Source organism: Syngnathus typhle, linkage group LG4, assembly GCF_033458585.1.
Source record: "Syngnathus typhle isolate RoL2023-S1 ecotype Sweden linkage group LG4, RoL_Styp_1.0, whole genome shotgun sequence".
Taxonomy (NCBI): domain Eukaryota; kingdom Metazoa; phylum Chordata; class Actinopteri; order Syngnathiformes; family Syngnathidae; genus Syngnathus; species Syngnathus typhle.
In genome coordinates this window covers 15,059,455-15,342,622 of record NC_083741.1, presented here as the reverse complement: position 1 = coordinate 15,342,622, position 283,168 = coordinate 15,059,455, and the positions used below count along the sequence as shown (strand labels likewise).

Here is a 283,168-nt window from a genome sequence, read left to right as displayed (position 1 = left end):
TTCAACCAAATTCTCCAAAATTTCGTTTTTATACTCTAATTTCTACATTTTTTAACCGATTCAACCCATTCCAACTTTCAACTGTTCATCTTTTGCCTACCTATTCCACAACTTCCCACTTACCAAATATTCCAAACTTTCGATTTTGAAATTCACCACAAATTCTCCAAATATTCTACATTTCTCAAGTAATTCAACACGTTTCAACATCGTTCGGCAGCATTCCCCGAAAAAGTTATTCATACATTTCGCCTTCACACGCAATTTCTCCAGAAATTGCAAAATTCTAGTTATTATTATTATTCTCTACGTTTCTCCACACTTTTTTGACACGTTTCATCTTCCACATAATTCATCCGATTCACTCCATTCCACTTTTCACGTATTCCAAATATTCACGCGACGAGCGCTTGTATTTTGCTCGTTCCGAAAATTTTCCGATTCCGCAAAATTCCCAAAATTCCGACAAATTTTTCCCCATTCATTCTTAATGGCACATTCGACATTTCACATTTACGTCGTTCCAATTTGAAATTCACATCATTCAGCACATTCTAATCACATTCGGAAGGATTCTCGACATTCCCAAAATTCCCAAATTCGAAAATTTCACGTTTTCACGTTAAAAATTCCGACAAATTTTCACAAAATTTCGTTTTTCACCTCTAACTTCTACATTTTTCAACCGATTCAACTCGTTCCAACTTTCAACTGTTCATCTTTTGCCTACCTATTCCACAACGTCCCACTTACCAAAAACTTCACATCTTTTATTTTGAAATTCAACCAAAATTCTCTAAAATTTCGTTTTTCTACTCTAATTTCTACATTTTTCAACCGATTCAACCCATTCCAACTTTCAACTGTTCATTATTTTTCTACTGATTCCACAACTTCCCACTTACCAAAAGCTTCACATCTTTTATTTTGAAATTCACACCCAATTCCTTTTCCCTTCTCATTTCTACATTTTTCAACCGATTCAACCCATTCCAACTTTCAACTGTTCATCATTTTTCTACCTATTCCACAACTTCCCACTTACCAAAAACTTCACATCTTTTATTTTGAAATTCACACCCAATTCTCCAATATTTCCGTTTCTCCTTCTCATTTCTACATTTTTCAACCGATTCAACCCATTCCAACTTTCAACTGTTCATCATTTTTCTACCTATTCCACAACTTCCCACTTACCAAAAACTTCACATCTTTTATTTTGAAATTCACACCCAATTCCTTTTTCCCTTCTCATTTCTACATTTTTCAACAGATTCAACCCATTCCAAATTTATTCACTTAATTCACCTTATTCTTCCCACATTCACTCCCATTCACCCCCACTTCCACTATGCTTACACAATTCAACCCTTGACCCCCAATTCCAGTGTGGCGGCCATCTTGGATGACCCTGAAGTGCCACCAATGAACCCAGAATGAACCGGAAGTGGCCCAAATCAAACCGAAAGTGACCCCAAATAGACCGGAAGTGACCTCAGGTAAACCGGAAGTGACCCCAAATCAAACCGGAAGTGACCCCAAATGTACCGGAAGTGACCTTTTTAGACCGGAAATGACCCCTAATAAACCGGAAGTGACCTCAGACGAACCGGAAGTGACCCAAATTAAACCGGAAGTGACCCCAAATAGACCGGAAGTGACCTCAGGTAAACCGGAAGTGACCCCAAATCAAACCGGAAGTGACCCCAAATGTACCGGAAGTGACCTTTTTAGACCGGAAATGACCCCTTATAAACCGGAAGTGACCTCAGACGAACCGGAAGTGACCCAAATAAACCGGAAGTGACCCCAAATAGACCGGAAGTGACCTCTGGTAAACCGGAAGTGACCCCAAATCAAACCGGAAGTGACCACAAATGAACCGGAAGTGACCTTTTTAGACCGGAAGTGACCCCAAATAAACCGGAAGTGACCTCAGCTAAACCGGAAGTGGCCTGTTTTAAACCGGAAGTGACCCAAATAAACCGGAAGTGACCCAAATTAGACCGGAAATGACCCGAATCAAGCCGGAAGTGACCTTATTTCAACACTAAGTGCCCCAAATAGCTACATTTGCGCTAACGTCTTCGTTTATTGTCCGATTTAACCCGTTTCAACATTTTTATCCCAAAAGTGAACCTCCTGAGGCCGTTTTTTTTGTTTTGTTCCAAATTTAGAAAGATTTTGGCGCAATTGCTTTTTCTTATTTTCCCATTCATTCTCTATGGGGATTCAACATTTGCTCTAACTTCTACATTTTTTAACTGATTCAACCCGTTCCAACTTTCAACTGTACATCTTTTGCCTACCTATTCCACAATTTCCCACTTACCAAAAATTCGAAATTTGAAATTCAACCAAATTCTCCCAAATTTCGTTTTTTACTCTAATTTCTACATTTTTCAACCCATTCCAACTTTCAGCTGTTCATCTTTTGCCTACCTATTCCACAACTTCCCACTTACCAAATATTCCAAACTTTCAATTTTGAAATTCACCACAAATTCTCCAAATATTCTACATTTCTCAAGTAATTCAACACGTTTCAACATCGTTCGGCAGCATTCCCCGAAAAAGTTATTCATACATTTCGCCTTCACACGCAATTTCTCCAGAAATTGCAAAATTCTAGTTATTATTATTATTCTATTTTATTCCCGCCACTTTTTTGTCCCGCTTCTTCTTCCACAAAATTCATCCGATTCACTCCATTCCACTTTTCACGTATTCCAAATATTCACGACATGAGCGCTTGTATTTTTCTCATTCCGAAAATTTTCCGATTCCGCAAAATTCCCAAAATTCCGACAAATTTTTCCCCATCCATTCTTAATGGCACATTCCACATTTCACAAAATTTCGTTTTTCACCTCTAACTTCTACATTTTTCAACCGATTCAACCCATTCCAACTTTCAACTGTTCATCTTTTGCCTACCTATTCCACAACTTCCCACTTACCAAAAATTCCAAATTTTCAAATTTGAAATTCAACCAAAATTCTCTCAAATTCTGTTTTTCTACTCTAATTTCTACATTTTTCAACCGATTCAACCCATTCCAACTTTCAACTGTTCATCTTTTGCCTACCTATTCCACAACTTCCCACTTACCAAAAATTCCAAATTTTCAAATTTGAAATTCAACCAAAATTCTCCAAAATTCAGTTTTTCCACTCTAATTTCTACATTTTTCAACCGATTCAACCCATTCCAACTTTCAACTGTTCATCTTTTGCCTACCTATTCCACAACTTCCCACTTACCAAAAATTCCGAACTTTCACATTTGAAATTCAACCAAATTCTCCAAAATTTCGTTTTTCCACTCTAATTTCTACATTTTTCGACCGATTCAACCCATTCCACATTTATTCCCTTTATTCATCTTATGCTTACCACATTCACTCCCATTCACCCCCACTTCCACTATGCTTACACAATTCAACCCTTGACCCCCAATTCCAGTGTGGCGGCCATCTTGGATGACCCTGAAGTGCCACCAATGAACCCAGAATGAACCGGAAGTGCCCCAAATCAAACCGAAAGTGACCCCAAATAGACCGGAAGTGACCTCAGGTAAACCGGAAGTGACCCCAAATCAAACCGGAAGTGACCCCAAATGTACCGGAAGTGACCTTTTTAGACCGGAAATGACCCCTAATAAACCGGAAGTGACCTCAGACGAACCGGAAGTGACCCAAATTAAACCGGAAGTGACCCAAATAAACCGGAAGTGACCCCAAATAGACCGGAAGTGACCCCAAATAGACCGGAAGTGACCTCTGGTAAACCGGAAGTGACCCCAAATCAAACCGGAAGTGACCACAAATGAACCGGAAGTGACCTTTTTAGACCGGAAGTGACCCCAAATAAACCAGAAGTGACCTCAGCTAAACCGGAAGTGACCTGTTTTAAACCGGAAGTGACCCAAATAAACCGGAAGTGACCCAAATTAGACCGGAAATGACCCGAATCAAACCGGAAGTGACCTTATTTCAACACTAAGTGCCCCAAATAGCTACAATTGCTAACTTTTTCGTTTTTTGTCCGATTTAACCCGTTTCAACATTTTTACCCCAAAAGTGAACCTCTTGAGGCCGTTTTTTGTTTTTTTTCCAAATTTAGAAAGATTTTGGCGCAATTGCTTTTTTTATTTTCCCATTCATTCTCTATGGGGATTCAACATTTGCTCTAACTTCTATATTTTTCAACTGATTCAACCCGTTCCAACTTTCAACTGTACATCTTTTGCCTGCCTATTCCACAACTTCCCACTTACCAAAAATTCCAAATTCGAAATTCAACCAAATTCTCCAAAATTTCGTTTTTCTACTCTAATTTCTACATTTTTCAACCGATTCAACCCATTCCAACTTTCAGCTGTTCATCTTCTGCCTACCTATTCCACAACTTCCCACTTACCAAATATTCCAAACTTTCAATTTTGAAATTCACCACAAATTCTCCAAATATTCTACATTTCTCAAGTAATTCAACACGTTTCAACATCGTTCGGCAGCATTCCCCGAAAAAGTTATTCATACATTTCGCCTTCACACGCAATTTCTCCAGAAATTGCAAAATTCTAGTTATTATTATTATTCTATTTTATTCCCGCCACTTTTTTGTCCCGCTTCTTCTTCCACAAAATTCATCCGATTCACTCCATTCCACTTTTCACGTATTCCAAATATTCACGACATGAGCGCTTGTATTTTTCTCATTCCGAAAATTTTCCGATTCCGCAAGATTCCCAAAATTCCGACAAATTTTTCCCCATCCATTCTTAATGGCACATTCCACATTTCACAAAATTTCGTGTTTCACCTCTAACTTCTACATTTTTCAACCGATTCAACCCATTCCAACTTTCAACTGTTCATCTTTTGCCTACCTATTCCACAACTTCCCACTTACCAAAAATTCCAAATTCTCAAATTTGAAATTCAACCAAAATTCTCTCAAATTCCGTTATTCCACTCTAATTTCTACATTTTTCAACCGATTCAACCCATTCCAAATGCATTCACCTTATGCTTCCCACATTCACTCCCATTCACCCCCACTTCCACTACGCCTACACATTCAACCCTTGACCCCCAATTCCAGTGTGGCGGCCATCTTGGATTGACCCTCAAGTGCCCCCAATGAACCCAAAATGAACCGGAAGTGCCCCAGATCAAACCGAAAGTGACCCCAAATAGACCGGAAGTGACCTCAGGTAAACCGGAAGTGACCCCAAATCAAACCGGAAGTGACCCCAAATGTACCGGAAGTGGCCTTTTTAGACCGGAAATGACCCCTAATAAACCGGAAGTGACCTCAGACGAACCGGAAGTGACCCAAATTAAACCGGAAGTGACCCAAATAAACCGGAAGTGACCCCAAATAGACCGGAAGTGACCCCAAATAGACCGGAAGTGACCTCAGGTAAACCGGAAGTGACCCCAAATCAAACCGGAAGTGACCCAAAATGAACCGGAAGTTACCTTTTTAGACCGGAAATGACCCCAAATAAACCGGAAGTGACCTCAGCTAGACCGGAAGTGACCTGTTTTAAACCGGAAGTGACCCAAATAAACCGGAAGTGACCCCAAATAGACCGGAAGTGACCCCAAATAGACCGGAAGTGACCTCTGGTAAACCGGAAGTGACCCCAAATCAAACCGGAAGTGACCCCAAATGAACCGGAAGTGACCTTTTTAGACCGGAAATGACCCAAAATAAACCGGAAGTGACCTCAGCTAAACCGGAAGTGACCGATTTTAAACCGGAAGTGACCCAAATAAACCGGAAGTGACCCAAATTACACCGGAAATGACCCGAATCAAGCCGGAAGTGACCTTATTTCAACACTAAGTGCCCCAAATGGCTACATTTGCGCTAACGTCTTCGTTTTTTGTCCGATTTAACCCGTTTCAACATTTTTACCCCAAAAGTGAACCTCCTGAGGCCGTTTTTTTTGGTTTTGTTCCAAATTTAGAAAGATTTTGGCGCAATTGCTTTTTTTTATTTTCCCATTCATTCTCTATGGGGATTCAACATTTGCTCTAACTTCTACATTTTTTAACTGATTCAACCCGTTCCAACTTTCAACTGTTCATCTTTTGCCTACCTATTCCACAACTTCCCACTTACCAACAATTCCAAATTTAAAATTCAACCAAATTCTCCAAAATTTCGTTTTTCTACTCTAACTTCTACATTTTTCTACCGATTCAACCCATTCCAACTTTCAACTGTTCATCTTTTGCCTACCTATTCCACAACTTCCCACTTACCAAATATTCCAAACTTTCAATTTTGAAATTCACCACAAATTCTCCAAATATTCTACATTTCTCAAGTAATTCAACACGTTTCAACATCGTTCGGCAGCATTCCCCGAAAAAGTTATTCATACATTTCGCCTTCACACGCAATTTCTCCAGAAATTGCAAAATTCTAGTTATTATTGTGTGAAGGCGAAGGCCTTCACACATATGTTATTCTACACCATTCTCTATTATTATTATTATTATTATTCTCTTTTATTCTCCACACTTTTTTGTCCACTTTCATCTTCCACATAATTCATCCGATTCACTCCATTCCACTTTCCACGTATTCCAAATATTCACGCGATGAGCGCTTCCATTTTTCTCGTTCCGAAAATTTTCCGATTCCGCAAAATTCCCAAAATTCCGACAAATTTTTCCCCATCCATTCTTAATGGCACATTCGACATTTCACAAAATTTCGTTTTTCACCTCTAACTTCTACATTTTTCAACCGATTCAACCCATTCCAACTTTCAACTGTTCATCTTTTGCCTACCTATTCCACAACTGCCCACTTACCAAAAATTCCAAATTTTCAAATTTGAAATTCAACCAAAATTCTCTCAAATTCTGTTTTTCTACTCTAATTTCTACATTTTTCAACCGATTCAACCCATTCCAACTTTCAACTGTTCATCTTTTGCCTACCTATTCCACAACTTCCCACTTACCAAAAATTCCAAATTTTCAAATTTGAAATTCAACCAAAATTCTCCAAAATTCAGTTTTTCCACTCTAATTTCTACATTTTTCAACCGATTCAACCCATTCCAACTTTCAACTGTTCATCTTTTGCCTACCTATTCCACAACTTCCCACTTACCAAAAATTCCGAACTTTCACATTTGAAATTCAACCAAATTCTCCAAAATTTCGTTTTTCCACTCTAATTTCTACATTTTTCGACCGATTCAACCCATTCCACATTTATTCTCTTTACTCATCTTATGCTTACCACATTCACTCCCATTCACCCCCACTTCCACTATGCTCACACAATTCAACCCTTGACCCCCAATTCCAGTGTGGCGGCCATCTTGGATGACCCTGAAGTGCCACCAATGAACCCAGAATGAACCGGAAGTGCCCCAAATCAAACCGAAAGTGACCCCAAATAGACTGGAAGTGACCTCAGGTAAACCGGAAGTGACCCCAAATCAAACCGGAAGTGACCCCAAATGTACCGGAAGTGACCTTTTTAGACCGGAAATGACCCCTAATAAACCGGAAGTGACCTCAGACGAACCGGAAGTGACCCAAATTAAACCGGAAGTGACCCAAATAAACCGGAAGTGACCCCAAATAGACCGGAAGTGACCCCAAATAGACCGGAAGTGACCTCTGGTAAACCGGAAGTGACCCCAAATCAAACCGGAAGTGACCCCAAATGAACCGGAAGTGACCTTTTTAGACCAGAAATGACCCCAAATAAACCGGAAGTGACCTCAGCTAAACCGGAAGTGACCTGTTTTAAACCGGAAGTGACCCAAATAAACCGGAAGTGACCCAAACTAGACCGGAAGTGACCCGAATCAAACCGGAAGTGACCTTATTTCAACACTGAGTGGCCCAAATAGCTACATTTGCGCTAACTTTTTCGTTTTTTGTCTGATTTAACCCGTTTCAACATTTTTACCCCAAAAGTGAATCTCCTGAGGCCGTTTTTTTTGTTTTGTTCCAAATTTAGAAAGATTTTGGCGCAATTGCTTTTTTTTATTTTCCCATTCATTCTCTATGGGGATTCAACATTTGCTCTAACTTCTACATTTTTTAACTGATTCAACCCGTTCCAACTTTCAACTGTACATCTTTTGCCTACCTATTCCACAACTTCCCACTTACCAAAAATTCCAAATTCGAAATTCAACCAAATTCTCCAAAATTTCGTTTTTCTACTCTAATTTCTACATTTTTCAACCGATTCAACCCATTCCAACTTTCAACTGTTCATCTTTTGCCTACCTATTCCACAACTTCCCACTTACCAAATATTCCAAACTTTCAATTTTGAAATTCACCACAAATTCTCCAAATATTCTACATTTCTCAAGTAATTCAACACGTTTCAACATCGTTCGGCAGCATTCCCCGAAAAAGTTATTCATACATTTCGCCTTCACACGCAATTTCTCCAGAAATTGCAAAATTCTAGTTGTGTGAAGGCGAAGGCCTTCACACATATGTTATTCTACACCATTCTCTATTATTATTATTATTATTATTCTCTTTTATTCTCCACACTTTTTTGTCCACTTTCATCTTCCACATAATTCATCCGATTCACTCCATTCCACTTTCCACGTATTCCAAATATTCACGCGATGAGCGCTTCCATTTTTCTCGTTCCGAAAATTTTCCGATTCCGCAAAATTCCCAAAATTCCGACAAATTTTTCCCCATCCATTCTTAATGGCACATTCGACATTTCACAAAATTTCGTTTTTCACCTCTAACTTCTACATTTTTCAACCGATTCAACCCATTCCAACTTTCAACTGTTCATCTTTTGCCTACCTATTCCACAACTGCCCACTTACCAAAAATTCCAAATTTTCAAATTTGAAATTCAACCAAAATTCTCTCAAATTCTGTTTTTCTACTCTAATTTCTACATTTTTCAACCGATTCAACCCATTCCAACTTTCAACTGTTCATCTTTTGCCTACCTATTCCACAACTTCCCACTTACCAAAAATTCCAAATTTTCAAATTTGAAATTCAACCAAAATTCTCCAAAATTCAGTTTTTCCACTCTAATTTCTACATTTTTCAACCGATTCAACCCATTCCAACTTTCAACTGTTCATCTTTTGCCTACCTATTCCACAACTTCCCACTTACCAAAAATTCCGAACTTTCACATTTGAAATTCAACCAAATTCTCCAAAATTTCGTTTTTCCACTCTAATTTCTACATTTTTCGACCGATTCAACCCATTCCACATTTATTCTCTTTACTCATCTTATGCTTACCACATTCACTCCCATTCACCCCCACTTCCACTATGCTCACACAATTCAACCCTTGACCCCCAATTCCAGTGTGGCGGCCATCTTGGATGACCCTGAAGTGCCACCAATGAACCCAGAATGAACCGGAAGTGCCCCAAATCAAACCGAAAGTGACCCCAAATAGACTGGAAGTGACCTCAGGTAAACCGGAAGTGACCCCAAATCAAACCGGAAGTGACCCCAAATGTACCGGAAGTGACCTTTTTAGACCGGAAATGACCCCTAATAAACCGGAAGTGACCTCAGACGAACCGGAAGTGACCCAAATTAAACCGGAAGTGACCCAAATAAACCGGAAGTGACCCCAAATAGACCGGAAGTGACCCCAAATAGACCGGAAGTGACCTCTGGTAAACCGGAAGTGACCCCAAATCAAACCGGAAGTGACCCCAAATGAACCGGAAGTGACCTTTTTAGACCAGAAATGACCCCAAATAAACCGGAAGTGACCTCAGCTAAACCGGAAGTGACCTGTTTTAAACCGGAAGTGACCCAAATAAACCGGAAGTGACCCAAACTAGACCGGAAGTGACCCGAATCAAACCGGAAGTGACCTTATTTCAACACTGAGTGGCCCAAATAGCTACATTTGCGCTAACTTTTTCGTTTTTTGTCTGATTTAACCCGTTTCAACATTTTTACCCCAAAAGTGAATCTCCTGAGGCCGTTTTTTTTGTTTTGTTCCAAATTTAGAAAGATTTTGGCGCAATTGCTTTTTTTTATTTTCCCATTCATTCTCTATGGGGATTCAACATTTGCTCTAACTTCTACATTTTTTAACTGATTCAACCCGTTCCAACTTTCAACTGTACATCTTTTGCCTACCTATTCCACAACTTCCCACTTACCAAAAATTCCAAATTCGAAATTCAACCAAATTCTCCAAAATTTCGTTTTTCTACTCTAATTTCTACATTTTTCAACCGATTCAACCCATTCCAACTTTCAACTGTTCATCTTTTGCCTACCTATTCCACAACTTCCCACTTACCAAATATTCCAAACTTTCAATTTTGAAATTCACCACAAATTCTCCAAATATTCTACATTTCTCAAGTAATTCAACACGTTTCAACATCGTTCGGCAGCATTCCCCGAAAAAGTTATTCATACATTTCGCCTTCACACGCAATTTCTCCAGAAATTGCAAAATTCTAGTTATTATTATTATTCTCTTTTATTCTCCACACTTTTTTGTCCACTTTCATCTTCCACATAATTCATCCGATTCACTCCATTCCACTTTCCACGTATTCCAAATATTCACGCGATGAGCGCTTCCATTTTTCTCGTTCCGAAAATTTTCCGATTCCGCAAAATTCCCAGAATTCCGACAAATTTTTCCCCATCCATTCTTAATGGCACATTCGACATTTCACAAAATTTCGTTTTTCACCTCTAACTTCTACATTTTTCAACCGATTCAACCCATTCCAACTTTCAACTGTTCATCTTTTGCCTACCTATTCCACAACTTCCCACTTACCAAAAATTCCAAATTTTCAAATTTGAAATTCAACCAAAATTCTCTCAAATTCCGTTTTTCTACTCTAATTTCTACATTTTTCAACCGATTCAACCCATTCCAACTTTCAACTGTTCATCTTTTGCCTACCTATTCCACAACTTCCCACTCACCAAAAATTCCAAATTTTCAAATTTGAAATTCAACCAAAATTCTCCAAAATTCAGTTTTTCCACTCTAATTTCTACATTTTTCAACCGATTCAACCCATTCCAACTTTCAACTGTTCATCTTTTGCCTACCTATTCCACAACTTCCCACTTACCAAAAATTCCGAACTTTCACGTTTGAAATTCAACCAAATTCTCCAAAATTTCGTTTTTCCACTCTAATTTCTACATTTTTCGACCGATTCAACCCATTCCACATTTATTCCCTTTATTCATCTTATGCTTACCACATTCACTCCCATTCACCCCCACTTCCACTATGCTTACACAATTCAACCCTTGACCCCCAATTCCAGTGTGGCGGCCATCTTGGATGACCCTGAAGTGCCACCAATGAACCCAGAATGAACCGGAAGTGCCCCAAATCAAACCGAAAGTGACCCCAAATAGACCGGAAGTGACCTCAGGTAAACCGGAAGTGACCCCAAATCAAACCGGAAGTGACCCCAAATGTACCGGAAGTGACCTTTTTAGACCGGAAATGACCCCTAATAAACCGGAAGTGACCTCAGACGAACCGGAAGTGACCCAAATTAAACCGGAAGTGACCCAAATAAACCGGAAGTGACCCCAAATAGACCGGAAGTGACCCCAAATAGACCGGAAGTGACCTCTGGTAAACCGGAAGTGACCCCAAATCAAACCGGAAGTGACCCCAAATGAACCGGAAGTGACCTTTTTAGACCGGAAATGACCCCAAATAAACCGGAAGTGACCTCAGCTGAACCGGAAGTGACCTGTTTTAAACCGGAAGTGACCCAAATAAACCGGAAGTGACCCAAACTAGACCGGAAGTGACCTGAATCAAACCGGAAGTGACTATATTTTAACACTGAGTGGCCCAAATAGCTACATTTGCGCTAACTTTTTCGTTTTTTGTCTGATTTAACCCGTTTCAACATTTTTACCCCAAAAGTGAACCTCCTGAGGCCGTTTTTTTGTTTTGTTCCAAATTTAGAAAGATTTTGGCGCAATTGCTTTTTTTTATTTACCCATTCATTCTCTATGGGGATTCAACATTTGCTCTAACTTCTACATTTTTTAACTGATTCAACCCGTTCCAACTTTCAACTGTACATCTACCTATTCTACAACTTCCCACTTACCAAAAATTCCAAATTCGAAATTCAACCAAATTCTCCAAAATTTCGTTTTTCTACACTAATTTCTACATTTTTCAACCGATTCAACCCATTCCAACTTTCAGCTGTTCATCTTTTGCCTACCTATTCCACAACTTCCCACTTACCAAATATTCCAAACTTTCAATTTTGAAATTCACCACAAATTCTCCAAATATTCTACATTTCTCAAGTAATTCAACACGTTTCAACATCGTTCGGCAGCATTCCCCGAAAAAGTTATTCATACATTTCGCCTTCACACGCAATTTCTCCAGAAATTGCAAAATTCTAGTTATTATTATATTTTATTCTCCTCACTTTTTTGTCCCGTTTCATCGTCCACATAATTCATCCGATTCACTCCATTCCACTTTTCACGTATTCCAAATATTCAGGAAAGGGTGGCTTCCATTTTTCTCATTCCGAATATTTTCCGATTCCGCAAAATTCCCCAAATTCCGACAAATTTTTCCCCATTCATTCTTAATGGCACATTCGACATTTCACATTTACGTCGTTCCAATTTGAAATTCACATCATTCAGCACATTCTAATCACATTCGGAAGGATTCTCGATATTCCCAAAATTCCCAAATTCGAAAATTTCACGTTTTCACGTTATAAATTCCGACAAATTTTCACAAAATTTCGTTTTTCACCTCTAACTTCTACATTTTTCAACCGATTCAACTCGTTCCAACTTTCAACTGTTCATCTTTTGCCTACCTATTCCACAACGTTCCACTTACCAAAAACTTCACATCTTTTATTTTGAAATTCAACTAAAATTCTCTTAAATTCCGTTTTTCTACTCTAATTTCTACATTTTTCAACCGATTCAACCCATTCCAACTTTCAACTGTTCATCATTTTTCTACCTATTCCACAACTTCCCACTTACCAAAAACTTCACATCTTTTATTTTGAAATTCAACCAAAATTCTCTCAAATTCCGTTTTTGTACTCTAATTTCTACATTTTTCAACCGATTCAACCCATTCCAACTTTGAACTGTTCATCATTTTTCTACCTATTCCACAACTTCCCAAATACTTCACATCTTTTATTTTGAAATTCACACCCAATTCCTTTTTCCCTTCTCATTTCTACATTTTTCAACCGATTCAACCCATTCCAACTTTCAACTGTTCATCATTTTTCTACCTATTCCACAACTTCCCACTTACCAAAAACTTCACATCTTTTATTTTGAAATTCACACCCAATTCCCTTTTCCCTTCTCATTTCTACATTTTTCAACCGATTCAACCCATTCCAACTTTCTACTGTTCATCATTTTTCTACCTATTCCACAACTTCCCAAAAACTTCACATCTTTTATTTTGAAATTCACACTCAATTCCCTTTTCCCTTCTCCTTTCTACATTTTTCAACCGATTCAACCCATTCCAACTTTCAACTGTTCATCATTTTTCTACCTATTCCACAACTTCCCACTTACCAAAAACTTCACATCTTTTATTTTGAAATTCACACCCAATTCCCTTTTCCCTTCTCATTTCTACATTTTTCAACCGATTCAACCCATTCCAACTTTCAACTGTTCATCATTTTTCTACCTATTCCACAACTTCCCACTTACCAAAAACTTCACATCTTTTATTTTGAAATTCACACCCAATTCCCTTTTCCCTTCTCATTTCTACATTTTTCAACCGATTCAACCCATTCCAACTTTCAACTGTTCATCATTTTTCGACCTATTCCACAACTTCCCAAAACCTTCACATCTTTTATTTTGAAATTCACACCCAATTCCTTTTTCCCTTCTCATTTCTACATTTTTCAACCGATTCAACCCATTCCAACTTTCAACTGTTCATCATTTTTCTACCTATTCCACAACTTCCCACTTACCAAAAACTTCACATCTTTTATTTTGAAATTCACACCCAATTCCCTTTTCCCTTCTCATTTCTACATTTTTCAACCGATTCAACCCATTCCAACTTTCAACAGTTCATCATTTGTCTACCTATTCCACAACTTCCCACTTACCAAAAACTTCACATCTTTTATTTTGAAATTCACACTCAATTCCCTTTTCCCTTCTCATTTCTACATTTTTCAACCGATTCAACCCATTCCAACTCTCAACTGTTCATCATTTTTCTACCTATTCCACAACTTCCCACTTACCAAAAACTTCACATCTTTTATTTTGAAATTCACACCCAATTCCCTTTTCCCTTCTCATTTCTACATTTTTCAACCGATTCAACCCATTCCAACTGTTCATCATTTTTCTACCTATTCCACAACTTCCCACTCCTCAAAAACTTCACATCTTTTATTTTGAAATTCACACCCAATTCCCTTTTCCCTTCTCATTTCTACATTTTTCAACCGATTCAACCCATTCCAACTTTCAACTGTTCATCATTTTTCGACCTATTCCACAACTTCCCAAAACCTTCACATCTTTTATTTTGAAATTCACACCCAATTCCTTTTTCCCTTCTCATTTCTACATTTTTCAACCGATTCAACCCATTCCAACTTTCAACTGTTCATCATTTTTCGACCTATTCCACAACTTCCCACTTACCAAAAACTTCACATCTTTTATTTTGAAATTCGCCACAAATTCTCCAAATATTCTACATTTCTCAAGTAATTCAACACGTTTCAACATCGTTCGGCAGCATTCCCCGAAGAAGTTATTCATACATTTCGCCTTCACACGCAATTTCTCCAGAAATTGCAAAATTCTAGTTGAACATGCAACATTAAACTTCTACTAGCTAGCTTCTACTGCTCATAAGGTAGCCACGTAGCCACCGGCAGAGGAAATTACTGAAGTATTTTTGCTCATAATACAGACAATCCAGAACAGTTGTGTGTCCATTTATAGCAGTAGGACATTTCACTTCCCAAGCAGTAAAGAATAAGACAGCTTTTTTGATTTGTTGCATCTTGTAGCGCGTTTTTGGCAGCCTTTGATGCTGACCTGTCCAGACGAGAATCTACGAGGCTATTGTTTTTACAGTGGCCTGTTTGACCTGACAACACCCTTGCGCCCCCCACACAAACACACACACACAACCCCTGCCTCTGCGGATCCCTGCACACGACGCTTTGATGATCACACGTGGCCTTCCTGCCAGTCAGGTCAGCGGGTCCTGTTTACTTACAAGTTTCTTGAGGAGTGCAGAGGTTTGCACACATTTTATTTCAGACAAAATGTTGCGATCGTGTCTAATGTGAGACGAATTCTGGAAGGGCATGCTAAATAAAAGAGGGGGGCCACAATTTTCTGTCAGTTGTACTGGGCGACGACATAAGACCTCTCGCTTGAATGTCATTCCCCTCCCTGCCTTCCTCTCAACCACCAATGCGGTTGATGCAATTCCCCAGCAGGCTTGCCAGGTGAGGCAAAGTGTACAGTGTGAAACAAGTGAGAAACATAACACAATTTTGTTTTAGGGAGGTGACATTAAAAAATGTGTTTTTAAAACTGTACACGATGAGAAACCAGTGGCTTCACTCATTTAATACTGTGGACAACATTGCCATCTACAGACGAAAAAGCGCATTTGCAGTCTTAAGTACAAAGCTGAACTGGTGGATCGCTCCCCCTGCCCTCTTGACAATCACCAACCTTTTTGTTTGGTGATTATTTTTGCTAGTTTGCTTCCATTTTTGTGCACTCTATTTTTTCCTGTTTTTAATCGGCTTATTGTTTTACAATAAGCTTTTTAACAAGATGCAGGGAAACAATAAACCTGCCAGAGAGAAGTGTTGCTCCAGAAATAAATGAGTCTCAAGACAACGTGCTACCGAGCTACATAGAGAACATTCATCCATAGCATTGAATAATAATTGCTTTGAAATTAAATTGCTCAATCTCTGGTAGCTGCTTAAAGAATTCCCATTTTAATCTGTGCTGGATATGTTTCCCTTTCGTTCATAACTATTATTGCCTAGAACTTGTGTAAATTGGTACTGCTGTTCCACTTCAATATTAGAGAAGTCTGCAGAAATTCAAATTGGCAAAAAAATGAGATTAAGGACAATTTTCACTTTACCTTAGTCCAAATGATTCCTTCGGGCTTCGGAGACAGGCAGTTTGTTTTAATGACTCTGCTTGGTGTGAGTATGTAGTCCACAGACAAATCATGTCTTTCCATGAGTTCTTCGGGAATGTCCACCACCTGAAGTGCCAAATCTGAGTTTAGAATTCATTCACATATTTTGTTCCAATTAAACAAACAGGGGCGAAGGCTTTTATGGAACTTGCATGACATTGTGTCAAATCATTAGGTACCCCTTCAGTTTCTTGTGCTTGTGATTATGGTAACTCTATAACAGGACAAAAACCATGCTTATATGACTGAACATTTACCTTTTTTTTTTTCAAGAATAAAGGAAACTAACTTGACAGTCGTGGACGACAGTGACCACCACAATGGACTCATCCACAGCTCCCATTGAGGCCATCATTGCATACTCCAAGTCAGCAAAGCCTTCTCCTTTTCCAATGCGAAAACCTGGAAAAGGCAGATGAAGACTTTAAAAGCAATTTTGCATAACCGGATACACAGCTAAATTACCCCAACAGTTTGTGCATTTGGGTCAGCCTCGCTTCCGGAAGTACATAGCAAAGCATATCGGCTTGATACTTCCTGAGGGAACCATCCTTGCTCATTTTACACTGCAATTAGAAAACACCGTAATAAATAAAATAGTTGCTCACCTTTCTCTGACACAGCCACAGAACCAACGACCACAAGGTCAACCTTGACTTTGGCATCCAGATCGATTGGCACGCTAAATTCTTTCACGCCCTTTGGGTGGGAAACGCTTCAGTTATCATGAAGTGAATGGGTGAAAATAAAACCGATGAAACTCAAACCTGAGAGGTGGAGCATATACGCAGCTGTTCTTTGCTGGCCCCCTGCGGAGGAACTATCTTGTTAAAAAGGCCAGAGCGAAGACGAGGAGTTGGCACCAATAAAGTTTTGTGTGCCTGTAAGACAAGATAAAAAATATAAAAAATAAAAAAAGAAAACGTTACATGCCACAAGGTTCAGAAAGCATTACAATGCAACAGACTATTGCTGAATTGTTATCGTAAGGAAATCTATTTGATATAATATTTGGTTTTCTTGCTGTCGGATGTTTTAAATAAGCAAATCTTCTGCTTGTTTTGTCTTCTTAGCGAAACATATTCCAAAGGAAGTTACAACAAGGGAAGAATATGACAGAATAAGAACAAACGCTCTCAGGGAATATTCCACTCAGTTGTGATATAAATGTATAACAAAAAAAAGTCAGTAGAGCTCCCTCTCTCTTTTTTGTTTTTCTACTTTAACTCAGGCTAGTGCTGTCGTAATTATTGTTGCATGAAACCTGCTCAGATGATCGGCCGCAAAATCTAAGAGAACCACAACAATCCAGTTGTGATTGATTCAATGCCCTGACAATAAAATGACCTTGAATGAATGAGAACATTGAAAGATTCAAAGGTATTATTCTAAATGTGAGCATATCTGAGGTTAACATCATAGGAATGAATGCATAATTAATGTTCGTTCCCTAAAAACCCTATGGTAGTCATTTCTGCCTCTTGGCATGTGTGTGCACCTGTAGCACTTCTAGTCGAGCCCCCTCGAGAGGTTTATCGGGATCCACCTTGACCTCAGTTGCCTGGGTAAACACTTCCAGCTCAGACACCTTAGGGCAGGCAGTGAAAGCCCCCTGGGAGGAAAACAGCAAAGTATAGTGTAGATTTCTGAAAAAGGGCAACTTACTTCCAGTGTGACAAAGCGAGCATGCTGTTGAGGTCTGTCTGGATTTATTTTGATTGTCTGGCTGGACTTGAATTCCTGCAGGACTGTGAGCCTGTCGCATGCTTGAACCGCACCCTGGCCAGTAAATACAAAGACGGGACAAATACGCTGCTGAGTTGATCAGATGCAAAAGGTGTCATTAGCAAAAAAAAAAAACTATATGATACAATTCGGTAGCCAATCCAGCAGGAAATGGCAATACGTTTACGAGCAACGTGTTGGTTCTTAAACCCATAACGTGGATTTGGTTTTAATTTTCAGCTTGCCTTAAAATTCGGGATTCTGTGGTGAACGGGCCTGGGGAAGTTAGCCAGGTTTTTGTCTTCGATGTAGTCCCAAATCCTTTGACGAATATCCCATTTTGTTGCTCCTGGCGAGAAAACCGAAGTAGCGGACTACATAGCAGCATTTGCTAACAGATTACGACAGCGATGCGTCGAGTTTCATTTTACATTGAACCTACCTGGGTTGATTTTTATGAGAGGTTCCATGATGTTATGTGCTGCAGAAAATGGATCCTTTTGACTTTTGGTTTAAGTAAGCGCTTACTCGTGAGATCTGCAAGTAAAGTAAAAAGACGGCAACAGCTGCTGGAAAATGTTTATGCTCACTACGGCGACACGGGAGGGTCAAACAACCAAAGGCGAAAATCGTCACAGTGGCCTAACTAATAATAATAAAGTTCACAATCATGGTGTTTAATAGAGGCATTATAGCGCACATGTGAGGTCAGACATCATAGTGAATGTAGTTGCGTGCACTTTAAGAAGATTGTGGATAGTAAAAATAAATGTTTGCTTTCGTTACTCTACCAAATGACGAAATACTGCAATACTGCTGGTAATATACAAGTTAGATTTAAATTGGCGTTGCCGCAAAAACACTTCACCAATTTAACGCATTAAGTCAAACAAATGAGCATCAAAATCATAACCCACCACGAATGGTCATTTTTAGGCGACAACCTGCAAGTTGACGTTTTGGACACTAGAGGGAAACCTACACCAATAATTTCCCTCGGAGCTTTATTTGTTCGACGAAGGTGTGGCATTGAGGCGCTACGTCAAATTATAAAGGGCAGTGTGTTATGTATTCACATATTCACCCTAGAATGATAAAACATGTTTCAATTTAAATCATTGAAAGCAAATAACTGATGATTGTCACTAGCCAGGTTTGTTATTTATATCCCACGCTTCTGCCACGTGTAGCAACTTCAATATTCATATTTGACATAGCTGCGATTGCATTTTTTTGTCTCACGTGAAACTATGTGTATCCCTCTTACAAGCACATTCATAGTCATCCATACACCGGGCCCCTCCCTGACCCCCCCAAGCCTCCCTCTCCCTGTCTGGGCAGGGAGCCAAGCTGCACCCTCCCTGCCCCTTTCTCTGGATCTCAGTGGATTCTATACATGTCAAGCACAGCCTCACAATGCCGTGCGTATAAATCCGTGCATTTAGGAATTTGCAGCGATGGGGCAGTTCCCGGACCCCCACTTCTTCTCTCTGCGGTGGACCCATTGTCTGGGGCTCTGATCGGGCCGAGAGTCCAGCTACACCTGTTTGGGAAATCTGGAAACATAATACCAAAATAAAGAGACGGGTCTACAGGGAGCTGTGATTTTGCTTGGGTTAAAACCACCCACCCTCTGCTCCCTCTCCCTTGCCCCCCTCTCCCTCTCTCACACACACACACACACACACAGTGACTTGCCTCTCCCTTCCCTCCCTGCTTATCTCCTCTGCTGTCGGATGCTGGCGTGGTGAACAACAGGACTCACTTGGTTGAGCCGCATGGAGGCACAGGGAGGGGCTCACAGCCCAGGTAAGAACGCAATTCTGCTTCTTCTTTACATTGAATTGAGTGCTTTTGTGTCCATTTTGAACATACAACCGGTAAATGGCACATGCTTGCCTCCCCTTTTCAAGAGTTAGTTCACATGTAGGGCAGCAGCGGGCCAACACATGTGATCATTGTCTTCATCGTGCCATGGAGGTTCCACTGAAGTTGCATGCTCATTGCAGAATTAGAGGGCCTCTTTCACGCTTACTCACCGTAGGTCAGCCATGCAGAAAGTGTACTGATGAGAGACAAATTGCTGCACAATAGTGGATGCATTGTGTGAAGGCCATCCGGGGAAGCCCGTTGTGGGGAAGCCTCACAATACTCCCCTCGTTCTGCATTGCATTGTCGATTCTGTGGAAAATATAGTCGCCTCAACTTTCATGCTAAGACAATTTGGAGGTCATCGTACTGAATCGCGCAGAGGATCTAAAAAGTCTACACAGCCCTGTTGAAATACTAAGGTTTGGTCATGCAAAACAATTGGACCGCAAGATAAATCATTTCAAAACATGTTCTGCAAATAATATGGCCTATAACCCGTACACCACAAAAGTGAACAAAGTAATTAAAATAAAAATTTATTGGAGAACGTAAGTAAAAGCAAAAAAATGGAATAATGTGTGCTAGCTTCAACTCCCAAGTTTTTATTACGTAAAAGTCTCAAAATGCTTTTTGACTTTTGACTATATTTGCATGAAACAAGTCTGATTTGTTTTGTCAGCATAAAACTGAAATCAGCTAGCCAAGATATTCCTCTACTTAATATTGCATTCTTGTTGGCACTTGATAATGAAATGTTCATTTATGTAGATTAAATTCAATATTAAAAAATATCGATCCATCCAAGAGCAAATCCCAAGTAGCTCCACCGTGACAGCAGTGGGGCACACAGCAACTGTTAACTTACAGACCAATCGGTCCGATTTGCAGTCAAGTATGTGACTCACCTTTCAGTACGAAAGAGTGCAGTTTTTATTATAATGCTCAAGCGTACCTCATGAATGATGAGTGATGGTTTTGAATCCGTTTATTACATAAATTAACTAGAGCATATTAACTGTGAGACATATATTGATTTGCTGTGCGGAGACACTTTGCTCAGGTTTTGGCAAGAATACAGCATATCATTCTCGTTGCCTTCCTCATTTTCTCATCCCTCACCATCTGTCAGTCTGAATCACACACAAAAAACTGTCCTGACAGCAAAGCCTCACAAGCTGCTTTCCTCTATCTTGAGAAGCAGATACAGCAGGTGGTGTGATGTCAGCTTCCTACACAATTATGCATATACGTAATGTCTTTCTTGCAAATTCCCGACATGCATTTAATCTCAATATACTCTATAACCTACTATGGTGTTAATCAGAGCGCTAAGTATTTGTTGAAGTGCCGCTTTATCCAAAAGAATCCGAGAGCCACTGCCCTAAATACTTGACAGGTAGAGCTTGGGAACATACTATCTTTTGGCCCTGAAAAGGTACAAATATTTACCCTGGACAATTTCGATTAGCCTTGGTGTACAAAGCGTACACAAGTAGGTTATTGCAGTAATTTGACACCGACCATGACACTAAAGAGTCAGGCACTACCAGAAAAACAAAAACAAAAATCACGTTACGAGTATCCTACTCCGCCAACACTGGGCTGAAAAAGCTGTACTGACCCTAAAAGCAGCCATGAGAGCTTTGAGTTTGGATAGTGAAATCTCCATTCTCAATAGCAAAACAAAGCTCTTCAGTTGTTCACTTTTCATTGTGATGATTTAATTGATGGAATTGTGCTGAGTCATGAGTTATGATGCACAGTGCAAAAATTGAACCCTATTATTGCTCTATTAGGGAATTGATTGAATAACAACATACAAATCACCTGACAAATCCGTTAAAGTGCATTCCCAAGCCACATTAAAAACGTGACCCACTCCCCCTGCTTGTCCCCCATTAGAGCCCAGTAAAGGTACAAAGAAGCTGCTAAAGCCCTCCAGCTCAGGCAACCTCTCTCAGGAGCACTTCCAGCAGCACACTGTAGGCGAGGAGGAGGAGGAGGAGGAAGAGGAGGAAGAAGAGGAGGGCGGCTGGAGAGGACACACCGCCAGCCTGCTGCACATCTCGGAGAAGAGACGTAAGCAGAGACATATTTTGAATATTTACAAGAACCATCACTAAGGTGCATCCCTGCTATAATACAGATTTAAAACCTATTTCGAAGCCATAAAGTAACCATTCATCAAACGGTCCTTAAAAGCCTTTTCATGATTACAGCCCTGTTTAAGTATTCCGGTCCCGCATTCTTGAAGATGGCTGCAGTACAGGCCAAAATGCTGAAGGGGCCTCATTGTGCATCAGTGCAACACCGCACTGAATACTGGGGCAACATGTGACAAGGCAGCTTTTATCTGCTTCACCAACAAAAGCATTTTTCACTGTGACAGCTCATCCTGAGGCTAATGCCTGTGACCCACTGGCCTTGCCACCTGGCAGCACAACTCACCGTGCGTGCGTAATTCAAACGGAACCAAAACTTTACTTGTGCCGCGCTCATGAACTTGAAAATAATTGTTTTCCAGAATTAATAGCGCATTGATAATTGAATATAATGTGGGATTAAAGGCACACTGGCGATACTGGAGTGGAAACGTGTGAAACGTGTAGAGTGGGCACACATCCATTTGACTGAAGGCTACTTCAGTTTTACATCATCTATTTGTGGGCTAATGTATGTCAGTTCGCACATACACACACGGACACACAAAGAGGTTGTTTTTCCGTCTGGAAGAAAAAGCCATGTCATAAATTATTTAAGGGGAAGAGGGGAGAGAGAGAAAGATGGGAAGGCTAAGAAAAAAAAAAAAAGACAACCAAGCGCTGCACAAAAGAAGGCGGCTGAGAAAAAAATGATTGCAGTTCCATTATTTTCATCATTGACTCCTTTGGTTTCTCCGGCATTCCTCTCCCTTTCATTTTTGTTTCATCTCCACACGTTATCTTCCTCGTTGTTGCCGTCACTACTTTACATTCTCAAGTCTGGGCTGAAAAGCTCTGGACTGATCAAAGCTCAGCATTGCAATATTGTATCTGCTCTCAAAGTCCATTACGAGAGTTAAGATTGGAACGACACCAGTTTTAAAAAATGTGCTGTTTACCTTTTCTTTGTCATTCTCTAGAACCCCTGAGCAGCGTGTCCTCTTTGGAAGTCCATTTTGATCTCCTAGATCTGACCGAGCTGACCGACATGTCGGACCAGGAGCTGGCTGAAGTCTTTGTTGACTCTGATGAAGAGAACCACAATGAATGTCCGCCAGGTGGGATGCACACAAAGGAACAACCAACATGGCTGATCCAACATTGCAGTGTGACAATTTATTGGTTGTCTCATCATTCTAAGCGAGAAATATTTTTCATTACAAAGTTAGGGGCTAGCAGCAACAAAGGACAAAATAACATGAATGGGAATTTTTGACATTGAGAGGCACACAGAAGGAAGTATATGTCATTTTCATATACCGTTTTTTTCCGTGTATAGTGCGCAAAATTTTACTAATTTATTGTCCTAAAATCCGGGGTGCGCATTATACATGGGTACAAAAAAAAAAAAAAAAAAAAAAAATTTTATTTTTTTATTTTTTTATTTTTTTAAGTCCCAATAATCGTCACACACGCAGGGAGGCAATGGGTCCCATTTTTATAGTCTTTGGTATGGTCTTAACTAGGCTGGATGTAATTTTTTTTGTTGGCGTTGATTTCTCCGACTGCCCGTAAACGCACCACCGCGCTTCGTGCGCGCACGGGACAGCAAACGAGCAGGTGATCGAGCAAGCGTCTGATACGAGAGCATTGCGGTCGCATGGAGCGTGTTTGAAGTGAACAGCAGAGAAGAAAGGCAAAGTGTTGTGAAATAAAATGCACAGAACGGATGCGCAAGACACGTCAGCTATATAAAGAGCGAGAGTTGTTTTCTTCCTATTAGTTTCAATTCACAGTTTAATTAGCAGTTTCAATCAGCAAATAACAAAATGCGTATTACAGGTAAAATTTTATTTCACAACACTTTGCCTTGTTCCTTTGGTCTCTGCTGTTCATCCTAAAACACAAAGGCGCTCTTTAAGCAATGCGACAGTGAGCGCCCGGCGCGCTGCGGTTGCGCGACCGCACCAAATTAAGCTCCCTGCGCAGTGCGCACTGAGGTCCACTTAAATTTTAGAAAGTACATCAGGACTTTAAAAATATCTTCTAAATTTCAGCGACGGCTCTGTCACAATAATCGGCCAGCCCGGTGCAGTTGGGCGGTCGGCGGCGCGCTACGGTTGAGCGTTCTCTCGCACGCTCTCTCTCTCGCTCTCTCTCGCTCTCGCACACACGCAAACCGGATATCATACGGAGGCCGCCATTACAGATGCGCAGAACGGATGAGCAAGACACGTCAGCTATATAAAGAGCGAGAGTTCAGTTCTCTACCTAAATCCGTATTACAGGTAATATTTTATTTCACAACACTTTGCCTTGTTCCTTTCTTCTCTGCTGTTCACTTCAAACACGCTCCATGCGCACGGAGCGCGGTGGTGCGTTTATGGGCAGTCGGAGAAATCAACGCCAACAAAAAAAATTACATCCAGCCTAGTTAAGACTATACCAAAGACTATAAAAATGGGACCCATTGCCTCCCTGCGTGTGTGATGATCATTGGGACTTAAAAAAAAAAAAAAAAAAAAAAAAAAAAAATTTTTTTTAAAAAAAATTCATAAAAATTCGGTGCGTATTATACATGGGTACAAGCTTTTTTCCAGCATCAGCATGCCATTTTTAGGGGTGCGTACTATACATGGGGGCGCACTATACACGGAAAAAAACGGTACTCAGATATTCCTCACCACATGAACTGATGAAATGCTTGGAATATTTTAAAGACTGAATAAACATGAGGACACACCCCAGCTCAAGGACTCCTTGAAACCAGTCAAGTACAATCTTCTCTTTAATATTTATTAATTCAATGCAATGGGTGTATTTTATTCATCAGTGAAATAAGTAGGAATTTTAAAGAAGAGAAGAGGGAAACATTCCTTTTGGCTTCATGCATGTATGCCTGATGGGAAAAGGTGCATGAGATTCCACTCTGCTTGTGCTTCACAGCAGCGGGTGTGTGAAAACACCACCCACATTCTTCTAAAGGAGGCAAAAATGTCCTATGTTTTATTCATGACCCGGATGTCTCATCTTGCATGCGGACGGTGAACTCACCCAGGAGCCTTTCATTACCACCACTCAAGCATTTTTAAGTAAAATTAGGAAGTCAAATTTTTCATTAGCATTGAAAAAATATTGCTGAGCTATGGAAGATTGATATTGTATGGCAGTACTGCCATCGAGAGGACTGGAGTAGAATTGGTGACTGTGGCTTCCAAAACCTCAGCAAAGTATGTGCGTTTGCATCATTCTTAACAAAATCAATTGAGTTTTGTGGGTTAGTTCAGAGTTGTTGAAAAAGGTTTTGAAAAGGTTTAACTAGGCCTCAATTTCATGTCACACAAAAAAAAATGGCATTTAAACAAGGGTGTGTAGACTTTTTATATCCACATTTAGTGCCTCAAATCCTTTTGCTACAAACCAGTTCGAATTTCAGATATGAAGCTATAATTAAAGCACAATACTTGTTTTGTTGATGCAAACTGGCATAATTTGTCTGATTCCATGAGTTCATGGCAACCTCAAAACAAGCGACCGGTAAAAATAGATCAGCACTGTGCAAATGTTGCCGCCTTATCAAAAGCCTGTGACATTCCGACTTTTGATGTATCATTTGTCTTTGTGTTCCCGAGTGTCACACACACACATATGAACAGCAGACTGTGCCTTGCAGGTCACTGTGCTTCTGCAGGCCACTGTGCCTCTAATTAACATCCTGTGGAGAAGCCATTAATCCTAGGTCAATACTCATCCATCAACACCCTCCTTACCCTGCATGTGTCGAATGGGTGAGGATATTGCTGTGGCTCAGGGGAAATTTATAAACCAGCAGTGAGAATGCTGTCCACCTAGGAGAGCCATCAGAAATACTCCAATGGGCCGGGAGGCTGTGACGCACTCTCGTTTTAATTGTTAGTTTCTCCCAAGGTATCACATTGACACCTGGTGGCGAGAAAGAGGAATGGCATAGATCTGGATTACCGCTACCATACACACTAATGAATCTCCTGAAAGGCTCTCAGATGCACTATTAAGATGAACTCACAGTATGCTCTTATATTCACCTCTAAAATACTGAAAGGTTCTCTCACATGACAAAAACAATATCTGACACTCTCATACACACTTAGTGAATTGTTCTGACTCATTACGGAGACAGTAAATAAGTACCAACCCGTCATTTGTTTGTGTGTCAGGTTCCCAGCAGGCAGTTCTGGGAAAAGGCGGCTACATGCGCTCTCCCTCATGGACACGCTGCAGCAAGGTGGAGTTCCCACGAGAAAGGAAACACCACAGCGACTCGGACACCACCGTGGAGCCCTTAATGAAACTGGAGAGGCCGAAACAACCTTGACCCGGTCGGTGTCTGACCTGGCGGGAAATGAAGATCCGAGTGGACAGCCTGAGTACCACTGGGCCACTGAGTGTTTTGTTGTGGTGCTGATGAACAGATGAGTTCATGTTGAACTCAGGACACTTAGTGTTCTAAAAAAAATCAGTGCACACACATACACTTCTTCTCTCTCGTCTCGTTTCACTCGGAAGGATTGAAGACAGGGTAGTAACAGAAGCGACTTAATGCCAGGACATGAGCCAAGGAAGTGTGTGATGTGTTGTAATGATGACAATTGCCTAAAACATACTTCATTAGGATCTTTTTCATGAAGTCATAATTTTCTTCATTTTTCAAAGTGATGACTATCTTCTCATTTACATTGGTCCGCCAAAGTCAAGTCAAAGTGGTCAGAAGGATTGAAATGTTGAGTTAATGTGAATTTGCATGAATGCCAAACACGTAATGAAGTGCCAACACTTGTTTGACGCAACAAGCAAAAGTGACAGCCCAGTTACTTGATTAGTTTTTAATCAATAACTTGTCTATCCCTGGACCAATGATCATCCAGGATGATGTGAGTGACTGCGGGAGGGTAAATTAAACATCTTGAAAACTGGGCTTTGGTGTATGTGTTTTTTTTTTTTTTTTAAATGATTTTAGAACTCTGACCTATTATTCATTTGGTTTTTCTATTTAAATTTGCAGGAGAGGCAAGAATCCACTATGACTAACTTATGACAAACAGATCAGAAAAAGCCCAGATAATGTGAAAATAAAATATTCTAAATTTGGCAGCGAAAGAGCTAAATTGGATTGATTAAAAAAAAAATCTAAAAATATAATACAATTGGCAGCAAAAGAGCTAAATTTGATTGATTTCAAAAAAATAAAACCCATTCATATCACCTGGTATAGAGGTCAGCAGCATACGTCATGGAAAAAAAAAGAAGAAACTTTTCAGCAGTACACTGGCATCTGAAAAAAACTTCAGATTGAGAAACATAATCATTTAATCTGAAAATATTTTTTAAACATTGATTCATTGGTAATACTGTCAACCAGTGCTACATTGTACCTTACCAATTTAGCCGAGAGTTGTGGTCAATTTATGTTCTGTTATTCAGTAACATGTTTGTTTGCCTATTCCAATAACACTTCAACTTCCATCACTTCAAAATGCGCTTGCAATATGCTCTTCAATTTTTCATGTAGTAAAATTCAGCGCTTCATCAGTGCACAATATCTGATCTGTGAATTGATGAATATTCTTATATAGCTTATAAAATGACACTTAAAATGATATGCAAACACGATCTAATAGAGTTGATGATTATATCTTATTTAGTGCACTTGGTGAACAACAACAACAATAGAAGATATTTGGCTACAATTAGTCTTGAAATCCCACCTTGGATTTCAGTGACTTCAATAAATCAATTGCATATGACATAATTGCCAAGAAAGGTCACCTGAAATCAGATGGTCATCTTCCTTGACCCTGCATTATATCAACAGCGGATTGGTTTTGTTCCTTCGGCGAGTGTTTTTGTCACGTGTTTCTATTCCAGTTCTTCAGGCCCTCTGGTAGGGAGGTCTCCTCCTCCAGGTCCCCGAGTTCCTCTACAAACTCCTCATACGTGGATTTTTCTTGAAAAGGACGCGGCCCCAGCAGCTCCACCATGTCGGCCTTCTCCAGAATCTCTCTTTCCAGGAGATGTTTTGCCACCTGTGAGCCAAATTATTCACTCAATCCGTGATATGCGGAAGGTCAAGTGACCAAACCTGCAAGACAGGCTAGTAAACTTCTTGTTCATGCTCATGCTGATATCCTGCTTTGAAAAAGATAATCTTCATTTAATCACCAGTAATTGATTAATTTATTTCCCAAATTATTCCTACACAAATAAATATTTGGAGGACTACTTTTTGTCTACTCTACGCACCTCGTCCTCGATTGTTCTAGAATTCTCACCTTGTCCACCATTTCTTTTTTCTCCTTGACAAGCTGCAGCGTTCGCTGGAAGGCGGAGTCGATGAGCAGACGGACCTCCTCGTCGATGAGTTGGGCTGTGAGCTCGCCGAAGGGCTTCTCGGTCAGCACGTGACCCTGCTGTGGGAGCTCAAAAGACACCTGACCCACCGCCTTGCTCATTCCAAACTGTACCACCTGAAGAATTAGGACAAGGTGCCCGATTAACGGAGGCAGTCCTGAGTTCGTGTGGAGAGATGTCATTGTGTGCTTTAACTCCGGAAACTAATGTGAGGTTTTACATTTTGATTGTACGTAGCTGCATCACCTGCGCGTAGGCTGACTGCGTGACCTTCCGAAGGTCATCGTGCGCCCCCGTGGTGATCCGACGAAAGAAAACTTGTTCGGCCACTCGACCGCCGAGCATCATGCACATTCTATCAAAGAGCTGCTCTTGTGTGAAGAGGTGCTGCTCCTTGGGGAGATACTGAGCGTAGCCCAACCCCTTACCTCTAGGAACAATAGATACCTGTGAGAAGACAAGACTCAATGAAGTGATTATCTGACAGTGACAGACAAGACAGGAAAACCATCATATGACATATTCTCAAGACAGAACTATAATAAGAGAGACACCAAGTGGTTCACCTTCAATAGCGGGTCAGCATGTTCTAAAAACCAGCCAGTGACAGCGTGCCCAGCCTCATGATAGGCCACAGTGGTTCGCTCTGGAAGCTGCAGTACCTGAGACTTTTTCTCCAGACCTGACAGCCAAACACATTTCCTTGATTAGAATGGCGTTCAGTATATAGTAGACATTTCACCACAGATGATTATTGAGCTGAAATGATGATGGGTTTGTTTGGTTGAATGTTAAGCCATTTTATTTATTGGGTAAAATGACTACTCTGGGTGGGTGGTTCAATGTTTACCCTATGGAGGCAATGTACAGCTTTTTTTTTTTTTTTAATAAAATGTGCAGCTTAATTACCTATTAGACAGGGCTCAGGCGCCATCTTGTGGTATGCTACGGTATTTTACAAAGCACCTAAAAACCAAGAACACGTGAGTTGCGGGTTATGGAGGACCAAAAGTGCCAAAATAAAATAAAATAAATAAATACACCATGACATGTTTAATTAAACTGTCATGGAGTAATTACATGTTTAATTCATTATTAAATATGGAATTAAGCAATTAAAAAAATGTGCCATTAAATAATTAAATGCACCATTAAATAAATGTCTCATTTATTAATTAAATGTGGAATTAAATAAATCAATGTGTTGGGAAATTTGACATTACTTAACTTTTCAGTGACTATAGGGAAATATAGTCATTAACAAACTATCGAAGAGCATCTTTGTCGCCATTATAGATTCATATTTTCTTGTGAAAAAAAACGTTGGACTCGATTACTGGGTTTTTCATTGATTTCAAAGACGATATGAGAGATATATATAGTCATATATAGTATATAGTGTATATAGTCAACTCACCTCCAATGACCCTTTCAACCGCCTGTTCAAAGTGCATTGTGCTTATATGTTGGTTTAAATGGCGTGCTGCTATCAATGCAGCCTCGTTACAAACAATGGCGATGTCAGCTCCTAAGATACACAAAGAATCATCACATTGATACCATTAAACAACATCGATTCCTATTTCTAATTACAGTGTGTGGGTGTCTACACCCGAGACTAATAACATCTCACCTGTAAATCCTGGAGTTAGTGCAGCTAACTTTCTGGCTAAAGCCTCAACTTGTATACTTGGGGCCAACTTTAAAGGTCTCAGGTGCACCTTAAAGATGGAAGCTCTGCCTTTAATATCTGGTGGGCCTGGAGAGAAATTACAACAGTGAAAAATAGCAGCAGTTCATCTCCAAGAAGCACAAGCACCGGGAGATCTATGAAAAACCCTTTGCCAAGACTTGAAATATAGCAAGATGACAAGGCCTACACTTATATTTTCATGTACATTTACTTTCCATGGGTCTAATCCCACCTTTCTCCCATTCAACCTGCTTGTCTTTGTCAGAGTAGCGGCCTGCCCACCTCAGTGTGACATGCATACCATAAATTAGATTTTAAGATGGGCTTCCAAAGATCAAGAACATGCTCAGTGCAAAGATAAAAGATAACAGTAGGCTGCAAGACAGTCACCTTACATTAGTGAACAGACCTGAAGAAGGGAGCAGGCAAATCTAATAGACTGCTGAAAAAACAATTTAACAATGCTATAATGTGCAGCTTATAATATAATTGATTATAGGCAGCAGACTATAACGTACCAATGTGAATGTGTCGATCAAAACGTCCCGGCCTCATCAGAGCCGGATCCAGGATATCAGCTCGATTGGTCCCGGCCAAAACAATCACATTGGAGCTGCTCTTGAATCCTGAAATGGAGCAAAAACAAATTAAACACAAATGTCGCAAGAGTTCACGAGATGGCAAAGATAACAATCTGCTTACCATCCATTTCCACAAGCAACTGATTGAGTGTGTTTTCTTGTTCACTGTGGTCCCCAAAGTTTCCCCGGCCCCGCTTTCTTCCAACCGCATCAATCTCATCAATAAAAAGGATGCAGGGGGCATTTTTTCGCGCCATGGCAAACATGTCCCGGATCTGACATGGAATGAAACAAAGTGTTTGTTTGAGGGTTTCTGGATTCATCACAACAACAATTTAATTGCATTATGCATGACGTACATAGCAGAGAATAGGATGTTTGTACCCAGCTTGTGAAAAACAATACGGCAAACAGTTCTGTAGTGGAGTAAACCATTTTTGCTTCTGAATTATCAACGGTGACACCAATGTCCGACATGATAATTGTGAACAAGTGTTTGCTTAAAACTAAAGCATGTAAACATCAAAATGGGACAAACCCTGGCAGCGCCCACTCCAACAAACATTTCCTGGAACTCCGAGCCACTGACAGTGATGAAAGGAACATGAGCTTCTCCTGCGGTGGCCTTAGCTAGCAAGGTCTTCCCTGTTCCGGGCGGACCTGACAATATTGCACCCTGTGACAAGAAACGAGATTTGATCACATCTTATGACGCCCAATTATACATTCCGACTGCGTACTTTAGGGATCTTGGCTCCGAGTTCCTGGTACTGCCGAGGGTTCTTCAGGAAGTTGACAAACTCCAAAATCTCCAGTTTGGCTTCCTCGCAGCCTGCGACATCCTCGAAGCGAACGCCAACATCGCCTTTGATTAGTTTGGCTTTGGACTGTCCCATGCTGAAGAGGTTTGCTCTTCCTCTACCCCCGCGAGGTCTTGCCAGCAGCAAGAAGCTGACCAGGACTAAGGTTGGGAGAACACTATACAAGAGCGTCCTATGAATGGGCAAATCAGACTTTGATGTAAGCAGGCTCAATGAGAGATCTGGAGATCATGGGATCGGAATTCTTACCCGTCACTCTCACTGGTATATAAGACAGGTATTTTACACGTGGAATCTACACCCAGTTCCTCTTGAGCTACTTCCAGGTTATGCTCAAATGAGTCCACACTGCCAATATTGAACCACAGATAACTCTGAAACAAAAATGTCAACTATTATAAAAGTGGAAAGCTTATGAGCACTGAACATGTATTTTTCTTTCTCAGTCTTTGTTTGTAAAACATTTCAGAAATTACACATTCATTGTTACTACCAACCACATCTGATGTGTTAACACCACGGGCGGGAATGACTTTGACATATTGTTTATTGACAACTTCCAGGTGATCAACCTGTGGAGAAAGCACAAGAAGTGCAGTCGAGTGTGACATTTGTTCTTGCAAATGGAAGTGTTGACAATAGGAGAAAAGAAATCTGCATCTCTTACTAAGCCTTTCCTCAAGTAGTGATGCACAAAGTCCTTCCAGGAGATCTGAAAGCCGGTCTCGCGGAAGTAAAAGTAGAAAAATGCAGAGGCCATGCCAGCTGCACCAATTGCGAAGTTCCGTACGGCTTTTTTGTCCATTGGAAAACGTTCCTGGTCGATAAAGACGTGAAAATATTTTGGACATGTGGGCATTTGACCAGTGCTGTATTTTAAAGTGATTTACATATTTGAAGTTGTGAATCTTCATCTGCACCTGAAAACGTTCCCACCAATCTGATTCTTCGTCCTTTTTTTCACCTCTTTGTCCTTCATCACTTACTTTTTTTATTTCTCTTTGCTGCTTCCTACAAGATTGTTGGTCTTTGCTTTTAGCATCTAGAGGTCAAAGAAACAGAAAACTGGTCACACAAGGAGGAAGAACAGAAGCAACAAAGCCTATTTTCCTTCAAACCTTCCTCACCCTCAGATGACGTGTTGGCGCCAGCGGCCTCTTCGCTCTTTGGGAAGAACTTTTCAAACCCTGAACAAATTGCAAGAATACAAAATCAGCGGAAAAGCCTCACCTGACCCCAAAATGCTTTGTCTATCCCATGTATTGTGAAAACACCTCTGGGTGGTTTGCCTGAGTTGAGTAAACGGACAAACAGGAATTTGTTTTGGTGAAGTCCAGCACATTTCCTTTGGATCAGTGATGACTTCTGCAATAAATAAAGACATGTTAAATTGTTCTCGAAGAATAAATGGTACAGTTATGTTTTCTTATGTGTTTATAAAAAGTTTAACTTTCTTAATTTCTATACATTGTATTGCAGATAAAATTGGATTAATAATAACAATTATTATTATTACAGTATCATTCCATAAGACAATTGAGTTCTAGGTAGCCACGCCCCCTTCTTTGCAATATAAAACTTGGCTCAACCTTTTTGGTGCACACACATAACTAACTTTGGAAGGAGAACGTAGTTTGCAACTAACAAATGTCAAATTGATGAGCGAGTATTGCTGAGTGGAAGTAAACAAAGGAAGTTCCCACTCCAATAGTGTAAATAAACAATGAACATACCAGAGCGAGACCTTCACCATCGCGAAAAGTTGCAGAAATGGACGTGAAGTCACGACCCCACGGCCGAACTGACCGTACCCGATTCTGAAATCGGGTGACAGTGACAGCGAGAAGCCCCATGCTGTCTGCACCTTTGTCTGGGCTTCAATGCGCACTGTCAAAACAGCACGTACACGAAGCATCTGCTGCGCTGGGCGACAAATGAGAAGACGGAGCGCGTTTACGAAATCGCGCGAGATTTGGTTACAGATTTGAGACAGGGTATTTGCATCCCCCTCACCACAAATATTCCACTCGGGGTCAACACAAAACATCTGAAAATCCGTTTTTCTATTCTAAAACTAGAAATTTAATATGGCCCTATATTTTCCTTTTTCTATTATGTTGAACATAAACCCAGTGGACATTTCATTGAGTTTATCTTTGCATCTTTATATTGCGAAGTGTTATTGTTATTGCTATCACAGTGTTGTGATTGTAATCTGCAGTGGTGTAAAATTGTAGCGTAATGATTTGGGATGTGTTTCTGGTATTTTTTTCTCTCTTTGAATCATCCTTTTTATTAGTGATCGCACCATAGGCCGACTCAATGTTTGGAGATCGAATCATCTCAATCGATTGAGTTTTGAGCGGTGCCCTTTGTGAAATTACTTTAGCGCCCCCTTGTGTTCACACATGCCTGCATCCAGTGCTCGTTTCACTTGTTTCCTTTTCTATCAACATTGCGCAACTCATGAGCTTTTTGCCATCATTACCCACATTGTTATAACACAATCTGATGGCACCTTGGTGTCAAGGAACTAACTATGTTTAAGTGATTGTCTTTTTTTTTAACACAAGCAGCATTGGTAAGACCTTCTCTAGCATGACGGGAAAGGCAATGACTTAATTGATGCCTTAAAATATTACAGTATTTTATTCATGCATCACTCAACATGTTTTTTACAACAGAATAGAAATCACTCTGACACCACTGATGTCAATTGATTTGAGGAAAAACAATAAACAGTGCATCATGCTGAAAAATAACACAGCAACGAGTCATTATTTTAAAACAAATATTTTAGGTCAACATTTAGACATTAAAGGTGTCTTCTGACATCCTAAAATGTGCTGTAGCTATATTATGATAAAAACTATTAACATATTGCCAAATGTATTCTGACGTTTGGTTAACAGCTCCTTGGAACCTGACAATCTCATGGGCACATAATGTGCACAAGTATTCACATCTACTGGGTTTGATACACTTCCATGGAATTAATTTATCATTTGGAATAAATGCTAACGCAGATTTGCATGTATCCTTACAAAAACAAGCACATTGAATTATATTTCCAGTTATACATTAAGGAATGACAGACATTACAACTCATTTTTCTTCATGTTAAATACAAGTAGTTGGACCAGCAGTGGATATGTAGCATCTTCATCTTTACATTTCAGTAAATGGCGCAGTCGTTACATAATATTGAGGCTTTTAACTCCTGCGTGTAACGTGCAAGAGGATCAAGACCATAACGGCAATAGGCGACAATCTATTGGTTGCTACTGTACCAGGTTTCCTTTTTGTTGACAACCTTTTTTTCCGCAGTGTAATCTCAAATTCCTTCATGCATCTTTTGTGTCTTCATCCTGTTTACGCTCGGTCATCCGGGCACACCGTGGACACGTTGTCGAGTTGTCATAGTAACAATCCCTAAAGAGAGAAAATCATCGGTTATTTTTTATTTCTTTTTTTAATTCAAATTTTCTGACAGTTGATGACGGACCTGTGGAAGACGGCCGAGCAGTCATGGCACACGGAGGTGTGACTGTCAAAAGGAAAGAGGATGTCTCCCTCCTTACACAGCTCACACACAAAGCCTTTTGCCTGGCAACGCTGCATGCGCACAAAAAAGAAAATTCTTCAGGATGGCGTATACAGTGCACTCAACAGGCTACTTCTTTAGGAACCTGCACAAACTGAATTTAAGTACAACAAATGCATCAAATTCTCTAAGAATGTCAATCAAAACTGAGGATAACTCGCTTTACAGGTGCAATTAATATTACTGTTGAATAAAATGTGATTCAAAGAGAGCGATAGTATTGTGAAAAGTGTTGTTTGTGCTTTTTATGAGCTCTCACGTCACAGTCCAGCTTGATGTGTTTTGCGAATGTGGTGTGGACTTCGGTGAGGGAGCAGCTCAGTCGCCCGCTGGAAATGTCAATCAAATCCTGCAGGGAGTACATGTCATCGTTCTCCACAAAGTGCTGGCGGTCTTGAAGCTAGAACCCGAAACACAAAGCAAATCCATCTTAGGAGGAGGAGGATATAGGGAGGGAGGGACGGACTAAACTCTTTTCCCCACTAGGTAGTGCTGCTGTACAGTACAAGATGTGCTATGAGGTGTGACACTTGAAGACTTATGTAGGTCAAAGTAAAAACGGATATGACACTGTACATGCCGACCTGGAGTAAAAGTCGTGCCTCCATGGCCTCCTTGCAGGTAATAAAATAAGGCTTCATCAGTAGAATATCCTGGCGAAGTTTCTGTTAACACAATCACAAACTTAGTCCTCTTTTTAGAGACCAGAGAGATAAAATGTTTCAACAGGCCTCCTCAAAAATGTGTGGGCCAGCAAAAGTATAATTGACTGCATTGTGGTGGTGAAAACACATTAACTGAGGTTGTATTTTAAAAAACACTTAAACGTATCCACAATGGTCTAGGGCTCAAAGCCTTCTTTGCCTGGCAACTTACTCTGATCTCAACCAGTTCCTCAACAAAGTTAAAAAGCAATGGGTTGATTTCTTTCAGCTTCAGCACGGGCCGTGGCATCATCAGGGCCAGGTAGCGCAGTGAGGACCGACAAACCTGCATGAAGAACAGAGGAATGAATGATTAGCATGAAAGATACAGCACAGCACACCACACACACACAGCATCAAAAAGTATTTTGAGGGTACCTTGCGTGGTTCAAACTCCCAGTTGTGGATGACTCGTGCTGGGATGATGGCCGTGTCGTTCCAGTGACACGCACTGCAGAAATACTGGCCCGTGTAGTCACATTGTCTGGCTTCACTTGGTACGCCCCCTATCAGATTAACAATACATTAAAATTCCGCACAGTGCATATTGTAGGCACACTGTTTCATGAGCATAACAAAGTATCAACTACAAATAAAGTGCATACAGTACCACTGAATAGATTTGGCATCCACGAAAAATTCCAGAAACATAAAATATATTGGTTGACTGCTGCATCATAGGCGTGAATTGTTTTCTGTGTTCTGTGCTCTCAGCTCATTCGTACTCACTCAGTGAGATGGGTGAACGGCATTCCGCACAACGATAGTCTTGGCGGTCTAGTCCGATCTCTGGGCAGATGCTGAGCTCGTACTCTGACTGATGGCTGACCTTTGACCTCACACAGGGCTTGGTGATCAGGTTCATACACTTACTGTGGCAGCGGTAATAGCAACCTGAAGAAGACAATGATTCATATGAAAAGATAATTGCTGCACTTAGCTGACGCTTACAAATGGAACACAACCGTGTGTGTGTGTGTGTGTGTGTGTGCGTGTGTGTGTGTCAACATCTAAATAGAAGAAAACAATAAAGAGTAATAAATGATTTAAAGCTGGCATATGTGCGATAATAACAATCACCAACCAAAACATTAGGTCCACCTTCACAAGTCGGCAAGATACAAATGTTGCTCCTAAGTGTAAGTCGCATTTTTGGGTGTAATTCATTTGAAAGAAACTGAAAACGCATGTGAGGGAGAACATTGGAAATACCTCTTGGAAATGCAGGAATCAACATCTTAACAAACTATAAGGGGATACAAACTGCAGCCAAAGTGGAACAAAGCCTACTTTGGATCAGAATGAAGCTATTAACCTACTGCAAAGGTTCAGAGTGTACCATGCCTGCAGCCCGAAGACAGCTGGCATAGGCTCCAACGCGCGACCTTTGCGAGGACAAGCGGTGCAGATAATGGATGGATTTATGAATTATTCACTGGGGAATTGAGGAACTCTATGAGCTCAATTTGCATACATTACAGTTTCCAAAAGTGAAAACCAAAATTCTGATTGGCTTTTTTCGTCATTTGGTAAGAGCCTCATTAGATTGCAGGCGTACCTAATAAAGTGGCTGGTATAATTCGACACATATCTGTGCAGTGGATTTTGTGCATCACCTGTGCAGGTGTACCATGTCTGGATGAGACCCCAGATAATGGTACTACATTTGTCACAAGTATGTTTGACACTCTTGCTCTTTTCCTTGGAGAATCTGTGCTCAAGAACCATTCTCAGATTAGGCTCATCCTCATCAGGATCCTGTCGGAGAACGATATTTGATACCCTTATTTGGAGACAAACACAAAAATTGCAAGCATAGCATTTATAGAAAATTGCAGTGTGTGTTTTGTTGATCCATGCATGTGCTTTTAATAGTCGACGTGTTGACGTATGAGTGTTTTAACAGTATTTGTTAATAATAGCACACGTTCACGTGGATACTTTACTGTACCATTTCCATGTTTCTAAGTTCACTGTGCTCTTTTTTTAGGCTGAAACATCTGAACACGATCAATATGTCACACAGCCAGCCATCCGATTGTTCAACTTGACTTATTCGGGATGTTTGATATTGAAAAGAACCAACCTTCAGCTCCTGGAGTTTGAGGCGAAGATGGATGAGTTTCACCACCGTGTCCTTTTGTCTCTCCGAGTGCTCCGGCAGCTCCAAGATCAACTTCTTGCACTCCTCGATGGCTAGTTTCAGTTGCTCTATGTCGGAGGCCACAAATGAACCCTGCGGCCAACGAATAGTCAAATTTGAATATATTGTATGCCAAGGCCGCTTTATTTATACAGTGCATTTCATACACTGTGGGCGTCACATAAAAGTATATTTAAAAAGCATTTAGAAACACGAGTTAGAGAAGTAAAAGCAAAATAGCTGGGTAAAATGACTAACAGATTAGTAATTTAATTTAAAAGAACACAAGCTTGATTGAAGATACATTTCTAGAGCAGGCCTCCCCAAACCGCGTGTCATGTGACGACTTCCGACAGTCATCTGACTGCAGTGAGGAAATCAGTGGCTACCGTTAATGCTCGTTCAACTATGTGATAAAGCGGAGGAAACATGGCGAGTACTACTAATAACTACGAACTACACCAGCTACATTTGTATGAATAACATACAATACCAATAAAAAGTACTGCTTGCTTACCACGGGTCTTGAGAAATGGTCTTCAGCTAGACCAAGATCCATGGTTCCGTCTGAACTTTGGATTCTGGTCCCAGAAAACAGCTCCTGTCTGGCTTCTGCAAAAGGAAAGCAAAAAATTTTTATTTTTAAACACATGACTTGTCACTAAAGTACATTCTCATGTACTGTCTCGCCTCGTTATTATTCTAAGACAAACAGAAGAATACCCAAGTGCGATGTGATTAAAAGCGCTTCTTGTATGAACTTTGAGCTTTCATCCCTTTGTGACTTTTAGAGCAGCATAGTCACAAGTTGTTACAAAACAGCTTACATTGTACATTCTTCGCCGGTGTTCACCTTTGGCTGTAAGCTCCTGGAAATGTTTAATACTGAAATGAAGATGTACCTAAAAGTAACGGGATAATATATCCTCGCGTTTTTAGAACAGTTCTTCTCAACTGGTGGGTCGAGTGCTAAATTATAGGTAGGAATAAAATACGTATAGCAGGTACATTGCTTTTCATTTAATTGCTTTGTATTCTTTTCTTACACTAATACAACATTTATTAGAATTTGAGTGTGTATGCTCAACCTATTCTCAAAGGCAATTATTATTGAAACACATGATCAGTCTACACTAGCAAAAGCTTAGCGGATGGCTGCCGTCGAAACAGTAGCACTGTTTCGTTTTTCTTAATAGCATAATAACATGCACGCTTCACTTTCTTGTGAGCCATACTGATGCTATCTCGAAAAAACATAAATTGGAGCACTCGTACCATAGTAATGGACAGGACTGGAACTAAAGGAACTACAACGGCGGGGGGATGATATAACATTACAGATTAGAAAAGCAACTATAATTTATCAGGATTCAACATAGTAGGCTCAACATAGTCGACCTTTTGGGAAAAGATTGTCCAACTGATTTCGTTTGAACTTGTGCCTGGGTAAGCAAATGCCTTCGCAAAATCCCTGATAGAATGATGAATCTAAAATGATTTATTTAGTTTTTACAAACCACCACGTGATTTTGTTTTCCCTCCAAAGCGAAGCATGTCGAACTATCAGTATAATGAATGAGCTGACTGTCCGACTGGCTAAACTAGCAGTTTTCTCTTCTGCAGTATAATTGCCGGTTGCATGAAATCATGTCAGTATTTTTGATCTGTTTTCGCTTTGTGAACTTCCCCTTTCGTTTGGAAAGAATTTATGTCCAGAAGGTCCGGCTAATATGTACAATATTTCCACTCCAGAGAAGGGATGGGCATTCGGTGAATTTCCTTGATTGATAAAACGAAAATCAACATAATTCAAGAAAAATGTTAAAAAATAAAATAAAAATCCTGTTTTTCTACAATCTTTATTCCAACACAAAACTATATTGCCACAATTCATTCTACATTTGAGTCTCTGGGATAAATCAAATGCAGAAGACTAACAGTAATTAAATAATTTAAAATGACTACAACCGTCCTTGGTGAAATCATCAGCTTGTCATTCATTATTTAATACAGACCATAATCCAAATCATTTTTGTTCTGTTTATCGTAACAGATGGTGACGATTTTAAGATCCACAACGATTGAGCCTGGAGCAGATTTGGTTTTAGTTTGTTTACAGCGGTTTCACTCTACTGAAATGATTCATGCTGGCACTTTTCTTAATTTCTTACACTGTTTTTAAAAACCAACTTTTTCAGCATACCTCCAAAATAATTGGAACGGCAAGGTCAATTGCTATGTTTTAATTGTATACTAAGATGTTTGGGTTTTGTAGCAAAAGATGAATATGAGTTTGTAATTGCAGCTTTTCTTTTTCATGTCAATGCGGTAAACCACTTAGGACAGGCCACCTTGTTTTCGAAGCCATCCACTTTTCAAGTGAGCAAAAGGATTGGAACAATAAACCTTGCTGTTCCAATACTTTTGGAGAAGCGAGTGTCGATAAACTAGAGCCACGCAATATAACAAACCGTCAATCAATTGGTAATTTCCTTGTTAACTCCTCATGTTAGGCTTATAAATCAAGAACAAATGAATTTACTTTATTTTGACTTACTCTGGTGTAAATAAATGAACTGTGACCTTGAAATCATAATCCACCCGTCAATAGTGTGTCGTGGTAAATATTACCTACCCTGCTGTGGGGACGTCCTGCCCCTTTCGGTACCATCCTCTTCCTCTCCGCGATCGAAGGGATTAAGGCGGGTTTGGCGGAACTGTGCTAGCCTCTCATCATACTCCATTTCATCGGCTACATCTGAGTGCGACAGGACAGAACGCAATGGACATTATAGCATCATATTACATGTCAGCGGTTTCTTCTGTTATGCTTTAGTTAATTGAAGAAGCATAAAGTAAACATTTTGTAAATGATTTGTACATTTTGATCACAATACAGACTCAGAGGTCCCCACCAGATAAGTTTTAATGTGAAATTATCTTGGTGAGGTTTACCAATGGAATTTTGTCAATTCAGTGGAACAGATAATTAACTGGTAATGTAACTGTTAATTGCATCTAGAAGAAACTGACACACAATAGAGTGCACTACTTGGGTGCAACAGCAGTGGTGAAGGTGATTTAGGTACATGAGATTTCACTGAATGAAATGTTTGAAACATATTTAATGTTGCAGTCACGTAAACATTTTAATTACATTTTTAATAACAGTTCAGTAGTATTTAACTTTCTGATAATGAATTGCTATTCATCTGATTTTTTTTCAAACACTAAGTATAATAATTATTTAGCAATAAACTTTAATTGATTTGACTATTGTGAAGCGAGTTTTTTCCCATATTTGAGGGCAGAGGTGATGTTAAAACTATGTAAGGTTACATTGGCTTGCAATAATGTACTTTTTTAAAAAAGAAATAAAACGTCTGTCTCTTTTGGGGGGGAGACAACTATATTAGTGATGATAGTGATACCTGGAAAGCTAAGAATTTGATAGGAGGTGATTTGTTTAAAAAGAGATCCACTAGTCCAAACCAAAAATAGGAAAATCCGACTGTTTTACGAAACTAGGACTTCTGCGATAAACCGGAGCAACCTTTATAATTTAGCTTGCTCCAATTTATCTCACGTAACACACACGTAAAATGAATTATATTGTTTACTACATGTGCATTTTTGTGCATACATGTAACGAGCTTAAAAAGGATATCGGAGTCGTTTCTACGATCAAGATTGGTGGTCTACATAATGTATGGCACACCCACAATGTATTACTTCACAATCATGCAAAAGTCGAGAGGTGCATAGTGATCATGTTCAATTGTACTGGCCGGCTCATAAACTCACATTATATGTGTTTTTATATGTGTTCCAGACTGTCGTTTGATCCAAATCCAATTGAGTACATTTGGAATTGCTGGAATGGGAGTGCTGCATCATTGCAACTTGCAAGTAATGTTCCTCTTACCTCCTTTTGCTACATATGTGAAAGTAGTATGACGTACAGTGACGCTTAGTATTACAATAACAAACCTTGTTGAATTAATACCTTGAAGGCGGCAATCAAAACCGTGCATTATCTTGCCAAGCCAGATATTTTGATACAGCTTTGACATCAGTGTGCTCGTATCATAAAAACAATACATGCAATTGTCAAGCAACCATCAGCACTAAGAAAGCTGCAGCTGCAAAACAAAACAAAAAACAGGAAATAATGATCACGATCTTCATCAAATGCAATAAACGTGACGTTATTGTGCATGTCCGGAAAACCCGCAGCAGTGTCGAATCATTTAGTAAGTCAATGAAGGAGATCATTCAAGTGAGAAATGGCCCAACAACATTGCATGTCAACAAGCTAAAGCTACATAGCTAACAGTCATGTTTTGACGCCAGACTGTGAGCAAATTGAACGAGACGCAATGATCTAATATTAGTTAAGTTTCTTTTCATCTTACTTGTCATTGAATCGGCAACTCTTAATTGTGTTTAATGTTCCACGCGTGTGGTGAGTACTTGTGCCCGTGCCTTGTTCCTCTCGTCATCAACAACACATCAATCTGATCAGTGACCATTTAAAAGCAATTGATTTCCGGTTGATATTTTCAGAACAAAGCACACTTGTCAAATCAGTGACCATTTAAAAGCGATTGATTTCCGGTTGATATTTTCAGAACAAAGCATGCTTGCCAAATTGCCACATTATTTTATTTATGTGGAGCCTATACTATACAATGTGAGACGTTGATACATTGATTTGGGTTGACAATTTTAATGGCCCTTTGAAGGAAACTATGACTATGATGCAGCCCGCGACAAAAATAAGTTTGACACCCCTGCGGCCTAGATGTAAAATAAGTGATTCAACTTTTAATCAAGTCAAAATAAAGGTCCTTATGTGATCTTAGTGATAAGCCAGAGTCGCACGAAAGGTATGAATTTGTATGAATGGGCATTGTGCTCTCGCCAATGAAATGATGCTTTGTTAAAAATGAGTGCATCTGAGAGTTACACAACGCTATTTTTTTGCTCCCAAGCATGTGTCCAACTGCTGACACCATAAAGCCATGACTACAAATCACGTTTAGTTTTCCCCACAGACAGAAACCAAATTTAAGTACCTCAGTCAAGCACCGACCACACTGCTCCACACCCTAATCGACTGAAACGCGCTTTAATTGGGGAGCTAATGCATTAAAACACTGTGAGATTTTCCCAGCTATTATGAAGTATTTAGGGAAAAATGAGTTCCAAACTTTGACATTAGTCACTCAGTCGAATCTCTGTTCTTTGGATGACTGCTGTAGTGCTCTTTTGTCATGTTCCTGTGACATTACCATATGTTCCTATGTTACCATGGTTGAAGTTTGCAGTGGTGTAGAAGTGCACGTCATCATACTAAGAGGATGTTATATACACGCATTTGTTTAGTGAACATGCTTGGAACTCAAAACGTGCACATTTTTCTGTGTTTTTCTCAAGAGGTAAAATAATAATATCGGGGTTTTCCAGAAAAATGTGATCATCAACAAAATTGCATTCAAATTTGTGGTCATTTTGACAGCATGTTATTAAAAGTCATAATTTGATGTTTCCTTTTCTTATCTTTACAGATAAAGAGATGCCCTTCGCTGAGATTTGTGAGGGAGTTCTCATAATAATTGCAATTCAGATTTGAACATGGCAGAAAAAAATCAAAGAGGAAGGCTGTTTGTGGGACAAGCACTTTAGAAATGTCATTGATGGATGTGATAGATGCTCAACCGCTATACGAAAAGACATTGTATAGTATTCTATCGTTGGGAAATTAGTCAGTTAGGCCCCAAAGAGCTACATTTGATCTTAATTCTTGGATAACATGAGTATTTGAATGACTTTATCACACTTTGTCTTATCCGCTTGCATTACACTAAGCTTTTGTTTTATATGTTATTTGTATACACCCTCTGGGGTTTGACCCTGGAGGATGAACATGAATAACTCTGTTTTGTTCTCTGCGGTAAGTAGCCTTGATCTACCAAGCTTGACAGAGTTTATTATTTGGATAGTTTTAATTTTCTTTGCTGTGAACAGAGCCGCTTTGTGCTACTAATGAACAAGACATTGCCGCTCATCCGCTCAACATGTTACTCCTTTAGTCTGAGTTGCGTTAAGACGATTTCAGATATTCATCCATCCGTGTATTTTGTTAATTTTGTGTTTTTGATCGTCAGAATATTTGATCCATTCAGTAAAATGATTTTGTTTGCATTTTGAATTAGCAAAATTAAAACCTATAGGTGTGATTATTAAAGTAGGAGATTTTGTCATTTATATTTTTCATTGATACTCTCAGAAATATAAATCTTATTACGTCTACTGGAAATTCCCTTCCTTTTAATGCAGCTATTTACAACCAGCAGAGCAACACCACTTGGTCATGGGTTTAATTAAAACCTTTTCACTTCACTTTTCTTGCTTAATACATCAATGACGCCTCTATCAGATAAGACAGGTCGTGGTCCTCTAAAAGAAATAACAAAATATTCATCACACCTTTGTAGTAAAAGCAGAACTAATTCCTGTCATCTGCATATTTATTTCTTATCAGTACAGGCAACTGAAAATTTATAGTATGACCTAAAAAGCAGAAGAACAAGTTTCTGAGGTTTTAGTTTTTTAACCAGTTATTATGTTCAGGGCCAACACTGCACATGGGGGCACACAAACTATACACAGCAGATTCCATACAATAAACAATTTGTATTATATCAATGAGATTCATAATGTCTTCGTAATAATATAAAGAGATTATTTTGTTCAGACGATAAAAATTGAAGTTCTTACCCGCTGACACTTTCGACTGATACGCCGTCATCTGAAGACTGGAGTATCAGTCGAATCTGTTCAGCAGGTAACAATTTAAATTTATATTGTCTGAACAAAAGAATCCATTCATAATAAACAATTTGAGTACTTCAGAAGATATTTGCCTACGAGCAGCCCCGAATGTCCCAAGAAATGTCTGAAAGTGATTCCATTTTAGCACAACTTTCCCAAAGATGCCCAAAGGGCTTCCTAGTTCTCCCTGTGACAGCAACATGGACTGAGGACTATGCCAATCTGTTATAGTTGCTACAAAAATGGTTCAATGGAAATAAACAAGCGGCTTCAGGCACATACCGCATGACTAGGGTGGAAGTGCTTATAAAAGCACAGTCGTGGTTAGAATAACTCAATCAGACCTTTCTTCACACGCTGCTGGCAACACCAATTGAACAAAAGCCTGTTTTATGTGCTGCTCTTAAGACTTTGAGACGAGGAAGTGACCTGATACACAATTTTCATATGATACGAAAGGTGGCACTCGATTTGACAATACGTACTATATAACAATTTTAAAAAAAGCACAAAAGTTGGTCAATGCTATATTTACCCTATAGTCGTCCATCGTAAAGGAAACAACTGCCTTGTAAAAAAAGTTTTCTCTCCAAAATTGACAACTGCCAGACACATTTAACTGCAGTTTGTGTCTATTATTATATTTCTCTATTAACTCGCTGCTCTGATTAACTTTTTTTTTTCTTGTAGTTTTTATGTTACACAAAAAACATTGCACATGTGTTGTGTGTGTGTTGTTCATTAGTTTGAGGAGAGAAGCCAAGGAACCAGCTGTTAAGGAACATGCAAGTGCATCTGTTGTAACTGCAAATATTTGACGGTGTTTTGTTTTTGTACTTTACAATTCATTTTGTAGCACTCCATGTTAATAAAATCAACATAAAGAATTTATATATTTGATTATTTTTTTATCAAGAAATAATTTTCAAAATAGTTTGGAAATCATTGGAAATACAAAAGTAAGGGGTTACTTAGGAAATTCACGTCGCTACATCAATGGGATTAGTTTAGGTGACCAGGTTTTGCCGATGTTGTTTGCGATCAAGTCGGCAGGATTTTGTGGACAACGGAGAAGAAAAGAACTGACTGTGCAGTCACAACTTTCCTTCCCCTTTGAAGGAAAAGTTAGAATTACCACTAGGTTGAATTTAAATGAAGGTAAAAGTTTAGTTCAATAGTTCTATAATACTCGCATGTTATTAATTACTCACAAAACCCCAAATTTTGCATTTTAGTGTTTTCTAGCTTTGTGAAAATGTGGACAAGTTTGTTTTTAAACACAAATATTATCTTGTCTGGTTCTGCAATGAAACTTGAAATACCTTTTCATTGACAATTAGACTTTCTTTCTAAATCAGCTTTGTCTGTATGAATAATAGCCTCAAGCTGAATTCTTGGGGGCATCATTTTACTGAAATGAATTGCCTGCTTTTGCGTTTGTTTGAACACTTCACTTTAAGAAATTACACACAAGGGAATTGTTATGATATAGCCTCTTTATTTGAGACAAAGAAGACAACATGTAAATATTTACAATCTACACAGGAGAACCTAACATCAATATGAAGTCTATGTCTGAATTTTGGCTAATTTGTCAATTTAAGCAAAATGCTTGGTTTACCAGTGCTCCTCAGCTAAATAAAAGTCATTCGACTTAATAATTCCAACTTCGCGGAACAAAATCTTGTCAGCCTAAAAGTGCCCCATTTATGAAACACTTACATTGTAGTTCATCTATATTGGTTCTCAGCCTTTGCACATGTCATGAAATCAGATACACGACCTGCAAAGTGAACATAGCTGCATAGGAGCGAGGACTAGAGCAACGTGATGTTACTACTTTTAAGGGAGTAATAAGATCTAAAACACTGTCGACAGTTGTTAGCCGCTTGCCAAACGGCAGCACATACAATAAAGCCCAATTGTATACATTCAATAAATGACTATCAGGCAATACAATACAATATATGCATCATAATTGAAATTAATTTCAGTTAAATCTTTCATTTCAATCCTTTTATGAGCAGTGAAACTGGGGACATTCCACCCGACAATGATGAAAGGTCCGAGTCATGTGTTGCCAGTCACAGCGGCTGAACATGTGCGTGGAAATGGCTTTCAAAGCCACACAGACATGCGCTTAATAGATATCCGGGCGTAACAGGCTCGGTTCTTCACGGGCATCACTTTGGAACCGTCGTGAATGAGTATCGGTTGCTACAACAAACACAAAGAGAAAAAAGAGAACTCTGTTATCAAGACCAAGCACAACAGTTAAGGTTGACTTCAAGGAGCATTTAATGCCAATTGGTTCCACATAAATGTATTTGGGGAGACAGAAAATATCCCTGAACAAGCCAATGGTAGTTTTGTAAAAGGGAGGCATTGAACTGGTTCTTAATAATAGTAGTCATATTACAAGGCATTGTAATTGAATGGTTAACAAATAATTATCACTTCCATGTTGACAATACAATAGATGAAAATATACAGTGTAGTAAGGCAAAGTTCATTGTACACAGTGGAGGGTCCTTGTTTGTTGAACTCACTAGCAAGTTCAAGTCAATTGCCCCAATAATACGTCAATAATAATAATAATTTGACTTTTGTGACTTAAAGATAAAATACAGAATGAGTTCAGTTTTTGTGTGGCATTGGTGCAATTGAGGTTGATGTCAAAGTCACAGCTTTATTTATTTCTTCAATGAAAATGATGTGGCAAAGATGGGCACTCATCAGCAACACCAGCCAGATCGAGCTTTCCCATTCCGAACTGGACTGAACAGTAACAGTCAGTGGAACGGCAGCCGTGTCATGCTTCCTTCAGTGTCAAACACTGAAGAACCAGCTGCACAGGAGCAGCTCCCGAAGAGTTTTGCGCAGCTCTTGGCTTCTGTAGGCATAGATGAGCGGGTCTATGAGTGAATTACAGATGATCAGGATAAGGAACAGATTAAAGTTCCGGAAAAAGCAGTTACAGAAGGGGTTGGTGGGGCAGGTAAGGATGAGAATGAGGTGCAGGAAGAAGGGTCCCCAGCACACGATAAAGACGCCCAGAAGGATGGTGAGCGTGATGGCGCCTTTCGTGCTGGTGGACGGGCGTCGCTTATTGTTGAAGTTGACGGTGATGCTGCGCGAGTGTATGCGCGCCAGCAGGAACATGTGCAGGTAGAGCACAGCGTTGAAGACCAGGCTGGAGCAGAAGAAGGTCACCAGGCACACGATGACTGCATTGTCCGTGTGGTAGACGATGAAGAAGATGCTGGAGGTGAGGCTGGCCAGCCACACCGCCACGATGATGCCCACGGCGCGCTGCGTGGTCATGATGCTGTGGTAGCGCAGTGCGTAGAAGATGGTGATGTAGCGGTCGGCCGCGATGGTGCTCAGGAAGGATAGCGACGACACCACCGAGCTGCAGATCATCACGTCGATCACGTTGTCCAGGTGCCGCAGCATTCCCGGTTGCACGTCCAGAAGGCCGTGGTCGTGCAGAAGCATAACGATGGTCTCCACCACGTTACTGACGCTCACCAGCATGTCCGATACGGCCAGACAGCAGATGAAGTAGTACATGGGCGAGTGTAGATTTCGGTTCTTGACGATCGCCACTATGACGAGGATATTCTCCACCAGGCTGATGAGGCCCAGTGACAGGAAGAGCTCCTGCGGGATCTGCAGCTGGAAGCAGCCCGGCGAGTTGGGTTCAGCCCCAGTCGAGTTGGTCTCATTACCTTCCGGGAAGTCGCTAAGGTAGTCATGGTGCATGAAGAAGTTGTTGTGGGATCTGTTTGAAAACTCCATAGCTCCTGAAATAGAAAATGGGCTTTATTAGAGTCAAATATGATTGCTCAAACTCAGGGCACGTCAATTTGGGGGCATGCTGGTGGCCCCTGTCAATCTCTCTTAATCAACACAGTACTTCATATATACGATGGAACTACAATGAAGGCCTTCATCAAAAAGCGGAGAATAGACCATCGGTCACAGCAACACAAATTGTACGGTAAAGGAAAACGGTCAGGGAGAAATTTGTTACGGTCCTATATATATATATAACCGAGATTAATCCTTTGGGCTATAATTCCAAAAACTAGGTCGGATAGACACACAACATGGCTCATAATAAATATTAAAAAACATCATACCTGCAGCGGAGCATAGTGGTGGCAGCATTGTGCTTTGGGGATGTTTTTCTACCGAGCTTTAGTCAAGGCAGACGGAATTATGAACAGTTCTAAATACTGGTCTGCGAAAGAACAATACCTTCAGGCTTCTGCGAGAAAGCAAAATAAATGTCAGGAAAAATTTCCGAGATCAGAGCGGCAACCATATGCTGACAGCCATTTAACACCAGCTTGAATGTGATTTTGTGTGAATTCCAAACACAGCCATCACATTTCTTGTGGTTGTTTTGGATGATAATAAGGTCACTACAATTTGAAAATGCTCAAAAAAGCTTTAAGGCCTTAAGCTAACTTGAAACATTGCTTGACCAAAAGCATTTCTCTTGGTGCTGTTTATTCTCGTTCTGCAATCACTCAACTGAAGGAAAGATTATCTTTATCCCTAAAGTGCTGTCACATCTTTTTGACCACGAAAGTGACATCAAGAAGAATTTATCTGAAAATATAAAAGCTCCCTCTTCTGATGAGTGTTGATTCTATATCACATTATTTTGCCTGAATGGAGCAGATGCCATCAAATTGGTTCCAGATACCGTCTCAGCAATGGCCAAAAATAACTCATCATTTGAGCTCCTATTGGCAAAGATCAACAGGAGATAACACATTTAGAGAGATACGGTTAAGTAGACTTGGGTGTGACTAACTTGCAAGTCTACATTGGGTTGTGGACAAGTGAAAGGGCAAACCAATAGAAAACCTTTGGGGTGCTGACACTGGAATTTATTTCTGGCCACCAGGTCACCCTAACACATTCGGTTACTACTTGTGCAAATTTGATCACAGACAAGCTACATTTTCTTATTGCAGAACAAAATAGCACAAGTGGAAGCAAACTTGATTACAAAGAATCAGAATTAAAGTTGATCTAAGATTATCATCACTGGAAAAGAGCGGAACTTTTTCTTTCAAACTTGATGAGCCCTAAATAGGGCTCAATGCTGAACTAGTTGTAAAAAGAATACCTACCAAATAATACCAATACCAAATAACATTGGTGGAATTTTAAAGTTAGACTTGATTGGTGATGAAATTACATTTGAAAAGCGCTTACGTTGGGTTACATCTTGACAACACAATAATATACACATTCTTCCCCGGAACATTAGTATCATGTGGAGGAAAATGAAATCTATTGGACATACCAGTCGCAACCAATCCAGGCGAAAAGTGAATGTCTTCGACTTCTTTATGAATGCAAGCTGACAAACACCAACATCCAGAACATGTACTTTTCCCAAATCATGTTTTTTGCCTTGGGCACGCTGAAGGCGCCTGTCCCACCTAACAAGAGAGCTTCTTTGCAGAAAGCACCGGGACCAACAGGATGATGGAATACTGGACTTGGAGAGAACTGATGTGGGCCCAATGCACCATGTGAGACTTCACAAGACTCCTCCTTGTATGCTGACATCACTCGGAGGATGAGCGCATGATAGAAAATATTGAAGCAGTCGCAATATTGTGGCGTGCGGTAGACATGGAGGATTTTTTTTTTCTAAATTCCTATTACTTGTCTTGTGGTCCATATCTCAAATCATTTTCCCTAATAGGAATGAATGGAATTTCTATTCATTTCTGTGCGCCTTCCCCAAAAATGAGCAACAGCAAAAATATATATATATATTTTTTAAATTGCATGAAGCAGTACTAATTAGTGTACTTATTTCACATTTAGAAAGGTATTAGTGTGTATACTTTATAGAGAGAGAGATAAACTATTAAAATGATTCAATTGAAATGAATTTTTAACAACAAATACTTAAAATTGATTGCATAAATATTGAAAGTAAAGAGTTAAATACAAGTGAACTGCACTTCGTCACTGATTGCAATAGGTCAATCTTGTTTCCGTCAAGGGCCATAATGAAGTTATGGTTGCCCGCAGGATGTGGACATAAATGTCACTTAAATAGCAACATCAACCACTTAAGTCTCGTCTTTTTGCAAAGCGGGACATCAATCGTAAACTTTTATAAGTAGGCCACTAAAGATCAAATGTGTGTTTTGGCTTGAGAAATATATTCTCAGCATGTGACGTTTGCAGAAAATAATTGGCCTACATATCGGAAATAATTGATAAGGTCACATTTGAATTGTTTGACCTGGAAAATGTGATCACATTATTAATGCTTACGTAGTTAGGTTGTTTATTCATCAGTGTTTTAATGAAAGGCCTTTAAACTATATTGGATTATATTTTTTGCTAAGGCAATCCTATCCAAGCATGACAACAAAGAGGATGTGTGCTCTGGAACTACCCTCACTTAATTCATATTAAGATCAGGTGACTTTGTTTATGCAACATTTGGAGAATGATGTGACACAAGAATCCAATTTACTTTGTATTTGTTGGTAAATGTTGGTCAAATGTGTGGAGATTCAGTGGTGAAAACACACCAAAGAAAAAAAGTCCAGCAAGCTTCATAGTTTCAGCCTCATCAAGTGCGTCGGTTTGTGTCCTTTGGAATTATTACCGGGAGGCTGTACAGGAGTGGTGGGGCCATCAGGGCTGCAACAGTCAGAGGCTGTTTCTTCTGGGGACGACTTATGAGATGATTTCTAAACCGTATTTAGATCACATGAGCAGTCCTCAAATACTTCCTTTGTAGCTCCAGATGAAGTGAGAACAATGAAATCATTTGAGAATCAAGTACACCGTCATCTCTTCATTAGTGCATTAAGAATAAACAGATAATATATGGAAAGTGGAGCAGGTAAAGTTTAGGAAAGCTGTTTTTAGATTACTGTAACCAGAGCAAATTGCCCACAAAGCGGATCATGTAGATGTTTTATCATATGTAGTTTCGTAGATCTTTGACAGAAGAGCAAGGCCCTGTCATTCTGTATTCTGGCCGATACAAACCATATGGCAGATTAACAATTAGACAGAAAAGAATATCTTTGAATCTCACTCAGGGGCCATAGTATCAGGAACGGCTAAAAGATCTCATAAGATTACTGTCAATAAATGCATTAAAATAGATTTTTTTAATTGGGGTTGACAATTTTCAATCAAATAATGTAAATCTGTAAAAATGATCGGACAGAAGTTTGAAAAAGAAAAATTGAGAGGAACCTCTTTTTGAAGGAGCTCATTTGGCAGCATTTTATTTTCGTCCCAGACGTTTTCTTGATGAGCTGTTCTTCTGAGTTTCCAAGACATCCTCACTCAGTCCCACTCTTCCTCGTCTCTAAAATGCTGGTCCTCTCGTGGCGGCTCTTGAAACCTGATGTTTGCCAGCATGTCCCTCATTGCCACCATGAGGCGATTCACTTCTTGGTTTAGCTCTTGTCCAGCCCGAGCCACCTCCATGTCACCCTCCTCCTCCTGCCTTGGCCCACCCTGATAAGGAAAGTTAAAAATATCAATCAAACCAGCAATCTGACATTTCTGATACTGTCACATATTGAGTTTTAAAAGATGGTCTGAGTGGATGACAAATTGAGTTATGTCATTGAGGGTAGGGTTGTATTTGTTCCAAGTGTTTAGATAGTTTTCTACAACAAATAAAACCTAGCAGTCTATGACATTCTCTTGAAACAACCGTGTCCCTTTCCTTGCCATAAGTAGACCATCCAAATCAGAATCAATTTTAGATGTCAAGCTTCAGGCAGTTCGGATGATAACAATAAACATATGTAAATATACAGAGCTGGTGCTCTGAGGGAGTAATCCATATGTAAAAGATCAGCATGCTGTCAGATACAACAGTGCCTTTGATTCCTTGTTGAGTGCGGACAGCACACAATGATTCTTCTTCGAGCAGAAAATAAGTGGGAAGCAATAAAGCGATGAAATAAATGCAAACTATCCGCCATTATACAACGATAACGCATTGTTTGGAGTGACAAATGTCCACATTGCTAAACTGCATAATACAAAGCACAATTTAGAAGAGTGTGTGTTCCTTGTGCCAGTGTACACCATTACAGGTTTACCTGGAGGTTGAAGTTTGGCAGAAGGGAACGGAAAAACAGCGACAGCGTGCTCTCATTGGATGCTCCAACATGTTGTCTACATGCACGCAGAGAAACTAGCATTAAAAACATGACAAACAAAAGCAGGACTTGCGTTGGTCGCTAAAGCAACAAAGGGGAGGTAGGACATTACCTCTCTGGTCTGGTGTACGAGATCACAGAATCCACTGGCGGGAGGGGGTCAAATCCCATCATGGGTTGAGTCGTCACCTCCTGAGGTGGAGCAAAGAGCATGGTCAAGGTTGTCTTTTGCAGTGGCAGGTCTCATTGAAACCATGAGTTCAAGAAAGGCGAACGTTAAGCGCTGCGGGATAATGCTTGACTTGTTTACCAATAGAAATATGCATGTGATTTTGTTTACTGATCTGTGTTTTTTCAGTGGAATGTATATTCAAAGGAACCCAAGCATGAACAAAATACAGGCATACGTGCAAAATTCATGCTCTTTTGTTTTTTATGATAAATTTGTCAATGCCAACCAACATTAAGTGCAAGCCCTCAGTCTTTTTATTCCTTAATCATAAAAAAACATGCATGTAGTTCAGCATTGGATTCACCCCCCCCTCATTTTTTCCTATTCAATATATAAAAACACTAGTTGTTTTGTATGAAAGCTTGTGCGTTGTACCAGAGGCAGACTGGACGTGGCTTCTTTGATCTCAGACAGCAGAACGTGGCGATGGATGTTCCGTGGAGCACTCTGGTACCTCTGCTTTCTTCTGCATGGCAGTGGTGACAGAAAATTGGTGTGGCCCAGTACGGTGAGGCAAATGCATTCATTTGAAACGACTGTTACTTTTGCTAATATGGGGGAGGCTGGGACCTCTGAGTTGAATCCTGATTCGCCAAAACACTGGTAGAAATTCGTTCACGTTCGGGAATTTTTTTCCAATGGAAAACATTATTTAATGCAGGGTCACGTGTAGTATTGACTTAAGCAGAGTGGGAGGTTTGCTAGGGATTGTTACTGCACAAGACGGTAGTTTGAAATTTAGAATGACATTTTCAGGACAATTTGTGCCAAGATCCAAATTTCATAGGTTCCGCTGCGCTACTATGTAAGGTCAGGAATTGGGAACATTCAACATGGAGTTTAAGAAAGATTAACACTGATTACATGGATTATTTACGCCTGTCATGAATGTCAATTTCAGTCAGTAGAGCAACCAAGTTTTGGTCTCACTTGTTCTTGCAGTCCTCCACCAGTGGGTCATTTGCATCAATTCGACGTAGTGCTTCCTGCACACTCTCTTCCAACCAAAGCATGACTGCTGCTTCCCTCCACAGGTTGTACATCCTCCCCACATACAGAGCAGTCAGTTCAGCCAAGGCTGGCCGTTGTCTACAGAGAGCAAATGTCACCAAGGGTCAAAGAATTACAATTAGAGTTGACCAAGACGATATAATCAGGCAAAGAAGTTTATATTACCCAATCTGACTGCTTGGGCCGAAGTACGCATGTGAGGTTACACTGGCATCTGGCTGCACAGTGCATAGATCCAGTAAAGGCATTAAGACTGTAAAAACATATTCACATTCATTACATGATTGACATACCCCCGAGGGCTGATCCCAGGGAACATGTTAATTAGGATATGTTGCGACTAAGTAGGGTAAAAAAAGGAAAGAAACATTTTACACATCCCTGAACACAAATGTTAAGTGTCAATACTTGTTTCTCAACATGGCGATGCTTCGGCAGTGTGGGGTTTCTGACCTGCAGGAAACATGATGAGCGCATCCTGTAGCATTTGGTCAGCTTTGCGTTTTACTCGATCACTTTCTTCAGGCTTCATTTCTTCCTGCTGACTGAGATGGAAATGGCAGAGCGCGGTGGAAAATGCAAAGTTTGGCAGCTGGGACAGATTTCTGTGCTCCTGAGACACAAACAGGCAATTATATCTCGCACTGTGTAGTTGTCCATGAAAAATAAAAAATGAGGAAAATGGGGAATGTGCACGAATACAATTTACCTCCCAGGCCTCATAAAGTTGAATAAGAGAGTCATACTGCCTGGAACGTAGCATCAGGAAATCAATAAGTAGCAGCATGCAAAGTGGGTCAGAGTCCGGGTCCAAACTAAGAATGAGAGGGGGGCACGAATCTTCAGAAATGTGGCATATTTGAATGCACACACTCAACCAGTTGCAAAATCTCAATCTCTTAATATGACTTCATTCTGTTGACAAACTACTTCTTAAGATTAAAGCTATGTTAGTGTGTCAAACGACCGTGGATGCCCACCATTTGTGCTTCTATGTTTAACATCAATTCAGTTTTGAGTTTTAACAAACTTCCTATGGAATCACTGTGTGTACATGCCACAATACACGGAACACCGCGTGACAATATCATACATACTGTGGACAGTAAGTTGTAAGAAATCACTAAATTAATATTTTTTTTATTAGATGGTTGTGCTCTTTTCTCCTACCTCAAGATCAATTTGCAGTACTCTAAAGCTGTCCGGGGGCATCCTCTCTTCTCAAGGAACATCATGTGCTTGAAAAGAGCAAGATAAAATGCCCTAAAAGCAGAGTATTTTATCACTCGACTTGTCTGTTTTTCAATAGGTCATATTCAAGATAACATTTCAAATGAATAAAAACAACTCATTTGGTCAAGACCGTAAAAGTGATGCACACTAAGAGAAAGTTCAAGTCTTTCCAACCTGTTTTCAGGTCTGAGGTAATCCAGTCTGCAGGCGCCAGAGGTCAGACTAAATACAGGATGAAACGCACACTCAAAGCTGTACAAGGCCCTCTCTGGAATCAAATAAAAATTAATCAAATACATCATTTGTACAAACAACTTGGTATGATGTTGGTGTAGTATATGCTTGGTTTTAATTTTGTTTTGCAAGATTCTCATCAGAGTTGGTGACAGCCCTTAGTCATTCAAGTATAGATTTTTTTCAGCAATCATAATAGTAATTGCATTACAAATAGAACCTACTGTGTCCACAATTTTAATTACCGCTCAAACTATGTCTGATGACAACCCCCCATAATGCTTTGCATCTGCATGTTTTTTATTTTGTTATTTCCGATGTTGTTATTTTAGTCTTAAACTGTTAGATCCCAGTACACTATTTTCTATTATAACACGAAACTAGCGAGCAGAGAGCGCTGCTGTGGAACACCTATTGAATGATACGGTAGAGGCACTGTAGGGAGAAGTACAGTTAAATGACATCTTTCTTTTTTGGATTAAACAGCCTCACCAATGAGGTCCCTGGCCATCTCCTGATCCTCTTGTATACGACAGACGTCAGAAAGTTGTAGCAAGGAATCAATGTGGTAGGGATTCAGCTGCAGCAAAGCCTAAGAGGAGACATCAGTAAATGATATGTACAAGGAGTGGGAGTTTATTTTTAATCATGGTTCTATGAATACTCAATACAAATTATAGTTGTTACAAAATCATGAATCAAGAATTTATCAGGTTTAATTATGTTCACAATAATAAGCAAAGATCTTGTAATAATGTTTTTTTTTTTAGTTTTAAAATATACCGTACCTTAAACAAATAAAATAATAGCTTTAAATGAACTCTTCCATCATGTAAAAATAAAAAACGTAATTATTTCTGAAAGTCAAGAGTACAGCAATAGTTTGGTTGTGTGACTGCATTCTTCACGCACGTGCACAACAGAATAACGTGCTTTTACCACAAGGTTGTTTGGATCCATAGACTCGACAGCATCCAAGAACTTGAACTGTACTTGTTGGTAGTCACGACTGTGCTCAAAGGTGAAGTATTGAACACCATCTTTTGACTCAAGTAAGGTCATTGAGATTCCTGAAAAGATTTCATTTCAGGTTAATACAGATGCGTAAGCAGCACTCAAGTCACAACACGTCCAACGCAGACAAAGCACAGTGAAATAAATAAATACATACAATACAATATATACAATACATATATAATTAATTTCATGATGATCTACAAAAAAAAAAAGGGATAAATATCACCAACAGCTACATGCAAGGCAAATTAAGAATAAAATAAATGCATGCAAGTAAAACAATACTCGGCAACTTTTCACGACATAAGGGCAGTGACTGTAATACCGAGAGGGCACATTATTTAAACACATGAAAAAGATAAAAACAATCCTAACCTGGGCGACTGAATCGAGGCCAACTTTCCTTGGGACCGGTCATCCACGTATTTCGATGAAACTGTCGATTGCGTTGTCGCGGTCTGAAAACAAATGCCAGGATGATGACAGGGCATGACCCACAAAGAAGGTGTTAACACCACCAATCCATGCTTACCTCTGATCCCCCAAAACTGCTCGACTCCCAAAATATTTCTTTAGCTCCGTCTCTGGGTTCAGATTCCTGAAGACAAAAAAAATCACATCATGTGGCTGTCATGCAGATAAGGTACCCAAACTATTGTAACTATCATACAAAGTGCAACTCTCGCCATAAACATAAACAAATAACTCTCAATACACAGCACAATAATTTTTGTAAAGCAGATGAATACTGTCTAACTAGCATCTGGGCCCATGAACATGGTCCACCATCACCATCCTCACCTGTGCTCCACATGTAGAACAGGTCTTCTGTCACAGCCACCACAGTCATTTTGTAGAGTCAAACCATTGGACTGGCCCAGGTTTTCCAGCAATAAATCAATGTTGTCATCTGGTGATTGTCCTTGCTGACACAAGATAGAAGTCATTGTGAGATACCTTTTAGGGAGCTTTCTGTCTTATTAAAAGTCATCTAAGGTATGGTTTAAAGGGGATCATTTTGAAACAATTTAGGTTTACCTGTACGATTTCAGATTTAACTTTTGTCTTCTTTTTCTTCTTCTTTTTCTTAACACTGGACATGGGCTGGGAATAACAAATGACAAATATGCAAAACATACACAAACAAATGTATGGTAGAATCATTTCTCCAAAAAATTAAAATGACATCCAAGCTTCCGCATTGTGCTAAATACCTCATTTGGCCCTCGACTGCAGTTTTCTTTGCTGTCATTATTTCCCGTGTCACTTGTTTTGTTTCCATCTCGTTTCTCTGGATCTTCATCGGCGGAGGCTTTTTCAGTATCACTTATCTGGAAAATAGTTTAAATGAAATCCCTTAAAAAGAAAAGGAGAAATCCCTCATGTTTGCTGGAGCAAGGCGATGTTCTCGACAAGGAAGTGTCAGATGCTCACGATATTTTGAGCACTCACGAGCTGTCCTGCCTCAAGTCTTACCTCTTGTCATGCACAAAACAAACTCGAGAAAAAATGCTCTCGTTGTAGATGTGTTAATTGATCGTCTAGCCCTCAGTGGATGGAGTCAACTTCTAATTTGTCATTCACATGTATCTAGAACCCGTCTTGAACGTTTGTCTGTCATACCTCGAATTTTCTGTGTTTGACAAATAAAATCTGCCATGGTCCATTGTGAACATTTAAATGATACCTCTATTAAATGTTTATTGCAAGTGTTTTGTTATTCAAAATAATGTGTGGCTTTGTTTACTTTACTAACAGGCACCAGATAGGCATCGCTAAACGCTTTAAGCTCACACAACAAGCGTACAGTCTCTACAACGTGTAGATAGATCAACTATAATGTGCACAAACCATTCCCAAAACAGCACCGATGTCTTTACGATCCTTGTTTGTTTTTGACTTTCGATTACTGCCATTCCGACGTGACGCTGGACTGACAGTGGTCGTGAGCAGCTGCTCTTCCTCACTTTCAGCAAGCTCATCGGGGCTATCTGGCAAAGTTAGCTCCTCGACGACAACCGCCTCTTGTGCTCGCTGTTTGCCTTTCAGCCTCCGCAAAGCCCTGGTAGACATTTTACACTGCTGACTGCTAAATTTACGTGAGCATACAATCTAAGTAAAATGAGCGGACTGCCATGTCGCACAAGTTTTCTTCTTTGTGTTTTTGTTTGACAGTCTCAACCGGGTCTTAGTACTCTACTGCCTCCAACAGGACAAATGGGGGAAACCGACGTAAACAGAAAACACATGCTCTTAAATCAACAGGAGGTGGCAGTGTGGTAGCTCTCTCTCTGCTCTTTGTCATTCTGTGATCAAAGTATAAAAAATATAATAAAACACAATAATAATAATAATAATAATAATAAAAAACAGACTATAATAGGTTACCTTTTTTGTATGATCCAACATAATTGGGGTGCAACACCATGTTGTCAAGTACATGGCCTTCTCATTTGCACGTGAAGGTCTGATTAGACCAACTTACTGACTTGTACTCTAGCTCCTTACGAGTGTTCTCATTTAATGTGTTCAACTGTTTGTCCCGTTCAATAAAATCCTCAAAGTGCTGAAATAATGTTATTGCACAAGTGTGTACAGCCGCTTGAAACTTGGGTGTGACTGTGTTCAGAATTAACCAAGTCGTTTTAAATGAAAGTCAGCAGACACTTTCTGCCATCGAAGAGTGCAAAATAAATTCCAGCCATTCAAATTGTCTTGGCATTTTTGGTTGACGTTCATGAACTTCAGGAAGTTCAAGACTCCCTCGTTTCCACACAGACACACACAAAAAACCCAATTGGATTGTGCAACTGAACTTGTCCAACAACATACCCTGGAGGAACAAAGTATTAATTTGACATTGTTTGCCAGGAATGTAATGTGAAGTCACAGATATGCTGTCTGGAAAAGGACACAGGAAATATTAAAGAGGGGAAATTTCAACATTTCGAAATTCAGGGTGTTTGCAAAATGGGAAGCGGCAAACAACCTGTTTCAAAGGGGAAGTAAAACACATTAAAATGTAGACCTGACAACAATAATCATTTATTCACATATAGTAGAGAAAACTATAGTACAAAATATTTTTTCAGTGAGTCAAAGTGTACAGACAAAATAAATGTCAAATTCACCCAAAACGAGCAAACTGTTGAGGAATAAAACCGCATCAGTGTGTGCAATTGCAAGACAGTGGATGCAAAGCTCAAATAACTGAGACAGGGGGATCAGAAAAGTTCAATCAAATGCACAAATATAAAATAAAAAATAACAGCGCTAATCAGCGCATTGGGACATTTTACCCCCTGACAAATAATATGACATTCGCACTGTCCCCCTTTTTTCGAAAGGTGTTTACCAAACGTTCATTAAAGCTCTTAACATTTCTGCAAAACCACAGTGGAGAAAAGGAAACCAGTCAGGTTACTTCTCATCAATGACAGCCATGGGATTGTCATAGGCGGCACCTTCCAAGTCATCGACATTTTTCCTGCGCATCTCTGCTGGAGGTCTTGGTGGCGGGTTCTGAGGGGGATTCTTAATGCTTGGAGCTGCCCTCCTGACTTCCACTCTTGGTAGAATGGGTTCCCAGTGTTCTCCGTGGATGGCCGCCTTAAATAGCAAGAAATGGATTGAAAAAAGTAAGTAAGCAATCACCCCATTCTCCAAAATAAAATGTATAGTTCTTAATGTTGTGGACCACTTGCAAATGTCATTTTGAAATGGCTGGCAATTGACACAAGGACCAAATGACTCTGTCACACCTCTTCCTTGTCTAATTTCAGGTGTGCTGAAATCTGCTCTTGAAATATGTCTCAAGAGCTGTGCCATTTATGAAACAATCTCTTCCTTGTAACCGTTTCCACCAACTTCCTGCATGGGCTGAACAAAACGTAAAAATATACTGACGCAATATTTTACTTACTGAGAGGTAGATGAGGCTGGCGATAGCGAGGCAAACGCACCCAAGGACAGTAGCGAGCATAAAACCAGCAGGAACGGACAGCCTGGAAAATAGACGGAGGTATTTATTTCGCTCAATGCGACAACACAATAGAAAAGACAGTTCGGAAGGAATGTTGTCGAGCAAAGGAAATGGACTCGGATTTCCAACTCACGCTGCATGTAAAAAGGCTCTGACGTAGTAATTCCTTGTCAGAGGCCCGAAAGCTTTAACACACACAGTGAAACAATACTGTCCCCTGAGAACAAAAGATGAGGAGAGAATGAGCATTAACCAATCACTTCATCATGCCACCATGTTAATCTTCATTTAATGGATGCAATGGCATCACTTACTTTCGTTCCACACCGGTGCCTTTTGCTCTTCTGCTTCTCGGGTACTCCAGCAGAAATATGAAGACGCCAGCGACACTGCATAACGCTGTCAAGGCTTTCTTATCGGACAGGTTTGCTAACATGTGCTATTACATGGGAATTAACCTTCCTAAAATACTTTGTACATGCCACAGACATTTTTAAGACGTAAACTAATGGGAAAGACAGAATATGAGCCAAAAAAGTCATTGTTGTTTCTCAAAACTGATAACAGTAATAAATATGTTGTCATATTTCTGCCACAGCATAAATATTAAATACAGCGGTACAGTAAGCAGCAAATGTATATTGGCGAAGAGGACATTACCAGCCTATCAAGTGGACATTTTCACAGAGACAATTTGAGTTAAATACCTTTAAGCCATTTGGCCAAAGGATACATAGCATAGGCAGCAAACTGCCACCCTCTGAACAGCCCTGCCACCCCCACAATGCCTCCAGTAAGGAGAACTGCAACAAGGAAGCAGGAAGATGATTAGCACATTTAATTGAACACATTGAATTAAAAAAAAACAAATAAATACTTGAGTAACAGTGACTTCAAAATTATATATTTCAGGATTGGAATCTAAATACTAATAACATTTGTTTGGAAAAAAGCTACAGCAAAAAGTGGCAACTCTTATCTTATCTTTATATGTGCAAAAATATCAAATGAATAACATTGTAAATTCAGTGTAAAAAGTGGCTGAACTTACTGAGTCCAGAAGCGAGAGCCTGCTCATTGGCCCACATAGCCCACTCGATCTTCCCCATGTTGCCTTCGGTGCACGTTGGAGGAGGAAATGTTTTCTCTGATATGAAATGTGAGCGCAGGCAGCATTATGAGAAGTAAGGTTCGAACCTACCTGCGGCACGCCCCCTTTACGTCATTTCTGGTGCAAGCACGCAAAAATGTGGGTCAATGGATTCCTGCCTGTATTTTCTGTTCCCTTGAAAAGACTTATTTTATTGAAACTAAAATAAATGGTTACCATTATTTTTTTTTTATTAGTATATCGTGGTCTTCTACTATGAACACAATATAATGTTGTCTGTCAAGATGTATTTCAATGGGAACCTGCCTTGTTAGCAAGCATCTTATTCAGAAAGCAGTATCTGTATTAAACAAAGTAACAGTGTGGGCGATAGATTTGGACAGTCTTTAATGTAAGTGTGAGACAATGTTTCCAATTACATGATTAGATCTATGCATATTGTACAATTACAGGAACTTTTCTACGCATGGCAACAGACAGAGAAATAAATAAACCAATGTAATGGTTTACTTGTCTTGTGAACATGAATGCAAAATTAAATGTTTTCAATCGGAAATAAGTCGTTATCAATATTCAAAATTATGGTTCAGCAGCATATGAGAAGAGCACATAAAACAACTTAAAATGTAAAACAATTGACAGGAGATATAATCAAAATTTGAATGTGATAACAACTCCATTGATTTGTAGTGATATACAGTATTAGTAACAGTTTTTATGTTTTACTCCAATGTCCCTGCCCAGTAAAAGATGTTTAACAGTGTTCTTCGGTAATCCATCAGGTCCAAGCAGATGCTGCGTGGAGTCCTTCACAACACAAGGGCCTGGGCCAGGCTGAAACAAAAGAAACAAATTATAGAGTGCAGGACAGACTATATAGGAATAGTGTGAATATTCGTCACAAACTTGATAAAACATTAAAAAACAAAAGTCACTTTATGTTATGTTGACAAACTGAAGATGGCATATCCAATTACAATTAGCAATTAAAATTAGCATTAGTAAATGGGTTCAAGGGTACATTTTGTTTTGAAATTATGCCTTCATTTAAAAACTGGAACGTCAATGAGTGACATGGATGAGACTTCGGCATGCATGTACCTTAGTGCTGATAATGTAACTAATTCCTCTTGGCATGGGCTCCAAACCAATAGCCTGTTTCAACTCCTCAGGAAGATTTACATGAGAAACTGGAAGACCTTTTATGAACCTAGACACAAGGAAGTTATACTTGTGGACACACCCCAAATGGGATACACGTAACATCATGCATGAACTTTTAAGGCAAAAATCATTCATTGGGGATCTAAATAGCAATTGTCTACTCACTCGCTACCGTTAGTTTCTGGAGGGAAGAAATGTCGGACTGCTTGAACAAATTCAGGAATGTGCTGCTCTAACGTGAATATTACCGCATTGGGTCCTGCATCAAAAGTGTAAGCGACCTACAGGAAAACAAATTGATGTTGTTTTTATGAGAACTTGAAACTCACACACATTTTCACATCCTCATTAAATCATGTCAGAAATACAGCTGCACAAATCAGAATAGCAACTATGAGGAAGTTAGCCGAGTGGGGTTTTTGTTAACAGCAACCATTTGAATTACTTTTGATTTGCTTTCCTTTTGTTGAATTATACCTAAGTTTGCATACTAAAATGATGAAACAACCATGCCGTCGCTCACCCTTGTCTGCCCGTAATGGCTGTTGTATCGATGCACCAAGTTGATGACCTGATGAGATACAGTATTGAGGTAGAATATGGGAGGGTATGTGTCCAGGCAGGTGGCATGAAACTGGTTACTATCCTTCATGGTGAGTTCAGCAAATGCAGGAAAGTCTTTCCTGCGCACGGATTTAATCATTTCAACCATGCGGCCTGGGACAACCGACTCGGCCCGATGCTGCAAACACACAAGTTTTGGGGTCATTTAATCAATCAATTGGCAAGAATCCAATCTGTTTTGCTTGAACAGTACGACATCTTTTACGCCATGTTTCCACCAAGTGCAAGTTCGGTTTAGCAAGTCCGGGACAGATCTGACACATCGGTAACCTTCACGACATTTTTCCTTTTCCCGCAAATTGCATCCAATTGAACTCTCTATTGCATGGTGGAAACTAAGCTTTAGAACATAACCATGGGTGTGTGCCAAGGTTAAAAATAGTACCTTTAAGAGCTGACTTGTTTGCACACTAGTTTGCATGCCAGAAGTGCTGCCCACATGTTTCCGCTCAGCACTGGCCTGTCAAACAATTACGCAATTATAACAAACTGGCATAACTTGTACTGTTGCCCTGTTGCCATTTTAAGTCCCTCCCTTCTTCAACGTCGTGCAAAAAATCCAACATTCGTACCACAAGTACAAGTATTCTCAGCTCAGGCCAATGAGTCTCTGGCTCCACCTGCTGGGCAAAACTATCCTTGCCATCATTCTGATGTCCCATGAGCCACTGCACAAATCCGCCGAACATACTTCTGCACGCACTGCCAGAGCCTTGACGAGCCACCAAGGACAATTCCCCTTCTACACCAAACGCCTGGGCCAGTGTGTATACTGCACAACAGCAGGGGAACAGTGTGTAAGATGCTTTGAATATCATTGACGTTGAATGCAACACAGCAACCCACCTAAACAAGCAAATCCTGCAGCAGAGGAAGCAAGTCCAGCAGCGGTGGGGAAATTGTTGACGGAACAGATGTGAACTTTGTGAGATAAGCCCCTTGAGTCTAAACCGGGATCATCATCATTACGTCTTTTCCTTGCAAGACGCCGGACTACAGACACGGGACATTGAGATGTAAGAATCCTTCATTTCGTTAGGCTGTCCTTATGGCTAAGCAGAAAGGAAAGTCGTACTCTCTCTCAGACAGGACTGTAGTCTTGGATGGCTGATATCTTCCTCCTTGCCGTTGAGCCACAGTCGATCTTCTTCAAAAGACTTGCTGGTGGCCACTGTTGTCGTTGTCTTCAACTGAACAAGGGAAACACAATACATAATAGCTCAACAAATGTACCTGTCCAAATAGTAGTGGTCAGTAGACTGAGAATCCACATTTAAGCATGATTGTCTTTTTATGACAGGTGGTCTAATAAAAGTAAATAAAGTCTGTATGGGGAGTGGGGGGTTGAATAAAAATAAGTCACAATGTATGTTGTAATGGTATTTTGTGGGCACAGTAATTCAATGCACATCAACTTTTGATCGGCACTGGCAAATTTTGTTTATTTACTCTCGCTAGTAACTTAGGTTCACCTGCACATAATAATTAATGTGTCTCAAGACAACCATAGAATAATGTTTTGCCGACATCATTTACCTAAACAAAACTTTTACTGAAGGAATTTCCCCCCTAATAAACAACTATATATTATTTTATTTATGTTTACCTGATCTTGATGAAGTGTAACACTCAACGATGAGTTAATGGGTAGAATTAGATCTTCATCTCTCTTCCCCCCTAAAAATACAATGTTATGAAATGCTAAAACAATTATAGTCCAATACAGTCACGGTTATTTTTAAAGTTGCAAGGGCGCGCAACAGAACAGATCTCTTGCAAATGGGTCGATAAAGTCAGACAATTATTTCTCAGGTGAGCCATAGTGATACTTACAGTATTTAACGACTGCTATATTGACAGGAGCCGTGCACGTGTGTGTCTCCATGTTGTCTTCGGGCATATTTCTACTTCTGTAGATCGGTATTTGTCAAATTCGTTCTAAATTTACAAATAAGATCTTGCCCTTAGCAGCCACGTTAGCTAACATGACTGACAACACTACAACAGTCTAAAGACACCACTGTCTTGTCCGTGATTGGCTGGTGTTGAACACATGGGTAAACCCATAACCAATGAGAATTAAGCCCTTAGTGCGCGCAGCCAATCAGAGATTATCTGACCACACTGGTGTGAAAACGGGCCATCAGACCATCCCACTTACTACTATTTATGAATTTGTATGGTAAAATAGCATCACAGCACACAGATTTAGATTACTGTGCTACAAGTAACAAATGGGCTATAACACTTTGCCAACATTGGCATGATTTAAATATTTAATATACTCACATGAGCATGTTTAAGCACGAGAAAACAATTGTCATACAAAATTGAGATTTTAAAGGGCAAAGGTGAACTCAGTCGAGACTCATTCTTTAGAACCTTATGGCTTAGATGTTTGTATGCTGTGGTGCAAGATTTGAAGTTGTGGGTATAAATAACAACAACAAGCGTGGCATGTTTTTAGGGAGATGTATATACAATATGTACGACCTCGAACACGAGTCATTTGCAAAAAAAAAAAAAAAAAAGGACTAGAAAGATGTCAAAGCTTTTTTTTAACTTTATTTTTTGTAAACGTTTAAGAGGCATGTTTGTTTCTTGAAAAAGAAGACCAAAGTTGCTGGCCCAGACAGAAGAATGAGTTGTAATAAGAGTAATCATGAAACACATCTGCTGTTTCAGCCTCTCTGGGTGAACATTTGAAAGCAGTAGGAAAAAGAAACTCACGATGGACGAGCACGGAAGTAATCCAGTCATGTGTTGTCAAGAATTAAATGCAAATGTGAAATAAAACCGCAACTAAACAATATATTTGACACCGTGTGTATTCTATGCAACATCTGTTTTTGTCAATGCTTGTTCTCCACTTCTGGTGTGTCACTTCCAAAGACACACTGTAAAACGTGCAGCATTTTAGAGTGCTAGCAGGAACACACTGGAATCCCAGTGAAACGCATCGCCTTCTTTGCCTGGTTCATTCAACAGCTCCAGTTGCCATTTAATCTTCTTCCTCATCCGAATCCATCACTCTCCGCCTATTGAACTGAGAAAAAAAAGGATTTTAATAAATTAGGATCTAGTTGCGAACTGTAATCTGTAAACTTTTAATGGACCATACTGTGACTGTTGTTTTTTTCTCTGTTTGCTTGCTGACTTTTTCTAAGATCTCAATCAAGCCCGAATCTGAAATCTGGCAAGAGAGGAAAAATACATTTGTGAGCAACACAGTTGTGATACTGTCTTCAACCAAGTTGATTTATTATTTTTATTATTCCGGAATCGAGATCAGACAAAGAACAATATATTGCGGTCTCTGTAGTAATAACTGTCGCATGGAAACAAATCAAAACAATGAACACGTGATCTGAGGGGGAAAAACCCACTTGCTTTTGGGCTAAAATCTTGTATCTTCTTAAGCATTACTTTTCAGGAAATATTAATAATTAAAAAAACCAACAACCTGTATATCCTTTTTTTTTATTACAAATATCAACATTTATCAAGCTAATTTTATCACTTTAGATTTTTCAATAATTTGTCAATAAAGAAAAAGACCCACAAAGCAATTTAACACATACTTTACATACAACAACGATGAAAACAATTCTAATAAATTTGAAGCATTTATTCATTTACGTACCTTTCCTGCCAATGATCCATACTGAGCCATTTGAATAAGATAATTCTCAACTGAACGTGCTTTCTCCGGCTTTACCAAAGCAAGACTGTTCACTGTGGAGAGAAAGAAACATAAATAAATAGATAGATAAATAAATAACAAACACCCCAAAATTGGCCTTTAGTAAGAAATACAAACAACTTGCTGTATCATCAGTCATGATGCAATTAGATATTTTCCATTATTATAATAATGCGTAGGAATGTATCAGGGAATTACACTTTATCACGGGAAACTGTTAGAGCCCCCCAGAAAAAAGAAACATACTGCATAAATGTGGTATAAGGACCTGAAGTCCACAAGTATGGCTTGTGCTCGCAGCCTCCGTCTTTTGCTACCCTAATGTAGTGTCCGACATAGTAACACAATGGTTCCTCTTGGTTCAGTGATGCAAAGTATAATGTAGTTCATTATCATACTGTGTTTGGCCAAAGCGGACAAAAGGTGCTGCTTGTAATATCATAAATATGACGATGACTGGCAATTTTAATATTGCAACATCGCAGTTTTTACATCCCTAGAATTTTATGGAAAAGACTTACACCTGGCACGTGCAGACTGGTCGAGAATTTGGGACAATATGGAATTCCTCATCTCTGTCTCTCTGTAAATAAAAGACCGCCACATTTGTTTAACCAGAGAAGCAACAAAAATAATTCTAATTGCTTCTTCTTGGGTGTACCCTATTGCCCCTTTGCCATTTCTATTTGTTATTACATGCACTGGATGGAAATCTAGATTATTTCACCTTTGTTTGGCCTCCTCCCCTTGCTGATTCTTTGATGAATTCTGAAGCAATATATCACATGGTTAGTATTAACATTCATCTTAGAAAGCAAAAATGCAGTCAATACCCTGCTTGGTTAATATTACTATTTACTATTGAACTCTGAGTAAAGATCCACAAATTAACATTACAATGTAGAACTCAGTTGTGATATGGTGCTGCATTATTTAAAACAGATATATGTATGGGTATGTAGTGACCATCATTTCATTTTAAAATATGTTCAAAGTCATGAGTGGGAGTAAACCAGGACTGAGCAGAGAATTTTGTAAATAAAATCTGAGGAGCTATTCAGTCTGGTTGCAATTATTCGAATTCCATGCTGAAATCTTGCATTTTTAAACCACGTTTGGCCTTCTAGTTGTGTTGTGGCACTATTACTTTCGTTGATAACGTACAAAATTCAATTTTTATGTAGGAGATTGAGATTGAGAGGGGTGTGCACTGTCATATTGAAAGCAAGCTAGTTAGCAATTTGCTAAAGATTCTACAACCATTTTATAAACGTTGCATATTACACTCCACGTGGATTTGACGTGAGTTTCACTCTTAAGCAAGACATAGCGAAGTGATCGGTGATTTATTATACTCTCTATGCCAATTTTAGTCTAACTAGCACGCAGCATTGTGTGTTCGGCATCTCATTTTTAGGGAGGCTAACGCGCTTCCAGAACACTTCCTTTGTCCTTACCCCGTGCTTTGCCTGGAGTTCTGCCATTCGTTGCTGTCTGATCGCATCTAACTCGTCGTCCGCCATGGTTTTTGTTTATGTGGACTGAAAAGTACAAGAAATTGTAAAGAATATGAACGCTACAATTGCATTGCAGGCATGGAAGGCCCTGGCTTGCTCAGGGGAGTGTAATCGATGCCGAGTACCGATCAGGCTAAAGCTATCGAACACAGAGCTACACTCATTCTCTATGATGATATGATGTCTCAAAAAATCTAAAGGTTAAATATACACTAATCTAATGGATGCAAAAAATAAGATAGAGTAAGGTAAATATAAATACATGTTTATAAGATAACCTTGATTTCCGGCCGGCCAGTCTTTAAATTATGTTAATATGTATGAAGGAAGTTGTGATTTTTTTTTTAAAGGCTGCAGAAATGTCGGTAACTTTTTCCATTGTTACAACGAAATGGCCTATGAATGAGTTGCGTGTGCAAATCGGGGAGGCTCCCCTGCATCTTCCCCCATTACAGGTGAGGCGACACAACTTTTTACCACAGTGTCTAAAATTCTTTTGCAATGAACAAATTTGATTAAACTTAATATGCATGTCCCCAAATACCTAAAAATGATCAAGTATGGTCAATACAAATATTGCAGCTTGTTTTCAACACTTTTTGGACGTGCAAAAGTTAGTTATCCTCTCGTGTGTGCGGTAAATACTGCATGAAAAACATCAAACACACACATGCAGATTTTTTTCCTCTCTCCATCATTTTAGAGTTTCTCACATTTTAAAAATAATTTATTTGTACCCTACTTCAGTCATTCCTCTTACAAAGCAATACATATTATGTTCAGACCCACGTTTAATAATCTGATTCACAATCTAAAACACACACATAAAGTATGAAACTTAAATTCAGTGTATCACCACCATATTATTTAATTTTAAAAACTAATACTGGTTGTATTGCCCTTTTCTTGGAAATAATCAAATTGTTGGCACATTTGTGTTTTGAGTAAAATGGCTATACAATTGTCAGTCAGAGTGAGAATGGGATGAATGGTCACAAGAAAGAGCGATGCCAATTGCCAAAGGTCACCACGCACTTGACCTCTAGCTTCCTCTGTAGGTACTATACGAGAATGGACTCAAGAGCAGCGGTACGTGGCACTTTTGGTCTGGGATGGTAATTGTGAAGACAATCTGAAAGTTAAGCAAATGTTTTCAACTTTCATGTTTTGTATGATAGTCTATGAATTAACTGCAGTAGAAACATTGAAAAACATCAAGAAATGAAGTCGTTTAGGCCTTCCTAGTAAGTGTCAGAATATCGAAACAATGTTAGATTAGTTATTCATTGGATGGACGTCTCACCTCAGCATATGGGTAAAAGGAGGTCTCCCCCATGCTTTCCCAGTACTGAGCAGTTTCAAATCGCAATTTGTATACACCACACAGAAAGTCCTGTTTTGTGATGAGTCCCGGGAAACGGCCATCAGCATTTGTGTGGCTGTTCAGACAAAAATGTTAGAAATAATGAAGGATTTTATTCATGACATGACAGACACGTAAAGAGAAACCTTTCCACAACCACAAATCAAGTTAATTTCTAGTCCTTTCTAGACAATGATGACTTCTCAATGCATTTTATTTTATTTAAGGTTGTTTTATTACTCCGCATGTGCACACATTTTCTGTGCTAGAAATCCTACAAAAATATGTGGTTCATATCTTTCTCTCTATTCATTAGATGTACAGTACTTCTCGGCAACAACAAAATCTTCCTTCAGTGCAAAGTAAAGGTGATGCCCTGTAAATTTAAACCCCTAATTTGAAACCCCACCTCAAGTTTAAAATACTAAACCAGATTTAAAACCTTAATTGGAAACCCAAACTATTGTTTGTAACTCTAATTTGAAACCATATCTGCAATACCCGCTTACTTGCCAAAGTCAGCTGGACAGGCCCCAACCCTAGTGAGGACAAGAAAATGGATGGACGGATATTTTACCCAGTGTTAATCAACAGCCAGGTCTCAGTTGATGGGTCCAGTCGATGTAGGCTGAGGGCTATATTGACCCCAGGGACACCCTTGGCGGTGTTCAGCACGTGTGTGGTCAGAGGACTTGCCATTGCTTGGATCTCCTAAACAATCACATGATTAGATGGCAAGACGGGCAGACAGACAGACAGACTATCATTCCAGACTATTAATGCCACATATGTTACATTCTGAAGGAGGTAGGTATGTAAACCCTTTGCAAAGAGTGCCAACAATTACCTTATGTCAATCGCACAATATGCTTACCTCATTTTCAGGTAAAATATGACTCTTGTGCTTACAATGACTTTTTGTCAAGCGCACAATATGCTTACCTTATTTTCCGGCAAAATATGACTCTGAAGTTGCTGTAGCCTCTTTGTAGTCGTGTGCACTGATGAAAACATTCCCAACTTGTCTTTCGTCAGCAGCAAACTGGTTGTGCAAGAACTAAGCTCCTCCCCATATTTACTTGCAGCACTTTGGAATTGGTTAACATGGGCGGTTCTGGGGCCGAACTACATGTAGATGAGCACAATACATCATATCATTTTAAGGTTACAGTATTCAGAGTATTCTGTACGTGTGTAGTGCATTTGCATCATATGCAGTATATAGTTAAGAAAAACAAATTGACAGCCAAAACCCAAATAACAGCTTCCACAGTAGGAATTATTAATCCATTCCTGTTGGAAATCTCGACAATGGTTGACACAAGATCTCGTGTGCAAACGTGCTGGCCTTTCATCCCATTGAACAGTTGTGTTCTCTGGCTAGTTTAATGGCCGCACTCAGTTTTTCTTCCTGCTTTAATTTAATACTGTGCTTGAGTTCTTTTAATCCTGGTCTAACTCAAATCTATTTTTGTTATTGATCCACAGTAAAATGCAAAGAAGATGTGCAGTGGTTCAGAATGGCACACAGTGAACTTGTCTAGTGTTAAGTCCACCACAAGAGCAAAGGTAAGGAACCTTGTTCTTATTTTTCTCACAGTTTTTCATTTAGTTGAATGTAGGAATGTTTCTCTTGCAAATATTTACTGTATTCATGACTCTACATTATCAATGGTTAGTGATAGATAGTACACTTAGGACAACCTGTTTTTGAAAAAAATATTCCATGTATTTTCCAGAGATTGGTCTCAACAATAGACAATAGTGCCTTGAGATAAAAGTTTAATGTTCCATGATAGCTCTCATAACTCAATGCACTCAAATCTCAAATCGTCTTTCTTCAATGCTACCGCCGCTGTTCGCTCAAAAGGTTACTGGCACGTATTAATGCCAATTTCAATCATTTTAAAACAAAAAGATCATCTCAAGGCACAACTTTACTTCATGCCATCACATGCCAGTGAAATAATAACACACTCCCATGACCCGTGTTGTCAATATGAAAATACCTTTACTAGTAGTGACAATGAGTATTTTCCACTTGGCTCGTCTCAGGAATGGTGACAAAAACATGAAACACCAAATAATTTATAATAACATCATTGTTTGTATACATGTATTATTTTTTTTGTACAAAATAAAGCAAAAGTGGACACTGAACACTTACAGTTAAGTTTACAAGAATGCACAGTAATACACACTGACCTGGGTCACAGGATTTTGACACAACTCTGTGCCAAAGTCAAGCCGGGAAAAAGTCGTAGCACTTTCCTAAATCTTTAAAAGTACTCAAAAGACTCCAAAATGGTATACTAATACATCAAGAATAAGAGAATTGCCCTTTGTCGAGTAAATGCCCCATGACCGACTAATCTCTATAATTTACTCACCCCGTGATGTGTGATACTTTAAATGTATGACGTGTGAGTTGAGCAACAGAATTAGTTTCGATGCAAAACAGTAGCTTCATACTGAATTCTGAAAATTCTAAAGTTTGCGTGGTTGGCAAATTGTTTTAACTGCACATACTTCGGTATTACTCATTCTGATAAATGGACAAGTAAAGTCTAAACTAAGGAGCCTTATAAACCATTTTTTTCTATCTTTGCTCAAGTAAAGCCTCACGAGGCAGCGGAAACATTCATTTCCTTTTAGCAACACATAAATGACCAAGCTTGTCCCACATTCCACCTTCATTCAAAAGAAGCCTTAAATGATTGCGATAAACAAAAATTAGTACCGGATTGTGTTTATGTTCTCAGCATAGGGTTCCGATTCCTCATTTGGATTAAAAATTCAATACTTTATTTGGATTATTGCTCAAGTCTTTGAAGTCATGCAAATACACTGGTACAGCACAATAGGAATACATACGGGCGCAGGATTCTGCCCTGCAACTGTCTTTCACAACTACTGGGTAGATTTATGCTTCGTCCATCTTAAAACATCTTGTAGTATAATTTAATCTGTGTTGTTGTTACTTTTTCTTCCCACAAAAATGCAGTTCCAGCAACAAGTCAAATTAAGTGTTGATTATTATGTGCACTCCCAGTGGGATCAGAATATTGGCTTGATCGTTTGCTGTTCATATTTGTCGCTCCATTCTTGTCTTCTGCATGTTGTTTTCTTCAAGACTCATATTTCCTCTTCAGGATCTGAGCTGTGATGGTTTATCTGGCGTATAAAACAAAGAGAGCCCTCATGATATTGCAAGATTAGAATGACTCAGTTTTCAATCAAAATCGATTACACAGTAGTCTTAAGACTTGCGCAGTCATAACTCTTACTCAATACCCTCCAAGTCATCATTTAAATAAGGTTCTATCCATTTCTTCATCCCTTTTCGATACTAATTCCATCCAAGCTTGTGGAGAGCTGAACTGTGGCCAAAACGAGAATTGGTCGTAATATACTGCAAAGGCAGCTAACCATTCACATTCACATCAAATGGGAGTTATATCCATGCTGCTTTAACAGGCCTCACATCATGGAAATATTATTCACACAGTAAAACCAGCTGTAACTCAATATACGGTAGTTAAATCTCAACCCCAAAAAACAGCTTAACTAGATTGAGTTAAATTGTTTCGTACCTTACAAAATGGCCTGTGAATGATCTCACCAAACAAAAACATAGGGACATAGAAATTAGTACAATATTTCATCTGAGTTGTTTTCAGTTACCATATGGTGGTTATCATTGGGCCCTCCTGGTACTGAGGTTTCCTTGTGGATTCGATGGCAAGAGCTGGGTGGGGAGAGGGAAGAAAGAGAGTGCTCTGGACTGCCGGAGTACAGTGAGCAAGTTGGACTGGCTTCCCTCAAAGGAGAGTCTGGGAATGAACAGTGAAAACAGTTAAACATTAAACGATGGATGGAAAGGAAGAAATAGTCTGAATGAGAAATTGAGGGGTTTTTTTATATCACAGTGTGACATATTGTATTGTATTCATGTATTTATATTGAGAAATGGCCAGAGTAACAGATTGCTGATAAAAATGGATTATTATTCAAATGACTTTGACACCGTTAAAGGATATAATGTTAAGTGAATGACCAAATCAGCGAGTGAGTATACATGCTAAATACAAACTTCTGTCTAGTCTAACATCTTGAAATTAACAGTCTAAGTAAAATTCAATTCAATATATTAAATGAGCAAGCTTAAATATGTATAATCTTATAGTGAAATGTAGCCAAATAGTTTGAACTTGCCAACTAGTGAGCTAATTGTTGTAAACTTCTGTGTCATTAATGCATGTTTATTAATGATTTACAAATAGTTTATATATTTAATATTTTATAAAAGGTTTCAGTCGAAGAGGAGCATTTTGTCTGAAAATGGTCTCGCAGAGAGGCCAGTGCAAATTGTTAGCCTAATAGCGTAATTGCCCAATCCTTTTTAAAGTTCTTAGAAACATTTATGGCTAATGATGTAATTGCTCAATTTGTCTTTGAAAGCTTTGAGGGGGGGGGGGGGGTGCTGGACAAACAACAAATTCAACACAAGTTTAGAAAACTTGTGGATTAAATGACCTGGATGACAATCTACATAGAGACGTGACAAAAAAAAAAAGGCTGCACAATGAGCACCACGAAAGCAAAAATCTGTTCATCACAGTAACTCAGTTATCATTATTACAAGAGGGTCTACTATCTACTCATTTTTTTAGACTGGCCTTTTAAAATCAAATTTGATATATTGTTGCTTTTAATTGAATGGCGGGATACACAGTAAGAGTGGGCTATTACGTAAGTTGACACATGCACAACAGATATTTCCAAATTTGTCAATATGGAATGAAATAGTTCAAATTTAAACCAAGTATCTTCAGAGCCGAATCTTGACTAAAGGCTCATTCAGATTTTTTATGTTCGTAAATGAGACCATTTTTTTTCCTGACTGATGGTTGGGTTATGATGCCCTGACCTGGCTATAATGTCTTCAAATGTCCACACGAGGGCAGCAATCGCTCTTACAGTTTGGTTCCAATTTTGTATTGGTCAATTTTGAGGCGTCATCTGTCACAGAGCTTCCAACCACCCTGTTTGTTCAGCATGTTATTAAAGTGCCATAAGTCCCCGTCTCCCCACTGCAGTCGATATCGACCGTGTTCAACATTTCAAAATTCCTGACTGGTGGAAAAATAATGGGTTTGTCAGGTAAATCACCAGCCCTGTCTCGCAATCACTCAGAAGCAAGGGCTCCTGAATGATTTCGATCAGACGCGTGACTCGTGGAACAAATTGAGCAGAAATCAGAAATCTTGCATGAGTCAGCCTAAAAATGTTGGGACGTGAAAATAGATGATCTATTGTTTGGCCTCTCCTTTTGCCACCGCAGTCTTTCTGAATGAGAACCTCACCTTTATGGTCGCTCGTGTGTGTGTCCATCATGTCAAGACTGTCAAGCAGTCCATCGATCTGTGTCTTTATCAGAGTCAGCTCCTTTTTAATCACCTGTAACTCCTCCATGTCCACTGCGGGGACAGAGGAAGGACTGAGATATGACCCACATCTACCAAAACACTAGAAGCACTGACACACTTCATTACAGATAATTGTTTATGCCTGCTTGTAAGCCTTGTTCAAAAAACCCTTCTGGTGTTGTATCTTAAATTTACAGGTTTATATTTTCAAGTAACCTATAGGCTCTAAAGATTCATGCAGTTATCAATTGCTTGCATCTACAAATATCGAAGAGGTTCTCAAAGTGAAGGGATGACCTTTATTGAAAAATATATGTAAATAAATATAATAATAATAATAATACAATAAAATAAACTCTTGAGTTTTTATTGGAATTGAACAATATTTTTTAAAGTGACCATATGAGGCTAAAGTGTAAATGTAGACAATTATTATATTATTATTATTGGACAATTACGTACATAAATATTCATGGCCTCACATCTGTCCTGAATATGAGCTACCATGTGGTTTGAAATACATCCCATGTTACTCACACTTGGCTATGGTGGAACTCGTGGAGTGGGCTCTGGAGCTTTTGGAGTGGGTTCTGTCTCGACTGCGTCTGTGCTTGGAGGAGTAAGAAGAAGATCGGGATCGTTTGGGTAGACTCGGCCCCATTGAAGGCGGGGGGGACAGAGATGCAGGGACACGCTGGTAGTCGTACACCCTAGAATGAAAACAGACATCAATTAAATTGAACCTCAATCAATCATGCTAGAAAATTTAAAGTTTCTGTCAAACAAACTTTGAAGCAAAAAAAAAAAAAACATTTCATGTGTAAATGAAAAATAAAACAAAAAAATAAACAATACAGTAGCATCAAGTAAAATAATGATACATAGTTGATTTAGCACTCGTTTTAAATTTGAGCGACGTGACATTTGTTGTGAATTGTGATTAAAATGATTTGAAAACATTACAAGAGAAACAAAACCTTAGGTTAATATAAAAATATTTCATATAAATTGTACAAATGTCAGAAATGAGATTATAAAATGAACAAACAAAAAAGTTGTAGTCTTTCCACGTGTGTCTTTATATTCTCTCTTCTGTTAGGTTTCATCTAATTATTCTTGCTCTGGAATTGGCCCATCCTTGCAGACGGCTGCATGTCTCTATCTGTCACTGAATGTAATTGGTCTTGCCATGGTCGATCAATAGCTCACCACCAAGCAAGGGGTGCCACTAACACCCTCTCAGGCCAATTTCCTGCCAAACGCAACTGTGCATCGAGTTGATATTTGAAAAAAATGCAACCGAAATTGATTTAACCACTACGAGACCGGAATTCAGAAATCTTCCTGTTACGGATCGCTGCATTTGTGAGGTCAAAGGTCACTGCTGAAAATTGTTTAATAGGGATTGGGGTCAGGATTCCACTCCCAACTAATCCAAACATGCATTTATCAACTTTGATTTGTGCTCTAAAAATAGAAGTGTTTTCCTCAATTCGAAATGTGCAATTGCCCAAAATGTCCTAATGAATTAGAATTCAAAGTTATTGATTAATTTATAACGTGAGGTTTCTCCCAAGACTTTTGTGGGGAAAAACTGAATTTCCCCAGTTGCTTGCAAATAGTTTGAACAAAGCCAACAACAAGAGGGAGGCAAGCTGTCAGCAGCAAGCACTTAATGCAGGTTTACTGATTGAGCTGTTAGCCAGTCAGTCAGTCACAGTTCCAAGAAGTGTTTTCTTTGGTTTTCCACTCTGATGTCCTCTGAAGCCTCTCTGCTGAGCCGAGAGCTCAAACAAACTGTGCTCATCAGTGGCGCACGCACGCACGCACGCACCCGTACACGCAGACACGCTTCACTCTTGTCACATCGGGATGAAGTGTATTAGGCTGCCAAAAATGTGCGAGATTAGAGGCTTTGAGTTTTGTCCGTGTGGGGAGACATAGGGACCAAATGGCTCATGGGAGTTAAAGTCCCTTGGAGCAGCCTGCTGGGGCACACAGACAATGTGTTGTTACGCTGGCTCTGAAGTGTCATCCCAGAAAATGGAAGCTCAGAAGATGACAGAGGATTACGGCAAAGTGTGCGTGTTTGTCTCCATGGATTAGACCCCCCCCGGTGGAAAGCAGCTTTGGAAACTCGAGCCGTTATCTTTGTGTCCGAACATTTCCTTCGTGTTTTCACAAGGTGAGACAGGACAATAACAGCGACGTCAATCCCTATTGCGCACTGATGTGCACTAATAAGAAACGCTAGTGCCTAAATGCAAACGCATGCAGTTCTTGCAGAGTTTGCGTGGAAAAATGTGCAAACGCAGTAGGTACACAAACATACACACACATTTAGCTGTCACTTATGCTGGCCAGCGGCATGGGGTAATCATGCGCTGTGTTAAAACAAATTGAAAATCAGTGGCAAGAGTTGCCCCCCCCTGAGCAAAGGCGGGGAAAATGCAGAGCTAGGAAAACAGCATCGAGGAAACGGTGACAGTTAATACACAAAACAACAGAGCACCAGTGTGTGCATAAACCAGGGGGATATACTATGAAGGTCCCTGAGCAATTTCAGTTTTGGACCAATGATACAAAGTCACTCTAAGTTGCAGTCTTTCAAACAAAATGCTACACTGCAAAGTGTTTTTTTTTTTATGCTTATATGGAATAGATTAACGAACTCTACCAAGAGGCAATAACTAACCAATCAGACAGGTAGACAGGTTGTATGTTTTGCAATAAATCTGACTTGGCATGTTAGGTACACTTGCACAATTGAATGGAATTCAGATTTATAAATACAATATTATGTTTGAATTGATACTTTTGAATTTGATCTTTTTCATTACTGTACAATTCTTAAAAACATGAATGTTAGGTTAATTGAAGACTCTAAATTGTTCATAAGTGCGATTGATAGCCAGTCCAGAACGTGCCCCAGGATGGGTCTTAAATGAACACTTGACGTATTTCCCCATTTTCAGCAGTAAGTTAATATTTTCTCTATATTGAATCCAATAACTTCATGTAGGCCAGAATCAAATAATTACCTTTAAAAGCACTATAGCAAGCTCGTGCGTGTTTTTTCTTTTTCCAGTTTTTTGTGTTTTTTCTTGTTTTCCAAAAACGTTATAAAAATGTCTGCTATGAGACAAATGATTGTGTGAACTCACAACCCATACAGCTCAAGTTGACCGACAACGCGTGGGGCATTCATTAACGGACATAGCAAAACAAATCAAATCAGGGATGAAGACTCTTCAGACGCTTTAGCACAAACACGCATGCACGCACGCACACACACACACACTTTCACTCAGGTATTTGTCCTGCTTCCTGCCAGTACCTGTCATAGTAGTCCTCATAGCTGTCATCCAGGTCAAACTCGGTGCTGCAAGGATGGACACAAAAAAGAGAGGGGAGGGAAGGGTTAGTAAAGTATTTGTCAAAACTACATGTTATGCTCCCAGGTTGTCAACATGCTGCAGTAACAGCATACAATCAGTTTATCTGGAAATATTACACGTGTGTATAAACACACACACACACCCACACGCATGCATGATGAGGAATGAATATATAGGCGAGAAGTGACACAAAGCCTGAGTGAGATCACACAGCATTCCTCCCTAATGTCTGCACATAGCTGCTAATAATCCCTCATGTCGCTACGCCGCTGACTTTCATTGTCCTTTCATTCAACCGGAGTGCTTTCTTCTAGACCCACCTTCATCATCTCCATTACTCAATTCCTCAATCACTCTTCAATGTAGGATCAAAAGCCCATTGTGAATTGGATCAAATGAACATTGGACAACAATTTTACGGTCAAGTAACCATATTTGGTAACTTTTTCAAAAAGGCCTCTGCATCTGCAAGTGTATTTTTTTTTTTACAAACAACACGTAATCAAAACAGTTTTGTATAACTATTTTAAGTCCTAAAAAGTGAAAATGTAATGTTGTCCAGGATAATGTAAAAGGTTAGGATCATGTATGGCATTATATTCACCCCCAAAAAAGAAGTCCAAGGAAAGCAAGCCATCGTCTATATGTTTCCAGCCTGTGATTGATAGGGGATTTGTCCAGTGTGCCTCTCACACTACGTTGCAAAACTGGGATAAGCTCCAGCTTTCCCTTGACTTTGACCAGTCTCGGGCTAGGCAGTAGATCATGGATGGATGTACATTTTGATAAAATAGTCCGGGCAGTCATTTCAGAGCACACGTCCAAATGACAACACGTGCTCCATCAGTGAATTGGCAAAATTGTGTTATTTCTTTCAGGTTGCTTCAACATATTTTAGGAAAGTATACACACTCTCAGTCTGTGCCATCTGCTCGGATCAAGTCTCAGTGGAGAACAACCGAGATGTCATTTTTAACGTTGGAATAAGAAGGGCAAGCCGTCACAATTACACTTGCACTTTTATGTTGGAAACATCCTTGTTTCGCTCGTGTGCATCTAAACCTATTTTGGAATGGACTTTAATTATGTTCTCTACTCACAGTGGCACTTGTATGTCTCGCACCAGATGGCTTCCTACGCTCAGGAGACAGACAGCCACAAAATAATTCATAATGAGTGCTTGTGGGGGAGCTGTGCACATGCCAATATAAAGACCGTGTTATAGTGTTTGAGAGCATGCTGTCTGAGTTGGGTGTCACGGGTTCTGTAGAACTAGAATAACCCTCATTAGAACAGAGTAGAAGTAGCGATAGATGGCCCTGTGGCCAATGTCAAAGTTCAACAAAAGCAGAGATGGGCAGCAGAGCCAAAAATTGTACTCAAGTACAATTACCTTTCCTTTAGACCACAGGTCAAACTCCCGTCGCCAAGGGCAACTATCGTGCATGTTTTATATTTTTTTCCTCCAACTAATTTTATTGCTTTTCAAGCTCACTGCAAAGCACATGAAGTGAAGGATGTATTATTTGATTTTTTTTTACATTATTGAAATGCAAAAAGAGTACATTTGGAGAGTCAAGGCCTCTTAAGTTAAATGGAGAAATAAAAAAGTGGATCTAAATGCAGGGGGAAAGGATGTCAATTTGCCAATGACTGATCTCTGTACAATATTTTATAAAACAAATGTACTTTTTCGATAATTATGCAACCACAAACCAAACAAAGCAAAATCATTATACTCTCTTTGCAGAAAAATTAACATCTTCCAGTGAATTCAGCCTGAGGTAAAAGAGAAAATAACATGACTAGGGCTTAGCTACTCTTCCAGCTCAAATATTTTGGTGTTTGCCTGTTGACTTTCAAAGTGTATCAGCAGCAATAATCTATTTTGTCATCTGTTTAGCAGATGTTGGATTATAAATTGTTTTGTACTTGACCGTCAAATAGTTTGTCAAATAATCCTTACGGTGCATTTTAAAGTACAGTATGCACGTATGTATGTTTTGTCTTTTTAGTTTAGTTCTATCACCATTACTTAACATTGTGATATTAATTAGTCTTCAACAACGTCTCCCTAAATAACAGCAAATTGCCTGTTGAATACCATTTGACTGATGACACAAGTGATTAAGGTATTTAAATAACATCATTAGTTGTGTAACTCTGAATATTAAATGAGAAATATTAGGGGATTCATTACTCATCCGAGGTCGATGCAACATGTCAATGAGGTAGAATAATGACATGACAACTAACAAGTATTTTTGTGGAATTCAATGAAGACCAATTCATAGCAATTAGCCTATTTACAGTGTAATTACCTCCAAAATGAACACTTTAGCACCTGGGTTAACGTGTATTTATGTTTGTGCGTGTGTGTGTGTGTGTGTGTGAGAGAGAGAGGGAGAGACAGAAAAAATGAGAGAGGAGACAGGGAGAGAGTGGGGAGAGAGAGACAGAGGGGGGGGGGGGGCAGATGGACACAGGGGTCACTAAAGGCTAATTAATTTCTTTTCATAATTTCTCAAGTGCCAAAGCAATCCATTAGACACGGCTGGCTATAAATCATCTGCCTCAATGTGTGTATGTGTTATACTGCCCTGCATGTGTGTCTGTGTGCATCCCCACACCAAAAGCCTAAAATCAGCAGAGTCACTGCCGAACTGAACTAAAACTAGTTTGTGAATTTTTTATTTTATTTTTTCTCGGCAATGCAATCTGAACATCAACATACATGGTCACCTATTGGTAAAATGAATTAGAATGACATACAATTCTAAAAACAATAATGATTACAGATATTGCAGTAACATTAACGCTTATTTCTGCTCATTAATGCAATATGCTCACCTGTAAGTAAGTAAAAAAAAATGGTAGAATGAACTTATGCTCATGGCAAAACGTATGCATGGCCTTCTTTGATTTGGTAAAATAATACATCATGTACAATGTACAATTAATTTTGAGAACTTTCCATATTATATATGGAATTATATAATATGGAAAGTTGGCAAAATTAATATATACATATACATATATAGTTTTTTTGATTGTTTTGTTTTCATCTTTATTTCTCCACGGCCTACTTTAACATGCAGTCATCACATACTCTGCTTTTCCAATCAATGACATGTTCATGCTAGTAGAATATCAATACTCAACGCAGCACCATGTAATCTACTCCTCAATGTCCATTATTGCTTGACTCACTGGACCGCATCGTGTGAATGTACAGGACGATGTAGTACATGTGCTGATTTACCACTGCAAGGCTACTGGAGTCAACGAGCGACCCTCATAAATGCATCAAGGTTGGATTATAGGCTGAAAGCAATCCATTCATCTTGAGATAAGCACTGTGCTTCCGATTGCAATCATTTTTCCTGTCTTTAGTTTATGTAGCATTGAATGTCTGACAGCACGTTAGGTTTGATTGCCCCGGCCACGTTATCGTAAAAAAAAGAAGCCGAGGAGCTGTACTCTGATGGAGTGTCGCTGCGTCAAAAAGGCACTGAGAGTGAGGAGAGATGGCGGGACAGGCTGAATGCATCAGACAACATGAGATACGTCAGGGAGCAGGAGACTTGATAAAAAGTGTCCCGAAAAAGAATGATTGCTTCTCTCTTTGCCCACCTCACTCCACATCCTATCTGACTTGTCTCCGTGATGCCAGTGGCAGCACTCATTGATGGTAAAGCCACACTCAATTGGCAGCTGGATACGAGTGGAGTGGACAGAGTGAGAAAGGATGAGTGTGCTACTTCACCTCATTTCCTGGAAGGTTATAGCTCAGTGTGACCCACCTACAAATTCAACTAAAGGAATAATAAGTGTGTAAAGGTCAACATTTTGAATTCCCCGTTCACTCTTTGCAAATGGCTGCTTAATACCGGAAGAAGACAACGTTTCTTTCCATTCTTGCGGTCGCCCGAGCGACTATTTATAATCAGCAGTGCCCAAGTCCAATAATCTTGCTCCGTCACAACATATACTGGGGTGATGATAATGTGTTTTTTCTTCACTGATCATGACACATAAATGCATATTTAATTGAAATATGAAATAAATTCATACTGTAAAAAACAAAACAAAAAAGCCGGTGCTTTAAGTTTGAACGACTCTAAACCAGTGGAGACAGGCTACGTTCTGCTTTATAGCTTAACAGCCAGTGCTAAATATGAACAGGATTGTACTTGGCCACCATTTTCTGTTTGCTCTCCTGACTCCTAGCCTGCAGTGAATGCCACAAGTGTTGTATAAAAAGGCCTTTATAGGTTTGTGTTCTTCCCGTCCTCCCTCTCCTCTCAAGTAAAATGTGGCTCTCAACTAGTATGGCCAACAGCCAACTGATCCATTGTTAGTTAGTGCCCTCCATTGTTTGTTAGTGCATTTAGTTAATATGGATCTGCCTCATGACTGACTGTCATCCAATTGAGGATTGACACCGCCTTTTTCCTCAAAACAGCTGGTGTAGGATCCACCCGAGTGAGGATAAGCGGTATAGAAAATGGATGAATGGCCCTCAAGCACGGCTCATTTCTATTGATGTGATAATTCGCTTGTTCACCAGTTTGCCTCACTCTCGACATGAAGGACCATTGACCGAAATCACAGTGGTAGATGTCTCTGATGTCACGTGCCAAAAAGTGGTATAACCAAAATCGAATCCTGACATATTCATATCAGATACCGAACTGTGCTGCTTGATGGAAAACCGCTTTTGTCACAACATAAGGGGGATCTGGATGAGTCAGATTGTCCCACAGCTGTCGGACTATGGACATTCCCAACCGATGCGCTTAGCCTCTCGGATCAGGATGGCGAAGCCGAGGCGTGGCACGGCCTGGTATGATTCCCGCACCGCTGGGTTACCAGCCAGAGAATGTCTGTGCTGGAAAACAAGAGTGTGCCTGTCTTTTTAGCAGCATCCTGAGCACTCAAATCCTTGGCACAGCTAACAATGTATTCTAGTTTCCTAAAAAGGGGCAGATGGTTGTGTCATTAAATCTTAATTTATAGCTTTCGGTCACCGAGTTGGGAAGATTCTTGAGCTACTTACTATTTCAGTGACAGGAAACAAAATGATGTTTCAAAATGGAGGAGAACAAACGGCAATGAGAAAGGAGACTCTTAACGGCTATGGATTGTCTCAACAAAAGATTAACATAATCCCCCTTTCAAATCTCACTGTGTAACAGGTGTTTACAGTGATTACAAAACAAAAACCCATTGTATCAACTGCTCGTCCAGCACATGCAGAAAAGGACACTGGCAAGTGAATATTGTGACTGGATCTGGTCTAACCATTTGGCTGACCTGTGATTAAACAGGAATAGAATGTGACAATAGGAATAATACAGATCACAGCGCCGCATGTCAAAGCCGATTAAATAACAAAAAGACATGGAGATTGATTAATGTCTGTACAGGCTTATGAAGGTTACACGTGCGAGTGCATGGACACACCGTGTGGAGAGATAACACGGACCCTATTCACGTGTCCAATGCAAGTTTCCCTTGGGTGGAGTTTTATTTTTATTTTTGGTATTCAAAAGGCCTTTTGTTAGGGAGTGGGTGGGTACACGTCTGTATGGTCAAGGATACAAGGGATTGTCCAAACTCTTTCACTGGAACATCACAAGGAAAGCCTATCACCATTTGAAAATGTAACCTTTTGAACAAATACTACATGCATGGCTTAGAAAGGCATTTGCTCGAAACATTTCAACTGGTCGTGCACTGTTAAAGTTGATTTGTTAAAGTGCTATTATGTCATGCTTTGTTAATCTACATAAAGTCTGTGGATGTACTAACATTCAAGGTTAAAATTTACAATAAAATGAATTGCTAAATTAAGAAGTGTTTGTAATTTAGTTTACTGAAATCTTTCAAGTATACTATAATTGACCTGCCCCCCAAATCCCTTGTTGAAATATACGATGATACAAATTAATCCTGAGCAGTTGGCAATTCAAACAAGACTGAGCAATGAACCCAGTAGGAAGTAATCCAGAATGATAAGGAGAAAGGACATTTGCATTGAAGGTGGGATTTTTTTTTAACCGCCTTAAATAGATGAAGAAAGTATGCGGCAGTTTGGATAGAAACCTTGCATCAAAAAGAGACAAGCAATACATTATATATATATATAAATCCTTGAAAAGGTCTCAGACCTCAGACTTTAGGTTCATTTAGATGGTAATGATGAGCCATGTTGATGAAAACACAATATAAAGTCATTGCTATGCAGATTTGTTCGTCAGACTTTGTTGTGACTGCCAAGCAAGGCTGCTTGAAACTGCCTATTTAAAATGCAGAGCATGTTGGTAGCGGGCCGGTTCAGGATTCTACAAGTCTCAAAGGTCGTAGTTGGCTTTCGACCTGTGTGCAGAGGTGTTAGAGCATTATTAAAGATATTTAGCGAAAGTCAAGTGCAAGGGCATCACTAAATGACAGAGGTGAAGCAAGGCCTTCTTGACACAGTCCTGTCAGAAGTGCTCATTATAAGGAAAGAGGGGAACTTCTCCAGGCTGCATGAATGTGGTGGTGTGGTTTGTTGAATCATGCCGTTTAAAAATAACAGGGCAGATGATATTTATCTTCTGGATAAGATCAGACCCCGCTGTAAGGAGAAGCTGTCATTTTAATCATTGAATCGGTATGGCTGATGATAAGGTTCATAATGTGAATTTCCCTGATGAGTTTGTATGAAAGGTTATACAGTAGCTGATATTTGGCCATAGCATATTTTCGATTGCAGTAGACGGCTAATTGTTTTTTGAAGTTATAATTATTATCTACTAGAGAGCGCTGTCAAGTCATAACGACTTTGGAACAAATATGACAAATACTGTTTTGTTGTTGTTAAACTAAAATTGAAAACTCCCTTTTTCACATGACATGACATCTTAAATTCTGAAGCCTCATCTTGCCAAGCTATAAAAATAACTCCGGTGTCTGTCGAGCCAGAATTGTCAATATTTGACATATACTTGCAACATTTGGTCCAAGGCGCACAACTATTTTCCCACTATATGGGGAAAATTATGAGTGGAAATGGCCACTACATATACAGACAGAAAAAAAAGACAACATCGAATTGAGCCTTTTTGGAAAACAAAACACCTTCCACTCTACTGTGAATACATTTTGCCATGTGTCTGTGGGATTTTATTTTATTTGTCCTCTCACCCACAAAAACATTTGTGAGGTCGAAGGACCTGGCAAAGACCATGGACACTATCAGTGTTGTATTTTGTTCCAAACATGTTTGATAGGGTCTAGGTCTTGTTTTCCTCTCAGTTTCTTCCACACAATGTTTTGGTGAAATCCAAAATTAAAATTCAAAGGTAATAAAGGGTTCTATTCTAACATTTGATTGATTAGCTTGTCTAAATATGTTTCGAGACACACAATACAGGCTGCGTTAACATCGGCATGTTTAGATGCGCTGCATGTGTTACGAGGGTAAGGGAAGGACGCTGCATCTCTCCTTGTCATTCATGAAGAAATAGACTAAAGGTCTCACGCAGAGCGGTAATTGGAAAATTTTAGGTTTCGGGATATTTAGTTCTAATTAGCCGCATTACGCAGCAGGAAGGTGACAAGTGACATTCATGGCGCTTACAGCTACCCCTCCTCCCCTGCCACCCATCAACCGAATGGAAAAAAAGCTAAACGTCAAAGGTAATGTTGCTACCGTCGGGCGATAGGTCCTGTCAAAATTGACTTGCAGCCCAAAGTTAAAAGGTTATTGGTGACTGCCTTGAGTAATTAACCCTTCCTGTCATTTTAGCTCAGTCTGCTGCTTCGTTTTCATGAGCTGACATTTTAAAAGCTACCGATAAATGTTGCAAATTGGTGTGTGAACACCAGTGCTGTTGCAAAATAACACATATTCCATGAGTAGGAAAAAAACCCGAATATTCGGACATTATTTGATGGATAGCATCGACACATGATAAGCTGCCATTCCAAAAGATCCTCATGAGAGTCATGTTAGGCTTGGACAAAAAGCGACATTTGCTCGATCGTCCCAGGATTGCAGCCTCGGTGGGCACAAGTTTGCCCTCAGCTAACATTAGCTTGCTCAGTCAACAGCCATCTAGAATGTGTCAGAAACTGTTAGAATTTGCCAGCACAATTTTTTTTTTCTACCAGCAAAAATAATTTTTTACTGTGCCTGTTAGAACCCAGCGGGACTCCATACTGGATGGTGAGTAAGGAGAAATGTTTACAGACAAGATGAAATATATATGAATGTGAACAGTCTAAAAAAAAAGTATGAGAGATGAGTTAAAAACTTGCGTGTAAAGAAAACTGAGGGAAAGCCAGCAATGACGGGAAGTACATTAAATTTAAGCGTAGCTTATGTGGTTTACATTTATTGGACTTGAAGATACACGATGACTCAAAGAGCTGACTCACCATCCAAATGCAAAATATTGATTATTTTCTCTGAAGTCCCTCACACAGACTTGGTGAGGACACACTGAATGTGTTAAAAGTCATTAAGTGCTCCAGGCCTCAGATGGCATTTTAAAGCAAATTGACTTTAAGTCTGGTAAACTTCCCTATTGCCTCTCGATGTGTGATAAATGAAGCCCGCACATAGTGTATGTGAGGGCCGCGTGTTGACAACCTCTCTGCCTCTCTGTAGTGCTGAACACAGCGGGTGCATGTGTACTTTTGTGTTGGGCACATGCAGAGACGTCCAATCTGTGCGCAACCGCGTGCGTGGGTGTATATAGGGTGCAAGCGCGCCCCCTTGCCACCCCGGGGGCTCCGAGCCCATTTCCTGTTGTGCAGTGTGATAAGTTTCCCTGTCAGATCCTCCCAGCACCACTATATTTCTGATAAGCTCCACTGCTAGTTTTCCCGACCTCTGGCACAGAGATCAATTTGAGATTGATTCGGAATGCCCTGCTGGGCCAAGCTGGAAGATCAATTTGAGATGGATTGTTCCCGCCAGGGGGGCTGATGACACGCGGCGCACTGCTCACTTGCTTTCCCCCACTATTTTGCTTTCCTCACCCCTCACTTTCCCTGACCGTTATTTCCTTTGCTCTCTACATTTTTCCTCCCGTATCTACTCCTCTTTCAATTGTTTCACACTTGCCCTCTGCACCGCACTCCATCTATCTTTCATGCCTGTGCACCAGTCTTTTATTTATGCCTCCCCCTTCGCCCATTCCCACCTGTTTCTCTTTTTTTACCCCCAGTGTAGGCTAATCAGTTGGGATAGAGAGGACTATGAAAACAGAACGCATGCCTGAGGAGTGAATGATAAGCCTGCAGGACACTGGTGCTAACTCATCTGGGTAGACACAGTATACTCTCTTCCTCAAGGGTACTCCGACATGGTCACAATGGCTAGAGACCGAATCCCCAACCTTTTGGTTTGGAGACGACCACACTGAGCCATGCCGCCCCTATATATACTTCAACAAATAAACTGGTAAAAAAAAACTAATGTAAGGACAAAGAAGTACAAGTTTGAAGACTTATGGCAAAGAGGAAAAGCAGTGTATGTCTCTGTTCTGGCTACAATATGGCGTAGGGCCCACAACCCCATGACATCATTGTCAAGGCGGAAGCAGTTTGATCTGGTACATATAAAAATACAGAGAGGAAACAGATGTGAAATGAAGAGTGTCGATAATTCAAAGGCATCCATTTAGTGACTGTACAAGTGCATTTCTGTGACAGAGACTTCACAATTAGCTTTCACATCCACAGGCAATTATATACATATATACTATGGAAAATAATATTTTGCGCGAGTGACAAAGTTTTTAAACAACACATGGTTAGAGACAGCTAAAAATTAAATGTGTTCGTAGTTGGAAAAGCATTCCAACTATCTCGCCTTCACTAAGCTGCAGACCGATTCATGACCTTATCTCTACCGAATATCACGTCTGCGTCATATCACCCGCTCCTTTCTTCCTCTGAGCTTTCTCACTGCTGCTCTCTTTGCGGCTCAGTGAAACCAGCAGATGCGCACCTATCTTTTTTTTCTGCCACAATGACCTTTTCTTCAGCAGTACATCCACCTGTGACTGCGCTGACCTTTCCTGCACTACAGCCCACACAACGTCTCTACCAGGGAAAGGACAACAGACAGAACGTCATAGCATTTATGCGGGGAGAGATGGCAGCCAGAGGGATGGGGAGGAGATGAATGTTAAAATTTAAAGAAAGTGTAGTGTAGGCTTTGATTTGACAGCTCATTTGTTGTTATTTTTTGCCTCTGTGCAAGCTGAAAAAACATTGAAATGCTTGTCATACTTTTGAGGATGGCGCGTGAGCAGCCCGTGGGGACCCGTTTGCTTCAGAGACTTAGGTTGTTCAAAGCTGCTTTTGCGGGCGTGGAGATGCTTTAAAATGTAAAACAGGACGTATGTATACCATCACACATAGTTTAAGAGTTGACAGAGAAGGCCTGCATGACTCACTGATTGAGTGAGTGAAAGCATAACAGACAAAAAGAAACAAAAAAAGAGTGTGGATGACTAACTAACTAACTAACTAACTAACTAACTAACTAACTAACTAACTAACTAACTCACTCACTCACTCACTCACTCACTCACTCACTCACTCACTCACTCACTCACTCACTCACTCACTCACTCACTCACTAACGAACTGACCAGTCTCTGAATTCATTTTACAGGTCTTATCAAGTAAAATATTGAAGGTATAGGTCTTAAAATATAGCAGGTAAAAAGTAAAAATAAGATGTCACTCATCTCACAGATTTATACCTACTTTTGTACCCCCTGTGTATGACTAGGATTAAATCCTCTTATTTTTCATGAACACTTGGGCCTACTACACAACTGTATTGTACTGTGGTGGTACTTTGTGAGTCATGATTTTCTTAGGTGCTACAAGGTGAAAACTTTTGAGAACCACCGCATTAGATAATTAATATCATAAGAGAGGCTTGCGGTGTATCGTTGGATGCGTGAAGCATACTAATGTCTTACTTCATCAAGCTGAGCTTCACCTGGTCGATGTTTTCTCTCAGCACCGTGCTTGTTATCTTAATCGAAACTCTTTCAGCCAAACGAGCTGAACATGTGATTCATGGGAGCGGTTGCATGCGAGTGCAGCAGTGCGCTCTCAACAAATGAAGCACGTAGAATTACGTTTTAGGGTGCGTTGTTCTGTTCTGCTCATGCTGAAAACTGTTTGTAATGCAAAGTACAACCCAGGAGTAATTTGGTCATGTTTTCTTTCTTCCTCCACCACTGTAGTATGAAATAATGACGAGCTTTACGCCATACCTCAACTAATGTATTGTCAATCTAACGGATTGATTGCAAAGTCTGAAAATGTTCATAATAAAAACGGGAGTTCAATAGCCTTGGTGCTGCAGGGCCATCAGAACCGGGACGAATCCTGTTCAAGGGCAGCGATTTGTTTTTTAAGCCATAACAACACTGAAGCCAAATCCCACCCAGCCCCACCATGATACCAACCCTCTGACACTCCTAGTACAATAAGGACAATGTGCAATGCATTACACTATAATTCACAGAAATGAGCAGGCGGGTCTTTGGATGGCCTCGCTGACTACCATTATTTGCCTGTCTACAGTAAATTGTTCCTCCCGGGCTTTCGCTTTGTCTGGCTTTAAAAAAAAAAAAAATCTGGTTTGCTATACAATTTAGGCTTAGTTTTAACAATAGGATTTATTTTGAGTAAGTGTGAAAAAAGGTAGGGGGGCTAGATACATGAGAAAGACCTAAGGCATCTGCTACCCTCCTAAGTTGAACGACAAATATCTTTCGTCATTTCATAAAGTCCTCTGTGAATTCTTTTCCGCTCATCATCAAACGACAGCAATAGTGAAGCTTAGTGGTGGCAGCATCATGCATTCTGCATCCAGATTTAAAGTTATTTAAAAAGACTTTGGGGGTTTCAGTAAGGGAGCTCTGGAAAATATGCCCAAATGCTTTCCAAATGATGACCAAAATATTGTGTGATGCTTTATGATGTTGAACAAACATTATATTGGAAGGAAAAATATTATTTCTTAATTTTCCCCTCATTTCCAACTAATGTGTTTTGAGAATAGGTTATGATACACTTCATTTAACTTAATTTTATCAAGATGCAGACATCAGCTGAATGAATTGCTAAGTCTGAAAAGATGTGGAAATCATCGTGCCAATTGGAGTAAACAACTGGACAGTAATGCAAGATTGATGATATTGACAGAAGCTTCCATTATTTGTCTCCAATTTGTTCCACTCAATCATGCAAATACATGTTTAAAGAATCAATCATGTCACTTTTCAAGTAAATTTATCTTCTGCCACAAGCAACTTCATGCCTCATTTTCCCTATTAAAACATAAAACAGAGAATATCTAACACTAGCACAAGCGCGTCTCTTTTCATATCAAGTCTTTTTTAGTTGCGTGTACAGCTTGAGCACTCTCAGCTGTTATGTGCCAATCAAAGTGATGTCACCCAAATATGTTGCAGCAGATTGATGTCATCCAGACAGGCAGATTAACATCGCCTGCTTTCTTCTTTGATTGTCACAATTGTTGCCCTTTGCGTTTTTTTCCCCTCGTCTCCATTGGTTTTACACGTCAGCCTGCCGAGCCAGTGACTTAATGCCTTGTGCAATTTGTCACAATAAAGGACAATTGTTGCTCAAAATGGAAGATGATATGACTCTTAAGCTGCATGTCATACTTCAAACAACGCTGGCCATACTTAAGCATGACTGTCGTTTATTTTTATTTGCAGGCGCCTTGATTCTTTTAGGACTGGCCATATAGCTCCATGTGGTTAAGCTAACATAAACACATAACGTGACAGCTGATGGCTAATTTATAATAAACGCGGCCTGCTTTGTAATATACTATATATGTATTATTTCTAAGATGTATTATTTTGTGTTTCATACATTCTCTGCTACTGGCCACTTTTTTTCCCCAATTTTCCCACTTCTACAGCAAAATGAAGGAGATCATATGATGAACCCTGTGAAGGTTTTACTGGTGAGGCTAAAACCGCACCAAGTAAAGGTCATTGTTTAAACTTTGTAGAGACTCCAACGAGATTTGACCTTCGAGTAATGGATTTGGGTTCGACAAGATATATATTTTGCCCTCTAATCCCTCGATCAAAAGTGGTAATGATGTGGAAACGTAAGACGCTAAAAGTACGGTAAAAACGCCAGCAATCATCTTTTTCCTTCACTGGAAATGAACAAAAAAGTTTTCTTGACCTTTAAGTAACATTTTTTGCACTCGCATATTGGGAGGGGAATGGAAAACCAGTTCTATTTGAGAATCAATTTCCATTAATAAAATATTCTCTGAAGATTCAAATTCCATTCTTGCTTATAGAAAATCTTACTCATACTGCTTAATATATAATGTTATAGAATATATTTTGCAGTCAACGCAAATCATTGGCAAAATTTTCATATCTCTGAAATTCTCACCAAAACAACGGCATTTGTTCAATAATGACCAATAATAGAAATTTTAAAAAAATCAGAATTTTACTTAATTGTAACATGGGAAAAATATGGAGTGTTCTTGTTTTAGAACCATCCTTTTATAAATGGTCCTTTGTCCTTGTCACTCAAGCTGTCTAAAGTGTTAATGCTGTTAATGGGAGACATCCACATATTAGATGCAACCAAGGCAACATGAAAAAAAGACTAAAAGCACAGACACACACGATTCCACTCAAAGCTGAGCCTTCCTATACAATAGAGTGAGCGTTTGTCATGGTGCAGTGGAGCACATTGAGGCTGTAACATCTGGCCTGTGAAACATTGGCTTTGCTCATCACTACTCCTACAGCTGGGTCCTCCTCATGACCTGGGGGTGTCACGAAGCCATGTGCGTCTGTGTGTGTGTGTGTGTTGGGGGGGGGGGGGGGAACTGACAATAAATAATGACAACACCTTTATATAATCAGAGTTAGCAAATAGCCAGTGTCGCAAATGGCCAGTTTGAAATAAATGGCAATGAGGGAGGAAGAAAACAACCTTGGGGAAAATAACATATTTGATTCCAATGAAGGACAAGTGATAGTTTTGATGGATAACTAGCATGCAGTTTGGAGTTGAATTTCAGTTCTTGACTGTGAGGTTGTATTTGTTGACAATCTAGGACACGGGTTGCTCCAGTCTATTTTTGTGGGTTCTATAAGTGAACAGTGAAACGTTGGGCTTTTTGTTGTTGCTGATGTCTTGAACATTTTTGTACGACTTTTGAAGGAGACTTTTTAAGATAGTCCATCAATATACAAACGAACTCATTTCTGCTCAAAGCCAAAATTACCCAAACAATGACTAGTATCTTGTTCGTCTCCTTGAAATGAGATACAGAGCCCGCAAGAACCTATTAAAAGTTTTCTCAGGTCGTGGGAAATTGAAAAGGCTGGGAAGTGCTGCAGTTAACGCAAAACATCCAGAAAGTTGACCTGTTTTGCTCTAATACCGTGTCCTTTCGGTGAATTATCAGGTGGACCCAGGCTATATCACGGCTAATACCTCAGGTGTGTTCCGGTTGTGGCAGCACATTGTGTGTGTGGGCGTTGTGTGACTAACCCCATTAATGCATGGCCGCGTACTGCTGAATAACTGCACGGAGGAACGAGCAAATCGAGTTGGGGGAGGTTGGCCTGAAACTGGGTGACAGGGAAGGTAGCAGCCTAGCTGGATTAACTGCTCAAAATGACATGTTTGGGATATACTGTAATATAGTATGTCACTCCTGTATTGTTTACACTGGATGAGCTGATATGGTGAAGCAGGCCCAGCAGAGAGGCATGGAATTTAGATGGCGGGGATGCCAAACTATCGGTGTTTATTTGGGAGCACAGCGTAACAAACATACGCGGAGTCCCAGTTGAGTGAAAACACAGAATGCTAATGAAAGCTGCTCATTAGGCTTGCGGCAAACATGTTGTTACATCTGTTAATATTATTTCCCTTGTAGTGTTTGTTTCATTGATCTGTTTCGACTTCAGGGTGAATGTCCTACATTGTAGTTTGAATGTATCCTTAAATTCTTAAAACTGTTGCAGCACTACAGGAAAATGACTGAGCCTTTAGAACCCCAGCAAGGGAAGAAGTTAAGAGGATTGTGCTAAGATGAATACAGACAGAAGATGCAGGATGCTAGGATGGACATTTTCCAATTGCTTAATTATACTGTATAATTTGCAAGTTCCTTTTAAATATACTTTACGATCTCCATCATGTGTTCCAGCAAGTCGCTGGTTATGTTCACTCTTACAATGGCACATATGTATTACGTTTTTTTCCACTTTTATTCAGTATGAATCAAGTCATATAACCTCTACAGTAGAAGTCAATTGTAAATAACGTTAGTCATTGTCAGTGTCTTCGGCTTTGTCAGTTCTAATGTTCTGTTTTCACTGTAAATCGAACATTTTCCTTTGCTGAAAAATCTCTTTTCAAACTGTAAAATGGAGAATCATTTTTTTGTTCAACAGACTTGTTTGTACTCAAGATGACAGTCTTGTGCACACACACACACACACACACAAAAATCACTACAGGTCCGTACTGTTCTGTCTCTTTCACCTGCTTTCCTTCCACCAGCCAGTTTACACAGTTGGCCTGCCTCACTGTATTCAAGCAGCAACAATGACATGTAATCAGACGTTATCATAAGGTGATGAGGCAATATCAGCAGATAGATTAAAACACTGAGTGGTGCAGACAGCACCTTTGGCTAAAATCAATAGCATACGACATACTCAGCTGGTGTGAAACATTAAGAAATAATGCCTCATCGATTGAAATGCAGGTGGGGCGGTCATCGAGTCGTAGACAAAGATCGGTTTGCATGCAGGTGTGTGCAAGTGCGTGCGTGCGTGCGCGAGTGGTTGACACTCACCCATAGGTGGTGTTGCTGGCCCGTTTACTTGCTGCCCTGGAGCGACTTGACTTGAGGTCTCCACTCATGCTCGTGTCTGCAAGCATGAACAACCCATTAACTTCATACTGATACACTAAGAGTGTCATCACAGCACAGTGTGGCTACGCACTATTATAGCACAGAATACAAATAGGATCAAATATCTGCCTTCTTCAAACTAAGAAATATTTTTTGCTTCAGGCTTTTCCCTTCCAGTTCTGAGATACCTTTGCGTATGGTGAAGATTCGTACATTGGAACCATTCTCGCTTCAGCAAAATGGAAAATAAAGTCCAATCTGTCAAATGCTAATATCTAATGTCATGCTCCATGAAGCTCAAAGTCCCTGTTAACTTATAAATTGATTGTTTGAGGAATGTATGTTTTCGCTTTCATTCTTTCAGTCTCGACGGAACCATTTATGCACATACCATCAATGTATGGATCACTATGGTGTTGTTTTTTGTCCCCATTAAGGGTTTTACAATCTTAGAATACAAACTGAAAATGAACTTTTCAACACCATTTTGCTGCAGTAGTATGCTTGTGGAAGGTACATTGCTGTCTAACTGCGCTGAATGAATTGAATGAGAAGAAGCCCAAACGGTGTCACTTTGTTCTTTTCAAATTACAATTGGCAATCAAAAAGTGACCCATGATTTTGTTAAATCTAATATAATAAAACAAATTGTGAAAGTATTGAGTGAGCATTTTTCTTTCCTAACAAAATAAAATCATATAATGAGTCACTTTTTCGGTTTTGGTTCTTGATTGCCGAAATAGAATGGAAACAACAAACAACACACCTCATATAAAACAATTGGTAAACATTTCTAGAATCAAATAATCCGGGAAATCCTTGAAATGTGCAGCTGGATTCGTGGAAGCACTGCACAAAACTTGACCAGTAGCACAAGTGCTAATGTTAATACAACACGAGGGATGTCCAAGCCATCAACGTCACAAGCATATTTTCTTTTGTTTTAATGATGTAAATAACAATTCCATCAGCCATCATTTAGCATGCTAATGAGAAAAGCGGCCGTTAAGTGTGTCAGGGGTTGTCCTTCACATTCACCTCCTATCACTTACCATTGATTAGGCCTGCCATCGCGAGCCAGCTGTTCACCTTTGTTTTTGCCTCCTGCCATTCTCATCTCTCCTATCCATCTTTGATCATTATCTGCCTTTCAATTACAAATATGCTTCTAAGAACAACACAGTGGGCCAAATAACGATAAACCCCTTCTCAGTTCATAACATGCCAACAAACTCATTATTGACATCACACATCATAGTACGCACTCTACCGCTCGAAGCTCTGTCTCGATTTTCCAAGAGTGTAGAAAAAGGGATGATGAGAGGAGAGGAAGGAAGACATGGACAGATGGGTGCTGAATGGACTGTGACTGGGCCAACTGCACGTACACTCACTCACACAGTGTAGCACTCAAATGGCTGCAAGCTACAATTAATTAAGTGTGGTTTGCAAATGCATGTACAAAAACACATGTCTATGCCTTTGCCTTGCACAGAAGAGATACATTTGCTATACTGAGGCTTAATAGAGGTGACCTGCTGGGCAACCTCTCTGTTTTTCCCCCCCGGCATCAGCTGACATCTAAGCCCCTTAGTAGACTAAGTTGACTATTGAATTGAGGCCAGCAACAAATATACAAATAAAATATCACTGCCTTAAAATGACCATTTGGTTCTTTTTCTTTTTCTTTAGTAAATATTAAACCCACACTCTGTGAAAGTGGTATGCTTCACCATTTGGCTTAAAACACTTGGGTACCTTGTTAAATCCAGTGCAAAACAGAAAGATGGTTTTATAGTAGAACAATATTAGGTGCACCAACACATCTAAGAGATTGAGCTGTACCGAAAAAAAACCCCAATACGTTCATTATTATATTCTACAGTGGTCAAAGTGATAAGAAAATTGGATGAAATTCGAATTTTAAAATATTACTGTCATATAGCGTCACTTTTTAGACACAGTACAGTTAGCAGAGCAACGCGTGCGACAAGGCATAATCCCAAAAAGCAAATAGAAAATATTGCATGAAATGAAGGAAAGACTTCTGAGAGCCTTCTCTTTTCAGGGTGTGTATACAAATGTTTGGTCACTTAAAATAAAAGCGATATTGACCCATTTGTTTCTCTGGGAGACAATATTAGATGAGAGAAAATCTCATTTGCACATGCTGAGATGTCGGCTTTTTCTCGAGTTATGTATTTCATGCAGAAAAAAACCCCCAACAACACTCCTTTCTTAATTGGAGACAATAAACTCCAGACTGCTTGTTTTCAAACCTCTGCAAGGCCTATAAAGATTTTGATTTAAATCAATCACAGTGACAATGCAGGGACCATTGATTTGTTTTGGCTGGTGCATCGGCACTAAAATTCAGACGGTTTACGATTGTTGTATCGAGTCTCAATGCGTGTGGGGCATGTGTGCGTGTGTGTGTTTTCCACTCCTCCCCTGAAATAACAAATCCATCCATCCTTTTCTGATATAATGCCTGATTGCGTGTTAATTTGAGTGGGTAGAAATTGATCCAGTTCAGATGCCTTCCATCTCTGTTTGCCATTGAAGCTTTTGACACAGCCTACAGTTTCTGTTGACGATTGCAATATAATTTCAGTAGTAACATAAATCACATAATTATAATAATATAATCCAACATATAATAACAGATGCACAACATGAAATAAGAAATAGGACAGTGTTCCTCATACATAAAACAGTCGCTCAATTTACTTTCTCAGAAGACCTTCATCAGGCTACCGTTACTGTGGGTGGAAGCATAATTCTTCATTGCTGATTTGACCTTCCTGGCGGCACTCAAGACAGTTAACTTCACTGTTGGGGTCAATCAACTAACTCTTAATTTATTACCTGACTAGCAGATCCAGCTTCAGTTCTATTTAGAGAAATGTCAAGACTGGCAGTAGTCTTGTGCAAAAACCACTTTGGGGAATTTGTGTACATGCAGCTTTCATTTGACCTGCCTTTCCAATAGTTTCTGTCTGTTTTGTACAGTCATAAGCACACACTCACACGCATGCACACACGTACAAGTGCACACACGCATATACACACACACAATTATGTGTAAAAAGCTAAAAATTGCCACTGTATGCTTATTAATGTGTTCACTTTGAAGTCACTGATGTGTGGGAGATGAAATATTAATATAATCAGATAAAAAAAAAAGTCTCTTATGTTTCCATCATAATTATTGCTATTTCTGCATGTTTCATGCAGTGGTTAAAACGCTACTCTTTAATCATTTACATAAATTCCAATTATCGTCTTCTACAAGGCAACTCGACTGACCCAAATATTGTTTTGCGGTCCCACTTGCACATGCAGTGTGTATTCCTTGAGAAAAAGAAATTTCTGTCAATTATCACCCATTCACCCCGTAAAAAAACATGCAAAAAAGGAAAATCCATAAAATAATGTTTTATTATTTCAATGGAAAATGTAAAATTGACTTGGTATGCTTTCGGCTCCTCGTCACAATGGTCATAACTTTGCTAAACCCTAAAACATTGTAAATAATAATGATAAAGCTATTGATGATGATGACAGTAATATCATATTAAAAGTATAATTTTTTCTACAACCTGCGGTGCGATCCACACTTCTATTTTATGCCACTGTGTGTATAAAAAGTCACTTGGCCGACGCACAATAAAAAAACAATTATTAACGCACACAAGCTTGCATGCACTTTTTGTCATGCTGCATTTGCATTTTTTTGACATGACGCATCAGCCACAGATTCAAGTCTTCAACATTGTTGCAGGACTAATTATACTTTTCGTTCTCAGGTCAAAATGAAGATATTTTCTGTAAAGACATCATTCTCATTGTAAAGATTACAAGCACATATCCGAAAGATGTTAGGCACCACATGCAAGACAAGGCGCAACATGATTTTGTCCTGTGCGTTTTTTCACTTGGCTGCAGCCTTTTGTGGCTTTGTGAGGGGAGCGCTGCTCTTCAATCAATGTAAAAGTTGTAGCCGCGCTATAAAAACGTGCTCACACATGAGCCTCTCACTTTATTGTGATGATTTTGCGAAAGAAAATCCTCCCAAGAGCTGCACTGCTCCATAATATACGTAATTAAAGCCACAATGAGCCTTTAAGCACAGAGAGCCTGCTGACCTTGCCAATGTGAGACTCAGGTTTGGCTCAGAATCACCTCATGTTTACCATCATAAACTCCAAACCTCCAGTGATAAAGTGCAAAATCACACTTTCAAACACCATAAACGTAAAGAAAACCAACAGGAATAAAATGTGAAGGAATGTTCTTTTGCGTGAAACTAGGGGATAAAATGAATGAAGAAAATCTAAATGCACCCCCGCTAAAAAAATCTTTTTGGAACACAGTGATGCATGCAAACATCTAAGAACACACACACACACAAGACAATAATACAAAAAAAAGATGTACTCACATCTTGGGCTGAACAGGGTCATAACAGAGACGCAAAACAAGCGGGAGGCTGAGATGAAAGATGCTCACTGAGGAACCCTTTGCTTGTGCGGCTGACTGACTGCTGAGATACTACTGAATCAGTATCAAGCCAGCGACAGAGGCACCACTGGGATGTACCAAATGTTTGACTCTGAGAGGGGTGGACGGAGGTGCACCGGGCTGCTTCATAAGAGGGAGAACTCTGGAAGCTTGGCTGAGGGGGATTAGCTGGTTTTCACTCAACAACAGGAGTGTAGTTGAGGAACCAGTGAATTGTTGCCACTCTCACTTCCACGTGCATTTCTGCTGACGTAATCCAGAAAACAAAACAAATGAGTCCCACAAAAGCGGAGGGGGGTTGGATTTCGGAAGAAGCATGTAAGGCCTTTGAATTTCCTCAGGAACGCTTACTAAGTCCTGTGATCTTCTAATGTCATAAGTGATTTGAAGTTCCTCACCCACCAATTTTTTTCTTTTGTTATTGGGCTGAATTTACAATAAAATCAAGTGCAACGAGAATACAGTGGAGCCTGAAAGGTCAAACGCCCTTTTTATGGAGGAGGTTTGATGTTTAATTTGCTTGGAAGGTCAAATATATTTTCCAAATGGAAATAGAATCCATCCATTTCAAGGTCGAACTGCTACAATCGTAGATCTTTTAAATACTGTATGGAAATATTTTGAATAGCATTTTAGCATGCCATATTGCAATGCATTCCTTTTCTGTACCTCCATTAAAGTTGCACATGTGCTGGAGTAGTATATCGTACTCTGGACTGGTCGGCAGTCGATCACAGGGCACGTATAGACAAACGAGCATTTAAACTCATAGACTGCATGTCGTTTTAATTTTTTTCCAACACTGCTGGGTTACCCCTTGTCTAAACCCAACGTTTCAAAATCCATACGCCATCGGGGTAAGAGATATTGCTTTGTGTTCTGCGCATATTATTGCTCTATCTGCAAGGAATCTTGATTCCTCTGCAACGTTTTCAGGTTATTCTCTACCTCTACGGTGAAAATGGCTCAGTGTGAATACACATACAAATATAAGTGAGTGTAAGTCAATACGGCAAGCGTGCAACTGGCTGGAATCATAAGCAGAGTTAAGCGGTCATGGCAGAGCTTAGAGACGCAATAGAAAAGCACACTTTTAGAGTGAGGGGAAAACGACAGTTTTATTTCTGTTGTGAGTGCCATTAATATAATGTGTTTTATTGACAGTAGACGTTACAAGCGGGAATGACGTCAAATTGCATCACATAATCTGTTCCTGGCTGTTTCATTCGGGTTATTTAAATGGACGAGTAACTGTTCGTTCAGCCGTGTAAACGAGTTAACTTCTTAAAATAAGCTTTGCAAGTGACTGATTTCAGACACGCGAGCATACACATCCATTTTTTGTGACTTGGGTAAAAGCGAATGATTTGAATTTAGTGTATTCTGAATTAATATTAATTTGCCAATGTGGCTATTTTGGAAGAAATCCATCCATTCCTTCATTTAATCTTCGTATTTTAAGTATTTCAGTTTAGAGATGCTCGTTCTCCGCATTCTTCATTCATAATAAGAATATCCGCCTTATAGTTTGTTTATTTCGAAGCAATTTGAGTTTTGAGAAGCTCAGCAACAAAACAAATAGAACGTTTCATTCTTCACGGCAGATGTATGCAAATACATGCACAGTAATTATCCTAGACCAAGTTCAATCTGCAATACAAACCAGCAGAACAACTGCTATACGTGCTGGCTCCATTTAGTTGGTGTAGTCGACTCCAGAGAGCCTTGAATCACTCTGGTGAAAGCTTTCATGTTTAATTAGCTTCTTTAACTGCCTAGCACAGGCTTAGACCAACTACTAGAATCTGAGTCTACTCCAAAATGATTATTACCTCGTTCCACACTGCACTTAGCCCAGTCACAATTGCCTTATTAAACGGATAAGTCCTGAGCCACTTTCACTCATGCTGTCCTCTCAGTGTTGCAGCAAGAAGAGACTTAGCCCCAGGTCTGTAGCATATAGTAGTAGCGGAGTCACACACACGCACAAAAATCATTGTATACACATGCTCTTGTTCTAGTAGTCAATTTTTCACCAGAGTCTGCCCTGACCAGGATTTTAACCCCGATACCCCAGGGACAACCTGCTTAATGAATGCCTCGGGCAACCGAAACACAGGAGCCAGATGGACTCTCATAAAAAGACAAGGCCCTGCATGGGATATACAAACAATAAATTGAAGAACTGGCTGACATTGTGAAATCATTCGTATAGATTGAAAGACAGCATGGAAACATAATCACGGCAAGGCAAGAACGGCCCCTAAATACAAAATCAATAGATGTCAGGTGGTCTTCACATCAGACAGGTGCAAAGATTTGAGGTGGGAGGTTGTTCACATCCAAACAGCAGCTTCGGAAGGTTATATATTCTGGCATCCTACAAATAAATTCAAGAAAAGAATCTGCAAAAACTCAAGTTAATGGATGCAACCAGTTTTTTTTTTTTTGATTGAAATGACATAAGTCTTAAATATATTCAAGAAATGCTTGTGGAATATAAACCCGTTACCAGACTCGGGTCAATTAGAGGAACCCGGCATTCAAAGCAAACATGGTGCATCAGCATTAAACTGCTTTGCTGCACGCAAAAAGAATAGGCAGCCGACAGAAGTGGAGTCAGGCTAGTGAGTGTGTGTGCCTGTCCATATGTCCATCCATCCATCCATCCATTTCTGTACCGCTTAGTCCCCACTGGGGTCGCGGGCGTGCTGGAGCCTATCCCAGCCGTCATCGGGCAGTAGGCGGGGGACACCCTGAACCGGTTGCCAGCCAATCGCAGGGCACACAGAGACAAACAACCATTTGCACTCGCACTCACACCTAGGGACAATTTGGAGTGTTCAATCGGCCTACCAAGCATGTTTTTGGGATGTGGGAGGAAACCGGAGTGCCCGGAGAAAACCCACGCGGGCCCGGGGAGAACATGCAAACTCCACACAGGGAGGGGCGGAGGTGGAATCGAACCCGCACCCACCTAACTGTGAGGCGGACGTGCTACCCAAGTGTTCCACCGAGCCGCCCTGTCCATATGTATGTCTGAGTATTTGTTTTACAATACACGATTGCTTTATGCTCTGATCAAAAGTCACAAAATAAACGTTAACAAGCAACAACCAGATTAGCTCCTCAGAAAAGAAGCAGAGACCAAGAACGGGTGAAGACGGTGTTGCTGCATCTTGCTTGTCATTTTATTCCCCAACTATATGCTACCATTTTGTGAAAAGGTGAAAAGGGAACCATACTGCCGAAATTATAACTTCCGAGACAGTCCATTCATCCATTATTTATATCGTTGATCCAGTGCAGGCTACCGGGGAGTCCATCCCAGCTGGCATCTGATGGCATGCGTACATTATAAGGTCCATTTTTGCACTGCATGCAGTTTGGTGTCAATCACCACAACAGTACCAGAAGGTCATTAGCCGCTCTCTGTCAAACTTCTCCGCGGAATGCCAATTTACTCTCAGTTCATCGGTAGGCAAGCATAATGTCACAACAACGAAACGTGACACTGCGTTAACGTACAATAAAGAGAGAGTGAACACATGATTGTAAAACTGTGGCGTAAAATGTGATTTAAGAATCAGACCACCATAAATTACTTACATTTTCCAAAGCAAATTTGAATAGTAATAGTGTGGGAGTGTAGGTGTACAGCACATCATGACTTTTAATTCTCAAATGCGTCAGACGGTGAGGGTAGCGCGTCGTCTCCTTCAGGTCATCCCAGAGATTTTTAATTAGGTCTGGGCATTCTCTTGGATGGAGTTTCATTTTGAGTTGAAAGTCAAAATCTCATCTGACATCTGTAAAGTTCATGCCAAAATGAACTGCTATATTGTAGCCTCCTTTGAACACTGGAACCCCCTTTGCGGCTGAATGAGATTAAACCCAAACCATTCCACCTTCATGCTGTGGCTATGGTGTTGTCCTGCTGATGTGCAGTATTGTTTCTGAACCTGAGTTTTCATACAAAGAAAAACATCAACACCCAGCTACAATTCGCTAAATATTTCATCAGGTCTCCCAATAGCGCATGGGTTATGCTCTGACATTTTCGGCCACACTTCCAAAAGGTACTGTGTAAGGTTGTTTTCCATGAAGTTATTTAAAAATGTGATGTAAGCATATTCTTAATCTGTAACATTTACCTTTAGCAGTGTGTGTGTTTGTGTGCTGTTAAATGTAATCCCGAGGGTTACATTTTTATTTCTGACCTCATGGCAACATTAATGAACAATCTGAAGAGATACAATACAAGAACTGTAAAAAAAAAAAAAAAAGTTTCCCTGATAATATTACCACTGGATAATTTACATAGCATCCACCGTAATGGACACCGCGTTTTAATTGGTCGTCCGTCGGGTGCATGATTCTCTTAGGATGAAATATGATGGCTACATTTTCTACACACACATTTTACACAGGCAGGGTTTGGTGCGCTACAACCTGATTTGGTTATCAGTTACACCAACGGTGTAGCTGACAGAGCTTAGCAGAAAGCTGCATGAGCTCGGTAAATAGTGTGACATCAAAGCAGTAGGACAGTGTATAACTCGCCTGTGATGTCAACAGAGAAGAAAGCAAGAAACACAAATTTCTTTAAATCGTCTCTGTTGCAGCCCACAGCATTTTTAAACCTCATGTTTTCATCCCATTCTGTCGAGTTTGGCCCATGGGCAGAATGTCCTTGCTCCTGCTTTGTCATAAGACAAGACACAAATACTGAGATGTAAATGAACCAAATTGCTTCATTAATACATTTGAATAGCTTTTTTTTTATGTGTCAAAAGTGTTGGTTGTGTTACCGGAAGAAAAATGCATTGCTAGAAACTGGGCAGACAAAACCACAAGCTTCCAGGAGTCTTGAGAATTTCTGCTGGGTTTGACTTTTGCCCGTTTCAACATTATATCAGATTAGCCAACCAGAAAGTTGAAAGATAGACTTGTCACTGAACTACAGGTTTTCAAAAAGCTGAGATGTGGATTTGGTAATGGTGCAAGATAATTTCCACAAGAGTATCCTTCCGCTTGAAGCCTTTGAAAATTTTCAAGTCAGGAGCGGGAAAGCTATTTCATTCTCCGAAGCATCCGCTGAATTAAGCTTTTGTTAATGCTGAGTTCCAGTGCAGTCCTCTGAATACATTTTACCTAGCTTTGCGCAAATGCCTCTTGTAGGGATTTGGTGTTGTAGCTGCGAGAACAAATCCTGTTATCGAAATTTTACCGTGAATGGTGAAAATTGTCGCCTAGTATGCATTGGAGCGTAAAGTTTCTTAAACTGCAGTCAGGGACAAAACAAATGCAGGCTGGGTGGTGATTTTGCAGCACTGCTCCAATATCAATTGGTGAGGTCCTTTGGCGAAGGAATACTTACAAAAATGTCAAAGCCCAAGATGTCAAATGCCTCACATCTGTCTCTAATGATGACTTAAACAAAAGAGAGAAAAAAAGGAAGTTGTAGTGACTCCTCGGTCATCCTTTATATCAAGGAGGGATTAATTCGTTTTGTCTCCAGTGACACTGCAGAACTGATATGAACCTACAATAAAAGGGTACCTGCACATGAGGCAAGGAGGTGGAGAAGGTTCCACATTCCACCCCATTTGCAACACATAAGTGAGAATTCTTCATCGAGCATTCAGCAGACATCAACGTGTCTGCCTCCACACTGACACATGCATTCGTGCAAATAAAGGAACCTCTTAAATTGTATAGTTGAGAAAATAAACCTCCTAGGCCCTGAGAAATTTAGGTTGTCAGGATAATACAAATACATACCTTTCCACACCATGTGAAGCTATCCGGATAAATAGTTGGAGTTAGAATAAGTTAAATGTGATTTCAAACAACCTGTTATGTTCCTTTAGGAACAGACTGGACGGCCTGCAGACCGACAACCACCGCGCCGCCGCATGACGATCACCAAGATCAAGAGTTGATTTGCATTTAAATTCACAATGCAGCAATCTGTGAAACAAGACTTTTCATGTCCAGTGGTGCAGTCAGTGGACAGAGGTGAGAGGCCAACTCTTTTTTTTTCTTCTTTTTTCTTCTTCTTTTTTTTATTCACATGATCCATTGGACTGCTATTGCAAAGCAACGGTGCCCACAAGATAAATCATCCTGACATTTAATGATCCCCTGGCTTTTCCTCTGGCTTTTTCTTTGGTGCCAGCTCAGTGGCCTAGTGGTAGAGTGTCCGCCCTCAGACTGGAAGGTTGTGGGTTCAAACCCCGGCCGGGTCATACCAAAGACTATTGAAATGGGACCCATTGCCTCCCTGCTTTGCACTCAGCATTAAGGGTTGGAATTGGGGGGTTAGATCACCAAATGATTCCCAAGCGCGGCACCGCTGCTGCTCACTGCTCCCCTCTCCCCCAGGGTATGGGTTAAATGCAGAGGACAAATTTCACCACACCCAGATGTGTGTGTGACGATCATTGGCAATTTAATCTTTAATCGTAAATCATTGGGACAAAATGCCACTTTGTGCAAAACTAATCTCATCAGCTTTAGCTGCTCTTTATGCCGGGTGATGACTGATTTCATGCATGCTAACTCGCTAAAATAAAAATGGCTGCACAGAGCTTGACTTCACCCCAAATAGGTTTCCGTTTTTACTGCTCGCATGTGACAAAAATAGTTTGTGCATGAGTGTTTCACCCGACCTTCAGGTCGAATTGTTTCCCGTGTGTCACAATAGCCGTGTACACAGCCATGAACAATTCAGAGAATGCAAAGACACATGCGCACAACTGCACTCACAATTTGACTATTTTAAGACGGGTTTATAGCTTTGAATTTCCATTTGGTCTTTTCACTGTCAGCTATTAAATTCATTATAGAAACAGCAGAGTGAAAAGGTGGAGGGAGATAGCAACACAAAGCAGGCAAAGAGGTAGTGGAGCAGAACAGGGCTGATGTTGCCCTATGGACTGACTCATCCCCACACAAATTGGTAGTGTACAAAAGGGAGGGTGGCAAGTCAGGAAATGAAGGTTCTAAACAAACAAGCGTTTTGTGTAATAGTCACAAGAAAAAAAACACAGCATTGCAGAGGAGCACATCGTTTACTTCAGTCTGATATCAAAATATGCGGAAATAGACAGGTAGCGGATAATATCCCTCCTCTGCTATTTGCTCCAATTGGACATAAGTATCCCACAACCCGCCTTCATTTAACACCTTGGTGTTTCCTTAATCATGAAAAATGATGTTAATTTACGTGTGCACTTATGTTGAAACGAAGCTGCGGGCCCACAGAAACTCATGCTGTGCTTAGCCAACTGACAAATTGACCACAGCAATGGATGAAGACTGTGGGCAATGTTCTTCTGATGAATTCTCACAGGGGAGGAAAGCAGCAAGAAAGGTTTAGCACTCAGCCTGGCTGTAAAAAGGTTTTCTGTAAACAGGTCTTGCAAAACACAAATTGGACCTATATAAGTGACATAATGGATAGTTCATATTATAAGTGAGAGAACATTTGCACACATACATACGAGAGCAGGGTGTATATTAAAAAAAAAATCTCCATCATTTCCAAGATGATTGCTTTTCAAATGATGTCACATCTTTGGGGACGCCATGTACAATAATAACACCCATAAAAACGTGTTTCCTTCATTTTATTCCCTAGTTTGCTATTTCTACAGTACCTCTTGTTAATCAATAATAAAGCTTTGAAATAAATGCATTTCTAATAGCATATCATCAACCTAAAACAATAAATAGGAAGTTCAGTGGGAAAGCTCATATTTTTGGAGGGCAAAATTAAATAACAAAGTCAAAATGCAGCAATATGGAGTCTTGCATCTACCTCCAAGCAAAATCTTTGAAGCGATACCCTCAATCGCTGACACTGCAGCGGCTTAATGAAAACTTTTCTGAAAGACGTGAATCATACCATTCAAGAAAATGTAGCAGCTGCCAGGAAGGAAAAAGACTTCAAGCTCTATGTGTCAAATTATATTCCTAACTATGAATATAAGATGCATTTACATGTCAACTTTGACAAGCACAGGAAGTCCTCTCTCATTTTTGTATCCGATTTTCAAAAAGTGCAACTTTAAAGTAATTTTAGATGGATCCATTTCATGCGCAACACTCCTGTATTTTTGTTATCTGTATTCATATTCCATCCCTCCCTTACTTTCATATCTGTTCTGTCTGAAACTGTCATTACCATTCTTGCATATTTTCAGCACCTATCTACATGCTTGCCACAATGTCTGAATAATTTGCCCCACTTTCATTTTGGATTTGCAACATAACGTCAGTAAATATGGTTGTGTGGTGCTAGTAAGGTGGCCCGGTAATTAAAAAGAGATCAATTCAATTTCTCCCATCCAGTCAGCATAGATAAATAATGAAAATAATTAAAAATGCTTGTGTAACTGGAATAACATTGTGAATCTCAATCAGAACAAAAGTTAATTTCCATTCTTCCTAAACCTACTGCATAAAGGGTTAACAGATTGGGTTGATGAAGCTGCTGCCAGCCAAGATGTCCTACAAAACACCCTTCTCTCCTGCGTAGTCACTGAAATGTGCCCCCACCCCCACCCCCACGACAGACAGAATGCATCCAATGAAAGCATGTGTTCACCGAGGTATTACTGTATCTTGACATGATAATCTTCTTTTTAAATGGACCACTGCACTTTCTTCCTTTGGCACGGAGCACCGCAGACAGCTCATACATTATCATTGAGTGCCTTTTCTCTTTTGCGTCCCCTTCTCTGTCTGTGTCTACCACCACCCTCACCCCCAATACAGACGCACGCACACACCGTCCGCTTCGAATCGTCCTCCCTCCTCGCCTCTCTTGCTGGAGCCGCTCAGTGAGAAAACCTCATTATGCTCTTTTACTCGACTTGCAAACTGAACTAGACAGAAAGCCGGTTGGTGCATTCTCACATATGGACAAAAGTACCAGACTGAGTCAAGTCCTCTTTTTATCCCTGAAAGTGAAAAAGTTGTTGGTTGCAGCTGTAGCAGTCCTCAAGGAACTATGTTGAAGTGAAAGAATGGAGCTTCATGTCGACAAAAGTAGAGCTTTGGCACTCATAATGATAATCATTATTGAACTTGGCTTGAATGTGGCTCATGTGTGACCGTTAAGTGCTTCATCTGTGTGATTGAACCCGTGTGGTGAGATTTCTGCAACCACTTTTTTTAAGCATTAGGTAGCAGATGCGCATTTTGGCCAGGCTGATGATAAGATGCACACACACACACACACGCACGCACACACACATGCACCAGACTTTAATTACCATTCACCCCGCTGTACTGCTGCCCAGATTCCGTTAAACTTGTTTTCACCGGCTGCATCTATCTTCTTCACAAATCAGTTCAGCGTTGACAGCATTCAACCTCCTCTATGCAAAAAAACACCCCCCCCTGAGTGCCGCTTGCTTTTTCCCTGCAGTGCTCTCATAAATAATCATTTTTCAACACCCGGCCCAGTTTAACAACATAGCTCCTCTGATGCCGACCAATCAAAGTTCTCAATATCAAGGCTGTCAACAACAGTGATGAGCGAGAAACTGATAGTAGGTATGACTGACAACCTATTGATTTAATTCTCGACAAGGGAGGATTAGCATGATTATGGTGGGTTGGAACACAGTTTTTGGTAACCTAGCAACAATAAATGTTCTGAAAACGAGCGTTGGGCACTGTGGCTGTAGACCTTTCACACGCTCACAATTAAAACAAAATATTGGGAACTGGTTCTTGCACGGCACGCCTGGGCACCGGTTACCGCATCTGACGGTTAATGGAAGTCGAACTGAAAAAACAAGGCGTAAAAAATGTTGACAAGCCCATGTCTTTGCTTTTATGATGTTCCAACTGGGGACTTGGATGTGAGGAACAATATCCTGATGGTTTTGATCTCAAAAACTGTGCGTTCCATCTCCCAAAATACAAATACCACATGCTGTTTCCAGACTTGTGATGTGTTCAAAGTAAAAAGGATTTAGCAGGGATCCCAGTAGGTTCCTTTGAGGGGAAAAATATCTTATTGACATCCTCCGATGAAGTAATTAAAAAGAATTAAATCTCTATGAGGTATTGAGAAGAACGCTTTGACTTTAACACTTCCTTTTTTTGCACTCGGTTCAAATTACATACATTGGAAAGTGAGAGTGAACCCAGAATGATTTTTTTTTCCCCTTTATTACATCTCAGGATTACTCATTGCTGTTTGCCGTATTCAAAGGCACTGTTTGAATGAATAAGCTACGTATCTGCATTACAGTGCTAAATAGCAACTTTTAAATGTTGCAGGTCCTAAATGTATGTTATATGTTTTCAATGAAATGATAGTTCCACTCTCAGGTAAAATATCACTTCTGAAACGGCCTTGATATTAATTTGACAAGAAATATATAATATAAAATATACACTCCACTCAACAAATGCATTGGAACAGTGTGGGCAATTTAGAGAGGAGTGTCTATAAGCATTTTTTTTATCCATAAATAAAAAGTCATGAAAGTGGGAGACTAAGGGGAAAAAAAAGAGATTTCTATAGGCTACTTCTCTTCCTCAAGCACATTGTGTTGTGTTCAACGTATGTTGTTTACCCTCCCAGACAATTTTTAGTTCATTAAACTCTACAGTCTTTAAAACATGGTGTCTTTTGTCATTTGGATCCGACCCTGAAGACTGAGTGGATGGAAGGGCGTTTTGTCCATATAGCTAAACGACGCCATTTCTCTCTGACTGTTCTGACTGAAGTGGACAGATGGACTTTGCCTCGGTTGCATGCCAAATACTGATTGAGATCCATGATGCCACATTGGCTCGAAAGCAACTAGCGGCGCTGCTCCATTATAAAATGTCATCTCCGCTACTTAGACTTGCCCCAAATGATTGCAGCTGATCAACACAACTTGTGTGACCTTCTTGCTTTAAGTATTAGAGACAGAGGAGAGAGAGGCCAACGTGCTGTCGGTATTCTGTCATTTTTCTAGTGACGAGTCAGATGTGTGGGGAGAAAGCACGAGATGCTTAAATAACCATGAGGTCATGTGCGAAAGCAAAATCTGCCCTGCAGTCACCATCAGTTGCACTTTGTGTTAAGCAGAGGGAAAAAGACAACAATCATGTGCCGTGCCAAAGGTCAGGTCTGTTTTTTTTCTCACACATTTAAAGGTTAAAAACTGACCATGTACATGAAGGATTGAGTCTATCAAAAAAACACAGAGATTAAATCATTGTTTAAGACTCAAATTAATTAAACATTTGGTTTTAAATACGTACATAATACGTAGACTATGAACTAGGTCGTATTGAAATATGGAGGTATAGGATTAAACAGTTTTTCATCGTTTCAGTATTCCAGATTTTTTTTGGGGGGGGGCATGGCTAAAACTGATACAAAGATGCAATTGGGGTCGGCATGAGTTGCCTCTCTCTCGCGATATAAAAACATAATCTTACATTCACAGTTGTGACGTGCAATTAACGAGCTAGCTTCTCTTTGAATATTTTGCTTGCGTGGCCGCCCCATTGTCACACGCTATTGTCGATCATGGGTGCGCACATCATGGTGAGAAAGGTTAAAGCACGAGAAGGGGAAAATAAGGGAAGAAAAAATAAAACTCAAACTTGACAGCCAGCGCGTAGTATGTGTCATGCTGGTGAAGCCATTTGAGAGCGCTTTCTTGTTAGCAGTGACGTGTGTGCACAGCAAGATGAGCCGGCAAAAAAAATAAAAATATCGGCCATGACAGCCGGCATGTGGATGACGGCTTCACGCTGGCGTGGCCGCTTTAAAGTACCTCGTTGTTGCACCGCGTTGACCCGGTGGGAGATTTTGCAGCCACTGGAGGCTTTTTTTTGTGACTCTGCTGGAGTGTAGGCATCAAAAAGATGTGAGACGAAGGAGCATTATCCCGACACTACTTTTGGAACATTCAGCAGACACGCTCACATTTGAAAAGGAAGACAATGCTTTTATTTTTTTTTGGAAGCATCATTTTGTATCTTGATTTTTCAACGTAAGGTCATAAATGTAAATATTTTATGAAGACAATAGCTTGATTTCTTTTTGGAAGCATCATTTTATATATTAACCTTTCAATTTTTGGAAGACATTTATTGTCATAAATGTAAATATTTGATGAAGACAATGGCTTTTGGAAGCATCCTTTTATATATTGATTTTCAAGTTTTAGAGGTCATTTATTGTCATAAATGTAAATATTTTATGAAGACAATGGCTTTTGGAAGCATTCTTTTATATATTGATTTTTCAATTTTTAGAAGACATTTATTGTCAAATGTAAATGTTTTATGCTGTCCTTACCATATTATTATTCATGCAGTATTTGACCTAACATTTGAAGGTCGTGGTGAGCCTCACAGGTTGTGCTCTAGGTTACAACCTATCACCCATTCCCCATTTAATCATCATCAAAGGACTTATCTTCTTCAAGAGCTCCTGTCCTCTACAGGAAGCAATCCTGACAGATGATAGTCACTTGACTCATTCCCCATCAGTCGCTGGTTTTCTCTCTTTTCAGTCGAATGACACACATGCCCCCCTCCACACACACACCCAATAGCTACCACCCACTCCCCGACTTTCCACCTCTGTCAGGCTGCATCACTTTTTGAAGTTAATGAGTCAAAACCATCAACCGCTTCGCTTTTAATTAGAAAGCGGAGAGAATGATTACATTTTTAATTGAAACTGTCGTTTTCAATTAATATGTGACTTACTGGAGAAAGCCATCACGCCATCCCACACAAACACAAACGCACGCGCTCACACAGAAACACACATTTCTCTTTATTTATTTGCTTATCAGCCTCACCGTGCAAGATCTTCCCTCATATTACTTTTGGTGTCCCCTCACCTCACCCCACCCTCCTCCCCTCTCCCTGTTAGTCTTCGTTTGCATGGAATACATTTAGTTCATCTTGTGTGGACGATTGCCACGCAGTTCATTTTATGCTTTCTTCAGACCCAGGCAAATGAGTAAAGATTACATTTCTCGATTGTTCAATTTTACACCGGTCGGGTGGGAAAGCACTCCAGAGACCCAATAAATAATTTGTATCCAAGAAATAAAAAAGAACGTTTTGCATCGGTTCCCATTAGGATTTTCTCGCCTTCCAAAGTGAAGCTGTCAAAATGAATATTTTTATTTTACACACGCCGGAGCGTACTGATGCAGCAAAGGGCCGTGGCGCTGGTCATCCACGTGTCTTCTGCTTATCTCGTTTCATTTCACATGAATTTGCCTGGCCTTTTCACACCTGTCCTCGGTGGCCATCTCTCTCTCTCTCTCTCCTCTCGTCCTCCTCCAGACTCGGAGTGGGTGACTGTGTCTTTTTACGGTCCATTTCCTGGTGAGGAGGCTCTTGTGTGCAGCCCGAGCCATTCTTTGCCCACACAATGCCGTGTTCTCATTAACTCTTATCAAAGTTCATCTTGCATCCAAATGCTGTGGGCTGCTCGCAATGACTACGCTGAAAGGAGAAAATGAAAAAGACAAAGCGAGCAGTATGTCTAGAGAGAGCGAGAGACTCATGTGGATAAAAGACTGCGAAATAATGGCCTAATGGCCAATGAGGACAGAAGCAGGATAAATATCAGTACCACGTAAAATTAAACTCTCCTCGTATCTGAAATGACTTTTTTTTTTTCCTAGAAACCAATATTTGCCATTGTCCTTTTAGATTGAAAATATGTTTACATCTCAGCCAAGCAAGTGAATAGAATTCATAATCAAAATCTCATCTTAGCAACACAAAAGCACTCTTTTCATTTATTATTTGGCTTTCAGTCAGACAAAGGAAAAAAACGACGGTTGGCATCCAACCTGGTAAACATGAAAAAGTTATCTCACTTGCAGCGAACAGAGGACATAAGTAGGTAGAGACATGAAGCGAGTGCTTAACGTTGTCCTTTCCCGGTTTACTCTGCTGATGAGAAATGACCCTGTAATTCTCCCTGAGAGTGTCGTTCGGCTCTCTTGGTAAACATGCACGCTTCTCTCCCTTCCTGCGTCATTACTCCTGCTGGAGTTGCTCATCGACATGTAAAGAGCAATAATTGGGGCGTGATTGCAGCCTTTTGTGACTACTATACAACATGACACTTAAATTTGTAAGGGCCCTATCAGCAGTAAAATCAACCAGATGCCTGATGAGATATCTCATCATAAGTGATGTGTGTTGTGCTTTTGAATGCGATTGTACCGTGGAATCCACTTTTTCCAGCATAGTTGTGTCCAGCGTATGGTAATGATTGCCCTTGTTTCACTTGGCACATATATTTCCCTCTGACAGGCTAAAAATGTCACAAAATGGTGAACTGGATAACATAATGCTGTTATTTTGACATGCGTGTTTGAGCATATAAAGCACTTTGGGTTCCAATGCTTGAATAAAAAGTAGTACACAGTAGCAATAGGAGAGCGCCATTGTGAAATGAAATGAAGGCGACATTAAGACAAAACCAGATGTCTGATAAATTCAGTGGCATTACAAGTTTCTATGATTCTGAGACAACAGGCTTGACATCGGCCTGACATACACAGTTCGCAAAAATAGAGCTCATAGTGTTTATCTGCTTTTCGCTATTTCTGTGTTCCTTTTTTGGGGGGGAGCGCGGAGGCTAAAACAGTTTCAAAGTGACGGAGTCGTTCTCCCCTATTATATAACCGAGAATTTTAGAAAACAATTCGCTCAAGTGACAAGATGGATAGCCCAGCTTTAAGGTGTTCCAAACGGCGGAGGCTCGACGACAAATGTTAACTGATGAAATATGGAAGAAAATAAATAAATACATAAATAAATAAAGGGTGCAAGTAGCTCGAAGACAAACAGAAGAGCGCTGGGGGAAAAAACATGGCTGCAGGATAAGTGAGGCATTCCAGAAGAGCATTTCCTCGTAAACATCAACAATGTGCGAGCTGCTTCTAAGTGGTGCTGCTTAAAAACAAATGTGCATGCTTCTGTGAGCTCTTTCCTACTTCGTAACGCTTCACAGCGCAAATAGCATGATTCCTCCCTGACCCTTTAGGGGACCTGAAAGGAATTCAACCATGATGGATGGAGGAGGACAAAATGTATCCCCCAAGTCCAATCCAATGGAATTCTCAAATCAATAACTCACATGACTGTGTTTGTACTTACTTGGGCAAAGAAGCTTTGCGTCACACAATCTGTGAAGGCTATCTTTGTTTTGTATGTGGGAATGTCTTGAAAAGGATGAACAGTTTCTTTGCAACCAATAGTAGTGTGTTCCTAGCGGGGGTATTGCTTAATGTGTGTGTTTAGAGGCAGCCTGAGGTCTACAGGATGGCACTGTTCTGCTACTCCCACTTTAATTGGCTGCGAGCCCCTCGGCCTCGCCTGAATGGAGTCATTTAAGGACCTTTCACTCCCACAGAGGATTTTTAGGTGCACCACTGGAGAAATTGCATTCCTGTTTCCATACAAAGGCCGGTCTGACTTGGACGGGGCCGGAGTATCATTGTCATTATCATGACAATGGAAGCTAATTCCACTGCCACTAGCGCCATCCTGAATCCATTTGCTTCACCAGCTTATCAGAGGGCACCATGGAGAATCGCAGAAGGCCTGGACCAACCTTCATACGCCCATTGACTACGTTTACATGCAGTCAATAACCCTTTCTAAAAACCCAGTATTGGCAGTATTGGGGTTTTAAAAATTGATGTAAACGCGCACAGAAATCTGATTATGCCCTTAATCGAGTTTTGAAAATCCCAAGTAAGGTCATCTTTCCTTTAACCCGAAAATGTTACTGCGTTCCAACTGCGCATGTTCCTGCTCTATCCGGAAGGAATCTTGGCCTCATCAGCATGCACTGCCCCACCACTCAGCTGAGTCACTATGAATAAGACAAAAAATCATCAAGGCTCAGTTAGCACTTTAGTTTGCGTGTCGAAATGTTCATTTTGCACCCCGATAAACACATTGATTATCAGTATTTTTAACAGCCATCTACGTGACAAGCAATGTGTCTCGTGTAAGAACAAACAAATAGAATAACAAATACAGAAGCCATCATTTATTTAAAAATTATGATTATAGAGCAATGATTTTGTTGCACGACATGCAATAGATAGGACCAAGGTGGGGTGAAACATTCCAGCGCCTCAAGCTGGCCATCAATCAGTGACAGCCAAATGTGATATTGACTCCATGGTGGGAGGTTTGAAGATTGGAAAATTGATATATTAAATAATTCAGTCAAGTTTCTAATGCAAGCTAAAAATATATGGCCAGCACATAATGCCGTGGAAACACAATTATCATTCCAAAGCACAGCATGTCGACTAAACTTAACTGCAGTGCTTGGTGGAAACATGGCTTTAAATGTCACTCGGCTTGGACGGCTCCAAGCTGTTTAAGGCCCGTGACCTCATCACTGTTTGGTTCACTTGCACCATTTCCCAGCAGCCCTGCAGGATGGTCAGAGCTCATTACTGCAGCCTTTATCCATCGCTTCCCACTGGCTGCTAAACCGTATACCCTCCGGTCGGATCTTCCACGGAGAGGGAGAGCTCAGACCGCTATTAAATGGTCAATGGCATGACCTTACATTTAAAGTGACATTGGGAAGTGACAGGCCTTGATGAGATTCAGCTCTCATCCTTTGTGGCTTCTTGTCAGTGCTCCACATAAAACAGTGCTCATCTGATATGTCGTCGTACGTTCTCAAGGATATCCCGCCCACATCGCCTGATGTAGCTGAGGTCACACCAAAGGTCAAAGGTCATCATTTATAAATCAAATTTCTTTAAATGGAGGGAAGAAAACCCTCATGAGTTGCATATAGAATAACATAAAGCGAACACGTAAACAATTGTTGACATGTGTACGTTTTCCTTCTAATAAGGACAAAAAAATATGAAGGAGCGTTGGATGTTATTGCAATATTGTGACTTTATTATATTTTCCTCTAGGTAAGCACTAATAAATGAAAACTGCTGATACTACGCCACTGATACTTTACAGTAGCAACACGTATCTTTAATTCTTCTTCTTTTCTTATCCACTTACATTTACATAATGCTCCGTCTTGTTCCGACTGAGACGCAGCGTGTCTTGGCTCGCAGGCCACATTTAAGTGAAACGTGTGGTAAGACTAAAAAAAGCTGGCACATGGATATTAAAATGTCATCAATGACTTGTTTAATATTCGAGTGAAAAATATGGCATGTTCAAGAGCAGGTTTTTTTTTTTTTTACATTTGCTTAAAATTGAACACAAATTTAACACAAGACAAAATCCAGCTTCTCTCTTTTCTCCAAATCCGATCTTTTGCGTAACAACGCACCAGAGGGCCATTAAAAGCAGGCTGCTTTAAGACTTGCCAATAGCAAGTGTACACACCATCCACTTGGAATGACACACTTAAGTGGACAAAACCAAACATCTGCCACCACCTCAGCCGTAGCGGTCATGTATAAGTGGTAGGTGTGTGCGCTTTTGTGAGGCTGATGTGTATTGATTCTCCCGAGGCTGTTGATGGCAAGCAATGAGTGCGCCATTGATTTAGACAGAGTGCCATGTTTAAATGAGTTGCTAGGACCCCACAGAGATCTGACTGTTGTAAGTACATCGGTGATAGACAGAGTTAACGGCTTTTGTTTGTTTGGGTTTTTTTTTTTCCCAAACCTTCCCGCACGGGTCATTATTTGTGACAGGGGGCTATGAAAGCAGGCGTGGAGGAAAGCAATAAGCCAATTGTGTATGTCAAAACAAAGTAAATGGGCTGTTTTGCAGCTAAACAAATCCCTAATACTCAAATAGTCGTTGGGTTGTTAGTCTAAAATTGGTTGCATTACATTTATCAGTAAGTAAATAAAATGGATTACAGAGCTTGTTTCCCACTCTGTAGCCAACAAGCGCTTTACAATGCTGATACAAAATGCAAGTCGTAAAAAAAAAGACAAAGTATAATGACAAATTCCTGGAACTGTTGTCTGTGCTGAAAAGAATCACATTGGCAAAAAGCTCATCGGACTGAAAGATGGCGTGGTTCTCCCCTTTTCTCCCCCTTTGCTCGTCCGCCGTCTCTCCTTTTAACATGGCAAGTTTGTTAACTGTGTGTCGTAAAACCGCTGAAGCAAAAAAAAAAAAAGCAATCGAGATCTTACCGTATATTGCCAGAGAGTGGCGACTCAGACCAGACGCCAAAGCTAATTGAGTACTATGTACTTTAGTTATCAGTCTTTGCACATTCTCATCAATTATCTTCAAACGTGTGTAAAACTATAAGTGATTGGTGACCAGCCATTTCATGAATTCACTAAAGTATAAAAGCTCTATTGGGTATTGTATGATGCTTTCTGACACATTCCGACCGCAGGGAACGTCAACTAATTGCTTTTATAACCGATCTCAATAAATTGGACTTGAGTCCACACATGCATTGCATCTGAGTGAGCCATTAGAGCGCCTCTTCAGTTCTGCATTAAATAAAAATAGTCAGAGTACTTAATCACTACTCAGAACTGTAGCGACAGAAGAAATTGCGTGGCAACCTCATAGATTGTCATAGCAAGACAGATTATTTGTCTTGGAGTAGTTTTTGTTCAGTTGTGCTGAGAAAACATTAAAAAAAAACACACACACACCCACGCACAAGACTGATGCTTGAGATTTGAACATCAGCATGAATGGGGTTTCATTTATCATTCATCTGACAAGAAGACTGCTTCAATCAACAGTCACAAAAGTTTAAGATGGCATATGTGTCTATTTAATGTTTTACAGTATTGGTTTTGGTGAGTGAAGTGCAACACATTTTCCCAAATTATTGGAAAGGAGAGTAAGAGACAGGACATACTTGATATGGAAGTTTTAACTACATGATAAATAGTCAATGGGCTGACAATATGGTGTCTGTCGACGTCTTGCCCAAGGATAACATTCTTCAAAAAATGAACTCATATCTCTCTATGAGTCCAAACTTCAATACGTCTGGGACTCTGTCAACCGTCTGCTCATTAGACAGAAGCTTTGTCGTGTTTTTACAGACTGAGCGGCTGCCAGTCCAAGAGCGCAGCCTTAGGGCGTAACATTGTGTTTTGAAAGGCATTAGAAAGTATGCCATTCTAACTGGCCGTGTTCTCGTTCTAATCTTCTGCTCACCAGGCAATGCGCCTCTCACCCTTGCATGCCATTTTTGGGCCAAAGGCAATGGTGCTAAAAACACAGGACCTCTCCCGTGTCCTAGTGAAATGAGTCTTTTAGGGGCTTATATGTCAAACCTGTGGAGCAGAACCTGTTCCGTTTTATCGCTGCTGCATCTATCATATGTGCTACATCCACTAAGTCTGGTGATTAAAGGCCAAATAGAATCGGGAAACAAAACCGGGACGAAGGAATCGAGAAGCTTTGCATTTCAAAGTCAAAAGGGGTCGCCTTGTTGTTGTTCTCTGAGTGAGGTGAAATACCAGGGTTACAAACCCCCTTTTGTCCTGGTCACGTGCAGCTGTAAGAGAGCAGAATCAAAGTTACATGATGAAATACAGTGGATAAGTCTACACACTCCTGTTCAAATGCAACCTTTTGTGATATAAAAAAAAAGTTGGATTAAGATAGGTCACGCTAAATCTTTTTCTACCGTTGTGACAGACTGTATTGACTGCACGATTCTTCTAATAAATACATGTTGAAATAAATTATTTTCCAAAGGGGAAATACAAATAACTATGTGGTTGCAGAGATGTGGTAATGTGCTTGCAGAGCTGTGCATATTTCTTACAACTGTGACGTGGGAGTGTGTTGAGAACTAATTTATCCTATTCAAAGTCATGTTGAGAATGAAAGCAAAGTGCCTGTGACTAACTGTAAATAAATTGAAGATTTTTTTTTGCTTACTAGCAGAAACCTGAAGTGTTTGCTGTTTACAAACTGTGACAAACAAACTGACTTAGCCCTCAGTTCTACTTGAAGAGAAAAAAAAATCAAAAGAAAAATGCTGCCACCACAAAGGTGGAGGGAATTTTGAAGAGAAGTCAATGCTTGCATGAAATCTTTTGATTTCTGCTAGAAAGCAATTTCTTGCGTTCAATCAGAGAGGAATGCACACATCATGTCAGATATTTATTTTGCTTCTCTCCAAAACATTATTTTTAATTCATTCAGGTCATAGGCCACGATAATGTTGGCAAAGGTTTCAAATGTTTTATCTTGTTCTCATTTGTTGATGTCATAAACTCTACATTTGAACAGAGGTGACTTGACATCTTCTATGCACTGTATAAATTATAAATGACGGTGGGTCAGCTCGTCTCATCCTTTCAGAGTCCACCCACCATCGTCTCACTTGACCCTTGATGCTCTGGGAGGTGTAATCTTCTGGCAAGATGAGCGAAGGAAGGGAAAATGTAAAACGTTTACTTTTTCTGTCCCACTAGCATCTGAGGGTGGACTGGGAGGACTATGTGCCACTCTTATCATTTGCTGCTGGATAAAATAATTGATAATAATAATAATAAATGAACAATCCAGTGTAAACCGACTCAGTATCAACGGAAATTACCTGAAAGGCAAACCGATTCAAAACATGTTGGTATTACAAGCTAAATTAGAAAATCTTGTTGGGTACGCCTATTGCACGCCAGTCTTTTACAGTAGGTGCCGGTAATGAGCTTTACAATGTGGGTGTCAAGTGTTCACTAATAAATTATACATTCCATATTTGTTTCATTTCTAAAGACGTGACTTGGGCCTTTGAGAACGCTGCAGCGGTTTACATCTACTAAATTAAAGGTCATATTCTTATTTTGCTAATTAAAACAGAATGAAAGAAAACTTCTACTAACAGCACACAAGTGATTTTCTTTGTCCATATAATCCTTTCAAAGGTCGAAGCGAATTTGGGAGTCAGGCAGGCAGCCAGCAGGGAGACACCTTGGGCGTGCTGCCACTCGACAGCATGGCAGAGCCTTCAAAAGTACACAAACGCTCTTTGTGTTGCTGAGGTGAATACGCTTGACTACACCTTTCAAGGGTCCTTGAATGGTTTTTACCTAGAGCTATCCATTGAAAAGTGTATCAAAAATAAATTTGAAGCAAACACAATGTTTTTGTGTGCAGAAAAGTAGTAGTTCGGATTTTAAATGCAGCGTGTTGCTTCTTTTCTATTTATTTTTTCCGGTAATAAGAGGCATCATTCAAACAACTGGTTGCTTTGAATCGAATGCAGGAATGCAAAAATAAACGAGAACTATATGCTGGCAATGAACTCAAATCAATTCACCAGTCATTTGGCGGGGCTTCATTGCCATTCCAATTTGGAATTTAGGTTCAGACCAAACAAAACAACTATGCAACTTTGCCTTGGAATTTTCCTCTAGCTTAATGCTAGCAATTGCCAAATGCAAAACATCCTTTAAAGCCGTGCATGATTGAACACAACACATGTAGACCTATTATAATACTTTGAAATAAAATGCTGAAAAATTATGTTCTCATTATTTTTAGGGGCCGCAATGAGATGTTCAATTTTGTCCAACACCCCTTTTGTGTATAATTAGCAGAATTCCCTTAACTGATAGAAGATACTATCGTCTCTAAATCATGTAATTATAAAGCATGGTAAATATTACCTGTGGGGTTGAAGCATTTAACTAAAAGGAATGAGAAATGTTTATTCTTTGTTTAGCATCTCTGAGGTCTCATCGACGACTGCTCAACTTTTCCATTAAATAAGCAATTTGACTAATAAAGTGTTTTTTGCCCTCAAGCACTGAAGATACGCTTTTTTCCCTCGCCCACTCTACTTCATAATGAAGCTTTGGAGCTTTGGGAAGTGGGGAAGAGATTAATAAGATAAAATCTCTCAACACCCGACGTGATTTGCATATCAAAGCTGATATAGTGAACTTGAGTGCCCGTCTTTTCGAGTGATGGTATGACCTCATCGTGCTCCTCAAAGACAACACAAACAGAGGCATTAAGTAAGAAGGAGGAGAACCGTTTATTCTGAAAAATGATGGCAGTTTAGGTCAATCGAAAAGCAAAAGACTGCATTAAAATGTTTCCAGCGCACCATGTCTACTTGTTGTTGTGCGGATGTAAAAAACATATTCACCAACACAACGCAAAGCCTTGAGCTTTTTAATGTTTATCAGTAAAGCTCTTTAATATGCTTCTTCAGCCGGGCAAGGCATCCTCTGAGGCTTTTCAAAGAGAAATTACCTGCAATAGCCCCGTTGTGCGCGCTGAATGGTTATCCACGTCCTCTTTTTCTCATTACTGCCTTATCAGTTGAGAACAGTTCTCTCAGTCGAAGAAAGGCTCTCAGTCTCTATGGGTGGCTTTGAGGATGTAATCTATGACTAAGTGACAGTTGGCCCGGCCGCAAAAATTTCATATTAAGCCTAGGCGATAAACATAGCTTTGCAAATTTCCTAATCCATTGTTAACTCTTAGCCGCAATCACTTGCAGGCTGGACAGTTGCGTAGATAGTGAGGCGTAGCAATAGATGACATGAGATAATAGATGAGATTTATCTCCACTGTTGAGAGCCAAGGAGGATTAGAAAAATCACAGATAAAATTAACAGTGGTACTTTGCATCATGCAGCACCTTAATGGGACTGGCAACGACATTCGTGAGTGAAAAGCTACTTAACGCTCAGATGAGCTCACATTAGTGTCCACACAATTCTAAAGATGTCTTGCTACAAATGTGCAGTGCGGCCACACAACACAAGTGTCAAGGTAGGGAAAAAGGACTCAGACACTTTACGTCAGCATATTTCCCAGAAACTCTTTAAGCTCCTCTTTCACAGCACAATTCCTACTCTGTTTACCTTCGACAACTTAAAAGATTTTGTGATTTGTGCAGTGACAGGCCGGGGTGTGCAGAGGGTTGGGCCAATGGGTGCAGGGTTGTAAACTGGAGTTAGGGTTTCAGATTAGGGTTTCAACTCAGGTTAGGGTTCCAAAGTAGCGTTTTAAGATGGGGTTAGGGTTTCAATGGCGGATATCAAAGGAGTGTTTATAAACTAGGTTTTGTGTTTTAAACGGGGGCTAGGATTTCAAAGTATGGTTTCAAACTAAGTTTAGTTTTGATATAGTGTTTTAAACTTAGCTAGGGTTTTTAAAGTAGGTTTAGTTTTGCAAAGTGTGGTTTTATTCTCGGGTTTAGGTTTCAATGACGTGTTTTAAACTAGGGTTTGGTTTATGTTTAAAAATAAGGTTTTTAACCGAGTATTAGGGCCGCAAGCTAACAACCATTAGGAACAAAGGTCAGCAAACTTCCCGTCAAAATTTTAGAGTTGGAAAAAAGTAGAGCTGAATCATCCCAGAACATTTATATGCATGAAGAAAAAGTCGAGAGACAAATAGTCTGTCCATTTCTAAAACACTGCAATGATATGGCCTTATTTCATTGTGTGACCCTCACAAGACTCCATGCACGCTTAATTGATTTCAGCTTCATTCTAACTATCCACCCTATCGCTTTGCCTGCAGCAGAGCAGAGCATACTGAGCAGAGCAAAGGGTTGCACTAACATCATTTCACACTCATGAAACTAGCCTGACAGTCCCATTGAGAGCAAATAGAGATGAGAGAAAATTAATTTCTCTATCCGCATTTATATTCCGACTACGAGCGCAAGCATTTTGCTGCCAATGGAAAGCAGTTGCAAAAGCAAAATTCTCATACAGCTTTTGTACCGGGTTTAATTGGATTGTGCTGGTCTACTTAAGTCTCTGTACGTTCTTAATGCAGTTTTAACAGCATGATGAAACTCTTGCCAATCTTTAGAGTCTATCATTACATACATACATACATTATAATGTAAAACTTAACATTTGCAATTAAACTGGAAATCAAGTCAAAGAGAATAATACGTTGTGTGTGGCCCCAGTGCCCGATGAGTCTTAGCACGGTACTGATTAACATTCACATTTATCTAACTGCATCTTATGCTACCTCTTAGCCGAGCAGCCGTTGTAAATAAGTAATTGTTCTCATTTGAGATGCTCGGTTGAATAAAGGTTACTAAATTAAAGCATTAAGAAACCTGCTCTTTTGGTATTGAAACTGATTAGAGATGAAAACCTCTCTTCCCCACAGGTTCAGTTGAGGGTTAGGAATCATTGTTTAAAAATACAGTAATGTTTCTTTATATTATTATTATTATTATTATTATTATTATTATTATTATTATTACTACTACTACTATTAAATATGACTTAGAATAAGACCACGCTTAAAAAAGATTAATACTAGCTGCAATTATTAATGAGTATTAGATTCGTAGTCACTGAAATTAATCAATTCATGTAATTCTATTCTGGATGTCTCTGCCCGAATAAGACTGACAAATCTAATTGGCTGAAGCAGATCTTGATATGGATACTAAAAAGTGCCAAATGCTGTTGTGACTGTGTTATTAAAGAACCCAGTGTGGGATGCATGAGTCATGATGTGCAAATTGTGCCAATGAGCCGTTTCAGTGTTTGTCATCACCTGTAATGTCACACCGTACTGACACGCTGACCTGTTATTTTTGTTCTTCTTGACTCAGGGGCTTTCTGACTTTTGGCTGAGTCAGAAGACACAACCTCCCACTGAGCTCTTTTGTCAGGTAAAACAAAGAGGCAAATTGTTTTCATCCGGCTTTAAATTTCACTGATGTGAGATGCATACAATGTTATACATGACAAGGTTTGCGCTCTACAGCAAAGATGTGTATTATGTACAGTGTATGTATGTAATGGACTGTTATTTCAGCATCGTCAACTGTTTGCCTGGTGTTAACAGCTCATCACCATAAAAATATTGCTTTATATATTTCAGAATTATTAGTTGTTCCGTGTTTGCATGACATACGATGTGGTTAAAAAATACATACAAATACATCTAGAACCAACAGTCCTGTTAAAAAAAAAATGAAAAAAAAAAAGTTAAAAAAAACAAATCTACACTGAGCAAGTACATGCCAAATTGTTTGTTAAGTGGAAGGGAGCATATCCGTATTCTGATTGGCTCCTGGCTCTTGAAGCCAACATTCCACTGTGACTTCCCCACTGGCCAAGTGTGGTCTCTCACTCACCTGGAGGTGTCCACTGTGTTGGGCTGCCCACTCCAAGTTCACACTGCCTCAGGCATCACAGGTCTGATCACGGGCTCCACGTTGGACTAATTACAGCGGAAACATGTTTGTATCACTCACTACTATCATCACTCTTCTTGGCTTCTGTTCTCTGCATCCCACGTCTGGCCAGGTAAGCGAACCAAATTTGGAAGATTTTAGGGAGTCCCAGCTTCGATTGTAATTCATATTGTGCTTGGAAAACCTGTGCTTGGCATCACAAACTAAAGCAAACTTTATATGAGTCTTTCAGCACCAGATTGAATTCCGCATATCGGTGTCTAATACATTTGGCTGTCAAATCCTCTTATTCAAACGTTTACTCATGAATTACCGCATTGTTTATTTTTCGGAACAGTTTGTGTCCAAAAGGAAAGACAGGGTACAATTGAGAGGATGATTGTACAGTTTGCTTGTTCAGAATATTATTCATTCATACAGATGAAGGACATACAAATATGAGTGGAATGGAGACTGTACAACACTTTTGCGGCGCATACCTGCATGCCTGCTAGGCGCTGTGCTAACGTCAACCATACATGTGAAATGTGGTAGAAAGAGGCCTTTGAGAAATACACTATAAACACCAGCCAAGCCCCTAATGATTGAAGCCTCTCCAAACCTCACTGCTGTCCAGATCAGAAATGTTTCCAACAAATATTGACTCTTCTTACGCAACTGTTGCTGGAAAAGACATTTTTGGTTGGCTGGAAAAATGCATGAGGTGGAAGGGCAAGGGGGAAATTGTGCCGTTGAATGAGGAGGGCAAGGGGCGAGAACCCCATATTTCAATAAATGTTTAAAAGTAAAAGTACCTTTGTAGTATCTTGGACTTTCTTGTCAATTTTGATCGACACTGTCAGTGACGGATTTTATTTCACAGGGCTGTCAAAATGCATTGCACTAAGAGTCGTAAAGAGTAAATTATTAACATCTTGCAGTAGAATGCAGTTTTGAAAAAGTACAACCCAAAAGCCTCACATATACTCCATATAATAAAAATAAATAAGTAAGGGTGTCCCTCAAATGTGAGCATTATGATCTGATCGACTAAAATCCTAATTAGCTGACGGCAAACTGCATGTCTTGTCGAATAAATAACAGGTAACCCTTGTTGCAAAAACCTCAGGCTGCGTGAAAAGTAACTCGGCATTAAAAATTGCCAAACAAATTCGTAATAAATAAATAAATAATCAGGCAATAAGAACTCGCCCATTAGTGCTGTCTTTTAGAAATACATGTATTCGTCACGACTTCAGTTGAGACTGATAATTCTCGAAGGAATTTCGACTTACTACTTTAGCGAGCACCTGATATGAAAGGCATGGGTCAATGACTTTCAAGGAAGGTACACACATTCTGTTTTTCTTCCTCCCCTTCATGGTGATTTCAAGTAGCGCTTGATACAAGCAGCGATTTCTCACTGGGATGACTGAGCCATTTGTATGGCGTCTGCTGTTTTTTTTTCCCATTATGGAATTGTACACGAGCAGGTCAGCAGCCCAGTTTGTCGTTTCCGTGGTGATGGTTTTGCACATTGTTCAAAAATGTCTTTTGTACGATCGGTCGCTGTGATATTTTCATCATAAAATTTGGAGGGACGACTGGAAGTGCATAACCGAGTGATGGAATTGGAAGTTGTTTTTGCAGTGCACTAGAATCCCTCAAAGTTGAAAGTAGCTTTGTCATACTATGGGGCATAACTCCATTTTGTGAGTGCCTCCAGGGCAGCCCTTAAATCATTCCGAATCTCCAAAACGGCATTGCTGATTAGATGATATGTCACGATAACTTTTCAAATATTTTTCAGACACAATATTTAAAGGCACAAAAAAAGCCAATGCATCTCAGATTTGACAAATGCGACTTAATATTCACAGTTCTTGCACATGCTTCTCGATAGCATCATTTGTATAGGTTTTGCTGAGTCTACTCATGACCCCTTGACATGACACAGTTACGTAGGTTTTTCTCTCCACCAACCCACCCCGACCACACCGCATCTGACAAATAAACTGGGAACATTCCGTTTCGGACTTACAGTACATGAGTGTGAGAGTAGACATTCCATCATGTAAACACTTCCATTGGACAAACATACTTTGATCCAAGTATGTTGACTTCAATATCAAACAGCACAAGTCTGTACTAGCATGACGTTCAACAGACTCACATTTGCGGCAGAGTTGATTTGGAGCTTTCACTCCCAACATTGACACTGCATTTTTGCTCGGACCCACTGCCTCTTAAGTCATCATTGGGCAATGTCCTGTGATATTTACTTGAATATTGTATACTGTATATACTTGTATATTTTTTTGTTACAATGATTTATTGAGGTACTGGGATCTGCTTCAAGTCAAATTTTGTGATCTGAGTGCTAACAACCAATAATGGTCTTCTTGGATTCCAGGACTGTCCGAGCAGAATGGAAATTCAAGGATCCCTGAAACAGATCCAGAAACTTCTCTCAGCTCATGAAGCCTCTTATGTTCAGAGCCTGCGCAACCTGAAGAAGAAAATAAACCTACTACAGAGTAACACAGGGAAGCACTCTACGAGAACCGTAAACAGTAAGTCCTAAACAGGGAAAAAACAATGGTAAAATAAATACTACTGTACTAATTGAATACAACAATCTAAAATATTCATGTTCCGTTTGATTATTCCCACAAGGTACCTGCCCCAAACTGGATGTGCCTTACAATGGAAGGAAACTGGGTAAATCACACAGCGTGGGCCATGAGGTTCATTTTTTGTGCGACCCTGGCTATGAACTTGTGGGAACAGAGAGCAGAATTTGTCAGGAAAGTCTGAGCTGGAGCGGCCAGCAGCCAATATGCAAAGGTGAATGCGAGCAACATCATCAGACTTGGGTGAAATCAACCTTGAAATATTCTGCTGTTATTTTCTTCACACCAAACACTTTTATCTTGACTTGTCTTCATTCAGAAATCAACGAGTGTGCTTCCATCCCGTGCCTGAATGGTGGAACGTGTTTGGATGACGTTAACCAGTTTTCTTGCGTCTGTCCTAAAGGCTGGGCTGGAGAAACTTGCCAAAGCCCCGTGCCAACATGTATGTATCATATGCTGATGTGAAACTTAGGGAGATGGACATGGAACAGATGTACTATCTTTTTTTCTTACATTATTCAGTGATATAAAGAATAGAAATCTATGATGTATGGCAGTTTGACACTACTGCAATGTACAATATAAATGGTGGTTGTTTTCACCAAACATACCTTTTGGAACCATGGTGAACCATAAAATCTCCAAAACCCATGTGGGAAAATGTGTTACGGGCCAATGAAACCAATGTTGAAGCTTTTGCTCTTTTTTTATACAGAGATAGATATATCGCAAGAACCTGATATTTGATCAGGGGTGTGTAGACTTTTCATATGCACCGGATACACAGTACTATTTATCCAATTCTTGTGATGTGTATTGCACCTAATGAAGTATCTGTTGAAAGTCTACCACAGATTTATGTAAATCCAGAGGCAACACTTTTTTTTTAGCCTGGCATGCCCTAGGTACTAAAGAAGATTATTCTGCTCAATGGTTTGGTTTGCCAATACAAGCCAATTCTAGGATTTATTTAATTTAAGCCTGAAGTCCTGGACAGTTTCTGGGTGAATGGCTGACGAACAGCTGCGGAATACTAAGAGACCTTCTTTCTGTAACCTAGTTTATTTTGTTGTTGTTGTTTTTGTTTCTCCATCATTTTTAAGGTGAAATCAGATAGTGGGTAGTGAGCACTCTGAGTTTCCAGCGTGGGCTTTTCTGTTCCCTGTGGCTAGTAGGCTTACGCGCTGGCACTGTATGGTGCAAACCAGAAAAAAATATTTTTTCAAGTTTGTTTGCAGTTCTCCTGCATATTCAAACATCTTGTGCTCCGATGTCATTTAATATTTGAATAAATAAACTGATCACACACAACATAATTACAAATGCTACCTCTGACTCACTTGCACAATCACGGCCGGACTGTACAAAAAAAAAAAAACTAGAATAATTTTAAAAAACTACAGTTTCCAATGACTTTTTCTGACTTCCTCCGCAGTCTTTGGTACCATTACAAACATTTCCGCTGCCACGTTCCCAACCTCTGCTGCCTCTGCTACACTGGCATCCGACACGGCTGGCTCCTTTGTGCGTCCATCACGCTGCAGCACTGTGCAGGGGACCACCCACTGCACTTGCGAGCCAGGATACACCATCTCCGGCAGAGACAGCACCACTTGTACCGGTATGACTAATAAGCGGTGTCAAAACGAACCCCCCGAGCCACCCGGTTTCACATTGACTGTATGTGTTGTGCATTACAGATATCGATGAATGTGAGCTGTTTCATAATGGACAGGCCGGGAGACTGTGTTTACACACATGTGTTAACACCGCTGGGGGTTATCGCTGCACCTGTCCCGCTGGATACAATGTGACCCGCGATGGACGCAGCTGTAAAGGTGCATCTTTATCTTTTCTAAATTGTATAAGCACCATATGGATCAAAGGTGTGCACTTTGCATCGTCGGGTCCTGAATCGTCTGTTTTTTCAATCTATTGGGCCAATGACTTGAGAACTAGTTTTGGTCAGCGTGAACTTACTCAGTCAAACTGAGTAAGAGGGAAAAGAAATAAGTCGGAGACTTCTGCAGTGTTAATCGAACTCTGTTTAGTGAGTTAAAATATGTACTCTCGCCCGGTGTTAAACAGTATTGATTTAACGCTGGAGAGTTTGCACTTATGGAAACTCTGAAAAAGACTTCAAATCAACTCTGTGGAAGTTTATTCAACAATGAGACGATTTGCTGGATACGGTAAGTCCCCATCCTCCTCCGGCTGATCATGTTGTGTGAGATGAAGGTATGGAGTTCATGTGATGTCATGGTGAAATGGAGGAGCTGCTCCCAGAGCGGGTCGTGTAGAAGTTACCATAATAAATGCCTCCTTCCGTTTGTTTCCATATCTAAATGGATTTCTCATGCAAGAAGTATGATGAATGACACGTTGGTGCCTGCCTTGTTGTTTCTGCTTTCTTGCAGACATTGATGAGTGTGCCAGTAGACAAAATAACTGCACCAGGGAGCAGACCTGCATCAACACATACGGAGGCTTCCAGTGTGTTCGCGTGGACTGTCCAAAAAATCCTCATGCCACTTACGTTAAAACATCACCCATGTGAGACTGATGTGCACTCACTGGCCAAAACTCTAAATACAATTTGAAATACAATGCAAAAACTCAATAGATTTTTTTTATTTATTGAAGTACAGACCATTACAACCAGAATAATGAATATTAATGATGATAACAAATGACACTGACAAAAAAAGAAATTGTACCGCTCTTGCATTGTATGCAAACAATGTTATTCCACTTACTCTTGTTATTGTTTCTTTCAAGGCGCTGTGAGCGAAATCCCTGCCCTGTGGATAACAAGCTGTGTTCTCAGGCTCCAAATTCCTTCTCCTACCATTACCTGGCAGTCGTATCCAACCTGTCAGCCCCCCGTGTCATGTTCCGGGTTTCGGCGTTGCGTCCAATAGGTGACACGCTTCGCTTCTCTCTGCTGGGTGGAAGGCAGGCTCGGCGCCACTTCACAGTCCAGCGTTCAGATCGCCTGACAGGTCAGCTGATGCTGAGCAGCCCAGTGCAGGGCCCTGCCACTCTGGAGGCTGAGGTGGAGATGAGTGAGCTGGAGAGAAGGGTCCAGCTCGGCAGGTACATAACCAAAGTCACCATGTTTGTTTCTCCATATGAGTTCTAAAACAAAAGATGGGTAGGAGTCAAAGGTCAAAATAAATGCTATTCAACATAAACATAAACATAAACATAAACATAAACATAAACATAAACAAAAACGTTGCTCTTGCACTGCTGCTTGGCTGTATTCGAAGACATCCATGCATTGCTAAACAAATGCTATTATGGTGTAATTCTTTTCATGAATTCAGCAACACATTCATTGTGTAGACCACGTGAAAAGAAATAATTCCATTCCATTAAATAAATTCAATTGACTTAAATCATTACAAATACAGGTTTATTTGTCGTCGTATGTATGCCAACAAGTTATAGCGACAGGCAGAACAATGAAAGGCTCTTTAATGGAATAGGCTACAATAAACCTGTGTATTGCCCCTGGCCAGTCGTATAACTTAAGAACAGATTTGTGTTAAGTTAAACTGACCAACTTTTCACACAAATAGTCAATATGTCAGTAAAATGAGACCAGATTATGATTTTTTTTTTTAGTACATATATACTAATTGTGATGTTTTTGTTTACTGGTGTGCAGTGAGATTTTTCTTATCTAAAATGTATGTCTTGCCCAATAAAGTTTGGGAAAGCTGTTATAGACGTTACTGTTTAAAGCACTAGTTCTTCACGTTCTGAAGTTTGTTGCCTCAGATGTGAATTGATATCATAAATGCTTTTAGTTCCGATGTACCTATGTATTGAAATGTGAACATTTTACATCTCCCAAATAAAGATAAGCATTTAAATAGATTACAATGGGTGGGAAAAATATGTGGTTATATGTGGAAAGATGGTGTGCAGGTTTTCTCTGAATTTGGTCTTCATGGAAGTGAGAGGTGCATGTGAGTTGTTGCAACACTTTCTGTCGAAAAAAAAAACACCCACAGAGCAGAGCTGTTCTACAAACAGAGCACCAAATAGACGCTGCTCAAAGACCTACTATGTTCTTACAGTACACCAACAACCTGGCTGCTTAAATTCACCTAAATAACCTGCAGTACCACGCCTGGGCAAAATTTTCACATAGTGCTTGGTGTGTCTGACCCATCTACTGTACACATACTCTTAAATGGTTTGTAAATTTGTGCAATGTTTTAATCAAGTCCTGCCGAGCACAAACATGTACCTATGAATCATATGTGAATATTGCTAGCAAAACAGGATGTGTTCAGGTACTGGTGGGTCTCTGAGCTGTGGCTGGGACTGGCTCATGACAACACAGTCGGGCCAAAATATCCAGCCATCAGTTTCTTCGGTGCCGCTGCATGATGAACACAGAAAAGATGCAGAAGGGTGACAGAGAACATTGGTTCGTCATCAGTGCTTGAAAGATGCTGACTGAATTAAAATGCTGTCTTTATTTACAATTCAAAATAGTTCTCTTAATCTTCCATCCCCTTCTCTCAAATGAGTAGATTCGCATCTGTGTTTCAGGGATTAGGATTAGAAAAGGGATTTCCTTTTAAACATAAACATGTCGTTTCTTTGGTCGCTCTTAAGATTGTATTTGATTTCTTTGTCATTAAGCATTTGTTGGATATCTGGTATCTTGTGCTTTGTGCTTTACTTGAAGGGTATAGAAATTAATTGGATCAACACGTTTTGGAGTTTTTGATTTGAGACCCTCGTGAAGTTAAGATGTTTGGAAGATGAATGAATGAGTCAGGAATGAATTGACTGACCCTCTGAGAAATTAATAATGAATTAGGCCTACTGCCCTTCAAAACTAAATTTGTTGCTGTTATTTTAATGTTTATATTCCTCATTCTTTTTTGAATATGTCTTTCATGTCGCTTAAACGTTTACACATTTTGCACAAGGCAAAAGCAACGTAGAAAACAACGTTGTTCAGTGGATGTTAAAACGCGAAACAACACCGCCCTCTTCTGTTCACATATGGAAACTTCACACACTCGCTGCCAAAGTAATTTCCATCTCGCTTTAATGGACAAATAAATGTTTTATTTACTTCAACATCTAGATTTAGTCGCAGGACAGCATGAACTCATGATTTCTTTCTGAGCGAGGGTTCGTGTTTGTGTGTTTTAACAACGTCTCGAATTTGACAAAACGATTTAATAATTTATAAATAACTGCGGTGCATCTTTTACTAAATTATTGTGTCCCATACACGCGTTTAAGTCATTTTAATTTTTAAATATTTACTATAGTACTATAAAACAGACTGGCGAATGTTTAGCTGAAAACAACCTTTAGAAACAAAAAAATGCTGAAATGCATCCATCGATACATCCTGGATGGATAAATAAATATATGTAAATTACGCTTGATGAGAATGATGATGAGGATGCGGAAAAGAGACGGATGGAGAACCCTTAACCGTAATGTTAATAAAAAGAACAGTGCTAAACTTTTTCCCGGCTCCTCCCAATGACTCCCCCCACACTTCCATTTTTCCAAGGAAAAAAAAAAGTTTTATCCTTAAACCATCATTAACTTGAACGACATCCAAGTAAGTAACATCAAATGATCCATCATATCTCAACCCCAAATAGCTGCACGCTTTTTATCGCTCCAGTCCACAGTGTCCAGTAAGATTTTTGTAAAACTTATTGGAAAGTCTCACGTTTCCCTTGTTTTTGTTCCCACTGCTGCTAACTAGCTTGGAACGTTAGCTTAGCTTTTTGGTAAACACGACAAGCGCATCTACTACTCCGGGGCATCCCGCGACTTAAAGAAGTAAAATGACGTAGTCGACAGACCAGTTCATTTCTTTAATGGTACTTAATTACCAACATCCTAACTTTATTGTATCAGTAGTTAGCCACGCATGGTCTTCCATGGAGTGCGACGACATAATTGCATTTTGCAAACAAACATCGGTTTGACTGTTTTTAGATGTTTTATTGGATGCTCACCTAATAAGAATGTTAAATGTAAGATTAATTGAGTACAGTAATTCGCATATTATTCTGCGATTTACTGCAATGTGGTAAAGTCACACACGCTGCAATCCAATTTTGTGACGTTTATCCCATTTTAATCAGTACATATAGGCATCTAATATTTGCTGGGATTTCACAGTTCTGAAATCATATTCCACATTTTTCACAGAAATACCAACAAATGAAGAGTAAACTGAGAAATGTCTTCTTCTTTTTTTATCTACTACTACTTGTGAACAGCACATGTTACCAGTCTATATAATAAGTCTGTATTAGTAATGCAATGTCAGCTTGATTTCCTTTTCATGATGTTGTTTTTCCACGCATCACCTCGTTATTCTTGCATCTTCCAGCCTGATGTTCTGTGATCCCCCCACGATGACACAGTCGTAGCTTCGACGTTGTAGCAAAATGTCTCCCAAAGTGCCCGGCGGCCAGGGCAAAGGAGAATATTCGGCAGTTCAAGTCGCAGTCCGAGTGCGTCCGCTGCTACCGAAAGAACTTCTCCGCTGTCACGAGAGCTGCATCACTGTGGACCCGGAACTACAGCGGGTCACCCTGGGTCACGACAGACACTTTCTTTGTGACTTTTTATTTGAAGAAACGTGCTGCCAAGATGAAGTTTATTCCGAAGCTGTCCAGCCGCTTATCGATGCTTTCTTCCAAGGTTTCAATGCAACAGTCTTTGCTTACGGTCAGACAGGCTCAGGCAAGACTTACACCATTGGAGAAGCTAACATATGTAAGTTGCTTACCTGTATTTGCTCATGAAACGTGCTCAGTAGCTTGATGTGCTTTGAACCATCGTGCTTACTCTAAGCTGCACTTTGTTTCAGCATCATTTCGAGATGAAGAGCAGGGCATCATTCCCCGCGCTGTTGCCGATGTATTCAAGCTGCTGGATGAGAACGACCTCACGGACTTCTCTGTCCGAGTATCCTATTTGGAGGTCTACAAAGAGGAATTCAAGGACTTATTGGAGGTGGAAACTGCCAGCAAGGACATCCACATTCGGGAAGACAAGGGCAATATAGGTAATGAAATTTAGGGCAAGCTATTTTGTTGCTATAATAGGAATTATACTAAATCGTGTTTGATCTCCATGTTGATTTCTGCAGTGCTGTGTGGGGTCAAGGAATGCGTAGTGGAGGGTCTCGATGAGGTGTTGAGTTTACTGGAATCGGGAAACACGGCCAGACACACTGGCGCAACTCAAATGAATCCAAACTCCAGCCGATCGCACACAATTTTCACCTTGTACATGGACCAGCGACGGGGAGGTTTGCGTCTCTACGGGAGCGCCGCTGGTGGCGGACCCCAAATGTTGTCTTCCAAGTTCCATTTTGTGGACTTGGCCGGCTCCGAGCGCATCTTGAGAACGGGCAACACTGGAGAAAGACTGAAGGAGAGCATACAGATTAACAGCGGCCTTCTTGCCCTCGGAAATGTTATCGGAGCCCTCGGGGACCCAAAAAGGAAAGGCTCTCACATTCCGTATCGAGATTCGAAAATCACAAGGTGCTTTTCTGGTCATACCCTTCTATTAATGGAGCATATATATTTGAAATATATAGTTTGGACTTTTTTTTTTTTAACCATTACTGTTTTACACAGGATTCTCAAAGACTCTTTAGGCGGAAATTCCAAAACCCTGATGGTAGCCTGCATCAGCCCATCGTCGTCAGACTTTGACGAAAGCCTCAACACACTCAACTACGCCACGAGGGCCCGCAATATTCAGAATCGGGCCACAGTCAACTGCAAGCGGGAGCCAGATCGCGTAGAAGGACTGGAGCAACAAATCAAGGCTCTTCGCCGAGCCCTGGAAAACCGCCACCGCTCAGAGACTCGCATCATTTCTCACGCCGATCCCAACAGGAGGCTGCGACTCGGCGAAGGCGAGATCAGCAGACTGCAAGCGCAAGGGGCCCACTATCGAACCTGCACAGACACTGCCTACAGGTGATGTAGTGTAGAAACTCGGGTACAAATATCAATGATGTCATCTGCTCAGTGCATAATTTTCTCCATCTTTGTCTGACCTATCACACATGTACCGGAAACGTACTAGATTGCTACGCGAGCTGCAAAGTGAAGGGGTGCTGACGACGGAACAGAGTCTGAAAGTCAAGGAGTGGCTCTGTTCCGTGGAGGAGGAACGTAGTCGTCTGACGACCGCATCTGGACCCGACAGCGGTATCGAGAACAGCTCCACAGAGGATAGCCTTGCTTCAAGAAGGGAAAGGCCTGCAGTCAACAACCAGGTGGGTCTCACTCAAGCCTTGGAAATAATGCAACTAAAGCTGACCAGTGATGGGACATTGTGATTTCCTTGGAATACCATTTGCAGAGATTCAAAGCAATTCAGCACCATAACTATATCCTATTTAATATAGTCATATATTTAGTAATACCTATAAATTAAGGTTTAGGTTCAGACAACGGTGGATCTTTTTCTGAAACATCATCGCCAAAAAATTCAAATGGATAGTAGAATCCGTATTGCTCAAGCTTTTATAGGTCAAAAACAAAACATGAAAATAACCCCAAAACCTGATATACTACAAGACATTTTTTAATTCAGCTTCCAAAAAGATGTATAAATGCAACATGGTAATCTCATTCTGCAACGCGTGCCCAGGATTCCGATTCTTTGGAGAAGTGGAGCTATGAGCGCGACTGTGCCAAGGATGGAGAGAAGGATGAGACTGTCGTCCGGCTTCAAGCGCAGGTCTTGCGTCTGGAGAGGGAGAATACTGATTTCCTGGCAGCTCTGGAGGATGCTATGGAGCAATACAAGCTGCAGGTCTGATCAAGCACAGCTCTGCCCCCGCCATTACTGTGATGCTTTTTGCTGCGTTTATTTCTGCTTATTTACAGTACATCACAATACAGTATGTTCTCTCTTCCAGAGTGATAAGCTTCAGGAGCAACAGGACCTGATTGCAGAGTTGCAGTGTCTGCTAGCCAGTCCCGACGTGCGCGGCTTGGGCCTTAATTTGTGCTCACGGCCTCACACCGCCCCGATTAGCTCCGTGCAACAAAGCCAAAATGGAGGCTCACAGGTAACCAATCATAACAGTTTTTTATACATCATTTTTTAACCATTGTCTTTCGAATCACATAATAGTAAAGGTGTACCTAAGATGACATCTCAACTCGCATCTTTGCAATTACAGGGTGATATTCTGGATGTTTCTCTCTGTAATGAGCAGATAAGGTCAAGTGCGGCAGAAATTCATGGGATCAATGAAGACGGCGCGCCGTTTAACCATCCCAGAGTGAGACAAAGGTTTGTTTTTGAAATCACAATTTGCAGCGACCAAGATGAAATATTGAACCGATTAACTGACAGGCAGGTGAACCAAACCTGGACCAAGAAAGACATGCTCTTGGGTGGACGAGCAGTTGGCGGTAGAGGACTAACATCTCAGCTACTTGAGCTCGACCAACGCCCCAATATAACTAGAAAAGCATGTAAGTTTAAGATACCCGCTTTGGAGCTAAATGAATACATATAGTTTGGCCCTCATTGTTGCAACGACTTCCTCGTAGCTCAGTGCAAATTGAATTTATTAGTCATAGTATTATTTTCTTCTGTTGCTTCTCAGCCAACTCCAGTGTGGGTGACACATCTGTACGCGATGCTCTGAGGGGCTTCGAAGGTGTTTCGGAGTCGGGTCTTCTTCAGGCCCAGCAGAAGATAAGGGAGCTGTCGGTCACTATCCGCATGAAAGAAGAGCTCATTAAGGAGCTGGTCAAAACTGGTACACAACAACACAATCTTCTTTAAAAGCATGCCTCAAGTCTTTTGTGTGGCAACATTTCTGCACGCTGGATGTGATTTACCAGGCAAGGATGCTCAGTCCTTAAACAGGCAGTACAGTCACAAGATCACAGCTCTGGAAAGCGAAGCCGTGCAGGCCCGGCAGGAGCTCCACGAGGCCCAAAGGCAACTCCAGGAGCTGGAGAGGCAGGAGAGAGAGATCAGTGCAACAGACAAGACCAGAGCTCAGGAGTGTCGACGGAAGATTGCGGCCGCTCAGAGCAAAGTTCAGGTTTGTCTGCCATCCGGTCTGGATTTTCTCTGCTGGGGAACCAATTTATAGACTGTCATTATGGATTGAGATTCACTCAAAAGCCACCTCATTAGTTCCCTCCGAACGAGAGCAAGTGTAGGGGTTAACATTTGGACAGTTAACTTTTTTTTTTTTTTTTTGCAATGAAGCTCTTTTTGTTTAAGGTTCTCAGTCAACGTCAAAGGGATACGGCCCATCTGGCTAATCTGCCAGCGCAAAGCGAGCGCCGGGTGCTCGAGCTGGAGCGAAGTGTTCAGTCCATGAGGCAGCAGCAGGAGCTTCTGCAGAAGCGACTACGTCAGGAAAGTCAGCAGAAACGCCGTCTGGAGACTGAGATGCAGCGCAGAACTCACCGAGTCAAGGTATTTTTGTTTTGTTACTTTAAAACAAATGTTTGAGTTATTCAGATCCGCACACTAACTCTTCATTAGGAACTGGAGATAAAGAATGAGCAACAGCAAAAGATTCTGAAGATCAAGACTGAAGAGATCGCCGCCTTCCAAAGGCAGAGACGCAGCGGCAGCAACGGCTCGGTCATCTCACTGGAGGAGCAACAGGTTTGTATTGCACAAGCGGGCTCGATTAAACGTCATTCTGTTGTGATGAAAGCTTACTGGTGATGCCCTTTGGCACCTTGTGTGAACACGCAGAAGATAGAGGAGCAGAAACGCTGGCTGGATGAGGAAATGGAGCGTGTACTGGAGCAAAGACGAGGACTCGAAGGTCTGGAAGGCGAACTCACGAAACGAGAGGAAATCCTTGCCAAGAAAGAAGCCCTGCTACAGGAGCGCAGTGGTCTGGAGACCAAGAGACTTCGTTCCAGTCAGGTATTGAAACAGAAACCCAACTAGCATAAGGAAATACTACAAGGCTACATTTTCACCGGGGTGCTTCATTTGTCGTCCCTGCAGGCACTGAGTAAAGATCTGGTGACTCTAACAGGACGCATCGAGACCCTTGAGCACGAGTTGAGCGAGAGGAACGGTCTCCTTCGCAGCAGCAGCGCTCAGGACTCGCAACAGATTCGTCAAGAAATCTCCAACTTGCGTCAAGAGAAAGATTCCTTGCTTAAACAGAGAGTGGAGCTGGACGATAAGTTGCGCCAAGGAAACCTTCTCTCACCTGAGGTCAGATTTAAGCATTTTAGCACACAAAAAAAGGCATTCATGGTAAAGGCCCAGTAGCGACTATGCCTAAATATACATATATTTTGTTTGTTTTTATGTTAATGTGTTTTATAAACTTAAAATTAGTGTTGTTGTTTTTTTCCTTTCGGTTTGTGTTGCTGGTGTTCAAAAACGCAGGTTTTATTGTCTCCCTGCAACCTCGGTACACTTTTAGAAAATCATATCTGTCTTCAAAAACACAAGTGTCTCTTCTCATGAATCTTCATGCTCAATTCAGTCTTATTTATGTAGCACCTCATGTCCTATACCAGGAATGTGTTTAGGCCCACTGTCCTTTGATATAAAAATGCTTTCATTTGATGAAGGTGACTCAACTGAAAGCAAGTGCGAGCTTAATGTTTTCTCTCTGATTCAACCAGGAGGAGCGAACCCTCTTCCAGTTGGATGAGGCCATCGAAGCTTTGGATGCCGCCATCGAGTACAAGAACGAGGCCATCACCCAAAGGCAGAGGCAGCTCAGGGCATCAGCCAGCATGTTGTCCCAGTGGGAGATGAATCTGATGGCTAAACTCAGCTACTTGTCGGCCTCTGAGACAAGAGCTTTGTTGTGCAAGTATTTTGACAAGGTTTGTGGGGTTTTTTTTTCACCTCTCAATGATTACTATAGTGTGTAGTGACTGTAATGCTGGTTGTCTTCCTCAGGTGGTGTCGCTGCGCGAGGAGGAGCGTAAGCTACAGCTGGCGCTCGCCGAGCTGGAAATGCAGTTGGACGAACAGCAGAGGCTGGTTCAGTGGCTGGAGAACGCTCTGGATCGCACGCAGCTCGACACCGACCGTAGGCTCACGCAGCAGCAGAAGGAGCACGAGAGGAGCGTGCAGCTCTTACTGCAGCAGTGTCGAGGTTTCTCCATTTGTCCAGGAATCGACATTTTCCGGTTTTCAGTGAATTCTTTACTTATGTGAGAGAATTTGCTACCTTTTTTCTGCATGCCAACACAGAGCAAATGGACGAGGGCCTGGCAGGAAGGCAGCGGCAGTACGAAGGATGGATTCACGGCCTCAGCAAGGAGCTTAACCACTACAAGGCGGCAAATCTTGAACTAAGCAACAAACTAAGGGAATTCTGCGGCTCTTCCAGTCAGCCAAAGGAGCAGGTCAAAGGTACAGTCCGTGTCTTACTTTCATCCTTACAAATAGGATCGGTCACAATCAAATTGAATTCTGTCCTTTGTGCTCTGCTCCAGTGGCGCCATGTAACGGTAAACCACTCGCTGTCAGTAGCATGGACAACCATGGGGGACGAGGGACGCCAATGAGTGAAAAACCTCCAAAGTCCAGAGAGGAAATGCGGGAGCTGGTGAATGCACCTCTTCCATCCACATGGAGGCGCTCGTCTCTCCCCACCGAGGAGCCCGCCCTCATGGAGGAGCTGTGGCTTCCAACGACCCCCGACGGTCCCGTCAACCGAGTAGTTCAAACCGGCTTGAACTCGTCCAGCGTTGGGACATCCCTGCCCGCTATGAAGTCTCGAAGGGAATCCCGCCGCAGCAGCCTTAATGTGGGACCACTCAATTCAAACAATGCTTTCATAGACTTGAGGAAGAATCTTGCCTGAAAAGCATTTTAGGGGTGGTACAATGGCTTTGAAATTGTTCACTATGGTTTCTAAAAGAATTGTTTGCAATTTTATATATTTGTATTTAATTGTTTAATGGACTGATTTGAATACAAAGCACTTTTACTATTGTAGTGTCAGTTTTTAAGATGTTTGAGGGTATGGCTATCAAAGCTGAGGTCAGTCATAAAAATGTTTTTTTTTTTTTTTTTTTTTTTAAAGAACTCACACTTACGTATGTGGAAGTGCAGATACTAATGTACAACATACGGTGGAAGTAGATGGACTCAGCCAGGTTGAGTACCTAAATGGTTCTCACAACTGGTTGAGATTAAATTACATTAAAATATTTTATCTGCTAAAATACAAATTGCATTTATATTTTAGTCTAATACAGTTTATCGTTTGTTCACTTACTACTAGTTTTGTTTTGTATTTATGACAAAGTGTTTTTCAGTGAGATATTTACTGTATTTGTGATTTTGCTACTGCGTTGTTTAGTCATGGATTTAGATCGTTCCGCCTTACGCCGCCGGCATAGGGCGAGACTCCGCCGTAAACCGAGTACTTCTTGACCTGTACAGTTTCCTTTTAGCATGGCAGTACCCGAATCTGAACAGCAGAGGGCAGTATAACCTAAGTGCATGGAGGTTGTACCCAAGCGCACACTTATTAAACTGAAGAGGCGTGATGAGTAACGCTCCAACGTTGTTGAAACGCGGATAGGTGAGTAAAATACACTACTGTGTTGTTTTAGTCATTCAAAAAGTTTTGTTCATTTTCATTTCCCAGTACTTTTTATCCTTACTGCAAATTAGACATCAAGATGGCTCACCTTTGAATTCATGTTCACCATACGACTATGAACAAGACTCCTGTAAGTACTTAAATGTCATATTTTGTCATTGTTGCGCAGATCATGTCGGCCAAAAAATGGAAATTGCATTTAATTGTTTGTGTTAAAACACTAACTAGTACTTACTGGTCATTGAACGGGAGTTTTGTAGGTGGGTGGCAAAAAGCATCTCAAGGTTTAAAGCGGCTAAATTCCAAACAATCAAGTCATGTGATTTCTATTTGGATCAGCACTGATTCCGAGTAATGGGTAGTAGAGAACTACATTATTGAATATCATAACTAATCACACTAAAACCATATGATGAAATAGTATGGGATAGCAGAACAATATTTTTTTCCGAGCATTTTGTAAACAATATTGCAAACGCTCTTAATTTTCGACTTTAGTAAAACAATTCAGCGCAGCTGTCAAACGACCTGAATGTTAGTCCAATATTCCAAAGCAGTATTTCTGAACACTGACACTTGGGGGCAGCAAACAAATTTCTTCTTTCTAGTCGTCCTAAAATATTAATATTTATAAACCAAGATTTCACGGGTATATTACAGAACTTTGCTGGCTCTCTTTAGTAACAGGCCTATGTTCACTTATTGAAATTTGAAACTGTTATCAATCCTCTTGATCATCTCGTGACATGTAAATAATGTCACAACGTACTGACTTTGGAAAAGATTTGAAATAAATAATCAAATCAGATGAAGTTTCTACTAGAAACTTTCTAGTCAAATCTCTGACTGGAATTTTCAAATAAAATTGAGTGTAAAAACGACGGGAATCATTTTCTGATTGGCCAGTCTTTGACTTCCCTCGGTGACGTCATGGGGACCAGGGGGAGGAGTTCGTGGGGGGGCGAAAAGAGGACGAGAGGAGGCGAGAGGCGGCATTGAAGGCTCCATCATCAGGGCGCAAGACACTGCGCAGCCTCCGCACCCAGGAATGAGGGCGCCTTCTTGGCCGCTGAACGCGTCCTCATCGCTCACCCTTTTGCGGGACTAGAAGTCCCCAAGATGGATACAAAGAACGAGAGCTGCCTGGAGATTCTCCTCATGCCACCGAGGGCATGTGGTCCCACGTATCGATCCGATCACCTGTTTGTCACACCTGGAACCGGAAGGATGCTCTATGTCCATGAGCACATGTGGTGGCTGTTGGAGAAGAAGGAGGAGGAGGAGGGGACTCCACGCTTGCGGCAGATGGACATCTTGTACGAATACGTGTAAGTTAAGGCTCTTGTTTGTGCCTGTCGTCGTTTCGATCAAAATTGTCCTCACGTGAAATCATGTCTCTCACCATGACAGGCAAAAAAACATCATTTATTAAAAATATTCCACTTTAGTCCTGTATCCCGAGACAAACAATTTGTGTCTTGAAACATTTTGTAAGGCGTTGATAACATCTTCAGTTGTGTCCTTGTGATGCATTCCCCGTTTCCCAACACATCACATCATTATCGTGAAGTACTGCATTGGATGAATGTGTATTTTGAAATTATTATTACCTTAATGTGATAAATATATTGATAGTCATGCAATCACTGTGTACTTTTTAATAACATATTTTGAAGGCACAAGTCAAATTAATATTAAGCTTTGCTTCACATCATGCCAAAGAGGCCTATTCTAACAATGATTACAATATATTCTTCCCTGTTGCGGCCTGCAAATGAGCCCAAGAAAAGTCTGCATAAAAGAACATGTACATTTTTATTTTTGACAGCCAACAACTGTAAATCAATTTGCGTAATATTCTCTCAAAACAGATAACCTGACCATTTCAAGACAATAAGTGTATTTCAAACATCTTAGTAAAGTAAAATGCAATGTCACAACATGAATGGCCTGTCAAATTTGCTAGTAAATGCATCCCTGCAATAAAACTCATCTTCATAATCTTTTTGTCTTCTTTCCCCTTGCAGGAAGGAGCACACACACTCCTGCGGACTGTGATGGCAAAGAAAAGAGCCTGTTCCTGTCTTTGGTTATCTAGCTGTATGAGTGTTAATCATCCATCATAAAGCTAGATAACCGAAAGTAGGAATGACCTTCAAACCTTCAGGAGACAAGAAGGCAGAAGCAACATCAGAGGATGTGCTGCTGGCTTGTAAGGTATGTTTGCTTCGTGTCTACATGCAGTTTTGGATTGAACCATTTGAAAAAGGCTTTATGGAGACTCAAGGCCTGATAATAACCTCATTCACTACCCACCTGTTTCTTTCCGAATAAGTTTGGCTCTTCTCAAGAATTAAAATTGGGAAGACCGTTTTCTGAATCGTATGTGTAATATTCATATTTGTCCACAGGTCCTACTCCACTTTTCCTACTTTCATTAATAAATCGGGTGATTTGTGCATTTAAATAATTGACTGCATGGGAAATAACACAAAACAAAAAAATTATATTCAACAAATTAATTAACAAATTGATTTTCTTTATCGATAATCCTCGGGCGAGTCTATTTAAGTTAAAAGTTGTTATAAAGTGGTACATGAGAAAATCAATAAATGAGAATTTGAAAAATAAACACATTACAGTAAGTACTTACAGCCTTAAAACGCCTTTGTTAAAAACAACAAATCTTAACACATTGATTTTGGTCTGTTCAGTTTTAAAAAAAATAAGGTAAGCATAAAAAGACACATTAATAATGGTTTAATCAATATGTCTTTTTCTACTACAATAAAAAATCTAGGCAATGAAAGCATGTAATAAAATCTATATTCCTATTAGTCTTTACATGGGAAAGGTAATCTTTAGATTTCAATTGAGCAAGCAACATTTAAGTGACCAAATAACAACAATAAAATGAATTCAGTGATACTAAAAATTATGCAGGCAATTTCTAATGAGTTACTTTTCACTTATTTTCCTTCTTCTTTTAGTCCAAGGCTCATCCAGACAAAGCAACAGGGCACACAAATTAAGGCCTCATGGCCTCGTTGAGGCAGCACATGCATGCTCACTGGTGCTAGCAAGATGTCAGCCATCTTGACATTCTCCCCGCATGGTTGTGGACATGCAAAAACTGGCTGCCTTAATTGGCACTATTCAGTCTTTAAGGCCTCATGTGTGCCGTGTGTGTGATCTCACTAAGTGGAGCTTTATGATGAGGTCACCTTGCTGAGGCCTCTCACAGGTCAGTCTTTCATTGAACCCTTTTGGGGTCGTTGAAACCGATTTGGAAACCTAAAATGGTCTCTTCACCTAATTATAATGCAATTAAAACCAGGTTTTATTCGTGAAGGAAGTATATAATAATAATTATCACTAAAATGATGACTACATTCCTGAAATAATGATTAACTCATTTTCAGCAATAATGAATAATAACAGTGATTTACTATTATTATTATTATTATTATTATTATTATTGCCAATGTATTAATTTGTAAACTAACTTCAAAACAGTACTTACCAAAATGTAAGTTTTTTTTCTAATGGTAATAAATATTTTGGTAATTATTATATTGTGTTGGGTTTAACGGGGGACCAAAATCTGTACTTTAGTATTTCTGATTATCTGAACAAAGGTTTTGATGTATATTTTTAACGTGTGTGATTCCATAAATTGTACACAGGACGTTAAACAGAAAAGTGTCCCACTAGGGATGATATCAAAAGCATGATAAGCAGAAAAATGTCAAACTCAACAAGACACTGGTGTGTTCTGAATTAAAACTAAATGTGCGGAGAAATGAAGCCCATCGAATTTTATTTATTGTTCATGTGCAGTATACTCTAAACTCCGTTTGTCACAGTTGCAAAACAGGTCAAATTAAAACAAAGTGTTGACAAATAGCAAACCATCACGCACGCACCCATGCCGCTTATTTAAAAGTGGGCTGGTACCTAAATTTGTGCATGAACTCGAACATACATAAATTATATTGTGAAACAGCACTACATACAAAACTGAGGAATCTACATCAATGGGAAAAGTAAAAATCAAAAAAGATTCTTTGTGAGATATAAAAAAAAAAGACTATCACGTACATTCAAAATAACCGCACAGCTCATTAACATAATTGCATAGGAACGAAGGAAGCTGAAAATTGAAAGTCACAGCAACACTATTTTCAACAACGACCATACATGCGACTAGATAATAATGCTCAGTTTGACGGACTGCAGCATACGTGTTAAATATTTTGATGACGTCATCGATGCAGTGTAGTTCTACGCTTCAATAAACTATGAATTAAGGCACAATTTTAATGAAGCGCTTTCCTTGTATTGGGTTATTTGGGTTATGGTGCACGACTTACCTATCCATCCTAAAATATAAACATTCATTTAAAGAAACTCACTGAATTGCACACAGTTATATCCCTTTCTATTATGATGAAGCCCAACCGACTCCTGACATGTCACCATTCATTAGGTGTATTTTGACAATTAATGCTGTCAGAATTTTGTTCATATGTGTATGTGTGATACATTTCAAATATCATAAAATGCCTCTGTAGCAGATGTCCACATGTGGTGATCTGCAGGTAGCCCCCAAGATCCTACACGAGTAGCCAAGCTGTACACCACTATCTGAGTTATCTAAAACATGCCTTTGCCCCATTCAGAAGTCCGGTCGGTTAACACGTGCCTCATCGTGCACATTATTATTCTCGACAAGGCCTTGCTCCACAGTGGCGGCTTTGTGCATGGGCCACTTGACAAAGGCCCGCCTGCGTACTGTTTGTGTAAGTGTGTAGTCGAGCGTGTGTCTATGAGAGTGTGGGAGAGACAGAGAGGGAGAGTGAAGAGATGGGAACCACAATCCAGACAGCAGCAGACGTCTCCTGAAAAGTTGTCTTTTGTCTTACTGCCTCTTGTCTGCCTGCAAGAAACTTTCTCACCGTGTGTAGTGTGTGTCTCTGAGCATTTGTGTCGTCACATACAGTATTTAAACCAGTAAAGTACAGCCGTACGTCTAATGGTAAAAGACACATTGAATTAACTAGAAATACAATTGGCAACTTTTCATCAATGAAATCCAATCAACATTACAAAACTATGTATTAGAAAATGAAATTTAAAAAACATCTAGAACAGTTTTTCTCAGTTCAGTTGTATTTACTTTTTAAATACATTACAATAAATCTGTATACAATTTTAGTAGTACACATTTTATTCAACTTTTATGTGCCATATATTTTAACACAATCAATTATTTAAGTAGTACAATGGAATCGTAATGTTCAAATTGTACATATTGCAACAGTGATTTACAATAATTTTAAATATACATTCTAGTCTCATTTATGTCTACTAAGAACTGTGATTTAATTATGTTAATTATAGTGATACTTTGAGGGCAAAAAAAACCCCCACCTTTCTAAGTAGTAGACCTATTTGCTGTCAAAAATTCAAAAACCACTCATTTAGTTCTATATGTTGATACACGTGATGTTACACCTAAACATTGAATCTGACTTTTATATGTAAATATCATCATGCATTCCTGAATGAATAAGCGACAATAAGAAAAGTTCAACCTTAAGTGATACGACAAGCACAGACATCTCGCTTTGTCTCACAACAAAGTAATAATAATAATAATAATAATAATAATAATAATAATAATAACCCTACTTTGAAACCTCACTTTAAAACCCTAACCCTACTTTGAAACCCTAAAAAAAATGGTCGCCCCCCCCACTCTCCATTTCCAAAATCCCATCTGCATCCCTGCTGGGATGCATTTCCATTCCTTCCCGCCACTGACTCAGACTGCCAGTCAAGTTCAAGTTCACAGGATAGAAATGTCTGGACTGTTTCTCCTCCCCCTTTTGAACCCCGCCCCCTTCTGAGTATTAAGATGACAGAGGGGCTCTGGCGTTGTTATGGCAGCAGGCTGGACGGCCTGAGTCTGTTGGTGAAAAGGACAGCCTGTCACAAACACGCATTGAGCGAGAGAGAGAGCGAGAGAGAGGCGAAACGTAGGGTCCCCCAACAGCTGTGCGCAACCCCCCACTGCCGACCCTCTAACACCCCAAAAGCATCTACACACCCGCCAAATCACTCGCCCCCTCCCACGCCTTGGTCTTTCAAATAGCACCAGGATCCTGGGAACACCGGGAATGTCACATTCATCATCCTCGCACGGCGCTTTCTCAACGCTCCTTGCATCCTTCATCACTACAAAACCCGCCCGCACCGTACCCCCACACACCCTCCATGAATCATGTAATGGTGGCTCACTAGGGTTCAAATTATTTTAAATTCAAAATCTGAAACGGAAATGACACAAGTTGGTGCGTGGGAAAGAGTTTTTTTTTGTTCAGGTTACATTCAAGTAGCACATGAGACGCTGCTCATTTACATAACCTGCATTCTGTCTGAGGGGTTGGGTCGGGGTCGGGGGGGGGCACTCCGAGACATGATGTTGCATTGAGGAGTGGAGGAATTGTAAAGAGCAGACAGCGTAGAAAAGTGTCAAGAAGAGGTATTGTTGGGTTGTGTGTAGAAATCCTAACATTGCCTATTTTTGTCTTTTCAGGAATAGAAGCAGCTGATGCCACCCTGTTGTGGACTAAGTGTCCCATTTGACTTTTCATCTGTCACGAGTATGAAGCACAAGAGACTTCCTTTGCTCATACCTTTCCCATAAATGAATGAAATCCCAATTTGAAATTTGAATGTTAATTTCATGTCAATGTATAAAAAGACAGTTCAAATAAATATTTATGTTTTCAATTAACGTATGGTTTGCGATCCTTATATCGGCGTTAAAATAAATTGATGTAAGAATGCTAATAATTTGATCCATATGTTCTCCTCTTGGAAATAAAGAAGTGTAACTAGTATTTATTGTGACCAAAAAAAATTGACTGGGTCTATTTGAGTGATATTTTCATCCATTCTTTTCTCAAGTGGTGTTTTCAAAGTGTGACAATGCAAAACAGCAGATCGACAAATGTTCACATGATGTCCGAACCGAGTTGGACAGAAGAGTCATGACCTTTCGTTCTCCTGGGACACAGCTTGACCTCCCACAATTTGCCACACACGTGCTGCTTCCAGACAGCGCTTTTTGTTGACCCTCACTCACATACACCAAAAGGAATTGTGTGATGCCTGGCTTATTAAATTCTACCAGACTTAATGAATAATAACAGCTTGTATGGACTGTCAAATATCATGTTCACTTCTTGTAATGCCTTAAGCCAAAAAAGAAAAAATAAATAAGAAAGTGTAGCAAACAATTCGGTGAACGATTCTTTTGAACAAATCTTTTGAGTGAACCGATTCTAAAGACGCAGTTCACTTGAGAACTGGAATGCTCATCACTAGTACAAAAGAGTGCAGACGACCAAGGGCTGGTGTGTCGAAATAGTTGACTGGTTAGTGACGCGGGTTGGCACTCGGTAAGAACTGGGTTCGATTCCAGGGGCTTGCACATACCTGAATGTGATTTTAAAATTGGAACCTCACCTTCTATAAGTGGACGCATATGCAAACAATTCATTATTTGTTTATTTTTCGGTGACGTCATTCGGACACTCCATTAGGTACACCGCCATTTTCAAGTGTACCTAATAACACGACACTTTATTAGGGAAATATCATGGTCAAAGGTCACAGGTGTCAAGCTCTCGTCCTCGGGCCGCGTTCCAACATGTTTTCCAAGTTACTCTCGTTAAGCGCACCTGCGTGAAAAGTTTTAGCTCCTTTCACGTTCTGCAGGAGCTAAAACTTTTCACGCAGGTGCACTTAACGAGGGAATCACACGGACACTCCATTAGGAACACCGCGATTTTCAAGTGTACCTAATAACAAGCCACTTTAGTAGGGAAATATCATGGTCAAAGGTCACAGGTGTCAAGCTTTAGTCCTCGGGGCCGCATTCCAACATGTTTTCCAAGAGTCCCTCGTTAAGTGCACCTGCGTGAAAAGTTTTTGGTCATTTTCACGTTCTACAGGAGCTAAAACTTTTCCCGCAGGTGCACTTAACGAGGGAATCGCACGGACACTCCATTAGGTACACCGCCATTTTCAAGTGTACCTAATAACAGGCCACTTTATTAGGGAGATATCATGGTCAAAGGTCACAGTTGTCAAGCTCTAGTCCTCGGGGACGCATTCCAACATGTTTTCCAAGATTCCCTCGTTAAGTCCACCTGCGTGAAAGGTTTTTGGTCATTTTCACTTTCTGCAGGAAAGCTCCACCCTATGGAACCCTCGCTCACATTGCATGGAATGTATATGGTTTTATGGAGCAGTTCACAAGCAAATAGTTATAATGGTTATATAGGGCAGCACACGAGCAACTGTGTTGCAAAACTTTCTATGATAAAATGTTTTAGGTCTCACTGGGCTTTGTACCTAGGTCGCTGGAGTGAGAGTCTAGAGGACTGACCACTACACTATGGAGTCCTCACACCTATTGCAAAGAATATATATGGTTTTATGGACCAGCTCACAAGCAAATGGTTATAATGGTTATATGGGGCAGCACACACGAGCAACTGGGTTGAAAATTTTTCTAAGATAATACGTTTTTGATCTCACTAGGATTTGAACCCGGGTCACTGGGGAGAGAGTCCAGAGCACTAACCACTCTACACTCACAAGCAATTAGTGCTAGATCAGTGGTCCCCAACCTTTTTTGCACCACGGACTGGTTACGTGTCAGAAATATTTTTGCGGACTGGCCTTTATATGAATAAATAATACATTTATATAAGTAAATAATACATTTATAATAAATATATAAATACGATGAAATAAAATAATACGACTTTAATAATACTTCTTTCTTTTAGTAGTTTTTCCTTGCCCTCCTAGGAGCTTAAGATCAGGGTTGATTTTTTTATATTATGTATTTTATGTGCTCTCTCTGCGTCCATCGCAGCCTGGTGATCCTGACAGCAGGACATGTATCACCTTTTCTCATTTTGTGTCCCCAAAGACATTGTCGGGTGTGTTCAAATGAGATTTAAGATGATGATGAGCGTAAAATTCTACTTCAGAAGTAATTAATGGGATTGCCTTGAGCTTTTTCTTTGGCGCTGGTCTGTGCAGCTGTGAGCTTAAAGTTGAATCGCCTCCTCGTGTCATAAATTACAGATGTCAAAGTCCTCCTTGCAGAATTCTTGGAAGGCTTTTCTAAGTAGAGGCAACGTACTGATTCTAAAGATTCAGTTCACTTAAAAGAACTGCACATCACTAATTCCAACCCATAACAATAAATGAGAATAAAACTCGCCTATTTAATAATGTGACAAAAGAAAATCTAGAATCACACCCTTTTTCATTCATTCAAAATCTAAAAGCAGCTGTTAGATTTTTATTGCCAATTAATGTTCACTGGGACCAGTAAGAACACCTCAGCGGAACATTGCTAAACATCTCATCGAACCAGCATCGTCGCTGTGTGGACCCATCACCAGTATGTGTTAGCAATATTGTGCCGTATAGAAAGCGACAAACATTGGCGAGCGAGCAGCAAGTTTGTGTGTACGCAAGGCTACAGATGATTGCGCGGTCATTTATATTTTCCAACTCGCTGAGCTTTAGCTCTTGTATTCTTCATTTGCATAAGAATGCCATCAGGTCCTGTGAACTTCCCCAACCTATTGACCCAGCTCCCCAGACATGAATAGGCGCGCTTTGACGCTCCCCAGCCTCTCAAACAGCCTTTAAGTCCCAATCATGGTAATTTAATATATCTTAAGCCCCTGCCTGCTTGGCTATAGGCCCCCTCCACAGTTTGTTTTAGGCATTCACTATTCCCACCTTGTCAGGGCTATTCCTATACATATTGGCTAATTTAAAGAGCTGCGTTGTAGGACAAAGAAAAACTTTCAGGAGTTCAAGCCACAATTCCATCTAATTAGAACAAGTATTTTTCCCTTATTGTCTAGCGTTTTTATTGTGTTAGAAAAAAAAAGCTGGTAACAAGCATTCGGTTGGTAAATTAATTATATATATATGTGTGTGTGTGTGTGTGTGTGCGTGTGTGTGCGTGTGTGTGTGTGTGCGTGTGTGTGCGTGTGTAAAATGTCACAATTCTACTACAAGACTATTTGTTAACTTAGTCAAGCCCTTTTGGAGTTCTCTCCATCCAATATGAACACAATTAAGGCAAAATAAAGGCAAGTATTACTCTTTCCAAGTGTTAATGTGTTTACACAATAATGAATGCATAGAACTTAATCATCTATCCATCCATTTATAACATTTCCATCCACGTTCAGGGTCGCCGGGGTGCTGGAGCCTATTCCAGCTGACATCAGGCAAAAGGTAGACTTCACCTTAAACTATTTGCCAGCCAGTTGCAGGGCACATGTAGAGACCAACAACCAGCCACGCTGTCACTGAGCTGGTATCGATCCCACATTGTCAGGCGAGTGTACCCCGAAACTATCAGCAACTTGAACTTGGTCGTGTTTATGTGAATCATTAAAGCACGCAGAGTTCTTTCCTTGTCCTTATCAATGGAAATATGTGCCGTTGTCCCAGTAGAGGCGGATGAGCCAACAGGAAGAGGCATTCGTGTATCCTTTCCGACGACTGACGATTGGGAAACAAAAAGCTAGCAGACCGAATCCATGAAAGCATACATTTGTTCAAGGGAACAAAGCACATGTTTGTTTCTCTCTGTGCTTCACTTCCTAATCAAAGCTTCTAATTAACACAGTTTCTTTCCACCTATTGGAGATCAAATACGCACAATGATCAGTGCAAACTTGGATTCGGTGGCATCCCCTGCATTCATACATGGGACAATAATCTTTATCCTGGGCTTGGTTCAGTGCACAAGCGAGTGTGGAGAGGCCCACACTGTTGAATTGTCCCATTCTCTCTCGATTTAACAACCCAGACACGTCCTTGGTGGACTCTCAGTCCAACAAGAGACAAAGCTGAGCTTAGTCCATCAGTTTCTTGGCTATTCTTTGACTGCTATGACTATTAGACGAATCAAATAAAAATGGTCACTCTCAGTATGCTGATAGGATTTCGGTTGTGTGTGAGAGCGTTGCCAGTCGTGTTTGTGTGATGTGTGAGAGGTGGCCCTGAGTGATGTCCCTCAAGGTCTCTCACAGCACCGGGCAACATGCGCACATCACATTTTGTGAGGCTCTGACGAGACGTGACAGGCCAGCTCGCTGTCAGAGATGACAGAATTTGCTCCATTTTTGCTTCACTGAAGATTTCTCCCTTTATTACATAAAGAACAATGGTGTCTTTCTTTTTCATTCCCAACGTAGCCCCCCCTTCTCTCTCTTTCTCTCTCTCTCTCTCTCTCGGTCTTCCTCACTCACGTACAAACGCTCACAAAGCCCGGCTGGCAGACACACGCACACTCGCTCGCTGTCATGCTCATTTTGATGGTAATTAATGACATCACCCTGCGTGCGGTGCATGGCGCTAGTGTTGTGTGCGTGTGCATGTATTGGGGGTGGGCTTGGGTGGTACATTTGTTTGTTGAGCAAACCGTGGGAACGGGGCACTCTCCAGGGTGTCGAGTCAGCGGCTCCAACAATACATATGTTGTTGCTTTTCACCCAAACACCCCCTAGAGAATCTTCAGTCCCATCAACACTCCTTTGCTTTCATTTCTTCCCTCCACATCTTTATGATGGCGTTCATTGGCCGAACTTGAGTGAGAATTTACTGCCATCTCTCTGTCACTGCGCCTCAAGTACCCTTGATGAAATCTTTGCTCTAGTTTGACGTGAATTATCATTATGAGGCTATACTGTATGGATTAGCACATTTGAATACATCTTTCATCTCTATCGGATGCTGCACTGAAATTAGAAAACCACTGATGTGTTTAAATGACACCTATAATCATTTAATATTTTATGAAGTGCTTGACAATAAAACAGACTTTGACTTTTGCTTTTGTACTGCGATGAGGTCAGAATCCCGATTGATATTCATCAAAGGCTTGATTTGAGCTGAAGAAATGACAGAGTTGATTAAAAAGCACTTTCTCCATAATCTTGGTAGAAGTAAAGAATGACAACAGTAAAGACAACAAAACCACTAGACACATCAAGTATGAGGATACTGATGTGACTGTGACGGTTCAAAATGTCCTGAATCCTTCCAAGAAGAGACAATCACTGCAAGGTCAACAGAATGGGAATGAGGTGGCTTGTCTAATGAAGTTCTGAAAGCCTCTCAGAATTTTTCTCCAATGGAAATTTAATCAACCAACATCTACATTATATAGACTTTAGACTTGAGCCATTTGAGGGATTTACCTTAAAAGTTCAATGCCATGTTTATTCATTGATGTTAAGGGCCTCCAATTAGTTAGTACCCATTCAGTTTGTATTGCAGCTTGGTGTCTTTTGAAACCATGCAGGGAACTAATGGCCTGCTCTGGACCAACAAAGCACTCTCCTGCTGTGATTGGTAATTTTTGTGGCACTCGAAGCTCTTATCACTTAAACTTTCTCCATTGACCTTTGTGATAGATCCATCGACCCATAAATCCATCCATCAATTGACCCATCCATCGACCCATCCATCCATAAATCCATCCATCAATTGACCATCCATTGACCCATCCATCCATTGACCCATCCATCCATTGACCCATCCATCCATTGACCCATCCATCCATCGACCCGTCCATCCATCGACCCATCCAATCATCGACCCATCCATCCATCGATCATCCAATCATCGACCCATCCATCCATCGACCCATCCATCCATCGATCCATCCAATCATCGATCCATCCAATCATCGACCCATCCATCCATCGACCCATCCATCCATCGACCCATCCATCCATCGACCCATCCATCCATCGACCCATCCATCCATCCATCCATCGACCCATCCATCCATCCATCCATCGACCCATCCATCCATCCATCCATCCATCCATCCATCGACCCATCCATCCATCCATCGACCCATCCATCCATAAATCCATCCATCAATTGACCATCCATTGACCCATCCATCCATTTACCCGTCCATCCATCGACCCGTCCATCCATCGATCCATCCAATCATCGACCCATCCATCCATCGACCCATCCCTCCATCGACCCGTCCATCCATTGACCCGTCCATCCATCGACCCGTCCATCCATTGATCCATCCAATCATCGACCCATCCATCCATCGACCCATCCATCCATCGACCCATCCCTCCATCGACCCATCCATCCATCGACCCATCCATCCATCGACCCATCGACCCATCCATCCATCGACCCATCCCTCCATCGACCCATCCCTCCATCGACCCATCCATCCATCGACCCATCCATCCATCGACCCATCCATCCATCCACCCATCCATCCACCCACCCACCCATCCATCCATCCACCCATCCATCCACCCATCCATCCATCCATCCATCCATCCATCCATCCATCCATCCATCCATCCATCCATCCATCCATCCATCCATCCACGTCTATAGTGGCACTCAGAAGAAATTGTGTGCCATAACCAACAACATTAGACTTACAATTAAGAAAGTTTGAAGAATTTCACTGAGAGTGAATTTAAAAGAATAAAGTCAACATATCCCTGCTCAACATTTTTTGCGGTGGTTGCGTAATTGTACACCCTCTCATAACTGGGATGTATCATTCAGTTTCAACCACTTGCACACTTGGGACACCACATCCTTTCTGCGATTCGTTTCCTTCCCATCTCCCAAAAACTCAACTGAATTGTGCAGGGTAGAAAAGATGACATTTGAACAGACTCCCCCCCCTATCCCTTTTTGTGGGCTTCCACTCTCAGCGTGTTCTTTACTGGTATATAAAATACAGGTGGGGCCCAGATGGACATCACAGAGTGCTCCAATCAGCTCACAAAGGTGATATAATTGCTGGGGCAGGGTTGGCTGAAGCCACAGCCTTTGGAGTTGCGCACTCTCCTCCTTTCGCCATTGCACCTATTCTCTCCAAGTCTATACGCACAGCTTATACTCCCCTCCTTCATTGTTCCATTATCCCCTTGTAACAACAGGCCAATTTGTCCCTCCAGCCTGGCTCGATCTCGCCTCCTCCCCCCTGCTGTGTTATTTAGCCCTCTCCTACACTTCTATAGCAGGTACCGGTCAGAGGACTTCCTTCCACGGCATCTCGGCTATTCCTCGTCGTCCCTCCTCCTTTCCCCAGCAGCCTTTAATCTGATTACAGGGTCTTTCAGAGGAGGCCAGTCCCAGGAGGACAATAGCGGACCAAGTGGTTTCACAAACACTCTCGGCAGGCTGAAATGATTCTCAAAAGGTCCTCTCTCGGCAAAAAAAAAAACTGAAGAGAAACAACTCTCACTTCCTGCCTGGTACAATCTAATTTCAATACTTATTGCTGCAAGTAAAGAAGATGATTAAGAAGATGAAAAGGCTCAAATCGATTAGGTACACTTGTCGTATTGAAGGTGTCTAATGGATGGTTGGTTTGGATCATCATTCAGCACACGACAAAACATTTAAAACATTCTGCCACAATACATAACAAAATATTGAATTACTTATGTTGTGGATTAATGGTGGAATTTATTATTCTGTCTCATTTTGCCTATTTTGGACCTGGAAGAAAAAGTAAATAAATGTGGGTCAATACAATTTTCAAGCGCTTTGACCTTATACAACAAGGATAGTTAATGGCTTTGACCCCATCAGGACATTCACTGTGACACGCAGCATATGTCCTCCCTGTGCATTGAGTTCATTAAGTCACACTCCAATGGTCAGGAAATGACCCCACCAACTGACCCTTGTTACCATCGCAATCAAGGCAGCAGCGGAGACCGCAAGCAGTGACCTCCAGAAGATGTTTTTTAACGAGGAAAATAGCACTTGTAGGGCTTGCAGTAATTCTATAATTAAGTCGAATTTAAGGAATGCCTCAACTTCGACCACATTTTTTGTATGAGCAATAAAAAAAAAAAAAAATAATAATGTGACATCTTTAATTTGAAATTTCAAGTGATTCAAGAATTTGAAACAGAAGAATAATACAACACTATTTGTACAATAATTGAGCACACACTGTCATACATAATCACGAAAACTTGAGCCACCATAACAAGTAGATGGGACAATTTGACTGTTAGGAACAATTTAACTCTACACTTCTTACAAACATCTTCAATTTTCTGAACAAACGCTACAATTTACAAATGCATATATCATAATATTTTGAACGAATACATTCTGATTGACACACTCACACACGAGGATTTCAGAATTCTTCTCACGGTCATAAGTAATTCATTACAGATGTTACGCTTTCGAAACTCTGACGGATGTTCCTTCGTCTGAACCAATTGTGTCTATCTTTCCAATTTGTTTATTGTGCTGTCAAGTCCTTTGGGATCAACCACTGTGTGTCTAGCTCTGCTCCACAGAGAAGTTGGATTCAGATCTGCAACAGCAAAAAAAGGAAGACACATATAATCAAACTTCCTTTGACGAAGGCAGCTCAAAATTTAGAGGAGTGACTTTACAGGTCTTGGTGCTTTTCGATCATGTGGTTGTTATACTCCAGCACCGGAGGGATGCTCCCCTCCTCGTCCTCCTCGGGGACCTGCGAGCCCCCAACACACAAACAAGCTCAACATCAGCAGCATTTTTCCGAGCACCACCACAGCGTCGCACCAGAGTCGCTCACGCAGCATGAGCGCCATCTAGCGGTAGGGAAGCACACTCACCTCCCAGTAGACTTCATCGTCGAAGCAGTTGTCATCAGCAGGGTCGCCCCAAATTGGGATCCTGAGGATGAGACCTAGAAAAAACAAAATGCAGTGTCACAACTAATCATCAAAGACCTACAGCATGTTGCGTCCACCTATATTTTTTTCTACTATACTACTGTAATCTAACTTTGGTCATGATGGTGGTACTGTACTCGGAGATGATTTTGTTTTCCAGGAGGGTTCTTGGTGTAAAAAAGTTTTCAAACCACTGCATTAGACTACTTCATGTACTGTATCGAGTCCAACTCACCGACAAGCGCTCCTCCTACGAGTCCAAAAGCAATAGCAACACACGTGCCAGCAGCCTGGAAGCCACCTTGCGTGCCCACAGATCTGCCAGCAAACTCGTCTTCAAAGTCAAAGGTGTCGATCAATCTGGAGAAAAGCAAAGTCACCTTTAGCCTCGTAAAGCTTCCATCACGCACGGCTATTTTTGTCAGTGACAGATGTGTGAGTGTGCAAGTAGCCTACCCCTGTGCGCTGTAGACACTTTCAGTGGCTGCAGCGGCAACAATTGCGCCAGTAAAGCCACCAAGCATGCCCGGAAGAGCATGCAGGTTGTGCACACCACATGTGTCCTGCAGCTTCAGGTATTTTTCAAAGAAGGGCTGAGGATGATACAGTATGTTTTGTTACTACGTTTGAACTTTTTTTATTACCGATCAACTTTTTTATGGAAGCAGATTCCCGCAAAATAAAAATCTGTCTGAAAGGTACATTTATCAGTTTGTTTTTATTTTCAATTGATTGTATATTCCCATATATCCAACTTCTAACCCATAAATTTAGTGCTATAGTAACACTACCACAAAAAAGATTTTCAAAATTGCATGCCGTTATTAATATCATGTTTGAGAATAGCGTGCATGCCGCGTATGTGTGTGTACATGTGGGAGGGTGATTAGCTACATTCCGATCTGGCTTCCAGTTTTAAAGCTGCAAACTCCCCCAAAGAAGGAAGGAGCATGTCATGTTGAATTTGGAGGAGAGGCGGCAAACCCACCGTGATGAAAAGGTATCCGAAAGTGGAGATGATGCCAGTGAGGAAGCCCACAATGAGTGCTCCGTACGGCATGATCATGAACTCAGCTGCGGTTCCCATAGCAACGCCGCCAGCCAAAGTGGCGTTCTGGATATGCACCTATCAGATGGAAGGTTCCATGAGTCATGACCTTCTCACGTGTTTTTTTTCAACTCCTGAAGTTTACCATGTCTAGTTTGCCTTTCTTTTGCGACGCGCTCGATATGGCGACGGTGGTGAGGACGGATGACGCCAGGGCGATGTATGTGTTGATGGCAGTTCTGTGCTGACCGGCGCCGTGATCTGTGATGGCCGAGTTGAAACTGGGCCAGAACATCCACAGGAACAATGTACCTGTGAGACGGGACATATCGAACGTCAGCCGCTGGCTGGCACCTTGAAATGTCGTCCGCGTGAGCAAATGACTTGTACCGATCATGGCAAACAGATCCGAGTGGTACACCGATCCATTCAGCTGTTTGCTTAGTTTAAGTTTGGGTCGGTACAGCACCCAGGAGATGGCCAGACCGTAATATCCCCCGAAGGCGTGAATCACCATGGAGCCCCCAGCATCTCTGCACTGTTAAAAATATTCCCGTCAGCACTATAACTCTTCAAATGATCGTTCGTTGAAAAGAATGTCACGAAAGGCCCTCAAGCGTCACACTCAATTGTCCTGAAGACTTACGTGCAGGAGGTCAAGGATGATGTACTCCTCTACGGCAAAGAGCGTGACACCAAACAAGGTGAAAACCAGCGTCTGGACAGGACTGACTTTACCCAGCACGGCACCGTAGGCAATCAGAGAGCCGGCGCAGCAAAAGTCGGCATTGATCAAACTGGAAGAAACATTGAGAAGAGGAAAAAAAAAAATCAACAAGTCACCTCATATTATCGTGGTTGCCAAACTTGAAGGTGTGGTTTTCAAAATTACTACAAGATTCCTCTTGGACTATGACCAGAATGAGACACATGACAGAAGCAATTGCACATAATTATGGTGGGGTTAAAAAAGCTTGAGTTCAAAGAAAAGCAAGTCAAAGCTCTCCCTTGTCAAAAGCATTCCTCTCACCTCTCTACTCCGATGGTAATTTTTCCAGTATTTGGGTCCAGGGCATGGAACCAGCCCTGCATGAGGAGAGCCCACTGCAGGCCAAAGGCGGCAATCAGGAAGTTGAAGCCCACTCCACCAAAGCTGTAACGCTTCAGGAAGGTCATCAGGAAACCGAATCCGACAAAGATCATGACGTGGACGTCCTGGAAACCTACAAATGCAAACACGTCGTCCATGTTGAATTTTTTTACTTTTCAATGTATCTTATTATTATCATTGGCAGAAACATGGAATCATTTGAATTACCTAGTTTCCACCAACAAATAATAATAATGATAATTATTCATTTATAAAATATGATTAAAAAAAAACTTTTTAGAAAATTTCCCCACATTTGTTGAAATTCAATTTAAGAATCTATAATATTTTGTCCCCTATTGTGAAACACTTGGAATTCCTTTGACAACCCGGCTTTTTTTCTCTCTCTTCTTTTCTATTATTATGCAGTGCAAAACAATGTCCAAACCATTTTCATTGCAATGATATTTTCAAAAAGACACTTACTGGGATATCTGAAGTAGAAGTCATTCTCAATATCGCTGGTGATATTATTTTCTGCTTTGAATTCCTCCCAGTGAGCGTCTGACTCGTCATCGTAGCGGATGAACACTCCAAAGAGGATAACCATCGCAATCTGCCACACGAAGCAGACAGCGGGTAGGCTGACCCGCACGTTGGTGTTCTTTCGGACATTGACGATGGCCTCGCAGCAGTTCCCCATGGTGACCCGACCTGATGATGCTGGCTCAGCTGGTGCCTGAGATGCAGCTGCATGGTGGCCCGTATATTTATAAAGAGACCTGAGGAGGGGGTGTGTCCTGCTTCTTGAAAACACATGGACAGGTGCACACCTCACCTGGGAGCAACATTCCTAACAAGAACAGGGTGCTCAGCAGGACTGGCGCAAATTAACACCACGTACAGGCAATTTATCTTATGACGATGAGAGAACTTTATTCATCCCGCAGCGGGGAAATTCACTTGTCACAGCAGCGCATATGAGTGCAAGAATAATACGAGTGCAAGGATAAAATAAATGCCAGAATTACAAAAAAGAGTAAATCATTTACCGTAGTTATGGACCTTCATACGTAAAGTTTGCATCTATTACTGTATGCAAGGATAACACAGTAACAGTGACATCACATAGATTATGGAAAGACTTTCCACATGATCAAATGGTTTTTATCAAGCATTTCTGTGGGTCTTTTTTTAAATATACTTGGGTTGGTCAATGTAATTTAATGCACGCGCTGCCAACCTATCTCGCTCCACTTGCTCGGTGACCGTCGGACTTGGGTCCGAGCACCCGCTACGTCAACACTCTTCAGAGTGACTCCCAAGTGGCCTATTATGGTTCATTTGACTAAATTACTAGGGTTGGGTTCAGTTTCCTTTTCTTGGCTTGAATAAATTGAATTGAATTTATTTACCAAGAGCCGTAACATGGAGAAGATCCAAACACCCCAGAGGTAGGAAAGAGCCTGGCTTTGAAGTCACAACCTCGAAGGTTTTACATCACGTGGAATGGCTTTCAAGCATAGAAACATGATTTCCTCGTGTTATTTCAACGTGAATGAAACGATTGCATAAAGTCAACACAATTTCATGCCAATTCCACTCCAACGGTTTTCACACCACAAATGTGAAATTATTGATTCCCAATCAAGTTAGTTGGAAGTAAATGAAACAGGCCGCTGGTGTTTTTGTCTATGTATAATTTAAAAGTTTCACGTGGTCATTCAGCATTTTCTTTGGATCGGCCTGGTATCTAATCCACCTCTTATAGAAAGGAATTTACATAATGACTTCCTCAGGTGTTGTAAAGTCTATTCACGTGTTTACTGGCTGTTTGCGTCTTCACTACTATTCCAAAAAAAGGGGCTGTTGGGCAACATCACGATGTCGAGATTACACATCAAGCACTCGTCACATGCCGGAGAACCTGGTTTTGTTTGTGACTTTCCAGATTCCAGATCATATCTGTTTCCTTCGTGCGTTCATTTGTCAATTCATTACATAAGGCGTGTTTCTGAGAAGATTAAACCTTCAGATCAGGTGACTTTGAACACTTGTTTCGACATTATTACAATTTCTATTAGAAATGCACACATGGTAAAGTGGCGAGGCAGATGAAACCACTTTCCTATCTCCAAAAGGACCAGTTGTTCACAAGCCAGGATGGGTCAAGGTTCAAGGTTCTTATACATCAACTGTCCAACATTTCTCCAATATACAACTGCAAGTAATTTAGGGATTTCATCATCTATCATCCAGAATACTAGTTTCAGAGAATCTGTAGAAAGTGTCGAGGGGTGGCCCACCGCTGTTCCTCTCCACCACATAGATCCGCCTCTGCTGGCCGTAAATCCATCAAGTCAGGCAAATCTTTTTGTCCTTTTCCAACAAGTGTCAATAAGTCGCAATTCCTTACATGTCTGCATTGTATCACATGCTGAGAGGTTAGCGCAATAAGAGAATACCACGAGTAGCAGACTTGGTTTGTCCAATGACTCAACGTTGCTTAAAACAACAAGAGGAATGAGCCTCCAATGCAGGAACGCAGGAGAGTGGATTATACATACAAACACCTAAGTTTGAATGGGTTCAAGTTGAGGCCCTCGAGTACCTCGAGAACAAAGTCATCCAAGCACTATTTGATGGAGCTTGAGCATTATTCAGTCTCTACTTCAGATATTATCTTGGTTTGCACTTTTTTTGAGAAACATGAAAGGCTGCACTGAAAAAAAAAATCAACAAGACACCCACCCCATTGTACTAAATTCAAAGGCTTATTGTTTTCATGATATCGATGTACTAAAATCAAGACGCTACATCAATACATGCTCCCAAGAGAGACGGCGACAAGATTAAACTTTGGAAATCAGATGCGAAATACGTAAGTGCGACTCAGATTGGTGGACATTCCCATCACAGTAAACAACAACCTTTAGAATCCATAACAGACAACAATAAGAACTTTTTGAAAAAGGGAGGGCCTCAGCAGGTATGAAAACTATTCACGCTAATGATACGAAGTCACCTTCAAATATTTCACCTGGCTTGGTGTCTTTGCACATGTGACAGTGGGGCTGTATGGAGGTTTCAGATGTTATCTTAAGTTGTACATTCCACACTTCTCCTCCATCACATGGCTTTTGCATGGGCTGGGGAACGATGCCTCTAGAGATATTAGCTGCGCCTATCAATCAGCGTGCAAGACACACCCCAGTGAAATTCAGCAATTACGAAAACAAAGCATGTCCGTTCCTTTGCTACTGCATTTGAGTGTCGGGTGTTGTCATGATTTATGACGATAACCATCATCATGGGGGCTCAGTCGCGTCGCTACCAAAGTGTCACATGGAATGTCTCAGTGGAATTTCGACGGTCTCCAAAAATGGGAGAAGCTTTCTTCATGCACCTGAGACATGTGGCCTCAAAGACCTCTCTGGGACTTTAAAGTATTTTTGAAATTAGAGTGGGATAAGTTAATTCTGAAATACAGCATTGTCACAGAACGTTTGCGCTTGTTCTTAAATATTCCCTCTGGAAATGAACGCAAGCGAGTTGGCATTATTTCACAGCTAATCTGACACCGGAAACTAGACAGACGGTTCTGATGTCGAAATGATCTTAAAAGCGTAGTTCATCAAACGACTGCGGCCTATTGATTAGAATGAAGGCACTGAGGCACTTCAGTTATTATAGGCGTCCCGACAAGAGTGACTAAGCAAACTGAAATTTGAAAAGGAACATTGCTGGCAGATGCCAGAGAGATACGAGAACGACAGGCAGATGTCTCTGAGCTCAGCGAGGATGATGTGACGTGAAGATAACCTTAGTATGGATCAGAATAGGAGAGCTTTGTGGTGTCACATGGTCTAGCACTCGCACAAAAACACGCGTACACACACGAATGGACACAGCCTCATGTTTGTCAGGACCAAATCCAGGTGACTCTCTCGCCTCTATTGTTATTCTTTCTCTCGGCTAAACAATTAGGAAAATGCCATTGCGATACATGGATTTTGTCATATCTTATATATGAATGTTTATGTATACATATATATTTAGACGTGTATATGACTATTTAAAAAAAAAAAAATTTGTGGGGGGAAAGAATCTGCACTCCACCTGGGCTGAAAACACTGAACCAAGATTTAGTGGTGGTTTATTGTACATTTTGTATAATCCTGCTAACTAATGGCAGGACATGACAAAATACACCAATCAAAACAGCATAGTGCTGTGCTTTCCCACCCCCTCTCATTTAATGATGAGTAAAATATTTATTGTTTATCTGTAAGGAAGGTGGAAATTATACATACTGATACTTTGCAATTAATGATGCTTAATCTTAAAGGCCAGGTCATGGTATTCATTCACGCCCTGTAATTTAGTCAAGGAGGTTGGAAGGGAGAAGAACAGAATGTTCCCTTAAGGGTAGTTTAAAGCAGCTACCAGCAATAGCAGCCAACAGCACTTCTCAGGTCAAGGGTCAAACCCACGTTCATCAAGTGCATTTGGAAACGCTTACACATGTTTATCACCATCTTTCCACTATGGATGGATGTCACGACGGTTCTTTTGTTTCCTTCGGTTTATTCTCTACTCTACCCTCATAGACAGTATGGATTTGCTCAAATGTCAAATTCCGGTTTGATTAAAATTTGAATACTAAGTCAAAATTTCCCAATACTTCAATGAACATAAATGCAATGTATAATAAAGTGGAGTTAACTTATAAAAATCTGTTTTGCAGCACATTATGATGCTATTTGTTGTTTTGTCATTTTTATCCTGACAAATGGTGACTTACATGCCCAAGCTTACAGTCCAGGTTGAAGAAAATCAACAAATGAGACCACTTGAGTTCAGCGGCCGAGCAGATGCAGCCGGTGTCAATTACAAGAAGGATTGTGGAACCACTTAAGTGTAAGCTGGAAAGTAAAAACAATGTCTGACAGCCATGGTGATGGACGACTGACAAGCGTCACACCCACCTCAACGCATCCAATTATTTTGCAATAAGTATTTACATGAAGAAGTTGTTGCCGCCTAGCCGGTTTGTCATGCTTGAATCGCAGTTCTTCTTCTTCCTCTTTATTTATTTATTTATTCATTTATTTGCTTTAACATTAACAAGCATTCATGTTTGAAATGAACACAAGCAACAGTTTGGCAGAAACTCAAAAAAAAACTAAAAATACTGGTACACGTAGCCTACAATTAGATTTCTGTGATGTTGAGTTTGTCATTTTAATTAGTATTTATGTTGACTGAGGTTTTGTTTGAATAAAAATGAAATGTTATGGTCAAAATTGGGTGACGCTTATTTTCATGCTATTTATTTATTTTTGTCAATACCTTTACAGAGTGACAAGCCGAATGTGATTTTAGTTACGCTGGTGTTTATATAGGTTGAAGTTGATAAGAGAAAGTCTTTTTCATACAGCAACTCGGATGAAAAACGAAATGTTTTCATTCCATTTGGGATTAAATTTGCCGTAACAATTTAAATCTCTTCATTCTCTATGGCACCAAACCAGGTGGACATAGAGCAGAACTTTCATGTTTTTTCAGAAGCAAACAATGTTCCTTCATAACATGCCATGGGTGGAGGTGGTGTCACACAGCAGAGTCCGTGGCATAATTTTCTCAGCAAGGTGGTGAAGGGTGCTGTGCTGTTAGTCTCCAAAAACATGTCAAATGGCATTTTCTCAAGTTTGACTTTACGAGGGAAGGACTCATTGGCACTCAAAAGTATGCAGCCTCTTGAAGTTAGCTGACGCATACCCATAAGTCATTAATTACTTGGCACAGCAAGTGCATATTAAAACATTGTTTTGCGGTGTGAATATGGAATCGCAAACACATGGGGATGTTTCAATGTACTGCTTTTCAGGATTTATTCACTCCAACAGAAAACATCAAGAATTCAAATCTTCTGGTTTGCCCTTGCTGCACCTCGACAATGCATCAGGGTAAAGTCCATTTATTTAAGACACAATTATAAATGATAGGTTTTACCATGTATGTCTAAATATATATGACTCTTTTTTAAATATAATAATTATTGAATAGTCAAGATTGTTTTGATTTTATTTTTAAATAAAAACATCCTTAAAACAACAACCACTCAATACAATTGCCACTTTTATGTTGGGCGGAATTGTCACGTCTGCTAAACGTAACAAAGTAACTTGTAATCTAACTTGGCCATTTTTAAAGACAAGTCCGAAGTTACTTTTATAAAAAAAGTAATCAGTAAAGTAACTAAGTTGCTATTTCAAGTTAACTGTGGCAACACTGTTTGCAATAAATTGTGAAGCAACTGTTCACTGGTTCTGTTTTAGTATTTTCTTTTTTGAGGAAACTACTCATTTCTGCCTGATATCAAGAAAAAAACTCATCAGCTCATCAATGGTTCTACATTGCACGTGTATAAAAATCTTAATGTCATTTAAAAAAAAAAAACGATTTAATTTTGTTTGAGTATTATTTCAAGGTATGGTTTTGGGGCTGCTGCCATTTGTTTGTTTTTACTGAGACACACAACAGGCAAAGACTCAATTTGTTTTATGCCTTATTCTTCCAGATGTCAATTAGATCTGCCCTTAGTTTTTGAAAAGATGGTCTATTTTGGGGCTCATGCTGCCAGCAGCAATTCATAAGATTGGACACTTCCAGCGGGCAATCATGTGGAGCCGGCATACGGTAGCCTGAAATACATTTGACACAAAATTGGAACAATGTCGTGCAGAACCTTTTCCGTTTTTTTTTTTTTAAAGGCAGTGAAGGTCATTTTCAGGGATTGACTACTGTGTCTTTCTTTACCTTTCTCCACTTCAACTCTGACCTGTTGGTTGCTCATGCTGGTGTAAGGGATCGTTCCCATGGAGAAGACCTCCCACAGCAGCACACCAAAGCTCCACACGTCACTCTCTGTGGTATAACGACCTGCAAATAAGCAGTAGGGGGCAGTGTTGGTAAAGGTAAGTTTCTCAGTCAAACAATAGCAGAGTCTGCTATGGCTGATTAGGATATTAATCTGAATTATAATTTAAAAGTGGTCTGCTATGGCTGATTAGGATATTAATCTGAATTATAATTTAAATGCGGAAAAAGTAGGGAATCAAAACAGACCCGACCTTCCATTTTAACATTTGATTGTTGCAATAATGACTTGTCTGTTAAGTATTTTCCAAGATTGCCACGTGTATTGTCACATGACTGTTTGCGGTTAGCGGTCACACTATACGTATGATTCACCTGTCAACCATAAATCATCAAGGTAGGTCACGGCTGGGTCACTGGAGATGCAAAGGAAATATACTCCGAAATACACAATGTAAACAGGTAAAGGCTCATTGGCACTCATCCGTTTAATAATCATGATAATCACGCATCTTTGGCATCTCATCTTCCAACCGACCATTCGACAGAAAAAGTTTGGCTCGCGTTCTGGATGGGTAGGGCTGCTATTATAGAGCTGTCAAAAGTAATCAACAACTAATTAACAACGAATCGATTATCAAATCAACCGAGTAATTGGTTTTCAACCTAAAATTCTCCAAATTCTCTAGTGCCAGCTCCTCAGTTTGTCATTCAAGAAGACAGACTGATTGAGAAAGAGAGAAAAGGCAATAGTGAGCTGTGATGAATAACAAAATCGACTTTGACTCAACTATGATCATATTGTAGTCCACTACAAACAAACTTTTAACTAGCATGAAGTCATCCGATACTCAGAGAATCACAACCAAAATCACTTATCCAGCAGGAGAGACCTGGCCCCAAAGAAAGACAAGTTCCTAGGTCATTTGCAAATACCAGCCCCCATAGGGTCTTCTTTCAGCTGTGAAGTATTACCAAGATAAGTGCAGGAAACAAGTCCTCCCTATGGAGCATTCATTTTAGCATTCACTGAAAAATACTAGGAAAGGCTCATTTATGCTCAGATACACACACAGGTCCATTGTGTATTTTTGTCTAGGGGAAGATTGGAAAAGTGGCTGTGTAAGCTAGCGTTGACGACATGCCTTGAGGTGATGAAGTGCCTCCAGATCCCTACCGCTGGCCCCATTAGTATAGGTTGCCTCCGATTTGAGATAAGATCATATCGATACCTCAAGTCTTGTACGGCAAACTGTTTTGTTTTTTCCACGCTAATTTAATGTACTCCCCCCTGTGTTTAGGACGAGTTCAAAAACTGTCTTACTAGTTCCACTAGTTGTAGGTGTCCAGAAATGTCATACAGCAGTGCAGTGGAAGGAGGCGTAGTGGAAAAAGAAATACTCGTAAGATGGTGGATTATCTTACTAATGAGGACAAATAGTAGAACGTGGACCTTAGGCTGGTTATGGGGGTTATTGAATAAATGTTCAAACAGCTTGCCATAGAAAATCCATCCTTATTGTGTACAATACCGTAGTTCAGTGCTTCGGGAGCCGTCCATTTGATTGGAATCTGTCTGAGGCCGCCCTCCGCTGAGTAGATGCCGTCGTCCCGCTGCCGCGACATTCCAAAATCACTGATCTTGACGACGTGCTGCTCCGTCACCAGACAGTTTCGGGCTGCCAGATCTCTGGAAAGAAACAAGACAGATGTGAGCAGTTGTTTACACACCAGATGATGGCCAAACACAAAATGAGGGAAGGATTCAGTAGAGCGGACGCAAAGAACATTCCACTCGTGAGCTAGTTCAACATTTGTTTTTTTAAATATATATTTTTTTTAAATCATCATACCATCATCATGTAAGAATTTTTCACATTTGATTTGTGGCGGATTTCAAGCCATGCAACTTCATTTAATTGGACCACAGACAAGACTTCAGAATTACCCAACTGTAGCATCCATCTTAACGCTCCCGAACTCTCTCTACTGTTGTGATGAATAACTCCCATCCATACGTACAATACATGTATTACCTGTGAATGCATTTCCTTTTCTCCAGGTACTCCATGCCGGCTGCAACATTTTCTGTCATTCTGATGAGCATCTTAATGGGTTGACTTGGGCCATCCTGACGCAAGAAGGACAGGAAATCTCCACCTTGTCAATTCGTGCAGAAAAATGATATCAGTTCCGTTGAGAGACATTACAAAGTGGCGAAACAGGAACGGTGAAACAAACTAGCAAAGCAGACTAATATTACTCCTGCAAAATCGTCATGATTTTTATGGTTTTGGCCGTATTGTAATAATGTCAAAATGTAAAGTTTAGTTATATGGTACTTTTCAGACACTTTTTACACAATTTCCAACCAAATCAAGCCCACCAAATAATTCATGCTGCATACCTTTGACAAGCTCCATTATAATGTAAATGGGCTGTTTCTGAGTGCACACGCCGATCAGTTTCACAATGTTGGGATGGTCGTACTGCTTTAGGATCCTGCATAACATGGGAACAGGATGATGCGAGGTTAATGTGTGTGTTGGGGGGGGCGGGGTTGAAGAAGTCTGATGTGCGTGTGAGCATCTAGTTTTGCTAACCTGGCCTCCATCAGGAATTTATTCTTGTGTTCTGGTGCCAGGTTCTCCTTGCAAGTCTTTACTGCCACAGGGGTGCTGTCACTGCGCAGAGTCCCACTGTACACCTCACCAAAGTTACCCTGTTTAGTCCATTAAAAAAAACAACAACGCTATCATCATCCACATAATTACCAAGACCTGCAAATTTGATTGTGCTACGACTATTTTTTTAATTGAGTTTGAAGACAGTTGATTTAATTGCAAGATTGATTATTCGTTAATGTGTTCAACTTGAAATAGCAACTGTCATAACATTATGCAATCGTTTGCAAAGTGGTAAGAATAAACAGGCACGGAGATGAGGTAATATTTTGTAAAGTTTTGTAAAGAGGTTCAGGTTCACTAACATGACACCATTTAAATGGCTTGCATTAAACGAGTGTAACGAGTATGATTTATTTTGTGACACACAAACTTGTGCCACGCCGGTTGCATTTGATGAGGCAATTAATCAGCGCGGTGCTCGTAGATGAGCGGAGCATTCCGCCACCAACTCCACAGCTGCTTTGACTTCTTAGAATGTACGTAGATTTAATTAAGACACACGCTTAACAAAAACATAGATTTATGATCAGTGTTGACAATTAAAGAAGTCAAATCAGAATCTGAATTTATGTGTGTTATAACGTTGAATAGCTGACTTGCTGTGTTCAAAGGGGATATAGTAATATTTTTGTTTTTATTTGATTTGATTATTTGACAAGGACAGCGTACATCAATAAACATTTCAGTAGATGCGCCAGAATTACCCAAAGGGGTATTTTTCATCAGTAGCCCCTTTTATATCCTGCACTGGCTAACATTGTTACATTATTGAAAAATACACATCATTTGGCATCCAAGGCATGAAAGCTATGATTCCACTGCTATTTGTGATTTTCATTATATCGCTTCAAGGTACTTGCAGGTAGTGTACCAAAGTCATCATTTTGATAGAAATCAAGTGTTGCTTACAGCTAATCATGGTGAGATATCTTTAATATTACCATTGTCTTCACGCATCGTTAATAATTAACAAGATATAATTAAAGGTAGTTTGGGCAAAAACTGGCAGCCCTTTGCAAATATGAGTACCCTAGACATACAGTAGCTCTCGATTTCAAAAAAAGTTCTAAACTTGTATCCATAAGTGTGAGTGTAATTGTTTTGTTTAATTTAGTGGCAAGTTCAGGTTGTGTTTCCCATCTCACCAAAAATCATGTGGAATTCAGCTCACTCAAAACGCTGAACAGAATAATTGGTAGAAAATGAAGGCAGTTACATGCATCGAATATATGAGTATTAAAAAAATCTCCCCTAATTCTTCCAATTAAAATCTTCATTTGGAAGTAAACATGGCAATATAGTCAATCTTACCCACCCGTCCGATGAGGTTCCCTAATAAAACACCATCATGTTCCAGGACCCATTTGTCCTGTAAATTGAGAAAAAGTGAGACAGCCGTTTAGCGGGTCCTATTTTGTCCTAATGGACGAGCTAAGTGAGTGATCACATGGAGCAAGTGATGCGGTACCTTGAGCACAGGTTTTCTCAGCTGTATATCACACTTCCGGGTGATATGCTGTCGGGAGGAGAGCATCTGATGGATCAGATGCGGGATGCTGCAGAAGCTCTCCCCGTCCAGGCGGTACTCATTCTTCATCACATCCCAAAGCAGCCACAGAGGTGATAAAGCGGACAAAAGATACTTGGGAGTGCAATTGCCAAAGATGTTGCGAGGGCGTCAGCTTAAGGCAGCTAGACTTACGTTTATGTTCTGAATGAGGAAATGCTTCCAGGAGCCCTCCCAGTGGACAGAGAGGACATAACCCTGCCTTTCTTGACTCTTCCTCACCAAGAACTCTCCATTACATTGCAGTAGTTGCTGAACCTCCAGCCTGGGAATAGCTCCGTGGTACCAGTCCTGCTGCTCCAGAGGACGATCCACCTCCTGGAGCTGGAGCACAGAGGAGGAAGAAAGCAAAGGGGACACAGCTGGTGGGATTCTGAGGAACACCAATGAAGATCCTTGGCAAGGGTTGCGTTTTGGGTTGTGTGGTGTTACCTCTACCAAGTGACAAAAACATTTTTTTTTGCTGTGTGAAACATGCTCATAAGGCTCTGACCATATGCACTTACATATAATTCCTTGGCCCATTTCTACCACTACAAGGCGATTATGGAAAAAAATGGTTTGCTCTCGCTGCCTCAGTGTCATCATCTCTGCTTCAAATGCAGTACAGCTAGGTCAATATTATCATAAAGTCCTCATCAGGATCACTCAGTCAACATGAAATAGAATAATCAAACTGAGAGGTCATATTAAATGGAGACAAATATTTACTATCTATAAATATTTATGATCTGGTAAATGTGCTTACTTGGCACTTTTTGTTAATTGGATGGACAACTACTTAGATCCCCTTACATTGCGGATTCAGAGTTTGTAGTCCTGCTATTTTGCGGACGTTTTCGTCCAATTGTGTTATTGTGGGTACAATTCCTCTGTCAAACTCTAGGTGGTGGCACTCTATTTTATTTAATACATATTCCAAAAGAAAAATGAAAATGGGAAGTAGCTGAAGATCAGTTTAATCTTTTCAGGAAGAGATTATTGAATGTCAAAGATGCTTTTTATACCTAAGGTTCATTTTCATCTTTGGGAAAGATTGTTTTTTGGGAGGTGATAGATATTTTTGTTGATTTGGAAAGAACAAGGTCATTTTACTGTACACATGATTTCAGTACCTTTTACCACTCTTTGTTCAATACTTTTGCCTTAACCATTGCCCCAGCTTGCTCTCAATAAAGTCAATGTTTTGAAATGTTTATGTCGTTATGTGTTTAACCTACGTCATTTTTAGCTCGAAACAAACTCTTTATGATCTCATTTCCGAAAAGCTTGAATGTTGACTGGTTGTGGTCCTGAAAAACAAACAAAGAGCAAAGCATGCAGGTTAGTGAAATCCCAATTTATGAATTATTTATTTTTTTCAAAAGTCCCAGGTGGCCCCTTTGCGAAATGAATTGCCCTGCACTAAAGAGTGACAGACATCCAAAGTGAAATAACCAAACATCATTATACTCACTTGAGCGTGACTACATCCTTCAAGTGCATTTATTGCCATCAAAGAGATCAAACTAATAAGGCACATCAACATCTGGAAGTGGCTCAATCAAATCTATTTGAATGATAAATCCTGACATTTATTGTCTAAGCGAGAAATTTGCTGAAGAACATACATTGGATGAAGGAGGAAGCATGTTGTTGTCCAGCTCCAGAGCAGGGGGCGGCTCTTGGGAACCCAGCTCCTCCAACGCGGTCTTCAGAATCAACCTCTGAACCTCAAGTTTGGCCCTCCTGCCTTGAGACAGAGCTACCTGCTGCCGACACTCCTCCAGAGATCGTCTCTTGCTCATCTGGTACACCCTGTATGTGATTTTTTTTTTTTTTTTAATGCAGCACATCCATTGAATTGAAGCAATACCATTTTTTGTTTTTTAAAATTATATTTTGGAGCAAGCTAATGATGTAATGACTGCATCATTCTATAAAGTAATGCACATTATTTTTTCTGACTAAACTGGACTAACTGGAAAACTGCAGTGAAAATAGAAGTAATGTGAGGGCGTGCGGCAACGATGCCAAGCAACCAGTCAACTGGAATGTGGAATGAGGGAATACATTCTCTTGCACAACACGTGTATCTTTTTTTTGTTTTTTTACATGAAGACAAAGCCAGGACCATTTGCGGGAATTGGTTTTCGTAAACGCCACACTTATGCGTTCCTCCTCCACAAAATTTCGTTACACGAAGCACCTTAAGTGTCCACCTCCTACAAACATAAACTTTCTCAGAGGAAATTCATCGTCAATTGGAAATGAATGAACCACACAATAGCGTAAGACTCTGCAGATGTCAATATATTCTATTGACAAGTGGGATCAATAAAAGCTGCTTACGCTCTAACTGCAGCCTCGCCAGCTCAACATTCCCCCACAATAAATTTCATATGGAACTCAAGGATCTTGACTTATTATATGAGAGTCAGGCAGAATAGAGCAAGTTCATGATAAGGCTGGCTTTGTTCAAAGTAGGTTGAAGAGCACAGGTGTCAAACTCAAGGCCCAGAACTCCGTTGCGGCCCACCACATGCTTCTATGTGGCTGACAAACACAGTGCCTGTTTCTTTTTTTTTTTCCATAAACACAGGTCTGTTCTGGGAGCCAGTGTAAGGCACTACTGTACTTCATTATGTTCCAGAAATCACTGAGCTCATTGGCACAATGCGCATGTATTTGTCTTTACGGCTAGCAAAAGATGCAAGAATTCACTGCAGTCCTCTCACCTCTGGCCCTTCTTGACCACTCCTCTCTCCTCCTCCAACTCCAGCTCTAGCTGTTCGACTGAAACCTGCTGGGAGCTCAGCGAGCAGCTCAGGTCCAGCAGCTCCTCCTCCACTGCGTTCTTCCTGTGGAGAGAAAAAATATGTACATTCACAGCGAAATCCATTTTGATGGGATTGTCAGACATTGCCATTTACACTTTAAATAGTGAGGTTCCATCTTGTGCATATGTGAGTATTTACTTGTGCTGGATGGTCTCCAGTGTCAAGTCATTCAACTGGACTTGGAGAGGATCCAAGTTCTCTGCGGTCTCTAAAAGACTGCAGTCGAATTCCGCACATGAAAGAACCTCCTCATCTGACCTGTAAAATAACAAACAGGTTCACATGATTATCGTTGTTGTCGGCCTTGTTTATGCGCCCGCTCGACCGACCTCTGAATGACAGGTGGTTGGGAGCGCAATTGAAAAAAGAATCCCCAGGCAGTACCTGTTCTTTTGGATGAAGCTCTCGTACTCCGTGAGAGGATCGATAGATGTAATAGCGGTGGACATCTCCCGGTGGATGTGCACCACTTCTCCATGAAGCATGGAGGAAATGTCAAAATATTCCTGCAGGATCTCCTTTCTGCCAAAAAACATGGATTTTGATGCATGCCACAACCTCCCAACACTTCACACATAAACTCAAAAACATCTCACACACATAAAATACCTTGCACATACACTAAACTCTCACACACGTTAGAAATCCTCTCATACTCACAAAATGCCTCGCAAAAATCTCATCATACAAACCTCTCACAAACTAAACCAACCTCACACTTATCTCCCTCCGCATAAATGCATCCAAAAACCCTTACCACACATCCGAAAATATTTCTTTTGAACAAAAACCTTCTTACAAAAAATAAAAAACTCTCACACAGAAGAACAAAGATTTGTACAAGTGAGATAATTCTGCAACTCAGAAATAGCATGAAAAGAAATGGAAAACTGAAAATGGCAGCCTTCTCAAATCTTGAATAGTGATTGGCTGTGCCATGCGATCAGTCCCTTCCGACCGCCTGTTGTGGTTTATGAAAGTGAAAGTATAGTCAGTTCCTCTCCAGACTGTAAATTTGTTGCAAGCAAGGCAGGAGAGAATAAGAACTATCTTACATGCTGAGCACCATCTCCTCCTGCAAAGCTTGCAATGCGTTCAGCAGGGCCGGCTGGATGTGAATGTGGTGCTGCTGCTGGTAGACTTGAGCAGAACGCACTGACAGCACATACTCATTGTGTACTTGGTGGAGTTTCATCGTGGCCTTGACGTAGCGCTCCTTTGCTTTTTCACGCTCTTTATCTGAAAGCATACAAATATGGTGGTGCCTTGGGATTCATTGATTTGTTGCTATTTGTTATTCTGTCGTTTCTCATTCTGTATTAACGTGAGATCCCACATTGAGGACTTGATGAGGAAAGGGAGCAAGATTGTTTGATAAATATGCGGTGTTCCCATTTTTGTGTCTTGTCTTGCATTTGTCAAAATAATCCCCCTAGTTACCGTTTAATGCGTGGCGCCATGTTGGAAACGGATGACAATCGTTTCATTGAGTGATACGCCAGATCGCTTGCCTATGGACGGAAATTTGTTTTTTTAAAATCACTCGAGATGTCCCCGGAACCACCTGGTCAGTCGATAACGCCTGATTCGAATAAAACCTGAGATATTCTCGCAATTTTGCAGCGTCAATATTGATGGAAGATCTGTCAATCTGTCACTGATGACTCACTCTCTGTCTGTCGTTCCGTTCAACGTCCAAGGAATAAATAAATAAAGCTGAGTCCACATTGAACGGATGTCCAAGGAATAAATCAATCAATCAATAAATCAGGAGCCATATTGAACGGATGTCCTAAGAGTGAATAATAGATTATTACATAAGAGCCCACGTTGATTCCAGCGATTCTATATTTATCTTGAAGCCTCTCTTTTTTTATTTTTTTATTTTCTACCATTCAGTGTTTGTATGTCAACATGTGAGACATTGTGAATGTTAGGAGAAGTAAAGGCAAAGTAGAAGTGTTGACCTTTAATGGCATCCTGGAACTTCCTCTTTGCCTGAGCAGCGTCTCTTGCTGACTGCCTGTAGCTGCTCTTCAGCCTCTCCAGCTCTGTTTGGGTCACCTGCAGCACCAAACAATATCTTTTAAACACAGCAAGAAAACAGCATTAAGCACAATTTAATGACCGCTGTATGTATGAGAATAATTTTCTTGTATGTATCGTAGTATTGTGAGTACCGTAATTTTAGGACTATAAGTCGCACCGGCGTATAAGTCGCACCAGCCATAAAATGCCCAAAAAAGTGAAAAAAACATATATATGTATATAAGTCGCTCCTGAGTATAAGTCGCCCCCCCACCCAAACTATGAAAAAAAAACGCGACTTATAGTCCGAAAATTACGGTAATTCATATTTCTCTTCAGGTATGTCTGTTTCATGTTTTTATTAGTTTATTGTGTTTGTTTGTCCCTACTTGCCAAAGGTCAAGGGTGGTGTTTCTATTTTTTTAGAGGGTGAGCCAGACAAAAATGATTGAAGTGCCAAAATTGTAAAAATAATAGTGTTCATCTATTTACATCGCTCTCCAGTCGCCAGCTATGCAAAATTGGATTTCGATTGGGACGTTTCTTACCAAATTTTTAAGACGGGTTTTCTGTCTGTGCGCTTCAGTGCATTGCCGTTAGGTTGGTGTAAAAAAGAGAACAGAAAGTGTGAGTGGGGGAATAAAAAGTGTAAAAATGTACTTAAAGCCAGATTGGCACTGTACGAAAGTAGATTTTCTACACTTAACCTTTGCTCAAGCCAAAGTATTACTTTACTGCTATCTAGTGGGGTATTGTTTTACGCTAGCGAACCCAGTTGACGAGCCTCATTTGAAGGTATTTGTCGTGTTGAATAATTTAACTACTTAATACAGTCATATATGTAACATAGGAAAATGATCGTACATGCTAGATGCATGGTGTTCATGCTTTGTGATCATCTTTGTTTTAAATGCTTCGCCGCCAACTTGTGCCCTGTGGATGCAATTACAAACCTTTTTTTTAAAGAAAGACGGATAGATGGTATTGACAGATTTTCAATGTTTGTATCAGGACTTGGTCCCTATTCTAGCAGTGGTTTACTGGATTGTTGCACCACCTTATTCAAATAAAAGGTGATTGAAAAATAAAAACGTGCACTTGAACAGAGCGAGCGTGACTGTGACATAACACAGGAAGTGGACAATATTACACGGCGGTGGCTGTTTGGAATGAAATGTGAGCGATATGAGGAAATGCCCAGACCATCTGATAACAACTGGTATGTCTACTCATTTGCGATCACTTTGAATGTTTTGCGCAGGCAAAACTATAGGCAACTAACTCCCAACGTCTACTAATGTCACCTGGATGGATATGCGTGTTTTAAAAATACTTAAAATAGATTCTGAGTGTGATACATGTGTTTGACTTGAGTCATCCACCTTGCTGAGCTCCTGCCTCAGGACGCTCCAATGCTCGGCGTAGGTTTTGCGGATCTGCTGTTTGTCTCGAATGAGCACCGTCAGTTTGCTGATGGGTCCGTTCAGAAGCTCTTCAGAACACCTCCTCATCATCTGGCTCAGAAGGTCTGTCTGAGACACAAGATTCCCCCAGGACTACAGGGCAGGGAATCAAGAGGATTACAAGGTTGATAGACTTGAGGTACTTTTCAAACAGATTAAAAATTGTAGTATTGTTTCCGGCATTATATTTTGCAGCATCACGGTGATTTATTTATTTTTAACTATGCTATAAGAATGTTTTTATATGCGATAGAGTGCTCGTTCTTAATAAAAAGAGACATTTGTGTGGTCTGACCTTGTTAATCTGGCTGACGTGATCAATTCCCGCCGTAGGCTGAGGCCGCTCCTGCTTGTCCACTATGACGGCCATGTGGTGCAGTTGAACCGCAAACTCCCTGTTACTCTTGGCCCTCTGGCACATCCACTTCTTCATGGCCTCCATCATGAGAAGCTCAGAGTCCAGCAGCCTCAGCACAGCTACGTGAGCCCGGGGGCAGCGCAGGTCCTCCCCGAAGTCCATCTCGGGAGTTTCAAGAGGAAAGTTTGAACCAGGATTGTATTCCGACACGAGCGTTGTGTTCTCCCCGCAAGTGAGACAGAAACAAAGTGCTGCACAGGTCAAAGATAAATGACTTCCCTGCCGCATTTTCATGTGAAGCAGCACTTCCTCATTTCCAAGTCTCATTTTACTTTTGATTCAGAGGCACTCAATACTTTCAGCTTCATCAAAAAACTTTGTTTAGCTTAATGGTAAAGAATAGAAATATAGGCGGGCTACCGAATGGTATTTTAACGTGGAAAATCTGAACAAACGGTGGCGCAACACATGTCGACAGATAATCTAACAGGAATCAACGGGCATGTATCCTCTGCAAAGAACTACATCATAAGACGCAGCAGCGTATCCATTTACTAAAGCAAAAACTGTGGCAAAAAGGGTTTGGTTATTTAAATTATATTTAACTGTCAATTTCTTTTTTTAATTGTCAATAAACAAGACAAAAATTATTCTTTCCAAGAGACTGTAACGAATTAATGACATTTCTATTCATTTCATTGGGGAAAGACGTTTTGAGATGCTTGTATCACAAAGGACCACTAATTACTCGTAAAATATTTGAGCATCCTTAATCAGACCAAAGAAAGTTGGCTGATATGGCCGGGAGCGCGTTTACAAATGAGTTCAACATGACTTTTTATAGTTTTATTAACAGCTTGAGATGCTCAAGTCTTTTATTGAGAGGTATTGTTGCATAAAAACAATGGTTTGCTTTATTGCCCGGTGCAGAGCCACTCTCACTTCATTATTTGGATTTATGACACAGTCGGTGGAAAGTCATTGTCTTAATTACAGCAGCAATACATCAAATAGTCTCACTGAAGCGAATGAGGTGAATAATGCAGCATGTCGTGTTGGAGGGGGACAAAGATTTGCCATTTAGATCATTGTGTACAAAATATAAGCAGAGCCAATATTTTTTTTTGCTAACAAATGACTTTTTAATGAAAGCCCCTTGATAGAGCGGCACTTACTAGACACTGACAACATGCAGCTGTGAAATGAAGTCAAATGCCTTCAAATTTGCATAGATCTTTATTTTAGTAGAATCTATAATTGACATCAATTAAATAAAAAGAAGAAAACAAGAGCAAACAATCTTTAAATTACAAGAAAATTACACTGCACCATTCGTATAGTACAAAAATAGGCCTTATTTAGAGTTTTGTCCCAGTTAAGCTAAGTCATTCGTGTACAGTATTCACAGGGCACACATGTGCACAGGTACTGTGCAGCCAAGGGGCCGGGGACCTCGTTAGGAGGCCGACGGGGGTCAAGAGAGGCTGCCCCCGAAACTCATTTAATGTATACTGACCAAGCATATGCGCGCACACACATGTGCGCAGGGCTGATTTCAGCCCTTAAGTTTAAGATGGGATACATTCTAGCGCTATCCTTCACAGCAGCTCAACAATACACGGTGTCGTAACAGAGATGATGCATGGTGAGCAAGCAAACACACACACAACCACACACACTAAATTGGTGGGGGGATCGACAAGTGACAAAATATCTTAAGACGACAGACAAAATGATTGTCTTTGGTTCTGCCAACATATTGCTCCTTTTAATTTGAATGGGACACGCCGGGACGTTCTTGTTTTCAATGTTTAGAGAGGACAACATAGCACATTAGGCCAAATACTCCAAGTCACTCGCATGGCTGCAAGCGTTTGAAAGGGCGTCACTTGAGAAAGTTCGAAACCTGAGCACTCTAAAGCACCCACTTGAGCAGGCAGGCAATGACTCAAAACAAAGTCAACGTTGCACATTTTGCCTTTTGCACACACGCCAGCATTACTTCTAATAACAAAATCATTCCACATTGTGATTTCCAAACGACCTAAAGCACGTTCTGAGAAGTGATTTTGCTGCCACATTATGGGGTGCTACGTTTTAAACGCTTCCCATGATGCCACAAATGGCATTTTTGAATTAGTATCTTACTTAAAGCCTAAATGTCAGCAGGCACTAATGTAGATCCATGACCAGTCCTGTGCAGCCACATGAAGGGATTAACACCTCGGTAATCGCATCTGCGTCTGCACATTACCCCAACAGAGGGCTTCTCGACACAAGTGGTTAGGTTTTCAATGGATTTATTTTCTTTGCTTGCCTCTTGCTCTCTAAACAGGGAAATTGATTGTCGGCATCAGGACAAAAAGTCTTAACCTCAAGAGGAACCAGAGGGAGGATGGGAGTACAAAGATCGCAAACAACATCTATCTGGCAAAATCCATTTAACACGCGAGTAAATGCGGGCCAACGGGACCAAAAAGTCAATCCTTTGACCCGTCCCATTTCCCAAACCGGGATTTAAAGGCCTGCCTATGAATGCTGACGATATAGGTGATAAAACTGGCACAGCATCCTAAAAATCAAATGAAACGTCAATCCTACTTTATATTTCCAGAATATTTCCATCTTTGTAAGCGTTGGTGTGTGAAACCATACTGAGTGATGAGAGGTAGATATAAAGGGTGAGCAGCTGCGTTTTTGTTTGCACGTCATCATCATCATGACAACCTCTCTCGGCAGCGCTTGAATGCCGGATCAATTAGTTGGGAGCTATTGAAGAGAGATAAATGGATTTAGATTTGCTCCGTATTCAATCGTGAGATGTGTCCTTGAAATACAGCATTGGAGCAACAAAGACTAAAAACAACCTTCCCCAAGGGTATGACTTAAATTAAAAAAAAAAAAAAAAAATCCCTTTCTGCAGCGTCAGTCAGAATACAACAACATAGTTGGAGGGGCTCACAGAAGAGATCCACTTAAATTTAGACCTGATGCAGGGATGTTGATGATGTGCAGTTTCAACTCAGCTTGAGAGAGCAGGAATGTAAAACGGAGGAGAAAAATGCTCCCGCTGAAGGAAGACTTATATTTCTCTTTTACAATAAACGACACAAGCAACTACATTAGTGTCATTGTTAATTTGAGGCGTGGGCAATTTGTCTTTGTAGTGTTAATATGCCCGGACCGAGTGAACGTAGTGATGTGTTGGTAATGAGTCCAATCCTTCTGCAGATGAATCAAAAGTAATAGCTGCTGCAGGGTTGCTCCAGTACATTTTTTACTTTGACGCTTTTACGCGTGATAGCTGCAAGGTTGGAAACAGGCTCGTCTACTTTCTCCAACTTAAATCTGACAGCTGCATGGCTCACATTGCACATGAAAATCATTGATAGGTAAAAAAAAAAAAAAAAAAAAAGCGTGGCATTTGCGATGTTGATACTTGCGAGAATCAAATGGGACCAAATAAATTTGCTCACTTACACAATACTATGAAAAATATTAGAGTAACTGGTTTAAGATTCACGTGCCGGGCATGGACACTAGCACGCTCGGTCGGGTTCCTCACGTCAAAACAATCTCATCCGGCTACTGCACAGAGACTGATAGAAAAGGAAAGGAGGAAGAATAGAAAGGCGGTAATTGTCTTTTAGTGGAACAATAAGAGCTGGAGAAGAAGGTGGGAAAGAAACACATTGCCAGTGATCCAAAGGAAGAGGTGGAGAAAGACACAAGGTCAAATAGAAGTGTGAACACACCCGCTATCCTGAGCTCCAAGTGGGCAGCGACTTGCTGTCAGGTCTCTTACAGAGAAGCGGAGGATGTTGGGAACCCACTGAAATGGAGGGCCAAATCAGGACGAGAGATAAAACCAGAGAAGAGCATGAAAGCAAAGACACACCAGCCCTGAATTTTCCAATAATTGGTGGTGAGGATTAAAAAAAAAAAAAAAAAAAGCAGGTCAGAAATGGAATGTATTAAAGAGCACTTTGTGTTTTGATAAAGGCAGTCCTCTCGTTTTGGACGTCAAATTCTTCGTTTTCCGAGTCCGTGTTGGCGCCGTCGTCCCCCCACACTGTCGGGATGCCGCGGTACGACACCACCCTGTTCCCACCCAAGCTGAAGGTGCCCGCCAGGCCGCTGCCGGCTTCTAGAGACGGAAGCTTGATGACGGCGCCCGAGCGCAGCTGCAGCATGAGGAAGATACCGGCAAAGACGGCCATGATGGCCATGCAGCTGAGAATGGCTACAGTCATGGGCAATTGGGAGTTGCGCTGGGGCTGCAACCCAGCGTTCCCTTGGCCCACCATGAAGCCTCCGGGCGACTCGCGCATGAACTGGGTGTTGTGATCGCAGCTGCCGGTGACGGGATTCAGCGATCTGTGAGGAGGACAGGACAGGCAGGCCTCACCGCTGAGCTTGCTACATGTCAGGCAGGGCGGCAGGCACGGCATGCAGGCCGGCAAGTAGGGCGGGGAAATGGAGTTCCCCACGGTGTAGTTGAGGGGAAGCGAACCCACAGCGTAGCCTGGTGGACATTCTTTCACACAACTTTGCTTATGGAGGTAGAAGCCGGGATTACACTCTACAACACAGAAAAGCACAGGGGGAAAAAATATAAAACACCAAGCTCCTGAGAGACAAAAGAATTGGGTCAAAATGACACAGAAATATATTTCGGTTATTTGCATTGACAGACAAAACAAAAAAACAACAGCTGATACCACTGCGATTCTTAGAGGCGCTCGTGTGACCCTGTAACTTTCATTTCCGTAATCAAACAACACCAACCACGATAGTGCCAAGTTGGAAAGCCTTATATTTTTGGCATTGTGCACAAGGCTGAACCAATACCCTCAACTGTTGAGGTGAGTTGAGGAGCTTCGTTTAGACAAAAGTAGCACTTTTCCACCATTCCTACTCGTATCCTCTTGCATTAATAATAATAATAATAATAAATTATATTTATAACGCACTTTACATTTGGGGAAATCTCAAAGTGCTACATGGCAGATAAAAAACAAGAAAACAAAACAAGGACAAGTTTAGAACAACTGGACGACAACCAAGATATGAGAAAGAAAATTACGGAAATGCTAAGGTAAAGAGGTGAGTTTTAAGTCCAGTTTTGAAAGTGTCAGTGGATTGGGGTGCTCTTAGGTGGTCGGGGAGGGAGTTCCACAGTGTAGGGGCTGTATAGCAGAAGGCTCGGTCGCCCATGGTGCGCAGCTTGGTTTTAGGAACGTGGAGAAGGTGAGAATTGGATGAGCGGAGGCTTCGGGTGGCAGGTTTTGGGGCAAGGAGTTCTTTGAGGTATGGGGGAGCATGTCCAAGGATACAATGGTGAGTGAGGAGGGCGATCTTATAATCAATTCGGAATTTGATGGGGAGCCAGTGCAGAGAACGGAGGATGGGTGTGATGTGATTGCTTTTCCGCACCCCCATCAGGATCCTAGCAGCGCTGTTTTGAATGTACTGAAGCCTCTGGAGGCTCTTGCTAGGGATCCCGATGAGGAGTGCGTTACAATAGTCTATCCTTGAGGAGACAAAGGCGTGGACAAGTTTCTCAGCATCCGTCAGGGTAAGTGTGGGGCGGAGTTTGGAGATATTTCTGAGGTGGAAGAAGGAGGTTTTGCAGATGTGTTTTATGTGTGACTCAAGGTTGAGTTGAGGGTCCAGTTTCACACCCAGGTTGGTGACAGTGGCTGAGAGGGGAATAGTGAGACCGGCGAATAAGATGCTTGTTATTGGGCAGGTGTGGATCTGATGGGGAGTGCCAATTAACATGGCTTGGGTTTTGTCACTGTTAACTTGCAGGAAGCTGAGATTCATCCACGCCTTTATCTCCTCCAGACACAGGGAGAGGATGGATGAGGGAGATGGAGAAGGCTGGGTTATGGAGGGCGGGGGGTCAAGTTTGAGGTATAGCTGGGTGTCGTCCGCATAACAATGAAATGAGATGCCGAACTTCCTGATTATATTGCCGAGGGGTAGTATGTAGAGAGTGAAGAGGGTAGGACCGAGTACAGATCCCTGGGGGACACCGGAGGTGACAGTGTGAGTGTCGGATTTTTTCCCCCCCAGGGAAACGTACTCGGTCCGGTTTGAGAGGTAGGACTGAAGCCAGGTTAGAGCAGTGCCAGAGAATCCAGTGGAGTGAAGCTGGTTAAGGAGGATATTGTGGTGGACAGTGTCAAATGCAGCGGACAGATCCAGCAGGATGAGAAGTGACGGGGAGCCTGCATCGGCAGCCATGAGAAGGTCGTTGGTGACCCTAACAAGTGCTGTTTCAGTGCTGTGGCCAGAGCGGAACCCGGATTGAAATTTCTCAGCGATGTTATTGCGGGTAAGATGAGTGTGAAGTTGGGCAGCTACCACTTTTTCCAGAACCTTGGAGAGGAACGGGAGTTTAGATATTGGTCTGTAGTTGGCAAGGTTGTCCGGGTCAAGTGAGGGTTTTTTGAGCAGAGGGTTAATAATGGCAGTCTTCAGTGCAGGGGGTACAGAGCCAGACTGGAGTGAGAGGTTGATGACATTGGTTATTAGGGGACTAATGGCTGAGGTTTGTTGTTTAATGAGGGCTGTGGGGAAAGGGTCCAGGGCACATGTGGAGGGTTTCATCTTTTTGATGATGTCCTCTACCTCCGACTGCAAGATAGGAGAGAAGCAGCGGAGAGGCTGGACTGTCCCGGGTGGAAGGAGGGGGGGAGGAGGTGAAGTGGTGGGGCCAGAAGAGGAGAGGAGCTGGGTGCGGATGTTGTTAACCTTAGCGGTAAAAAAGGTCATAAAGTTATTGGACACTACCTCTGAGGATTCTGTTGGAGTGGTGTGAGGTGGTTTGAGAAAGTGGTTGATGGTTGAAAAGAGTTGTTTTGAGTTTCCAGGGGTATTGTTTATGATATTGGAATAGAACTGAGCACGTGCAGTCCCAAGGGCTTTTGAGTAGGCCTTCTGATGTTCTTTGTAGGCCTGTTTGTGCACGGTCAGTCCTGAGGCTTTAAGACGACGCTCCAGGATGCGCCCAGTTGACTTCAACAGACGCAGCTCACTGGTGTACCAGGGGGCTGAGTGTGAAAAAGTGACTGTTTTGGTTTTTTGGGGGGCATGGATACTTAGAAGTTTGGCCAAAGAGTTATTGTAATAGTCCACTGCCTTGCTGACTGATGTAAAGGTTGCAGAGGAGGAGGAGAGAAACTGGAGGTCCTGTGCTATAGTGTCTTGATTGATGTTTTTGAAATTTCTGAATGAGATTTGCCGCTTGGGTTTGGAGTGGGGGCGTGGGAAAGGAAGTTCCATTTGAATAAGTTTGTGGTCAGACACACCGACCTCGAGAACTTGCAAGTTGCTTATTGCCGATGAGGAGATGACAAGGTCAAGTGTATGCCCTTTGTCATGTGTGGGGACATTTACATATTGGGTGAGGTGTAAACAGTCCAATAGTTGCAACAGGTCAGAGGCAGGGGGGCTGGAGGGGGTGTCAACGTGGACGTTAACATCACCCAGTATGATTAGATTAGATGAAGTGGAGGTACAGAGGGTAGTGAGTAGATCGTGTAGTTCTGGAATGAAAGAGGAGTTTGGTTTAGGAGGGCGGTAAATAAGTAAAACTGTGATGGGATATGGAGGTTTACATTTGAATGCAAGGGATTCGAATGAGGAGTGATCAGGTAGAGGGAGGGGGGACAGCTCTAGATCAAGACGGTGGAGTACAGCCAGGCCACCGCCACGGCCAATGCTGCGAGGTTTAGTTATGTATCTATAACCAGAGGGACAGGCTTCATTGAGGGATTGATAGACATCAGGTGGTTGCCAGGTCTCAGTCAGGCACATTATGTCTAGGCCTTTGTCCAGGATAAGGTCGTGAATAAATGATGATTTACGGGTGAGTGCTTGGATGTTGAGGAGATCCATTTTGATTGTGGCTGTGGGGCTGTGTTTAGGTAGGGGGCGAAGTAGAGAGAAATCCACTCCACGCATTGAGAGCATACTGTAACCTTCTCAGTCTGATGAAACGTGGCATGAATGAACCATCTGGAGTCTGCATGCACGTCTTAAGCAGTCGGCAGATTTGCAATGTGGAAGAGCTGGACAAGCCTTTTAAACAACATATGCACAAGTCTCACAATAAACCTCAAGAGCTGTTACATGCTCAATATACTGCTAACTACTCGGTTGGCAATGTCACTTGTGGTGTTCATTTAATTAGTATGAATCAAATGAATCCCATGACGCTAAATTTGTGGTCCGTATTGCAGATCGACAATACGCATAACCATCTTTAAACTGCCTCTGTCAAAAGCTTTTAGCTACCGCAGGCTAACTCGCTAGCATTTCGCCAGTGTCAAAACCATGCCAAATAAATCATGCCCAGTGGCAACTCTTGATGGCAGGAGCTCGAAGTCAACCACATTATCTTAAAAGGCAATATCAGACGATAACACGAATACAACAATGACTATCAGGTGACCCTCCCTGGCTGCTTGTCAGTATGTCGTTACCCATGTCTGCCTGTAGGGGCCAGACTGTCATTGTGTCAGTCGGTTTTCACTTGGACCTCGTCGTCTGTGTTGGTATTTGGATTGGCTGTCACAGCAATGTGGACTTGATTCGAATAATTTGACGAATTACTTGAAGCGATCAGTAATAGTTTGCGGTTGAGGTTGTGACCTCTACATCTGCCCGGGGCGCGTTGACCTCCTGTGTCTTAGTCTGTTCTCAGCCATGTCATGTACATAAATAACATTTTGATACAATAACTGCTTTTACACAAGGGATAGTAAGTGTGGGATGGCCCAACAATTGGGGTTTAGAGACTGTGATCAATGGGAAAGACTTGTGTCTTGTACTACCAGCTTTGTTTTCAATTATTTTTACAAGTATGAAAGGTGATATAAAACAACATAGTGTTGATTAACTAATTGAAAAAAAGCAGGACGGAGACAGCATCTTACCAAGGCATATCTGCCTGAGGTCCAACGTCTTACAGTTGCCGTTTGGAGGCTGAGAATCTCCAGGAGGTGCGGTGCCATACAGCACCAGGATGAACTGGGTTAGGGTGCCTGAGAAGAAAAATAAGCCAGGAGATACTTTTTTTTTTTTTTATATACGTATATATATTTATATATAGCTTGCACGGGGGGGGAAAAAAAGTGTTCCTGAAAAAAGTAGGCCCGTCGGAGAGGCTCAAGCTCCCGAGAGTAAATTTTGTTCCAACATATTCTTTAGAAGACTCTCCAATTTTTGCCACAAAATGACACTTTGAAAAGAGCAGCGCTTTTAAGACAACCGGATGCCCCCTTCGTGTCTAATAAGATTAGTTGTGAGTGCAAAAGAAGTGTGTGTGAGGGAGGGGAGGATCTTAAGCGGTTCATCTTGACTGAAAGTCACCCGAGTGTGAATAGAGCTGACAGATTTCAATTTTTTTCTCTTTTCCATTATTTTCTTTTCAAGCTTACACTCTTAGAGAAGGAATGAAGCAGCTACTTCACATCGAATTTGATCGTTGCACAAAACAAGCAGCAGTTTTTATTCCACTAATTGAATGCATCTAAAAAAAAAAATCACGACTTTTAGTTTCAGGAATTAAATTTTAAGTTGTAATTGACTTATTCATACAGCATAACTGTAGATGATTGCAGTAGCATCAAGTTCGGATGAAAACAGAAATATGCCTCCACAAAGAGGCTTTACCATAGTCGCTGGCGCCCGCTACATTCTCGATCTCCAGCGTCCACTTCCCAGAGGGGTTCTCGTCCCAAGAGTGGGTGGTCATGAAAGCCCAGTCATTAAAACCCTCTGATGAGTAGTCATGAGGCCTGCAGGAAATCATCATGGCCGTGTAAACAGACTGAAGTGACCAGCTTGTGTGTAGGTGGAGCTGCGCGTTCGTACCTGGGGTGGAGCAGCGTGGAGCGTGTGCCGGCAGGACTAATGAGGTGGATCGCCAGGTTGCCCCTTCGGTTGTACGACAGGGTGAGCCGAGCTTGGACGTGTTCCAGTGAGGTCACGTGACTGTCGCTCTCAAAGCAGGCATCTATGCTCTTGTTAACTGATAAATGGCCGCCAATGTTTCTGTGAACATACGCATCATGTGATGTAGCTAAGAACACAGCGTGCCGTCAGAACCACTACACGGGATTCTCTCTAAGCTTGGGATCAGAATGCTACTTAACTCCTCACCACTGTGATAGGGGCAAAGAGTCTGAAGCCTTGGAGAGGATTAAAGTTTCACCACCTGTAGCAACCATGTGCTGTCAAAAAACAATCTTTGTCTTCACACCCTCCTTCCCATAGCTGCCTTAAAGTTTTTTTTGTGTCACGTTAGAATCAAACTTGAAGAAATAACAGCTGACAAGGTGTGAGTGCAAACAGTCAAGCTCTAGGGCACAGCGTTTCAAGTACAGGAGGATTCCTTTGTTCATTAAGTAACTTGCATATATCTTCTACATGTCTAAGGAAGTCATATCAAAAGATGCAAAGAAGACAGTGATTACATGTTGACCATGTACAAGGATTACAACGTCATATCTTTCAAGCTTTAAAACGCTATAATGCTAATAGCACCATGTAGATCATGATTACATTCCTCTCGAAATAGTATGGATTTTTTGTAGAACACTATTCTAAAGTGCTTCTACCCACAAATGACGATTCAATACGGTTTTTGATTAAATTTGATTTGACTCAATGGGATTAACATTTGATTCAAAATGATACCTTTGGGAAGGTATGATGCAATTACTTTTTGTTGTCATTGAATGAACTTGTCAGTACACTGAGTATGACATTTCCATGAAGATATCTCTCCAACAAGAAATGATTCGATGCGTATCGTGATACATCACAAAGCGGGATGATTCGATTCGTTTCGATTCCATGCAGCACATCTTTGAATCAAAATACAATTTTACAGCTTAAATGGGGTTACACCTTTTATAGCCTCTTTTATTGTCACATTTTAATAGCACTGATTATGTATGTTAAAAATACTGCATACTAAAATGGTCAGATGTACACATTCATTTTAAATTGGACTGCGACTGAGAAAGACTGAATCCTTAAATCGCTCCCTGAATGAGGTTAACTGCTAACTTTTGAATGACTGTCCTGATTCCTGCTCCTGCTCCCAGATGCTCAAACCGTCTGCTCGAAACAGCCTAAAGCTGAGGATGCTCACACCCACACAACAAGTGCATAATGACTGGTTGAGGACAGTCTGCGTACAATACCGGATATAAAACAGGCATGGGAGAAAAAAAAAATACATATCAGTTTTGGTTTTGTCCTCTCAGTGGACCTTTTCTTAATTTGCTTTGGAAACTTTAGTTGAAAGGCTGTGGTAGACAAAAACAACCACTGGAATGTTTATCTGCCTTTCGATTCAAAATAACAGTGCGCAAAAGATGCTGAGAATAAAGGAAAAATGATTCAATATCCTTTCTGCCGCTGTGGTATGCAGGTCGGATATAGAAACTTGGGGCACAAAATAGTTGAATATGGAGAGGATTATCACTGGCTATGAAATGCAGTGAGCAGTGTGTGTTGCACAAACTTTGGCTCGGAGAGCATGGTGATCACACATTTTCGTTGCGGCCCCACGCTGGTCCATGTCTTTGCCAGAGCCACGATTGCACTGGCATCAAGCAGGCCATATCCGTATGAGTGGCTGACTGCAGGAAATGAGGGAGAAGAGAGGAGACATGACAGCTGTCCTTCTGAATGAAACTCCCGCAACCTAAGCGTCGGAACACATGCCACTTCAAGAAATGTATTTTGTTCAGAACCAAAGACCTGCTTTTCTAATTTCAATTTAGCTTCAGAAGTAGATGCAGAATATTACATTGAGGCTGAAGGACATGACGATAGCTACAATTTGAGTGGTGTACCTTTGCGTCCAACCCCATTGGTATTCCAGTCACTGGTGGCCAGGTGGGCAGGGTGAGAGGTTCGCACAACCAGATGTTGCATGTCCCTCCAGGTCAAATTTTTACTGGAACAAAATCCAAATATAAGCACACATTCACACATACACGGTAAGTTTGACATTCTCAACTCAGATTCAAGCCAGATAAATGCAGATGCAACATTATGGTCAACTACTATCTGCAATGATCAGAAAATTTGCCTCTATTTCAATGTGCTTCATTGCATCAAAATGGCTTCTTCAGCAGAAAAAAATGCTAAGTGTACAGTGTATATTTAGCTCAGTAGACATGAGGACATTTTTAGAGCATGAATCTTAGGACAAAGCTGCGGGCAACGTGAAATTTGAAAATCGACTGATTAGCACTTACTTTGCCTCGAGGGCTAGAGCGATGATCCCGGCAGCCAGTGGGGCGGAGGCAGACGTCCCTGTGTGGGAGTCTGTGCATTTAGCCTTAAGGTCTGTCGTGATCTGATAAGGAAAAAATAATTACATTATCTAATTGAGCCCGCTCGAGCCGAGAGGGTAAACGTTTCGGACATTTCAATTGCCTCTTATTATCTTATTATCATGTAAATGTATCTGCTGGAAGTGAACGCAGTTGAAATGTTAAACATATGGAAAATGGTGAGCAACAAGTGCTCAATATGGATTCCTTGTCCAGCAGGGGAGTTTGATGATGAAATAAAAGAACAAGTGCTGAATCCTTTTCCTCAACCTTGACTCAGGTCTCTTTTTAGATTTATGACCAATAGCAGCGAGCTGTAGTTGCACATGGCAGCTCCTGTTGGGCGACTTAAAATATGTGCCGTGATATGAAGCAAGACGCAAGCAATCTTTGAAAAAAATGCAGGTCAGGAAACTACATAGAGGGAAGCTCCAAGGCAATCATGCACACCAAGTGATGCGGTCCAACTGAATTGAACTGAACAAGTGCGATACAAATACAGTCGGTGGTGGTGCCTCACGCTTGTATGCACACAATTGCTGCAACAGTAAAGACTCCCCAATCTTAAGTTTTACACTAACAACTCATTACACAAGTACAACAAAAAAGCAAAGACAGAATTTACATGTCTAAGTGTTGCTGCGACTGGAGTAGACCAAAATTATTCTCTATTTATGCCATGAATGTTAAAGCAGCAGCTTTCTAAGGGGACTTCCATTAACTTATTATTCATAATCATTTTAGTGGGCCAAAAGTGAATTAATGAATATAGTGGGCCAAAAGTGAATTAATTGATGTAAAAAAGAAAGAAGAGGGCCGGTCAAGAGGAGAATCAGGGGGTTATGATGCTGCAGATCCCAAACCAAGTTAATCAATAACCAATTATTGTGCAAGAACTATACTTGGGTAATCATGTACTTTTTGCTGTTCCTTAAGATTTTGCCAGTCATGCCATCATCATCAAGTGTTTGAACAGACCAGCTAACGGCTTATGTTTGTGTTTTAAAGTTCCCCATCGTGCATTTCAAAAAGACATTCCGAACAGTCGTTTAAATGTGGAATAGCACAATGAGTGTACACTTAATGGAAAAAAAAAAAATGGTTGGGCTCAACACTTTTTGGCATTTAGTCTCATATTGGAAAACCTGACACCACAGCTGTTGCTGCTTCAAAGGGTCTTGCTGATGTTTTTTCTGCGGAAACACATGCCACCATTTATAATGACTGAGTGAATGTTTCAATTTCAGCCATTTAAAACCAGAGGTGGGGTGCAGCATGTTTTTCTGGATGAATGGGCAAAAAAGAATTTAACAATGGATGGCAAAACCTGTGATTTGATTTACCTCGACTTCAGAAGCCAAGAACTTATTATTGGAAAAAACAAGTGTTTATGAAAGGTGGTGCAAAGAGGCAAAACTCACAATTTGCTTCTCGTTGAGATTGCCCGAGCTGTAGGTGGTTGCGAGGGTTGAGGAGCAAGCCTCGCTGTACCAGGGGACAAAGCCATTTTGGGTCGAGCTGCTGATGGAGAGGGTGTAGATGCTATTGGTGTAGCCATCACAGTTACAGCTGTCCTTATCCCTGCCACCGTTGCCGGAGGCCCACACGAAAATCGAGCCCAAACCTCCACGACCCTGAAGGTTGTAAAAGACATTTATAGTGAAACTTGCAGAAATCCCACAAAATCATTGCCTATTTCAAATGAGAAGGTCAAGGAGGCCCCTTTGAAAATCAAAAGCGGGTAAATATCAGATGACAGACCAGTCGCTGCAGTATACCATGCAAGCGCTCAGTGCTTGAAGTGTAGTAAATCATCTTTATAGTATTGACTGGCACCATTTCTGTGCATCGATCCAACCTGTACATGTGCCACCCGCTGCCAACCGACAGCGCAGCAATCATCAAAGTAGTCTGTGTCAGCAGTCCCAAATCAGTTTTATGGCACATGCCACAAATCCCACAGTTCACAACGAGTCTGTGTGCTACGGCTTAGATGCATCTATGCATGGCGTGCGTATGTGGGATCCGTTGGCTTATCAATCTCTTTTTACACGACACGGTCCAATGCAGTAAAACAAGAGGGTAAACCAAGTACAGGCCTGTTTACAAGGCATATAAGACCAACTGCAAATCAAGTCTTCTTGATTTGTTGCTTCTTATGAGAAGACTAAAATTACAACAACACTGTATATCCGTTTGTTCATATCCATGTTTAACAGCATTTGTTTTTAAAGATCCCGCTCCCTTTTTTTTTTTCTTTTCTTCAAACTGTTTTTCTAACCATTGACATTCTTAAAGCACTTTGGCAGGATAATTTGGGTTGGGAATGAATCGGCAGGATGCCCTTTTTTCCAGACACTCCACCTCTGTTTGACTTTGTGCAAGCAAAAGTATAGGAACGGAAATTAAATTCATTTAAAGTGGATCACATTTAATATTTAGTAACTCACAATAACGGCACCGACAGAAACAAAATAATTAACCTCGCTGTTCCAAAACCTTTGCAGGGGAAATAGGCAATCAATATATAAAGCCTACAGAACATTTGGTTCTGAAATGCTGAGGTGTTTCTCCAAACTGTTTATTACTCAATGCCTCTGAGATTAGTAGCTGATGCAAAAATTGACAGAAACATTTGCACTTTGTTGCCAGTTACCAGTTGAGTGAGCGTGCAGTAATGACAAATTGGGCAAACTCCTGTCATACTTAAGACTGGTCACAATATTATACATCAAACAGTGGGGGGAAATTTGGATTTTGATAACAAGTCAATCTGCATTCGCTGGAAGTTCTGGGGTTGAACTTTGATCATTGAGTTTAAAATAAACTTTCATGCAACATCTCCTCATCAAATCCAATTTAATTTCCTTCAGCTCAGATTTAATTTTCATTATTCTCGTGACCGGTGGCTTTCAGAGCGCATTTCTCTTCCGTTCATAATTGTCAGGGTCAAACACAGCTTTGTTCCTTCCACTTTTGTGCCCTCATGCTTGAACGGTTCAATTACAGACTGTTGAAAGGAAGCCACACACACAAAAGCAGTAGATTTCTCTCATACAAATGACAACTCCCGCACTCACTCAACATATACAGACCTCAGTAACTCCACGCAGAAAGGCCTCTTTGGCAAGTTTGGCAGGCCCATCCACAGTTTTGCCATCATCCTCTGGGCCCCAGCTGGCGCTGTAGATGTCAATGTGTTGAGGGTTCAGGCCCAGAGACTGGGCCTCCACCATGTCTGTCACCTCACCATCCAGCATGCGCACGCCTGCATTATTGGCGAAATGGAAAATAGGCTTATTTTGGAACTTTATTATTCACTTTTGTTAAAATGCCAAGTTTTTATGTTATAAAAGAATGAGACAATCATTTCAAAATGTTGTCCGCTGCTAATGTGATGTATAAGCTAAACAACTCAATAGACTTCGAGAGGCTAACCAGAAAAGAATAGGACAGTCAATTCATTAAACGTAGCATGGAACAGAGTGAGGATCATCATCAAGTGGAGAAAATAAGGCTCTTCAGTGCATGTCACAACAATTTTCTTCCTATTGGTAAGCTGGCAAGACCCAAAAAGTAAGCTGGGCAAGACCCAAAAAAATCCAAACTTGGCTACATTTAGCAAAAAATACCCTTGACATGTCCCACATACAGGTGGGAAAATATGTTTTGATCCAATAAAACTATGCTGAAAATGTTTGCCTGTAATTGAAGAAAGTATGTTTGGCCCAAACACAACATTGCTCACTGCCTTAGTCAAGGTGGAAGGAATTATGAACAGGTCCAAGTACCAGTCAGTTGCTGTTTGGATATAACCTTCATGTTTCTGCAAAACAATGTCTGGAAAAGCCTACAAGAACATCTGAACTTTTTCAGAGGGACTTTTAAATTGGTAGCAGTGGTGTCTCTAGTCCATCTTGAATATGATTAGATGATTCGGAAAGCAGTCCCTTGCACTGATTTAGATAAGAGTAGGTGTGCATACTTGTGCAACCACATTCTCAGCTGTTTAATTATTATTGCGGAGAAAAACAATTCTAACGAATTGCACGGGTTGTAACATTAATGGTGAAAAATATTTAAAGATTCATCATCTTGGTTCCATTTTTATATTACAAAACCCTGACATTGGAATACCGATGTGCAGACTTTATATCCACTTTATGTAGCATCTAAGGTTGATGGGTAGCTCCTTTTTACTGCAACTGTGGTTTCATTTTCGTTCGTCTTTAGTTTCGATGTGCGGCCCAACGACTCCATCGTGCTTCCCATTTTAGGGGAGATGTAACTCACACGCACACTACTGTGCTGTTTCATATTTGCATAAATCGAGTGCAGTTTCACTGTGTGCCTTTTGGGTGTCTGTGGTGTCAGCTTGCAACGGAATATTTTTGTGCCTCTTATTATTTTATTTAGTTTGGTTTTTGCTCTCCCCACCACCGACATTAAGGGCAAAATAATTGCTGTTGTGCTCCAAACGGTTCAGAAGGAACAGATTCAGCTGCATTGGAGCTTACAGAGGATTCGAGCAGAAAGATGAAAGGGCTCATCGTGAATTGAAACATGAATAAATAAAGTGGGAAAACATTTTGATTGGAACAACAGAAAGAAAATTGGACAGACATAAGAATATATCAAACTAATGATTGTGGAAAAGACATGTAGTGTGTGAAGTGCTTATGTCCGTGTTTACATTCTTCTCTTGCGGCTTACGTTTTGTGTCAGTGACATTCCCTCGAGACTCTATTAGTTGTAACAAATGAAATTCCAAAACACGTTCCAAATGCATTGCATAATTTCCCCGCCGCAAAATTGCTGCTCTGTTCCGGGAAAGTAAGTGCCATCTCTATAACAAACTGCAAAGGCATCAAACAACTTTTGTAGTATTTCTGTGGTAGTCACCAGCTGCGCAAGGTTTTTTTTTTTTTTTTTTTAATAATACAAAGGGGAACTTGAAAGTATTCCCAGCCCTACAAAAGGTCAAATAAGCCACAAAACCAGAAGACACCCAAGACACATACTGTAAATTATAGTACAATGTGTGCATAATATCTACATACACACACTTTGTTGAATAAGGATTTATGTCTGGTTGTCTGTTACAGGTAAATGTACTCTTCTGCGAAAAACTGTCAAATTACTCACCCTTTTTTTTTTTTTTCCTGGGGCCATGATTTGTTTATTACTGCACTTTCAAGATTGCTGGACAGTGTATGCATTCATCAGTTTGATGTTCAGTGAATGCGTGGCATTCCCCCTGTTGCCCGTGCCAGGCCAAATTTCATACTTGGACCCCAAACCTAGCAATAATACGGTAGATTCTAAAAAGGTTTATTTTGAAAGATTTTTATAGAGGTAGGAATGCATTCTTTAGTGCCAAGAACAACTTTGAAAGGTAAGGTCGGTATTGCAGAGCACTGAGACTGTATTTCTCTCACTTGACTTAAGACTCTTTAAGACTCTACGAGCTATAATGGCTGGCCAAAGTGAACATGTATCTGTCTGCCTTTTGTTTCAACTAGTTCGACATTGGCTGTTTGAAAAAAGACTTTACAGCTGAAACACTTGAGAAGGCTGCGCCACCTTTTGAGACCACACACAGCACACCTTTTATCTTAATGAGAATGTATGAAGATCCTGCCTCAAGGCGCAGAGAATGATCATAAAGTTGGATGACGTGGTATGGCGAGGAGATCGTCAGAGATGAAATGAGAGAACAGGCACAGAGATTAAAGCGACGCCTGCTGTTTAAAGAATACATTTTACATCTGGAGAAGCCACATTAGAGGCTCTTGAAAGCATCCTGTAAAGACGTGCATTAGCATCCAATGCCTAATCTATCATGCGTAAACCATTTTAACATGGCTCCATTTTTATTTTACATTGAATCTATTTAGAAACAATTCCTCTTTCATATTTGTATTAAGTTTTAACAATGGGAAAGTAATTTCAGCAATCAAAACTGAGATTATATCTTGCTAGGGGTTTCTTTAAAAAAAAAAAAATCAGTTTACCATGCCACCTACCTGTTTCCACATCATCTAGTAACTCAAACCACCAAATTAATTGGTTTTGAATATGAATAAATTATTTCAAACTAATGACAGAATAGGACTGTCAGAACAGAAATTGAACTCATGTGAAATCAACACGAACATTTTCATTATTGATAGAAGCAGTTACTAAAGGTTGGGGGGGAACGAGAAATCGCGCTAGTCGATTAAATTTCAACGCAACAAATCACCCCACCAGTAAATCATCCATCAATTATAAAGCTTGTTTTAAGCAGCCGGGCCTTGTTCTAATTGCGGTTGTGTTGTAGATACACATCAGAGCAGAGTATTAACAACATTGTGCAAATGTGTTTTCTGTTTACTAGACATCACTCTGTCATATGGCATCAATAATCTCCAAAGCATGTTTGTTTTCAGAGACACGACAGCAGAGTGTCAAGTGAGTTCGCATCAAGTAACCATTATTTTTTTAAGATAAAACCATATGTTCAATATTTTTCATTATTAGACGACCCTGTGAGATTAAAGTTCATCCAAACTAGCTGTGGGATCCACAGAATAACTCATGAGAGAATGTCAATGTTTATATTTCGACAATGACAATAAGAATCAATCCATAAAAGGACAAAAAAAAAACATTACCATTGATTAATCGAATAATCGGATAAAATTTTATTTGCGTTAAAGTTTATGAGAATGCATTTTCCCTTATTAGTGTTCATCTACCAATTATTTTTATTTAGTATTATTTAGTGATTATAAAAACAACAGCTAAGCAATATCACACAAGAAGATTTGATGGTTAATGTTTTCCAGAGTCAAGGCAGATATTTGCAAATATAGAATTCCAAAAGCACAAAACAAAAATCAATCTGCTTTAATGAAGCACTAGAGAAATCAGAGCATTATTACTTTTCAAAACCTGAACAAGGACAATGTTTGGTTAAAAAATGTCTCAAAACGAACATTTTAAAATATGAGGCAATTAATTTTATAATCAATTTATCAATTAATTTTGACATCTCTAGATGATAAATCACATGAAAAAAAAATGCTTTTCTTCATAATGTTCATAATGCAAAGTTGTTAGCACTTGCACAGGTTTATCAAAATGACCAATTCCATAGAACATACCTCCAATCTTGGCATTGTAAGCCACACCCACTCCACAGATGCCATTGTTGGCTACTGCTGCCACCTCTCCCGCACAGCGTGTTCCATGCCTACAAAAAAAGCGATGAGAAAAACTTTATCACATATCATTCTGCTAAAAAAAAATATAGCATTTTGTTGTACATTTATAGGACCAAGTAATGCACCCAGTTAAGAAATGTGTTGCTTGTGAGAGAATATGTTGTTGAAGAAAAATGGCAGAAGGGGCACAGTGAAACAAAACAAACGTGATGCTCAACCGTTTTGATTTCTTCAGACATACCTAAATTCCTATCTGTCAAAAAATAAACATTAAGGCACCGAGTAAATACACGATTCTTTACAACCTGCAAGAATTGGAGGAGGGTGTGCGCAAAATCAGTCAAAGGCAGAATAAAAACCTATCGTCTGTATGTGCGATGGAATTTTTGTGAATAACATTTGCCATTTTAACAGACTGTCTTTCATTATTCCCATACTTGTACTTTGTGCTGTAAAAGAGCTAGCTCCAGGCCCTGCAATGTTCCACGGGCCAAAAGAGTGGCTGATCAGCACATTCCAGTTAGGTGCACTCGGCGAGATGGATACATACTGGTACACCTAATGCCCTGCAACATAATCGCAGACCCCCGTTGCGTTTAACCGACCCCAAACAGGAAAACCAAGTCTGTAAGCCAAAGCAGGCAAGATAGAAGCAAAATTTTATCGGGCCAAATGAGGCATACTTCGTGACAAAGTAAACATGCTAACATCGTGCGATTGTCACAGGCAATTCCTTTTATTTGAGTTACGTGGAAGGAGGACGGCAGCATAGTTAAAGTCGAATAAAAAGATTAAAAAAAACTAAACCCACACACATTATCTTGGCACTTCCCCGCAACATTTTATCTTAGAGCTTCCATTCCGCTGCCGCAGCATACATGCTTGGGATACAGCTGATGAGAAGGAGATAAATGATAAGCATTCAAGCAAACCTTTACAAACTCTGCCTTTGACACATTCATTACAGACACAAACATGGTAGATGGTTTCATGAAATACAAATGCTATCTATCAGAGATAGATTCATTTCTTGGTTTTGGAAATAAACCCCGAGACAAGAATACTATGCATACTGTATCCCAAATGATGCATTACTACATCGCTCGGTCACAGAAACCAAGAACACGATCACATTATTTTATTTCAGAAAAACCACAAGACCACTTGGTTAATACCGAGCTCCCATTAATACACATTTGAAACTAAAACATTGAAGGTCCTATTGGGCCATTAAATCAATAACAGAGTTCACAACAGGGTCACTGGAGCATTGCTTGCAATCGTTTGCACTGTTTCAGATGGGCAAAATCTTCATGATGCAAAACAACACGTTTGTGATCATTTGTTAAATCTACACAGGAGTTGTGCACTTGTGGCAAACTGCAAATCATTGGGTCCTTTACATTCTGTAAGAAACCATGAAGCACCTGCCAAAGTGGCATTAATATCAAGATTATGATTAACAAAGACTCGCTTCACCAAAGTCATGTTTTGATTACAGCGAGTACCCAGTGGCAAGGTCGAACAAGTGAGACAAACCTGCTTCACATCAAAATCAGATGTGAGCCCAAGGCCCACATATGAGATCAGTATTCAACTCCACAACAGACAACAACATTGTCACCGTGCAAAACCATAACTGATATTAAGTTACACGGCTATGCCTTGGAAAGGCTATTGTCGTAGAAAAGTATTCAAAACTGGGTCTGCAGATAAACGACTAGGAAAAGGGGGGGGTTTAGTACTGTGGTCATTCCTTGGGCTCCGTAACATTCATAAAAGATTTATGTGAAGATGGGAAGTCGCACAAAGTACTAGTCAAGTTGCATTGTGAAGCAAAGTTACACATTGGTTGAACAATACAGATGAGCTGCTGCTGGTTCAATGAATTTTAACATTTAGCAGAAGTTGGTTTTCAATTCAAAACCCGAGACGTCTTGTCACACACATTCTAAATCCAACACATGCTAATCCTGGAGGCTATTAAGGCTACCTACGGTTTTACCAATTTGGTCTTAATGTTTATAGAGCTGTGAGAACACAAAGTATAGAGCCAGTATGTGGTCACGTAAGAATAAGTATGACATGCTCTGCAATCCTGAATTTGTAAAAGCACAACATTTTTGCCGAGGTTCATCAAGAGAAACTCTGCAGGGCAATAAAAACCAAACAAATATAGTTCTTTTAAATTATGCTGGCATCTCCTGCAGTCAACCCAGTAGAAATGAGCCAAGTACCAGGAGTTGAGGAATAAATAAATAGATTGAGAAAATGCACATTTGTAAACCATCCTGATGGGACTGGAAGGAAACTTTGGAAAAACATCTCGACAGCATGCTCTCTTAGATAAACAAGAGGTTGAATGGTCACATTGCTAGCGAGCCATCCTCATTGCGGCCCGTATGTTGGGGAAGAAAGACAGCTTTATGGAGGTGAACACTGTTGGGCTTTCTGCAGGGGAACAGACACTTTCAGTCTGATGCAAGCTCACACAGTTTTCCTGCCCACTGGTTGTTTGCACATGCATCTGCAGCGACCCACCGAGAGGGCGAGAGACACAAATGCAACACAAACACGGTGCGCCTCTCATTCCATCTTGCCACGGGGAAGGCATAGAGAGGGAGCTGGGTGGCAAGAGATAAGGGCTGAGATGCGCCAGGGTTAGCGAGAGGTGCGGCAAGAGAGGAACATCAATAGTAAGTGTCTTAGCTGGGCTAGGGGCCACCATGAGCCGCGAGAGGTGCTTAAGTCTGCCTTGGCACGACTGTCAAAGTATGCAGCTCCTTCAGCGCGTGGCTCACCCATATATTTCCCCACTTGCACTATTTCGGATTTCGGCGATGTTTGGAGGGTAAACGTTTCCGGGACCCATAAAGCAATTTATAAAACAAAATTTAATTAGACCGACAGAAAGACATGCATAAATGCTTTAAGAGGCAAATATGTGTCTTTTTCACTATTTGTACTTATATTTACTGAAAAGCAGTCAAGACCAAGGGCGAGTCACGAGTCGTACAGATGACTGTAAGCGGGTTCTTTCAGAGCTAAACGAAGGGCTTGCTTTCATTAATTCTGATGACTTCATTTCTATGTATTCGCTGTAAGACGTCGCTGTGGTGGTAAACAACCTTTAATGCCACCTGCAGAGGCCATTTCAATAAATCTGTTTACTTGACACTCAAGGGCAGTATACCAGCTCTACAGTCTTAACGGCCTGGTGGCACAGAAAGAAATAAAAGGTCATTGCAATTATGGAAATGAGGGCCGGGCTCATTACAGGGGGTAACTGTACATTTTCGGAGTGTATGAGGCATTAAAAGTTAAAGTATCTTAGCACCTTCAATTAGACATCCTTTGGGAAATGACTCTAGCCGTGTCAAAGGATGAACCACTATCAGGCCTGTTTAGCTCGGTGGAAGAACACAAAGAAAAATGCATTTCCCTATAATTAAAAGTTGAAAAAGTTGCATGTACCTGTTATCGTTAAGCTGTGTGTATCGTGGCTGAGGGTCTGGGTCGCCGTCATTCACATCATAGCTGGCATCTGGGTCCTATGATACAACATGGCAATTGTGAAAATTATTTGAGCGTATTTATATAAAAGATGAAAAGGAAGTGGATTCCCCTTTATTTAAAACCTTACATAGTTTTGACTGAGGTCTGGATGATTCTTTTCGATTCCATCATCCAGGATGGACACCACCACTCCTTTACCTGTGTAGCCCAACTGCCAAGCAGCTTTGGCATTCAAGTCACGGTGGTTGGTGTTGTACTGCGGATGAAAACATATTCCCTGTATTTATGATTCATTGTGACACAGTAAAGAAAGAAACTGCAAAATGGCTTTCAAATGTTCATTCAAACAAACATATGTCATCTTAGGTAGGCCTTGGTGGGAAAGAAATAACAGGAAAGCAATAAGGCACGCCGCAAAAGACATTATTCAGTCATAAAGTATCAGTGCAACAAGTTTGCTTTGTCATTAATGCCGAGCAAAACACTGGAGACTTGGACGATGGCTCACAAATCATTTTGTATGCAGTTTGATTTGCGCTTGACATTCAATCTGACCTTTTCAAAGCTGAGGCTTTCATCTGCTTCAAAGCTAGTTTGCAATATTTACAAAATGTCTGATCCAGTGGGCTCTCCTTGCAGATGGCGTTAGAAGTGCATCCTACCAGACAACAATGTTTGTTCTTCAAAGAAAATCAACATAAGCTGTGACAATGCTGATAAAAACGTGCGTGAGACAGACGGAAAATCAACAGATAAACCAATGCCATGGTCATTGACAATGTGTTTGGAAAAAAAACAACGATGTAACAAGTTTGCCTCTAATTGCATCAGTTCATCAACTGCATCATTATCCCAGACATAAAACTAGTGATTTTAGTCTTTAAATTATTTTGTCATTTTCCTCTTCTCATCTCTCTTTCCAGTTAAGTAAACAAAAAATGGCTGTCTCCCCACGCATGAATAAAAGAAATGGAAGAGACAGCAGCCGAAGCGGCACCGAGCTCTTTTGTAGCCACGTTTCCAAAGTGCATGTATACATTTTGATCAAAGCAAAACCGGTTCCAGCGGTGAAAGGGATTTGAGAAAAGCGAAGGTGTTGCTCCAGTTTCTATTGACACGAGACTTTGGAGAAGCTTTTCAACCTTGTGCTGTCATGTTTTGAAAAAACCAATAAAAAATGTTTTCCCAAACAAATTGCATCTTCGCTTGATTCATAATTCATCAATTCTTTGTATCATTATTGAAGTTTTAAAGATACCATTTCTGCATGTGCCTTTTGTTTAAAAACAAGCCCCTTAACAACTACTAATCGAATTGAAGCACCCTCGCAGGAGTGGTTAGCAAAACATTCTGATGCCTGAAATTCAGTGAAACATACAAATAAATTAAAAAAAATATCTATATATATTTTCCCTTGCTCTCCTGAGGGTAAAGATCAGGGGATGTTAATATTTGTCACCTCTTTCCGATTTTTCCGCCATTAAGGGCAATATAAAAACAAAATGGCTTGACTATTTATTTTGATAGCTCAACCAGTGTGCAGTGACAAATTCAAGTACACAAAAACACACACACATGCAGAGCTCAGGACAATGTCAACTCACCAGGTACCACTGCTCCACAAATTTTGGATCAGCCGGTTCTACGTAGATATCCCTTTTTTTCCTACGTTTGGCTACCTGTTGCTCTGCCCAGGTCACCTAAACACAGAAATGAGCATGGGGAAAACGTCGGTCAACATTAGTATCAAGAAAACCGAGTCAGAAATAATGGCAACCATTTGTCTTAATTGTGCTGAGGTTTATGTTGCTATCGCAGTTTGAGTGAGGGAGATTCAAAGATGCGGTTGGGAAAGCACGGTTCAGCCGTGGCAACCTGCAGATAAACGTATTGAATGTCCGTGCACATCGAGCACCTTTCTCTAAGATTCACTTCCAGAGACAAGCTGATGTATTGCCGGTGTCTTGTGTTAAAGCTACAGAGACTGCCGCTCTTGTCAACTGCTGATTGATGTGTATGGGCATTCGGACATAGATGCTGATCTTGAGTAGCAGCAGGAACAGCCCTCAGAGAGATTTCTACTTAATTTTTCCAAGAGACAGCGACACAATCATACATTTGTTTTTTTTCCTTCCTTTCTGCGACATCTTATCAGTCAAACCTCATGGAAGGGAATCTATCAATGATTAAAGTGTGCATCTATGTAAAAAAAGGATAATTTAACATGTATCACCATAAGATTAAAGAGTGGTTAACTAAAGTGGAACATGAGGATAATTTAATTAAGAGCCTTTTCGGTTCTAGCGTGCGTGCAAGTCCATAAAGCAACATCTATAATGCTTGAATAAGTATGGTGTTTAATGACTTGAGTGACTAAACTCTAGTAGTCATCCCAGAAAAGTGGAGGCTATTGCAGCTGTTAAGTGGAAACCATTTCTGTTTTCAATTTTCTTGTCGGCATAATGACGATATGTCCTAATTATTTTGTATGTAGTGTAGCGTAGCACTGCATTAAAACATCGACTGGCCCTATACAGAAATTGGACGAGGGCGAGATAATGGAATCAAATTCACACTGCGCTGTGTTGTCATTATAACATAATATAGTGAGATTTAAAATGGGGCAAAGGTGGACTAAAGGATGGTTAAGTGAGCAATTTCTCTCCACCGGCCTTTATTGGATTTCTGTTTAAGGAAAATAGCAGTATCGACTTAAAAGCTTCTTTTGCAGGCAGAGTGACAGTTATGTGCAGCCAGCATATTTGACTCTTCAAAAGCCCATGTGTTTCTCAGAAATCCTACCCACAGTACTGTTAAGAATTTCTCTTCATTGAAAATGATCTATAAGAGTACTGCAAAGAATTTCTCTTCATTGAAAATGATCTAGAAGAGTACTGCAAAGAATTTCTCTTCATTGAAATGTATCTATAGGCCCGTTTTTACACAGCAGTACAGATTAGTTCACTTTGCTACGCATGCGGCATGAAGCGACAAATCAAATCATTTTCTTGAAAAAAGAAATAGGTTAGAAAGAAACCGTCTGTTTTAGAGAATGCTCTAAAGTTTGGTATTATTTCGAACCAGAAAAAGAAAAATGATTCTGTTTTAAAAAACATATTCAGTAGACGCTAGTGCTAAAAACAGTCATATTATCTGACCTTTACCTTTCACACAGCAGCTTTTTATTAGTGCAGTGATTCCCAACCTTTATTGTGCCAAGGCACATTTGAAATTTGAAAAGTTTCAGGGCACAGCACACGCATACACCGCCAGGCAAAAATGTCACAAAAAGTGGATACGCATTCCCATCATATACTTCTGCTATCTTACAGAGGAAAGTAAATTTGTTCAGTCTGTCTGTCTCTCTAAAATTATTGGCCAAGATAGATGAACAAAGATACAAATTATTATTTTAGGGCCAATTAATTTAAATGTGATAGTTTCTCCCATGCCACACCTTAGGAGTTCTCACGGCACACTAATGAATCCCAACACACTGGTGATTATTCCTAGTTTTAGTAACTCATTCACTGCACTGGACATTTACATTCGTAAACTGGAATCCAAACGTTTACCGCCACTGCCAAGTACCATTTTTAGCGGGTAGGTGTGGAAGAAGGCCTAACCCAGCTTGTCTGTGAAGTTCACATTCGTAAATCACTTTGAGGACTAAAAGATTCCTGTTGATGGAATTTCGCTTTGGGTTTAAGATTAGCATAGTTTTCAAATAAAAGTTGAAGATCAGAGTGGAATCTCAGCTTGTCAAGATTATGAGTGACATGTTGGAAGTGGGCCACGTTTAGGAACCTCCCCTCAAACACAGTATATACTGTAAATGTATTGAATAAACTGAGTCTATTTTGCTGTAGTTAGGAGAAAGTGGGTCGCAATCATTAAATTAAAATAGGCTGCCGCAGTAAACACGTTTCTACCATCAAAATTCTTGTCTTGTTTTTTTGTTCTTTGCGATTTGAGGTGTCACAGAAGCAAAAACTATTATCCTCAAAGTCACAGACTGAATATGAAAAGGACAAATTTTATTTTCTAGTGAAATATTAGAAGGGCCTCTTTGTTCGGTCCGGTAAGTAAACTGTCACAGAACACAATTTCTTTAAAGATCGGTTAACATGATTAAAAACAGCCGGCCGGCAATGTGGGGGAACATTGCTTTGAAAACAGCTGGAAGTGAAGAAATTTTGCCTCAAAGGTTGTGCAATAAAATATTAAGGGTGTCGTCATTTTTTGGCAAGGGCAATTTAAAGCATTTTGGTTTTGTTAATCTGCCTGATTTTCCATTGTTTTCCAGTTTGGTTTTAGGTATTAGCCTTGTCTGTTCTCAGTGACCATTGTAGCAATTCTGTCCATATGTGCCTCATTAATCACAGGGTCCAAAGCATTGCCAGCAAAAAAGGAAAATAATGAATACACAGTTGACTTACTCCACTGCATCAGTAAGACTAAACAAATAAATAATAATAATTCGCAACAATACACTAAGATTTCTTCTCATCCAATAACCTTCATACACGATTAGCATGAAAGTAGCAAACACAGCCAGGCTTTAAGTCCTCATTAGAGCCTGTTAAAAGGGTTCTCTGTTAGGCAGCATCTGAGATCTGGCCATGCTCCACATTTTGTTGTTCGTAAATAAACACACGGTGGAAACATCTTTTATTCAAATTCCTTCTCGGTTAGTTAGCAAGTGGGCTGTGAACTGGAACAAGTATCATTTCGCAATGGAAGAACAGCTGTGGAATTTGTTATATGTTAAAAGGAAAAAGAGCGTTGAGGCATCGTTGTGACCTGGAGTGAACTTTACAAGGAAGATATATGAAAGGATTATGCTTCACATTCTCTCTGAGGTGCTGTGGGGAACAGAGGAATTCAACAACAGGAAATGGAGGCCCAGTGGTAAAGGAAATCCCAAATAGAGAGGGAGGTGGCTTTAGCTCGAACAAGAGCGGCACACCATTGCTCTTTTCCCCGGACTGCACCTGACAGTCAAGTTATAATGGGCATTAAAAGTAAATGGCCGAAAATGTGAAAAAGTTGTATTCATGACGAAATGCTGGCCATTCTCTTGATTTTTTTTACAACTGGCTGAAAGATTGTATTCTGAACTTGAAGGGACATCTTTTGTGGCATTCCAAATAAGCTTTAATTTCTGTCTGTCTCCTTGGATATGCTTGAATTTGGGAAATAAACTGAAGATTAGAATTTGAATAAAATATAAAAGTAAGCAATTTTTAATAGATTTGTTTAAATTAGAATCTCTTCGCAATTCATACATTGCCAACACTGGGAAAGAGCAGAAAACTGTATTTTAAATTGATGTTTTGATCATTGCCCTACATTGAATGTCTTCACCGCTTTCTTAGCAGCATCCAGTTAAAATTTACCCATCCACCAAATGGAAAAAAAAGGCATTGTGACTCAGTGGAAAATCAAAAACCTTACTCATCATTTCATGCATCAGCTAGATTATAACTTTATCCGCCCTACGCAAAAAAGTATGATTGATTAATAAATACTCACATGTAACTATGACAATCCTAGACAGCAAACAAAAATATGCACAAATGTTCTTGTGAATATTTTGATTTTGTTCCATTAAGTTACCTAGGTAATGCAATTTACAGAAGGAAAAAAAAACATTTAGGCTTTTTCCCAGTGTTTATCGTTAAGTAGTAACTGTCTTCAAAATCCCTCATATCCCCATTGCTATGAATATTAATTTCACACAGATCTTCACTTTGTCCTTCCCAGTGGAGAAGGTTTTGGGCTCATTTTCAAGCTAACCTCAAACTGACTTGCCATACTACTGGAAAATAGAGAAATATGAAATTTCCATTAAGATCAGTCAAGAAGACTGAAGTGAACTGAATTTTAGAGGTCTGCAGCGGAATGTTTATGACTGGCGGGCCTCCTCCGGGAAGAGTCTGTTCAGCTTCTATCAGTCCTCCTATGACAACATCCCAAATAGATGCTGAGGCATTTCTGACATTTAAAATAACCAACAGTATAGACCCAGGAATGTGCTTTTGGCTGTTTCACCTCTACCACTTACCTGCATTTGTAAAGGCTACAAATTAACCCTCGGGTTATCTTTTAAGACGAGAGATGTGTTTGATACGTAATAAATAACAATAATTATACAAGCTGTCTTATTTACAATGCTTTCATAAAGACATGTAAGTTCAGTGTACTGTACGTCAATGCGTTTCTTCTCCCAAATGCAATTTAAATTAAAAAAAAATTACACTCTGGACATTTAAACCTCTTACCTTGGGATCTTTAATTAGACGGACGTGTGTGCTCCTATGATCAGACAGCGATCGCTTCGCCACGGTACGATGCTTGAAGTGATAATAGTCACCAAAAACCTGAAATACAATAACAAAGTAGTTAAGTTCAGGCTAAGAGCAAACCAAAATATGCAGTCATATAAAAGAAATACATTAAATTATGAAAATCCATCCATTTTCTCTACCCATTTGCCGACTGGGGATAATAATTGCTAAATTATTTAACCGGATAAATGGAACGGATTACTTGTCTGCAACCAACAGAGGCGCTGCTGATTCAGAGGAAGGAATTAACATTCAGAGACATCTTTCAGTATTTTTCACCACTTTTGGAATGTTGCTCAAGACCATTTATTTATTCATGAGCTACTTTAATCGAAAACAATTACTCTACAATACATATAATGGACCATTGTATAGCAAAAGGTTTTTCCTTGATTCTGTGATTCCGCAGCCATACACAAACAAAGACATGTTTTGTTGACACGTTCATGTCCCTGACGAGCAAGCCGTTAGTACTTCACGTACTTTACCAGAGTGATTATAAGACCAGTCTGTGCCAGCCAGAGCTGTTGCCATCTCTCAGTCAACAAAACGCCGATAAAAACGCAGTACTGAGTGAATTTGAGGCTTTTGTTTCTTCAAACATGCGTCAACACTAAAGACCAGTTCTGAAAATGCACCCTGCTGATTTCCCAAGTTCATTTTGTCAATTTCAAATTGGCCACATTAGTCTATCAATACGTGTTGTAAACATCAAACTGGCCTGTTCATCGAGTCCCTTTCCACAAGCTCTTAATTATCCAGATGAAACTGGAGGGATTTCACTCGGGAAAACTTGGGACTGCAAATTGGTAGTGGTGGCTGCACATACTAAAACAGCATATTTAGATACGGCCAGCTAAATACGACAATAACACAGAGAGGGAACACGGCGACAGATTAAAGCATTGCCTTGTAAGCCTTGAAAATGTCGCATGCGACGATGACGACAACACAATGCATATTGCCTATTTGTGTTGTAGCGTTTATTTCATCCAAAATAAGCTAAACTAATTCCTGAGTTGTGTTTAAATCAAAGTAAATAGATCGAATGCAGCCTAAGTCCCCGACGCAAAGCCAACAGACGGACGGGAGAGATGCAACATCCAAGAGGGATGGTACACTTTAAAGAGTAATTAATATTCAGCTCTGTGTGCTCGCCATAACCACACGTCAACGATACGGTTCATCTGCGAGACTGAATGGATATGTGAACCCGTTAAAGAAATCGCAAAGGAAGGAAGGCAGAGGTATGGAAATGGAAAAGTGCTCAGTTTGAAGAGGCATTATTAGCCGAGCCAAGAAAAGAGGAGCAGAGTGTCTTTTGTGTTGGCTGAGATACGATCTTGGGTGGTAGGACTGATCAAAGATATATGCACGGAAGGTGGGTGGGGTCCGTCAAGTGCTACCAAGAAACAATGAAGTGATCAATTCATCCATTCATCTCATGACTTCAAAGATAAACAAAAATATCTGAACCAAAAATCTGGCCATGCTAAATGTGAAGTACTTTTTTTTGTAAACACAATTCCTATCTGGTAGTATTTTGGATGTGTCTAAAATGTCGCTTGATAGCTGTTTTCTCAGCACCGCTATGTTTCGTTTCTAGGATAACACAAAAACATACATTTATGCGACTATTCACGCGTGTGTTCCAGAGTTCACCTCTCATTAAGAACAACTCAACCATGACCAAGTTATTCACACATGTACACTTGCCACATTACTCTCACGGATGTCCATTCCAGCACTATAGGCCAACCATCATCTGGTAATCAGTAGAGACGCTTAAGGGGTAATGATTTCGGCCATTTAATTCAGACCACATTGTTGCTGTGGTTTTAACTACTTTCCACTTGGCAAGAAAGGCCATTCACGACAGCTGGAAAACGCAGATTCGGAATTTCAAAGTGACCATTACTGATGCAGTAAGGTGGTCACAGATAAGAGCAGAAAAGGCTTATCGGGGTCTCTCCGGGTAGCATATAATTTATTTGGTAAATATATTTTGTGCACACTACATTATGCACCTTATGAGAAACCACGCATGGAAAGGTCTTGCGTCTTAGCTGCCGTCAATGTTTACATAATTATGTTTTACAAAAAGATAAATAGGAAAAGGGGGGATTTAGGCAGTGCATTACGGTGATAGGAAAATGGAGAGACAGGCTGCACTTGTGGATTTTAGTTAATTCCATTGACGGGAGACCATTAGTGCAGTTAAACCAGAGCAACGACCCGTGACGCATTTTACTACTTTGCATTAGACACATTATGTGTTTATTCAAGCATGCAGAATGTAGTGCGTTACCATATTTTGTTTGTGCCTCAGTGACTTGGGATTAATTGACAAAATGAGACTTTGAAATTGCCCTCCAAGAATAGTTGTGTTGTGTATACAATGAAGCTGGACAAAAACAAGCAAAGGGCAAGTAGCAGATTTTTTGGACAATAAAATCCTTCCATTTTCTCCAAAATCAACAGTGCGCTTTATAAATCAGGTGGATGTCAAATTGAGGTTGTGATATACTGCTTTGTTTGCCTTCACTTTATTTTTGGAACAGGGAACTTTTTTTTTTCTCATTCTAAGAAAAAAAATGTTTTTCTTAGAATGAGACCTACATTTGTGGTGCATTTTGGACATGATAGAAGTAAGCATATACCACCAAGACTAAATCAGGGAGGGATTTTCCGAAATATCTCCAATAGCAAAAGAAAGTCACATGGCGCTTTTTGAAAGAGTCGCAAGATTGGTCTGATGACTTCCAAAACACAGAAACAAAGTCTAACACTGCCTCACTCTCTTAAGTACAAGACAAGTACATTACGCGAAATAAAAGTATATTACAATGTAAATAAACTACTAACCTTGTGAAATACGAGTTTATTGGTAAACTGATTTATCCATAGTCCACAGCTAGATGCCGATAGACATGACTAACGACATGTACCGCAGCATTTTATAAGTCACGATGTGAAACGAATGCAACAGAAATCCCTGATTTATTTGTGCAAACATTCAATCTCATAAACATGAGTTTCAACGTGCTATACAGTATAGTTTTGTGTGCATCATCAAATTCAATTATTGTCCACTACGGCAGACCTTAACTTCACGGAGACGATGAGGGCGAGAGAGTTTACAGAGTTATGGCAGAACTGCTGCAGTACTGTGACCTCACAGGTCGATGAGAACCCTCCTTCCCATTTATGAGGGACAAGTAGGAAAATGCAGGCAGGAAAAAGACAACATGCACACGTCGACTGAACGGAAGGATAACCGCAACACCTCAAAGATGTAAGACTTACCCCTAAAGGTCTATTCCTCTCAAATACTGTTCACAAATTTGCCTAAAATCTACCGAAGGTTTTCCGAGATACCTCACTGATGTAAACATATCACGTGGCAGAAAAGACAGACTGCATGATTATAGGCTGCCCGCAATAAGGGGCCACCCTAAATTGTGCAGTTGTATTGAATTGTATTGTGCCCATACTACCCAATCAGCATCTTGCTGTTGTAAAATGGATTGAAGAGAAAAGGGCTTTTGTAGAAAAATCCTTGGATCTTTGAGCGTAGCTGAGCAAAAATGGGAGTAAGACTAATGCGTTGCATTTATATCTTCATTCATGAACCCTTCTAACTAAAATCTAGGGCTGTAAACATTTGAAATTCTAAGGTTTTGTTGTTTGCACAGAGTACATTCTATCACTCATTATTCACGCTTACATAACGGCAACGAGGCCAATGACTTGTTCAAACCATTCATGTCTCACGAGTGTTACTAACATGGCTGTTACGCGTGTTCTTTCCCCTTCACGTAAGCACAAAAGGAAGACCTTGAGAGCTCTGTGAATGTTTTCAGTCTCCAATTGTATTTTCATTCAAATGCTAAAGGCATTTCATTTTAGTCAGGCAATTCAGGCACATAAATTGGTTAGGGTCAGTCCCGTTTTGAGGTCTTTCTTCGGTCTTCTCTTTCTCAATATTCAAGAATTAAGAGGAGCAATATTGTACAGAAAACAAGTTGAGGTTTTACACAGCATTTTTGCTTGATTTGATACAAAAACACATCGTTAATGGTCCCAGCTGTAATTGTCTGCCAAACTGAGTCGGAAACAATGTTTTATGCTCACTTGGCTTGAGATCAAAGTTTGCCCCATTAGAGTCATTTTAACAGTTGAGGGATTATCTAATTCAAACGTGTTGTAGACTTTTATGCAGATGCCTTAATGAGCTCCTCCTCATTAGTGGAGGAATTCAACTGCATTCATTGCTATTTAGCCAGGCAGAGAAAGTGCGTGCGCTCATGACCGTGTGATTTCTGCGGTGGGGAGGGAGGACGGCACCAAGAAGGAGGGCAAGCTAAACTGAGATGGAGGAAATTGAAGAGGGTCAAGGCAGGAAGCTGGGGTCCTCCCAAACGACACAGCCCTGTCGCATGGGCACAAAGTGTATCGTGACGTTTGACATGATAAGGATTAATGGAAGATTTCTATCTTCAATAGCCCAGTAGAATACTTCCAAACCGGGACAGCGGCATCATTTTTGATTGTAGAGTATGAGATGGATTTGATTTTGATAATCACGTACAATTGTGTGAGGCATCGTTAAGTCTTCTGATGGCTATCTGCTCTTAGGAAATTATTAATACACATTTATATACACATTAATAGAATTCTGCTGTAAATTATTCATGCATATTTTAACAATCCATTTTAGAACACAGCACTGGTGCAAACAATTGTATGCGTGTAATTTTTGTAGATGGTTCCGAAACTAATTCTCTGGAATAAATCGAGTTCACTGTACTGCATTTTCCGAGGGTGGCCTTAAAATTCCCCAATGAAAAGAAAAGCAGAGGATATTTAAAATAAATTCAACGTTTCAGTGAAGGTAAATTGCTTCTCAGACCCCAGGGTGGGCTCCTGCTGGATTTCTAAGTGCAAGCCAGCTAGCTGGCTAGCTGTGCTGGACAGTTATATCAGTTATATTCATGATTAGCTTCAAAACTTCGAACAAACACACTGCCCACCCCCCATTGACTGATTTTAAAGGGCTTGAAATTCAAGAATGGTTCTCGGGCACAAGCATAATACTGCACAAAGGGGGACAAAACAGCTAATAAGAAGGTGCCTAATTTTATCTCTCCTTAGAGCAATGATGGAGCGCTGCGAATGGACAGGAATAGCAAACAGGTTCCTCTGACCCTGACGGAGGACCACTGGGGCTATTTGAGGAATCTTCATTTCCCTGAGTTTCTGTCTTTAACGTTTCAATCATCTCTTGGCTCCACTGAGGAATGTGCTCTTTCTTGTGATTCTGAATCCACAGCAGGGAGGCCAACGCCCGAGCACCTGAGTTTAATGGACTGTTATAAAGCTCTCCTGGAGGTTCACAGTAGCAACGTTAGAGTGTGACTTTGAGAAAAATGGCACATGGGCCATAATGCCTCCTTGCATTAAGATGATAAACAAGACTTACTGATGATGGAAAGTACATTTTAGGGAAATATAGCTCCCTTCCAGCTGTTTTAGACAGTTTTATTTGCACAAAGAACAAAGTTTGCACATATTAATATTTTAGACTAGAGCTGGACTATCTTACTTGAGGAAAAATACGATCCAAAGTAAAGCCAATTTTTAGATCGTTATATAATATTTTATTTGGTCGACGGAAATCCCTGCACCGCAATCTTTCCAGATTTAATTGCATACTTTATAATCATTAAACTATAGAATATGTGCCACACGGGACAGCTCTCTAACGTACCTTACCATTTGGAAAGAGCTACGAGGTATCAAAGACATTAGTAAAAGCTATCCAGAGGCAAGAAGACATCGTTATTTACAGAGTGTTACAATCAATGGTAAGTACCTGAGAGTTGACCATAGGGCTATGTTATATTACACCTTTAAAATGGTATGGTAAGAAATCTCATCTTGGAATTTTCTGTGTGGACTTTAGCATACGCTCCACGTCGCTAAAACATGTATGCTAGGTAAATTGAAGATTATGTGAGTAGAAGTCTGCGTATGATTGTTTTTTTTCTCTCAGTGTGCTGTTTGATTGAGTGGCCATAGGTCCAAGATGTACCTTGCTTCTGTTAGAAATGGACTCAATAAGGCATCCAATTCATTTGGCGGCACTCCACTATCAGCAACCTCATTACTCACAACATAGAAGATGGGATTTGTTCGATAAAAGGTATCCGGGGATTCAATATTGCAGCCCCCACTAAGGAGTAGTGTAGCACAACTTCATCTATGTTACAATTGAGGAATCGAGTTACATGTGGGGAAAAAAAAAGAAACGTTTTCAGACATCATAAAATGCCCCAACTATATAATAAATTCCTCCTAAAGTGCTGCTTCACAGAGACTTTTACGTCATTGTTTTCATTGTAAAAGGCTTATCAGATCGCGGCCCTGTTCAAATTGCACCTCAAACGACTGCTCCGCCTCCCGAAGGAGACTGATGTATGCGCTTAGATGCAAGGGGGAAGGATGGGTCATTACAAGTCTTGTTCAACACTTCACACACTCCATATCAAGTAGTACAAGGCCAGAAGATTAGCATTTTCTAAACTGAGGTTGATCTTTGCTGCATTTCTTTCGAATGTCAGTCTAGCGTAGCGTCAATGAGAACCAAAATCGTCTACAGCAGTAACAAAAAGTCATTAGCGTTAAAACGCCTGCGAACAACAGTGTTATCTCACAGCCACATGAGTCAGTTCAGTTGAACCCAATGAGTTTGCTTCCTTCCTCGAAATGATGACTTTGTTACCTCCACCCAGATTTATGCTTATTGGCACTGTTCACATTTAGGATCTTCTGAAGCTTGAATGGAAACACCCACGATAAATCATTAGGAAATAAACATTCAGTCTGATCGGCTGGATCGTAATGTCAATTTGCCAATCGATTAATGACATGGGGCTCGACTGTTCAGAAATAATTAAAAAAAAAAGTTGTTTAAATTATATTTCTCTATCTTCTGATCAGATGCTTTGTTTTGATTTGTTTTTTTCAGTCGCTGATCAAACACAAAGCCTACTTTGCATATTTCAGAAGAGATCAATTGGCAGCCTTGCCTAATATAGTGTTTTTCACATGTTATTCTGCACTATGACTGGCACGACAAGCATCAAATTGAAGCTTAGTGAAAAAGGTAGCGACTTTACATTCCGACGGAAATTCCGCAAATGCCTCAACCTACTCTGCGCGTGTGCGTACATGCACATTCTTGAAAGTTGAAGAGGTGCCTGTCCATGTATTTGCGCGTCCCCTCGGCACAGCTGGCTCTTATTTTGGCCCTCTGACCTGTGTGGGGGTCTGCCCCCCACCACCACACACACACACACACACACATCTCACAATCACACCACGGTGGGAGAGCTGAGTCGTGAGTGAGTGCCGATGCGGCTCTCAAGACCCCTGGCGATGTGGATGTTCACTTCTTCGCTGTCAGTGGGAGGTAGCATCCTGCAGATGAACTTATTTTTTTCATTTGTCCTTAAATTATTGTTTCCTAAGGAGAATTAGTTGTGGTTTGGGTCATTGTAGAGGTTGGTTGGTACATGAGTGTTAATTAGTGATGCACATTTGACTAACCAGTTCTATGAATGTGTACTAACCTCACTAAAATCAAGGCATTGCAACTGCTCAAGTGACTATTAATAAATTAAAACTCTAAATTGATTACTAAATTGTTTATTTAGTGGTGAGATATTTGAGCAGTGTGATCCAAACCTTTTTTTGTAGAATGAAGACGCATGAAGCATCTTATTGTCACATGACCTTGCTAAATCATCCTATGTTTAGAAACAACACCACTAAGATGGATCAAGTTAAAGGTAATCCTTTAGATGTCAAATTTGAATTTGCTAGTCTAGGTTGATTTGGGTACTTAGAGCACAATACTACTGAAAATAGAACTTTTCCCTTTATCTGGGTTATTATAGCATTTTTCAGTTCCAAACTCATTAACGTTATCAACTCATGACACGTCTTCATAGTTTAAAAAACTCTCGATTTGGAGATTCACAAATAATACAATTCACTATCTGTGTCATTATATGTTGTTGAATTTTTTGCAACTGAAATACTTTCAAGTTGCCCATAAGACTTTGCATTTTCATTTCTACACTTTAGCTTAATAAAATGAATCAAATATACTACTGCCAACCATTCAATTGTTTTATAGCCAATATGCCATGGGTCCATTAATTCAGGTGTATCAGCTCGATGTTCTCTGCAGTGATGTCGCCACCACCGGATCAGTCAATCTCTGTAGCTCATTAACTTTCAAAGAGGAGCAGATGCACTGCAATGATGTGAAATGTAGGGCCGCTTCATGAGAGGCCAAAGTACAGAATAAAAACATGCTCGTTCACAGTGACCCTCGGACCAAAGACATTGCTGCTGATCAATGGTGGTGTAGTCAGAGCGGAGTAGAAAACACGAAAGGCCTGGACCCAACACTTGGACTTAGAAGCCTTTTTGCAGGCGCATCATCTCCAAGGCAAAAACGATGCTTGTTTTACAGTTACGCGGTTTGTTTGCTCAAGTGGGCTGGAGAATGTTGAGTACGGAGTGGTGCATCAAAGATTAATGATGTTACTACCCGAATGAATACACTTACAAAACACGCTTTATACTACAATAAAATATTAAATGGCGGAAATCTATAGCCGTTCACATTGAGTTACGTGGTTGACTTGAGAAACATAGAGAACCTCGAGGTAATAAAACAACTGAGCCAAAACGTGTGTACAAATTCGGCTGCAACCAGCGGAGATGCTGTTAAGTCAAACGGGATGGATAAGTTGGCACTCTTGCAAGCAGCATTATTTGCATCTTGAAAACTTTTTTCTTCTATTTTTTTTCTGCACTCGGTTGCTAAATGTCCACCCCTCTCCATATCCATCTTTATTGATTTTTATCTCCAAAAAGGCCATGCTGAATAAATTAATTTCATACATCTGTCCCAGGCATTTTCCCAGTGTTTCTTTTCAGTCAGTTAAGCAGCATTTGGAAGCAATGCAGTAAAACAGAGGAAACACCTTTGCGGATCGTGCGGAATGGCTCCTTGCAGCGCTCAGCAGGCACAGTCTTCGCCCATAATCTTTGGTCCAATCATGTTAGATGTCTTTCCAGCATCCCCCCCCCCAAACACCTTATTCGCCGCTGCAGTTCATAGCTTCGGTTCTCTCGAGTCCAATTATGGATTTCTTGCTGTCAGTCGCTTTTGAAACATGCTGGTTGTGGCCAATATAAAACTTTTACACCATATCGCTGGCGTCGGACTGAAGGCTCGTACCTCCAGAATCATCACTTTTCAGGAGACTCCAAAAACGTCTCGATTGTTCCACCATTAACGTTGCGTCATCAAAAAGAGCAAGCAATTTTTCCACACCTTACAGTAGATTGGTCAATCATTTGCAAAGCCGACACCCACATATGTGGATTGACCAAAAGTCTAGATTTGTGGATGTCAAGCAAAACATTGACATAACCTGTCCGCCGGCATATTGAACATTTTGACTGGTTCACGTAATCATTGTCATACTGTTGATTTTGGACTTGTTTCCTGGTCTATGAAAAAAATGCCCTATGACATCATCAATATTGCTATAATTAAAATGGCACTCCTTACTATGTCATTTTGTTAATTTTCAGAAAGAAAACTAAGAACTCTAGAAGATACTTAATCCCAGCATGTATGTAAACTGCCACACCTTTGCACTAGAAATGCCATGCATATCATCCATACTCAAATACATGCAGAACAGATTACTAAAGCAGAGTAGACGCTGTCAAGACTTTTTCTTTTTAACGTAGCCAAAACGAAACAAAGGCATTGCCAGTCTGGAATTAAGGCAGATTTTTTTATTCCTTTTTGAAGGTCTTCAGATAATTAAAAATAGGATTCAAGCAGAATATAAAAAGGGTTCCAAACACCTTTGATCATTTTGTCAAAGTTATTCTTAGCATCATACATTAGAGTTTATGTGGCACTAAACCACTAAGTATAAACACCATAACTACGATGATCATTTTAATCCCTTCAGTTTGTTTGGTGAACCTGAACATAGATGGATGGCATTTTGCTCGAGGAAATACTAGCTGTCAAATAACACAGTTAAATTATTTCAACTCCCATGATATGAGGTAGGAGCAGAGGTGAGTGCTGCTATATAGCATGTTACATAGTGACACTCCCTTGATAACAAAAAGATTCATGAGCTGCATGCAAGACTGAATAATTGGTTTAAAAAAAAAAAAAATCCTCAAGGCAGCATCAAGAAATTCAACGTCTTTAACGAGGAGTCAATCTCAACAGATAACAGGAAGAAGCACTCTTGTACTTTTGAGCATAGCTGATGCTTTTCCCCTAGTTTGATCCTCACGTCTACTTTGATCCCATTCTCAGACAACTCAATTGATTTTTTTCTTCCTCACTAATTAAATGTGTCATTCCAGACACCTCTTGCTGATGTTAACGTATACGCTAATGCCACATTATGACGTCAATATCAGTGAAATGGAACGGCGCCTCGACCAGATTTTATTTCCATTTGAGAGGCACAGTGAGTTTGATGATGCGGGCAAGAAAAAGTCTTTAAAATGTAAAACAACCGTACAAAGAAGCAAGCTGGCAGTTCATCCCAATACCAAGCTGTGCGAGTCAGCCGTTTTCTTAATTGAATTACTTTGACTTTTGTTTAATTATTCCAAAATGGACTAATAATCTGAGAGTGCAGCCAATCTCAGAAGACGTCTTCGAAAGCCCTCTTCATTTGAAGAACATTAATATTGACGATCAGTCAGTCACACAATTACAGTTTGAAGAGAAAAGGCAAATGGGGGTGATCAAGATGTTATTGTCAGGATTTAACGGCTAATACTTCGAGACTGGCAGGGACAGTCGGTAGGGAGATCATGACTTTTCTCACTGACAAAAAGGTGTTTTACTTGATTAGTACGGACAAACCTTTTGATTATTTAATTCCAAATCGATCTTAAAGAAGTGATACTGGTGTTTGCCTTCAAAAACAGACGCTTCCACAGACATTATGAACTGGGTTTCCCGAAATAGTTTCGAGGCATGCAGACTTTGATCACCACCCGAATCCTCTATCCTACCATCCTAATTGCGACACAGCAGCGTTAGACACACAAGGCTGTCTGACCACGCATTGCTCACAAACCAAAGTCCCCAAAAGCAAAGGTTTCAAATGTTCAAAGCTAAAAAAAAAAAAAAAAAATGGGTTGTTTCAGTGGAAGAGTAGTCACATTCTAGACTCTAGACTTCCTACCAAATTATGCTGCTGAAAACCACCGGATGCAGCTAAACGTGATCAGCTTTCTTGTGTAAAACCAAGGCCAAATTTTGCAGATATCAGACACACCTTAGTGATGCACAAAAAAAAAAAAGTGCCACTCTTTGGCCGCATGACCAGATTTACAGCCTGTTGCTTTGAAAGAGCTTTCTGGACAGGCAGGCGCACCATAAAACAGCATGTTAAACTGATTAAAGTGGCCCCAGAAGATGCATACACAAACATATTGCTATTACCAAGCATTGTAAGCAATGTGCCCATTTACGTCTGAGACTGAGCCCGCCAGAACTAATGGAAACAAAACTGAAAAACGTGCAACAACAGCCTGATAATTGAGCAGTCGTCTAAACAACCTCGTACCCAAGCAGAAAAAAGATTCAACTTACATGTCCATAGTTGATGAAGCCATGTTTACTGGCAATTTGTTCAGCTTCCTCCCCACCTCCAGGTATGTGGACAGCCCATGTGTTGGTGTAGACCTTCTGACCCAATACTGGTTGCAGCCCAGAAACCAGCAAGATCAACAGGGACGACAATATCAACTGCACCAGAGTGAGTCGTCGGCTATTCGCAGAGGGAGATGGTGTGCCGGGGGCCATGGGGTCTCCAGAAGCAGCACAGTCTATGAGCATTGCACCTTTCCGCCAGGGCAGGGCAGCCCACGGTACTTGCCGGTGCATGGAGAGACTATGAGAAGGAAGGCCACAGCTTACCTGATGGGAAACACAAGAGGAACGGGAATAATAAATACAAGTGTGCATAGCTGCGAGGTTTGACAAGTACCACGCAAGAATCGGCTGCAGCAATGAATCAACCACTGGTGAGGCCAATTGCTACTTGTGCTCAACTAAAAATGACATCACAGTTGCTCAATGACCAATCATGGCTCATCTTGCGACCATCACGTGGCAAAACTCAAAAAACATGAGCCCTGAGCACCTGTAATGTTATTTTCAGTCGACGGCAAGTTTGCAAATTGGCTCAGATGGTTAAAAACAGGTGGCGGTTGTCGCTTAATTCATATTCCACAAATGCACTATTAATCAATATATCATATCCAGACTAGCGGGGCCACATATAACATATTGCAATGAAACCTTTTTACCAATTTATGGATGAAATATTACTGCATTGCAAAAATAATCAGCAATTTGAGCCGTAGTATGAATGTCTCGTAATTAACGTGTTTGAACTTGAAGCAACCTCAGAAGGGTCAATCATTGCAGTAGCCCTTTGTATTAATCAGAACGCCGGTTGGCGAGTTCGTCACACCCTCTCGTTAACCATCAATTAAACATTCATGTTTGTTGTTTATATGGGCTTATTTATACAAGCTGAATAAACAACAACAATCGCGTGGGAAAAAAACTTTAATGCTTTTTTTTCCCCAGTTGTTTAATAATTAATAGAATCGTGGATTCTAAAAATACTCAATAGGTGCAGCCCGACGGGCAAGTACAGCTATGAAAATCTAAGCGGTCCAAATGAGGCCACTGGGAGTTCTCATTACTTCTGCAGTTGTTTCAAAGTGGTTTCAGTTGGCTTTAGTGGATAAACTTTTCAATTTTGGAACATTCCTGTTTTTTAGCAACAGGAACAACGGCTATGAGCCAACTAGATTTGGGAAGTTAGATGAAAATATGAAAAGACAGAATCCCAGCAGAAGAAGGAAAAAAAGATCTGGCATCATGAAAGACAAATAAAATACTAAAATAAACAGGTTTCATTTTTTGGATACCGGTTTCATTTTTGAAAGTTTTTTGAGTGTCTCTTTGAACTCAAGGTTGATTCCCATGCTTTGAATAGAACTGCTCAAATTCACTCCTTCCTGCTTATAAGCGGTCAAACGTGTTTACTTCGTCTCTTCTGTTGTAACATAACGCAGTCGTCACAGAATGGTACCATCTCCAGGGAGCGCTCCACCCATTGACTAAATGATGAGTTGTCTTTATACCATCACGGCACATTCAATGTGCGTCAAATTACTTTGTGCTTGTCGAGACGTGTCTGAAATCTGTCCGTACAGCTTGAATGATTATTTCGGAATACGTGGAAGTACTTATAAGTAGCAGTTACCTGTTAGCAGGACACGTCAACAATGCAGTGATGTTTCAGCTTTCGCAATAAAATTATTTTAAGTCAGTCCAATGACAAAACAAAATTGCAGGAAACAACTTTGTTGTTCGGCTGAGGGAGAATGTTTTTCCGGTTTTTTGAGTCCTCTGCGCAATCTGTCATCGCTCCACGTTATTATATCTTTTATTGGCTAACTGGCAGGATCGAGGAAGTAAAAATCATCCCACACACACACACACACACACATTGACCATTGTACTTGTTCATGATCAGAGTATAGAAACGCTTACCTGGGCGGTTTGACCGATGGAAATAAGTCAACCTGCTTGCAGTGAAAATAACACTAATATGATATGAAATGATCAATGGACCCAGCATGTTTAAAAACTGGCTTCCACTGGTAAAAAAGAAATATATATATATTATTTCTTACCTGTGAAATTCAAGTCAAACACAGCCAACAATCCAAGATCCATTTCTAAAATAATCTAAACATTTGCAAAAATATTTTTTTATACTGTAGGTCAGCTATTTCGAGTTTGTTTTCTTTTCAAAAATCCTCCATACATTGAAAGCAAACTTTAAATCCCTCTGCCAACTACAATATTTACATCAAACTTATGTGTCCCGTATGAAAACCAGAATCTAACCACAACACAGTTTAGGAGAAATAAAAAAACAAGAGAAATCTGAAGCATAACTTACTCAGCTTTGTCCTCTCTCCGTTGCTGCCGTGAACAAACACGTTTCCAAACCTCTGTTTGAGGTTAGTGTGCACTGACGTTAAATACAGATGTGTGTGACCTCACCTACAAGCTCAGCCACTCAGTTGCCTCACAGCAGAGATAAAAAGTGCACGTGTATACACACAAACACACACACACACACAACCCAAGCAATGGTGTGTGCGGGAATTATTTTGCTATTCGCCAGAGACATGAGTCAAAGCCCACCGTCTTCACTGCGAGTGGTCGTGTGTGGGAGCACAGTAAATGATACCACATGTCAGACAGTCAACTTGTAGCAGAGGAAACACAGAAAATCATAATTGAAATCATTAAACTAGAAACTATAAGTGTATGCAAGCAGAAATGGTACTACACAAATTGTTTTTTCCGCAAAACATAAAGCACCACCCGAGAGCTATTAGGTAAGGCTTTAATTTTCTATTTCTCAATGTCTTATTTCATAAACAATATGGATAGTCTTCATTTCAAAATGTTAAAACGTGCTTTAAAAGGATCCAGGCTCTTATGCTATTACATTAAAAGATAACGCACCACAAGTTAGATTGTGGCTGACCAATTAATTGAATTTATATCAACATCACAGATTTAATATAAAACATTCATTGCAGCCCTACAATAATCATACGGTTCAAATAACACGCCACACCGACTCTACTTATGTAACACAATGCAAAACAAGGTGTGTTTGAAAGTAAAAAGCAAGCCCCGACTAAACAGCCATGGAACGAGCAAAACACCACATATGCAAAGTCAAAGTTCAACTTCTTTGTCTGGATTCTGTCAGACTTGGAATGACTCACGCACCATCCATTCTTTTTCATAGTCATGGTTTCCTTTTGAAAACGCTTGTTTAAAGCAGATTTAGTAAAAAGGCAAATTGACGTAATCTTTGGCCTCAAACACCCCCAAAGCATCTAAAAATATAAATTAAGACAGAAGACTTTATTGTCGATCAATACTTTTATTATGCGCTCAACACAGCTGACGCCGATAGAGAGACAAAGTGTAAAACCAACAACCTCAATACGATCATCACACAGGCAACCCATAAGCAGGTCTAGAGTTGTGCTTGTCATACATCGACAGACCACGCAAAAGTTGACGGACTCCCCCCCCCCCGACAGACTTAAGACTGATTGCAGGGCTGTTGCCTGCCTTGACCAAAAGGGTTGTTTTTTGTGCAGGTCACACTGTAGTTATGCTTGGCCCTTAAGGGCCCGTTATAACGATGAAATCAGAAAGTGTAAATGGTTAGTTATTTGAGGTCTAACAATTACGGTGAAACGTTTTTTCAGAATCTGCGACCCGAGGTCAATGTTCCTCAGGGGTTGCGTTTGAGAGTTTGACAGCAAAACAGAATATTTACGTTAACGGCGTTGTAAAGTCAGGTTTCCCGCTGTAAATTGTTTTCCGCTTTAGTCCGAGCTCTGGGGGGATTCCATTTGAGAATGTTTTCTTCCGAGATGAAGGTGAGGGGGTGCCAGAAGGGCAAGAAATGAGAAATACTCCTCAAAGTGCCATCCACAAATGCGGTAAAACACGAGCGGAGGACTTCCGAGTGAAAAATGTGAAGCACCAACATTCGAAATAAGATTAATTTTGCTTTCACTGTTGAATACGACAAAGTAAAAACTGTGACGGGGAAAGCTTTGCTTGAAACGTCTCACAGTTTTTAAAGGGAACATCAGTCTGTTTAAATCCTTACACAATACTTGCTGAACAGATGAAAACTGAGCGACTCACAAAGGCAACGCCAGCAAAACAAGGCTCTTTCAAGAACGCTTTTAAATTCACCTACCATGTCATATAAAAAAAAGAACACACACTGCGGGAACATTTATTACTTAAGATTTGTAGCCATTTTCGGTGATTGAAGATGTGTCACTAATAAAAACGTTTGACTCACATTACGACTGACATTTTCATTGCCAACCTCGATGATATTCCACAATCGATTAAGCGTGGGTCGACTGTTTAAACCACAGAGTGGGGTCCAGGCATGACCAATACATACATCCAGATTATTTGGATAGATACCTCCTCGATGATTAGCATCTTTTAATCTACTGTAGTGTTGCCTCACATATAATATACAAATGGTCAAGGGATTGTCTTCAGGTTTGCTAAATTGTGTTCTAAATAAAGATCAGCCCCAAATTAATTGTATTATTCACCACACTATAACATTTCTGACCAACAGAATAAAAGGCTATTGAGACAAAGGAAACGAAAAATGTACTAAAGGTTACCTGTAAAGTCCCACCCCTGGTTTACATTAATCAATAAATAGCATGCAGTTAAGATTTCCTGACATTTAAAATGAGAGATTCAAATCTACAACCCTCCAAAATCAATCATCTTATTTGGACAAAATCGTATTTTCAGGCGAAACACTGTCAATAAAGACACGCTAAAATTTGATATTGCATTTATAAGTTAAAAATCCTAGACAATTGCGTGTTTGAGATGAATCGCGAGCAAACTTCTCTGGCCTGGAGACTCAATCAAATGCCTCCAGTGAAAGGTTTGCTCGAGATCCGCGGAGAGAAGCGTGTTGTCGGTCTCGCCTCACGCGTCAAGTCGGTGACACCACCACGTAGTCATCTATCTGGCAGCGATCTCCGGTCGAAATTCTCCACAAAGTGGAACGCAAACTTGACTTCCACGGTAGATTGACGCTGCTGACTTTACAAACGCGCCCCCGACTCCCTTTTTTTCCCCTTCTTTCTACATTCCCTTGCAAAAGCGTATCTTGTTTTTTACAAATACAAATACGGCGAGGGTCATCACCCAATTAAACCGGTCACGATCAACGTCACTATGATGTGTGTAAATTCGCAGTCCGGAGCAACTGACAGCCACCTGGCTCGACAAGTCCACCCGGGATTGCCGTCCCCTTGGTACCGGGGAAGCCAAACGCCGAACAATCACCAAAACAAGTCTGAATGTGTGTCGGAGCTAACAGCAAACTTACGAAGGGCTTAACTTACCATCTTCCGTTTACATGCTGCACGATCCGGCGTGTTGTCTCGCACCCAGCAGTGCTAGAAACGACGACGGCGCGGAAAAAGCACGGAACATTTGATAAGCGAGACTTGCTGGTTATAAATAGTCATGATATCCCTCGGTGGTGTGCCACCGGAGAGGTCCACACAAGCCCCAGGAAATACGTCACGGACCGTGGACAAAGTGGGGACGTTCCAGAGACTCCCTCCGTTATAACGCGGTGACAGCACCACCTGTCGGTGACAAGTGGCGTAGCACCCTCAATCCTTTGTGGTTCGCAAGCTACGCACACGCCCAGTTTATTCTTAGGTCACAGGGCTTTTAAATATAGTCATAAGGTTTAATATATGGAGAGGAACATGATGAATTGGTTATGGGACGTACTGCTTCACAGAGATGTTATGATAATCAAAATTTTATTGCTTTCTGGAAAACCACTCTCACTATATCAGTGGTTCTCAAATGCCAAAGGCCCCTTTCAAAAATAAACTTAAGTCTACATCAAGATCAACATTAAATGTACTTTATGTCCCCCTAAAAAGTTTCTCCTTGTTATACTTTCATACTACTTATCCTGTTCAGGGTACAAATATCCATCTCGAAGAAAGATACTTTTAGGTAATTAAAAAAAAGAATGTACACATAAAAGTCTAAATACATCATAAAGAAATAGAATAAATAAATAGACATCATTTTGTTATAGGTATGTACACTTGACCATAAACTGTCCTGGAAAGCTCACATGTACATTAAGTCAAAGATTACCAAATGCAATTTGTTTCAAATCAACTTTAACAAGCAGTGCTGTTCAAACTTAACACATAAAGCAAAAATAAATAAGGTAATTAAATAAATATATAAAATATTGTTTTGTTTTAATTCAAATTTACAAGAGCTCCAACACATTGGCATTAAGTGTTCATCAATGAAAGAGTGAACCCTGATTCAAATCTCCACTGACCACTACAAAGCAGCGGTATGATGAAATATGAGCTGACTTGCCCTTCACACGAGTTTGCTGCATTCTCTCTCGAATGTTGAATGTTGTTAATGTAAATGTTGACTTGAAGGTTCCCTTTGTATTTCTCTAGAATACTGCCTGACACAACTCCTAATGGATTGAGTTTGTGTTAGTGAGTCACGACTGTTATTTCCTCCTTGAGCATACATGTGACAGAGCATGTGATCTCTTCCCCGTTACACGTGACTGTTTTACTCCTGCATTGTAGCTTTGTTCTACTGACAATGCAACTCCGAAAGGAACACATTTAAAAGAATATTTTATCTTTATGGCGCTTTCTTGGTGTGTCTGGTACCCACCATGGAGTAGGGCCAAGGGACAGCAGTGGCATAGCAGAAGGTAGCCCAGATGAGCTGGTTGCTAAGCAACATTTGCCTTTTCTAACTGGTTTTAATGTAAAGTAGGCCACACTGGTTTTAAAAGTTTTGTACCAGTTGTGGTGCGACATTTGCCTTTAGTACTACATGAAAGAATTCAGTTGTATTTAACTTTATATTTTGAAACATCATCATTTAAGTTTTAAGACCTGTTTGTTTTTAAACATTTATTGAAGTAAAATGTTCATATATCTTTTTGATCTGAGTTTGTCCAACAACCACAAGGAGCTTTGCCCCAACATGGCGCCAACCGACATCTACTTGGTGAGGAATGCCTCCCGGAGGAGATGACGAGGGATAAGAGCTGGCAATAAATGAATGTGCCTCTGATTTACCGTGGAAATTTTTCAACGTTCCAGTCGATTTTTTTGCTTTCTTGCAGAACCCTGAAGCTTTTTTTTTTTCCAAACACTGACTGTTTTGGGTTTTGGACGTTTCATAATTTTTGTGAATTATGTATGGGGAAAAAAAATCATGGTGGAGCCATCATGATGCTTAGGGGCTGTTTTTCTACAGCTGAAACAGGGGCCTTAGACAAGGTTGAAAGAATTATGAACAATGCTGCAAATGTCAGTGTTAGCAAAAATGTCAAGGAAAGCTTACTAGAAAATATGACATTTATTTGGGCTTAATCTATTTTTAATTCCACGGAAGACCTTTTTTTGCTAGAAAGTAAAGACATTATTAGGAAGGCCAACCAGAATATCTAAACCTAACTATATTTGGACATTTCAAATAGGGGCTGGTGTGTATTGACTCCCATTAAACATGCGTTTTAATGTGATTGTTTCACAACACGACGACATCCCAGTTATAGGAGGGTGTGCATACTTATGCAACCACATCAGTTATTTTTACTTCCTGTCTCAAAAAAACATTGTTTTAAAAAAAACATTTGTTTATAAGTGACATCAATTATTAGAAAAAAAAATAAGCCATGCATCTAGGTCCATTATTTTTTAACATTACAAAAAAACTTGGAATTTGAACAGGGATGTGTTGACTATTTATAACCACTGCAGGAGCGACAGCTATCCCCCTGGAAAGCGCATTAAAGCGAACCATAATCGGTGAAGCTCGAGCGAAAATTTGGATTGTAGTTTTCATCCTCAAAACATGTATTCATTTATATTTAACCACATTTGCAACATGGACCAAAGTTGTATTTCTTCTGAATCCTAATTGGTCTAAAAATGAATACCAAACAATGAATAATTCATTCAGTAAAAATTCAATTAGACTGAATCTTGCGCATCATTAACTAAAGGAATCAACTCAGAGAAGCAATAAAACGATTCACAATGTTTATTTTGTGTACAAACGTGCGGATATCAAGGAAGATCGAATTCTAATTAGATATGTTCAAGCATTTTAAATGAGCTGCCATAACCAGAGACTCGGAGCCACAAAGCTTAAAGCAAAGCAGTTTGCGTTCAGGCCTGCTGCAGCCGAGTTTCTCCCTGTGGAGGCAGAACATTCATGAATGTTGGCTTTGCACGGTAAAAATCACCGGTGTTGCTTAGAAACAAACATTACCAATCCAAATAAATGATATCAATTAGTGATTCTCATCTTTTTTACAACAGATATCGCCCCAAAAATGTTCAGCACTCCAAGCACCACCATGATGATCAACATTAAATTACACAGGCCCGTGTTCATTGAAAAAATAAGCAGACATTTTATTTCCTATAAAGTAAAATGAGTATAATTAATGTCAAATAATTTCAGCTATTCCAGAATGTGTGACAACATTCACTGATTATACAGAATTTGAGACTCACTAGTAGAAATCATATATGGTTGTTGCGTCAGTACTAACCTCTCAACTCGAGCAGTGCATCTCCTTCATAACGAGCGAGTCCGACTGCATGTCTCTGCTCGTTGTCCAGTTCGCTCCACTGGTCCTCCGTGATGGCCCACGCCTGCTCCGCACTCAGCCAGGACAACTGAGTGGCACTGAACACCACCTGGCAGGCACACGTCCATCACAAAGTCAAACCTATAATACTGTAAGATTCTGTGAGAAGCACAACATACATAATCCTAAACAAAAAAAAAATCGCAGCTGATGAGTTGCTCCAATGTGGAGCTAAAAATAAACATTTTAGTCGTCCAAAAAAAAAGACTTGAGCCTCGAGATGCATCATAATCTTGACATAATCTGCTCACATGAACTCAAAGGCGGTACTTACTGTCATCTTTTTGGGTGACAGCAAGCTGATTGCTTCAGCGGTAATGCCTTCCACTTGTTCTTGTGTCAGAGCTGACAAAACAATGTCTGCCAGGCCCGCTGAGCATACACCAGTTTCACAAACATTGTAGTTAGATCATTCATGTAGCTCAAAATAGAGATTTTCAAAACTTTCTCAGATCTACTCTCAAATCCCAAGGAGATTTTTTTTGAAACTGTTCCAATCCATCAAGTATTGTCCTTCCTCACTCAGGATGAGGGACAGTAAAATGTTGGCAAGGAAAGATCCTTTGGGATGTTCCATCCATCTGTACCTGCCAGTGTCCCAATTTCAGTGAAAACTTCCGGTCCCCAAGCACCGACTGGACCAAAGGCCTCCGGTCTGGACAAACGACTTGTCAAAGCCTCCATCTGCTGTTCCGTGCATGGCAAGGACATTTCCCGCAGGAACTGCACCGCCATGCTGCCGTTTCAGGAAGAAAGATTTCGGATTTACTCCTCCCGGGGATATATGCAAAATGTTTACGGACCGCTTCAATGTATGCGCGCCCACTTTCTAGTTACATCTGTTAGTTGGTGTGTTGTCGTGGCGACTGGGAAACTTGTATGGCCTGAATGTAACTTACAGCAGTCAACATCTCCAGTCATTTGAAAATGGATTCATTCAATCACCTGAAATTGTAAGCGCTGATTCTTTTCATCTCCGATGGATACAGTCCGCAGATCAGATGGCCGAACGTTGCCAGATCCACCATAGATAACTGCTCGATTTTCAGGTTGCACTTGCGCATCGTGCCCGAAACGACGGCTCTCATCTAAAAAGCCAAAAGGAGTCATCGAATTTACTAATCGTTTACAATCAATGTTTGAATTCAATTGACCTTATTCGTGCGCCAGGATGACAGTGTCCCCAGATGAGCCAAAACAGCCAGATCAGTCAAAGAGGTGTCATACAGTTCTCGAACTGTCATCTCGGTCACCAGAGAACCGAGAGCCAGAACCTGCTCTGTTCTGAGCTCACTCACTGGACTGAATGCCTGCAGTGAACAGAGAAGAGCAAAATAGTTCAGTCACAGATAGGAGCTGATAATTACACCGCGCCCGGCCTTTGGCCATGCCATGAAGTGTTTTTGGCTGTCAGTGATGGAGACTAAGTGGATTGCCACACTCACTGACTGGCCTGCAAAATAGAATGAGATCCAATATGAGAGTGGTGGAGATAGGAAACCCCCCACTATGGCGCGGTACAATTTTTTGCAGTTCTGCTTTCGACAGCTTATTACGAGTACTTGTTGGAAATTGGTTACAAAATTCCGCAATATAATGAAAAGTCTGTGATGTAAAATCAAATATGTATAATTGAATAGTCTGCAACAAAGTGAAGTGTCATATGGCAAGAATGCTTGGGAATTTATACGTGCCACCATTTTAGAAATATGATTAAAATGACTATTAAAATAACAGTATTTTGTCATTTCTAACCTACTAAGAATTATTGCCATTATTTTTACAATTCTGTGTCAGAATAATAGGTCATTTATCATTCTTAATCTGAATTTTACTTTATTACATCATTATTTGGCGGCAAGAAATGACACACTTGGGTTGAAATTACCTACTCAAAATGATTCCTTGCCTTAAAAGGTTGAAAATCATTTAAGATGAAGTGCACTGCTACACCACTGCAAACTGAAATCACATTATTACAGTTCTAATTAAAACTGGTGCTTTCTATCTTCGCAAATTTTCTTAATCTAGCATATGCATTGGAGGTCATTCGATTGCGCAAACATCCCTCACAAAGTACCATTGCCGAGATATAATAAGTGGGAAAGCCAAAGACAAGCATTGTATCACTTCTATGCAAGAAGTGGGTTTTGATTGAGGCCCTTTTATTATCCCAGACAAAAACATTCCATCACAGATCCAGATTCAAAACAAAAGACTCGCCGTGTTGTTTTATTCAAGCTACTACTGACCTGACGAAGTTTGACCCAGAGCGCTCGGCGCTGCTCGGAACTTAATGAAGTATCCTGACCGAAGACTTCCACACACTCTTTGAGGTCAACTTGTGACATGCGGCTCAACTGAGTTGACGTCCATGCGGAGGGGAACGTACCTCTGATGTCAGCACAGCTAGGGACTGATACAAGAACACATTAATTAAAATCACTCAGCCATAATTATTTGACATGCGCTTGATGACGTCATCAGTCTGAAACAGCATTTTCCCAAACTTAGAGTTGTGTGCCATTTTTGTAATTGTACATCATCACAGTTCAAGATGCTCAGAGTACAGAATAAAGAGGACAACATAAAATACAGAATTTCTGTCACCAGTGTCTCGGACTTTTACGATCCCTCTCATGAGACTCTGCATCTTCTCTCTTTGACGACGTTGGTCCATGCGCCACTTCAAACAGACTCCGCCCACTGCGCTGTCCTCCCAGCGCTCTTGACCCACGAGAACCTGCTCCACTGTGTCTTTATTCAAGACTCTCTAAATAAGGGAACAATGTTTAATAACACTCATCTTTGACAACCAAAATGTAATGTATAATTACTTTCTATTTTTTTGACAGGTGCTCACCAGTGGGATGGAGTTAATCTGTTTTGTTGACAGGGAGAACACCAGCCTTCCCAAATGTTCAATGTCTCCAGCTTGCCACTTGGACGGCTCCCTGGAAAATAATAATACAAATAATTGTAGTTTTAAAGGGTGCCAAGGTCTCACTGAAATAAAATGTAATGTGAGCGATAACATAGTAATATTTGAAACATTTTAGACCCCAAAACAAATTCTGATGTGTAATTGCTAAATCAAGTGTTGTTGGCACACAGAGGGAAATGAAGTTTAGTTATCCCAGTGGAGAAGAGGAGACATGATAGCCAAAACTTTTTAACTCCTGATTTACCCCATGAAGTCTTTGTGTGTGAGCAGATCACTGATATCTCTCAAGGCTTCTTTGGGAAGACAGAAGCTTCTCATCTCCTCCAGACGCAAAGCCAGAGCACCTCTGTTTACCAGAACTAAACTGTCTCTATCCAAGAAAGGCAGAAGAGGGCCCAGAAAGTCCAGAGCGGGGCCATCAATCTCACCTAAGTTATAGGAAGAGGAACCCTGCAGAGCACCACATGCTGTTATACAATAATTAACAGCAACTTTTAATCAGTGATTGTTTATGTGTCCCCAAATGTATTTTTTATGCTAATTTAAAAAAAAAAGTTCTTATTTTTCAAGCTATGATTCTTTTTAAGTACGCAGCTTAGTTTTATTTCCTACTACCTTATGATAATGTTTTGGTCACACAAAACAACTGTCCACAACGCTACATAATATCTCATAAATAAAAACACTTCCACTCAGATAAGGATTGTGAGTATTTTGGCCTCTGCTTGAAATTTTGATACAGCCCCTCTAATGGCTACCGGGAGCAAAAGTGACTTCATCACATCGATCTGTGCAATCTAATTAGTTCAGATGAATCAAAAATTCAACCTTTACAAAGATGAGGATGCTTGAAACACTCTTAATAATAACCGTGTGTTTACTTACAGCCTTTTCGGCAATGTTTGTCTGCTTGTAATGAGGTAGTTGGAGGAAATCGGTGAAGTGTGCCTGAACATGGTCCAGAACAGCCCTGAGGGATGTGTTGGAAAGGTCATCTATCATGGTCACTCTGAAAGAGCACAAGTATACATTTTTGTCCAAACTGTGAATGATTTATACTTAGAATCTATTTGCATTCTAAAAACGGAGATACTTGCGGTAATGTTGCGGAAAACCAAGGGCTTAAAGCGCTGACAAGTTGAGGATGTTTTCGCACTTCCGCTACGATACATTTCCGCTTGACCAATCACGCACACAAAAATGTTAGTTCGAAATGTTTTTCTGGAGACATTTGCACGCCAATCTGAAAGTAATTACACTGGAAAAGAGTGTGAGTCAGCACTTTTTAGAGGAGTTGACTTCTCACCAGTGCAGGTCTCAAGTTTCCTTGCAACATAGTGACAAATTGAAGCAACTCTGCAAAATCACTGTCATTGCTCCAAAGCCTCAAAAAGTCACATGGCATTCCACCTGCAACCTGACCCAGGTCTCTACAAAAGACACAAATCATTTAGGTAAAACCAATTCTGGATGTTGGATTTCTGTATGACACACCAACACGGTGTCGCCGACGGGCACCAAAATATCCCTAAGGATCATATGAGTCTAGGCCTCTTCTAAAAATAGCTCACCGGTTTTGGGGCATAGTGATCTCCTCATACAACGTCATACAGGTGATCTTTTACTATTGTAAACTGATTTATAAAGTGATGCATATTAACTTTCAATAAGTTGTTGCATAACTTCCTTGATGTAACATATTTGACTTACCTCAGCATCTTGCTGGTGATGTTTGTAGAATCATGCATCCATTTAAATAAAAGCTGAGCCTGTACAGATTGGAAAGCAATGTAAAAAAATCTGATATACTAAAAGGAACTCTAGTTAGGAGTGGGCCAAGTATGGCCTGTTCTTTAATCTGGCCCACACAGCATTGGCATTATCAAGAATCTGTAAAGAGTTGGTGCATTGATTTCAATCTTTATTTCATTAAGTTGGAAAATTAAAATGTATTTATTGTTTATTTACACAAATAGGTTTCATTAAATGATTGGTTAATTGATTTCTAATATTGTTACCAAAAAAAAAAAAACTTTTACACATTTGTAGTCAACAATTGCAAGTCTAGTCGCTTTAATGGAACCCATAGCTCGAATGGAGTTCAGAGTGAGACCCCCTTTGACGCTTAGCTCCTCCCCCAAATACTCAAATCATTTTTGCTTAATAATGATAAACACTTCAGTGCTTAAATACCGCTTATTATTCTGTATGACAAAAATCAAACCATATGGGAAGTACAGAATAGAGCCAGCACAGTGAGTTCAAATTGCCAGCGCCTTTGATTTTGAAAACTCTCTTGCAGCTTGGCTGCTTCTTACATGTTGGCAGCAACTTAATAGACCCCTCTCTGTGACAAAAGCCCTTTAATGTACCTATTATTAATTTAAGCGACATTCCACCACACCGCTATGCCAGAGCCAAACTAATTAGCCTGATGGAGTTCGGCCCGTACGGTACACTAATATTCTGAAAGGCTCATCTGAAGCATATCCAATGAGTTAGAAGATTAATTGAAGGCAAGCATTGATGATTAATGATGAGCTTTTTCTTCATTTGAGTAAGATTCTGACAACTTATTGTTGTCACGGAAATTGGGAGGGGGGGGGGTGAAGTGAAATGCACACCTGCTGTGGTGACCAGATAATGTGTCGGAACAAGCTGATGTCTCTCGGGATGCCTTCCCTCTTCAGGGCCTCAGTCAGTTTCCTCAGAGGGATTAATGGCAGAAGACAGTTTACATGCTGAGTGATGTTGGGTAAGTATCTTAATAAAGCCTATAAAATAAATTAAAAAAAACACGATTGAAGGTCATATTGGTATCTTCCTCGTACAAAGTGCCTCTCCCTGCTTAAAAGAAGAGAACAAATGATGACGGAAATGTGGACAGTGCATGCAATGAAGAATTAGATGCTCCATCACCTCGTGCATTGCGTTGTACAGCATTGCTTTCTGGCCAGGCTTCAGGTCTGTCAACATGCTTCTCCAACACTGACACTGGGCACTTTCACTGATCTCAGACCAGTGGAGGCTGCTGAGCACAGCGGGAGAGAGACCCGAGTGCAATGGCTTCAGTCGGCACAATTTTTCCACTGTGAGCTGCCAGGAAGATACTCAGATGAGGTTGACCCATATTCAGTGAACATTTTTTCCAGATTTCAACTTACATTGGTATATTTAGAAATCTTGGACAAAATTTGAAAAGCCTGGGGAGGGAAACAAATCAAATGTTCTCAGTTACTTTTAGTGGTTAATACATGTTGTGAATGGCGAGAGTTTTTATATCAATTTATTTTTACATGGGGGGGGGGGAGTAACATTTATATTGTACATTCAGGTCATTTGTATAAAGTGCACTGCTGTGAATGTTTTTTCCCATCCATGGGGGGGGGGGGTAAACAACCCTCCTGCTGACCTGAGCAGGAGAATATTTCCCTATTCCTGGTTTGGAGAGGAGCTCTAGAAGCTGCTGTGAAGGAAGCGATTTTAAGAAGGATGCTCCTAACTGCGGAAGGAGAGCACTGAGGCCAGTCAGCGCTGCAGGTGCCATGCTGCTGGCGTTCAACATCCGCATTGCTGGGACCAACCAGGACGAAAGCTGTTTGAGCAGAGCAGTTAGTCAGATACTAAAGACAATTATATTGACAGAAGGTCGTAATAGTCCGAGCGAGGTTTTTACGATGTGAACATGTGCCTCACCCTGCCGCTAGCGCTAATGAAGCCCTTGGACACGCACTTTACCAGCTGCCTCTGAAGAGTGAACCACAGAGCAGAGTCCAAAAGAAATGAATGCAGGTCAAGTGGATCCAAGTAGCACGAAAGAACACCGAACCTGCAAAACAATATTGTAGCCCTTTTGCAAGGCTCACAAGCCAAACGTACACGTTTTTTAACGAAAAGGAAAATACGAAATATTCTCAATTGTCTTATTATTGAGGACAGAGTGGACGGACATTAAAAGTTGAATATTAATTAAATGCTTTCCATAGTACTTATGATAGTTTTTTTTTATTTATGGAAGCATTAAAATGCAGAAAGATTGAACTACCCCCACCTTGATATGTTACCAACGGTGACATTGTTCTTTTTGGTGAAAATGGTCCGAACGACATGGCGTCCTCTAACACCATCCAAGCTGCTATTGCCCAGAAACTCCACCAGAGGAGTAAGCTGAATGAGATGACAGCCGTAAGAATATTATTTCGACTAAAGTGAACTTTTGCATAATCTAATTCAGCATTCGCAAATTTGCCTAGTTTTTCTTTTTCGGTCAAAACCACGTCTTATCTAAAAATATGGCTTCGATGTCATCTGTGCTAGTGAACTATGTTGAACTGAGGGAAGGCAGTTCACTTAGATGAATCACTTATGATGTCAAATTTCACTGCAACCTGTTGTGACGTCAGCTGTTGAAACCGACTGACTGGAAGGTAAGGCAGCAACGGGAGGATGGAGCTCAGGAAGTACGGTGGCCAGCTGGGGACATCACCCACCACACTTGACTGGAGAAGTCTTTTTACAAAGGCCTTTTTCTGCGACGACTTCAACTCTGAGCTGTGTTCGCGGATGGCAGCCAACCTTCGAACGAAGCCAAACGTTTTAGTGTCAGGACACTTGTCACCTGAATTTGATGCTTTGCTAGTCAGTAACTCACACGCTGTCATTCACAATGACGGAGGCTGGGAAGCTCATGATGTCGGAGACAGACATGAACGGAAGGAACTGGGACAGGTCCACAAAGAGTTCTGGGGTCACTCGAGGGAATTTATGGATAAAAGCAGCAGTCATTGTTTCCATGGCCTGCAGCTCTTTTTGGGACGCCTGACATAAGGGAAAAGATTAAGAGGAGAAAAACAGATGTTGCTTCAAACAGATCATCTGTTATACATTCAAAGTTGACTGCACATATCGCATGACAACATCTGCCATATTTGTCAAACTGAAATGTACTTCTCCCATTGAACGAATGACCACCCCGAAAAAAATAATCTAACTATCAGAACTCCCATATCAGGACAAAAAAAAAGAGGAGCCACAAGAACAAACCCGGCTGGTTTCGACTTGGAGGTGATCCCAGCTTTGATGCATATGAGAAAGGAACCTCTTGACGGCATTTTTCTCGGCGGCCATTACCAGAGTGCGAATGCTGTCTTCCGGCATCTGGAGGTATTCCTGAAAAAACAAAAAATAAAACTTTAAATCTTTGTAGGTGGATCTCTTATAGCACTGTTTCCCAATTTTACATTAAAAACAAAAACCGCATCGAACACCACAATGGAAAAATGTCACATTTGAATCCTGTGTGCTGTTTTTTGTATTTCGGCCAAAGCAAAGACGATATTGCTTCGGCGCCATCTGGTTGCATCTTAGTGTCAAGGTGGTATGTTGACATGAGTTGAGGAGTTTCATTTAGACAAAAGTAGCGCTTTACCACCATCTTGTGGCTTTTAAACGCAATTACAAATCTTTTCAGAAAGGGCATTATATACGCTTGGATTTTCACTGGACACTGTTGATAGATGAAGAAGGTCCACCATTTGTTGAAAATAAATCATTTTTGGACCAATCAAGTCAAAGTGTTTGATTACATGTGACACTCTTTCACAGCGCGCTGGTGGTTGGGAATTACTGCCAAAACATATGCTTTGTCGGTACCTCCAATAGAACCTGTAGAGCAGATGAGTTGTTGTCCTGCTCAATCAGATCCCACAAGACAGGCTGGTGAGCAAAAGCAGAAATAAGTTCATTACGCATCCTAGCAGAGATTGTATATGTGCGTGGCCTTACACTGAAACAACTCAGCAGGTCCTCTTTGAGGCTTGCGTTCTGCTCCCGACGGAGGAAGACTCCCACAGTGTGAAGGACGCTGGTGGAGGCCTCCGGCTGTAACGCACTCCAGGATGCGTTGTCAAGGAGACTGGAGAGGAGGATGGCCTGACCCAAACCTTGCCGAGCTTCTCCCTCCCCCTCATCCAGACCCGAAGAGAGGCCGACCATGAAGTCCAACACTCTCAACACGTATCCGAGCGTCACGAAAAACCATTGGTTCTCTTCTCCATCAACCTGACACACACTGAGCTTGTGTAAGACATCCAACATCAGTGGGGCCGGATTCACGCACAGCTGCGACGTGTCAAACTCATATTGGGCTGGGAGGACGTCAAAAAACCTCTGGAGTAAGCACTTGCTGTCCTCGACCTCTGTTTGCAGATCAGCACAAACGTCATACAAGCTGGGCATTGATCTCAGCAGCTGACGGTAGAGCGACGCATTGAAGCACATGTGCTCTCTCAGTCCGTGCGTCTGCCCACACGCTTCCAGCATGGTCACATTGAGGAACGTCTGCACAGCCCACTCCTTGTACTCACAAGTCTCCTCGGTGGCATCGACCCGGGAGAGGTTGTGCTGTCGAAAGCAGTACGTCGCGGCCCAGCTCCCTTCTGGGAAGAAGCGGTGGGAACCCCCGGGTTCCCTCCCACACAACGATGAGATAAGGGCTGAACTGTTGGGCAGGAAGCAACGCCGGAAAGCCCGGGCACTCACCAACCTGCTCCCCAACTGAGCTAGACAGCCTTCCTCGGGCACTGGGCTTGCTGTCGTACGGCTCGATAGGTGCGCGCACAACTGCTTTATACTTGTCTGGTTAAAAGCATTATAGTTGTGTGTCCTGGCAGCCTGCGAGTGAAGAATCGATGTCGGGTGTTATCATTTAGCAGAGAGGCCCCAAATGCGTTTGAAAAACGAGCATCACTACACCCACGCACTCTGCGTGTATCTACTGTGTAAACAAATTCCCCGCAGAGATACACGACAAAAACACATGGCACACATGCTGTGTTCAAAGTGCTATTTTAGTAGAGAAAATGTTCACCTGCAAATTGTGGGGGATGGCCTGCCGCAAAATTAAAAACTGGAATAATTGATGCCAAAAGGTTCGTAATTGCCCAAAGAAGCCACAAGATGGCGCAACGCATTTTATTCCCATAAGTCATGTCTATGACCTAAATAATGAAGGTCTTCCCCTCCTTTCAACAAGATGGCGCCAAAGCGATACTTTTTTAGACATGGCTTTGGCCCTGGGTTTTTTTTCTGAATAGAGGATACGTTTTAAAAAAATTCCATGTCGCATGTCTTTATTAATAATACTAATATTATTAATAATAATAATAATACGAACAAGCGGTATAGAAAATTGATGGATGGATAATAAGAATAAGAATAACTACTACGGATACAAATATAAATAAATAATAGTTGGGGGGGTGATGTGACTGATTTGCTTCCTGTAAAACAAGCCCCATTTATTCAATGATACATTCAACAAAACATATTCTCATTGTTCCCATTCTAAATTTCAAATGTTCAGCTCATTCAATTCACCTTGGAAATCATTTTTCAACTTGCCCAAAAATCCAGATGTCAAAAATCCCATAAATTTAACTGTTTCTATTAAAGATTTGATCATAATCTACTTTTTTTTTTTTTATCCACTAAGAGCATTTAATAGTTCTTCCTCTCATCTTATATCACCGACACAGCATACACAGTTTCCCACGGCACACTTAAGTGCCATGGCACACTTATGAACTACATGACGGACACAATAATAACTTCTCAGTGACCTTCTAATGGTGTGTATAAGGACTTCAAATAAAGTTGTCCTCACCTGATGTGCTCTGTGCAGCCAGAAAGTGGAATTGGCACAGACCGTGTTGTTGAATTCATACGCAAAGAACTCGCTGCACACATGAACCCACAGGAAGTCCTCCTCGGCCGCAGACAGGTACCAAGCTGCATCAGAGCATGTGGCGTGCAGGTCCAGACCCATTTCACCATCAGCAGGACTCACTGACCCATTCTCCCATTCCAAAAGTTTACAGTAGAGGAACACTGTGAAGTTGGAGACACCGCTCAGTCCTGGAATGGATTCATTGCACGCCGCCTCCAGAATTTCTGCAGTGGTTGAGTACTCCATCTCTTTTTGTAGGTCACTCTCACTTTTTAGTTGAGGCTGATTGCGCTGACCGTGAAGGCCTTTTGGATTGATTTGATGAGAAGGTGAGGATTTTGGAGTTAAGTGGGGAGATGTTTGTCCAAACCTATTTTCATCACTGGGGGGACATGACAGGAATGGCAGCGAACTTGGGAGACCCTGGGTGCTCACACCCAAAGCTTGCGTGTTCCAGGTCACGTTATGTCTTATACCCCTACATTTGCGCAAACACATGAGAGAAGTCAGTTACCGCACTCAGATTGACAGACAATTTTCTAGTGTACTGTTTCAATGATCTTACCATAAGATTAATTGTCTCAGATCACCTTAAAAGAGACATGAAAACAAATAGCATGAGTGTGAGATGGAAAAAGAAATTGGACACCCCCAACAAATCACCATATCTGATCGCACGACAGTAAATCCCACAAATCCCTTGATATAATCGTACTGATAACAATGAAAGGTCAAAGAGATTAGTCATATTGACAAAAGATACTCAAGTGACCAGGTTGACCCAAAGCCATTATTTTGCCTCTCTAAACACATGTAGTGTTTTTCAATGAATGCAAGACAATTCTCTGAATTTTAATGATTCCACTTTTCTGTGGTTTAATTATTATTTTCTGATAAATCTATTGGGGTGTGCTCAACTAAATTTCTTCATGAAAATAAATGGTTGTGTGTATAATGGAAACATGGACAGACACTGGTGGAGCTGGGGGGGGGAGCGCACTGCCCCCTATTGAAATATGCTTGAGCCCCCCCAAGTGCCAGGCCAGATAATTCACTTTTTGTCCAGAGAATATTTTTCCCCGTTTTTCCACCCATTCCCCATAGGAAACAAATACTGAATCTTAATCAGAATTTGGTGGGGTTGTAAAATATGTTTGTATTTGGTTTACGGCCAGCCTGAGATATCCTTGCCCCCCCAAGGAAAAAAGCCTAGCTCCGCCAGTGTGGACACTTGTCTAGAAGCCCTACACACTCACCAACTGAGCATTGTCCCCTTCTACTGGGCTGGGATACGTCCGCCACATCGTCGACGTCATCGAGCATTGCCATGGTAACCTGTGACACTTTCTTCCGCAAGTTCCCATAAACAGAACTGCCCAGTCTGTGCAGAAGGCCCATCCTGAGCCTATCCAAACTTTGCACGAGAGCCAGATTTTCCTGAGCCAAATTGCCTCCACTTGAGCGTGTCAGCGTTTGCAGGACTACATTTTGGATGGAATCTGGATCATCCCGCATTGCGCTTGAGTCATCTCGAAAATGATTTTGCAGCAAGGCATCCTGTTTCATGGCTTCAGGGGGCAAGCTGAAGGGCTTAATACGTCCACTCGAGCCTCTCCTGTGTTCAGCATCTGCCGAGTGCAAATTGACCACGGGCTTCCAGCTGAGTGTTTCCATAACGCCGAGCACATACTGAAGCCAGCCGACACCAAATGGGCAGTCAGTGTGACCTTTCAGTGCGCATATGAAGCCCTGCAGGCCGGCGCTGGCCTGTCCGTATGTCCCACTTATCAGCGCCTGGAAAGCGGCCTCTAACACAGCGCTCACCGTCCTCCAGTTTTGAGCCAACAAAGACAGAATTGGCTTGTGAGGCTGACGCTGCAGGAGGGTCGTGAGGCTCTGCAGGAGCCCCAGAACCCCGTCCCAGTGGGGGCTGCCTCTCACGGACAGGAACCAGTCCTTCACTTGGATGCTGGGACGAGGCGGCACACGGCCGTTCCATTGGTTCTGCGCAGCGCTCCCTTCGGATTGCAAAAAAAAATGGAGCACCTTCTCCCACAGCTGTTCGTCATGCGAATCCAAAGGCGCCTCCTCCAGTCCTGCGGTCATATCTTGGAGGTACTGAGAGACATCGTAGAGGAAACCAGAGAGACGACGGCGGTCAATGGGCTGGTTTAGTGAAGCCGGGTTGGTACCAGGAAGTAGTCCACTCAGTGTTTGAAGGCCCCCCAGAATACTATTCACCCAAGGATGCACAAGTACGTCTTTGCCCGTCTCCCCGGAGCTCTTTTGCGGATTCCGAGCATCTCCTTTACTCAATTTGGAGAGGAGCTCCTTGAGAATGACATCTCTTTGCTGTTCTCTAGCCCTTGCTGAATGATTGCAATTCAGTGCAGCAAGACAAAGAACAATTTCGTAGATAAACGTAGGAAAATAAATACGATTTAATTATATCGACATTGCACTAACTTGTTTCCTCGGAGGATCCTTGTCCTAGTAAAATAGCACAAACTAGGACACTTGTAAATAGAAGAGTAGCCATGCCTGGCCTTTTGTCTGCAGTCTTCAATTCATTCCTGTGAGAAATATATCACTCCTCATGACAAATTAGTATTGATTGAAGAAAACAATGCAATTCTGTTTACTTTCACTAAAAGGATTAACCTGAGATGTAAAGGAGAAGGAGATTAAACCTTAATGATTGGGCGCCACGTCACCTTACACTTGCAGTGCATGGCTAATAAAGCACGTACCGGCCCATGATTGGAAAGTGGTCGCTGGTTTATGCAACTCATATTGACGTTTCAGCTGCAAAGATTCACCTATTGCAATAAAATCAAGATGAAACTTACTGCTGGATATGATTGGCAAGACTTGACTGAAATGGTGAATAGTTAAAGTACCTGTAAAGTGAAAGTAAATATGTCTTGTAAATTTGACACTGCAGAGAATAGTGTTCTCAACAACCACGCTGAATATGAGTGGTTAAAAAAAAAAAACATATATAAAATGAGGCATCTATGATCATGGATGAAGATAGATGCTCGGGTCAAAAAAACAAAAGTTTAAAACAAATATTGAAATGCTGAAAAACTGTTTACTAATAATATAGCTCCGCAACTCAGTCCATCGACTTAGTTCAGTGTTCGCACGTTTTTAGCAATCATGTTCGAACATCTTTCACTATTTTCTAAAGTCATTTTCCAGTTTCTTCAAAACATCACACACCCACACAGAAATTGCTTCAACAGTGACAGTTGAGATATGGAAAATTACATTTTTCTCTCATTTGTCTGTTCTATCTTTCTGTGTGTGTGTGTGTGTGTGTGTATATATATGCGTATATATATATATACACACACACAGAAATAGTTTCCCTGATTCAGATCACACGTTCACATTGAAAATAAAGAGAATTTTTTCAAAACATTTGCGATTACAAAAAAAAAGAAGTTAAAGAACTCACCGTGGAACTTTTCAGTTGTTGAAGTATCAAGTGAGTTGCACCATCTTCAGTGTTGTGGTATCACAATACTTTCACTCTCCTTGAACCTTCCTACTTGGTAGCAATGGTTTGAGCGCAGAGGGTACAGACAGATAGATGTATCTCCTAAAAAGTGAGAAGCGGGATCGATACCTCTAACATGGTTAGGTAACTTGATGGACAACAATGCTTTGTCAGCCGAGTTCTAAGAGGTCACCAAGTAAAAATCTGGATGAAGTTAATCTCGTCCAGGAGCTCCATCCCTGTCTATCAGGTCTCCTGCTGACTAATTCCTCATTGAGCTGTCTATCAGCAGGGGGCTCACCGTGGGAGTTTGGCTTTGTTGGGGGTGTAGTGTTGACCCGAGTGGTGCGGGCCAACAAGACTAAGCAGGTTGTCAACGCTCTGACTCAGTTAACATTATTACAATTGAGCTCTATGCAAAGGTAAGAGCAGGCAGCTCCCCCGAGTCCTAAAGTCTGCCGGTCCCCGAAACCTTAGAGGACCCCCTCACTCTGCTTGTTGTCACAGTATGATACTGTGTTTCACTGGGACAATAAAGTCCTCTTGTATTATTAATACTAAAAGGAACAGCAATCGCACGATTCGCCAGGGATCGTTTCGCCGCAGGGGTATACAATGCGCAATTGGATCCGCCCCGCCCGTCTGGCGCTTCACTGCCAACTAGATGTTGAGATTGGAAGACTTGGTTGGGTTCATTCCAAGGTTTTAAGTCCCAGCGATGTCAACCTAACCATCACTGTATTTATGACGCATTATTAATAGACGTAGCATCTTCAAAGAACTTGTGACTGCAATCATCTAACGTGACACTTCAACTTCCTTGGAGATTAAACCAAGACGTGACAAAAGTGCCATACTAGACGGGAAACATGATTTTACTCAAACATGGTGACATCTACAGAGGCTTCATCTAAAAGCCAACCATTTTACAAAGCTGGATACTGTTTCAGTAGAGTCAAAAAGGTCATTCTTATTTGACCTTTACTAAGAAGAAATAAAAAGGCACATGTCTTAAAGAATGAAGGAATCATACTGGGGTTCATCTGGATGGCACAATTAACCAGTGGCTATCCACAACAGAATGATTGCTTTGTGTTTTACTTAATAGCCTCACATTACCCAGCAAGTCGATCTGTGAGGAAATTAAAACAAGATGAACGTTATTTAGTACCATGGTACCTTAAAATGTGACTTTAGTTCATCCGCAATCTCAAATAATCTTTATCCCATTCAAATGAACGGAAAAACCAATGGACTAATGTTTTTAATGACAAAATAACACTCTATAATATTGTACTTTACAAAAAACATACAAATTACAAAATAGGATATAACCGTTTTTGTCACGCTTTGTAGCAATAGAATGGCTAGTGGCACTTGTGGTGTGCCCACCTTGACCACCTGGGGGCAGTATAAGACAGACTGTACATTGAAACGGGCTCAAGCTCCTCAGTACGGCACTAATATCGGTCACTGTTGACAGAAAATAAAGAATATATGACTGTTATTGTTATTTAAAGGGTAACACTGCTAATAACACTGCAACATAGATGCTATCCGTAAGCAAGTCAATCGAGTTTCTCATTGCGTTAACATGAAGCTAGCAGTGGCAAAGTGTAGAATGTACTGTCTGTGACATTTTTGCTTGGTGGTGTGCTGTGAGATTTGTCATGGAAATGTAATGTAAAATAATGTGAAATATACGCCCTGGTTCAATAAAGGTTGAGTCAATTTATAGACCACTGCCCTGAATTTTGATTATTCCAGAGCACCAATTCTATGCGCTCAACAGCTTTTCTCTTCTCAGGGCGCAAACTCAGTAAGCTCCATGGAGGCGTGCTTCAATGAGTTTTGTGTGAGCTGGAGGACCCAGTGGAATTAACTAACACAGAGCGAGTTACAAACTCCACAATTTCCTTCCGTTTTAACATCCCATAGGGTCTCGTGAGGGAAAATAAGATTTGGTTCATTCTATCTTGTCACAAAAGGTAGGTTGGCAAAAATAGTAGTGTGATGTATGACAAAGGAAATATTTGATGGTTCGATAGTTCTAAATTTACTTCAACTCATCAACTAGTCAACCGAAATCGGGCAAAGTGGGATTAGCTGTCAAACATTTGAATATTTATATCTAAAATTCATTATACACCCAATATTTATTTTTAAGTGCTGAATATGTCACACAAGGTTCCTCCACAGGGACACCAAGATCTCTTTGCTTTGCCTCATACCGCAGAAGTAAATCCTTACGGGCCTGCCAGATGAACAGAAATACATAAAACGCGCATCACTTTTTTGTTGGAAAGAACACTTTCAGCAAACAAGCAAAAGATCAACTAACCTTGGAAATTTGAGATATTTTGTGCTGTAAATCCTCAATGGATTTATTGCTGGAGTCAATCATCTCCTGTGAGAGAGAAGAAAAAAACACTGAAATATTAAATACATTCAGTCAGATTTAAATTCCATGCAGAGTCACCGGCCTGGGAGTTCTCTTTTTATTAATAAATAAAGTATTTAATAAAATTTAATAAAAGTTTAACGTACCACAAAGAACTCGATCTATACGCAAATAATGGTTATATATATATATATAAGAGCGGCCGCTTGCTGGTACGACATGCTGCCGATAACTTATTAATCGATTAATCGGGATTATAACTGTGGCGATTTTGAATTACATTGTACGGGTACTGATAAAACTTGTGATTAGTTTAGCTACGGGGAGGACAGAAGTGTTGATAGCTGCATAGGCCTTAAATGGGAAAGGAGGTAGGTACCTCCACGCTGCTTGTGATGCTTTTGAGTACAGTTTGGTCTACGTTAGAGACCGAGAGCGCAGCGGCGAGCTTGGCCTGCGTCTTGGCCAAGCCGTCCGTCATGTCCTTTACTTTCTCTTCCAGCTTTGCATTCTTCTCATCCTCTTCTCTCTGAGCCCTCTCAACTTTCTGAGCGAGGGTAGCACGCAGCTCGTCTCGTTCCCGCTCGAGCTAGAATCACATTCATGCAAGCGGCTCATCAGAGGGAACACTTTGCTTTTGATTTATTTATTTTTTCTTTACCTCGCTGAATTTCTGCTTGAGTTGCTCTAATTTCTGTTCCTGATCTCTGAGCTCCTTTTCTTTTCTCCTTTCTTTGGCATCCTATTGAAAGCTCAACATCAAGCCGCTGATTGCAACAACATACTTTAAAAGCCACTCAATATGAAATAGCCAAACACAATATTCAGAATTTAAAGAACAGAACCTCGTTCCGGATGGGGTTCTTCATTTTTCTTTGAACCTCGGTAGTTTTCTCCTGGACGTCGAGTAGAAGCTTATCGAGACGCTCGTTTTCAGGTAGAAGCCGAGCCAGGCGCTTTTCCTTTTCATTTTGTTTCATCTCTGCATCTTCTATTTGTTTCTAGGAGACAACAGCAAGGATAGGTGGCTTAATGACTTATAAAGAAGTATTCCCAATTGTTTATTTGTGAACCAATGCTGAAAGGCAGAGACATCAAAATAACTTAATGGCCACTGGATTATGCTTCTTTCATAAAAGAAGCTCTTGAAATAAGAAGTTCTTCATAAAATCACTGTCGTAAAAAGGATATCATTTGAAATGGTATCAGATAAATGTGCTTACCTTCAATGAATCGTTGTGATACAAATCTCGTTCCAGGGTTTGATTGAGAAGAGTGAGTGCCTCGTCAAATATTTCATCGTGGTTTCTGTTCACAGCGCTGATGTGACTGTTCCACTGATCTTCTTGTTCGAGGACTTCCTTGTTCCTCATGATGACCAGCTCCCGTTGCAACAGTTCCAGCTTTTCCTTGTAGCGGGCCTCCGTTTCTACTCAAGTGTGTGCACGAAATGACAAAGTTAAATCGTTAGACGGATAAAGATAGATAATCTATCCATCTTTTTTTTAAATCGATCCCCTGTTGTTCGCCGAATATCTTGGCTATTAATTGTTTTTGGTCAGGGTCAAAGTAATCTAATGAGTACTTTGGCACCGTCTAGTGGACTATTGGTGTAGTGGTTACACTGGTTAGGTTTAATTTATTGATCGTGATTGACAGTCTTGTTTTGTTGGTGGTCCTTAAATATCAGAAGTGAAAGTTCCATTTTTCGCGATGCAACTACGAAATATCCTGCGCAGTCTATTTTGTCATTACAATTTGTTTGTTAAGGTGCGTAAATGTCAAAAGATGATTTGAATAATGCAATACTGTGCCGTTTGTGCACATTTCTGTCTGTACATGTGTGATGTCTTGTGCATATGTTAATTATGCTAGTATGCTATCTCATAAAAATGATGAGCATGAACATAGCTGATGGAGAGAACACAAATGACGTAGTCAACAGTCAAAGTGATGTGATGCTCTTATAAATAACATCATGATAAATGTTTGGTAGCAAATTGTTTCAGATGATGCAAGCTAGCATCATGATCATGAACATTTTGTTCATCCGTGCTTAGTTTTCATGGTGTGAAATGACGGCACATGGTTTCTGATGACGGCAATCTGCAAAAAAATGTGAAACCCCCAGCTGGAAATGTCTTTGCCAGTTGATTGAGCTTAGTAAGCGGTGGGCGCATGATTTATCGCCTCCATTTTAAGGGCTTTGTTGTCTCTTGTCGCATCTAGACACAACTACAAAGAGGGGCGTCAATTATTTGTGGATTTTCACTGTTTGAAGCAGAGCTCCATGATTTTTATTGTACAGGTAAAATGCAAATGCAATCAGCTTGTGAGCTCTTAGAGGTTTACCTGCCAGTTGATCCTCCCAGCTTTTTTGGGATTTGGCCACTTCTTTGTTGTGTTCCTGCAGACAAATGCACCATTGAACCAATTGTGTCATTTTAACAAAAATGCACATGATAGTTGCTTAAAAAAAATGGTTCTCACCTGCTCCAGCTCAATGATGAGGTTTTCAATGTCAAGTTTGTGTGTATCGTTCCTAATGGCTGCCGTCTTCTTGTGAAGCGCCTTTTCCAGCTGGGCTTGTTCTTTCTCCATCGCCTCAGCAGTCTTTACACGCTCTGATTGCAGCTCAGAGATGGTGTTGTGGTGCTCACACAGCAGGTGCTTCATTTTCTGCTTGTACACCTGGTATCACAGAGAAATGCAGATTTACAAGATATTGCAATGGGGTAGGAAATGTTTTTCACGGGAAGTTAAGATGATGCTAAAGTCAGCCAAGATGGACTCCAGCTCATCCGTGACCCTTCAAAGGATGAGTGCTATTGAAAATGGATAGATGGAAGGTGACGCTGATTCTTGGCTGACTTCTCCATCAAGATTTGCCGTCACCTACTTTAATCTCAACAAGGTGGCGACCCTCATCATCCTCAATCTTCTTCTCTTCATTTCTAAGTTGAGCCATAGCCTCCTCCAAGTGCTTCTTGGTCACATCCCAAAAGGAGTAGATCTTATCTCGCTCCAGCTGAAAGTAGTTTCTCTCTTCCCGCTCTCTCTCCAGCTCCTCTTGTAGGACGGCTATGTGTTCTATTATCTGGAATTCAGATATCAATTTTATTGCAATAGCATTAACACCTTTGTCCCATAACGCACCACACACGGCACGACATCCACCAGCTGTGCCTTCCCAATGCTATTCATGAATAAATACCCTAAAAAGTGTCAATTGACAAATTTACATACAGATGATGCATTTATTCATCATTGCTTTCATTCTGACCTGCTCTTTGGACAGCTCGTCCTTGGTGAGTCCATCTATAAGTGCAGCAGACTTGACCTTGGCTGACTTTTTACCCGAGCTCTTTTTAGGCGGCTGGAAAAAGTTAGCATGTTAAAGAAAACATTTCATTTTGCTTGAATGCCCTAAAGCAAAAGCAGCGCATTCATCTAGTTTATCGTAATTCTCAAGGCAAACTAGAGACAAACTTTGGCTCACCATGGTTTATAGATGACGTTTGCAGAATGAAGAAGCGTAATTCGGAACTGCTTCAAACATGTGTTGCCTTGGCAACAAGCTTGGTGCGCAAACCTACCAATAGAGGACAGCAGTTGCTCGACTGGAAGAAGAATACAATCATGTACCGTGTACACAACTATTTGTTAGAATGCAAATTATTATATCTTGGGGGTTGATGAATGGGATCTACGTTGCAGACTACTGAAGAACATATTCGTATGCTTTGGTTGTATTAGTCAAAAGTAAATTCGCAATAATATTATTAAAACATTTGAGTGCCCTCTGCAACAATGTATAATTATTCACATTTTTTTTGCATAAGATCAAATAAAATTAGTTCCCTACGTCCAAATTTAAAAAAAAAAAAATAATAAATAATTGTGAAAAATGATAAAAATAAAAATTACTATTTTTGATAAAAACTTCAAGTTAAAATTAATTTGCGTCCATTCCGAAACTGAAAAAATTATGTTTTACTACCTGAATGTTGTACTTGATCAAATTTGTATCTAAATAATAATAATAATAATAATAATAATAATGAATAATTGTAATTGTATCTAAAAGTCAAAAGTTACTCGAAGTTTTGCTTTGTGGTTCTGGGCGGAAAGTTGCTAAATTAATGTAAAAGATTGCGAAATCCAGCACCTACAATCGATGCATAGTTCACGTGACGAAGCTGCCCCGTCACGTGACTTGTTTTATAAGGAAGTCACGCGCGCCTGTATAAAACCAAGCTTGTCTTCCGCTCTATTCATCCCCTTCGGTAAATCATCGTTGGGGTCTTACGATGGACGCCAATGGCCGCCCGCTGGTCTTATTTTTATCCATATTAGCCGGGTTCGGGCTTAGCTCGTGGGCTCATTATGCGCCCGACGAAGTGAGTGACCTCCCCGGCTTGACGTTCAAACCCAACTTCCGTCAGTTTTCGGGATACGTCCAGGCCAGACCCGGCAAATTTCTTCATTATTGGTGAGCAGCAACACAAAACACACTCAGAATCAGGTCACCTGGTTGTCACGTGATTACATTCGTGTTATTATATTGTTTTGAATATAACCAAGTAACCAAATACAGTACTTGACAAATCAAAACAGGACTAGTAGTGACATCAGGCTGTAATTGACTGCAAAGGATTTGCAACTAAGTATTAAAAAGTGAAATTTTGATTTAGGATTGCGTTCCAGAGACATTGTTTCGCCAGAAATAATTTAAATGTCTCATTTGTCACTAGTTTAATAGAAATGCTATGTATCAATAGTACTAGTGGTATTAGTTACTTGTTATCACTTTCAATGAGTCACTCTTGAATGTCCCTATTCAACATGTTGACTTGTTTGACATAACTGAATGTAAATGTAGGTGATCTGGGTCTCGTGCAGGTTTGTGACCTCACAGCGGGACCCAGTCAATGACCCCCTGGTATTGTGGCTCAATGGAGGCCCGGGCTGCAGCTCGCTTGATGGATTCTTATCAGAGAATGGACCCTTCCACGTGAGCATGCCTACAGGTTGTACAAGTGGCAGCAACACTTGGCTGAAGTGACTTTGTTGAATTTCCTCTCAGGTAAGAGACAACGGAGCCACTTTGTACGAGAACATTTTCAGCTGGAACAGGATCGCAAACGTGCTTTATTTAGAATCTCCGGCAGGGGTTGGTTACTCCTACTCCAATGACGGCGACTACGCCACGGATGATGATCAGGTGACTTTCCTCAACGATTGTTTGACTTCAAGCCGAGAGACAACCTTTTACGTCTCCTGTTTAGGTCGCTGAGGACAATTACAAAGCACTGCAGAGTTTTTTCGCAAAGTTTCCCAGCTTCACTCGGAATGACTTTTTTATCTTTGGAGAAAGTTACGGTGGAATTTATGTGCCAACCCTCAGCTTGCGCATCGCTGCAGGAAATGACTCAATCAAATTCAAGGTGAGATTGTTCATCTAGAATGATCTTGCATCACTACGGAGGAGGACACCAAACAAAACGACATTATAACTACTGCATATACTTTTTTTTTTTTTTGTCCTAGGGCTTTGCTGTGGGAAATGGTCTCAGCAGCTATGCACTCAATGATCAGGCTTTAATATATTTTGCCTACTACCATGGCCTCTTTGGTCAAGAGTAAGTTTATGTTTGGATTAAGGGTCGACTACATCTCATAGACATGTCACATAGATTAAGAATGCACCGATACAACGTTTCAAACTGAGTACAACTATTTATCAACAAAGAGTATCGGTGGTCGCAATTGTTAACACGGTGCGTTATGCGCAGGTTGTGGCAAGATCTAAACAATTATTGCTGCGAGGAACAAAGATGCGACTTCTCCAACTCCACTTCGTCAAAATGCCAAACAATGGTACGTCATGTCAATCTTGCCACATGAGCGACCAATATCAAGTCGTCCTCTGCCTTTGTTTTGATCTCCCTACAGGTCAGCGTGGCCTTTAATATAGTCTACAACAGCGGCCTTAACGAGTATGCCCTTTACTTGAACTGCGAGGGTCGCGGCGGGTTTCACCCAGCCTACGAGAGGGCAATGAGTCACCTGTTCAAGAACTACCGCAAACGCAGCAACGATGTAAGGGTGAGCATACCCGGGCTTTTTCTTCACCACGCAGTTGTAAACAAACGGGGATCGTCACTAAAACGTTTGCGGGGAAGCTTTCAGAGGGGCCGTCATGGGCCATCTCCCTGGGCGAGGTCCCCCCGTGTATTAATAGTACGGCTCAAGTCAACTGGCTCAACAGGGGCGACGTGAGGAAGGCCTTGCATATTCCTGACATGCTGCCACCGTGGGACCTGTGCAGGTATGCTAGAGCGCCAAAGCACTGCATTACAAGTTCTTTTTTGTCATTCATTTCAGATAGGTGGGGGGGTTGTTGTTTCAGGACCACAACAATTTGTCCAATTATATTAACAGCAGTTAAAGCAAAGCTAATATTCAATCCATTGTTACTGGATGGCTGTAAGGCATAATGTATTCATAATGTGCTTCTATTCAAAATGTGTATTACACCACACAAAATCAGAAGTCTTTTTGGGGCGGCCAGTTTCTACCTATTTGTTTTGAAAATCATTTTGATTGTTTCTTATGTTTAATTCTAATTTGTTGATGGTGGGTTTGGGGTTCTACCTTTCATGTTTCATGAAAAGAAATAAACTGTAATGCTACTCAATGTTTACTTTTGAGTAAATAGCGCCCCCTGCTGGTCACCGGATACCGTTTATTTCTAGCCACAGAAATAACCTAATCTAATAGTACATAATGTTTTTTTTTTGCATTAAAACACCAATTGTGAATAAGAGGGAAAAAAAACATTATGCATCATTTTGTGCTGGTAGTGTCCGTCCTTACATTTGTAAATGTATTGACATAAACAAATTTGAGCTTTTTTGTTTTTTTTTTGTTTTTGCTTGATGCAGTGGGGGGTGGTCAGTGATTGTCTTATATTAATCCTAACGCTTCTTGTCTTGTGTAGTGAGACCGTTGGGCGAGGTTACACCAACCTGTACCCATCAGTGAAGGACGTTTATCTAAAGTTGCTTTCTTTTGGCCTTCGGGCACTTGTCTACAACGGGGACACAGACATGGCCTGTAACTTCCTGGGAGATCAGTGGTTTGTGGAAGACCTCGGCATAGAGGTAACGACAAACGTGGCGCCCGACGTCAGCGATATGTGACTTGCCCAAATCGAATAACAATGTTGTTTCCAGGCCACTACGAGGTACCAACCCTGGTACCTTGACAAACAGGTCGCAGGGTTCTACCAGCAGTATGGAAATGTTACTTTCCTGACAGTAAAGGTAAACAAAGATGATAGAGTTTGTGTATTTGTGGGGAACTTCAAATATTGATTGTGTTTCCAGGGTGCGGGTCATATGGTTCCACAGTGGGCTCCAGGTCCAGCGCTTCAAATGTTCCAGTCATTCCTAACAAATGGCCATTACTGAATCTTGATCAAAATTGCTCAATGTGCATTCGTGACCTTTTTTTCAGGGAATTTGGATTTTGAGGGAAAGGATTGTTGGGAATTTATTTTGATAATTTTCTTGTCTTAGAGAGCACACTGCAGCGTTTGGGCTGTGTTATACAGAACAAATAATATTTGTTCAGGCACGGTGCAAAGAAAAATAAGTGTCCTACTCTCAATTACTTAAATTGAATTGTGTGCCGAAATGAATTCGTAACACTGCAATCAAAGTTTGCACTTTTCAGTCATGTCAGATGACTGTCAATAATGCTGAACTTGATTTCATTAAAATAGCATTTTTAAGAAAAGATTGTGGAAAATTGTTTTCATTTTCAGGTTTATTTGCCATGTTAGACAACATGTGCATTTTGGGGAGGAAAAAAGTCAAAATCATTATTGCAGCTATTTATTCATGTGATTCAATGAACTGCAGCACCAAAAAGAAAGTTCATAATCAAAATATGACACAAATTTCATTTTCCCTTCTTTGGATACACAATGTAAAAAAAAAAATCCCTTTCAGACCATACTATAACTGAAAATATTGCTTTGAAAAGTACAGCCTAATTCCACTGGCCGTATGTAGTGTTGAGTGTTTTTGTCAAAGGAGCTCGAAAAGAAAATCTCAAGCTTTGGTTTGAGCCTCAGCAAAATTACAACTATAATAAGCAACGATTTAAGTCAATATACTTGAATCGTGCACTGGTATCTTGTATTATGGCTTCATAAATGCTAAGCTTTTGCATACATTCAAAGAAACCTATTCACCAGCCCCCCCCCCCCCCCCCAGTTATTTAGTTTTGTGCTAAAACTGCCCAAATATGATAGAATTAAGAGACGACTGTCGAAGAATGAACATTACCCAGTTAAAACCTCAGAGAGTGCAAATCCATCAAATTTTGAATTGCAAACAGTCTCTCGCCTGGACTTTGATGACTGAACCGCTGCGCTTCTTCAATGATTAACATTCACTCTGACATGCAGTTTAAAATGTACAAATTGGTTGGATTTATATCCACCAACCTCACTATTTCATTGTGAGCTTTTCTCTATACAAGGTCCCTTTATCCCTTGTAAACCTGGTCCCAGGATGAACAGTTTTGGAAAAAAAACTACTTCAAATGCAGATTAACATCATGGAATTTGGTAATCTGGGAAATCTTCACACATCTTCACCCTTGGCACTGTAGTACAAATGTGAAGTCAAGTGGAGGTCAAACTAATTAAAAGAGTCGTGAGAAGCTTCTCTCAAGTCTTACTCAGTGTAGAACAATGTCCACAGGCCGGGACAGAAATGTTCCCTTTAGCTGATGACATCTTGTATGATGGAATTAGTCGTGGTCAGGCCGAAGATGAAAGCTCCGAGGGTAACCATGATGATACCAAAGATCACCAGTCCGTGCCAGCTGGGAATGAAAGCACCGATAACACCTAATTTGAATCACTGTCCATTATTTAAACACAGTTGCCCTGTATGTAACACTTTGTGTATTCATAATAAACACTTAGCATAGCATTGCAGGCCACTATCTTATTACTAAATAACACCTTTTCTTTTTTTCTGTTGCCCTATAAACCTTTTAAGTCGATTACAGGAAGACAATTTATCAGTTCTCAGTTATAAATTATTTATCATCTGTGAAGAACAGCTAATATTTGTCCCATATTGTTGAGTTGGAAAAAGACTTGAGCAGGTTCATACCGATTGATACAAATTCATAGGAGCTTTTAACTGGCACAAAACTAAGGTAGGGAGCAGTAATCTTAAATTTTCAACCAGATTTAGCTTTGTAATTTTCTTCAAAAAAATTTAAGAAATGTTCTGACATTTCATTGCTTTTTATTTTGTATACCCCATTTGCAAACTACTATTACTGGGAACAGAAAAGGGTCTTCTCCAAAGTGTTGATAATTGTGCCATAAACATTTTTCCATAAACATAATGGCAAGATCAGTATTAGTCATGTGTGTCCTAATGAGATTAACGAAAGACCGAAGCTCTCACCTGGCAGATCGACTGTCCGTCTCCAACAATTTGACTTGGATGAGACAAAAACCTTTCAAATCAAAGACACAAACATTACGGTGTTGTATTAAGCCGCACAACACTGCAAACAGGACAAAGATGGGGGGGGGGGGGTATACCTGGGAATACAAAGATAAAGCAGGCTGCCAATCCTCCGATGAGCGAGATGACACGTCCAATGTCCGGCGTGAAGAGCGCGAGAACGAGGGTGATGCCGAACCACAGAATGGTCTGCATGATCCGCCGCCTCTGCTCGCGACGCACGCACACCTCCACCTGCTCGCCCCGCCAGCGCAACCACAGACCCTCAATAACAGCCCTGCAAACACAGCGAGATGGGAGTGATTGTTAGAAACCCAAACACCATGGATGATATGAGCCTACTGCTTGGCAACCTTAAAAACAGCCATTTGAATGGTGGTACCTACCACAGAAAATATAACAAGGAACTTGGCTGAACGATTTTGAATCTATGTAATGTATTCAAATTGTTTTTTACCTGCCACAGAAATGCAAAATAGGGTACGAGGTTACCACGCAGACGATAATGAACGCTCTGGCGATCGCCACGGCGATGTCGTTGGGTGGATATGACATCAGCACGTCCTGGCTGACACTGGAACCAAATGTCAGGAAGCCACAAACACCTGACCAAATGGAGAGAAGGACATTTGAAAAAAAATTTTAAAAAAATCTCAGAGCTACAACACTACATTTGTGAAATTACCCTAAGAAATATATATGTGTAGCAAAGCACATCACCCACATATTCACACTGCTTATTACTACCGTTTTATATGTCAATATACCTGAAGTGACTTTGAGAAAACCGTACCTGTTCCTGTGTAAACAAAGAGGCAGATAATCATGCTGAGCGTAACAACAAGCCCCCAGGGTTTGAGCGCTTTCTTGCTCATGCTGTTAAACACCGGCACGCAACTGACGTGGCACTGTGAAGAAAAAGACCAGTGATTCATTTCCTTTCAAATTCAAGAAGACAAAATGTTTTTCATGAATTTAAATGACAACTAAAATAGTACCTGGAACCCAAAGCAGATAGTTGGCATGGCGTTGAAAACTGCAGTCCAGGTGGAACTGCAACAAAAACAATATGGAATTTAAAACACAGAATTTATAAAAATGCATTTTCTTTTCCCTACAGTGTACAGCAGTGGTTCCCAGCCATTTTGGGCTTGTGCACCCGCAAATATTTATCATAGCATAACATTATTTTTCTTTTTTTCTGGGTGTTCCTTTTTGTTTATTTTGCCCATCACCAACGTAAGGGTTTATTCTGTCATATGTTGACCGGACCATAATTGAAGAAATCGGTGACTCATAAACTTGCCGTAACTCCACCACCGGGTAAAACATTAAATTCAAGTCGCTTCTTTTTCTTTATGTTGTACGGTGACCATGAGTGCCGTGAAAGATGACGATCCGATACAATTTATGCTAGCAATATCTGTTCAAAAAATGTTTATAAAGTTTGTGAAATAGGTAAAACCTTTTTTTTTTTTTTAAATGGTCTGGAATGTATCCCCCTTGCTAAACTGCTGCAGTATTTTCTAACTGATGTTTAAATGGAGCAAGGACTTGACCTGTCATAAAGGGCGTGGCATCCTCACCTGCTGGGAACAATCCCCGGCATGATTTCTTTATCGGGCCAGATGTATTTGACAATCACCACAATGGTAACATACCAGGTACCCATCACACTCAATGCGCTGCAAAAAGCCAGAACAAGGTCAGCTCTTTAGCTGAGGTAAGCAAATTATGAAGAGAGACGTTGTGCAATACCTGGCATATTTTTGGAAGCCAATCTCTTTTGGGATGGACAACGGCAAAATGACCAAAACTGCAGTGACCACGATGGTAAACTTGCGGCTGGTGTACCACAAGCCACTGCCTGAGCCGTCATGGAACACCACTGTAAGAAGGAAAAAAAAAAAAAAAAAGTTTTATTTCAGATGAATGGCGCAGGTAAAAAGTCACGGAGCAAAAGAGGCCACGCAAGGCCAGAGTCTAATTTCAAAAAGCAAGCGCGAGACAAATTTAGCCACTGTCAGCATTTTTGGACCAAGCGCCACATGACATGGTCACATGAGAGACACCTCTGCCCATTGTGCCCTTTGCTTTCATCGGCAAACGCGTCACATTTTTGCTAGGGGTTATCAACACTAATACTCGACACTTTACATTTGCATGCAACGCTAATATTGACTTTCCGCGAGCGAGGGAAGTACAGTGTTATTCTTCCATGTGATGCATCACCAGTCGTCCAACTCGGTCTACAAAATAATTGGATGACTAACATTTGATGTTCAAAAGCTAAATGGCGAGAAAAAGTGATACTTGTTCATTTGCACAATTTTATCATGTCGCAACTAGGACCAGTGGCACACAACTGTCAACAAATACATGATTTGGGCTTACTAGCAACATGCAGTTGTTATGTCATCAAATATTTGTATTTGATGTTAAATAAATCCTCCGACTGGTTTCCATCGGAGCAATGGAAAAAAAATAAAAAATAATCCAATGCAAGGGCCATCCATGTAGTAGACAACATTAGGTCAACTACAAGTTTATAAGTGAGACTAATCTTTGAAGACTGATTTTTATAAACTTGAATTTCAGTCAACTTGCACGGTGAATTGTCAAGAAAGAACGTACTCGTGCATGGACCTTGAATTGACTCAGCTAATTGCAACGGCAAAACAAGGCAGGCCTCTGGGACTGTAACAGCGTCTCGGTAGACTTCACACATGTACTCATCCATTTATCATCATTATGGTGGTATGTTTAGTCAAGTGATCAGATCAACCGTCACGTTTTCTGTTCGGACCAGTTTTGGCAGCGCGCGTTCATTCCGGGAGACTCTTAAAGACAGCGGCGGGTTCGATAGTTGTTTGATAAACTGAGGGGGGGTTTACTCACGGCAGTCCAGCTGGTCTCCGATGACGATGAAGAAAGCGATGCAAGTGCCAAACGTGTAGACCACGATGGCCACCTCGCAAAGGACTCCCGTGACTTTTCCGCAGGTGGCTCGAACCACCTCCTGATAGTTGCTCTCGTTACTGACCTGAGGAAATCAAAGTTGCTGATGAGATGGAGGCTGCAATGTTGAATATTTGAAGGCTATTTTTTTTCCCCCCCCAAAACTATTCGGCCCTTATTTGAGTTATGGCTCTTGTTATGGACAGTGTCGAATTTTGAGGGTTAGCACAGTGGAATCGTGGGGTTCGATTCTCATCTGTGGAGTTTGCATGTTCTCCCCATGGCTTCCTCCTATATTCTCAAACATGCTAGTGTGTGCTGATGTGGCTCAAACGTAAGCAAACACGAAAACGTGATCATCTGAGTAAGTGCGTCATTCGGGAAGTGCAAGTCTGAGCAAATAATGCCGATCTAGGCATTCTGCGACTACGGATAGAACTTAATAATAATCATGATAATAATGCACTTCCACTAGAGTAAAAGAAATGAACAGAATGACTGAAGTGCGTGGCACTAACCTGACAGCAGTAACCCAAAATCACCAGACCAGTGATGATGAAGATCAGCATGAACTGAAAAATAAAGGGAGCATCATCATCATCATCATTCATTGATGGTTTATATTTTGGATTGTTTCAAGACCGTTTAAATTGCCAAATATCAACAATCGAAAGTTATGTTTTACATTTCTTATTTAGGCGCTCAATAATTTAGAGTATCATAGCCCAGTTTATCCTTATTTTAGTAGCTCAATTAAAAAAAAGCAAAAGTCAGCTTTTTGAGTCAATACATTTTTAATTGAACTTCAGCTGCTAGAAATGCATATTTGTCAAGCCCAGACGGGGTTTTTTTTTTTTTTTTTTTTATAAATGACCTGCAAGCATATATTGGACATGCAAGCAGCAAAACAAGTGAGCTTGCTGACAGCGGGAACATTTTTAGCTCATGTTAGCATTTTATGACCACATGCCAGACTTTAATTTAGCAACATAACCCAAGTGAGTTACCAGGCCAACTGTGTTGTTCAACAAATATATTTTGCATTTTTTATTTTTTTAATGAATTGATAGATCTCTATGAGAGTTTGATATGATAAAAATTGAATACAGAAAATGACTGAAATTGCTGTGGACAGTAAAACTATGTAGAAATATTTTTTTAAATTAGTCTAATTCAGCCAGTTAACAGAATATTGGGTATAGGGCATGTTGAAATTATGCACATCCAATGAAGTGAGGAAAAATGGTAAAGAAATTGAAGATAAATAAGGATGTATAAATTAATTTGGAGTTTCTGGTAGTTGGGAGCTATAATCACCCCAATTCTAAATATGTAATCATATAATAGGATATCAACATTATTTAACTCCGCTTGTGGTAAATCTTGCACAAGTTACACTTTTTGCATTGATCTATTGACATCGATATGTTGTAAGGATTGAAATGGCCATCGAGTCTGATCAAATTATTCCTATTAAGTATTTTGTGAATTTCCACTCAAATCCCAGCTCAGAAAGCAACTAAGGTTGTCACTGATACATACCCATTTAACCTCACCATTTGAAGCAAGACTCCTGCCACAACCCCTCCTGCCATATTGAAGGCTGCCGGGAAGTTGAGCAGACCCGCTCCCAAAGCCGCATTCACCACGATGAAGACCGCTCCCAAGGACGACACGCTGCCGGTCGACCTCTCCGATTCCAGATGCTGCTCCGAGTCCATGCTGGGACTCTGCAAGAGCCACGCTCGCTCTCCAGAGTCATTGCTGCCAACTCCTCCCCAATCGTCCTTATCGGTGTTAATGGCCATGAGTCAATTGGCACAAGCTCAGGGATTGCACCGTCGTCAAGTCTCCAATTGTCTGAATCCAGCTTCAGGAAAATATGGATGCTGATTGTTGCAGGAAAGGGGCCGATAAATCCTGTATGTTTTCCCGCAATGTTTGGACGTGATAGTTATGAGTGAGCATTTGGATCCATTTGGTAATCTGGAATTCAATACAGTTTACATTTAGACTCCCACAAGAACATACATAAAAGGTTATCTGGATGACTGAAGTGTTGTTTTATGGCAGCAAAGAGTCACACTTTTAAGCAATAGCATTCATTCATCTTTCAAACCGCTTTTCCTCATACTAGTTTGACAGTAAACTTTTTGTCTTTTCTCATCTTTTTTCTTGTTTTCACTCTGCTTATTGTGTGAAGCGAGTTGAGTTGAGTTCACAGGTGCTCTCGCAAGTCAAAGCAAATAATGGGCCCACAAGTTGAGTTAGTCAAATGAAATATATATATATATATATATATATATATATATATATATATATATATATATATATATATATATATATATATATATATATATATATATATATATATATATATATATATATATAAAAAGTTTTTTTTTTTTTTTTTATATACACACACACATATATTTGTTGATCAACAGTAGTTCAATTAAACTGAATAAAAATAATAGATGTTTTCTCTTTCAAATAACATTTTACAAATTTTGCATACATTATACACAAGACCTTTTATTTGGTATGTTGGCCATTTATCATTTTCTGGAAATAAATGCTCGAATGAAAGCATTTCAATTTCGGGGACTTATGTTGTGAGCAGTACACAGAATTTAAAATAGAGACATTTTTGCAGATCTCTTCATTTGTTTACTGTGTCAAAGTATAAACGTAAACAAATACAAGAAATTGCCACAAGAACTAGTGAGAGCACAGAAAACGTACCTCCACAAACTAGTGCATAGGATCCATTCGGTAATATCTGCAGACAGATGTGGATGACAAGCAAACGTTAGATTGGACATGAGGTCAAGCAATCTACTCTGGTTTATTCTAAGCAGAAACTCCTGAGTTCGTGACACTAAAAGGAGGTTAAATGATTCGATCAGCGTGTCATTGGCGTGACAATGTAAAATGATGGGGTAACAAATAATGCATGACTGTCAGTGCGTTTGTTTTTCAATCACCACTCGTGTTAGCACACCTAGCTACCTTGCGTTCATTCACAGGAAAAAAAAATACAATAGTAGTCTGCACTGATTCAGACCATATCCGACGAGGATAGATTCGGAGAAGAACTAGGAAACGATACCTTTTGTTGTCCAGGTGCCTCGACTGCAACTGCACCATGGCAGTCAAATAGACTGTGCGGCACCCTCATACAAGACCGAGGAGCACGTGATGCCTAATCACGTGACTGAGGATTGTGGGAAATGTAGTTATTTACTCGATATCCTTTAGCTCTGTTTTATCCCACTTATTTCACATTTGGCCTGCAATTTGTCTTTAAAATAGAATGGAAAGGCGTTTAAGATGTTATGAAGGTCTAGGTATCGTAATACAATAAAGCAAACTAGGAAGATGACTTTCTTATACTAGTAATTATTTTTTCAACATTTATTTTTAAAGAACAGAGTAATCATTCTAAAGGAATGTTGATCAGTTATTTAAAGATGCCCATAACATCTCATTGGAATCTAGCACATTTATTACTAAAGTAAATTGATAGAACACTTTTTTAGAAATTGGCTCTACAGAGGAACCAAATTTGTTTATCTGACTCTTTATCCAGACAGTTCAATTGCACAAGAATGCTGATCACATTTGTCAGCTGTATAAAGCAACTGGGCTGTAATATTACTTACTTGGTCACATTTCATTGAAGTACACCAAAAAAACAATCACAGGAACTGAATAACTTTATCATGATTTATTGTATTTCTGTAACGCACATGATCAATGTTTTAAAGTCCAGAATACAGAGGCAAATGGTAACATCTGACATTCGAATGCCCTCAATGCTCACATCTTCATGATGTATATGACTGACACTTCCTCTTTTATCACCCAAATTAAGACAACTATACCATTATCGAATGTAAAACCCTATTCTGAAAACCTGTGAAAGAAAAAAAGAAAATAAATGAAGTATCTCTGTGGTTTAAGAAAAAAGTAATAATACATCACCGACTTCCCTACAGAACTCGTATCTTGACTCGCATGACTGTTTTGAGGATATATGCATGACAAGACTGACTCAAACTACTGCTCGCCAACAGACGACAAGAGTTGATATTTGTTCAAAAGATGTAAAAGAACTAGATAAGAGACAGATGATTTCAATGCAGAAGAGTGACAATACAGAAAACAACTGAATGACTGATCAGGTCAAGTGATGAACTAATCAGACAAGAGATAATTTTGTTACCAATGACAAAAAGAATGCCGGCATAATCGTGAAAGTCCTAGTGCTTTAGTTTGAATAAAGTGCTACAAAAAAAAAAAAGGGGACACATTTACACATGCTTTTGCAAACCAATACAGACCTTCACTTGGACTTGAAATTATTGTCTAAAATCTAAATAGTACCTTGAGGGTTTGGAAATGAGTGAGCCAAAACAGCAGTCGGTTTTGTTCCATACAATAAATAAGATTACAATAGATATCTCGCTCAGCCCAACGTCAATACATTGGATCATTTGAACAGTTTAGCAGGGGGATTCTGTTGTTTTAATGACATCGTTTTGAAAGGAAAAAAGAAAAAAGTAAACCACTTTAACAGCGGGGTGATGAATGTCCATCTGTATACCTAGAAATGAATAAAGGTGGCAAGTGATGTATCAAATCTCTTCAACCTCGCCCGCCGCTAGGCTGTTACTACTCTCCCAGCGGGATGTGCTCTACTTTGAAACGGCGTGAATGGCCTCGGCTAGGTATTCCACATTGCCGGAGGACACGCCTGCCATGGAGATTCTGCCATCCTTGGTCATGTACACGGAAAACTCTTTTGTTATGCGTTCAACCTGGAAGAGATGATTCGAGGTCATAAAGAACACCTGTTTTTTTTTAGTCTATGCATTAGTAAGATGACTACGATTAAGACTATATTGACGATAAATATATATACATCTTTTACAATTAAATCCACCCCTGCGCATGTGTACCTGTTCCGGTTTGAGGCCGGTGAAGCAGAACATGCCGATCTGGTCAATGACATGCTGCCAGTTGTGGGTGGAGCCGTTCTTTTTCAGGCCGGCCGCTAGCTGTTCTCTCATCTTGATGATGCGATTGGCCATCCCGTGGACCTCCTCCAGCCTGCCATGCACACATTGATGACAGTAGTTAGCAAGCGGCTCAGCATGAAGAAACACAAAGACTTGTATCACATGATTTCTGTATGACAACCAAACAACTTTTTACCAAAGTGCGCGCAGATCTGGCGTGTTAAGAATAGTGGTGGCAATTCTTGCACCGTTCATTGGCGGGTTGGAGTAAATGGGCCTGATGAGGATCTTGAGCTGGGACTCCACCCTCTTTGCCTCCTCATTATCCTTACACACCACACTAAAGCCTCCCACACGTTCACCTGGCAACGCAAATACAACAACCTAAGCAGATCAACTGGTTTCAGCATGTCGGCTTTGTTCTAAACCACACTTGCTGGTACTTGCTGGCATTCTTACAAAATAGTGATAAGCCAATCGATGAATGGCAATACAGTAAGCGAGCACTGGATATAAAATCAGAACTAATACGATGCTGAAGTCAGCTTTTAAACTCATATGAAAAGTACTTGTGGAACCCTGCTGTAGTGGACTGACACTGACCATAGAGACCCATGTTCTTAGCAAAGGACTGGGACAGCAGAATGTTGTGGCCCTGCTCAATAAAGTAGCGCACAGCCCAGGCGTCGCGATCAATGTCACCACTCGCGAAGCCCTGATAGGCCATGTCGAAAAACACCAGCAAGTTGCGCTTCTATAAGGTGAGAAAGAAAAGGGCGGGAGACAGATAGAAGAAGAGTCAATAAAAGTTGAACAGTGTGTGGTTATCTCTGCTGCCTTTGGAACCATCACGAATGCTGATTGCAAGATGAGTATGCACGTGTGTATGTATGAAATGACATTTAATAAGAGAAGGAAAACGCACCTTCACAATGTCAGACATCTCCTTCCACTGTTCGGGCTTGGGGTCCACACCGGTGGGGTTATGGGCACAGGCGTGCAACAAAATCACACTCTGCTCTGGGATTTTCTGTAGAAAACAATGAACCATTTTGGATTAGTCACACTTTAAATAGGTCAAGCAGGCATGTTAACTCCAAAATAAAGTGAGTTGAACAAGAATACACGCCCGCCTGTTTGCAAAATATAATTCCATTTCCTTAAGAACTGACTGTTATGGTCTTACAGAAATGTCCTCCAGAGCACCGTTGAAATCAAAGCCACATGTGGAGGGGTCGTAGTAGCGGTAAGCTTTGAGCTGCATTCCAGCGTCTCTGAAGATGGGCGTGTGGTTACCCCAGGAGGGTTTGGGCAAGTACACATCACGAGAACCACCATGGAACCGAGACTAGGACAAAAAGGACCAATGAGGTTACCTGACTTTGCCTTACTGTTCGCTTGGGCTGATGGACAAAAGCCTCTTACCAGAAAGTTAGCTCCAATACGCAGCGATCCAGTTCCGGAGATGGTCTGGACAGTGATATTCTGGTGGGAGATGACTAGTTTGCAAGGTGAACCAACCACCCCCGTGGTGAATTAGCGTACACACACAGTCTAACTTACCCTTCCACTCTTCAAGACTTCATTATCAGCGCCAAGAGCAAGTTGGGCGCAGGCCTTGGTAAAGTCTCCCAAACCGCCAATGCCAAGATATTCCTTATCCAGCTGTTTGGCTGCAATCAAGGCCTCTGCCTGAAGAACATAGCAGAGAGCGGATACATGAAGCAACCCAAAACAAAAACGTGCAGCCTCGAAGGCATTACCATAAGTTTGTCTTACCTTGCGAACACAGCTGAGGACAAAGGGCTTGCCCTGGTCATCCCTGTAAGCTCCCACCCCGAGGTTCATCTTCTTGGGGTTGGTGTCCCTCTTGAAGGCTTCAGTGACCCCCAGGATAGGATCAGGGGGGCCCATCTGCACTCCACCCCACCAAGAACTGCTTGGACACATGACAAAACATCCATTATGCGAAAGCAAACATACAAGGTCCAAACCTAAGTACTTCAGAGCTTTATGTCACACTGATCATGCTAATGTAATAACTGTGACATGTAACGCCCAAGATTAAGAACCATGTGAACTAAGGAGAGCACGCTGACATAGAAGCACGTGAAGAACATGTGAGTAATAGACACAACGTTTCAAGAATTCCATAAATTTTGGATTTATTTATTTTATTCTATAAATTGACAATAGTGAAATGCCACCCAACTGAAATAAATGATTTTTTTTATATGGATAGAGATAAATATTTGTTTTGAAAACAACATACACAGTTCCATGGTAAGATGGCTGGTCTCAAGTTTCTTCTACTTTGTAAACCCTCTTTAACTTTGCAGCTAAAATTAGGAACAAAATCTCTGCAAAGGGCAGTCGTCTCCATGTACCTCTTCATCATAATAAATTATCAAAATGGTAATGTGGAAGGACTTAATTATATGCAAAATCCCTGCATATACAAATCACTTGTCAGTGCAGCTATTAAATATATTGTAAGTGCTTTCTCAATGGCATTCATGAGAAACCAGGAGAGCAAATGAATAACACATTTCAAGTGATGCATAGAACCTTTGAACACCTGAACTTCAGCTTTTAAACACACAAGTTATCAGAGATCAATAGACCAAAGAACACCATAAGGTCATTTCTTTTGCTACAAACAAAGAAAATCCCACGTATGGGATCCACTTAAAAATATGTATTCTTTAAGAATTTAAAATGTATCATTAGAAACGGACACAATAATAAAGTCGGAGGAAAAAACACCGACGCAAACAATTACAGGCTGGCATAATATAAAATGTACATCCACAGATTGTACAATGAAAAATGCAAACAAAAACGATTTATTCTGTATAACAGAACTATAATAAACTTTGTACTATAACAAAATGTAATGAATAATAATCTATATACTAAAACACACATTCAATATATCTGACTTGCGTGGGCAACGCCTTCACAGTTGAACCAATCAAAAACGGAAAGAGACCCAAAAGAGCCAATCAGGGTGCGCTGATTTAGCTCGAACTAAAAGGAGAATTTGCATTCGTTAAAATCGATATGGATCATTTAAATTTTTTGACTCACTAAACACATACTTGAACAACAATCAAATTATTCAGTTTTAGTGAATTTTACACCAAAATATCACCATGTACATGTTTACTCTAAACACTAATCCCTGTGTATAGGCTTTACGGAAAATGACAGCGATTGCTGGATTTCATTAACAACATAGTTCATTTAAAATGCCAAATTGGCACATGTTCAATTTAGACTTCTCGAGACATGACGCCAAAAGCGCCAGGCGCAAGCAAGCCCACAGTTCCTATGCCAAGGCCTGCTGTCACCCAATGACCCCTGACTGTTAGCTCGCCAGAGTATGCGGCTAACTAAAGGGAAGCAAGCTTCCGTCAATGCGACTGACAATATTGTATCCAAATGAAGCCAAGCAAGCTAGCATGCTACTTTTGTAGCTAAAACATAGTGCTGTAGCAAGCTAACACAACGTTACTTTTTACCTGTTACGTGCGGACATTACCCCGAGTGACGGGGTAATGTTTCCCAAACAGACGAACACTTTGGTAGACTTGAGCAGGGCCATTTCTGCGTGCTTAAGGGAAGTCGAGCCTGGTAGGATGTGGACGGATGAAGGGCAGTCACGGCCACGGTGAGAAGCTCGGAGTACGTAATGACGTCACGATTGCGCAAACACGCCAGACGTTTTTGATCACGTGGCTTGGATGGCTCAATTTTGATGCACATAGTAAATAATGCTAATATTTATAATTGTATATTTAAAATGTATAATTTTTGTATACGATTTGAGATTTGACTCTGATATTTTGTGGGCGACAAAAAAAGAATTAATTTCTCAGGTGATCTAGTGATTCATTGGTTGGAATCGGGGCAGGATATGATAAGTTTTTTTTTTTTAATTATTCAAATCAGTGATATATGAAGGACAAGATAAGTGGGGCCTCTCTCTATCCTGTTTCACAATTCCGCAATGGTACGTGTTTGCACTGTATTCTGATGAGATGTGACAATGTGCAAGACAAAATAAACAGAACAAACAAAAACATATTTTAGTGCACTAAATGACAACACAATAATTTATGAATATTAATCACTGCGATTTATTTTATAATCTATTGCTTGCAGTCGTTCCTTGCTTCCTTTTTCTGTAATTACACAATTTGTCCGCTAGATGCCACAATCTAACATCGATGGGGTTGATCTCAAATGACGTCACGTTCGCGCATACATTCGAACAGTCGGACAAACACTGTTTATCGCTTACTAGAAGGGTACTGTGCAGCGTCACTTGCAGCGTCTCTGATTTTTGCCTTTGTCCTTGGTGTATGGACATTTGAATGAGGAAATGTCTGTGACACAGATTATCATGCAAAGGGACACTTGTGTGCGCGTGAACTGGGAAGGGATGGGGAAGAGACGCTCGTAACCGATCATGAGCGCTGGCTCATGTGAGCGTTCCCGTTCCGACGAGTTTAATTTCTGTGGCTCGCTCTAGGGCGTGCAGGTCCCTACGACAGTGCCAGCGGGCCACTTATAATTGATTTTATGACACAATGCTTCGGGCCGGTCTAAATTTAGACGTGGGCCGGATTTGGCCCGCGGCCCGTACTTTATACTTGCGCCACACAACCTGGGTGTGCTATGATGGTATGGCTTCAAAGAGAGCTTAATTAAAAATGAAAATCCTGATGATTAATTGATGGAAGTAGAATATTCCATAATGGGGTAATACATATGGGATGGAGGTACTTCTTTCTATACAGTACATATAAATTAAGAAAATTGTGTGTGAAAAAGGTGACCTATCAGAGCTGAATTCCAAATTGCACTCTTAAAACTGCTGGGTTAAAATTACCCCAAATTGGGTAAAATATTTATATCCAGCACACTCAAACTGGATTGAGGATTTTCTCAGTAGGTTTGGAAAACAACCCAGCATTTTGAATTTTATTTTTTTAGTGTACAGTATTTTAATCAAGAAACCCTTTTTATATTCTGGATGGATTTTATATTCCAATGGGTTTAAAGAAGGGCACAATACGTTCAAATTCTATCTCATTTAAAGTCTGGTATAAACAGACACGAATAGAGAAATTTGTTTCCTCAGGTTTTGTCGTCATTTTTTTTTGTCTTCATGCAATAGGACTGAGACAATCCTCCTGCTGTGTGTTTTGCCAACTCGGCTCACTTTTATCTAAAAGCGCCACAAAAGCCTTGGCATAAAAAATGGAGGAGCTCCCAGTCCTACATCACACTTTCTGTTAGCTGGAGATTGGACAGAGAAGTTGTATCACTCCAGCTGCTGCTGTTACCTTTCCGCGCCCGCATTGTAATCTTCATTCCACTCCAGCGGGATGAAAGTATTTTCTCTCACATTGCATTGTTGCAAGGTGAAATAATCCTTCTGCTGTTTGGGAGGAGATTTCGTCAATGTGGAGGGAATAACTGGAGCAAGAGTCTTATGTTATATTTATTCATTCTCTCTGTAATATATTTATTAGAACAGTATAAGCTTCATAAAATAAACAAGAGTGAATTGGTTTTGACAAAAATAAGCAGAATAAAACAGAAGCATTAAGTGAGAGTAGGGCATAGATGGATTAATGTAAAACTGCAAATGCATATTAAAATGGGAAATAAAAAATAAATAAATAAAAACTGATTCCACAATATATTCAATTGCTAAGGCTATTTCACCATGGAGCGTCATGTTGGAAATCTTCAATGTTAAGGGCCAGCAGTTGACTGAGTGCTTTTAGGAGCGCTTTTAGTTTTCTTTCTAGCAGTGTAAGCAGGGTCATACATGCACCAGGAGGTAGGAAGGAGGCAGTGGGTGGGGTGGTGGTGGGGGTCTTACAGCTCAGAGTCCCGGCAGAGGACGATCTCCAACTCGTTGCGAAACAGTTTCCCTCCGTCCGACAGAGCCATGATGCTTTTCTTGTACCCCGAGAGTCCTGTGACATCTACGTCCTGCCAACATGCAGTTTCTTGGTGAGAGAAAATGTCATGTTGATGTAGATTCCACTTTAGTGTCATTATTACCATTTTCTTCTTATCAGAGAGGTCCTTCAGCAAAGCATCCAACTCCTGCTCGTCGATGTAGCCATTACCATCCTGAGAAGAAGACAAGACATGAGGTGGGTTGTCATGATGCAGGATTTCTTTGGGTTGATATCGAGTAGCTTGAAAGTCTTCATCGAAATGAGTCAATCACCACGAAACTGTAATTATTCAATTTAAAATATTCATCATGTAGCCAATATTCTATTTTTGTGAACATATTGAACATTTTGCATAGGTCAGAAAAATCTTGGTGACATTCCATTTATTTTCTGCAAAGGAAACTAAAATCATGGATGACTTCAGAAGAAGAAGAAGACCAAAAATGTCCATTCCACATTTGCCACCAACTCATGGAAAATAATAATAATATTCAAAGTAAATAGACCAGTATCATATGGCAGCTCTCTTGAAAAGCAAAATCACACAACATGTAACAGACCCAAGACACAAAAACACCCCAAGCGAGTTTTTATTTCACCTTATCGTAGAGTGTGAAGAGGGAGTCGAATTCCTTGACTGTGAGCCTGATGCCCTGCACGCATAAGAGCATGAAAATTGTTAGAAGCCATAGAACATTTCTAGAGAGCGCTAAAAAGCCCCAGCAGAGCAACGTCTGATATTAATCCATGCATATTATAATAATTGAGACCAGTGTTGCTTTAATCCCAACCAGACTAGCTAATCCTTTGACAGAAAGGATTTGTTCATCTGGTTTCAAAGTCTTGACTGCTTATATATGGGGGAACATACAGTATACGTTCCTTTAGGGAAGATTCACATTGTACTTTATCACATTTTGAAAATAAAATCCGTTCATGTCTTAATGGAAAATTTACATAGAATCTAACAGCACCTAGTAGTTTTACTTTACTCTCAATGTAAATAAAACAGACCCTTGCAATGAGTATAAACTGTATGTGTAAAAAGTGCATCATCCCACAAATCAAGAGAAAAAACACAACCTCCCAGGCAAATGTAATATTACGGAACATGATTACTACAGGATTTAAAGTAACCGTGCATTTGTGTCAATGTGCCGTATGTCCACTCAGCACATTAAGGACATATCTCCACTATTGCTGCTGTGGTTCTCGTCTCATATGACTTGAATGACTCCAAAACGATTTTATACCAAAACTCATAATGTGTGCATTATCCTACCTGAAACTTCATCAAGAAATTCTCCTGTACCGGCAAGAGCCTGGGATGACACACAATTCTCATGTAGTGGTTGATATTTGTCGAGAAATAATGCATATTCATGAATCGGAGACAAACCTTGCCATCTCGGAGAGACCGAGTTTCCCATCGCCGTTCAGATCAAACATTCTTAGCTGCAGAGAAAGAAGAGTAACAGGGAAGTTCATTGGGGACACCGCAGACAACTTCAAGGCAACACACACGAATAAACATCTCTCTCTCTCTCTCTCTCTCACGCACACGCACACACAAACACACATTAAAAAAAAGTTTCATACACACCACAAAGAACCTTAAACCGAAAACCTCTCTAAGTCCTCCCAAAAAATCCTCTTACACTCAGCAAGAAAAAAATGTCTCGCACAAATCAAAAACCTTTCACTCACCAAAATCCTTTCAAACACCACCCCAAAAATACTTTTGTCAAAAAGCTTCCACTCAAGCCAAACATTGTCACTTTATTTTGTATAAATTGTGCTTGTGTTTGACAAATAATACTCACAATTGTCTGCGTGTATTCACTGAGCTTCTTATCATCATAACTTGTGTTGGCTTTCTTCAGCAGGTCTGTCAGGAAGCCCTGAGGAGAGTTGGCAAGGTCAGCGAATACATGTCACGCATACTGAATTAGCGCGAATACGGAGATTAGACAAAAAACAGAAAAATGACAGTCAAATATCTTTTTAAGACTTTTAGTATAAATGTTGAAATTAAAATTATTTGGTTCTTCATTTCAGTGGGAAGAAACTCTGTAATTAAAATGCTTATAATGTAAACTACCTTTTTTTAGTATCACCCAATCAGTCATGTCCTAATTCTAAACAGTACTATCCAGAGAATTTTGGTCATACCTTCAGTTCATTCGACTCAATGTATCCGCTACGATCGGTGTCATACCTTCGCCAAGCCTGTGGGATGACGAAAAAAAAAAAGGGAGGTTCTACAAGCTGAAAACATGACAACATCATAAACCAAAGTTCAAATTTGTGGAAAAAAACAAACAGATATTGTGTAAATATAGAGTTCCTCCACTAAAAAGGCCCACACTAAATGCCTTTTCTCTGCTGAAAGCTGTGCACCATCCATAATGTATGCTTGTCTCAGAATAGGCTTTAACACTGCCACTGAGGGCAACCTGAACCGTACACTTAAGAAGGAGACCTTACCAGTGCCGATACGTCGAGAAAAAAAAGATTACACTTTTGACATCATTAAATCCAACGATTGATTCACTGGATATTGTGCTGCTCCTTCAGGTGTGTGTATGAAAGTCTTCCCATACAAAATTGTCCAGGATGCCTTAGTAAGTTGACGTGTGGAGAGTCACATGACCCAGTAACTTTTCACGATCTGTCCAAGTACTAAAATATGAAGATGAATTACGATTTGATTAAGACAAACTTACGGCCATGAATTCAGTGCTGGATCCCACAAATTCCCTGAAACATAGCAGGAAGTTTTCTTCTGTGGGCAGAAGTTGAGCCAACTGAAAATTGAGTGAGAAAGAAAAAGTGAGAGATGGATGATGTGATTTTTTTTTAAGTGTCCCTGAATGTTATTTTCTTCATCTATACTCCACCAGGGAGCCATTTATAAGACAAGTGTGTCTCAACGAAATCGGTCATTTTTCACCTCTGTCATCTCAATCCTCCCATCAGAATTCTTGTCGAAACTGGCCATGAACTCCCTCATCTTCTCCTTGAATGCAGCATGTGAAGGATCCTGCAAAAGCAATAAATTAAAAAAATGGGTTCATTCGAGAGAAATTTGTTCTCAAGCTATTTCAAACACTTAAAATCAGTTAATAATGTTGTAAGAATATCAAACAACTCAGGGAGAGACCAAATTGACCATAGTAGGGGTTTCCTCCTGACAGAGATGACGTAAAAAATGAATATATAATTGAGTTCATTGAAAATATTTATCTCCATGCCGTTTTCCATCAGTCAAAATGTTCATGTTTTGTTTTCTCCGAAGAAAGTGTATTGTACACAATGCTGCTAAATTATTGAGAACTACTTGACTTTTTATATTGCGGCCCACTAAGCAAGCGAAACTAAAAATGGGCTCTCGCCAGGGATCTGACACTAATATGCTGTTCATAAACAGACATGTTTTTATTGTATAAAAAAAATAGTTCAAGTCCTGGACTATTTATTGCAAAAACCTTGATGATGAGCCACTTTGCGGCAAATGCACCCCAAGCACTCACCACGCCTGCTCCTCGTCTGGCCAATTCCAGCTCTCTAATGAAGTTTTCCAGTTCCTTCCCTTCGATGTAGCCATTTCCTGCACAGCACAAGAGGGACAGATTCTGTTTGATAAAACTTTTTGATTGCTTCAACTTCAGCTAATTTGTTTGAAATATTTCAACGATCTGGAAGTTTGTTCTACTTTGGAGAAGACATGCTACAATCCCAAAGCACAGCTATTGTATTTATAGACGAGTACTAGTAAACCAGGAGGTAACTATTAAAGCACGTTCATGATGAATAACATAAAGTGAGATATAACGTGATATTTGTATTGTACTTTGCTGATGTGTAATTAATTGTGATTTGCTTAATTTATCTGAAGACTGGGGTTTTTTTTTTGAGCTGTTTTGTTTTTTAAACTCGACCTCCGGCTTTCTATGCCAACACCACCTGGGACCAGCTGTTCCCCCCCCCCCCCCCCACTAACAAGAAATAAACAAAACATCAATTTCAAGTGAACGTTTCACCCGGTGACTAATTGAGCCATGGGTGTCTATTAGAGCGTACAATATGCCGTATATTACGGAGCATGCATGTTTGATGTTGGTTTATCCCCTAAAACATCAATATTCATGCCCGGTGAAAAACCACGAGGGAAAACAATTAACACATTCTATCAACTAGTTCACTAAAAAGTCATAGGCGGTTGAGGTCGAAAAGTTATCATCATCATCATCATCATCATCATCATCATCATCAACATAAATCAGTCCAGGGCCTTCAGAATTAGCAGCATTGGTAAATATGGTAAAGTACGAAATAAATACATACATACATAAATAAATAAATAAATAAATAAATAAATAAATAAATAAATAAATAAATAAATAAATAAATAAATAAATAAATAAATAAATAAATAAATAAATAAATAAATAAATTCATATTTCGGGTGGGGGTTGGAACAGATTTTTGCATTTCTATTCATTTCAACGTGGAAAATCAAGGAAAGGACCAAACTCAAATCTCAGGGTCCAGCTATACAAAAGAAGGGATGGGACGGATTTCAAATCACGACCACGCATTTCTCTGTCCTGTTGGTTGGTCGGAACTTCTTCCAGCCAACATTTACTAGCTAAACATGTTTGTAGCAATCTGCACACGGATACATTTAATTATCAGCATATCAGGTCAGCATGATGTACTGAACCAGTTGGCTCAGTTGTGCGCTGTTATATCGGATTAAGTTGAGTAACCCCCCAGCAAATGCGAGGCCAGCCACACTCACTTCTAAAAAGTGATGACATGAAGAGAGTCTTGAGCGTGTCATGTGTTCACAATCTGTGGCATTTTCAGCAGCAGGATTTGCTGTAGCGGAAGAAATGAATCCCAGCGCTTGGGAGCAGTTGGAGTGTGTAATGAGTATTTTCTTGACTAAGAGAGTCGAAGTGGCCAGTTAGACTGATGCTTATTGGAGCATTCTGTCCCAATTCTCTACATTAGTCACGTGACCGAGGATCATACATCATTTAGTGTTCTCGTTTGCCCGCGAGTAACAAACAAGATGCTTAAGGTAAAGATGTAGCCACGTCCCCTCTCTTCATCTCTTAATGTGATCTCAATTTCTTTGCCATGGTTCTCCTCTTCACCTCCCCCTTCACCCTAACCTCCCTGCCTCAGATGCACACGATGTCATAGGTGGCCCGTGTCACCATCTGTTCTTTTAGGCATCAACAAATCATTGCTGGAACACTGCAGCAACTCCAACAACTGGGTTAGAATATGCAGGTGCACTCAAAAGTGTACGACACCGCAGTCGTCTCGGAGACATTAAATAAATGAACGTAGCAGCTGTTAATTGCACCGCTTTGGCATTGCACGGGAATTGACTGGCTCATCAAAACAGTTGGGGCAGTACCATGTATGTTTTTATACCTTGTGAACCCCGAGGGCCTCATTAGCACACTTTACAGTTGGATCCAGTGGAGTGAGACGAAAAGATCAGCTGTGATAACTCACAGTGTATGTTCATCTATTTGAAGGAGACAGGCTTACAATTGCCTTTTCATTCCACAGATTAGAATGTTCTCATGTTCTTTGATACACTTTCGAAGGCAATATGCAGCCCTTAATCCCTGGCCAGGATTCCACTTGGATTTGTGCTCTATTTTTCCCACACACCAACACAGGGAATATAAACTCAATTTCACTCTAAACAGTCATGGTGTGGATGGGGAAGTCATATTTTAGGTTTGTCTACAAAAGGACAATATTTTAAATAATGTATTGATTTGATTGTGTGCTTGTTGTTTGCAGTGAATAAATACATTGTGTCATACGAAGGGCTCGTTCTCATATTTTGTCCTTCTCATGTTGCTAAATCAATCAACCTTGAGCATGTCTCCTCGTAAAAGCATCGTTTTTTTTATGGCTTTTGGGGGGGTTAGTTAGAATTCAGTTTTTTTTTGTTTAGTTGAGTTGGGAATACAAATGCGCATTAGTGCGCAGCACACTTGAGTGCAGACGCAACCCCTTGGTTACATAATCTGTCTCCCAATGGCTGACGAGAGTCAGTTGTCGCATCCAGCATGAAAACTCTTGTTCTTTTTTGTCCCAGTTTGCATCCATAATTCAGTTCTGTGTCGTAGGTCTGATGGTGGTGTCCACAAGCTCAACATGAAGGTGACCACTTTCTCCTCTAACGGAAGAAGGTGCTTTTGAAGTAATACTATATGCCTTGATTATTTATAGGGGGAAAAAAATGACTGTAATGAATCTGTCACGAGCAAGCATAAAGCAAGTATAAAGCGAGGCTGTTGATTTATGATGAATGTAGTTTGCATTGATCTTCAGGGAGTCCAACTCCACCAGTCAAAGATGTGTGATTTGTGGTTCTTCCCACCAAGTGAAGAAGCTCTTAAACTTTTTATCTGTGTCCCCAATGAGTAAATGTACTCATGTAAAGTCATGCAACCACTCAAGTAGAATATTTTAATTTATTTGTATTCATTGCCCTTTCAAGGGTGTATTGTAGATCTACATGTGTTTCTCCACCGTTTGTGTTCAAATATCAATTTCTTAAAGGGTTATTTTATATATATATAAATATAGTATATTCATTAGATTAAAATAAAAATCTACAAAATATATATAAAATATATAAAATTGCATATTTTTTATATAAAAAAAAATTATATTAAAAAAAAAAAATATATATATATATATATATATATATATATATATATATACGTATATGCACCCTGAGTCCACTCCATGTCCATTGTGTCTTGATTTAACCGATTAATAACCGATTGATAGGTTGACACAATTCAGTCACCAAATTTGCAATAGCCCTCATCAGATTCATGAAGTGTGTAAGAATATTAGAGAAGGTTTAGGAGGTCCTTCAGAGGCTCCAGCATGAAGCGTTCATATAACATCCATACAGTATAACTAAGCATTCAGAGACAAAGCTGGATCGGTGAGCTTTAATACTATCTCAGAATTGGGCTGCAGTTAACAATAAAGGTTGGAGGGTATTTCTTTTGAATGACAGAGAAGGTAATCCTTCAATTATAGCTGGTACATAAAAATGGGATGGTGGCAATGACAGTTGGCTGATGCTCAGCCTTATTCTTATTCACCTTTCATGCATGATGTATTTCCCTATTGACACGGTTTGTTTTTCAGATTTATTAGAGAGCAGAGATATTCTTTTTTTTAACTCGCAAACGACATGCATATAAAATGTAATGTTTGAATGGTCAACCAGACTAACTCTAATTAGTTAGAATTAATTAGAATTGGATCAGTAAACACTTTAAATGTGGTTTTCAAACTGTATTTGTAAAAGTTGATTTACTATATTATCATTTTTTGAAAATGTCACCGTCAGCATTGCATGAATCCACCATTACGCCATCATCTCATTTCTCTTCTTTAATTTAAACCCTTTGCATCTTTCATCTGTTTATATTTTACAGTACGTACACTCTCCCCCTCGCCCCCTCCCTCCCCTGTCTATTATGCTCCCTCTTCACTTACTCTGCTTCTTTATAAATATTCTACGAGCTTATCCCCCCTTCACTATTTCTGTAGAGTCAAACGCATATTCTAACAATATAAAATATAACAATATAAATCCTTTAATGATCCCCAAAGGGGAAATTATACAATATAGGGTAAAACAGCATCTAAGCTACAGCAGTTTTAAGACAATATTTTTTAAGTATGAATACTATATGCACTTTTTTGGTAGATGAAGTTAGTTATAAAACGTTTTTTCTAATCGAAATTGGCTACAAAACAAAAAAAAATAGAAAATTAGAAATGAACTATTGATAATATGTAGGAGTTCAGACTATGCTTGCAAGTTGAAGTAATTTGTGCTAAAATACTTAAAATATAAATACAAAGTGATGCGTTCAATGTTTTGTTTTAATTTGATGAATTTTTGACGGCTGGGGAAAAAAAGGAAAAGTCACTGACCGTCTGCATCAAAATGTTTCCAGATGTCGATGAACTGAGCTGCAGTGAGCTCGGCCAGGTGCAGGTGAGGTTGGTGAGTCTGGGCTGCCATTTCGTCTCCTCTCCTTAGAATGGATGCACTTGCACGATGGATGAAAGATCAACTTTTGCCTGTGTAGATCCTCGCTTTGACTTGCCGCTCCTCCCCACTCGCTGCTTTTAAACCCCCCCCAGCTGCACCTCTCCTTCCCGCCACTAGGGAGCGCCTCGGCCGTGAAGACGTCGACCCATGGGAACCGGGGACCACTTTCGCTGCAAGGGAGGGAGATTAAGGAGGAGGGGTTCTCTCTTGGGCATTGCATCTGCATTACCCTGAAATGATGCACAACGTGCTGCTGCTGTGACGATTTTGCTGCTCATGATGAGAAATCTTCGATGGTTCCCCTCTCTCCCTAATCAAATAAAGGGATAAGAACATGTGTTTAGCATTTACAGTATTATACAAACATGTTCATTTACTTAAATGTAATTATTTCTCATTTTGTGCTAAAACACTGTAGTAGTTGTGAAACTCTTCTTCATTTGTAACAGCATACTGCCCCCTTCCACTCACACACCAGAAAAAGCCACAAACAACCATGACGCACATAATTCCTCACATTCTATTCAACTGCAATGTGCTTACTATTTGTTTTCATCAAGTACAATATTTTAGAGTGCTTTTCTTTTGAGAAAGTAAATAAAACATTTTGGTTTTTTGAAGAGGGGAGGATAGAACGGATTAATTTCCATTCTTTCAGTAAGGAAGATTATTTGCTATATCAGCAACACAGATCGTAGTCTCGGCAACATAAATGATCTCCTTCTGCACTCCTAGTTGTGAACGTAAAGCATTTAATCACCTTCAAAACTGACCCCGTGTCACCCAAGAGGCCCAAACATCTGGGGAGGACAAACTAGAATATTTCATCATGTGTTTGATGCATTGCCTTGTTCCATTTATAGACACATTGTCTTCCACTTCACTTGCTTCTCTCCTCTGCTGACTTTTGATTTGAGCTGTCCCGCAGATGGGTCGAAGCTCTGTCCCCGTATTAGCGCTACTTTCCACCCTTCTTCAAACCTCTTCTCACATTCTCCATCACTCTTCCTGGCCCACTGAGGTCAATCGAACCCACTCAGGGCGTAAATCCAAATGGCCGCTCTTGCATATCTCCTAAATCACTAACCTACCTTTGTTCCCTTTGCCGCGTGAGCCCTATCGCCTATCTTTTCTTAATCTCCTTCCTCATACAAACCACTCTGTGGTTCGGTCCCTGGAAGCTGGTATGAAGAATGGGTGCTCGTGGTGGGGGTGAAGCTGCAGAAGAAGCCGAGGAAAACACTTTATCTCCTCCCTCCAGGCTGTGCGCTGATATCAGAGAAATGAAGAAAACAAAAAGAGAGATAATTGGTAAGGCCGGTGCGTACGGTAGTGTATTTTTTAATTTTTTTATGCGCACGTGTGTTTATGTGACAAAGAGCTGCGATAGTCATAAAAAGTGTACGAATAATAATTATGGAATGTTTGCCGAGGCCTGATTGCTCTCTTTTTAATGCCGAAGGCGTAGCGACGGGATCAATCCCGGAACGGCGCGAGGATGTGTAAAAAAAGGACAATAATGGATGAGAGACACAGCCATTAATGGAGTCCCTGATCATGTGATTATGAACAATCACGTTCCCAGAGAGTGTGCTGTGTTAACCTCTTGCTATATGCTGGGAACAGAGTTGGGACGATTACTTTGGAAAGTTACTACTTTAGAAGTGACCATGCGGAAAATGCAATAGTAGTGCAACTCCCCATATTTCAGTAAGTAAAGGAACTGGAACCCGGCTGTGTTGGCATTGCATGCCAGTTGCGACACAGGGTGAAGGTCACTGACCACAGCGAACTGAGCAATCGAGTTAATGCTTTATTAAAATGATGTATGCATAATTAACACGGTATTTAAAAGATGGGCAGGTGTTGTCGAGGCTTTGCCATGCATGGTAATTTTGTCAAACACACGCATAATGAAGCGGGTTTGGGATTATGTCGAATTAGGCTGAATCTGATCGTGCAAAGTGGATCAACTATGCAGTATATGAAGGTACATAATCGTTTGAATGACATTGACGGAAATAAACAGGTTGAGAAAATACATACTCCAGACATTTTTCACTTGTTTGTATTCACATTGTCACTATTCTCACTGATATGCAATGATATTTGTCTTTTTTTCCCGATTATCAATGCTAATATTTAGCAAGTCAATGGCTTTTTCCATTGTATGTTAGCACACAGCTAACTGGGCCTAAGCAGGTGTTAGATTGTTTTTAATTGCAATATTTAAATGTTTCTTGTTTTACTTTCATAGTAAACTTAAATATGGAGTGACATTAAGCAGTTTCTTTGAGGAATCGTTCACTACTAGCCTAAAAGTGCTGCTAATTGTAAAGTGAGTTGAGTCACCTTTTAACATAGAGTACTCTATCCTTCGTACCAACAATTAAAACATTCATGACCTTTTCAAAATAAAATGTATTTATAATACATGAACCATGCTTTTTTTAATGATTTATTAAACGGTTGTAGTGTCAGTGCATCTAAAAATAACATTTTGCTAGGGTGTAGCGGGAGGACGAACCTCATTTCTTACAGATGTTGACATTTACAGTAACCAAATAGAAACACATTTTTGGAACTGAGAATAATGAAGCAATTATCGCCAAAAGCTATTTTCCGGTTCCTTTTTATTTACCGTAATTTTTGGACTATAAGTCGCACCAGAGTATAAATCGCACCAGCCATAAAATGCCCCAAAAAGTGAAAAAAAAACCATATATATGTATATAAGTCGCTCCTGAGTATAAGTCGCCCCCCCCCCACCCAAACTATGAAAAAAAACACGATTTATAGTCCGAAAATTACGGTAGTTTCTGGGACACAGTGTGACTTTTATCTGACATGGCTCCTTTTTGTGTTCAAAACAAAAGCACATTATATTAAAATGAATGTCTTCTAAATAACGTATTCGTCATGATCACTTTAGGCAGCAAAGATCAGATACAAGACTAAGTGACGTATTTTAAAAGATCGGCACCACGCATTTAACAACTCTGCCTAATCAAAGAGATCACAGACTAATATGATTTGTCAAACCAAGCGACACGAATTAAATTAATCAAATTGTCGCTAACGCTTGGTAGAGTGTCGGTTTACAGAATAAACAAACACGGATGACAAATAGCTTGCTTCTGCTGTTCTTTGCGCAGACCAGAACTTAATTCATTCCTATAACAAATCATTTTTTCTCATTAAAAGGAATTGAAATACCATTAATCCGCTCCAGCCTCTACAAAAAACAACAACTACAATCCGTTTTTACACGTTTTCAATAAAGAAATAGCAATTCATTGTATGATAAAAATTTAAAAACACCATCAAATCAATGGTCTCCTGATTGCAAAGCTAATCTGCACACTTTCAGATGAGCGTCCATGTGATTCACTTGGCTGTGCCGCTTTTGGGCAAAACCTGAAGACGTAAATCACGCTCACGCCTTGCCAGGGACAAGTGGACGAGTGGTGGAAGAGCCAATGCAACATGTGAGACTGTTTTACAATGTTAAAGTTTTAAAGACCTCCAGACATCTGCACTCCATATTAAAGCAGTGTGACGGCTATAAAGCTTCTCCTACTGCTACTGAACTGCAGTCGGGAACATTAAAACCGTTTGGCTTTTGGGACAGTCTGGAAATAGCAATCATGAATATTTAGCTTCGAAAATGAGCATCTTCTTTCCCAAATGGGACATATTTTCTTGGATTTTACTGTGCAAATCAACAATGTCTTTTTGAACAAATGTGTCAGAGCCACAACTTATGCTGTGAAAGGAATTAATTTTAGTCAAATAAATTCTACTGTGTTTATAACTTATATTTCCATGACGAGTCAACATATCAATAAACACAAAGCTAACATCTGCATACATTATTTAGCAGTTATTATACAACAAACCATTCAGTGAATGTTTATACTAATAAAAACCACAACCGGTAAAAATTTATTTGGAATACCTTCAATAACTCCATTTTCATACTTGCAATGGATCTCATGACTGGTTTAGCAAATGTTGTGCCAAGTGGGCAAATTTAAAGCATTCATCTTGATAAATGGAAGGTCTCCCTCGTATCTGTCCCTAAAACAATCTGTATGCGATCGTGGTGCTGTTCTTGTAGAAATATACTGGACACCGATAGCCCAGGAAACAAAGAACCTGGTGCAGAATAACCAACATTTTAGTGAACAAATCGGGAAACTGTGGAGGAGAACATCACACTAAAGTTCAGACGCCAAACACAACATGTCTCTGCCTACTATTTAAAACATTCATGTTCAGGGCCCATAAAGACACGTTCAATCTAACAGGCAATCCGTCTTCTGAATGGCCGAGAGGACGTCCAATCAAGTCATGATGTGACCCAAGGGCTTGTTTGTCTCACCCGCCGGACACGTTTAACTCCAAAGTGGTCCAAGTGAATGCGCTCGCAAATTACCAGGAGGCCTATAAAGCCTCCTTTCACTTCTTGGTGTCCGTCTCATTACAAAGATAATCAAGAAAGTCAGCTAAGGAGCATCACTACAATAACAAACGCACACCCACAGTCCTCTTTTCCTGTGCACACTATCTAAAGCTGCATAATTATACACTTAGATAGGCAATAAATACCCCAATACGCATATTGCTGGGTCGAATGAAATGGGTTTATTTATGTGGAAGTGTTCACGCAGATCAAATTAGGTTTTGTGGGCTTGAGTGCTAGAGACATTTGCTCCGGCATTAATCCGCTGGAGCAGCAATCAGAGTGGGAGTGTACGATTAGTGTAAATGAGAGTGACAGATTGCCTCATTGCAGTAATCAGCCATTTTATCGGCGACACAATGCAGACTGACAACAAGTAGTTTGACTCAGAGAGAATGCTGGAAACAGATCAGGCAAAATAGCATTTTCGATCAAGTCTTTCAATTTTGTTACAGGGGTTTTCGACTCGAACGGATTACCGCAACACTTGACGATGGGTACAGTAATCCTTGATCGCCAAGTATAACCTACCAGACCAATGAAGTGAAATCCACTTAACCTATATCTCACAATACACATCAATAATCATGCCCGCTCTTTCGAAAAGATTAACCCAGAGCTGTCGCTTTCTGTAGTCTTAAAAAGTAGAATTACAGCAGAAACCAGTCAATAATTTACAAACTAGGCTGTATTGAAATAATTCACGTTTGTTTCTTCTTCTTTCAAAATTGACATTGTTTCAAACTAAGCGTGCAACCGTCTAATGGTTGAAAGTGGGATTACACACAATATTGGCGAGCGTTAGTCATAAATAAGAGATCAAGAAAAATAGTAGGACCATGCACCTGGAAGGGGGGGGCGGGGTTTATATTGATGCTTTATTTTCCAAACGCTGTAATAATACTGCTCACCAAACACAGGGTGATCCTCATAGGCCTTTAGTTAGCAGAAAAACACTGTACAGCTTGTAGCGCATCCACGAGCAATGTAATTCCTTGCGTGCAAGCATGAATCACTGTCCTTCACCCCTCCGGTCTAAGGGGAGCAATTAACATGCTGGCTATCCAATCTCTGATGTGCAATAACAACGCCACCTCTCGTAGCAATGTCACCTGAGAGAACAAGTGATTATTTGTTGTCACGTTACCATCTCGGCTTCTATCATACAGCATGCTTCAAGGAGTCTAAAAGGTTGACAACTATAATCTGTTTCATCGGTTGACTAAAATGTCGATAAAAAAACAATACGATTGGTGTTTGATCGTTACTACTTCCATTCGGGTTCATTGGGGATGTTTATTGGGCACTAAACATGGTTTGGCAATGCAAATAGAACAATAGCCCAATTCGGAATATGTGATAGGTGCGAATGACTGACAACTGCTGACCTGGACTGGAAACTTGGATTTGGATTGAAGGACCAAAATATGAAATATATTGTTGAACCTCTCTGACAGCCAATTAGGGCAACACATTGATAATTCATGCGGCAAAATGGCATTCAATATAAAGAGAAGATGCCAAAGGTACACTTGCATTAAGAAAGGTCTTCCACCATCCAAGTCCCGCACAACAATAGCCCACGTCAGTTTGTACATAAGTGTGCACCTAATTCCAAGAAGTAAAATGAATAATTGACGACCCGGCAGTTTGATTTGTGTTTTCTCGTTCCCCACTGTCCAATCACGTCACTGACTCGATTCGATGTAGCGGTTGATCTGAAGTCATTGACGTGCCCGTGAGGAGAAAGCGAGAATTCAGTTGAGCCCTATATTTAGTCAGTGACAGACATGAGGAACATGTATGCCTGAATTTTATGGCACGCCTTGCCTTGCCGTGTCAAGCTAGAAAGCCCGAGGAGAGTTCAACTAATGAGCTTTTTGTGAAGACATGGCCATAAAATGTCGCAGCCATTCTGGAATCATCCAACGTGATTTACATACGGAGACAGGAACATCACGGCAATACATATCTCCGCCAATCGACATGCGATCCAATTAAGGTCAGGTGTCAGGGGTTAATTGCTTGTTGTTGTTCATGAACAGAAAATACCAGCCACTTTGAAAGATTGATGACATTGAATTCCTATTTTCTCCCAGAGTCAACACCCCCCCCCCAAAAAAAATAATTATGCTCCTTTCAAACACAATATTGGAATTGGTTGGATTCTATTGAACCGCACTCGTCGATTTATTTTTTTAGACTAGAGTCTTGGGGATTAACATGATAATGTAAAGAAGAATGGGACATTATCCGTAAATGTATATGCAGGACTGTGATACCAACGCTGTTTCTGTTCTATTTGCACATTTCTCACAACATTGCAGAAAATAGCAATGAGGGTTGTTGGTGGTAAGGATTGAACTAAGTACCGTATTTACCGGACTACAAGGCGCACCTAAACACGTAAAACTTTCTCAAAAGCCGACAGTGCACCTTATATATGGATCAAATTCCTAGATTTAAACTCGCTCGAAGCATTGTGTCATGAAATCAATCATAAGTGGCCCGCTGAAGACTACGAATCATGTATCAGAAAGACTATGGGTCATTATTTTGTGATTATAAAGCAATTTGTTGCGTCTCAAGTTGAAATAAAAAAGATAAAATGGAAAATGATTTGATTTGGATTAAAAATCTAACATGATGCATTAATGGTGCGCTTTATAGTCCGGTGCGCCTTATATAAGGACAAAGTTTTCAAATGGGCCATTCATTGAAGGTGCGCCTTATAGTCCGGCGCGTCTTATAGTCCGGAAAATACGGTAGTCAACTAGTCACTATGTCAGTTGGCGTTCCGTGGGTTCGCTCACACAAATTAAAATAAAGCTATACAATTCATTTATACCCCCTGCTTTTAATGTAAAAGCATCGTGTGCATCTTCTATGCCAGATGGCCTGCGCCTCACATCTATTCATTTTCCTAATATGAAGATTGAGCCCCCATCACTCTGTACGCATGATCCATTTTTCGTTCACGAAACAAAGAGGTTTTGTCAGACAACAGCTGCACAAGGAGCGAGGGACTCGTTGGCGTGCCTAGCGTTGCTGTGACAGATAGTGGAGGGTGGCTCGGGATTGTTCAGTGGCGCGCTCTCTCCATTATGTCACAATTAATACAGAGTGTCATAGAAAAAAAAAAGATCCCTTCGGCAACTGCAAGATTAAAAACAGTTTTACTAGGAACTTTTGTTTATCTCTCACGCAATACTTGTCATCCTTATCGACGCTCTGGTCACATCCCGCCCGGATGGCTACAGTGACAATGTGTGCATTCGGTACAATGACCTTCAGTGGCCATTTCGCAGATTTAAGCCACGTCCTTAACTCAAAACTGTCAGAAAACATCAGTGCTACCAATATAAATTCATACAATTGTGCCAGCATATATGTTATATATATTGAATCTATATGATTAGAACGTATCGTAAATCTGAAATCTCTGCAATAATAAAGCCAGTTCAGAAAACAAAGGAAAACAAATTCTGCGGTCAGCGCTTTGTAAATATTTTTTTAATGCTTATCTTTTATCTTGAATGACGCTAAATCTCCTAAACTATTTGAGTTAATCTGAGTGGTTTGTTTTGGTGGCTGGTGGGGGTGTCAGATTAGTGATGATTGATTCACTATTTTTTGTGCAGTGTGATCCGGTTTTCAAGTGTAATCCATAATGTGGAAAGCTAAAAGATCCCAGTGGTATTGTGCTGACAAATTAATTAAAAGACTAAGTAATCTGAGGAGAATTTAAAAGTTTGCGTGTGTAGTGGAAGACAGGGAACATCTGATACGCTTAAGCGAGCAAACTGTCCCTGTCGATATGAACACCCGTGTGGCTGTGTTCAGAAATAAAATAATTGTTTTTTTCCCCACATTGCCAAAATTTGGCATTTGAAAAGCAGTGCGTAGACTTTTCATACTCATTAGTATGGTAACCATGCGTATATTCCTTTT

General features: G+C 40.5%; 22 protein-coding genes and 3 long non-coding RNA genes across 37 annotated transcripts in view; 6 read left to right on the top strand and 19 right to left on the bottom strand.

Moving 5' to 3' along the window:
• mthfsd (methenyltetrahydrofolate synthetase domain containing) overlaps positions 1-18,585 on the bottom strand; it is a 37,872-nt gene extending 19,287 nt beyond the window's left edge. The window contains exons 1-7 of one of the 2 annotated variants that reach the window (XM_061276288.1): positions 18,428-18,585; positions 18,231-18,334; positions 17,926-18,039; positions 17,028-17,141; positions 16,869-16,959; positions 16,550-16,662; positions 16,201-16,326 (exon numbers count right to left, since the gene is read on the bottom strand). In XM_061276288.1, the coding sequence (XP_061132272.1) occupies positions 16,201-16,326; positions 16,550-16,662; positions 16,869-16,959; positions 17,028-17,141; positions 17,926-18,039; positions 18,231-18,334; positions 18,428-18,455 (690 nt within the window). In that variant the 5' untranslated portion in view covers positions 18,456-18,585. Of the gene's footprint in view, positions 1-16,200; positions 16,327-16,549; positions 16,663-16,868; positions 16,960-17,027; positions 17,142-17,758; positions 17,873-17,925; positions 18,040-18,230; positions 18,335-18,427 lie in introns of both variants that reach the window. The other variant, XM_061276289.1, reaches the window with a different exon arrangement.
• Positions 18,586-19,657: 1,072 nt separating this feature from the next.
• On the top strand, positions 19,658-26,951 carry dbndd1 (dysbindin domain containing 1). The gene is made up of 4 exons (XM_061277176.1): positions 19,658-19,794; positions 21,760-21,936; positions 22,979-23,116; positions 26,195-26,951. Exons 1-4 carry the CDS (start codon positions 19,764-19,766, stop codon positions 26,350-26,352), a joined length of 504 nt encoding a protein of 167 aa, XP_061133160.1. The 5' UTR covers positions 19,658-19,763; the 3' UTR covers positions 26,353-26,951.
• Positions 19,788-26,291, bottom strand: LOC133153109 (uncharacterized). Its single transcript, XR_009714252.1, has 3 exons — positions 26,173-26,291; positions 22,958-23,083; positions 19,788-20,166 (listed from the first exon to the last, which is right to left on the bottom strand). It is a non-coding gene; the product is annotated as an uncharacterized LOC133153109 (long non-coding RNA).
• Positions 26,952-27,326: 375 nt separating the features above from the next.
• LOC133153107 (AFG3-like protein 1) lies at positions 27,327-33,413 on the bottom strand. Of its 2 annotated transcripts, XM_061277174.1 has the most exons (17): positions 33,214-33,413; positions 32,755-32,845; positions 32,608-32,667; positions 32,401-32,522; positions 32,148-32,297; positions 31,978-32,052; positions 31,730-31,854; positions 31,400-31,652; positions 31,198-31,335; positions 30,781-30,934; positions 30,597-30,704; positions 30,019-30,144; positions 29,803-29,913; positions 28,952-29,067; positions 28,632-28,832; positions 28,307-28,501; positions 27,327-28,060 (listed from the first exon to the last, which is right to left on the bottom strand). In XM_061277174.1, the coding sequence occupies exons 1-17, from the start codon at positions 33,331-33,333 to the stop codon at positions 27,884-27,886; spliced, it is 2,322 nt and encodes a 773-aa protein (XP_061133158.1). In that variant the 5' UTR covers positions 33,334-33,413; the 3' UTR covers positions 27,327-27,883. The 2 variants fall into 2 exon arrangements, with proteins under 2 accessions (XP_061133158.1, XP_061133159.1); XM_061277175.1 differs by lacking the exon at positions 27,327-28,060 and having other exon boundaries at positions 28,350-28,501; positions 28,606-28,832.
• Positions 33,414-34,110: 697 nt separating this feature from the next.
• On the bottom strand, positions 34,111-42,470 carry def8 (differentially expressed in FDCP 8 homolog). 3 transcript variants are annotated; one of them, XM_061277212.1, is made up of 13 exons: positions 42,347-42,455; positions 41,938-42,073; positions 40,567-40,689; positions 38,449-38,543; positions 37,875-38,024; positions 37,405-37,546; positions 36,518-36,682; positions 36,167-36,294; positions 35,961-36,074; positions 35,669-35,749; positions 35,344-35,484; positions 34,986-35,095; positions 34,111-34,912 (listed from the first exon to the last, which is right to left on the bottom strand). In XM_061277212.1, exons 2-13 carry the CDS (start codon positions 42,032-42,034, stop codon positions 34,825-34,827), a joined length of 1,434 nt encoding a protein of 477 aa, XP_061133196.1. In that variant the 5' UTR covers positions 42,035-42,073; positions 42,347-42,455; the 3' UTR covers positions 34,111-34,824. The 3 variants fall into 3 exon arrangements, with proteins under 3 accessions (XP_061133196.1, XP_061133197.1, XP_061133198.1); XM_061277213.1 differs by lacking the exon at positions 41,938-42,073 and having other exon boundaries at positions 42,347-42,470; XM_061277214.1 differs by lacking the exon at positions 41,938-42,073 and having other exon boundaries at positions 40,563-40,689; positions 42,347-42,361.
• A 3,791-nt stretch (positions 42,471-46,261) lies between these two features.
• On the bottom strand, positions 46,262-51,154 carry mc1r (melanocortin 1 receptor). Of its 2 annotated transcripts, XM_061276709.1 has the most exons (3): positions 50,095-51,154; positions 48,914-49,041; positions 46,262-48,574 (listed from the first exon to the last, which is right to left on the bottom strand). In XM_061276709.1, exons 2-3 carry the CDS (start codon positions 48,939-48,941, stop codon positions 47,598-47,600), a joined length of 1,005 nt encoding a protein of 334 aa, XP_061132693.1. In that variant the 5' UTR covers positions 48,942-49,041; positions 50,095-51,154; the 3' UTR covers positions 46,262-47,597. The 2 variants fall into 2 exon arrangements, with proteins under 2 accessions (XP_061132693.1, XP_061132694.1); XM_061276710.1 differs by lacking the exon at positions 48,914-49,041.
• Positions 51,155-51,281: 127 nt separating this feature from the next.
• Positions 51,282-58,855, bottom strand: tcf25 (transcription factor 25 (basic helix-loop-helix)). Its single transcript, XM_061276708.1, has 18 exons — positions 58,530-58,855; positions 57,893-58,009; positions 57,717-57,782; positions 57,480-57,604; positions 57,211-57,276; positions 57,054-57,136; positions 56,601-56,731; positions 56,154-56,253; positions 55,602-55,695; positions 55,365-55,457; positions 54,904-55,009; positions 54,648-54,807; positions 54,360-54,447; positions 54,114-54,272; positions 53,559-53,649; positions 53,064-53,143; positions 52,892-52,967; positions 51,282-52,295 (listed from the first exon to the last, which is right to left on the bottom strand). The coding sequence occupies exons 1-18, from the start codon at positions 58,749-58,751 to the stop codon at positions 52,122-52,124; spliced, it is 2,031 nt and encodes a 676-aa protein (XP_061132692.1). The 5' UTR covers positions 58,752-58,855; the 3' UTR covers positions 51,282-52,121.
• An 855-nt stretch (positions 58,856-59,710) lies between these two features.
• LOC133152825 (cytochrome b-245 light chain) lies at positions 59,711-61,869 on the bottom strand. The gene is made up of 6 exons (XM_061276729.1): positions 61,712-61,869; positions 61,394-61,463; positions 60,975-61,049; positions 60,794-60,877; positions 60,601-60,682; positions 59,711-60,287 (listed from the first exon to the last, which is right to left on the bottom strand). Exons 1-6 carry the CDS (start codon positions 61,767-61,769, stop codon positions 60,099-60,101), a joined length of 558 nt encoding a protein of 185 aa, XP_061132713.1. The 5' UTR covers positions 61,770-61,869; the 3' UTR covers positions 59,711-60,098.
• Positions 61,870-62,141: 272 nt separating this feature from the next.
• Positions 62,142-65,579, bottom strand: mvda (mevalonate (diphospho) decarboxylase a). The gene is made up of 10 exons (XM_061276728.1): positions 65,393-65,579; positions 65,166-65,236; positions 64,635-64,749; positions 64,406-64,552; positions 64,132-64,331; positions 63,945-64,019; positions 63,459-63,677; positions 63,101-63,216; positions 62,873-62,981; positions 62,142-62,605 (listed from the first exon to the last, which is right to left on the bottom strand). The coding sequence occupies exons 1-10, from the start codon at positions 65,457-65,459 to the stop codon at positions 62,474-62,476; spliced, it is 1,251 nt and encodes a 416-aa protein (XP_061132712.1). The 5' UTR covers positions 65,460-65,579; the 3' UTR covers positions 62,142-62,473.
• Positions 65,580-66,104: 525 nt separating this feature from the next.
• pdcd5 (programmed cell death 5) lies at positions 66,105-68,910 on the bottom strand. The gene is made up of 6 exons (XM_061277031.1): positions 68,720-68,910; positions 67,990-68,030; positions 67,784-67,845; positions 67,203-67,294; positions 66,681-66,752; positions 66,105-66,605 (listed from the first exon to the last, which is right to left on the bottom strand). The coding sequence occupies exons 1-6, from the start codon at positions 68,783-68,785 to the stop codon at positions 66,561-66,563; spliced, it is 378 nt and encodes a 125-aa protein (XP_061133015.1). The 5' UTR covers positions 68,786-68,910; the 3' UTR covers positions 66,105-66,560.
• A 574-nt stretch (positions 68,911-69,484) lies between these two features.
• On the bottom strand, positions 69,485-71,244 carry uraha (urate (5-hydroxyiso-) hydrolase a). Its single transcript, XM_061277030.1, has 4 exons — positions 71,085-71,244; positions 70,720-70,853; positions 70,083-70,218; positions 69,485-69,911 (listed from the first exon to the last, which is right to left on the bottom strand). The coding sequence occupies exons 1-4, from the start codon at positions 71,154-71,156 to the stop codon at positions 69,822-69,824; spliced, it is 432 nt and encodes a 143-aa protein (XP_061133014.1). The 5' UTR covers positions 71,157-71,244; the 3' UTR covers positions 69,485-69,821.
• An 889-nt stretch (positions 71,245-72,133) lies between these two features.
• si:dkey-234i14.2 (RNA-binding Raly-like protein) lies at positions 72,134-99,508 on the bottom strand. 2 transcript variants are annotated; one of them, XM_061277028.1, is made up of 7 exons: positions 99,384-99,508; positions 94,880-94,955; positions 78,909-78,953; positions 76,109-76,281; positions 75,509-75,622; positions 73,827-73,975; positions 72,134-73,316 (listed from the first exon to the last, which is right to left on the bottom strand). In XM_061277028.1, exons 1-7 carry the CDS (start codon positions 99,403-99,405, stop codon positions 73,278-73,280), a joined length of 618 nt encoding a protein of 205 aa, XP_061133012.1. In that variant the 5' UTR covers positions 99,406-99,508; the 3' UTR covers positions 72,134-73,277. The 2 variants fall into 2 exon arrangements, with proteins under 2 accessions (XP_061133012.1, XP_061133013.1); XM_061277029.1 differs by lacking the exon at positions 78,909-78,953.
• A 25,033-nt stretch (positions 99,509-124,541) lies between these two features.
• On the top strand, positions 124,542-131,113 carry LOC133152927 (fibulin-7-like). Its single transcript, XM_061276915.1, has 8 exons — positions 124,542-124,725; positions 127,006-127,165; positions 127,269-127,439; positions 127,545-127,670; positions 128,664-128,849; positions 128,929-129,066; positions 129,646-129,781; positions 130,007-131,113. Exons 1-8 carry the CDS (start codon positions 124,657-124,659, stop codon positions 130,368-130,370), a joined length of 1,350 nt encoding a protein of 449 aa, XP_061132899.1. The 5' UTR covers positions 124,542-124,656; the 3' UTR covers positions 130,371-131,113.
• A 1,578-nt stretch (positions 131,114-132,691) lies between these two features.
• On the top strand, positions 132,692-140,318 carry kif7 (kinesin family member 7). 3 transcript variants are annotated; one of them, XM_061276913.1, is made up of 20 exons: positions 132,692-132,836; positions 133,623-134,011; positions 134,106-134,303; positions 134,388-134,787; positions 134,884-135,231; positions 135,341-135,533; positions 135,911-136,075; positions 136,182-136,334; positions 136,485-136,561; positions 136,625-136,746; positions 136,881-137,036; positions 137,122-137,327; positions 137,513-137,710; positions 137,780-137,905; positions 137,999-138,175; positions 138,260-138,475; positions 138,895-139,101; positions 139,178-139,376; positions 139,475-139,636; positions 139,720-140,318. In XM_061276913.1, exons 2-20 carry the CDS (start codon positions 133,681-133,683, stop codon positions 140,088-140,090), a joined length of 4,005 nt encoding a protein of 1,334 aa, XP_061132897.1. In that variant the 5' UTR covers positions 132,692-132,836; positions 133,623-133,680; the 3' UTR covers positions 140,091-140,318. The 3 variants fall into 3 exon arrangements, with proteins under 3 accessions (XP_061132897.1, XP_061132896.1, XP_061132895.1); XM_061276912.1 differs by having other exon boundaries at positions 136,449-136,561; positions 138,002-138,175; XM_061276911.1 differs by having other exon boundaries at positions 136,449-136,561.
• A 15,510-nt stretch (positions 140,319-155,828) lies between these two features.
• On the bottom strand, positions 155,829-159,540 carry rhcga (Rh family, C glycoprotein a). The gene is made up of 11 exons (XM_061277186.1): positions 159,271-159,540; positions 158,725-158,917; positions 158,341-158,491; positions 158,085-158,232; positions 157,840-158,006; positions 157,635-157,772; positions 157,103-157,239; positions 156,882-157,006; positions 156,587-156,660; positions 156,383-156,462; positions 155,829-156,300 (listed from the first exon to the last, which is right to left on the bottom strand). The coding sequence occupies exons 1-11, from the start codon at positions 159,485-159,487 to the stop codon at positions 156,267-156,269; spliced, it is 1,464 nt and encodes a 487-aa protein (XP_061133170.1). The 5' UTR covers positions 159,488-159,540; the 3' UTR covers positions 155,829-156,266.
• A 3,128-nt stretch (positions 159,541-162,668) lies between these two features.
• On the top strand, positions 162,669-164,454 carry LOC133153121 (uncharacterized). The gene is made up of 2 exons (XR_009714255.1): positions 162,669-162,722; positions 163,598-164,454. It is a non-coding gene; the product is annotated as an uncharacterized LOC133153121 (long non-coding RNA).
• Positions 164,455-164,649: 195 nt separating this feature from the next.
• Positions 164,650-176,915, bottom strand: fes (FES proto-oncogene, tyrosine kinase). The gene is made up of 18 exons (XM_061277181.1): positions 176,526-176,915; positions 176,150-176,323; positions 174,707-174,803; positions 173,795-173,978; positions 173,124-173,261; positions 172,878-172,997; positions 172,638-172,760; positions 171,531-171,717; positions 171,141-171,212; positions 170,056-170,244; positions 169,822-169,944; positions 169,669-169,722; positions 168,270-168,388; positions 168,074-168,168; positions 167,703-167,826; positions 167,199-167,356; positions 165,607-165,729; positions 164,650-165,491 (listed from the first exon to the last, which is right to left on the bottom strand). Exons 1-18 carry the CDS (start codon positions 176,913-176,915, stop codon positions 165,349-165,351), a joined length of 2,613 nt encoding a protein of 870 aa, XP_061133165.1. The 3' UTR covers positions 164,650-165,348.
• LOC133153120 (uncharacterized) lies at positions 176,229-177,238 on the top strand. The gene is made up of 2 exons (XR_009714254.1): positions 176,229-176,369; positions 176,564-177,238. It is a non-coding gene; the product is annotated as an uncharacterized LOC133153120 (long non-coding RNA).
• A 567-nt stretch (positions 177,239-177,805) lies between these two features.
• furina (furin (paired basic amino acid cleaving enzyme) a) lies at positions 177,806-223,365 on the bottom strand. 3 transcript variants are annotated; one of them, XM_061277183.1, is made up of 16 exons: positions 223,188-223,365; positions 217,759-218,085; positions 205,965-206,063; positions 201,285-201,380; positions 199,808-199,936; positions 199,639-199,715; positions 196,105-196,193; positions 192,052-192,224; positions 190,378-190,590; positions 188,879-188,979; positions 188,471-188,574; positions 188,137-188,254; positions 186,477-186,656; positions 186,276-186,400; positions 185,537-185,644; positions 177,806-181,170 (listed from the first exon to the last, which is right to left on the bottom strand). In XM_061277183.1, exons 1-16 carry the CDS (start codon positions 223,188-223,190, stop codon positions 180,563-180,565), a joined length of 2,550 nt encoding a protein of 849 aa, XP_061133167.1. In that variant the 5' UTR covers positions 223,191-223,365; the 3' UTR covers positions 177,806-180,562. The 3 variants fall into 3 exon arrangements, with proteins under 3 accessions (XP_061133167.1, XP_061133168.1, XP_061133169.1); XM_061277184.1 differs by lacking the exon at positions 223,188-223,365 and adding an exon at positions 220,154-220,469; XM_061277185.1 differs by lacking the exon at positions 223,188-223,365 and adding an exon at positions 219,449-219,743.
• Positions 223,366-225,972: 2,607 nt separating this feature from the next.
• Positions 225,973-239,731, bottom strand: LOC133152788 (stereocilin). The gene is made up of 29 exons (XM_061276689.1): positions 239,659-239,731; positions 238,449-239,561; positions 237,758-237,782; positions 237,130-237,670; positions 235,251-236,138; positions 235,119-235,181; positions 234,510-234,635; positions 234,118-234,284; positions 233,855-234,041; positions 233,518-233,633; positions 233,163-233,295; positions 232,879-233,061; positions 232,631-232,669; positions 232,386-232,562; positions 232,091-232,240; positions 231,177-231,235; positions 230,773-230,896; positions 230,564-230,643; positions 230,337-230,475; positions 229,711-229,916; positions 229,386-229,476; positions 229,133-229,295; positions 228,775-228,938; positions 227,677-227,832; positions 227,468-227,610; positions 227,110-227,258; positions 226,797-226,894; positions 226,424-226,571; positions 225,973-226,061 (listed from the first exon to the last, which is right to left on the bottom strand). The coding sequence occupies exons 1-29, from the start codon at positions 239,729-239,731 to the stop codon at positions 225,973-225,975; spliced, it is 5,790 nt and encodes a 1,929-aa protein (XP_061132673.1).
• Positions 239,732-241,958: 2,227 nt separating this feature from the next.
• gas8 (growth arrest-specific 8) lies at positions 241,959-246,694 on the bottom strand. The gene is made up of 11 exons (XM_061277081.1): positions 246,598-246,694; positions 246,382-246,474; positions 245,998-246,195; positions 245,589-245,789; positions 245,451-245,505; positions 244,322-244,527; positions 243,944-244,099; positions 243,760-243,840; positions 243,478-243,687; positions 243,039-243,104; positions 241,959-242,951 (listed from the first exon to the last, which is right to left on the bottom strand). Exons 1-11 carry the CDS (start codon positions 246,598-246,600, stop codon positions 242,829-242,831), a joined length of 1,392 nt encoding a protein of 463 aa, XP_061133065.1. The 5' UTR covers positions 246,601-246,694; the 3' UTR covers positions 241,959-242,828.
• Positions 246,695-247,301: 607 nt separating this feature from the next.
• si:ch211-122f10.4 (cathepsin A-like) lies at positions 247,302-250,901 on the top strand. 2 transcript variants are annotated; one of them, XM_061276589.1, is made up of 11 exons: positions 247,302-247,590; positions 248,001-248,112; positions 248,185-248,322; positions 248,387-248,545; positions 248,649-248,740; positions 248,894-248,978; positions 249,054-249,200; positions 249,284-249,429; positions 250,102-250,264; positions 250,337-250,426; positions 250,490-250,901. In XM_061276589.1, the coding sequence occupies exons 1-11, from the start codon at positions 247,409-247,411 to the stop codon at positions 250,571-250,573; spliced, it is 1,398 nt and encodes a 465-aa protein (XP_061132573.1). In that variant the 5' UTR covers positions 247,302-247,408; the 3' UTR covers positions 250,574-250,901. The 2 variants fall into 2 exon arrangements, with proteins under 2 accessions (XP_061132573.1, XP_061132572.1); XM_061276588.1 differs by having other exon boundaries at positions 247,303-247,590; positions 249,054-249,206.
• Positions 250,902-250,913: 12 nt separating this feature from the next.
• slc38a7 (solute carrier family 38 member 7) lies at positions 250,914-258,401 on the bottom strand. Its single transcript, XM_061276590.1, has 12 exons — positions 258,365-258,401; positions 257,176-257,605; positions 256,138-256,191; positions 255,565-255,704; positions 254,420-254,563; positions 254,248-254,346; positions 253,660-253,714; positions 253,455-253,569; positions 253,119-253,266; positions 252,739-252,938; positions 252,599-252,650; positions 250,914-251,999 (listed from the first exon to the last, which is right to left on the bottom strand). The coding sequence occupies exons 2-12, from the start codon at positions 257,425-257,427 to the stop codon at positions 251,897-251,899; spliced, it is 1,362 nt and encodes a 453-aa protein (XP_061132574.1). The 5' UTR covers positions 257,428-257,605; positions 258,365-258,401; the 3' UTR covers positions 250,914-251,896.
• Positions 258,402-259,334: 933 nt separating this feature from the next.
• On the bottom strand, positions 259,335-264,345 carry LOC133152905 (aspartate aminotransferase, mitochondrial). Of its 2 annotated transcripts, none has more exons than XM_061276878.1 (10): positions 264,168-264,345; positions 262,423-262,582; positions 262,207-262,335; positions 262,069-262,128; positions 261,830-261,991; positions 261,569-261,673; positions 261,247-261,397; positions 260,840-261,005; positions 260,584-260,734; positions 259,335-260,442 (listed from the first exon to the last, which is right to left on the bottom strand). In XM_061276878.1, exons 1-10 carry the CDS (start codon positions 264,248-264,250, stop codon positions 260,320-260,322), a joined length of 1,290 nt encoding a protein of 429 aa, XP_061132862.1. In that variant the 5' UTR covers positions 264,251-264,345; the 3' UTR covers positions 259,335-260,319. The 2 variants fall into 2 exon arrangements, with proteins under 2 accessions (XP_061132862.1, XP_061132864.1); XM_061276880.1 differs by having other exon boundaries at positions 262,423-262,579; positions 264,168-264,344.
• A 1,832-nt stretch (positions 264,346-266,177) lies between these two features.
• LOC133153043 (calretinin-like) lies at positions 266,178-275,999 on the bottom strand. Its single transcript, XM_061277072.1, has 12 exons — positions 274,982-275,999; positions 274,632-274,922; positions 270,161-270,237; positions 269,581-269,670; positions 269,354-269,434; positions 268,800-268,856; positions 268,451-268,528; positions 268,027-268,082; positions 267,910-267,949; positions 267,227-267,280; positions 266,728-266,799; positions 266,178-266,655 (listed from the first exon to the last, which is right to left on the bottom strand). The coding sequence occupies exons 2-12, from the start codon at positions 274,720-274,722 to the stop codon at positions 266,539-266,541; spliced, it is 813 nt and encodes a 270-aa protein (XP_061133056.1). The 5' UTR covers positions 274,723-274,922; positions 274,982-275,999; the 3' UTR covers positions 266,178-266,538.
• Between the last annotated feature and the right edge of the window lie 7,169 nt (positions 276,000-283,168).

What these genes read in the sequence shown, in the direction of transcription:
- si:ch211-122f10.4 (XM_061276588.1), top strand. Translation starts at nt 247,409, where the DNA reads ATGGACGCCAATGGCCGCCCGCTGGTCTTATTTTTATCCATATTAGCC. An exon ending in GGCAAATTTCTTCATTATTG is followed by an intron (nt 247,591 to 248,000) that starts GTGAGCAGCAAC and finishes GGTCTCGTGCAG; the next exon opens with GTTTGTGACCTCACAGCGGG. An exon ending in TTACTTTCCTGACAGTAAAG is followed by an intron (nt 250,427 to 250,489) that starts GTAAACAAAGAT and finishes TTGTGTTTCCAG; the next exon opens with GGTGCGGGTCATATGGTTCC.
- fes (XM_061277181.1), bottom strand. Translation starts at nt 176,915, where the DNA reads ATGAGACTTGGAAATGAGGAAGTGCTGCTTCACATGAAAATGCGGCAG. An exon ending in TATAATGGAGCTTGTCAAAG is followed by an intron (nt 167,827 to 168,073) that starts GTATGCAGCATG and finishes CGAATTGACAAG; the next exon opens with GTGGAGATTTCCTGTCCTTC. An exon ending in TCCCGAAGCACTGAACTACG is followed by an intron (nt 165,730 to 167,198) that starts GTATTGTACACA and finishes GCTTATTTGCAG; the next exon opens with GTCGTTATACCACAGAGAGT.
- mc1r (XM_061276709.1), bottom strand. Translation starts at nt 48,941, where the DNA reads ATGCTGCCACCACTATGCTCCGCTGCAG. An exon ending in ACCACTATGCTCCGCTGCAG is followed by an intron (nt 48,575 to 48,913) that starts GTATGATGTTTT and finishes TTTCTATTTCAG; the next exon opens with GAGCTATGGAGTTTTCAAAC.
- LOC133152927 (XM_061276915.1), top strand. Translation starts at nt 124,657, where the DNA reads ATGTTTGTATCACTCACTACTATCATCACTCTTCTTGGCTTCTGTTCT. An exon ending in AGACAGCACCACTTGTACCG is followed by an intron (nt 128,850 to 128,928) that starts GTATGACTAATA and finishes TGTGCATTACAG; the next exon opens with ATATCGATGAATGTGAGCTG. An exon ending in TACGTTAAAACATCACCCAT is followed by an intron (nt 129,782 to 130,006) that starts GTGAGACTGATG and finishes GTTTCTTTCAAG; the next exon opens with GCGCTGTGAGCGAAATCCCT.
- dbndd1 (XM_061277176.1), top strand. Translation starts at nt 19,764, where the DNA reads ATGGAGGCACAGGGAGGGGCTCACAGCCCAG. An exon ending in GGGAGGGGCTCACAGCCCAG is followed by an intron (nt 19,795 to 21,759) that starts GTAAGAACGCAA and finishes GTCCCCCATTAG; the next exon opens with AGCCCAGTAAAGGTACAAAG. An exon ending in GCACATCTCGGAGAAGAGAC is followed by an intron (nt 21,937 to 22,978) that starts GTAAGCAGAGAC and finishes GTCATTCTCTAG; the next exon opens with AACCCCTGAGCAGCGTGTCC.
- tcf25 (XM_061276708.1), bottom strand. Translation starts at nt 58,751, where the DNA reads ATGTCTACCAGGGCTTTGCGGAGGCTGAAAGGCAAACAGCGAGCACAA. An exon ending in GCCTCGATTCAGTCGCCCAG is followed by an intron (nt 56,732 to 57,053) that starts GTTAGGATTGTT and finishes AAATCTTTTCAG; the next exon opens with GAATCTCAATGACCTTACTT. An exon ending in GTGGAGGACTGCAAGAACAA is followed by an intron (nt 53,650 to 54,113) that starts GTGAGACCAAAA and finishes ACTGCCATGCAG; the next exon opens with AAGAAAGCAGAGGTACCAGA.
- si:dkey-234i14.2 (XM_061277028.1), bottom strand. Translation starts at nt 99,405, where the DNA reads ATGACCCTGTTCAGCCCAAGAT. An exon ending in GAGTTCCACCATAGCCAAGT is followed by an intron (nt 75,623 to 76,108) that starts GTGAGTAACATG and finishes CTGTCCCCGCAG; the next exon opens with TGGACATGGAGGAGTTACAG. An exon ending in CCAATGATAACCACCATATG is followed by an intron (nt 73,317 to 73,826) that starts GTAACTGAAAAC and finishes TTTATACGCCAG; the next exon opens with ATAAACCATCACAGCTCAGA.
- LOC133152825 (XM_061276729.1), bottom strand. Translation starts at nt 61,769, where the DNA reads ATGGGGAAGATCGAGTGGGCTATGTGGGCCAATGAGCAGGCTCTCGCT. An exon ending in GGCTCTCGCTTCTGGACTCA is followed by an intron (nt 61,464 to 61,711) that starts GTAAGTTCAGCC and finishes TCCTTGTTGCAG; the next exon opens with TTCTCCTTACTGGAGGCATT. An exon ending in GGCACCGGTGTGGAACGAAA is followed by an intron (nt 60,878 to 60,974) that starts GTAAGTGATGCC and finishes TTTTGTTCTCAG; the next exon opens with GGGACAGTATTGTTTCACTG.
- rhcga (XM_061277186.1), bottom strand. Translation starts at nt 159,487, where the DNA reads ATGGGGAACTGCTGCGAGGCCATCGTCAATGTCCGAAAGAACACCAAC. An exon ending in TCGGATACCTTTTCATCACG is followed by an intron (nt 157,240 to 157,634) that starts GTGGGTTTGCCG and finishes TATCATCCTCAG; the next exon opens with CCCTTCTTTGAAAAATACCT. An exon ending in ATCGAAAAGCACCAAGACCT is followed by an intron (nt 156,301 to 156,382) that starts GTAAAGTCACTC and finishes TTGCTGTTGCAG; the next exon opens with ATCTGAATCCAACTTCTCTG.
- kif7 (XM_061276911.1), top strand. Translation starts at nt 133,681, where the DNA reads ATGTCTCCCAAAGTGCCCGGCGGCCAGGGCAAAGGAGAATATTCGGCA. An exon ending in AGAGACTTCGTTCCAGTCAG is followed by an intron (nt 138,176 to 138,259) that starts GTATTGAAACAG and finishes TCGTCCCTGCAG; the next exon opens with GCACTGAGTAAAGATCTGGT. An exon ending in GCCAAAGGAGCAGGTCAAAG is followed by an intron (nt 139,637 to 139,719) that starts GTACAGTCCGTG and finishes GCTCTGCTCCAG; the next exon opens with TGGCGCCATGTAACGGTAAA.
- mvda (XM_061276728.1), bottom strand. Translation starts at nt 65,459, where the DNA reads ATGCCCGAAGACAACATGGAGACACACACGTGCACGGCTCCTGTCAAT. An exon ending in ACAGTCCTGTCTGAGAGAGA is followed by an intron (nt 64,553 to 64,634) that starts GTACGACTTTCC and finishes CCGTGTCTGTAG; the next exon opens with TCCGGCGTCTTGCAAGGAAA. An exon ending in AAACAAGTCAGCTCTTAAAG is followed by an intron (nt 63,678 to 63,944) that starts GTACTATTTTTA and finishes GTGTGTTTGCAG; the next exon opens with CATCGGGCCGAGTCGGTTGT.
- LOC133153043 (XM_061277072.1), bottom strand. Translation starts at nt 274,722, where the DNA reads ATGGCAGCCCAGACTCACCAACCTCACCTGCACCTGGCCGAGCTCACT. An exon ending in GGAGGATTGAGATGACAGAG is followed by an intron (nt 269,435 to 269,580) that starts GTGAAAAATGAC and finishes CTCAATTTTCAG; the next exon opens with TTGGCTCAACTTCTGCCCAC. An exon ending in TTGAGTCGAATGAACTGAAG is followed by an intron (nt 268,529 to 268,799) that starts GTATGACCAAAA and finishes AACTCTCCTCAG; the next exon opens with GGCTTCCTGACAGACCTGCT.
- LOC133152905 (XM_061276878.1), bottom strand. Translation starts at nt 264,250, where the DNA reads ATGGCCCTGCTCAAGTCTACCAAAGTGTTCGTCTGTTTGGGAAACATT. An exon ending in TCCTCAGCTGTGTTCGCAAG is followed by an intron (nt 262,336 to 262,422) that starts GTAAGACAAACT and finishes TATGTTCTTCAG; the next exon opens with GCAGAGGCCTTGATTGCAGC. An exon ending in AAGTCTTGAAGAGTGGAAGG is followed by an intron (nt 262,129 to 262,206) that starts GTAAGTTAGACT and finishes ATCTCCCACCAG; the next exon opens with AATATCACTGTCCAGACCAT.
- LOC133152788 (XM_061276689.1), bottom strand. Translation starts at nt 239,731, where the DNA reads ATGGCTACTCTTCTATTTACAAGTGTCCTAGTTTGTGCTATTTTACTA. An exon ending in CTGAGACAATTAATCTTATG is followed by an intron (nt 237,671 to 237,757) that starts GTAAGATCATTG and finishes GCGCAAATGTAG; the next exon opens with GGGTATAAGACATAACGTGA. An exon ending in GGCTGCACAGAGCACATCAG is followed by an intron (nt 236,139 to 237,129) that starts GTGAGGACAACT and finishes CTTCACTCGCAG; the next exon opens with GCTGCCAGGACACACAACTA.
- furina (XM_061277183.1), bottom strand. An exon ending in ACACAGCTTAACGATAACAG is followed by an intron (nt 196,194 to 199,638) that starts GTACATGCAACT and finishes CTTTTTTTGTAG; the next exon opens with GCATGGAACACGCTGTGCGG. An exon ending in GCTCTAGCCCTCGAGGCAAA is followed by an intron (nt 188,575 to 188,878) that starts GTAAGTGCTAAT and finishes ATTTTGTTCCAG; the next exon opens with TAAAAATTTGACCTGGAGGG.
- def8 (XM_061277212.1), bottom strand. Translation starts at nt 42,034, where the DNA reads ATGTATTGTTTTTATGATACGAGCACACTGATGTCAAAGCTGTATCAA. An exon ending in GACATGGTACACCTGCACAG is followed by an intron (nt 36,683 to 37,404) that starts GTGATGCACAAA and finishes TGTCTTCTTCAG; the next exon opens with GTTGCTATTACCGCTGCCAC. An exon ending in TGCTCGGCCGTCTTCCACAG is followed by an intron (nt 34,913 to 34,985) that starts GTCCGTCATCAA and finishes TTCTCTCTTTAG; the next exon opens with GGATTGTTACTATGACAACT.
- gas8 (XM_061277081.1), bottom strand. An exon ending in TCATCATTGAGCTGGAGCAG is followed by an intron (nt 245,506 to 245,588) that starts GTGAGAACCATT and finishes ATTTGTCTGCAG; the next exon opens with GAACACAACAAAGAAGTGGC. An exon ending in GCATCACAAGCAGCGTGGAG is followed by an intron (nt 243,105 to 243,477) that starts GTACCTACCTCC and finishes TCTCTCTCACAG; the next exon opens with GAGATGATTGACTCCAGCAA.
- pdcd5 (XM_061277031.1), bottom strand. Translation starts at nt 68,785, where the DNA reads ATGGCGGACGACGAGTTAGATGCGATCAGACAGCAACGAATGGCAGAA. An exon ending in CCAGTCTGCACGTGCCAGGT is followed by an intron (nt 67,295 to 67,783) that starts GTAAGTCTTTTC and finishes TTCTCTCCACAG; the next exon opens with TGAACAGTCTTGCTTTGGTA. An exon ending in ATGGATCATTGGCAGGAAAG is followed by an intron (nt 66,753 to 67,202) that starts GTACGTAAATGA and finishes CTCTCTTGCCAG; the next exon opens with ATTTCAGATTCGGGCTTGAT.
- slc38a7 (XM_061276590.1), bottom strand. Translation starts at nt 257,427, where the DNA reads ATGGCCATTAACACCGATAAGGACGATTGGGGAGGAGTTGGCAGCAAT. An exon ending in CTATCTGCTTTGGGTTCCAG is followed by an intron (nt 253,570 to 253,659) that starts GTACTATTTTAG and finishes TTTTCTTCACAG; the next exon opens with TGCCACGTCAGTTGCGTGCC. An exon ending in ACGGACAGTCGATCTGCCAG is followed by an intron (nt 252,000 to 252,598) that starts GTGAGAGCTTCG and finishes TTTCATTCCCAG; the next exon opens with CTGGCACGGACTGGTGATCT.
- uraha (XM_061277030.1), bottom strand. Translation starts at nt 71,156, where the DNA reads ATGTTTTCATCAGTGCACACGACTACAAAGAGGCTACAGCAACTTCAG. An exon ending in TGGCTGTTGATTAACACTGG is followed by an intron (nt 70,219 to 70,719) that starts GTAAAATATCCG and finishes TTGTCTGAACAG; the next exon opens with CCACACAAATGCTGATGGCC. An exon ending in CCTTTTACCCATATGCTGAG is followed by an intron (nt 69,912 to 70,082) that starts GTGAGACGTCCA and finishes CTTAACTTTCAG; the next exon opens with ATTGTCTTCACAATTACCAT.
- LOC133153107 (XM_061277174.1), bottom strand. Translation starts at nt 33,333, where the DNA reads ATGGGGCTTCTCGCTGTCACTGTCACCCGATTTCAGAATCGGGTACGG. An exon ending in ATTGGTGGGAACGTTTTCAG is followed by an intron (nt 32,298 to 32,400) that starts GTGCAGATGAAG and finishes TTTATCGACCAG; the next exon opens with GAACGTTTTCCAATGGACAA. An exon ending in GTGTTAACACATCAGATGTG is followed by an intron (nt 31,855 to 31,977) that starts GTTGGTAGTAAC and finishes TTTTTGTTTCAG; the next exon opens with AGTTATCTGTGGTTCAATAT.